The sequence below is a fragment of the Typopeltis vanoorti genome, chromosome 5, assembly GCF_054136105.1.
Source record: "Typopeltis vanoorti isolate ZY-2024b chromosome 5, IOZ_Tvanoo_1.0, whole genome shotgun sequence".
NCBI classification, from domain to species: Eukaryota; Metazoa; Arthropoda; class Arachnida; order Uropygi; family Thelyphonidae; genus Typopeltis; species Typopeltis vanoorti.
In genome coordinates, this window is record NC_143553.1 from 110,626,214 (window position 1) to 110,914,571 (window position 288,358).

Consider the following 288,358-nt stretch of genomic DNA (forward strand, 5'->3'; position numbering starts at 1 on the left):
AACATTCTAGATTGGTTAATAACATAAAAACCGGTATATAGATAATAAGAAGCAGTATTTCATCGTAGCAGTTGAAAATAGGTGGTACAGCAGGGGAGAATGCTGGTCTTGAAATTCACGCTTGCTCTTGTCATCATTAAGGGAGTGAGAGGTGATTGAAGTCTGATTAGCGGAATAATGAATGAATTACCGACCATTTAGAACTACAGTATATATTTAGAAATTTATGTACATTTGATCATACAAGTACATGTTACAAATAAATGTTATTTGTAAAATAACATTTATTTTACAAATGATATTCTATCTTTTTCAATTTAGTTGAATACAAATTCTACTCTACGGTTCTTCTTTATGAACTGGTCAATAATATCGTCGCAAAAAGTTGGTTGTAACTTAATTTTCCCAAGCAACACGCACACTTGTAAAGGCTGGCTGAAGCTCACTGGCTAGAGCTACTTTGACTGCGTATGGCCTGTGTTTAAGACGACGTGAAGGAGCGGAAATGGCTATGCTCGCGCATGAAATCACAGTGCTACAGCGAGGATCTGGAAGCTCCTACAACCGAGCAAGCCAAGGTAGCTTTGACTAGACAAGCAAGCATCGGCCTTCGATACACAACTCAAAGCTCAATTATTGCTGCGCAAGCTTAAGACGTCTTCTGTCTACAAAAATAAAAGCCTAAATGGAATGCTTATAAATGCACGCATTTATTAACAAATAAATATTACTTCTTTCTCAATTAATGAGCTTTAGGAAGAATGGAGAATTCGCCCCAGTGGTACTGCAACACGACGAGAACTCAGTGACTTCGAGAGCAGTGTCATCGTGGGCTGTCACATTGGTGGAATGTCAATACGTGCCATTGCCGCTCAACTGGAGCATCCAGAATCAACGGTTGTCGATGTGATCAACAAATGGAGACTTTCTGGCATCACTAGTGCAGGAAAACACCCAGAACGGCCGCCGAAAATGAGTGACAGGGACAGGAGGGTGTTAAAACGGGTGGCACATAAACCGACTACAATTGGCACAGACCATCCGTGATGAGTTCCAGAGCGCCAATAACTCCACGGTGAGCACTAATAATGTACTCCATTTACTGGGTTTCCACGGAAAAGCAGCGGCAAGTCGAACTTCACAACGACGAACCAGGTCAGCTCGTCTGACCTGGTGGAAACAGTGTGATCTGGACAATTAACCAGTGGAAAACGGTACTCTATAGCGATGAATCAAGGTTCACCTGTTTCCAATCTGATGGCAGGGTGTGGGTGTGTAGGCAGCCTGGTGAACGCTTGTTGCGGCAGTGTGTTATATCCACAGTAAAGTTTGGTGGTGGAGGAATAATGGTGTGGGGTGCATTCAGCTGGTTTGGAGTGGGACCAAGGTTGTTGTCCATATTTCCATGAAGGCACTTTGATATTCTGGATAATCAGGTGCTACCTACACTGTGGAGTTTTTATGAACGGACCCAAGTTCTTATCAAGACAACAGTGTCCCATGCCACAAAGCTGCAGCTGTTATGGAATGGCATAACAGATGCCCTGGCCTGCGCAGGGTCCTGACCTCAACCCCAATCGAACACCCGTGGGACGAATTGGAACAGCGATTGAGGTCCAGAGCAGCACGTCCTCGATCTGTTGCTGAACTCAGTGCTACCTTGATGGAGGAATGAAGAAAAATTCCACCTGTCTGCCGCACATTGGTGGAAAGCCTCCCTCAAAGGGTGCAGGAGGTGATCAAAGCCAAATGGACATACCGATATTAGGGTTCGCCTGCTGGTATTAATTGTAAATTGCTAAAGTGTCCGATGATTATTGGTAGACATCTTTTCCTCGGCTGTAATTCAAAAACAATCGAACAACTTTCGTATTAAGATCCTCCATGACAGCGCCTCTGCTCAGTTCCTTATAGTTAAACTACGTAATTAATTTTGGCTAATTGACAGCGGTAGTCTAAATCAGTGATAGCGAACCTATGACACGCGTGTCAACGGTGACACGCCACGACGTCTTGGGTGACACCTTATCATTCACCAACTTGAATTTTTGGAACCGAATACCGGAAACGTTTAGTACCCTTAAAAAACTCACAATTTTTCTCTCTACATACTCTGAGTGCGAGACCTTATTCTCGGCGTTAAACAACATTAAAATTGACAAAATCCATTACCACTCAGCAACAAAAAACATCATTAATTAATGTTCATCAAATGAAAGAATGTGTTTCATTTTTTTCCCCAATTCAATTCAAAATTACTATTAAAAGTAGGATAACTCTTGTAAATCATTCATTTTTCTTTTGCATGAAACTATTTTAATTATGAATCTGTTTTTTTATTATTATTATTTTATATGTGTCTGAGTTTGTTTTACTCATATTTCATTTTTTGTAATTATTTGACGTTTCAGTATATAATGCATAAATAACATCGCACATTATTGTTGAAGTGTACTTTTTTAAAAAATAAATGAATATATAACGAATTGTTTCTCTTTTGTTTGGGGGAAGGGGGAACGCCACCAGATTCAAGTTAAGCATTTTCCTAATTTTTTACACTCCGAGCTTAAAAGGTTCACCATCACAGATCAGCGGAGAAGGAAACTAGGGCACTTGTTTCGAGCGAGCTGTAATTCAATGAGATGGTAAAAACGAAACAAGGTAACCTTGAAGATGAACAAAACCAGATATGAAAGTATGCATTTTTTTGTTTTTATTTACATTTTATTTATTATTTTTTAAATCAATTTTCGCTGAATTTGTATTTTGCATTTCTGCCAAATAGAAAACAGAATTTTATATTACTTCTTACACATTTTTCTTTGTCCAAAATAAAAAAAAAAAGAACTCTTTTAAAAACCAGAGCTAAATTTCCTAAATTTTGTGAAAGGAGAAGCAAAATTTGGTCTTTATTCTGTAAGACCGACCATAGGAATTCATTCTAGTAGTAATTTTATTGCATGCACTCGTAATAATAAAATCGCTATAAACAAGAAATAAATAAGCTGTCTTCTTATACTACTCTGACAGGAAACCAGCTTGAACCACCTCTGTCTCAAGAGCAAATCGGTTTGAACCGCTATAACAAAGTCGTGACGTCATGAATAAATAAAGTCACCAGGTGATATAATCACGTACCGTGAAATGGTTGTCATATTACGTGCGAATGGTGAAACCCATCAACTAAGAAGCCAGTTATTACCAAGCTTATTGAAAAGATGAAATGAGAAAAACCAACAAAGAAGATGAAACAGTCATGATTCTTCTTCTTGTAAGTGGGGTGCGACGTTCTCATTATCCATGAAACATTTGAGAAGCATTATATCTGTTAGCTGTTATTTGATTTACGCGAACTGGTACGGCTTGCCTTGCTTTGTAACGCGAAATGAATTGTGACATCAGCGCGAGGAATTCTTGTTATCATAGACACCGATTGCGCAACAATGGTTGAGTTCAGTGATGCTGAATAAGTAATATCACTCCTAATGCTGATGAAAGGTAAACAGTATACCAAAGTTTGTATTCATCAATCTCCATTCATTAATACAAACTTTCACGTTGATTTGTCAAAAATAAAATGTGACCTCTCTGACTTAACAATGCGACATAACAATGTAGAATATGCCTAGACAAGCAGCTGATGACAAAGATTTGTACAAGAATTTTATATAATAAAAATGCTTTTGTGGATTGGTGAATTAGCCAAGTGTGATGTCACATTTCTATGGTAAGCATGCGCGAAGGCTTGATGTATGTTTCTATTCTTTTTCTAATGATGTTATTTTTGAGTACGTTACTTTTGTTTCTTTTTTTAAAGCGTTTTCTAGTGCGAAATATGAAACAAATGATAAAGAGTTATTCTGAAGAATCTGGTTATTTATTAAAGTAATGACTTAAATACAATAATTATCGAATATTTGGAAACAACGTTTATTGGGATACAGTATGATACATATTCTTCGGAAGATCAATCAGAATCTCGAATACTTGTACTTATTGCTTAATTTATGTACAAAACGTGCAGAGAAGTACGAAATATGTTTGCGTTTTTTATTTTTCTCTGCACGCTATTATGGCTATTTAAAAGTGTACTGTTGTCATTTTTGCTGCTGTCACTGAGGCTGTTAAAGTTGAAAGGAACACAAGACTGAAAATTAATGACTGCTCCTCTTCAAAGCAATCAAGTAGATTTAGTGGAAAACACAAATGAGTACTTTAAAACAGTGCTAGTTTAGTTGGGTCCGGAAGTTGAAAACACGTGCTAATGATCACAGACACATTTTAGAAAGAAGACCACTCAGTGTATGTGTTTAAGAGAGAGAGAGAGAGAGAGAGAGAGAGAGAATACCGTTTTAGCCATAAGGCATGATTCTATGAATCAGCAACAATGCAGGTATACAGGAACATAACAATGAATCACGCTGTTGGTGTTGATAGGATTTTTTTGTATAGCGATGACCAGTATAGCTCCATCTTATACCATAGGTTAGAACTATAGAATGCAAGCTCGGAAAATCTAAATAATTGCTGCCTTATATTTCTTGAAAATAGGCGTTTGTGTATATTATCTAATGACGAAATATTGTAAAATAATTCGTATTGTCAGTTGCTGTAGTTAATTAAACACATCAAACAGTATAGTAATGGTTTCTTGTCAGTAAGATTTTTAACGGGAACGTGTTGTTAATTACACGGGAGGGAGCATTTTTTATACTAATACCACACAAAGAGGCAAATGAAACTGAAGAGGGTGAGAAGATGTTGCGCAGCCACTGTTCGTATTTTGGAATACAGCAAGCTGATGAATTCCAAACCTTTCTCGTTTCACTCTTTGGCTAAGTTATCCTTACCCTACTGAAGGCTGACACAAAAGTTCTTATTTTGGTTACTCGTTGTAGAAGATCTCCTTTTAAGTCCTTCTCAATATCATTAATGTATAGATTGAACAATGATCCAAGAACTGATCCCCGAGGAACACCAGTAATTGCCTTAAATTTGACTCTCACATCTCCCCATAAAGCACGTTTTGAAACCTGTCTCTCTGTCAACCAACTTCTTATCCAATCTGATATCTTCCAATTTATATTGCGGCATCGTCTCAAATGCCTTAACAAAGTCGTATTATATCCATTTCCTTTATTTAGCTTAGCCGTAAAATTAATTTACGGCTCAGCTAAATAAATGCTGTTCTTTGGAAATTAAAGCTTGTCTGTCAACTCATTTCTGAATTTATTCAGAAATCAACTATTGTAAAATCGTCGCCACTACCACCACCACCACCATCTCTGTACAACAAGACTATCATACAATATTTCCTTTCTTATGGGATTTTTCCTGTGTTAAGACTCAAAGTATACAACCATGTTAAAGGCCTAATCAGTTCAAGTAAATATTCCTTTAGCAAATGCGTTGATATTCATTTGTCCCTATTACCGAATTTTTGTCTACGTTATGCTACAGTTTTAGAGCCTCCTTCTGATGTACCTTTCTCTCTCTCTCTCTCTCTCTCTCTCTCTCTCTCTCTCTGTTCATCCACTTGTAAATTCTGGCATGATTCGAGGATCACCGTCTTGGCCACCATGAGTTCATCCCGCAGATGTTGTATCTCTGTGCTCCATGTTGAACTCACAGGTTGATAGATCTCAACGAAGTGAGAACTCATTATCTGAACAATCGCATCTGCTTCTGTCTCAAGAGTACTGTCTACATTCAGTAAACTTATTCTTCCAGTTGCATTCCTTCTTTTAACATCGAAAGAAGGAATGAAATTATTTTGGTTGGCCTTATCTACAGAGTAAATTTCTTTCCATACTCTGACTTTGTTTTCCGTACAATAATCGCAACGTTTCCTTGTTCACACGATATTCCTTCCCCATCATCTTCTTTTTATCGATCTCTTGCATAATAAGATTTTACTCCCACTCTCTTTGTTCTTCGAGCTCTAAGCACAAATTCACCTGTAGCTTCATTTAAGTATTTTTTTCAATGCTTCCTGTGCACTGTTGATGTTCTTCCCATTCAGTAACTGATATTGTGATATCGTCTTATTATGCTCCTGAGTTTGTCATAATTTCCGACTAATTGGAACATCTATATACTTAGCTACTTTCAGTACAGCATGATCATTGTCACCAGTTAATGGCAAAATAGTCACATCCTTCTATTAACACTTATGCCACAGTGATCAATTGTAATATTCTTTGACCTCGTTTTCGAAACATCTAGCAGTTCTGCTGTGAGTGGAACTAATTTATACCACTAAAACCAACTCGACACAAAAAAAGAAAAATACATTAACCGCTCTCTATAGAATTAATTTCTCCATTGCTTCATAGTCCAGATTCTTGGTGCCTTGCTCCATGCCAATCATCGACGGTATGTGTGTCCACGGTTATTAAGAAAGGCTTGTAGGACTGCAGCGCTTACTTGTCGTAAAAACATCTAATGGATTGTTAGCAGTTTTAGCTGTTTCTCGCATTTTCAGACAGATATTTCAAATATCTGACAGCGATATAAAGTAGTCAACTTTCTCAAAGGATATCGGTTGCCATTGGTCTATTTTATGTAGTTTACGGATCACATAGTTGCTTCTCAAACTCGGTATCACCTCGCCAACTGCTGGCTTGGAAATACTTAATTTCTACATGAAAGATAGTACACGTTTTCTACAAATGACAATACTACGAACACTTGGACTTTAGTACATTTGTACTATAGCTATCAAAAAAATGTATTTATAAAGGAATGCGCAGTATATATATGAATATATAAAAATTTCCACAAAAACTGTACAACGGTACAAATAATTGCCTGGTATATAATAATTTCATTCAAAACTTCCCAACTGTATTTCGATTATCTGAAATGCATTTTGTTCCATTTACTTTAATCTAGGAACCACACGAGAAGTCACAAAGCCGATGCACCGTGTGAGAATAAGGGATATCGCATCTTAGGAGAAAAGGTGCAAGGAAAGACTTTCAGTGAACACATATATATGGAATAAAGAGAGCAATGAGAAATTCGTTCAAAAATTTGAAGAAAAACTTTTAATGTGTAGATTGCGACCAATAGTTATATAGGTTTTGAGATGCTAAAAGAAAATTGCAAGAATGACAATGCTTAGGAAAATACCAAGAGTAAAAGCATAAAACGCAATAAGATGTATATGAGAAAGTGACTGGATTTGATTTGTTAGAGAGAAATTGGCCATCTGCTAAGAGGAATGTCCTACTCCGGATAGCGTCCGGATATGCAATTTTATGGAGGATATTGATGAACCATTGAAATGTGATAACAGTATTCAAGATTTGGGAGGATTTCGGATTTATATGTGTATGGAGAGTCACAGATGAAAAACAGTGTCTTAAATGGAAGAGGGACAACAAGAATTTTGGAGGCCGAGAGGCTACACATGGAAACAGGGGCTACGTGTTTCTGCATGGAAAGGGTTCAAATGTAAATTAACCCCAGAAAAGACAATCTTTCTTACGAGAAATAAGACAAAACCGTATTTTTTATAGGAATATCAGATTTCCGTCTACAAAACTGAGCATATTTCCTTTCTTAAATTACTACATAAATTCAAATTTTGATTTTTCCGGATATTGTAAATAGTTATTAAATATTTATGAAAAATTATCTGTCATTTTCATTATCTTTTAATGGAGATAAATTAACTGAAGAAGAGCAAGTTTTTTATGTCTTTTTGTGACGCCTTGCTATAATGAAGAAAAATTATATAACTCTGAAATGGAAATATTAAGTGGATAATTTATTCTTAATGCGAGTATCATACATGGGAATCTAAAAGTCGTGAATTAATTTGGAATTTTCACTTTAACTTGTTGTTCAATTGGAGTGGATTTTAAGTCACTACGATGCTCGTTCAGAAAGTCAAAACTTTCCTTCAAAACGTCGACTTTGTGTGTGTGTGTGTGTGTGTGTGTGTGTGTGTGTGTGTGTGTGTGTGTGTGTGTGTGTGTGTGTGTGTGTGTGTGTGTGTGTGTGTGTGTGTGTGTGTGTGTGTGTGTGTGTGTGTGTGTGTGTGTGTGTGTGTGTGATAGCGAGAAGGACAGCAAAATATACATGAACATTCGATTGTAACAGTGTTCGGGTTTAAAGATGAGAAACATCCTTTCTATCTTCTTAAATGCATCTAGTCTCCATAGAAAAAAAAATAATATCAATAAAGATAATGGATAATACTATTCGTCCTTGGCACTTCTCAGAGTATTCGGAGATCACATTCGATTCATTCTAGTAGTCTTATCTGAATGGGTATATTTTTTTCTTTCTTGTAATCTGCTTCCATCCAGTTCATATCTGAAGATGTACATTCACCACTAAATGATGTATATTTTAACATGAGCTCTCTTATTAAATGATTAAAAAAAGTGCTCCCTGTTTCGAGAATTGAAACAATTACCACACACACACACACACACACACACACACAAGGTAACCTGCTTACATTAGTGTAGCTACCGAAACTCCATAAATTGCTGCAATCATGTAAGTAGAGCGACAGGGAGAAAATGAGCGAGAGTGAGTGAAGGTATATGTGGAATGTAGCCAATAACAAAGCCCATCACCCCAATGTCGACTGGGCATGACCGTGATTCCAGGTAACTACAGTTGCCGACACATTCTGAGGCACGAGGCGCTGCCGTACTAGCCGCACCAGTAATGACATGTCAGTCAAGTCGTAAGTGTGCCACCAGCGCGATGTCTATACCGTTAGTGAATAGGTAAAACATTACCCGTTAATTATTTCCCCTATCCCCTATCATTAATATATTCGAAGACATGCCAGGTCTCAAAGTGGGTAATGACCCCAAAGGTCAACCGACATCGCCACCAAAGGAACCGGCGAAAGTTACCGAAGGATTACAACAACAAGCGGCTGCCGGGGCTGAACCGAAAGTTTCAACTCCACCTCAAGCAGATGATGGACACAAAACTCCCTCGTCTTCTTCTGGAGGAGCTCCAACTCCCGGTCCAGCACAAATATTACAAAGGATATTAATTCTTTGCCGTAGAGGTGACTGGCTGGCGGTGGAAACGCTGTTGAAACAGGTGGATAAAGATGATGTCGTTACCGAGGCGTCCCATCTGATAGATGAGGTAAGTGCTATTAGAGTTTTGTCGGTACTTCATTGCCTATTCTAAAGCTTCGAGCAGATTTGTAAAAGCAATTGTCGTATTTGTATTTTCTTCATGCTTTGAGTTCAGTTAATTGTAGTGCACTTTTCTTTTATCTTGAATTTTGTTCTTGAGAAACTTGACTTTAATAATAAACAAAGTGCATGAGATTATAAAATATCATGTCGTCTAATGTCTGAAACGAATTAAAAGAATATTCACTAGTGGAAAATTCAACAGTAAACTATAAATATGCACAGTTATCAGTTCAAAACATCCTCATTAGTCTTTTGTAAACACAATTTCATAAATTGTAATTCCACCAAAATACCAATTATGAAATCAATCAGATTAACTGACAACTGACAACATTTTCTTTATACCAATGAAAAGTTAAGTCAAATAATATTCAGTGGCACAACATTAGAAACTGCTCTAAAATTAACTTTTAGCTTGAGATACAGTTGAACAAATTGTTAGTTATAAATGGGGAAAAGAAATCAACTTCTTTTTAACTATTATTCCATGTTTTTCCAGTTTTCTGCTATGTTTTTAATTCCGTCATTGCTGGTCACTGGTCATATCATAAAACAATGTCTTTAGAAATGACAAAACAGCAGCTAACTTTTTAACGATATCAAGACAGAGTCAAAGTCCACATCAATGGAACAGAAATGGTCAAGTTTGTTGTGTTACAACAAGCAGAATCACTGTAAACAATGCGATGATTACCACACGACAAAAAAAATCCTCATTTCAATTTGTTCACAGCATTTAACGATTCTGTTTCAAGTTCACATATAACTTTTTTTTTAATTTTTGTAAATATATTATAAATTAACAAATATATAAGGCCTAAATCAAAAACTCTTTAAATAGGCTGTCTAACTCGATTTATTATCAATTTACCATCCTTGATGGCACGTTTCGGTTCGTATCATTGAATTTTCAGTGAATTTGTTTTTTCTTTGTTTCAGTTGTTTAACTGTAAACTCTGGATTTAATGGATTTGTTCGTGTTCATCCCCCCTTACTGGAGTTATATTTCATGATGTTCTTTTTTCTGCTAGATAAAGACGCTATAGTTCATTTTAACACAAACATATTCGTAACCAAAATATTGTGGTTCATGTGGCTAATTACAGAATAAAAAAAAAAAGATTTTGATTGACAGATAATCATTCTTTATAGCGCTAAGTGGTCTCTTCCATTTACGAGTAAGGGTATCTATTGAACGAGTGGAAAATAACCGTCACTCATTTCAATATTCTTTCTCAATTTGTTTCGAGATAAAATAAACATCACTAAGTCATCGTGAAATAAAAACTAAAACAAAGAATACTTCTGCATGCGTTTCGCTAATAATAACCCTTTTCATTTTGTTCCAGTGTTGTAAGTCGTTTTTGTCAATCAGCTTTTGGTGTGGCGAGAGAAATAACAACTTATAACAATATGCCAGCACGTGATCTTTAGCGCCCTCTATTTTCCTTTTAATTACTTTTAGATTATTCTTTCCGGCTAGAACAATTGTGCTTCCAGCATACAAATTGTCCAACAATGAAATGGATATACATAGTAGGCAATAATAAACCTGGAAATCGACTTCCGATTTGAAACCTGCAGTAGGCTTGCAAGAATATTTGGCTCATCTCGCAATCGCTACCCGAATAACATGGATAAGCAAACACGCAAGGCCAACCCTAGGAACTCGCCATAAAGAAATTATATAACCTTGCACACACAAACCGATTTTACTGCAGCTTGAATGCATTTTAAGTTTTGCTGTTTTGGGCGTAAATTGTAAAGACCAACGCCTTCCTTGGTGAGTGGTTCTGCTATGCGTCACTTCATTGGTAAAGAGAAATGGATCTGGATATCGTTCTAAATCGTATTAATCAGAAATCTTATGCATTTAGCATAGGGTTCTAAAATCAGTTTGATTCAGAGACAGAGTTTTCGCTGTTCCCGATCTTTTCAACATGAAATTACGTTTTCCAAATATCGGATACAACACTGTTCAACAAATGTTGAACAGTGTTGTATCCGATAGTGTTGTATCCAATGAATAACAAGAATGTTATTTTTGTTTAACTAAATGCTTTGTATACATGTGAATACTTAAAAAGAAATTCGTAATTCTACGGAAAATCCTAATGCTACAGCAAACCTCAAATATCACGATAAGTGAAATAAAAACAGTTCACACACTTCAACCTATGACTTCATATTTTGTAGATAACAAAATGAACCACAGTATTTAGCTATTTATTTTATAAAGGATGTTTATTAACTATTTCAGCGATTTTAATTAAAACATGTCGATTTCTTTCTTTCTAAATTCTAGAATATAATTAGAATATAATGATACACCATTTTAATTTTTTTAAAAACATTACTTAAATAAAACGTGTAGCATTTTGTTGTATTATTGATCGTTTTCAGATAATAATCATAGTAGCACAAGTTTACGGAGACGTTATCATGTTTTGGGATAATAATAAAAAACAGCTAACATCGCAGTAGATTGAAATTCATTTTTGGCGTGGCCGTTGATTCAAAAGCATGACTAAACGTATCTATGCGGTTAATCTCTTTCGTATGAAACACAAAGCTGTAGGTTTCTGTCACACAGATCTAATTCATTGTAGTGTTGTGTCAATGAATAACAGCGATCTGTACAGTTTTATACAGCGCAGCATGATGGATAACACTGGCTGACATTATCATTGATAATATAAACAGAAAAATGTGCCACAAAATCGATGCTGTTTTGCATTAGAAAGCTCCAATATTTTTGATTATCCATTTTTAAACACCCTTGCGAAACTATTGGCACCTGTGATAGTACAGGTGCCAATAGTTTCCAGAAAACTCAACGCCATTCATCTTATAATAATAAAAAGTGATGTAGATAAGTAATTTATATTACTAACTGTATAATGTCCAAAATTTGAAATAGTGCCTTCCTACATATTTAATAGTTTACATAAATGATTGTAACCATTACTATTTTTTTTTTATCTAATTTCCACAGTTTCCAACCTTTTCATTTGCAATTCTTCATGCAAAATATATCCTACTCGTTCTTTTTAAATGCCTCTAGTCTCAGCAATTTCACGCACTTGGACACCACGCGGATCATCCAATACCATATCGTGCACTTGATCAATGATTTCTGGTATTGCTACACTTTTTGGACGTCCTTGACGTGGATCATCTTCAAGGGCAGTGAACTTAAAATATTTTTAGGTGAACATATACAGTATTCAAATAATAATAATAATAATAATAATAATACTGCTCGAAGGCAGTCGATGCATGAACAACTAACATTATGAAACTGCATGTGATTAATCTCTTGTCGTATACGGCACAAAACCTTCTTTTTGTGTGACGGAATTATTTGATTACGTTGTAATTTTGTGTCAATGAATAATATTGGTCTCTAATAGCTCTTGTACGGTATAGAATGATGGCTAACAGCGATGAACGTGATGTGATGCAGTTAATGCTTTTCTGTGATTCTACAAAAGGGAAGTGTGAAACAAAATCCAAAAATGCAGTTTTGTATTACACACAAAATCCATGCCGTTTTTTTACTACAGAGCTCCAATTTTTGATTTTCAGCTGGGCAGATGTACTTATGTAGGTGACTAAAAGTAATATAGATAAAGGACGCTTACATTACTAACTGCATAATATCCACAGTTTTCAAATATTGTCTTCACACACATATTTCATAGTGTACATACATACATGCTTTAATAATTGTTCCCATTAAGCATCAATGATCTCATAAACAGACTGAGTCCTAACTTTTTGGGGCTTTACAAATGAAAGTGAGTAAGCTAGTCTCATACGGCTGCTGTAGGGTTCTCCTCCGACAAAACCTGGTCATCATCATTCTTCCACTTTCTTCTGTGCATGTGGAAACACGGGGTTTCTTATCAACATTAATACACAGTTCAGCTTCAAGCTTACGGTATCAACTTCACATCCTCCTCTTTCATTCTATCTTCCTCTTTTTTTTGGTGGGGGGGAAGTCTATTTTCAGTTCAACTTCTTGTTCACCGTACTGCTTATTCTTCTTCTTCATTCATAGTTTCTAAAAATAGTTAATGTCTACAACCCACCATCTACAAGCTGGTCTCATGAAGTTTTGCCGGCCTTAATGCACCCTGCTGTTTATATTGGAGACTTTAACAGTTCATACCCAATGAAGCTATAGAGAAATTGATGTAAATGGTGCCAAGCTAGCCGAGTGGGAAGAGGCAAACAACATGCAGCTGATTTTCGATCCCAATGATAATCGCACTTTTGACTCGGCTAAATAGAATAGTAGCACCAATCCTGACTTATGTTTTGTTACAACCAATCAAAGGGACCTTCCAGTACCGACCAGCCGTCGTATTTTAGGAAGATTCCCACACAGTCAACACCGTCCTGTCTTTATTGAGGTGGGCCCTCAAATCCCAATTACTGAAACCATACCAATGCCACTTTTGAATTTTTTCGAGGCAAATTGGAACAGCTTCTGATCAGAACTAGATAAAAATGTGCGCTGGATTCCACCACAACCTTGTAACTACCGAAGATTCCTGAAAATAGTAATTTCTACAGCCAAAAACACATCCCTAGAGGTGCTAGAAAATAATACATACCTGGCTGGAGCGAAACTAGCCCACTTTATAACGACTTTCTGAATATCGGATGTGTAGATGTTGTAGATGATCTTATTGACAGCATTAATTTAGCTAGAGAGAACAAATGGATTGACACCATCGAAAGGCTGAACTTTAAACATTACAGCAGCAAGGCATAGAGTCTCCTTAAAAAGTTGGTTGGTAATTGCCATCGCCCCCACGCGAAAGCTGCTGTTAGTGCCAACTGTATTGCCAATCGGATAGTGAATCTGTCTAGAGATAAATCAGAAAACACCCACACTAAAATAATTAGGAAGGAATTGACCAGACTTAAAGACGTTTGTTCTGGAGCTACCAATCTATCCAATCCATTCACAGAAGAACTTCTTGCTGAACTCCAGGGAGTAAAAACTGGTAAAGCGCCTGGATTTGATATTATTCACCCTGAATTTTTAAAAACCTCTGGATCAAATACAGTGGAATGGCTGACAAAATTCTTTTCTAATATTCTACAGAGTGGTAGATGACCAGCAGAATTTTAAAAAATCAAAGATAATAGCCATCCTGAAACCTTGAAAGCCCTCTGATAAACCTATTATTATTAATTATTGTTATAATTAATTATATAACTCTCCCTCATGAACAGGTCGGTCTCAGATCCGGGCGCAACTGCGAAGATCAAGGTATGGCCCTACCAACTCATATAGAATTTAGTTTCGAAAAATGCTTTTAAATTGGCGCAGTCTTTATAGACTTGATAGCCGCATATGACACTGCATGGAGGAACAGCATGATCTACAAGCTCCTCAAAATATTGAAATGTAAAAATTAACTCATCTGATCAACGGTATTCTGTCTAATAAAATGATACAGGTAGTTATAGATGATGATATGAGTAAGTCAAGAACACTTAACAATGGACTCCCACAACGGTCAGTTCTGGTCCCTCTTCTATTCAATTTGTATATTTCTGACCTTCCAAGGATAACGTCTAGAAAATTCGCATATGCGATGATCTGTGCATCACATTCCAACACCAGAACATCTGTACTATAGAGCACATACTAACTAGTGACCTAGAGGAGCTAAACCACCTCTTTGAGAAGTGGCGTCTTATTCCAAGCACTACCAAGAGTGAAATCTGCTGTTTTCATTTGAACAATAGTATTGCATGTGACATTTTAATAGTGCCACTAAATGGGAACACACTACCGCACAATTTTAATCCAAAGTATCGCGGCATAACCCTAGACAGAACCCTCTCCTCCTTTAATAGACATCTCTCTAATATTGCTGCCAAACTCAGGACTAGAAATAACCCACCGCATAAACTTACTGAAACAACCTGGGGGGGGGGGGCTTGTGCCGCCACATTAAGGACATCTGCTCTGGCCTCATTTACTCACCCCACTGAATACTGCTTAGCTCTCTGGCTGAACAGTACGCACGTTCAATTAATTGATACTTTGATACTGTCCTGAATCAGCCAATGCATATCATTTCTGGAACCATAAAGAGTACTCCATCATACTGGCTACCAGTTCTGAGCCACATATAATTGCCACAACTACGACGCCAAATCAACCTGATTTGCGAATATAACAAAATTTGCCGGAACCCACTGCTTCCTATACGCTCTGATATTGACAGCTTTACATTACAGAGGCTCACATCAAGTCACCAATAACATCGCAGACAGAACGAACTGCCTAAGTCCGTAATCTGGCAGACTGTCTTTAACCCAAATATCTCTCCATTAGGGTTCGACCTACCTCGAAAAATATGGACCTCCTTAAATAGAGTTCGCACCAAGCATTGTAGGTGCGGAGCTTCATCATTTACTTGGGGAATAAGACCAAACTCATCTTTTGACTGTGGCGAGGATAACCAAACTATACAACATATCACGTTTGACTCTCCTTGCAGAGCCTTCATGGGACCAGAAACTGACTTTATAACAGTTTCTATAGATGCTGTTGATTGTCTGTCGAAGTTAGATTTTTAATTTTATGCTTATTTGTATATTTTTATATGTATATATGACTATGGTGTCTCTTCACACTGTTGTATTCGTTTATACATGTCTTATGCATTTTATTATCTTGTACGTACTTTTTTTGTGTGTGTGTGTGTGTGCGGTGGTAGCATATTCATGAATTCTTCTTAGTCAAACGCTAAATAATAAATTCATCATTTCTATGTGTTAGTCTAAGTGTAACTGAAAATATAATGAAAGGATGTGGACAATAATGAAAAAGTGAGTCTTGTAATTGCATTATTTTATAGTGACATCATTCATTACCACAAAAGTTTAACCAAAAACCATATTTATCATTTGTGTGGTGGACATAATTTTATTTTCCATAATTATGCTCATCTACCATTAGAATGATTTATCTCTTTTCAAGAGGTAAACCCTGGCACCTTTCTATGAGACTGGCTAACTTACGTTCAAAAAATAAAAATAAATAAATAAATAAAAATAAAATAAAATAAAAAAATAAAAATAATAAAGGCTCTTTGTCTCAAATGAGACTTCAAGCAAGGTTTTTCCGACCAAAGGACACAGTCGATACTGACTAAATTACGGAGGATATGCAAACACACAAACCAGTGATAATGTAAGAAAAACCAAATGCTTTCGCAATGGAATATGAGTTAAAGTCATAATTATTCGTTTTAATTTAAATCGAATAATTATCGAGTTTTTAACTACTAAAGAAAGATATTTCATTTCCTTTGAGATCCTATAATCGGCTGATAAATTAATCACTTAATAAAGTATTAAGAAATATCGAATATTTATGAGTATGAATATCTTCATTCTTGATCGGAATGATATTAATCTAATATACTTAATTATTCCAAATGATTTTAATTTTAAATGTAGTAAATTGGAGAAAAACAGATAAGCTGCTTTTTTAAAAAGGAAGTGAAAGAGGGGAACAGTTGAAGCTGAAAGCAGTTGTGTAGCTAGAGCTTTTGCCGCCCGGGGCGATCCCTGAGTTTGTCTCCTCTCTCAATACACACCAAAAATACTACAAAAAGTCAAAATGACGTATAGGGAAATAAATTAAAACAGTATGTTTATTTTTGAAGTAAAACTTTAATTTCAACATTCTAAAATGTTATTTTTCTTGCTTTTCTGTTAGCAAAATCATCGACGACATTGGCGAAGTCTATTTCATAATAATGTAGTAATTCTTAATCCATTTTATTTAGAAAAACTCCACTCGCATCTAGCAACGGTTACAGCAATTGTGAGGAAAATTCACAGTAGTATTACAATATTTGGAAATGAGTTCTTGAGACTGCATTTTAGAATTAACTGCAAAAGTTCAAAAAGGTTCAAAGTGCCACCCGGGGCGAACCTCCTCCTCCGCTCCTCCCTTGCTACGCCTCTGGCTGAAAGAAAGAAAGAAAGAAAGAGAGAGACAGAGAGAGAAGCTAAAAACTTCCATTTAAATACAAAAATAAATTTAGAAAAATTAATGGAAGGAAAACATTATAGAGAAAGGGAAGAGGATTGCAATATATTTAAATCTGAGATGACCAAAAATAGTAACTACATTAGCTGGTGTGAATAAAGAAATTACTATTTCTAAATAGAGTATACGCGTAGGCCTGTAAGGGCAGACTAAACTACAAAAACAAACTCAGAACGTGTTCATGTGTACATCCACTCTTAAACGTAATTGATTCTTTTGGTGACCTTCACATCAGGACGCGTGACATGTTTGCATCAAGCATATTACGAAAATTCAAAAAAGGGGATCTCTGATAACGACAGTATATCACCATGGGAGGGAAGAAGGGAGGAACTGTGTAGGACTAAAAGGTAGCTTTTTTTCGGTTGGACATTTTATTTGTTAAATTATAATAACTGCTAAATGATATCACGTCATTTGTACCGTTCAAAAATGCCATTCGTTTTATGTCCGTGTGAGTGAATCATTTGTATGACGACTGGACACTTATTTCCCACTGCATGGAAACCAATTAAGCCAGAAGAGTTTGAGTTGCTAAAAGAAGCGACCTACGACCTTGAAAGACACCTCGATAACTATTAAAACCTTTAGGGATAACTCACTATGACATCTGTTTCAAGGTAATTGAAGCTTTTCCGAGTTATACCAGAAAATCTATAAGGATAAAGAATTGCACTTAACCATATTGGGTACTCCGACATAGAATATTCTCATATAGAACAATATTTGAAGAGTCGTCACTCAAATTCATATGAGAATCAGGAATAGTTGCGTCGATATTGGTGAATAAGAACGGCCTGTTTTTTTGTTTTTTTTTAATCTTTCTGTAATGTGTCTTTTTGTTATTTTATGTAGCTTAGTTTAGTTTAGTTCTAGACAGATATACAAACAGGGCTAAACATCAGTCTAATTAGAAGAGATTTAGATTGAGTTTCATTTTTGAAAAAAAAAAAAACGCTGCAGAGTATGAAGCCAATCAGATCAGTCCACTATATCCCCAACTGCATCTGTGAATATGGGCTTTGAAATACATAAAACACGTCTGGATAACTGCCAGTCAAAGTTCAACAAGTAAATTCTTTCGTAATGAGGATCTTTAGGATTAGTATTTCTTATATTAAGCAATATCTTGGATTCATGACCATTGCTAAGCCAATCCCAATTTCTACGAAACTTACCCATTACCAGAAGTTGAAAGTACCTTAGAAATGGCCACAAGTATGAATCAAACGGATATACTTAGAACCACACCCTTTCACCACGCCTGAAAAGGTGCCTTCGATTAGCTCCATTTCTGCATGTCACCTTGTAATAAATAGAAAAGAATTGCAGAAAAGCATCCAGACAGCCTATTATGCACTTGTGTGTGTTTCACACCTACATTTCGTGGCTTTTATCATTATATGCGCGTATTTCCTCTTGTAATGGGCCATGGCAGTGACAGATCCCTTGACACCGCATTGCATGTCTATGCCTAAGACAACGCGATAGTAATCAATAATTTTCTACTGAACTTCGCTTCTCTAACCCACTGAATATGAACTGCCAAGGTCAAGCAATGAAACTCAAATGGATGGAAACAGAGTCACTTAAATGACCAATAGTTTTGATCTGTTTATAAGAACAAGAAATGTCAACGTCATCTAAGAGTTTACTTGTAATATCTTGAATTATATTAGAGGTAGCACTAAATTAATAAACAGAAAGTCAGAATGAAAGATTATTTGTCGCTGTCTTAATACGCGTTTATCAATAAAATTTTCTGCGATTTAAATCCCGTTTACGTACTGCAAGAAAGTAGATTGAAATGACGTTTTTGTAGAATAAATACTTGTAGATATACAGCTAAGCTTACGTAAAAGCTAATGCTTACTTTCCGATCAATAAGAACGAAGTCTATTTGAGAAGTTAGACAAAAATAGCTTTAAAGCTTAAGTTGGCAAGCGTTTGGACGTTTTTCAAAATTTTCCTCTACTTTCTTTCATTTTTTTTTTTTTTTTGTTACGAGTACAGTTAAACGAATTTTATTTTCATATATGAACGGTTTGCTTTACCAGAGACTGTTGATTGTGCTGGTCTATGTGAAAATGCACAGAATTAAAGTCATTGCTATTAGCAATATTTGAATTAGTTTAATTCTTCTGATTGTTTCTTCATTATTTGAAAGAAATCTTTATATTCAGTATTTGTTTTCATCTTAAAAATAAGATAGTGTGCAAATAAATACTGAATATAAATCATGATGTGAATATAAATTTCATAACATTAATTAGAAAACACAATTAAAAATGCTTACAAAAACTAAGTCCATACAATAAGAACAACTTATCATTGATGTTGCATTAAACTGTTCTTCTTAGTCAACTTCCCGTAGTTGAAAGTTACCGACATAAGGTGCTCCGGCTCTATGCATGGCTTTTAAGGCTCTCGAATGAATGCGTGTTTCAATGGACAGTTTTTCTATTTTGCTGGGGTAAAATCCGAACAGATCCAGGGTCATTCTCTCAAGTGACAAGCTACTGACGGACAGCGCATAAGGCTTTTCATCTGAAGGCGATTCATATCGGTCTCATTTTCTGGAAACTCAGGTTTTACATCCCTCAAGACAGGCCAACTGGACAGAAAAAAAAGCAATTAACAGACATAATGCACTGGCCTTATATTGCTGTTGCTTTGGTCTTAGAAAGCGAACAGGCAATCTCTTTTGAGTTAATATAAGTAAAACTTAATTTTGCAAACTTCATATTCCGACTAACTAAACGAACTATTTAGGGATATGAAGTTTTAAAATGAACTTAGTTCCGGTTAAATTAATTTTTAATATAATGAAATAAAAACTTACAACTGTAAAGGAAATACAACTATTACATTAAAATAGATAACTATTAACATGACATGAAATAATATAAAACTAACAAACTGCAAACCAACAGGAAGACGTTACGTCATTTGAGAAATTTGGATTTAAAATTATGACTGAAATTTCAGCCATAATCTATAGTTAGATAAAATTTTAATATATTCCAAATATGTAGGTTTATTTATATAAACTAATATATACAAATAAAAGCAACTTAACCAACCCGTTTTGTCGTCCTGATTAAAAAATTAACTAACCTGATCATATAAAATTGTAAGTAATTATTCTTATTTGATTACGTTATAAGTTAAGGAATGTCCGTGCATTCAGTTTAATACAAGTGAAAATTCATACCTTTTCCCCTAATGACGTGGTCATTGATTGCATTATATGAGAGATCATATGAGAAGTATGTTTGGTTCCCATATTTGTAAATACTACAAAATATACGTGGAAAACAACAGCTGCAGCCTGAATGCTGAACCAATAGGACAAGTAAAATATTTCATCTATTTAGGAACAAGATAAATTCTGTTATTCTCGATGAGTATTACTAACTCGCTTCAGCTCAAATATGCTAGTTAAAAATTTTGGAGTAATATCTATCTGAAGGCAAGGAAGATTACCTTTAAAAGGTAGTTTTAAGCTATCGTTTTGGCTTGATGTTGTTTCCACTTTTTGAGGTAATGTTTTAGGGTGTTAACTAACCTGATATGGTGTTAACTGGACATGCCTTTTTAACAGAGGACCAAATTCCAAAGGACTACTCATTTGGAATTATAAGCCAAAATATATGTCTGGAGTTATAGTTATAATGGTTAGTTAGGATCAAGATTCAAAATTAAGATGACAACAGTAACATTTTGTTTCATGATCATAACGGATTGGCTAAAGGAAGATCGTGTTTTAGTATGACACTTACTTATTATAACGAAGTGACAGATGCATTAAATAAGGGAGATGCTTACACAGTGGTATACCTAAATTTTTCAAAGGCCTTTAAGAGGTTGTCACATGAAAATCTGTAATTAAAGTAGAACAAATGCCGTTAGATAAGAGATTAGTGTGCTGGATTGGAGATTGGCTGTATGAAAAGTAAAAACTTGTATGACAGTGATATAGTGAGAGGTTTAATTTGAATTTCAGTTATTTGCCGATTATGTAAAATTGGAGAGAACTGTGAGGAGTAGAGCTGTGGTTTTGCAAGAGCACTAGAATGCAGTGACTGAGTGCGAACTGGGACCCTCACTCAGAGGGTCCCAGTTCAGCGTTGCAAAGTATAAGATTTTAAAATTTCGAAAGCAAAGACTGGATGCAGAGTATAGAACTGGTGAAAATATCATAGAGGAGGTGAGAAAATGAGAAATGTGGAAGTGATTATGGACAAAGACCTAAAATTTCAGAGGACAATACAGCAGATTATAGCAATGATGAGGAGTTTAGTGACGTGTAGAAGGAAGAATATAATGGTTCCACTGTATAAGACTTTGATTAGGACTAATGTCTTGGCTACAATATGGATATATTATAAACGAAAGGGAAGGATTCATTCTAGCAGCTCATGAACAGGCGTTACAAACTAATGCAATGAAAGCAAAAATTTTGATCAATAATAACAGCGAATGCAGATTATGCGATCATAAAGATGAGACTGTAGAACATCTAATCAGTGCCTGCAGCAAAATAGCTGAAATTGACTATAAATACCGCCATGATCAAGTGGCCAAAATAGTTCATTGACATGTATGCAAAAAATATGGCTTTCCTACTTCTGATAACTGGTGGCAGCATAAAATAGAGACAGTATTGGAAAACGAAACAGCAAAAATTCTCTGGGACTTTAGAATACAGACTGATCGGCATTTGGAACAACAGATCTGACATCACAATTATCGAACATTGACAGGTTTGGATTATCGATGTCGCAGCACCTAGAGATAACAACATTAACAACAAAGAACTGGAAAAAAATTACTAAATATCGAGATCTGGCAATCGAAGTTGGTCGGCTATGGCTTAAACACACCAAAGTCATCCTAATAGTTATCGGTGCACTCGGTGCAATTTCAAAGAAGCAAACTGTCTACAAGATTTAAACATCAATAAAGTGACCCCATATGACCTACAAAAAAAAGGCATTACTTGGAACAGTCCATATTTTACGACGCTAACTGACAGACGTTTCTTAGATTCTTGGGTAGAATCTGATTTGCGTCTTTGTATTACCAGTCAAATTGTTTGAATGATACCTTGTTTTGACTGTATTTCAGTTGTGTGAATCAAATAACCATAACATTCTTCTTCATCTTTCAAGTTATAGGCTAAAAGCCTGTATCAAAGGATTATACCTTCATTCTCTTCCTAATTCTTCCTACATCCCTTTTCCCTTCAGGTTTATATTTTATTACATCTTTCGGTAACCTTCCTTCATTCCATTCGTCGTACATGTTCTCTGTAATTATTTCGGTATTTTTTTATTTTATTATTTATTGCCTATATTTGAATTCCTTAGTTCCTTCAATATTTCTTCTTTTTGTATTATATCCGGTACATCTTTGAACTGCTCTGAGAATTTCATAGAATTTTTAGTTGTATTCTATTCTAATCTCCCCCCCCCCCCCCCTCTCTATCCAACTTTCTGACCCATATAGTATTGTTGGTATCATCACTTTATAAAATCGAAATGCATTTCTTGTTTTGCCTTTCGTCCTTCTTCTGGTAGTATCATAGATTGCTTGAAAACAATGTAATTGATTATCTACATAAACTGTTATTTCACGTCCTAAATATTAAAATTGTGTTACTAATTCTAGAGTTAATTTGCTTTTCACTTGATATTTTAATTCGTAAGGACTATTTACCCCAGAATGACATAGGTTTAGTTTCCTTCAACATTTTGACTGTATTCATTATGATAGTACTAGTCAGTTGCTGTAAATGGTAAACTGATCTTTGTTAGCAAAGCTGGCATGGCGAAGAGTCAACTAAATAAATTTATAGGGGATAATGTAGAAATTAGTCAAAAAATTATACTACCTATATAAACGAGGAATTATTTAAAGCAATCTTTACTACTCACGGGTATGATAGCTGGATTAAGCAAAAAAAAAAAAAAAGCTGATCATAGACAGCATATGAGGGATCATTTTAAAATTAATATTAAAAACGAAGATATTAAGAGAAACCTAACATTGTCAGCATTTAAGAATGTACAATGAGAGATAATCTAAGATGGTATGGCAAAACAGGTATTTCATGTCATAGAAAATATCCAGAGGAAGAAGACCAAGGTCTGGACAGATTGATACAGTAAGAAATGTTGTGTCCTAAAAGACAGAAGTATAAGGTCTGAAAATATTGTCGTCCTGACAGATAACAGAAAAATTTGGAGGAAAATTATCGATAGGAAGTTAGTAATGGTGTAACTTTTTCATGTAGTATTATTATAATATCCTGTACACCTCCCTGAGGTTCCATATCTGTAACAAAGTGCAAACCATATTATTTAACACAACTTAGTGATTCTTCAATTTACTTGTTTTGTTTCTAAATATGATTAAAATGCAATGAGATAAGTGCAATAATATTGGCAGCTAAACAGAAGCATTCTGTAATGTCTTGACTACAAATCCTTTGCTGTGGCTCTCTCTTGTAGGTCATTCATCATCGAGAAATAATTTCAGAGAGAAAAATGCATTTCTTATGGTTCTTAGTGAACTCAAATGTGAACAATTGTGTGTTAGTTTTTTTTGAGTTTCCCAGTAACTCTAACTAAAAAAAAAACACATTTCGCACGCCATGTTGTCATTTCAGATGATAGGCTTTTTAACTTGAACTTGGAATGTCACACTGACAGCTTAGTTTGGACACGACATCTAAACTGAAACTGCATTAGACTTTTCGAGGAGTCCATTCTTAAGTTGGTAAGGATGTGAAGAAACATGTAAAAGGATAAAAAATGTATTGCAGAATGATAAAAAGAAAAACTGTTAGAAAGAATGGCCAAAGGATGGACAGATGCAAGATATGAAAGAAAAGATACAAGGAAAGTGGATTTTTTTTTTCTTTATTAGAGCAGGATTAGGACTCTATTGAAGTATGAAGAATTTGCCATAAAAATGACAAAAAAAAAAAATAAAAGTAATATTGGGATTAATTCTATGAAATATCATTTAAAGAACAACCCAATTTTGTTTGTATTTTGCCGTTCTTGCAAACAACTAGATATTCTAATTGAGATTCACTATTAATAGAAAACAAATTTATATAACCAGCCAACCAGCCAAGCAACTAATGTAATTCTTATTTGATCAATACATTGGTATTATTCTCACGTCTTCACATGCGTAGGCAGGGTTCAGTCTGGTCACGGTAAAAAACGCTGACGCCAGCCACTGCTGTACTAGAAGTGTGAGAGCATGCAAAGAATTAGCAAACATAACGCAATGATAGACATTAATTATTTCATCTGATCATTTGTTCGAGTAGTGTGATGAATAGTTTATGCTTTTCTATTATATTGTGTATATCTGTCTGTTATTATTATGTAGCTAGCGACTACGTGTTGCTGAAGTTAGCAAATTTTCAGGAAGACCAAAAGGACGACCGGAAAGAGAAATATATGAATACAATCCCAGAGTCATCAGTAATTATTCAACTCGTACGACTGTCGAAGTACAGACTCGTCGTACAGTATAGCAGTTAACATGCAGCATACGAGTATTCTTAATTTAATAATAAATAAAAAATTTTAAAAAAAAACGAAGATTAAAAACGTACATGTAGGAGAAATTCAAAGGGGTAATAGAGAACTCTTTCGAGCAAAGCGAGCTGATTAGTTCCTGCTGGAGAAACACCAAAATCACGTGATAAGCAAGACTCTATCACAACTTCAATTCATCGAAAAATCTTTTTTTCGATAAATTGTAGTTTGTTTGCAAGCATGCCATTAGCCAATTAGATTTAGCTATTAGCTACGTCACTAGCTACTAAAAAGAAAACATTACATAGTATTGTTGAAATATAACTTATCAGAGTTTATTAAATTAATAACACACAATGACGAATTCGTAAATGAACAAATCACGCACGTTCAAAAATTAGACAGAAATTATTAGTCTGTTTTTATTCTTATTTTCCTCATTCTTATGAAGCCCAAGGTATTTGACTCTTATCTTCATTCAACAATGGGAATAGTAACGAATGTTTTTTTCTGGAAATATTATGTTCGAGTGTCAAGGAATTTAACATAAAGATTTAAGGCAAAATCAATATTGAGGTCAAGAAAACGCTGGTCGTAACTATCGAGTATAATGTATAGCTACATATAAGCTGATATGACTTCACTTTACTAAACACAATGAAATATATGAGTAACTGCCATTTCGGAGTAATCAAATATATTATGACTTGAGATTTTATTCAGGATGACTGAAAATGCTTCTACAACTGGTATTTGATGAGAAGGTTCGAACAAGGTAGTACGAAAGTGCATAAAAATGACGTAACAGCCAATCAAACCTGAAAGTTATCGTTCTCACTAAAGTGGTTTCATCATACAATCATATGAATGCATCCAATAGACGTCTTAAGACCATCTTTTTGGTCTTAAGAGAGTTTGTTTTTTCATGTGACTCCCATTCAAGAAAAGTTGTAAACCTATAGAACATTAGTTCCTTGATTGGACACTGAAAATTTCTATTTCTATTTTTATAACGTTTATACGTTTTCATTTTAATTTTTTACATCGTCCGTAACCCTCCTGCTCCAGGTCGAGTAGTTAGCGTAGGTTATTTGATTTGTGCATGTTAAGGGTATCGCATCAGCGAACGTTCTTCTCCAGATGGTCCAAATATACGTAGCAAATGTTTCTTCATCATCTTCCTCTCCTCACCTACCCCTCAAAGGAGTTCACAGTAAAGCAATCAGCGAAGAAGTTCATGACTATTGAATTTCGGGGGTCAACGCACAGTATGTTTGTGTTTTAACGGAGCGTTAATCTAAACGCTCTTGTAGCATACCAGATTAGTTACGGTTGGCCATTCGTCGTCAACTACCTGTTTGTTACTTGTATTACCGTGCTGCACAATAAAACAGTTACACAAGATCAGTTAGCATGCAGTTGCTTGCAGCCTACATTTAGGAGGCTCTGGACCACACCTGCAGAATCTTGAATTTGCATACTCAATGATCTTGCGCTGTTCAGTGGTATTAAACAGATCTCTTTAGTCCGCTGCGGGAGCAAGTAGTTGAATGAGTGAATAAGGATTTGCAAGCGATGAAGATGAGCCAAACACAGGGGGTTTCCTGATTAAAATACATGCCGATTTAAATAAACAAATATATACGTAAATATCTTTACACTCTTGGGAAAAGTGGTGCATGAAAAAATCATCTTATGCGTTTCGCAAGCATCCATGTTAGAATCAAAGTCTCCACATAAGAGGGTTTTCTGCTTTATTTGCAAAACGTACTTCATGGTAGAAACACAATCACTACTGAAGCAAAAAAGTAGAATGATGTCCACAGGAAATTTTCAAAATGCCTCTTGGGTGGGGGATGGGGGGGTTCCTAGCCTAAATATTAGGTTATGTAAGAAAGTCCTTCGGGAATTGTTGTTCGTAATATATATAAGAAATAAATTAATCCTAAGTTTCACCATAGACACTACTTCTCTTAAGCTATTCCTGCATCTGTTAGTTCCCTGACATTCGCAAATACTGCTGAAGGTCACTAAGACAAAAGAGGATAAACACTTGATATGCTAATTTAAGAAAAACTTTAAATAAAGTAGGTCAAGTTCAGAGTTTAAAAACGGTTAAGATAATTAGCAGTTATTAGGTAAATATTTTAATAATCAATAATAGTGACTATTTTAGAAACTGAAGTAGACATTATAGGAAAAAAAGGAAGTTTACACAGAACATAGTAACATTGTTAGAATTCTTAAAAAAAATACTTTATTTGAAAGTTTCAAAATTTCCATAAAATGCGTATTATTGACTATTAAGAGAAAAAGTATAGTCGGGATTATGTGAACTACATGACACTAGGCTCGTCAAATACTCCATTAAAGGTTAGTGATATTTTTGTTGTTGTGTAAGAGATTGTGTGTAAGATTGGTCAAAATTGAGTCATACGAACCTCTGGAAATTCCAGCCTCCTTTGCTTTCTCGATAAATGCCATTCATGTTGAACTAAATTATGCACTCTCCTACAGTTTCGTTCGTATTTTATGTTATTAGTAGTTCAGAGAGTGGATTACTTTCCACTGTGTGGTTCTTCCGATTTTAAATCGATGGAATCATTTTAAGCCCTTATTTTTCATAGCATCACATGGCATTTTCCAGTAAATCATTAGTTTCACTAAGCGTTCTGCTACATTTATCTATACGTTTCTTTATACTTTCAAACATCACAAAGACGAAATAAAATACATTTATTGACTCATTCACAACAGTAGACACGAGTTAGATAGGGAATCAACCTAAACTATCCTGAATCTGAACAGTTGTTTGTAATGTCATGATAATCGGTACTTGGTTAAAGCTGAATATACACTTTGTTGCAAAAATTAAGAGAACAGTTCAGTGTTTCACATATCCATCACAAATTTCAGAAATCGCAATACGTTGTTGATCAGTCCTTGACCATAAATAGGTGCCGCTTTCGTATTTAGAATTAATACTTCGTACTACTGTGTCGTTAATAAACGACACAGTAGTTTGATCAATTCTTCAACCATAATGGCATTCAATTATCTTTAGTGAAGTTGCAGGCGATAGTCTTTTCAAAAATACTGTAAATGATTCGGATAGAGTGTTTTGACCAGTCTAACCTTTGCGTTACTGTTTTGTCAAACCATATACTCAGTTGAGTTTCTTTAGATTTGTCACAGATTGAGCAATGCGGAATTGTCCAGCATGTTAACAGCTTTCGAAGTTCATTTTCCCGGATACTACGACAAGAAGATCATAATCCATACCAAGATAAACATCCTACATCATAGCCAGGACACTTATCAGGGCCGGTACACTCTCTTAAATATTCTCCTTGCCTTTGTATCCAAATGTACCCTTTCTGATTTGAAGATTTTGTATTGTAATTCGTCACTTCATACGCATCTTTCCAATAGCTTACTCTACAATCTCAATGACTTCCGAAAGATACGTAAAACCTGAACATTGTTTTGAGGTAATATTTGGTTAGTATGTAGCAGTCCTTTCATAACACCTAAGCTCTGGAACTTTTCTCTTTAATATACGTCGCTGTAAAAAAAAATCATTCTTTCAGAACGATACTCCAGTTTTTTTGTAGACTTCTCTATTTCTAGTAATATGCATAATTTCAGTCATTTAGCATCACTCCTTTATCTTTATACCTTGCTTTGCAATGTGGATCGCAATACGTATTAATATAAATGGGAGGGTCTGCATAATTTTCGTACAATAATGTATACTGCTTGGCAAGAAGTCAGTAGACACCATAGTGTGAGAAACAAACAGCCATGGTGCCAACCTTAATGAAATGTAGAACCTGCAACAATGAGCGATCGATGGAAATTCTGGACCATTCTTCCTGTATGCATGTAATGAGGTTCTGAACTGTTGTAGGGCGAACATTCCTTGACCAAATGCTCCAGTTCATCGTACAGATATTCAGTAGATTTGAAATCACTGCTCTGTGGAGGCCAGTCAAGTGTAGTGACGTTCTTGAGTACACACCATACAGTTATAGCAGCAGCTTTATGACACAGTGCATTATTGGCTTGCTGAAAGCGACACTGGCCAATTCGCTAGAAACATCACAAATTAGGAAGCACTGTATCGTCCAGAATGTTCAGATACATCTCTGAGTTCAATGTTCATGCCACTACAAACAGAAGTTCGAGGGCAAACCTGGATCCTACAATCACACCGCCACCTCTGAATTTCATAGTTGGAGTTAAGCACTCTGTTAAGAGATGTTCAACAAGCATCCACTACATCCATAGCCGTCCATCTGCTCAGTAGAGGATGTATCGTAATTCGTCGTTTCATAGTACACCTTTCCAAGCTTCTACGTCCCACTGCGTACGCTCTTTTCACCACTGAAGACGACGCTGCATGTTAGTTCGGGTAATGTGGGGCTTGCATATTGCGGACCTACTGTGGAAACCTATGTTGTGAGCCTCGGTTCTGAATGTTTCTTCGCAGATTCGTTTTTCAGTTAATGTCCGGATCTTCGCATTAAACAAGCAATAGAGTCATGTTCGATGAGTGTGGTGAGTCGTCCACTGCGGGTAGCACTTGCAGCTGATTCCCTGCGCTTCCATCCCAGTATGGTATCACTCATTGTTGACCTGGGATGATCCAATTTGTCAACAATTTGCCTCTCTCTCTCTCTCTCTCTCTCACACACACACACATAGGCCTGCAACATGGCCTCCCACACAACGTCACTTTCAATCAATCTCCGAGAGATCATTTCTTGCATCCATTTCAGCCGGACACAGTTGCTCTGACTAAGGAGCATCATATCCTTCCAAATTTTACCGGCTACTAACACGTGATGTGTTACATGACACGATACCCTTGGCCCATGGAGGAGTCCGTTAACTTCTTTCAAAGTAGTGTACTTCCAGTATGGGTATTTTCTTTTTCATGAAAGTAGTACGTTATCTGCTGAAACAGGATACTAAAACTCGAAGCAAAATGAATTCCGAAAATTTCGGTACTCTCTTTCAATGAACGGTCTTCATTCTGCATTCACAACTTATAGTAAATGGAAACACTTGATGACAGAAAATCAATGGGAATCCTTGCAAAGGTAATGTATAGAGAACGGAGATACCAGTCAAATCACAATCACAAATACGAAATATAATTTGAAATATCATAGCTTGCTTATCATCAACTCTATGCAACACACCATAAGCCAGCAAACAAAAGCAATGGATTTTGCAGTGGCAGAGGATATTTGATGCAGCTCACTATATAATATATGCAGCAAATAGATGCATCTGGCCATGGGATAACCATAATAAAATTTAGAGGAACATTCTTATTGTAGGTGAGCCAGTATTATTCGATTTTGCTTATGTTCGTTGGTTTTGGCTAATCATAGAAGAGTTTTTGAAAAATGATAGCGTAAGGAAACTTGCTTTATCCCTGCACTTTGATGGAGGTGCCATGACAATTCATGGAATCTAAAACAAAGCCTTGTTAAGTGTTCTCACAGAACTAGTACCATCACTAAGGCAGATAAAACTAGTATTAAATATTAATATTCTTATTACCAGAGAAAGATTTTCTCATTGTATGAGCAGATTCTGAAAGAGTGGGCATTTCTGTGATCAACATAAATACTCTTGAAAAACCATTAATCAGATAAACATAAAGCACTGTACAATTATGTGAGAATATGGAGCGTTTCACTGACTGCTGTGGAAACTCTTATAATGCTATAATTCTAAGGCCATCATTTAGTTTAAAACTAAAACGAGGTCGTGTATATAGGTCACAATGTATTTTCATAGCGGGGATGCTGGCCATAAATAGAATCTTCGTTACCATTTTAGTAAATGATATTAGTTTAATTATAGTAAAATAATGACATGAGATGAAAACTAAAAATATTGGAAAGGTAGAAAAATTAAATACGCCTTTATTATGCAAGTAGAAGTAGATTTAGGGCTTCTTTGCAATGTTATTGTTAACTGCTTAAGCGTATCTTGAAAGACAAGGTACGAATTATAATATAGAAGTATAAATTAGAGATTCAACTGAACCAAACTACCGTGACTATACTACAAGGATTTATACCTAATGTTAATTGTTGCTATCTTTCTTATTTCTATCGTTACAACTGAACAAGTGAATCACGCTATCTTTCGGCTCCTCTTTTTTGAAGAGACCAAGTGGTTAATTATTTATGATAAACTAAGCCACTGAGAAGATGCTTTGTTTTAGTTTGGAGGAAGATTAACAATTCATTTGGATTCTATTCTTGAAAAGGAAAGCGAAAATGAATATTTAAATAATCACGCGTCTCTATAATCAACGGCTTTGGAGTTTCTTGCCATTCTTCATTTAACTCGTAGCTAGACAGTGCACAAGTGTGTCGTATTTTTTGTGAAAGTATCTTATATAATTTACTAAGATGTAGTGAAAAGATATGGGCTGAAAACACGCTAACAATTTTAGAATTCGCAGTGTTCTATCCTTCCATAGCATATCTGAAATTTCTAGTTGGTGAGTATTTACCATTTAAGTAATTGATATTTAGATCTTATTCTAAAAATTGAATGATACTAAAAGAAATTTCATATAAAATATAATAAATAGTTAATTAAAATAAATTATAATAAATTATACAATATCAATTTTAAGAAAATGTATAAGTTTTTGTAAATAAAATAATACACCATTTAAATTTTTCTATAAATTATATATTCATAAGATTTCGCTTTTTTTTTTTTTTTTTAAAATATATATAGATATATCTATATATATATATCTATATATATATAGATATAGATATATATATATAGATATATATCTATATATATATATATATATAGATATATATCTATATATATATATCTATATCTATATATATATAGATATATATATATAGATATATATCTATATATATATATCTATATATATTTTATATATATATCTATATATATATCTATATATATTTTATATATATATCTATATATATATCTATATATATAGATATATATATATATCTATATGTGATGGTCCTTTTTAGGACTTCCAGGGTAACAAATGGCAATGCTGTAGCCAATGAAGTTTTAATTGAGGCTTGGCTATTGCCGTTACCCAGCCATGACTAGAGCTTTTTAGCTCAATAACACTCCATCCACTCGGACAGATTATCTTCATTCAGATGACGGGATAAAGAGTCAAGGACTCAGTCCATCGCCCAGTTCTTTTAAGAACTTTTTTTTTTTTTTTTAAATATATATAGATATATATATATATAGATATATATCTATATATGTGATGGTCCTTTTTAGGACTTCCAGGGTAACAAATGGCAATGCTGTAGCCAATGAAGTATTAACTGAGGCCCGGCTATTGCCGTTACCCAGCCATGACTCGAGCTTTTTAGCTCAATAACACTCCATCCACACAGATTTTCTTCATTCAGATGACGGGATGAAGAGTCAAGGACTCAGTCCATCGCCCAGTTCTTTTAAGAACTTTAAGAACTTAAATATATAAATATATAAATATAAAGAAATATAAATATATATAAATATATAAAGAAATATAAATAAAGAAATAAAGAAACTGTTAACGCTTCCTATTTAACATTTCAATGTATTTCGATTTTTTCCAACTAACTGTTGACAACTAAATAGGGTATCATGTTTTAATGACATTTTTAAAATGACTTTTTTAAAAAAATAACGGTTACACGTAAATCAACTAATGTCATCATAAATAATGGTGATTATGTGAAGTGGTGACATAGTCACCAAGATTATGAATTTGTTCTATAGTAGTCCTGAGGCGTATAAGAAATCTGTACGTGACGAGAGTATTCTGCACATCGTCATCGAATGAAAGGGGCTTACACCCAGACGTATGTTCACTTGACAAAAAGAGACTGAAATCACTGGTTGCAAAGCAAGACAGCTGCTCACAGTTTTTTTGAAGAGCAGCGAGTGGCTTTACAGGCAGTGCACAAAACCGTTTCTATATCACGATGGTTATGACTGAGGTTGGGCCCATTCCACTCATATGCTGTTTGGAAAGAAGTTAACAAACATCATAGTATGAGAAACAAATAACCACTGCGCCCACCTTAATAAGATGTAGGACCTCGTTTTGCATCGATCATATAATAATATCTAAGAATTTCTGTAGTGAGGTATGTTTAATATGAAGAAATTGAATGACATGTTATTATGCATATCTACGTATACAGCCATGTTTCTAGCGTATAACTGTAATTACTTGTAATGTGATGCCCTCTTGTGGTCATATTAGGAAACATGCGATGCAAACACTCACATCTATTCAACCCTTTTCTTTCGTGAAGGAGTTCGATATACTAGGACTTTTCATTTTTATTTTTAATATCATTATTATTATTATCATTATTTGCAGACGTGTCCCATGGGTTTTCAATTGATATGATATTTTATTAGCTATTGGAAAAGAAATTATTTGGAAATTATATTTCCTTTCTGTAATTATGTTTCCGAGATAATATTCATATTTCTATAACCATATTTGCTACATTAAACTGTTGATTTTATGCAGTAAAACTAGGTCAAGGTTATTATGAAACAAACACGTATTATTTTGCGATATGAAATGATACACTGTATTTTTGCTTTTACAAAAGACATCTTTAATGTGTGAATGGATATATTTCTTACCATCTATCATGAAAAACACAAAACGAAATATTATTGCGAATTTCATTTTTTGCCCCTTGTACAGAAAGTTTGCTCTACAGTAAAATGGTATTTAGTCCTTATGGCTGAAATACCGCAGCGGAAACTAATATGTTAATGGTGTCCTGTTATGGAGCCTTTAATCATGCGTTGCTATGGAAACATTCCTACCGCCTTTGGGACTATTACGTTTAGTCTTAGAGTGTTGTGTTTTATTTCGTAAAAGAGTTGCAAATACCAACTTTACCAATAAACTGAGTCATGCCCAAAGAGAGCGAGAGAGAGAGAGAGAGAGAGAGAGAGAGAGAGAGAGATAACAAAGAGAGGAAGGTAGAGTATAATTGCTACCTTGAAAAATTTCCAGTTTGAGTGTTTTATAGTTCACTGGTTCTAAAATGAAATTCGCATTTAGATTATAGCAAGTTAAAAGGCCATTCTGCTAATTACACTAAGGGTTTCATTAAACAAACTAGTACACTTGTAGTAATATATTTCAGTTTTCGTGAAATGTCACCTGCAGACTGTCGCTGTGTCATTTAAACTTCGAAATGAACATCTAAGATTGATTATCATTTATGTTTTCCTACTTGTTAAATTTTCTAATGTTAGTATTTAACAGAACTTTCATTTATGCAGTTGCCTGGAAAATTAGACAGAGCTATTATGCAATATCTAGATGACTGCATCTGCTTGTATAGAAATGCATATGCATAACATTCACAGAAAAGTGCGTGCAACTGTTATTTCGAAACAATTTGCATAATTGAATCATACATTTCCTCCTGAAAGTCTGACTATTTACAACATATATCTTCATTCTGCAGCATTCTAGTTTCTATTTTCGCAGAAAAGGTCTTTGTTTTTCAAAAAGAGAAGGAAACAGAATTTCAAACATTCTGAAGTTTGAATTCGGGTTCAGAAGTTACATACGCTGACTGAGGGAAGTTTATGTAAACTACATCAAACGGATTACTCTTTGCAGAATTAACCAAACTGAATATTCACACTTTAGCACTCACTTAAGAAGATAGAGAGCAATATTACATATATATACAACTGGGTCTTTTCATAATTAACAAAATGTGCTAAATACTCCACCATCTGGCTCCTGCAGAGTAATATAATTTGGGTCTTCTTAACAAATAATTAAAACTAATACAGATTTTCTAAGTTCTTTATTTTTTTCAGCTTTCTGAATCTCAGCAATTCTTTTTAAGAGTAGAAGATCATATTGATACGTAAATAGACATCCTGACCACTGAATTAGACACTTTTATTTTACGTATAGGCATGCGACTGCCAATACCGATCCCCTTCAATTCCTCTCGCGCATATTGCGGTGAGATATGGGTCGGAAACAGCCGTCATTAAATACTTCGGCCAATTGCCACACACACACACACACACACACACACACACACACACACACACACACACACACACACACACACACACACACACACACACACACACACACACACACACACACACACACACACACATTAGAGGCTCTGTTTGTCCATACAAGCCATCTCAGAGGATGGCGATACGCAAATAGACATCCTGACCACTGAATGTTTCTGACAGACTGTCTTAAGACCACATTTACGCCTCTAAGACTGATTGTTATTCCAGGATATTTCTTTAAACATAATCTATTTAGCTGTTCATAAAAGACAATTACTTTGAATATTTCACGTACTGTTACTAAACTCGATTATTTCCAGATGCAACTACTCATCTATTGTTATTTTATTTCCTTTAAAATTTCATATCCTGTACATATTCGATTCAGGGAATTCATTTATTCAAATTGATTTATCACTCAACATTTGCACATAATGTAAATTACTGATGCCTGTAAAAACATGGGCTGCGACCACTTCTCTTCATTCCATTTTAGGCTTGATCCTTGGGTTAGCCGTGTCGCCAGTACTTTCACGATTGAAAATCATAGAATAGATGACGACTTCCATAGTAGGCCGTTAGACGGCTTCAAACTTGGTAGTCGCAGACTTTTTGTATTACAAAGGGTCGCTATGGACACAGTTTCAGGGGAGAGAAACCATTACAAGAAGAAGTGGACAAAATCATACGAGGGCTACTTCTACCAGAACAGACTGTTACAGCTAGTAGCAAGATGGAACCATTCGATGACCAGACACCGTATCTTCAGGTTTCTGCATCCATAGGTGAGAACATTTCCACTCGGACTGCGCTAAGAAGGTTCATTTCATATGGGCTCTACGCAAGGAAGTCTCTATCCCATTAACCACAAACTATCGCAGAGCTCGTCAAAACTGGTGCCTTAAATATGCAACTTGGAGGTTTAATAAATGGAGTACAGTTCTGTTCTCTGATGAGTCCCGTTTTATTCTACAAAGAGATTCTAAATATTCTTTGATTTGAAGAGAACGAGGAATGTGGTAACACCCTCCATTAGAGGGGATCATACTGATTTTATGTGATCAAATTTTTTCTAGCAGACTGCGTCGACATCTGTAATATGATCTCTATGGTAAATCTTATGCACCACTATGTAATGTCCCTTATATCTGTCTGACGTTTCTTGCTGTCTTCTCATTTCATTCTATTGCAATGCCAACTCTCTTGCTTCATAGCAAATTGTACGAGTTACACCTTCATTTTCTAAATATTTTGTTAAGCAGTGTATTATTATTATTATCATGAAATTCTTGATATGCACCTTCTAGAGACGTACATAATACATTATGACGTTATTACATGATTAAGTTTGCACTATCACGAGCTTCTTATCAACATTTTCTTCTAAATTGATCTTTGGTCTTGTAAAGGATTACTAGCAGCATCAATCTGCTCAGCTCTTGGTCGTCTTGGACCTTTTACCTGTTATTGTGTTAAATCCCTGTTTTCGTAACATTTTCTTTCCCATTCTGTTTAATTACGTAACCATATCACCTTCATAATATCTTCATTATGGATACGATTTTTCCACTGATTCGACCTGATCAATCCCCTATTTTCCCCTCAATCTCTTGTCTTTAGTTTTTGATCGAGTGTTTTATTTTATAAAAAAAAATTGGTTTAAACACATTTTGTATTATACCTATACTATCTGATGAAATTAACCGAACATTGCTTCGTTGTAGTGGATATGGCTATATACATCACAACTCATACTGGTATAAAAAGAGGCATAAACTCTTACAGTCTTCATACATAAACAGCTTATTTTACTATTACTATATGTTATATATGAAGAGTTCAGTATGAACTCTTTTTATCGCTATCATAGGTTGCCACAATCGCGACCTAGTAGGGCAAATAAAATCACAGAGCCAGTCCGCCGAGTACTGAAGCACTTGACTGGAAAACATCGCCTGTCCTTCGTTGAAACACTTGCTACCCGAGTTCCGAAATGCTTCTTCAGGTAACACCAGCACCACAATTGTTCGTCGGGAGCTGAAGAGAATGGGTTTCCATACTGCGCAGCCGAACACCGGTCTAACATCAAGGGCAACGGCAAGTGTCAATCGAAGTGGCGTAAAGCTCGCCGCCATTGGACTTTAGAGCAGTGGAAATCCTTTTCTGGAATAATGAATTGTTCTTCACCATCTGTCAGTCCGATGGAGAAGTCTAGGTTTTGGTTGACCGATTGACCTAGTAAGGCAAATAACATCACAAGGCCATGAACGTCACTTGCCTGAATGTGCTCTGACAATTGTGAAGTTTGATGTAGGAGATGTCGTGGTCTGGGGCTGTTTTTCACCTTTTGGGTTAGGTCCCCTAATTCCAGTGACGGGCGAATCTTAACACGACCCGTCTATTGATTTTCTAGACAATTTTGTGATTCCAACCAGCCAACTTTATGGCAACAGTTCGGTGAAGGTTCTTTCGTGGTTAACGACAGTTTCCCCGTCCACAAAGCGAGGTCTATTCCGAAATGGTTTAATGAAATGGTGTTGAAGAACTTATTACTGTTGGGTTTATTAATGGCCAGCACAATCCCTGATCTCCATCCTACAAAACACTGCGGGATGAACTGGAACGCTGACTGCTAGCCAAGCCGAATCTCCCTATATCAGTGACCGAACTCATTAATTCTTTTTTGTAATAATGGAAGGGAATTACCAAAGCAACATACTAACATCTAGTGGAAAGCCTTCCGATAAAATTGAAGGCTGTTATAGCAGCAAAGAAGAGGCCAACATCATATTAATACCTTCCAGATTAGAGTGAAAGTTGGGATGAGCAGGTGTACAGTAATGTTTCATCAGATAATATATAATGTAAGATAATAAAAATAACAATAAACCTAACTGAACATTAAACAGACTTTGGTTAAAACCCATCTCCATGGGTGTGATATAAATGAAATAAATAAATAATAATAATAAGAAAATAAATAAATACAATGTATAATCTTTGTGAGAATGCCTGAAATCTGAACTTACTTTAAAAATGGTTAATTTTTATTTTTGCATACAACCAGAAAATGCTAACTTTAAAGGAATTTTTCTTACAAAAGAAAATAATATCATACATAATCTAAAGGACATGGTAAACATCGTGCATCTGTTAAACTTCGATGTTGAAAATATTCGCCTAAATTTGGTTGATTAATATCCACCTAAGGCGGAGATTATTACACACAGACATCCCAACAGCCAAATAATATCCAGGAACGTTGGTGCGCAACACTCACCTCAACACTTTTTGAACGTTGAAGAAATCGACATTCAATAATATTAATGATAGGATTACAGAAAATAGTGTGGAGTCTTCAATGATTTAATAAATTTATATCTAACTGGGATTGTTAGAATGATAAAAAAATGATTCAAACTTGGATGGTTAAGATCAAGAAGAGACAGCTAAGTCGAGAGTGCACTATATTTAATAAAATGAGTGTTCTTCAGCATGTTTGTCTCTTCTGTGAGGGAAACACTGGAGCTTCTACAGTTGGAAAACTATGCAATCATATAAAACAGTCATTTGGGAAGCCCTTAAATGTTCTTCTTCACATTCTAGAAAGGATTCGAACAGACCTTTCAAGTCAAATATATTTTAAAATACGTACTTCATAATTAGTTGTTGGTTAAAATGTATTTCAATTAACATTAATTGATTAACTCACCTACGTCATTGCGTGGGTGTACTGGATTGAGTCCATTAATTATTGTTTAATTTTCAAAACATACTTTAAAAGCATTTGTAGGTATATTTAGGGGAGTTTATAAATTAACAAATAAGCGGACTGCAAGCTAACGTTAACTATTTAAAACTTTTATTTAAGCTCTTACACAAGCGTCTTAACATTCCTGCTGCCTCTTTCATAGGATAGGAATAACCTAGTAACTTTTAATGCTACTCAAAATACAGTCCTGTTATTTTTTCAAAATGAATCACATATTTTTCTATACCCTTAGTAACATACAAATCACCATACAGGATCAGATTTCTCTTCTTGGACTGATATTGTCCGTTAGATTTTCCTGACATAACGATATCCCACCTATTCTCTCCTGGGCCTCTAATGTATCAACTTTTTCCTCTCAAGACGCTGCTTGTCGGCCACTTTGCTACTACTTTGCACAAATGTCAAATCCGCTCAACCTTAGAATATCGTTCTCGTCTTTGGGACAGTCCAATCTAGAACGCCAAGAACCATTATTAAGAGTCTTTTCAAATGAAGGTGAGTTAACCGGTCTCATACGCATGTGGAAGAGTTTTTCCTCCCGGAAACTCAGGTTTTTCGTCCCACAAACAGGCAAGCTGTCTCCTTGAATACATGTATATCTATAGACATAAACTACTTACTCTACTACACCTATCTAAGGGTTAGGTGTAGTAGAGGAATCAAAAAGCTGGCTGCATTGAATTGACTAAAACTTCTAATCAGGGAACTCAACACGTCTCGAACTGACAAGCGTTCGAATGGAATGAATGGTTTTGAATTGTTTAGCAAAGACCTCCCTAAAACGTTTTGATATTGTCCAGAGGATGACTATTCGACTGAGAGATGATCTCTCTCTCCGACTCATTCTGTTCGTTCTCACAGCTAGTCATTGTCAGCTTTATATTCTCCTGCAGGCACTTCCGTGAGAGATACTGCACCATAATGAGACCCATCATTCCTTCACTAAGACTGTTAATACACCAGGGCAACTGCCTAACATCTCTTTACAGTCCACCTTAAGAATTATCAAACCTGATTTCCTTTCTACCCTCCTTCTGTCATTTCATGTGTTCTGTTCCTGGAATAGCCTTTTCTTTCAAAGAGTTCGAGAAAAATACTGTATAAACAAGTTCCATCTCCTCAATGCGTTTATTATTGGTTTAGTGAATAAGTATGGATTAAATCTCATAATATTTTCTTGGCACAGTTAGAAGAATGATGCACTTATTTGAAACAAAGATATGAATCAAAATTCTCAGAGATGCGTGGTAAAACATTTTCTAGGAATTTGAGCTACACTGCATTAAATGATCTTATAGGAAGATGTCAAGGCTATTTGGGAACACTAGGAACTCGCAGACAATACATTGACGTATACGTTTCTTAATGTCCTTTCTATTGCACTATAATTATTCTTGTGGAAATAACAACTGGAACAAAATAATATCTAACTTGCATAAATCATACTTAAAACAAGATTTTCAGAGTTTGCAATTCAGGAAACTCTAATGTACGAGTTCTGCTATTCCTTTATCCATCTGTAACAAAATTATGAAATTAAGGACTCCAAATTCCTCCAACACTATTCTTTAGTTGAATCGTGAAATAGTGAAGTCAGCAGGAGTTACTATTCTTTACCTCTTGTAAATAAAATTTCCAAAGTTTGATTTTTACAATTAAACATATCTTTAGGATTTTTTTTTTTTGTGCGGTGTTGTCGCTGAATGTATAAAGGGTCAAAACAGCAATTAAATACCATAATTCATTGTACTCAGGTATTTCATTTAATAATTTAATTTACTGATTAAAGTAAGAAATGTAAGAGAGAAATTAGTCAAAACACTAAATTAGCTGCACACAAGAAAGTTCAAACCAATTTTAACTTATGGTTCTGAGAGTTGGGTCAGAAGTAAAACACTTGACAAAAAGACTAGAGACCACAGATATGAGAGTCCTGAGAAAGATTAGGGGCATGAAAAGATGGCATGAATGGCAATATCATATTAAAAACGAGGATATTAGGAAAGAACTTGACATTGTTAGCATCCAGGGATGCGTTAGCAGAGCTAATCTCAGATGGTATGGTCACTTAAACAGAATAGGAGATGAAACATTAGCAAAACAAGTGTTCTCTGCCAAGTTGGCAGGAAAAAGACCCAGAGGAAGACCAAGACATAAGTGGATAGATACGGTAAATAGTGCCTTAAAAGATAGAAATATAGGATCTGATAATGTTGGGGTCTTGATAGGTAACAGAGTGATTTGGAAGAAAATTGTAGATAGAAAGTTAGTAATGATGCAAATTTTTCATGTAGTGCTATCATATCCTGTACATCCCTTGAGGGTATATATATCAGGAATTTGATGATAATGATGATGATGAAGTAAGAAAAGAGAATTCAGGTAATAAGGATCACTTAAAACAACACTGTCCTTTTTATTTTTGATATATTAATAGGAACTTTTATCTCAGTATAGAAATAACAGTTCTTCATGAGTTTGTGTGGGAGGTAATGTTTCAATTAATAGTTAATTGTGTTTATATTTTCTTTTAGGTACATTTAGCAGGCACTAATTATCAGAATTCGATCAAAGATTGTTGAGTGACATGAAAATACATACATAAGATATTTCTCATAGATACTTGGTGTACATTTTGAGCAATTTTACGTAGCAATGATACATAGCAATTTACTACATTCAAAAGTAATATCATGCTTTCTCTGCATTTGTTTCCTGTTACTCAATCCAGATGTAGCCTACCTTAAGTAACAATCGTCAGTACTAGGGCCCATTTTGCCAGTTTTGGTAAAGTAATTTGAAGGAATTTGTTTATTTGAAGCCTCAAAATTCAAAGGTAGCTAATGTCTAATAGAATGTAGGCTGTCTTTTCCATATCATAAAACTGTCTTATAATTCTTTATTAAATCTGCAAAGGCTAGTTCTTCTTTAGGTCGACCTTATTTCAGACACTAGTTTTATATGTATATCACCTTTCTAGGTTATTTCCATTTCTAGTAGGAGGATTCCATTATTATTGTAGTCCGTGTAGACAGAAAAAATATTGAATCATTTCATAAAAAAAAGCTTCCTCGTGATACTGGAAAGCATTCATAATTTCACGGGAAAGTAAAATTAATTGTTTAGTAGTTATAGTTACAAATTCGAAGGAATACGTTAAAGCCGTAACTATTGCAGTTAGGCCTACTAGCTATAGTATGAGTCATAAAAGATGAAACCTTCATTATTATTTATTCGTTCAGCTTAGCTAAATATACCTTGCTATTAAATTATTTTATTTTTGAAACATAGTTTATGTTTCGTCTTATTGTACTGACCATTTCAACATCACAGTCCTTTGTGATTAGTTCTCACTTATCATTTAGCACAAAAATTTAAGCAAGGTTAAGTTTATGTTATTTGTAATTCATAAAAGGGAAAAGGTTTTTTTCTGATCTCGTTTTATACTTTTTAATTTAACAACTAAGCCTTATCTTGTTAATCTATGAATGCAATGTTGTTGAAAACATTCAGTGTATCCAAACACTTCTATCCAGTTTAAGTATCTTCTACCATAACAGATGTCTGGAAACTAGAAAGTGCAGATTGTGGTTCATTAGGCTCTTTTCCAACAACTGATGCATCGTAAGTTCAAATGAAAACGTGTGGTTACCAACCCAGAATAGAAACAAAGATTGTGTGACTCCGGTCAGCAGTAGTATGAGAGGGAATTTGGGTGCGTTAGGGTATGTAGTGGCAAAGGATTTGGTTTCTTCTTCGATTTCAAGGAGACAGAATTTTGGACAGTCAGTTAGTAAAGTCTTGTACAGTTGAGACTGACTGCATATTATTCAAATATTTTGACTAATCATAAAATTTAGTGCTTCAGGTATATCAAAAAATCACATAAAAATAATCAACAGCTCGAATTCGAATTAAAGAAAAATAATTGGAATTGTTCTGTAAGCTGCAATGTTAATTTTGTTGTTATTTATTTAGTCTACTGGAAATGAGAAGCTAAAATTAAAAATAACGTCATCGGAAATTCTCCTGTCTTTTATTTTAATCTTTTGTCTTCATTTCGTGAAAATGTAGAAAATAGTAAATGATGCCATTTACCAATAGTCATATTTAAGAAAGTTACCAAAAGAACAACATCTGTGTCTGATTTTATTTTCTGGATTGCTATTATCCTCGTTCTTTTCGAACACAAAACATGTTTCAGTAAACGGATATTCCTTTGTTTATATCAATAAACGATTCTCGATCCCAAAATGAAAATGTATGATTTATTACCACTGATGTTTTATAATAAAGGCAATTAATGGATAAATGTGTAAAAGAAGAATCTCTACGTACTAAATAGTATTAACGGAAATTGAGATTGTTTGCGTTTCGACATTGCATAAATCTTTGTAGAAGTTGTGGTTGGAATGGTAACAGTTCGTGCGCACACTGTGCCCTCTTTCTCAAAAGACATCCGATCAATCCTGATACTCTGTGTTTTTTTAAGAACCTGAAATTTGAGAACTTTAGTTCGGTAAGACGTGACTAAAGTGGAAATATTTTTAAATGATTTAATGACAAATTCATGCTGAATAGTCTAACGATTACTATTTTTCTGATGCGTTAATTTTGACATTAATTTTCTTTGTTATCTTAATACATGAAGCGTATTCATTTATTGATACGCTGTATATAAATAAAATACTTACTATGATAATTATTTAAAAAAAAAAATATTTTAAAAAATGGAAGAAGGCCATGAAAATTCCATCCCCAATTTACATACACACTGACTGAAGTTATAAAGGCCATATATGCGTCCACTTTATATTCCTAAGCATATAAAAGCCACTATTTATACAGTATCATTCCCTTAAGAACGCAAACGTGGAACTCAAAGATAAGTACAACACTGTAATTTAAAAAAAAAATCACTTATAACGCTATAAATTATGACGACTTCAATACAATTAGTTGTATTTTATAATAATGATAGTATTTAAAACAAACAAATTCTAGAAAATAATATCATTTCATTATAAATTTAAATGTACGTTGAAAATAAAATTTTAATTCTTTCCAAAAATTAAAAAATCTCTTTAGATAAATAAATACTTACAATACACATTTTATGCGATATTTAAAACTAATATTTTTATTTTTTTTTTCTTAGCGAGAGATTGGAACAGATTCATTCTGCTCATTTCGATCGCATCCGAAATAAACTCGACCTTTACAATATTGTGGATTATAATCACGCTTTCTAAAAGTCAACTATGCTTCGTTATCTGCATCATAAGCTTACAGAATACGACTTAAAAACATAAACGAGTACATTCTTAGTTAATTATATAAATTACCTGGCACTTTGAAGACTACAGATCCATAGGGATTATCCGATTCTCTTCATGAACGTGAAATATACCACTTTATGTAAATCGCTGGATTATATATAGAACCAACGCTAAAGTAATTGATCATTATAATGATAATAAAAAAAGTTATGTGGCAAATATCTATTAATGGGCCACGTTATGTGTAATTAGTTGCTAAATAGTTATATAAGTAGCAATAAAATCTGAAATATGCTAATCGTTTAGCAATAAATGTGATCGTATAGCTCTATGATTCATTTAGTATTTAGAATCACCCAATATTAATCTAATTTAATTATAAAAAAAAAAGAAGTTTCTGAAGTCCTATTTCTTTTACTGCCTATGGATCATTTCACTAATTTTCATTTTCTTGATGGATTCAAAATATATAATTTTGATTATTCTAAAATAATGTCAAAAAAACAACAACTTCAAGTAAGGCAATCCCTTACAATCGTAACATGCGATATTGATGCTGTTTTAGTTTCTTCCTAGGATGTAGATTACAATGTCATTGCATAAGAAGGTTTTAAGTATCATTAACACTTATAAGAAATAATCTCTGGGCTCAGACATGCGAAAACTGCATGCAGAGGAATGATTCGAAGGAAACGTGAGCACGACAGTAATAGAAACTTTTAATTTCCGAATAAGTTGCAACATTTTTTTTTTTGAGAAAATTAGGATTCTTATTTTAAATGCATACTTCAAAATATGTCTCCAAAACTTTAAAATATCAGTTTGTATTATGAGATTAAAGATTTATTTTTTGAACTCCCATTTAGAGTATTTCGCTGAGAATGGTCATGAAATGAGTGAAGAGAAGGATAAAAGAGATGGTATGAATGCACAAGAAACTGCTCGGAACATAAGAAAAACCACCCCCGGTAATTTCAAGAGAAAAAAAAAAATCTTTTCTCAAAAAAAAAAAAAAAAATTATGGAAACCAAGTAAGCATTTTTGCATAAACGCTTTTTTTTTTCTCTTATTTTCAGTTCATTTTATTCAGCATTTTATAAAATAATAATTATTTATAAATTTGACTAAAAATAAATAAATAAATTTAAGTATAATTAAAGTAAATAAAGAAGCTGGGAATAAAGAAACCATATTTCCAAGTTTGTAAAAAATGTTTAGGTGATCAAAAAAAAAAAAAAATAAAATAAAATAAAATAAATAAATAAATAAATAAATAAATAAATAAATAAATAATAAATAAATAAATAAAATTATTTTTATATTAAATTATAGTCCGCGCGGTAGCCTAGTGGGTGTGCTCTTCGCAACCATATACCTGGGGAAGGAGTGTCTTAGGTTCGATTCCTGTATGTGACGTGAGGAGGAGCTGAAGGATCTTTCTCAGCCATGGCCAAGTTAGCCGGTCTTGGGTGTGGACAATAGGTTTTTTTCCCCAGTTTATCCTGGGGTTTTGCATCCCGCAAAGCAAGCAAACCGGCCTTGAGAACTCAACACTACAGACATGGGATACACCGGGGAGTAGGGCTGCCCACCTTATCCTGTGAGCGGTTTGAGGTCTGATGATTAATAAACCCTCGACACCGCAAGGTAAAAGAGGGTAAAAGGAAGATGAGATGAGATTAAATTATAGTAAAGTAGCAAGATATCAGCATAAAATATGGCTCCTTAATTTTTACAATAAATAATTACAAAATTAAATATGAAATATAAAATTAAATATAGGTTATATGTAAAGATTCGGGCGAAAGATATACATATAAACTAATTTTCATTACTTATGCAGCCATTTTTATTAAATTTATTTATTAATAAATTGTACTTCGAAATTAAAATATTGCAAGTATATTAAAACCACGCTACCGGCCAAGACGTCTATAGACGTTCACGTTATCATGGATGCGAAGTGCTTATTAAAATTATAATACCATTGTTACAACAATGAAATATATGATGGATACGAAGCGTATGCGGATGCGTATTTGATCCATAACGGCCGGTAAGGTGGTTAATCATTCAGATTTGTATAGTTAATATACTCGCGATTAATATTTGTATACACATATTTGTCAAGCTGTTCTGGACTAAAATTAAATTCAATTTCATAGCGTAAATAACTACTGACGAAGGAAATTCTATTAATGAATGAAATTAATAAATAAACTTGTAAATGTTATTTTTTTGTGTGTCTACAATGTTGATGTTTTGTCTGCTACATATTTGTTATGACGTATGGCGCAATTAGCTTTAAAATTGTATGGCACACGACTCACCTGTTGTGTTGGTTTAATGCTCATTACTAAATATAGCGATAAATTATGACTGTATAAATTATTAAGTTATAAGTCCTACCATTGCAATGCTAATTGTTGCTACCTGTGTTTACTTGAAACCCGCGCTTGAAAGTATAGAAAATATAATGTAGTGAATAACTGGAGGGATTGGTCAATTTTATAGAGGAAATTAAGTTTGTTTTAAAAATTAAGCGGAAGTCGATGTTAGGAGTTGAACAGCACGGTAGTATGAAACAAAACTAATCTACTCCATACAGTAATTTAACTATTAATTAGTTTTCATCGGTGAGTTTAAGAAAGCTTTTTAACTAATCAATCTTTCACTGTAATAAATTAAATGGCTACTTCATCTACAACTTGTATGCTCCTTCGACGAAAATTAGGATTAACGAAAGTGGATCTCCTGTAAAAATGGGAAGGGCGTTGTCCGAAGATGCTTACACTATGTAGGGTAAGCAGGCTTCTACAATTTCTTCCATATTGTAGTTCGAAATGTAAACAAAAGATATTAACACTTGGAGCTATAAAAACATAAGGGTAAGACTGTTTGAAATTTTGAAATTACCCTGTCTACGTTGCTAAGAGTCTCTGACTGTCAGTTGACGTAATTGTGAAAACACTTAAATTATTCCACTACAACGCATGCGCGCGGTGTGCAGAATTTTTGAAATGACGCGTATTATAGTTACATCAAGTAAGCTGTCTGAAACTTCAAGAGGCCAATCAATGGATTAATATTAGCTCGGGCATTGACTAATCCTAGCCTGTGCGTTAAACCCTCAGTATGTTAAAAACTTAGTAAACGACACGTTAATTGATAAACAAATTTATATAAACTTTTATGCAAACTTAGCAGGAAAATCAGTGATTGAGAGTATTCCTGTCAGGTATAGTTCGCCCACCGTTTCCAGGTCCCTGCTTCGCGTCTTTCCAAGAATAGTCGATTCATGCTGAAGGGGAGAAAAAAATGAAGGACGTCCGAATTGGTTGCCAACACGCGAAATCACGTGCTTTATAGGTAAAATTTTCCAACTGTTATACAAGCAACATAGTTAACTACAATAATCATAAAAGAGAAGTTAATTTTCCGACCGGTAATAATAAACAACTCATCCCACTATACGGACTGATTACCCTATTATCGGAATGGATTCTTCTTTTTCTGAGATGCGCAGAAGTGTCGAGGAACCTCAAATCGGTGGGCGAACTATAATACCATGCAAAGTAACCAAACGGAAACTAGAGTTGAGCTTGAGAGGGAAATTTGAGTTTTCCTGTCATCGTTTCATGAGACTGATTAACTTATTTTTGGTGGAAGAGTCCTCTGGAATGTTAATTTATTTTTCAACTAAAGAACACTTTCTTCCAATTGCACTGTATGCAGAAGTGGTGTTTACGTGCTCGCATGTGTGTGTTACTCGAATAAAGCCTGTTAACCAGTGGTGTCACTAGAGCTTTTGCCGCCCGGGGCGGTCCCTGAGTTTGTCGTCCTTCACAATACACACCAAAAATACTACAAAAAGTCAAAACGACGTATAGGGCAATAAATTAAAACACTACGTTTATTTTTGAAACACTTTAATTTCAACATTCTAAAATGTTATTTTTCTTGCTTTTCTGTTAGCAAAATCGGCGATGACATTGGTGAAGTCTATTTCATAGTAATGTAGGTAATTCTTAATCCATTTTATTTAGAAAAACTCCTCTCACAGTTAGCAACACTTACAGCAATTGTGAGGAAAATTCGCAGTAGTATTACAATATTTGGGAATGAGTTCTCGAGACTGTATTTTAGAATTAACTGCAAAAGTTTAAAAAAGTTCAAAGTGTCGCCCTGGGCGGATCGCTTCCCTCCGCCCCTCCCTAGCTACGCATCTGCTACTAACTGATAGCTATTTTGTAAAGATATTATAAAGACTCACAAACATACGTCAGTAACATTCATTACAAGTTATAAAATATGAATTGTACCTTATGATCAATGTTAAAACTTAATTTTAAAGAACATAATCCAACAAGCAACTTCCCATGGTTGCCACGGTCATAGTTACGGTTAAAATGACTAGAAAGACACTTTCCTCCTTAATTGGTGCTACAATGATCTATAAACTCACCTCCCCCCTCTTAAAATTGAATAATCTTACCTAGTAAGTCCTAGCAGAAGCTGACAGTAAGGTTTAGCACAGTCCAGACAGAAGTTGGAAAAATCATTCTATCTAAATAACATGAACGTTTTTGACAAAACACACTCCATGCACATATGAAGTACAGAATATCGCACGATAAGCAAACATGCAAAAACCATTGGATTTTTTTCCTCCACTGACAACTAGAAATCTATCCAAATCAAGAGACATGATTACCATCTTTCGATTGAAAATCGTAATCTATCTCAGTTTCGCGTTTCTTTTCGACAGATTTCACATGCGCCTCAAATGCAACGTTCTTGAATATAGAGTGCGGTAAAGCCTTGGGAAAGTAATCCATTATTAAGATGTTTACTTGAATCCATTATTAAGATGTTTACTTCAAGAAAGAGCAGAGATCGCGCAAAATTTTGTTTATCCGTTGCATTCATTCATGTTCAGAGAAACCAGAAATTTCATGAAATTGTCGTTTATCTAGTGGAAGACTGATGACTATGCTTGATCTAATCGATTCGTCTGCCCACAGAATTTCAACAGCAACGTGGTAAAATATGCAAAACACTGTTCTTTATTTTCTTTTAATCTGAATGCATCAAATCATTTCTTTTTAATGTCGCTTTTTGATATCAGATTCCTTTTTAATATTCAGTGAGGACAATAACAAAAAAAATCTAATATTTTACGGTTTTTTGTGACACAGTCAAGCAGTCTGTGTGGCGGCATAACGATGACTTTATAACTTAACCCAAAAACCTGATTTGGCGATTAGAGCGGCAAGAAATAAATTGGTCTAAAAATCAGCTGGTTCGCTTAACTGAGTTATATTTGAATAAAACAACGCTACATTTAATTCCAAATCAAATAACACTATGTAAACAGTTATATTCAAATATCAACGTTATCGTATCAGATGTTCTTCAAAGTAATATACATCAGTGTAATCTCTTTCTCTCTCTCTCTCTTGATATTAACTTTGGTGTTTTTAGATGAATAAAAAAATTCATCGCTCAGTATGAGGCCGACATTCAGTTTACTGGAGACTTGAAGTGGCTTGATAAAGTTATTTGGAGGAAGGACGGAAACTGGACTGTCCAACCTTACCTATCTAAAGTACTAAAATATACGATAGATCCACAACCTTCACAAAACACAGCTACCAAGGAACAGTGATTAGCATACGATAGATTAGTATACTAGCTCTCCGACAACAGGCTGTTGGTTCGAATTCCACTGTGTGTCTGGGCATGAATTCTTGTGAATGTTTTTAGATAGAGATAAGATGCATCATCCGGTGTGAGACCATCATAATGAAGGCCCTAAGTAGCTTGAAAAAAAGTTGTATATTTGATCTTTGGTTTCTACAGCAAGTTTTCTGGATTAAGTAAAATATTAGTTAAAAAAAGTACAAAAACAAATTTAAAGAAACCATAAAAAGCTTTTAGCATATCCATGGTCCTAATGTACTACTAGTTTGCAAGCTTTCATGGTTGAGAGTCAGAAAATAAAAATAAATCCATAATAAAATCGTTATTGTCATTTTATTGGCGGACCTTGCAGTGATTACAGAAACACGCAGTACATGTTTTTCGAAGATATGCCAGAAAGTATTTGCAATATATTTTATTTACTTATATATATATATATATATATATACAGTATATATATATATATATATATATATTTAAAAAAAAACTACTGCTACTACTGAATGAGCGCTCAGTCGTGAGCAAGGAACCTCATTGTTATTTAAGTAGGCTCTTGGACCTCATCAAATAAGTTGTCTCGGTGAATTGACATGGTGAAAATGAGGGCCAGTGATGCAGATAGATAAAAGGAGAGTGTGAGCAATGTTTCCATTTGTATGGGATGATGGTGTAATAAGAATCCGAAAAAGAGTAGATTATCACAGCAGTCCCTAAGAAACGGTCACTACTTTAGGTGGAAGAGGGTAAATCAATACACAAATCTAATTTACTCTTTGACAGTCTGTCTTGAAAGTGTCTGAGTTCAGTTACTTCCATGTAGGTTTTGGTTTAATCCTTCCCGTCTTATCTAACTCTTGATCCATCCATATTAGTAGTATAATTAGTCAGTAGAGTCATAGACACTGCAGGTGGGATATCTATAAAGATGGAATAAATTCTAGACGTTTCCCGTCTCGTCTATCTCGGTTAGAGAAGCATATAAATATGACCATGCAGCAGGCCGGAAGAAAATGAATTTGATGAGAGTATGATACAAGAATAATTTTAAAATAAAGTGGAAAAAAATTCCATTATTAGTACATATCTCTTGAGCGAAATGTGTGTATCGCGATTTATTATGTGAACGACAGCACAAACGACCAAATCAGGATTCGTCAGATATCATGATACTTTTCAATAAGGATATGTGGTGATCGTATAGAAAGTATAGAAAGATGCTCTGAACTGAAATGATATATGGTACATCTCGCAACATCATGATAGAGGAATTCAATTTACGATACTATACATTCATTATTTAGTAAAATATACAAAAAAATATAAGAATTCCTAAAAAAAAAAAAAAAAAAGCATTTAATACAAATTTGTTTCATAAAAGGGTGCAATCATTATGAAAATGCATCGCTTTAACATAATTGCAGTCGGATATATAGGAACATAACTCATAGAAATATTCACTAACAATTTAATTATATTTTCTTCCTTTAGGCAACTGGCTTCAATCCACTAATGTTTGCTGTGCGTGATAATCGAGTGTTTGTAGCAGAAAAATTCCTTGACCTAGGTATCAACGTGAATGCCAAAGCAAAGGTAACTTAACCTATCGTAACTTATAAATTTTATCAAATGCGGTTTATTATTGACTGGATAATAATACGTGTGATTCTTGTTGTTATTTTATATTGTTATTAATAACTATTATTCTTTATATTATTATTATTATTATTTATGTTGAAGTAACGATTCTTTTTTGTCCAAATCTGATTTAATATAAATAACATAAATTAATTACTTTGTTCATTATAATTAATGAATTATTTTAATATATATGAAATATATTTAGTGATAGCGATATGTTAAAGAAAAGAGCAATTCACCTGTCGACTATAAATGAAGACTTCAAAAACAGTATACTTTAAAATAGTTAAAATATTACTTAACAGAACAAAATTACTCTTGACATGCTTCACAAGATTAACGTTGCAAGTTCTAAGGGTGAATGAAACCAGAGGCTTTTTATACTCCCGCTATCTGATAGGGATACAGTGAGGAAAACGTTTATGAGCTATATGCTCGCCCTGGGATGGCATGGAGCTTACATATCTATATTAGTAATTAACATGGCTTTTGTTCTTTTATGTTTGTAGAAATCAGTCTCGTTGTAATTTACAGCTTGCTGCACCAGTTCGTTGGGGGTGTGTAGATGTTTTTAAGAAGTACTTTGCTGCTAGGGATTGGAGAAAAGAAAACATATAAGGGATATTTAAATCCCGATGAAGTTGGATATCTCTGAAAAGCCATGGCGCATTTAGAATCATACGTAGGTATTTGTTTTGCACTCGTTGCAATTTGAGAATATTAGTATTGGCGGTATGACTCCAGGCTGGAGAGGCATATGTGATTATGAGGCGAATCACCAACAGTAGAAAAGCAATTTGATCCTGGTGTTTTGTTTACTGTTCCTACTAATTAGTGGGTAGAGCTGGGCAATGGCTTTAGATGCCTTTGCACATAAGGCCTTGATGTGGTGATTGAAGTTAGTCTTCTGTCCAGTAGTACACCAAGGTATTTGGCTTCTGTTTTCTAGGGAATGTTGGCATTAATTAAACAGGAAGATATCCCCATTTGGAGATGCCGTTCTTCTGGTGAAGAGCATAGCTATGCTCTTCTGTGGGTTTACTTGTAATCTCCATTTGAAGAATCATTGCTCCAGTATTAGTAGATTTTTTTGAAGTTTTTCGGTGACAAGGTGTGGCTGAAGACATCTGACTAATATCGCTGTATTATCATCTGCGTAAAATGCTATGATGGACGAAACTGGGTTGTGCGGATTGTCTGCCATATATTTCGAGAACAGAATTGGGGCCAATACGGATCCTTGTGGAACTCCTGCCAGGATACGAGGCTGGGTGGATATCGTCCCATGTTACGATTGTACGAGGTAAAATTTAATCAACTGCGCCATTTCTAGTGGTATGTGAGCAGCGATTAGTTTGTACAGTAATCTTTGGTGCCAGATTTGGTCAAACGCTTTGGCTATATCTAGAAATATAGCTCCAGTGTGTTGATGCGATTTGTAGCCTGTAATGATATACTCTGTCAGTCTGTGAATTTGTTGGGTGGTGCTGTGAAATTGGCGAAATCCAAATTGTTCTTTTGAAGAATGTTTAACTTGTTTACTGTGGCTTGTAGTCTGGAGAGGATGACTTTTTCTGCAATTTTTTCCTAAATTTGAGATCAGCTGATAGGACTGTAATTTTAAGGTAGATGTGGATCTTTTCAAGGTTTATGAATTGGAATTATGTATGCTATTTTCCAGGAGGAAGAGAAATATTGTAATGTTATGATTGTATTGATTATATTGGTGAAATGCACAATGCTCTGCGGGAGAGCAGTTTTATGACTTTTTGTTTTGATGCAGTCAGGGCCAGGAGCTTTTTTGTTCTTTAAGTTCTTGATGATGTCATATATTTTCCCCGGTGAAGCAGGCGTGGTTTGCTGGTACAGGTACCAGAGGGTTTTAATGAGTGTCTGACATGGTGATGAATTTTATATGTGGTTGAAGTCTAGGTTTTCATATGCTGGTCTGCATTGCTTTTCTAGGTTCCTAGCTATGGCTTCAGGTTTTTCAGTGTCCGTATGTGCAGGGTCCAGATCTGAAAAGGGAAGAAGTGATTTACTCCTTCCTCTGAAACTCCCCTCAACAGACTCCAGAATGATCAGTAGGTGAGAATAGAAGTCAACTTATTCTCCCACAGTTTTTCCTCTGTGTAATTTAAGAGCTTCTCCGACTGACTGATTTAGTTTGTTAAAGATTTTCTTGTCTTGTGGAGCACGCGTGTTGTGATATCTTTTCCTTGCTTTGTTTTTTTTCTGATTAAATTCATAATGTCTTCGGATACACCTCGGAGCACCACTTTAAATTTTTTTTCCCGAATTGCGGGAAAAGGTGTGGTATTGGACACCTTTATTATCCATTTCATTTGTGAGTCTTCGGTAGTCCATCACGGTGGCAGCCTGGAACATGATGCCATCGTCTTCGTTTTTTGCTGCTGTGTACAATCTGTAAATTTTACATAGTAGTTCTTAAGGGTGTCCATATGAGCTTTTCTCTTAAAGTAATCGGTGGTACCCTTTCTTTAGGGGAGGCAGAGGAGTCAGAAATGGGACCATCTTCATCCATTCGATCATCTTTGGATGGCTCAGTAGCTATAGTTTTGCGCTTCTTGCGCACATGAATCTCACCGCCGTCTGGGGGAGTGGAGACCACCAAATCCAGCTTCTCTTCCACCAGAGCAGTAACTTCACTCTTCTCGTCATCTCTTGACACGGAGTATAAGTTTAAATAACCCGGCCATTCTAGTTCAAACTATTTAGTAGCTTCTTGAGCAGGTTTAGAGCAAACTCTCTATCCAGTGACTCTACCATGGCATCAGTGTCAACCTCATTCATGCTCAGTGATAGGAAGGAACAAGATACAATTTAAAGTAGAGGGTCCTAAAACCCACGTGTGTTATTCAGTAGATCAAATCGATGATCTACCCTTCAAAGAGAGAGATCCCGCAGTTCCGAAGGTCTGCCAGCAAGAGCAAGCGTTAGAAGAAACGCGCACAGTAACGGTGGAAGAGTCGTGATTTTCGCTAGGCCTCAGCTGAACCTTTCTACATCCCCAGAAACCAAACATCCACCACTGCTCCTCGTATCGGGTAGGGCCTATACAGCCATTGACCTCATGCACATTTCCTGCAGAGGGGGGGGGGGAGAATGCAGAAATGCAAGCTGGATGACGCCCGTGCAATGTGAAAACACGAAACGCGGACGAGAATACGTCCATTCTCGTCCGTCTCTAATGATGACCCACAACTCTCAATCTCAATCAGTCAGAATCACTAATAAAAAAAAAAAAAAAAAAAAAAAAAAAAGCTTCACAAGAGAAATGAATTTTCATTCAAATATTTCAAGTATACAATTATGGAAATGGTCTTCTCTAAAACACTTTCTTCAGTAGTTCATATATATGTTGTTTTCATATACAAGTACTGTATATGCATTCCCCATTAATGGTTTTAAGTCTTGCGTGAAGATTTGCTTTATGCCGCTAAGTTTTTTGATGCTATTTAAATCCAACTTGCAATTCGTGCTTTCTTAGTGGTTTTTCGGGCATTGCCTTATTATTATTATTTCGTTTAATGCTTGTACTTAGCAGTGCAAAAAAGAAAAGTTATATGCTTTGAAATTGCTCAATCGATTAAATTCGCCGTACTCTAGCATATACATTACCTTTGGCCGTAAATAAATAGTAATTTAGTAAAATCTGATTAATATTCAGTAGCAAGGAATTAAAGTATCGAAATAGTAATTAAGATGAAAAGAATGAAAAGCAGAGAAACAATAATGAGTAGTGGAATAAGCAAATGTGCACTTTGTTTCAGTTGAACTATTGGAACTACAACTCTAAAGTAAAACAGACTTATCTAGTGGCAAAGGCCACGTAGATGGCAGCACAAGTATACAAGGATATATAAATAATTCTCGATATAGAATCAGATATTTATAATAAAGATGGCTTACAAAAAACACTCAAATATATTCTTAAGAGATACAGAAGGCCGTCAAATGAGATCTTCGAAGGCAGATCGATATCTGAGACAATATTTTATAACGAAAGGAGACAACTCAAAGCAGTTACAAGTTACTTTAAGCCACGGCCCTCCAAGCACGATTCTCCTAATTGTGTACACCTCTCTCAGTGATCCACTCATCGTTTACTGCATCTCTGGTTGGAATTGGTGTTTTGTCGGGTCAATCATATTCTTTTCAGGATGATGTGCTAGCTAAGGATTCCTAACACTCCGAAATGTATGTTAATGCAAATGTTTGTTGTGCAGAAACCAACCGAATACTGAAGGACTATTTGTTAGGTCATTTCTGACTAAATGAATCTCAAAAAAGACTGAAGAATAATTCCCTAAACATTGTTATTCAAAATATAGGGATGAATTTGCGATCCATCAAATCCTTTTCGTCAAGGAAAATTATTGGCATTGCTGTGATACTTGAACGTACTTACCTCGCTTTGTTTGTTCCAGGTAAAGACGACTGCGTCTTTTATTGCAATTACAACCGTTTGTCTGTAGCCATCTTACAAAGTTTGCAGTAGAGTTTGATGTATACTTGTCGATAGAAGGAAAAATATGTTTTTTACTTCAGATCAGTTCACTCGTGAATACGTAAAGCTGCTACCGTTTCTCTAAGGCTGATGGAGTTAGGGGATCGTTGAATATCCTAAATATTCGATATTGGATACTCTTAAAATAGTGTCGCCTCCCTCGGGATATTTTTACCATCCTTCGTATGTTTGTATCTATGTGAAAGTAGGTTGAAAGCCCAAAAAGCTTTCTACGTAATCGAAGAAGAATGCAATGATATCCAGTAACGAAACCCATGAAATAATTTATAAATGAATCACAGAAAAAGTAGTGAATCGAAATACAATGGGATACAAAATGGCACTAGAGGAAGCGCCAACTATAGAAAGTCTCCTCATAATGTGCGATATCATAGACTGTATACCTCTTCATACAGGCTTTAACCACTGCAGTGAATCTGTGCAGTCCGAAGGAAAGAACAAGAGAAAGTACTCTTCGAGAGCTGTTATGCATTATACATTCGAAGATAAAGAGATTTAACACAATTCAAATGAAATTAAGAATTTGGAGCTACTATGAACAGTTTGCTTCAGATTCTCACACAAAAATTCATATTACCACATTCATAAGTAGTGCTAATTCACATTCATTACTAGAAGACATTTTGTACACAAATACATACTACTTTAAAAACATATATTTTGCACTTTTGATAAACTCGAAGTGTTATTATTCATTTCTTGGTTTCGTAATTTTTTTGTTCATTTGAATTTTATTTGTTTCGATTTTCTTGGACCATCTGAAGAATTTCGGTGAAATCCAGTAGTCAGGATTTGAAATTAGTTCACAAAATTAAAGTTTCTTTGGCATTAAATATTTAGTATACTACTATTCACAGATCGCGTTAACACTAAATGGTCTATTTATGTAGGAGTCTTTTATTATTGTGTTCCCTTTCATACGTGTGCGAAACAAGCAAATTACTTACTACGGGAAAATGAATCTCAATTAAATATTAAAATTAGCAAGTGCAATGAAAGTTGTCCATTACGTTTACTGAAGAAAATTAGACAATTATATATTTAAAAAAATATGAAATGACTGGAAGCCGAGAGATAAAAATAAAACACTGTTTTTATTCAGCACGACTTGTTTCGTCTTTAAGAAGACTTCTTCAGGTGCACAAAAAAAGGGAGAAACAACCAACCAAAAAAAAAAACTGTAAAGGAATAAAGTCTCAATAACAAAGCGTTTGCGTTAGCCTCATATGTAAATGTCATTCGAGTGAGGCTCTAATTTTTATGTAATGTGTAATTATCAGTAAATAACAACGATGTTCTTTATCATCTACTGTAAGTTTTGCAAGTTCTGTTTAAAGTGCAATATACTTTTCATTTATATTATTGTATTCATAAAATATCTGTTGCGCTGTGATATACTTTTTTTCCCGTAGCCATGAAACAAATTTTGTTTCATTCTTCTTCTTTGACAATGCCATTCTTAGACCATTATACATCTATTCGAGCAAGTTACTTTATAAATATAAACTGAACGCAATATATTTTGAATATAATGAATAAATATAATATAAATATAATGAATAAATTAACTATAAATGCTACATAAGTAACCAGCAAAGTGAAGACACCTCTCGAAAATAGTTCAAAAAATGTGTCACATGGTGAGCCGCTTGACGCATGTCATGACGTATCTCTCTCTCTCTCCTTCGTAAATACTTAACTAGTGTCAAGTATTTACGTTTCTACTTCTATAAGCAGTATAGCAAATTATCATCAAAGGCTTTCGACATCCTCTCTCTCTTAGAACTACTTAATGAAGCATTTTTTACATCATCGTGTTATTAACTAACTACAATTTTAAAACGTGAAATGCTTTCTGATTTGTATAACTACATCACGATTAGTTGGACATACTTTTTTTATTCATTTCCATAGTTTCTCAAGGAAACCTATTAACAGTGGCAAAAAGGCTTTGTTTCTTCTCTCACGCAAGCATTTTGGGTCAGTAGAGCTATATATTGGACTACTATTTGTTTCATGGCTACGGAATCAAGCAATGAATCGTTAATTCTAAAGCTGACAAGTCACTTTGCATTGCTGGTCTCCACCCAAGTCAAGGCTTCGCTGGAATCAGTTACGTGTGGGACATGGAAATTAGTAAGGGTAAAATAGCCACGCGATTTTTCGGTGGGCCATTGCTAACTCAGAACATTTATTCTGTTGCGGAAAACAAAAATGTATTTAAATAAATCGACTGTTAACACGAACCTGGGACTTACTGAAAATAGGAGTTGCTACAATTGAAAGAACAATAAACTGTATTGCCCTTTCCCAGCTGGAAGATTTCCAAAAGGAAAAACAAAAAAGCTTCTTTTATATTTAATTGTTAACACAAGACATTCACACGTATTTTAACACCTCTTTATTCCCCTTCCCCAATTATGAATTCTTCGAAGTATATCCAGTCATTCCATACTCGATGCCTTTTATAATTTTCATGGTTAGCTGAATAGACAGTAAGCTGTAAATCGAATCCCACTTTAGCATAGATGTGAGTAGGTATTTAGTTGGTGGTAAATAATTTTCATCGCTGATATGGCAATACAATCTTGCTTACTGAAGGCCTGGAGTGACTATAAAATTGTATGTTTGATCTCTAGTTTGATCTCGCTCTGAAACCCAACATCCATATCCATATCTCTAGAGAAATATTTCGGCATATGAATTCCTTGGTGCAATCCTGGAACTAAAAATGGACTATAGGTATCTCTAAAAGACTGAAAAGTTTAAAAATATTGCAAAAATGAACGCAATATGTACGAATGCTCAACACAGCCACTCAGCTTAGTACGACGTGTAAGTGTGTGTGTATATGACACACACACACACACACACACACACACACACACACACACACACACACACACACACACACACACACACACACACACACACACACACACACACACACACACACACACACAGAAAGATGGGTTTAATTGTTTTGAATTATGACCCAAGCAGCTAAGACTATGATGTCTGTGTTAATTGAGTATATTCTTTTAGCTGGTTTGCCTGTTTTGTAAGATGAAAAAAAAACCACGTTCAGGGAAAATAAAGACTAGTGACAACATGAGAAAGACTTGGAGTCTTTCCACTCGCTCTGAAACCCAACATCCATATCCATAGTATTATGTTGCCTTAGATGGATTGGATGTTAGTCCGCTGTTCTTATTGGCTATAAAATAGCCAATAGTGTTTATAGTCAATAGTTAATCTACTTTTTCATGTTCATACCCTCTATTCCTGAATACATAACAAGAAAAAATTGTTTAATGATAAGAAAAAACAATTATAGAATAAGAAAAATATTTCTTAAATATAACACTTAAGGAATATTTTATGTGTACCCTCACGTATATTTAAATGATGTTACAATTAAATACTTAGTAATTCATGAATATACTATATATTATTACTAAGCATATTACGATGAGAGTTCTTTAAAATTTATACAGACCGATATTATGGAATACAGTGTTTAACTTGATTTCCAAACGTTTATGAGAGTGAAGTCAGTTGTAAGTGCTAAACAACTGAGAAAATTTGCATCTTAGCAATTTACCTCAAAATGGAAATCCTGAAAGCCCATAAGCTAAAGCTGTAGTCAGAGGCGTCGCAGAATTCTAAGGAATGTTCTTAGGATAGATCGAGTCTCCTAGTTAAGAGTGAACATGCATATAACGAAGCGGACTTTCTGCTATTCATCTGTTACATAACTTACGGCAGGATGTCTACAGATATGTGATGGGAAGGCTTACCTTCTTGAGAGAAGAAAAACTGGAGTTACTAAGAGAAACGGCCTTCGTAGCCAGTTGATATCGATGACACCCGACGATCCTTTGACAGGCCTGGGTTCCAATCAATCCCCTCATATCCTTAGTTGCTTCGGTTGAAAATTTAAAATAACAACAACCGAAAGAAAAGCCCTTCCACGCTTGAGATAAGCAGCTTATTTTTAATAGCTGAAAGCTCATATCAAGATTCTTCAGTCATCGTCGGTATTCGAACAGAGGTTCTTCCACCCGAAGGCAAGCGTAGCCACTTTCCCACGAATGAGTTACGGAGGTTCTCATCAATTTAGCATTTTGATATTTACATAACTGCGTTGTCTGAAATGGTCAAGAAAGGTTATTTTAGGAAAGTGTGTTCTTTCTCATTGCATTTATGTTGATATTCTTAGGAGTTCGCGAATTGTTGTTGTTATTTAGTATTACGGCTGAAGCAACTAAGACTACAAGTCCAGTATACTATGTCTTATGAGTTAAATGCACGTATTCTTCTGACCGGTTCTTGAGATTTAGCCAAAGCACCTGAAGCTGTGAAACAAGTTTGTCTATAAATTCCATGTGGTTTTTCTCTTTTGGAGGAGTTAAAACTAGAATTTCTGAAGGATAATCCTGTCACTTGTATAGGAGAGAGACAATTTAAATTTCACTGGAAGGTCCTTCCAATTTTTTTTGAATTCCAGACGGAATTCGAACGTAGATATTTCAACCATAGGATGCCGACTATGTCAAGGAAGTGCCATACATTTAAGAAAAAAAGAATAAGACAGAAATGCACACAAGAAGGGTTGTTAAGAAACGTAATGTAATGGATGCTAATTGCTAATATTTCTGCTTTGATCATTTACATAAGCTACTAATATAACCCACCTACTTTCGGCAGGAATTCCTACACAGGTCTATCACCCCCTTCCTTTTCCTTTTAATCCACTGACATATCGTGCGTCACGCAAAAGTCGTGGCCATGACAACGAATATCATATAACTCCCCCCCCCTTTTTTTTCCCCTCCTGACTGGTGTTGAAAGCACGTTCGCCCACGCATTAGGTATTAGAATATTTTCTGGCGAAATGAAGACTTGGACCATATCTTAGAAAGAAAAACAATAAGAGGAAAGCGTAAAATGTAACTGTTGTGAAATGTGATAATTTCACAACAGTTGTATAATGACATTGATTTCGCAAAAATATACATTTTTTTTAATCCCGTGAATTAGCAACTATTACGAGAATTAGAAATGGGATTTTTCCAAATCCCATTTCTAAAAAGCAAATTGGAATACGCTCATTTACTGACATTAACAGACTGTGAACATGCAGATGATTTGATACTGTCAGCAGTGGGTTAAATAATAATGAACTTACAATTCATTAATATTAGATTTTATGAGGACATGATAAAGGGACAAAGAAGAAAGTACTTTTCATTTTTTGGAAGAAAATCATTAATTATTTTTTCTTTTTACGACATAATAAAATGAAGATGAGAAAAGGCTAAACTCAACGTTCATGTAAATTATCAGTGAAATGTGCTACCATTAGATGATGGTTTTGGCAGCGCACGGTTAAGAACTTAACGCTATTTAATTATAAATGGCCTTTGTCATTACATGTTCCGCTGTATAGTCAGTAACATCAAAAATTCGAAACACCTCGTTAAACTTCATGATTCCATTAGCCAGGCTATATGATATTCTTTTTCTTTTTTTTATCGTGGTTGTTTCGTATATATCAACTGTCTGTAGAACGGGCAACGACTCATGAGAGATGAGAGAGAGAGAGAGAGAGAGAGCGAAACTAGTTAAGCCTAAAACAGTCATGATTTAGATTTGAATATAAATTTCAATTTCACTGTATCCAGCTTTGAGTTATTAAATTTTCCTTTGGGAATTTAAATCCTTAGCGCAATGCGGCTATGTTTATTTTATATTCCGTAACTCAAGTTCTTACGTTTGAAAAACTTAATATAGTAGTAGAAAAAAATAGATGATAGCACACTTAAGTCAGATTTCTTTTTTATATAACCAGGAAGGAACGACTGCTCTTCATCTTGCGGCCCAGCAAGTCAGAGAAGATATGATACGACTTCTGCTCGGTAGAAGAGCGGATCCAATGGCGGCTGCTGGGGTAAGAGCAAACTTGTATAAGGATTGTAATTATTTAAAAACGATAATTGCAATTACAAATGCGTAATGAAATATTATTATTTTAATATAATATTATCTTTCATTAAAAATACTTTAAGTAATGCATTATTTTTTTAAATTTGGCTTTTTTGTTTTTTCTCTAGCCAAAAGGACTTCTTCCAATTCACGTAGTTTGCACAAGACCTACAGGGGCTGCATTAGCACCCCTTCAATTACTCTTGAGGGCTTCCGGTAAAACTCCCAGACTCTTAAAAGATAAGGTAATTACCAAGGAATTATATATAAAGACACATTTTTGCAAGTGCTGCAATAGTTCAACTCATTCAGAGAGAATAAAATATCTGACGACAAAATGGTATGCTCTTAACAATATAAAATCTGTTGCTTGAATTCATTATACCCATTTTTATCTAGGAAGGCTGCATTCCTCTGATGTACGCGGTAGAGGTTGGAAACCATGGCGTATGCAGGGAACTGCTTTCCATTGATCCCAAAGAGCAACTGACCATTCGTCGTCCAGATAGCAGGGACTCGTGTTTACACGTGGCAGCTAGGAGACGGGACGTGGATTTGATGCGACTCCTGATTGACCGTGGAGCAGCAGTAAACGCACAGAATGTAAGTGAATAATAATAATAAAAAAAGATGAAACAGCTTAGTTCCATTCTGTACTTAATTTAGTCATATTTTATTCTGTCATGTATTGTTTTGTTACTAAACCTGTAGCGCTATGCCATGGTTCTTGACCAAACCCTGTAAGCACTTTTGACGTGTATTATTTATTACTAAAACCCTACGGTAAAATATTTGTTTATTCTACCGATACAACAACAACAACAACAAAAAGGGACCACTCCAGCACTCCTCCATCCTTGTTTGTTTACTTATTGCATTTATTTATTTATCGTATGGCTTGTACACATGGTTAAAAGACAGTAAGATATAATACACATGAATATAGATAAGATACACATATATGATAATATGAATAAAAGAAAGTAAAACATCTATACATTCAGGCAAATACAAATATGAAATTTATGACAAGCATCAGAGAGAAGATTAGTCATATTTTAACATTTAGGTTTATAATCCAGTTGATCGCCTCTGGGGATAGGTCAAAGATCTCTTTAAAGTCACCTGGATATGCTGTCAGTTCGCATTCCTGCACTATATGGTAAATGGTTTGGGTCTCGGCTCCACAGGGACAGTGGGGATTTGGTATCTTACCCCACTTTGAAAGTACATCTCCACATACACCATGGCCTGTACGAATCCTGTTAGCCGTCGTCCATATATTCCTGGGCAGGTCAAATCCAGATTGTTTTTGGAAGATGTTTATGTGATTACGAACTTCAGGTGATACTGCTTGGGAACACAGTACATCCCACCTACTCACCATACTGTCATTCTGGCTAAGAAGATTACGGGTTTTTATAGTAGGTCTTCTGGATTTTAGTCTATTAGATAAAGCATCTGGAATAAATTCATGTATTGGGAGATTTTGGTTATTTAAAATTCTTTTATATTCACGAAGCAAGGCTTCCTGTCGTCGCAGTTCCGGAGGAGCGATATGGCTCAATATAACTACTTGTTGCAATTCTTCAACTTCAGTAATCAGAATAAATGAACGCAATAAATATGAAATATTGTTACAGCTACCTATAACACATACTAGGTTTTTTTTTGGGGGGGGGGGTAGCTTAACGCTCGTCCTTTGGGGGCTGTGTTCAGTTGGGAGTAAGATTGTCTTAGGTCTTTTGTGTTTACAGTGGTCGGTTTCATTGTAGTCGGCAGCTTGTCTGATTAGTGGGTCTGGGTGCGTGCTTGCCTTTGAGAAGAACTTTGCAACTAGTTCGTGAAGGAGCGAAGAGATGTATGGGATTCTGGTCTCTCGGTGGATCTGGGTGTTTCAAGTAAACCACAGGGCGTTCAGTATCATTCGAAGACACTTATTCTGTATTCGTTGCAATTTTAGAATGTTTGGTTTAGAGGCATGGCTCCATGCTGGGGAGGCGTATGTGATTACAGGGCGTATCAGCATCTAGTATACTAGTTGCTTCATGGGGTTGATCATGGGGTAGAGATGAGCTATGGATGTCTTTTCGCCTATGAGTTTGATGTAGCTGTTAAATCGAAGTCTTTTGTCAAGTTGTACTCCGAGATATTTGGTTTTCTGCCATGGGATCTTTTGATGGCTGCTGGCCTTCTGAAAATAGTATGGCTCTGATTTTGTGGGGATTTACTGGGATCCTTCAGTCCGAAAAACATTTATCCAGTGTGGTGATACTGTCCTAGAGTCATCGGGTTGCTAGATGGGGCGGAGAGATCTTGCTAGTATTGCCGTGTCGTCTGTGTATAGGGCTGTGATGGTTGTCCTCCGGTTTAGTGGGATGTCCGCGACGTAGATTGTGAATAGTAGGGGAAGGGGACAGCAGGGAGCCCTGTGGAACTCCTGCTAGGATTTTGCACCTGGTTAAGACTGTTCCGTTGATTTTCACCTTCATGGTTCTTTCGATGAGATATGATTTATTAACCTTATTTGATTAGTTGGCATGTTTGCTTTTATGAGTTTATAGAGGAGGACTTGGTGCCAAATCTTGTCAAAGGCCTTGGTGAAGTCTATGAATACCGCGCCGGTGTGCTGTTTTCAGTTGTATCCTTTTTTGATGTATTCTACTGGTCAGTAGATTTGGTGAACTGTGCTGTGCTCTCATCGAAAGCAGAATTGTTCATTTGGCAAGATTCCTAGTTTATCTGTTGTTTCTTGTAATCTTGAGAGGATGACATTTTTCGTAAATGAAATTTCATTTACCGCCCCATCAGCTTACTATCTAATTTTCCTAAGTTGTTTAGTAGGCTGATGGGGGCAGTAACTTTGGGAGAGCTGGAGATCATTGCATGGCTTCTTTATGGGTATGATGTAGGCGGTTTTCCATGCTGTGGGAAAGTATTGCATCCTTAAGTTTGCGTTTGTTATGTTGACGAGGTGCACTATAGCCTTTCATGGGAGTAGCTTTATGATTTTGTTGGTGATGTCATCTGGATCTGGTGCTTTTTTGCTGTTAAGATGCTTTATTATGTTGATTGTTTCTGCAGGAGTAGCGGGGGGTTGATGCATTTTGTGTTGTCCTTGAGGTGCATCTGACCTGTTGATGAATTTTGTAAATGAGGTTGATGTTTATGTTTTCGTATGATGGGCTGCATTGTTTTTCTAGGGTTGTCGACGAGAGCTCCGGCTTTTCCTATTTCATGTACCAATTCCGTGCTTGGCCTGCATTGGTGGGTGGGGGGGGGAGTTTTGTATGGAGGGTTCTCAAGAATTTCTAGATTGTTTGATCCTCAGGGTTGAGTGATGTTAGCTTGTTTTCCCATTCCTGGTTTCTGTGGTTTCGGAGTGCTTCTCTGACTTGGCTGTTCATGTTGTTTAGGATTTTTTGTCTTGTAGAGGCTCTTGTATTGTGTTGTGGTCTCTTTTCCTGACATTGCTTTTTGTTCAGACTAGGTCCATGATATCTATCCTCCGGGAGCCGGCTGGTCATGTGGGTGATTGTGATCTTGGTGACTGCTATTAGTGCTTTGTTGATTTGATTTCTTAAGTTATTCACAGCTTCGTCTATTTCTTTTTTGTGGATGATGTTTACTAGGTCGATGTGTTCTGGGAGAATTTTGGATAGCTTGTCCCATGCTATGATGGAGTGCGGGGGGGGGATCTTGGGTATCTAAGTTTAAGCAGGATGGGTTTGTGGTCTAACGATAACTCGTTGATCATTTATTACTAATATCTGATGTTTCTGAAGATAACGATGTCTAGTACATCTGATCTGCCTTGATCAACTCCTGTTACTGCCGTTGCAGTAACAGGAGTTGATTGTCGTATACTTGTTTAGTGTACGACCGTTTTTGTTGATTGTGGTATCATGCTGTGTGCTTGGCGTTTGTCTCCAGGAATGAGGGTGGAGTCTGTGGTGCTGAGGATGACGTCTAAGTCAGATATCAGTAGGGGTTGCTTGGTGAGTTGTAGGTTACGAATATCTTGAGTCTGCCAATGTTGTTGGTGTGCCGGTTATCTTCAGGATGATGGTTTGTGGGCTGGTTGTGGCATTGTGTTTTAGATAGGTTTTGATGTAGATGGCGGTGGCTCCGCTTCTGGTGCCTAGTTTGTCCGTTCGGTACATGAATATCGTTTTAGTTTTGGGCTTGCAGGTCGGCGATGCGTTTCGTTGATTAATATTATGTCAGGATTACATCTATGTGCGAATTTTTGTAATTCCAGTATCTTGTTGGTAAGATCATTGGCGTTCCAGGCGGCAATCAGGAGGGAGTTCGGTTGGATTTTGTGTTTATTCATGACTGATGGCCGTCCGAATGGAGTGGGTTTCTTGAAGTAATCACTTTGTGGAAGTCGGTGATGGCTGGTTTTGCTGAATTCTTGGAGCATGGTGGCGAGCGACACAGTCAAGATTGCTGCTAGGTTGGCGCTTGTTTGTTCATTAGATGATCTATTCTTTGAGCGCACCGCTTCCTCGTATGTTTTGTTTTGGGGTTTGGTTTTTTCCTGATTTACTGGGTTCTTTCCTGTTTTTTTCGGGTTGAGGCTGCAACCTTTGTAGTTGACGGGATGAGGCCCGCCGCAGTTGGCACATCTGGCCGGTGTAGTTCTTGGCTTGGTGGTGGTTGAGTGGTGTTTGTCACATAAGCTATGCTTTGTATAGCTTTTGGGCGTGGCCAAATATTTGGCATTTCCCTGCTGAAGCTCTTTTCCTGAGTGGTTCTGTGGTGATCCCGAATCTGAAGACTGCGGTTAGTTCGTAGATCCATCTGTTTTTGGGTGTTGTTGATTTTGACCAGCCTTAGTGTCGTCGGTTTTTTGTCTGTTCTGTACATTCTGCTCACCTTGATTGGGGTTAGGTGACGCCCTCGGTGACTCCTCCGGTTTCTACCTTTAGGTTTTTTCGCTGCTTAGAGCGAAGGTGTGGTATTGCAGATTAGAATTGTCCATCTTCTGGTTATCTGTCTGTAGTCGGTAACGGTGGTAGGTTGGATTTTTTATCTCCTCATCTGTGGTTTTGGCCCAGGAGTAGGCGGTGTTTTGTTCCCTGAAGATCAGTGAGACTGAGGTCCACTTTTGGGGGAGGAACTTTTCTTGCTTGCTTGGGACATAATGTGTAGGTGAGTCCTCCTTCATGTGGTCATCTTCGGTCCTACGTCTTTTGCTGGTGTGTTCCTCCTGGAAGTCCGTCTGCCGGAACTCCTTGGATGTGGAGACTGTTGTGGTTTCTTCTTCTGTATTCGCCTTCAGGATCATTTGTTAGTGCGTGTAGGTTTAGAAAACCGAGCCAACCCGGTCTCGAACTTCTTTAACAGTTTTTTGAACAGGTCAAGTGCTTATTTCTGTCCAAATGTGGATTCAATCGTCTGGGTTTAGGTCTTTATCAGCCGCTACAGTTCACAGTTGTCTGTTTCTGGTTGGATGGGGGTTATTACTGGCTGTGGAAACCCTTGTGAGTTACTCTGATTTTCGAATGTTACCCTCAGTTGTTAAAATAACAAAATTGGTATTTAAAATACACCAACTTTGTTCGCCTTGAATTCACAGCTACAATTATTTACACTTCATAATTTATCATCTAAAATTCACTAATAAAGTAGATCAGGATTGTCCAAAGCACTGCCCGCGATGCGATTTTGTGTGTGGGTTTGATTTTCACGAGCGAAAAAATAAAATAACAATTTGAATCGAATGCGTATTAGATATTTTAATTCTATCACTAATCGATAATCTCGATGTTGGTAATTTTATTTGCTGTTTTTTCATCACTATATACCCACGTGTTTTTCAAATATTAGATGTGTCAAAGAATCGTTCTTACACTGTTTTGTTCCAACGCGCATACACCGGGCGCTCACGGGGAACGTGAGCGCGCGATTAATGTTATTCGTTTGTTCAGCTTCGAGGTTGTGTCGCTGCTGCTCACCAAATTACTAGATGCGGCCCTAGAATATTTTTTTCTCTAATGCGGCCGTAGGATTACCTAAGGTTGGATAGCCCTGAAGTAGACGATCAGATGCACACAATTACTACTACTCATACAATTATCACAATTCGACTGTCAATCCACAATTTTCAAGAGTGAATTACAAAGAATTAGATGGAGCAATTCTCGTAATCCTCCAATAAATGTTAACTTCTATGGCGAAATGGACGTCAACCCCTTGGATTTTATCCCTTCATCGCTAGATTGTGATTATTAATAGAGAGAGATTTTTGAGTGCCTGGCTCCCCCGATTTAGGGCTGTGTGGAATCGTTTGGAACGATGATCAGAGCTGTCTTCTGGCGCTTTTGTCTCCACCTGTTTTCATCGTACCCTGATGATTCGTGAATGAGTTGGTTGGGATGGAGTGATGCCTGAGCAAAGTACTTGGCGGCTATCTGGATGATATCTCCAATAATTATCCTTATAAGGACTGACTTGAAAGGGGCGAAGCAAGAATGCTTTTAATCTTGTAGAGGAAAGTGTAGGGATAAGGTGTTACTGAGCTATTAAAGCTCTGATCATGGTAGGAGGGTAACAGCAATAGCCGAGCCTCAGTTAGAACTTCATTGGCTACAGCATTGCCATCCATTACCCTCCAAGGGTATTAATCACCGCATCTCCATCTCCAATAATTGACAATTGACAATTGACATTTATTCTTTAAGGGTGAAGCAAAAGGCTTTTCATATTCCCCGCTATCTGTCGTGGTTACAGTGAGGGTAAAATTTACGAGCAGTTTGCTCGCCCTGAATGGGTATGGAGATCATGCATCGTTATAGGAGGCTAATATAGCTTTTGGTCTTCTATATTTGAATATGTGGGTTGGCTCGTATGCTGCAGCTTGTTGAACCAAATCGTTGGGATGTGTGGACGTCTTTGGAAAAAACTTGGAAGCTAAGGATTGTAGATAAGAGAGAATATAGGGAATATTTGTGTCTCTGTGGAGCTGGCTGTTTCTAACATACCACGGGGCGTTCAGAATCATTCCCAAGCACTTGTTCTGCACTCGCTGTATTTTGATAATGTTAGTATTGGAGGTGTGGCTCCAGGCCGGAGAGGCATAGGTGATTATAGGACGAATTGTCATCTGGTATAGTTGCAATTTAATTCTGTTGCTGAGTTTGCTATTTCTATTAAATTGCGGGTAGATCTGAGCTATGGCTTTGGATGCTTTCGCGCATGCAGACTTGATATGTTGATTGAAAGATAGCTTTTTTGTCGAGAATCACACCCAGGTAATTTGTTTCTTTCTGCCAGGGAATTTTAGTATTGAATAGTAACACATCTCCTGCAGGAGACATTGGCCTTTTTGAGAAAAGAACCGCTGAGCTTTTCAGGGGGTTGACTTCCAATCTCCACTTGGAGAACCAACCCTTCAGCTTTAGAAGGTTTTCTTGAAGCTTTCTGGTAACGAAGTGGGGTCTGAGGGATCTGGTTAGTATTGCCGTATCGTCCGCATACAGAGCTAAAATGGAAGTCATCGGATTGTGTGGGATGTCTGACATGTATACAGAAAACAGCAATGGAGCCAGTAGAGATCCCTGCGGCACTCCAGCAAAGATATTGCGCTGGGACGATGTAGAACCGCTAATTTTAACTTGCATTGATCTATTCTGAAGATATCAACGGATTAGATGAACCATTTTTAGTGAGATACCGGCTGAGATAAGTTTGTGCAGGCGTCCAAAATGCCAGATTTTGTCAAATGCTTTGGATAGGTCTAGGAATACAGCTCCTGTGTACTGGCGCCAGTTGTAGCTGGTGGTGATGTATTCCACAATTCTGTGGATTTGCTGGGTAGTACTATGGTGTTGTCGAAAACCAAACTGTTCTTTAGGGAGGATGTTTAGGTCGTTTACTGAGGTTTGGAGTCGTGAGAGGATGACCTTCTCGGCAATCTTACCCAGATTGGAGATGAGACTGATTGGACGATAATTCTGAGGTAAGTGTGGGTCTTTGCCTGGCTTATGTATAGGAATCACATCAGCCAGTTTCCAGGTGGAAGGAAAATAGTGAAGTCTTAAGATTGCATTTATTATACTGGTCAGGTGCACTATAGCTTTTCGAGGTAGCAGCTTGATCACCCTGTTTGAGATGCTGTCTGGTCCAGGAGCTTTATTGTTCTTAAGTTTTTTAATAATATCATATAATTCAACAGGTGATGCGGGTGCAATATGGTCAGCACTGGTATCAGGAAGGTTTAGCGCATGCCTAACCTGTCTGTGGATTTTGTACAGATGATTGAAATCAACGTTGTTATAAGAAGATTTGCACTGATCCTCAAGATTTTTAAGTATGGCTTCTGCCTTATCTGCATCTGTGTGGACTAGGCCCTGGTTTGCGATTATAGGGGGGGGAGGGATCTGTTTTTATTTTTGATGTTTCTCAGTAGGCCCCAGATAGAGTGATCAATAGGTGAGATAGAGGCTAACTTTTTATCCCAAACTTGTTCTATGTGTTTTAAGTGCATCTCTTACTGCTCCATTCAGTCTGTTAAGCACTGTCTTATCCTGAGGTGCACGAGTGTTATGAAATCTTTTCCTAGCTCTGCTTTTCTCTCTGATCAGGTCCATAATGTCCTCAGGTAAACGATCAGGCTTGAGAGCAGGTTTCTGAAAGGTTGCAACCATTATAGCGGACTTAATCTGTTGGGTGAGGCTAGTCACTGCAGATTCCACATCTTCTGGTGTGCATATGTGAGGGACAGGTCCTATTTGATCCCTAAGTGCTTTTGACAATCTCTCCCACGATATGCCTGAATGAGAATCTCCAATAAGTCCTTATAAGGACTGGCTTAAAGGGGCGAAGCAAGAATGCTTTTCATCTTCCCCGTTATCTGTAGAGGACAGTGTATGGATAAGGTGTTATTAAGCAATTAAATCTCTGATCATGGCAGGAGAGTAACAGCAATAGCCGAGCTTCAGTTAGAACTTCATTAGCTACAGCATTGCCATCCATTACCCTCCAAGGATATTGGATTGAATTCTCACCACCCTCTCAATCTCCAATAATAAACGTCAATTACATTTAAAGGTTATCATGATATGGAATTTTTAAAGGTCCCTTTAATATTTTTAAAATTTATAAAAATATTTTAAATAATATGAAACTTTATATTAACAATTACAATTAAAATATAAATTAAATTATTATTTTATACATAAATTTAATAAATGAAGTAGAAAATGTCGTTATTTTGTATGCATTATGTAACTTTGTTTCAACCAATTAAATCAAAATTATTTATAAACTGCTAATATATTCGGATTCATATTATTCGTTTTTTTTTTTTTTTTTCAGGCGGATGGAACCACTGTTTTACACATCGCAGCTATGGAAGGTGACGAAATCATGCTGAAACTCCTTTACCAAACAAACGCGCGTGCATCAATATTGGACAAGAAGGAGAGAGCGCCCATTCATTTAGCGGCAGAAAGGGGCAATACTACTGCGGTGGAAATTCTTTTAGAAAAATTTAGGTCATCGGTCTTTCAAAGAACGAAGGTAAAATATATGTATTATTGTATATGTAGTAAGCAGTACAGTACAGAATAGGAAGCATAATTTTAACTAAATAAAACAGTTGTTATATAATAAATGAAACTGCTAAGAAATCTTAACATTTCTTTCTTTCTTGAAGGACGGCAGCACGCTAATGCATATAGCCTCGTCAGCAGGTCATCCAGATATTGCCATGATATTCATGAAACGGGGAGTTCCAATCCATACTTCGAACAAGGTAATAATTAAGTAGTGCTACTTTCACAGTTCATCTGCAGAGCCTTTTGTAAATAAATACATTAATAAACATTTTTATTCCTATAAAATCAACAGACAGTAACAACAAATATTTGATATTAACATTTTCAAGGATCCCAGATTGGAAACAAATGGCCTATTACATAGGCAGTTGTAGAGTTACAATACTGATCAACAAAAAAAATCAGCTTCATTTTAACCTTGCAGAAGCCATTACCGTTATCGATCATATGCGAAAATCATCTATTTACTTTCGAAAAGCTCTGCATTTTAACCTTTAATACTAAAGTAAATAAAATTTATTTATTCGTCTAACAGAATGGATTTTGTGCATGAGCGAAACTTTACGTGCAATTAGGGTTAGGAGTATTTTGGATTACGGGCATGACAGCTTTTATTGTTCAGTTAAGGCTATGATATCACTGTATAGCGTATATTAATTGCGTGCGTTTTTCTCGCTTGTTTTCTTGTTTTGTGGGATGAAAAAAAAGAAAGTAAAATCCCTACTAAGTAAAATCCGTAAAAGACCAGAAACTCGCCTTCAGCTGAAAAATTCTGTTATACATACATACATCTTCAAGGCCCACCTTTCCTAATTGGGTTGTGGGGGCAACAGCTGCAAGAGGAACTTCTAATGGTCACGATCCTCTGCCACCAAGCTCTGGTGTTCTGGTGGGATTCCCAAACGTGACCATTCAAGGTTTTGGATATAATCTATCCAGCGAGTCCTTGACCTTCCACGTGGCCTCCTACCCTCTGGGTTGGCAAAGAGGGCCTGCTGAGGGAGCCTCTCTTGTGGCATTCAGACGAAGTGCCCGTACCAACGTAACTGTGATCTCTCAACACGGAGAAGCAGTGGTTGAGTATTGAGGGTTTCCCGAATTGCAGAGCTTCTGACCCTATCGAGTCTTGTCAGCCCTGCAACCTCTCGAAGGAACCTCATTTCAGCCACTTGGATTCGTGTCCGCATTCTTCGGTCATTTACCAACTCTCATGACCATAGGTGAGGATGGGGACATAGACTGTATTGAAAACAGCAAGCTTTGCCTTTTGGCTTAACTCCCGCTTCAATACCACCGAACGGCCAAGCTCCCGCAATATTGAGCTTACTAAGCCAATTCGAGTATCTTGCCCTACGTCCCATTTTCCATCATTCGTGAATATGGACCCAAAGTATTTAAACTTCTCCACCTGCCTCATTGGGACTCCACCTACATGTAGGGTGCACTGGGATGGTTGTCTTGAGACCACAAATGTTTCAGTTTTGGCCACACTGATCTTCATTCCGGCGTCTGCACAAACAGCTACAAACCTAATCAGGGTCCGCTGGAGGTCATCTGTGGAAGAGCTAAGCAGAACTAAGTTATCTGCAAAAATCAGACGTCCAATGCTACATCTTCCAATTCTGACACACTTACTGCCTCTGCTGTGCCTATCAATCCAATCCATAAATATTATGAAAAGGAGGGGTGACAGAACACACCCTTGGTGGAGGCCAACGGAGAGTGTGAAAGGTTCAGCCTTTGTGCTGTTTACCCTGACACAAAACTCTGGGCATTCATACAGGTACTTGATAGCAGCTAATAGTTGCCCATTCATTCCATACTCCTGTACTACTTGTCAAAACTTATCCCGAGGAACCCGGTCATATGCCTTCTCCACGTCCACAAAACATGTGTAGACATTCTTAGCATGTTCCCAAGATTTCTCAAAGACTTGCCTTAAAGTGAAGATTTGGTCAGTTGTGCTTCTACCAGGACGAAAGCCACATTGTTCTTCCTGGAACTTTGACTCAACTATGCTCCTGCACCGTCTTTCCAAGCACCTAGCATACACTTTCCCAGGCAGGCTGAGCAGAGAGATGCCACGATAGTCACTGCAATCCTTCTGGTCTCCCTTCAAGACTGCTATTATTCTGCCTGTCTGCCATTGGTTTGGTGCTCGCTCAGATATCCAAGCATCCTGACACACTCGAGTCAGCCAGAGAACACCGTCTCGATTTAAGGCTTTTAGCATTTAGGGCTGAATTTCATCATCGTCAGCAGGCTTGCCCGATTTTAGCGATTTTATTGCTAAATGGACCTCTTCTGATGTGAGACTAGTCATTGCCCCGATCTACACCTCTTGGATGTCCACAACTGCTGGGCCACCGGGGTTAAGAAACCTCTCAAAGTATTCCATCCATCTGTGGAGGATATCCTTCTAGGTTGTTAAAAGTGCACCAGCAGAGGCTTTAATTGCCCTTGCTGTGCACGATTTCCTCCTTCGAAAGCGGTGGATGGTCTGCCAGAATACTTTGTTTACATTTGCATCGGATGAGTCTAATCTTTCTCCAATGGATTCCCAAGCCTTCTGCTTTGCTGTCTTTTCTGCCTCAGCATACCGCAAACGCATTTCAGGTGACCTGACCCTAAGCTTTAGGTAGGACTCCTTTTTTGCTCGGACAGTTTTTTGGACTTCTTGGTTCCACCAAGGTATCCTTTACTCACTGCCCGTTGCCACGCCGAGTCACTTTCTGGAACAGCATGAGAGTACAGAGGCAGTGACAGCTGTTCCGAACAGCTTCCACTCCTCCTCAACATTTGCAGTATGCTTGGGGAATCCTGTTATATGAGAGAAAAATGTCATATATTTTGTGCAATAAAATTTCTGTTATTTTTAATTTTTAAAACTGTGTAGATTCTGAAAGATTTAATTACTTTCTGTTTGAAATAATGGACGACCTGAACTATACTTATTGGAATAAGAGACATAAATATTTATTTCTAGATGACTTTCATTTGAATTAAGACCTTCTACCAACACTTTTTTTTTTTATCGGACTTCATTTCCATATTTTAACTATTTAAAACATTGTTATATCAAGGTAAACTTTAAAAATATTTATTATTCTTTCTTATAGGCTGGAGAGAAATGCATTCATATAGCTGCCCGATGTGGTCACGTGGAAGTGGTGAGAGCTTTATTGAATAAAGGAGAATATGTGGATGTCAAAACGAATGTGAGTGATTTCTTTTCAAATTTTCAATGCTAGAGCTATGAAATATAACCGTACAGAACTGAGAAGTTCTGTATGGTTACAGACTTGCTAAGCACTGTATTAAGGAATTTCCCTTCATAAGCATCCAAATTAATAACAATGGGATTTTTGATAAGATTATTGAGGAAAAGAAATAACATTTTCCACTTGGGCAGTTATTTACGGTGTAAAATGAAATGCTCTGGCGCCCTCAAGTTTACGGAGTATTGATATTGCGATGCGCATATAAACCCGCTTATAATTTTTTACTGTGACTGATCAAATGTTGCTCGTTAGTTGATCAGAAGTCTTAAAAGATTAGAAACGAAATCCGAGTATTTTTATATAATTTAACAGTATAATAAGTTATTTTGAAATGCTATTTTGATGTCGTTATATGCTGTAGAAGTTACTTTTATTTGAGCAATAAAAAATAAACCTTGGCGTTAATGCCATATAAATTCATATTTAATTGGTAACTTTTAAAAATAAGAATCAATTTAACATCACTAGGACGAATAATTGATATTATTATTATTATTATTATGCACTTCCCAGAAGTAAGGAACTTATAGAGGTAAGGCTGTTGAATATGTAATATCTCTGTACTTCTCATACCTGTCAAAAAATATTAACTCACAAAGTCCTTTAGCAGCTTATTCCATTCATTCACTATTCATCATGAAAAGAATCTTGACCTAACATTCTTTCTGATCAAATTCTTAGCCTCTAAGAATGATCCATAGTTCTTTAATTACTTTTTTTTATGTTTTGCCCATATACAGGAGGTTGGTTGGTAAACCTATAGTACGTTAGTACCGTATATGGGTGGTGGATTGCGAAAGGAGAAAGTTGTTTACATTTGATTTGAATGCCTGTATATTGTATTCCTTGGGAAATACATCTGGCGGAAGACTGTTCCACAGTACTGCAGTAGCAGGGATGAATGAGGAGGAAAAGAATGTGGATTTCGTTCTGTGGATTTCGAAGTGTACTATGAAAGGATGTTGGGCGGCAGCTGTACGTATTCCAATGGGCCCTGTACAGGGTGGGGGAATTATTGATGCTGTTTCAGATGAGAATTTTCCATGGAAATATTTATAGAATATACAGATTGCAGAGACCAAGCGTCTATGTGAAATTGGGGGAATGCGCTGATGAGGAATGGGTTATTAGTCTAATTGCTCTCCTCTGTATTGAGTCAAGCATTTTGAGGGAGCTTTTTGGAACCGCACTCCAAATGTGAGAGCAGTATTCGAGAGCTGGGCGGATTTGTGACTTGTATAGTGTTAACAGCTGTTTAGAGGTGAAGTAGCGTCTTGAGTGAAAGAGAAAACCTAGTTTTTTGGAAGCTGAGGATGCAATGGTTGTGATGTGTTTATGCCAGGAGAGGCTTGATGTCAAAGTAATTCCGAGAAGAGAAATTATATCTTGTCTGAGAATTTGAGTGTTATCGAAAACAATGCTGGGGGAAATGGTTCTCTTTTTGTGAGAAATAAGACAGAACTAGGTTTTACTATCGTTAAAGTTTAGAAGGTTATCTGTCATGAGTTCAAAATTTCCACTGTCTATACCGTAAGAATCAGTTACTAGCTTATATCTCCTCTTTAATCATATATCCTATCCCACTTTTATTTCTCAGGTACTGAAGGCCATACTCCTTTAGTCTCTATCCATATGCACAGTTCCATAAGCTAGATATGATATTGGTTAGCTTGTGCTGAAACTTTTCAATGTTTTCTCTTCTCCATAGATTTCAGATGGCCATATACGAGCACAATAGTCCAGATGCGGTCTTATCATATCCTTGTAAATTTGACGAGAGGAAAACTTCCTTATTCCTAGGAGATGATGTTCTTTTGAACCATGCAGTTAGCTGATGTGATGTGTTAACCACCTTGACAATGTGATATTTAAATTTTACCTCACTATGCATTATTACCCCTAAGGCTCTAGTTTCATCAACCATTTATACTAAATTCCCATTAATGTGATACTTATTCCGCAATGTTTTCAGTCCAAATGTATAACCTTACACTTAGTAACATTAAAATGACATCCATTAACATTTGTTCACAGAATCAGTCAATTTAAGTCAGCTTCCAAAGATTCAGTATCAAAAATTCTTGATCACCTGACCCAATTGTGCATCATCGATTATAAATGAATTTTTCTTTCCATTCCATCCATAATACCATTAATATAGAAGTTAGATATTGAATGGGCCAAGGACCGAATCTTGTAGTTCCCCACTAGTAAGTCGCATTTGCCTGAACTCAGCTCTTCAATCTTGGATACCTGTCAGATAACTTGGCAATCCATTCCACAAGAGTATTTTACATACCCATCTCCTGTAGTTTTTATAATAAATTCGCCTGTGTGAAATTCGTGTAAATATCTCCACAAAATTTAAAAGAATCATCGTGTATCCTTTCCCCTTATCCAACTTCATAACTTTATTATTAAATGTGAGTAGATTGGGAGAAGTAGACCTGCTCCTAACAAAGTTACGCTGTCTTCTATTAAAGATCAAACTAATATTTAGTCACCTCTGGTACGATTTCTCATCATCCTCTCTAACACCTTAATATCTACCTCAGAGAGACAGATTGATCTATAAATTTGCAGCATCAGTTCTAACTTCAATTATCTTACGTTCCAACGACTCATTTGGAATCTTGTTCACGATGAGACTTAAGTTAAACAACCAGGTCAGGACCGTAGCTAATTCTTTAGCACTATGCTATGCGTGCTGATATTTCATCCAAATCCACGGTCACATTTGCATCAAGCTCTTAAGATTATTTCTGACACCTCTACCTCTTGCACGTCTATCTTTTCATTTAGATCCATCTTGACGTCCGGAGAAATGATAGTTCTGCCGAAAATTGCATATCGTTAAAGTGATTATTTAATAACTCAGCTAATTTAAATGCAGTATCCGTTTTTCTCCCATCTGTATTTACTAAGGTTCTCCGATAATGATCATTCTTCCTTTTACTCGCACAAAAAAATCTCTCAGATTTCATACATCTTTCTCAGCTAAATTCTTTTCATATTCTGATTTCACATTGTCACCATAGCTGCCAATCACCTGGCCTATTCTTTGTACTACTCACATCATTGTTTATCATCACGATTCGCATGATATACGTTCCATAATTTTTTTTTTAACTAGCTCATGCATAAAAGTTTTATTCATCCGTTTCACATCTGTGCAATTAATTTTCCTCACTCAGGGAATTCAGTCAGTTATAGCTGTTATAGTACAGTTATAAGTATAGTTATAAGAATATACTCCATGATTGTTTCCGACTCAATATTAATTCCTTTACCGTGTAGTTCTCCATACTATAGCAAAAGCTTCTTTGCAGTGTATCAGTCTCCTGATTTATATATCCCTTCTTAATGTCTCGCTTAGTGTCCTACATTAGTCTCTTCGAAAGCTCTTACACGTACTGTCACTTCCCATAATAAAATTGCATGATCTCTTTCACCAGCTTAAAGCAAAATAATTACCCCTTGTTTCTGGTCAGATTCTCAGATGTTACTACAATATCTATATTCTTAGCACGATGAGTCCCTCTCATAAATTGCAGCATCTTCTAGTTACTTCCTTTTGCATGATTTTTCCACCTTCCAGTCTATATTGCTATAACTGAAATCACCCATAACGATAGCCCTACTTGTATTTACAAGATTAATTTGCCTGTGCAGTTCTGTCTTTTTCACTTGATCTGGTCTATAGCAGCAGTCAATTATGCATTTTGTCCGTCAAACTACTAATTCTCACCTATTAGCTCCACATACCTTGGTTGAACTAATCGTGGTCAGTGTCTTTCCTGATCTATACTCTAGTTGACTACATTTCATCTATAATCATTAGTACTCCCCCCTTCTTATTCGGCCTCTTCCCTAAATACGCCTTTCGTCCTTGTAAGGACATCCTATTCTATTAACCATGAGAGTAATACCAATAAGTTTGGTTCATTTGCATTTACTAACTCTAAGAATTCTTTGCGTTTATTCCTAGTTCTCTTGGTATCATTGAACATGCCCAAAAACCAACCAGTAACCTCATAAGAATCCAAACAACTTTTAAAGCCTGGCCCATTAATAGGTACACTCAAGCAATCATTAATCCTCCTTCTCGTCCCACAAATTTTCCCACTCTCATCAGACCAAATCATTAACCTAGGTCTTTCGACTCCATCCTTGCAGCCCTATCACGTATCTCACCACCATGCACAACACCTATTCTAATAGCTCCACAGTCGGAAAGTCGATGTTTTTAGTTCTTGTTTCCTTACCTAAAGTAACTCTATGCTGTATGCAATAGGAATCAACTCAGCCTATTACTACCACTATATGCCTATATACAAACCGTTATCAGCAATCAACTTTCTTTAACCTTCAAATATATCCCATATATCAACACACACAAACTCCCTTTCTCTACACATCCTTGCTCTCACACCATTATATAATATATACTAATAGTTCTACCTTTGGTACTTTCACACTTCACAATCTGTAATAGCACGCAAAAATTCGCTCCCTACCTCATTTACACTACCCGTAAATTATTTGTTTGAACTGGAGCAAACAGTTCATTTGCACCTCTTATTCTCTCCACAGTTTCAGTCGCTCTACTAATTGTTCAGCTTTCTCAGAAACAACTGTTCAGATTTGAAATCTTTTATCCCCAAAACATCATCTCTCTCTCTCTCTCCCACACTTTCATCAGCTAATCTCTTTCTCCTCTAATTGGCCCAACTCACTCTGCACTCGCATTAATTTGACCTGCACTCTTCTTATTTCAATAGTATGAAGCCTAGATCATATTATGTAGATTTAACCAAAGTATGTCCCTTTCGTCTCATCAGATTCTTTCCAAAAGTCACTTGTAGGCAACGTTTGGTTACTGTCTCTCGGAATCTAAACTGGAAGTAAAGATAATGCCGATTTGAACATTTCGCCAAGTGTTACATCTGCAACATTAACTGAGGTGACTCTCCATTTTCATTCCAATTACTGTATCTTAGCAGGTCGATATCCTTTTTATAAAAAGAAAAATGTCATTCAAGATTTTACTTCAAATGTGTTATGTGCTAACAGTTTCTTAAACACTTAAAAGTTAAAGCATTCAAATAAAGACCAAGTGTTTTTTTTTTAAATAATGCATTTCATGGAAGTTATTTAAAATTGCATGTTGTTGTTATTATTTTTCTATATGTTACAGGATAATTATACATCACTGCATTTAGCCGTCAACGCTTGTCAGCCAAAAGTAGTGGAAACTCTATTAGGTTACGGGGCTGAAATTAGACTAAGGGCTGGAAAAGTAAGTGAAGCTACTTATTCATAGAATTCAATAATAATAAAAGTGCATACGCAGTGAATAAATGGATGCAGTAAAAATCAGGATTTACACAAAATCTGTAAAGTTAATTATAATAACGTATAATTTGAAGTATTAAAAATTTAAATCAATATTTTCAAGCTTACCACATTTTTAGTTTTTTTTTTAGTTGTTTTTTTTTCTTCATGTTTTTTTTTTTAGTACTGTATTGTGCTGTTAATATTCTAGTTTTCTAGTTAGTCAAATTTTCATTTATTTCAGCATGGTGAAACGCCACTACATCTGGCGGCTGGAGTGATTGGTGGAGAAAGATGCGTTGAACTGCTGATAAAGAGTGGCGCTGATGTCAATTGTAAACAAGAGGCAAGTAGTATTTCGTTTTATTTTCTTTATTTAATTTAATTCCTAGGAAAGATAATAACAAGCTCTCGCTTTCTCTCGATTTTAAAGAAATATAAGAAGTCCATAAAACACAAAAAGCATAGAAAAGTAATTCAGAGTAATAAATTTGTTACACTATTTGCTCGAAATGCTTTACTTAAACTAGAGTTTTATTTGCTTATTTATTGAAGTATATTTTCAAAACCTGTAATATGTAGTAAATTGCGCTTTTCAAATTCTTAATACCAAATCTTACCATAGACAGCCCTGACTGCGTTCAGATAAAATAAGACAAAATAAAAAAAAACAAAACAGAACGAACAAAGGATATTGTTATGTAATTTCTAGCCACTAACTCAGCAATGATATGCGCTACACTTAAACAGGAGTATTTAAAATATACATATATACATACATCTACAAGGCCCACCTTTCCTAATTGGGTTGTGGGGGCAACAGCTGCAAGAGAAACTTCTAATGGTCACGATCCTCTGCCACCAAGCTCAGGTGATCTGGTGGGATACCCAAACGTGTCCACCCAAGGTTTTGGTTATAACCTATCCAGCGAGTCCTTGGCCTTCCACGTGGCCTCCCCCCCCCCATCTGGCTTGGAAAAGAGGGCCTGCTGAGGGAGCCTCTCTTGTGGCATTCAACACGGAGAAGCAGCGATTGAGTATTGAGACTTTCCAGAATTGCAGAGCTTCTGACCCTGTCGAGTCTTGTCAGCCCCGCAACCCCTCGAATGAACTTCATTTCAGCCGCTTGGATTCATGTCCTCATTTTTTCGGTCATTTCCCAACTCTCATGACCATAGGTGAGAATGGGGATATAGACTGTATTGAAGACAGCCAGCTTTGCCTTCTGGCTTAACTCCCGCTTCAATACTACCGAACGGCCAAGCTCTCGCAATATTGAGCTTGCTAAGCCAATTCGAGTATCTAGCCCTTCGTTCCATTTTCCATCATTCGTGAATATGGACTCAAAATATTTAAACTTCTCCACCTGCCTCATTGGGACTCCACTTACATGTAGAGTGCACTGGGATGGTTGTCTTGAGACCACAAATGTTTCAGTTTTGGCCACACTGATCTTCATTCCAGCATCTGCACAAACAGCTACAAACATATCCAGTGTCCGCTGGAGGTCATCTGTGGAAGAGCTAAGTAGTAGGTTATCTGCAAAAAGCAGACGTCCAATGCTATATCTTCCAATTCTGACACACTCACTGCCTCGGCTGTGCCTACCAATCCTGTCCATAAATATTATGAAAAGGAGGGGTGACAGAACACACCTTTGGTGGAGGCCAACGGAGAGTGTGAAAGGTTCAGACTTTGTGCTGTTTAACCTGACATAAAACTACGGCCATTCATACAGGGACTTGATGGCTGCTAATAGTTGGCCATCCACTCCGTAACCCTGTACTACTTGCCAAAACGTATCCCGAGGAACCCGGTCATATGCCTTCTCCAAGTCCACAAAACATGTGTAGACATCTTGGCATATTCTCAAGATTTCTCAAAAACTTGCCTTGAAGTGAAGATTTGGTCAGTTGTGCTTCTACCAGGACGAAAGCCACATTGTTCTTCCTGGAACTTTGACTCAACTATGCTCCTGTACCGTCTTTCCAAGCACCTAGCATACACTTTCCCAGGCAGGCTGAGCAGAGAGATGCCACGATAGTTACTACAATCCTTCTTGTCTCCCTTCTTGAAGACTGGTATTATTATGCCTGTCTATCATCGCTTTGGTGCTCGCCCAGATATCCGAGAAGCCTGACACACTCGACTCAGCCAGAGAACACCTCTCGATTTAAGGCTTTTAGCATTTCGGGCCGAATTTCATCATCGCCTTGCCCCAGATTTTAGCGATTTTATTGCTAAATGGACCTCTTCTGCTGTGAGACTAGTCATTGCCCTGATCTGCACCTCTTGTATGTCCACAACTGCTCGGCCACCTGGGTTAAGAAAGCTCTCAAAGTATTCCCTCCATCTGTGGAGGATATCCTTCTCGGTTGTTAAAAGTGCAATATCAGAAGCCTTAATTGTCCTTGCTGTGCACGATTGTCTCCCTCGATGGCGCGGATGGTCTGCCAGAAAATTTTGTTTGCATTTGCATAGGATGAGTCTAATCTTTCTCCAAAGGATTCCCAAGCCTTCTGCTTTGCTGTCGTTACTGCCTCAGCAGCAGCTTTTCGTGCTTCTGTATACCGCAAACGCATCTCAGGTGACCTGACGCTAAGCCAGGGTTCGCCAAACTTCTTTGACTCTCGACCCCTTCAAGAGTTTCTTGATGTTTTATCGACTCCCTCTATTTTACTATTACGTAATTATAATAGGACCAGCGAAAAATATGCTTATGTTAGTTTTTAGATTGTTTATTTTATAGTTACAGTGTTTATTGTATGTATAAAGTATATATTATTATATTACTATTACTACTACTATTACTATCACTACTAATTTCACTGCTATTACTAGTGATATTAATATCACTGGTATTACTATCAGCCCTTTTCAATTCTTTAACATAGAGAAGTTTAGTTCGTGAATGACTAACGATTGAATTATAATATGTATGTTCATGAATTTTAGAACATTAACGCTCACTTTTATGTCGATGGCAAAAATGAGACTGGGATAGAATACGTGTAAGTATAAGTAAATAAGCAATCGGGCACGTGTTGCCATCTCGCTCCCGCCACGCCGGCCGGGCGGGAATCACGGACATCCGTTTATTGGTAAATACGTCATTTTGGGCTACTTCATTGGCCTCCGTAACTATTTTCATGACCTTGCTCCATCTTACAGGTCTTATTCATGTCACTGTTCCTCCGATTCACTTTTAATTGCGTTGTCATTCAGGATGGAGGTAATCCAAGTTAACCGAATTAAATAATACCCGTACAATGATGTCTTATATTTTTCTATCGACCCCCAATCGACCCCTTAGCCCAAATTGACCCCTAACAATGTTTTATCGACCACTTTGGCGACCACTGCTCTAAGCCATTAGGTAGGATTCCTTTTTTTGCCCGGACAGTTTTTTAGACTTCTTGATTCCACCAAGGTGTCATTTTCTCACTGCCCGTTGCCATGCCGAGTCGCTTTCTGCCACAACATGAGAGTGCAGAGGCAGTGACAGCTGTTCTGAACAGCTTCCACTCATCCTCAACATATGCAGTATGCTTGGGAATCTCTTTGAACCTGGAAGAAATGTCATCTGCAAAATTCTTCCTCACAGCCTCATTTTCCAGTGCCTCCCATTTCACGCGGTATAGCTGCTTAGGCCTACCAGCGTTGATGGTAGCATCTGGTTTCTGAAGCCGTAGAGTGCACACAACAAGGTGGTGGTCAGTTGAGAATTCTGCCCCTTTTATCACACGAACGTCCAACACTGAGGAAAATAGGTCTGCTGAGACTATAAAGATGTCAATCAGAGACCTTTGTTCGAGTGTATCCCTGTACCAGGTATACTTGTGGACTTCTCGGTGCTGGAAGAAAGTATTCATTATGGACAAGCTGTTAGTACAGCAGAAGTCCAATAATTTGAACCCATTCGCGTTAAGGTCAGAGGCGCCGTTCCTCCCAACCACATCCCCTCAATGTCTGGTCATCTATTCCAACATGTGCATTGAAGCCACCCATTAGCAGGACTGAATCCATGTCTGCCACCTGTCAAAAGCAGCATCCACTTCTTTTAGGAAGGCAGGGTATTCTGACTCCAGATTAGGTGCATAGGCTTGCTCCACAGACAAATCATGGTTTTTCATCTGAAGTCTTAATACACATACCCGTTCCCCCAATGGGATCCACTCAGCAACACAGTCTGACAGCTGGGGGTTTGTGAGTATCCCCACACCCGCCTGAGCAGACATTGTCGGGCTCGCACCAGAGTAGCAGAGCTTTCACCCCTTATCTAAGTCGACAGTTCCAGAGCCTCTCCTCTTGGTCGAAGAAAGCCCGACTAAGTTTAGCCGGTGGCGCTTGGCTTCCTCGACCAGTTCCAACTCCTTCCCTGTCAGAGAGAAGATGTTCCAGTTGCCTAAAAGCCATAGTCTGGTGCCTTGTCGTTGCCATTTCCGTCCTTTTGCAGAACCATTTCTTTGCACTGCCCCTAAACACCTCCCCAAAGAGGTAGCGGGCCCATTGATGGAGTTTCCTCTAGCAGAATGCTGAGGAGTGGTGTGTAAGGGAGACTGTAACATATTTTTCGAACGGGTCCTTCTGCCTAAAACCGGAACGCGTCCCTTGGTAACCCGTGCGACGGACGATGCGGTATGAACATTTTTTGATGGCCTGATCATGTTACCGTGTTTGATGTTACAGTGTATTTAAAATATTCACTATATAAATATAGGATTTACATTTTCATTACTTAGAGGCGGAATTTAATAGCAATGCAATCAAGGGTGCACGATCAACATTTTATATCAGTTGGCATTGTCTTACATTACTGAATACGACCTCAGAGGCACTAACAATTACGGCACGTGACTTCTCGAGGTTCTTTGAACCATTATGTGTCGCGTGCAGTAGTGAATGAGCATAGAATGGGTGTTAATATTTTAAGCAGGAAAGAAATACGTTGTCTATGCTTGCAGCTTCCACATCTAAAATAATGCTACGAAAAACTGAAGTAGAGTATATACCCTAATATGAAATCGTTTTCTGTTGCAGAATGGTGAAACGCCGCTACATTTCGCTGCACGGCATGGCCATTTGAAAACAGTTGTCCTATTACTGCAAGACGGCGCAGGCTCCGGATTGCAATCATTGGTAAGAAATGGTTTTCTGAATATATTTTAATTATCTGAATGAGAAGGCTTTTGATACCATTCTTTTACTGCAGTTTAAATAGATAAATACTTTTCACAATTAATTTAATTAATTGTGCCTGCAAAAATCGAATCATGAAAAGTTGTCTGAAAATTTGTGATTTATTTTTGACTGCTGATTTCAAATATCTCTTCCATTTTTCTCTATCACTTAAGGATTTTTCACAAAGTGGATCTTAATATTATAGTAACTTTAAAACGCATTATATTAAGTAAAATAACAGTATATAAAATTTCCGTAAACATTTTTGGAATGAAAGTATTTGAAATTTTGTTTTTATTAAAGTAATTAAAGATTAATCTTTAGTACATACTTTATATTTCGTTGTGCTGTCTTTTTCTTTTTCCTTCAAAGTTTCTTTTTGAACTTTTTCGGTGAAATTCTTTACCCGAGTCGTCTCTGTGCAACATCCGGCAATAGTCCGCTATCATGTTGGCATCCAACCTGCCCTGATACCTTCTTTCCATCTCCTTGATGTCTTGGTGGAATCGCTCTCCTTGCTCTTCGCTGACAGTTCCCAGATTCTCAGGAAAATCGAGAATCTTCTTTTTTGAGGAATCGATAAACAATCTCCAATCGATGACTTCATATTTTACCTTCAATTTGCTTATTATTATTATTATTATTATTACTACTACGGGCGACTCCAAGGAGTCCTTAGACTCATCAAGGGAGGCCCTAAACATCATGTCCACACAACTATTCGACATTCTCACAGTATCTATCATACCTTGCCTTGAACTCATTCACTGTCATTGCACCCACAACAGACTCTGGCAGCTTATTCCACTCATTTACCACTCTAAAAGTAAAGAACCAGCTCTAACACCCTCACTAACTACACTCTTGCCCAGCTTCCATAGATGTCCCCTAGTCCTCCCAAAACCAGTCCTGATCTCAAAAATATCTTCTGAATTAATTCTATAGAAACCCTTCAGAATTTGAATGTCTCAATCATATCTCCCCTCTGCCACCTATCAACCAATTTCTGCAAACCACAAATCTTCCAACTGTTTTCATAAAGTTCATTCCATAGACCTGCTATCGTCTTGGTCACTCGCCTCTGGATCCTCGTAACCTCCTCCCCATCAAGAAAAAACCTAGCTGACCAAATCTGGGCACAATAGTCGAGATGCGATCTTATCAAGGGTCGGAACAGAGGAACAATAACTTGCTTGTCTCTGCTCGTCAAAGTATTCTTCAGCAACCAAGTGATTTGATGAACGGATTTAGCAACTTTTGCAATGTGCCCCCTAAACTTCATCTCCCTATCCACCAACGCTCCCAATTCCCTGGCCTCATGAATCTCCTGGAGTACAGTTCCACCAATGTGGTATACTGCTGTCCTTTCACCCCAAAATACATAACCTTACATTTTGTCACATTAAATTGACATCCATTCTCCTTAGCCCAGACCTCCAATCTATGCAAATCATCCTGCAAGATTTTGACATCTTCTGCATTCACTATTTCCATACCCAAGTTTGCATCATCAGCGAACAAATGAACCGCTCCTCTTAGATCCTTCCCTATATCGTTAATGAACAAATTAAACAGCAGTGGTACAAGAACAGAACGCTGCAGCACACAGGCCGTCTTTTGGACTCTACTCCTGAATAAACTAATCTCTTATATCTCTCCATCAATCACCCACCATCCATCTCACCAATCCTTTATCCATTCCCATATGTTGCAGTTTACGGATTAGAATTCCATGTGGTATCGTGTCGAAGGCCTTAGCCAGGTCCAACAGTATCACTGTAAACCCACTACCCTTATCCAGTTCAGCCGTCACTGTGTTATAAAACTTGAGCAAGTTACTGAGGCCATGCTGTCCCCCCAATACAGTATCTCATTTTCATCAATCCATTCCTGTATTTTTCCCTTGACTACTTTCTCCAAGACCTAGACTACGACTCCTGATATGCTGATTGGTTGGTAATTTGCAACAGTAGTCTTGGATCCTCCTTCATGCGAACTATTGTCCCCTCTTTCCACACCTTCGGGACTAAACCACACCCGAGACTCAGAATAAACAACATGGTCAAGGGCAGTGATAATTCTTTAGCCGCTTCACATAAGATCCATGCCGGTATACCATCCAATCCCACACATCTATTCACATTAAGGTTCTGTAATAGACTATTCACCTCCACTTCATTCACCAAAATTCTCGTATAAACTAATGGTTCCTTCATTCTTTCAATGTCATCACCTGGATGATATACTCTTGCAAAGTGCTCACTCAGTAATTCCACTATATCGACTGTTTCAGTGACCTCCTTGCCATCGGCATTCCTTGAAATCATTCTGCCGTATACATTTTTCTTTTACCTGCAGCATATTGAAAGAACTGTTTGGGATTCTCTTTAGCTTGCACAGTTAATCATCCATTTAACACCTACTTGTTTTACTATTCGGACCCTAGGTATACAATCAGCCATAACCTCCTGCAAATGCTCCTTGACCACTTCCCATGCTCTATCAACATCCAGTACTTGCAGTTTTACATGCCATGGCACTGAACCAAGCAATCTCCCAAGCTTGTCATACTTGCCAGCACAGTAATTCCACATTTATCCTGTCTTAATCGAAACTTCCACACATTTAGCCACCTTCCAGGTGGCTAAATGTGTGGAATGTGTGAATGTGGAAATGTGTGATCACCTTATGGTCACTCCCACCAATAGGTGGCAACATGGTCATATTCATTACAGTGAAATTCTCTGATGCTATTACCAGGTCAAGCACTCTCAAACCCCTAGTATTTTCTATTACATGCTGCCTGAGATAGTTATCCCTTGATAACTGAATAAAATACAGTTCCTTCCTCACATGTGTCCTCCTTCTTTCCAGTCAATTTTACCATAGTTGAAATCCCCCATAATAATTATTCTCCTTCCACTCATTTCATCAATTTTTTTATGCATACTATCTCCACCATCTATTCCATCACTTGGTCTATAGCAGCACCCAACTGTATATTTTGTTCTGCTGGTCTCAATCTCACACCATTAGTATATCGGGCCTCTGAACAAGATCAAGTTCAAGATAAGATAAGGAATCATAACGTTCTTGGGTAATAAGATCAGTGACGTCATTGTGTGTGACGTCATGGGTTTGGAATATTTGGAATTTTTCTGGGGAACATATGTGTGTGTGTGTGTGTGTGATGTCACGTTCTTTGTTTTGTTCGCATATGGTTAGAGATAATGAATTGTGTCGTGATTGGTGGGACACTCTGAACAAAATAGGGGTAGTGTGAATGGGAGTGACATCCGTGTCCTGGATGTGTGTCGTTATCAGATGAAGATAAGTGACATCATTTCTTAGTTGTAAATAGGTGACGTTATTGTTTTGAATGGAAAGGAAGATATATTAGTGGATAAGAAATCGTGTTGTGATTGGTAGGACACTTCCGACCAGATCAAGATCAAGATAAGATAAGGAATCGTAAGGATAAGATTTTATCAAGGATAAGATAAAAAAAAAATCAAGGATAACATAAAAAAAAAAAAAAAGGACAACACTGAATTGGGACTAACGGAAGAGTTTTACATAGTTGAACTGTGTAAAAACCATAGTGCAACTTCTTTTGAAATGTCACATGGAGAAAAATCACGTGAATTTCACGTAAGCACCAGTGGCAAATCATACACTATGAACATCAGCGCAAATGTTAAATCAGACGAATAAGAAAAAAAAAATAATACTGTCTTTTTCACTTTATGAAATTTCTGTATGTTAGATTCAGTAAATACAATTTGTTAATAATATTACAGTCAAATAAAAGGTAACATAGAAATTAACAAAGTATATTACAGAGCTGAAGAGTTCCAACCTAAACACAGATTTCTCACCTAGGTACACAAATTGCGAAAGGAAATGAGTCAGGTTCAGATAACACATGAAATATCTACAATTGGGGAAAATAAATTCACACACACACATATTTATTTATTTTACTCATTTATCTAGTAATAATATGTAGTTAACAGTATTTTAAAAGTAAAATAGAACAACCAATCATTTGAAAGAGAAAAAAAAAAGAACCATATAAAAAAATCTGCATTGAAATGCAAAATTACTGATCGCTGGTGGATATATTAGTCAGGAAAAGACAGTTTGACCTTACACTCACCACCATGGGAATAAAAACATAGTATGATCCCAATGCGAAGGAATTAACGGACTGCCAAACGGACAGAAAATCTAAGGGAACAAAAGTCAAATAGCTTTTCAGGTTATTTACAGAAATTACGTTCTTTCGAGCTTGTGTGGGTGGGTGGGTGTGCTGTGCTGTGGTGTGGATATATGTTTTAATTCAACTAATTTTGGTATATCTATTCGCATTAAGAAGAGTCATTCTGGAAAGATTGTGAGTAATTTAAATTATCATTAAAATTTCTAGACTACATACAAAAGTTCTCGGTCACCAAAGAAACTCTAGAAGTGTGTCAAAAAAACAAAACAAAAAAAACATAGCTATGAGTGAAGGAAAAACGAAATGCCCCTGTAACCTATAATGAAAAAGAGTCAAATGCATTTCAGATCTTGTGTTTGTGTGTTTTGTGCTGTGAATATATGTTTAAAATCAGCAATTTGGAATATTCAGAAAACCTCAATAGTTCCAAGATGTTCCATTCTGGAAAGAAACGTAAGTTTATCTTTTTTTTAAACTTAAACATAACAAGTGATATTTGTAATTACAATAACAGCTGCTCGTATGTTTGGGTAAGCACAATTCTAATACTGAATAGTCTTTTTTTTTCATAAGAATAATCATAGGGTACATACATTAGCGACTTTTCATGTCTAATGTTTGTGGTTGAATGACATCAGCATATAATTTTTCAGAAATGTCAAAACTCTGCCGCCACTAGACTCTCTACTATACTCTAAGAATTCTCACCTTTAACAGGAAAGAAATATCCCAAAATGTATTGGAAAATTAGTACTACCATCTATATACAGCCAGAGACAAAACATGATGACAATGATGGATGGGTGTCACCCTAGGAAAATTGCAAGATATGTTATCTTAAAAACATTGCCCACAATTCCATAGGCAAACCAAAACACCATCTGATGTCACAGAGACATGTTCCCCCGAAATTTCCAAACACATAACGTCATGATTCCTTTTCTCTAAAATCACCCACAATTCTTACACGAACCAAACACACCACGTGATGTCCCTGACAAAAGGGGGGCCCAGCGCAATTCCAAACATTCCAAAATTTATCTTATCACTATCCATCACCAATAATGTCATACGCAAACCATTTACTTATCTACAACTCATAACAATAAACATCCAAGACACTGACGTCGCTTCCCCCCCATTCACCTTACCCCTATTTTGTTCATAGTATCCCACCAATCACGACACCAATCCTTATCCACTAATATCTTCCTTTTTCCATTCAAAAGAATAACGTCACTTATTTACAACTAACAATAACGTCACTTATTTACAACTAAGAAATGATGTCACTTATCTTCATCTGATAACAACACACATCCACGTCACGATTCCTTATCTCATCTTGATCTTGATCTGGTCAGATGTGTTCCGCTAATCACGACACGATTCCTTATCCACTAATATATCTTCCTTTCCATTCAAAACAATAACGTCACTTATTTACAACTAAAAAATGATGTCACTTATCTTCATCTGATAACAACACACATCCAGGACACGGATGTCCCTTCCCCATTCACCTACCCCTATTTTGTTCGGAGTGCCCCACCAATCACGACACGATTCATTATCTCTAACCATATGCGAACAAACAAACAACGTGACATCACACACACACACACACACATATGTTCCCCAGAAAAATTCCAAATATTCCAAACCCATGACGTCACACACACAATGATGTCACTGATCTTATTACCCAAGAACGCCACGATTCCTTATCTTATCTTGACCTTCATCTTTTTCAGAGTGCCCGGTATACTACTACTCACACCGAATAGCCTCAAACGAGCACTTTTCACTATCCTGCAATACAACTTCTATTCTCCTTGGCTGCAGTTCATCAGCTATCATCAATAACACCCCCACCCATTTTATTCTCTCTGTTCCTCCTAAACAACACTATACCCTAAACATTCTGATAACATATCTACACATAACCTTATCAGTCGGGGAATATCGCTACAGTATACTAAATCACCTTCCTCTGAAAAGTAAGGAAGAAAATCTCTTTCTCTATATCTAAACCATGAGAAAGAAGTGCCAGGGGCTAACAAATTCTTTTTGTTTAGTCTCAAGCCCAGCAGCTCTGCAGATTCCTTAGGAAGACCCAAATCTCTGACCAAATCCTTTAAATCGGTGTGTGAAAAAAAGTTCAGGTGGGCCACTATCTTTGTATTCGTCATCATTGAAATCTTCAACTTCTTCGTTTGAATCGCTGCAGATTCGACGCTGCCGATTCCTTTCGACCACCTAAGTTCTTCTACACAAATGGAACATACTATACGCGGCGCCCATGGCTTATCATATTCACCAAGTTTCATCCCAAAATACGTATAGTACACTTTTTTCACGAAATCTGTAATGCTTCTTCGTTTTTGTTTTTTTCTTTACCATTAACTTCCCGCATATGTAGCAGAAAATGTTAGATGAATGTTTGCAACCTCTTGAAGCCATTAAAAACACCACTTAAAACACAGTTAAACGAATTTTAATATCAACACTATTACACGACACTACATAAAAACATTAAAAAAACCGCAAACACATTAAATTCAATCTTCACACTAACTTAAAAAAATATGCCACCTTTCAGAAATATGATAACCTTAGTAGTCAACGACTAAAGTTCAACTTAAGAATCCCACTGTGACAATAGGAACGTCATCCGTTATCTGGGCTAATCAGATTCAAAGTAGCCACCTGCACTTTTATCTGCATTCCTCCCTCCCTCTCCTATCTTAAGAATGAGAAGTTTCGTGGAAATTTCTTTACTTACCATAAAAAGGCACTTCAGAAAGCACTTCTACAACTAATTAGCTGTAATTAAAGGAGAATGAAAATAAATACCAGTGTGCTGAATTTAAATCCAAATACTACTAATAAAAACGATAAAATTAGAAATTGGGTACAGTTGGTGGGTGATGGAATTTTTTTACTATTTTTTCTGAACTCAGCACCTAAAAATCTATAAGATTCAATTATTACCTCTCAGACAACTTTTCCATCGCAGCAGGCCTATGTTATTTATAATGTTACTATTTTGCTCATATCTGGTCACCAGGATTTTTTTGGAAAGGATGAAGAAACTTGGAGAAGCTGCAGAGACCGTTGACAATAAATTATTTCCGGATTGTAGAATGTTAGCTATGATGATGGATCGAAGGTATGCAGTCTTCAAAGGTTGGCAGATAGATAGATGTAAGAGTGATATAATTTTAAGCTGCTGAAAAGTATTTAGATAACGGATGAAGTAGAAATGAGAGATGATTAATTTCTTGTAGAAAATTTGGAAGAATACGGACCAGAATCCTGGAAGTTTGAGAAGTAAGTAGTAAATAAGAAAGTGAGCTTTTTTTTTATTATTATATTATTCGACACCTCCAGGGAGTCCAAGACTCATCGAGGGAGGACATCTACTCTACACCGTCTCCACCACTCAGCCTCATTCATCCGCCATCAACCAATCGCATCATCTACACCAACGCCATCTACTGTCCACCACCACCACTAATATTTTCACAGACAATCGCATACATCCATTTCCACGGCGGGATTCGAACCCAGCCTTTTGACTGGAGAGCGGATAAGCTAACCACTCGGCCAACCAGGCCGGCACATATGACGTAGAGAATGGTGATTTAGTGGAATTCAATATTATTGGGAGTGATAACAACGTGAAAAAATTTAAGATTTATTATGGTAAGATATGTTGCAGGCAGAGAAGACATTCTATTCATAAATCCATGGAATCTATGACGGTCTATTGTCATCATAATTTGTGGTATTTGTGGTATATATATATATATCATAACTGTCAGAATAATCATACTAAAATATAATTCTATGATAATTGTGCAATTTATATTATTTCATATGTTAAATTCTTTATTTTAACTAAGGTTAGGCGTGGCTTTTTAGTATTTTAATTTCTGATATTCCCTTAGAAATGCCAAGTTGTTACTAATATTTTATTATATGATAAAGTAAACTAAAATTAAATTAGGAATGATTTAAATGAATTATTTATTAATGCTTTTAGAATGGTGAGGGTCCTCTTCATGTAGCCGCACGTAACTGCCATTACTCTGTAGCAAGAACTCTTTTAGAGCATTGGAAAATCAAACGACCGAAAGATCCTGGAGCAGGTTTAGTTAATCTTCAAAACCAGGTAAATTAACTTCAGCATACCTCATGCATGAGTTTACTTATGAAGTAGTAATAGCAATAATGTATCAGCAGAAATGAAGGTTGTATACTTGAAATTTTCCAAAGCACATAATATTTTATTTTAAAATAGAGAAAAGAGTTTCAAATATCAGCTTTCAGTGTGTATATTTTATATTTCAATACAGGCTGGAGAGACAGTTCTTCACTATGCAGCCGAGGTGACCAAGGACAAAAATCACTACCCGACAGAAGATAAAGAACTTACAAAACTTCTCCTTCAACATAAAGGGGATGTAAACGTTACAACCCAAGACGTAAGCGTTACCCTGTTTTTTTCCCCTCTTAACTTTGGAATTTACTTTCACAGTTTATATAGATCGGTAATTCTTATGTGGCTCTTTATGACTTATGATAAACATCTGGTAACCTGTAGCGTTATGGAATACAAATTAATTGCAAAATAAATTAGCATCAACGTTTGGTCTAACTTTTTACTTACACAGGAAAAAAAACGTACGTCAAAAATGGAGGATAATTATTCTATCTTTTGTAAAGGAGGGCTGGCTCTTATTCCAAACAATGATGTCTTATCTACCATTTGGGGAATCGTATAGCAAAAGTTTCATTAAAAAATAATAAAACAGAATGTTTGGCCTTTTATTTGTATCTATCCACTTTTCTATAAGATGCTTTGGTTTTATTTGTAAACAGCCATGAAAAGACAAAAGTGCAAATACGAGTTTTTCAAATGACATAGTTTGAAAAACAATTTGTTCTGAATGAAGGCTGCTATACCTTAATGCAGGGTGTCTCAAACTGTGTTCCGCTGAACACTAGTGTTCTGTGAAAGGTGAATAGGTGTTCCGCGAGAAGTTCTGGAATTTGTCATTTTTGTTTTCTAAGCATCAATTTCATGAATAAATATTTTATAGTGGAAATATTCTGAGGAGAATAATATTCGTGAATATGTGGAAAAGTTCAGACTGGGAACGCCTAATCACATCTGTAACATCTGTGTATCGTTAATTTTCACACATAGAAACCTTTCAACATTTGGGAAAGGGAATGCCGCTGTTTATGACCGGTCATAAAAATTGCCTACAAGCGGATTATAACAATGGTGGCATATCCTCTGTTCAGTAAATGTCAGTAACCAAGCGCCATATTTTTAAACATGGAAATATTCACGAATTATCGTTAATTTTCACACATCGAAATCTTTCAACAATCGGGAAAGAGAATACTGCAAGCCAATTACAACAATGGGCGGCGTGTTCTCAAAACTGAACGAAATAACATCCGTGTTGCATATGTCAGTGACTAAATCAGCAAGGAAGTATAAAGAAAATTTTCCGAACCAAATTGAAGATCAAGGTAGTCTGTATCCGGTTCTCAAATCTAATAATACTGAATACTTTCTTCGCATGTTCGTATTGCAGTGTGCAAGTGCTTGTTCTGAAACCGGAGTGCCGTGATTTTTTTAAAAGTAATAAGAATACAGATTTAAATTCTAATATGAATCAAAGACACGGGACTTTGTTTAATTTTGGTATTAAAAAGTCTCATAATGAAGGTTTTTGTAACGGAACAGATAGTGAGTCATCCACCTCAAGCCTACAAAGCGATCTCCAGGATGTACAAAAGGAGGGGAAAACTACCAGCACACAGGAGAAAAAGTCTGCATTCACTCGTAAGTACTTATAATAATATTATAAATATATCTGGTGATCAGAATGGGATATGTCAATGAAAATCAGCACAAATTAATTTAATGATGGTTTATTGAAACTTTAATTAAATCAATTAAATGAAACTCTAATCGATGTTTAATTAATTATCAATTAATAATAAAAATCAGCTAAATTACCAATTAATTATTAATTAATACATTACAAAATAACCGAGGTGTTCCGTGAAAATTTCAGGATTTGTGAAGTGTTCCGTCGTAGAAAAAGTTTGAGAAACCCTGCCTTAATGGGTATACCTGCGTAGAAATGACATGCGCAATAGCAGTTATCTTTTATAAAGCTTATATTTTATATATCTTTTATCATTTGGCGATTTTCGTAAGAACACACTGGACACTGTTGGATACAAATAATTTTAAAGTTAGATTGGATTAATAAAATAATAATTAGTGGTGTTCCTAATACCGTTGACTATTATTCTAACAATTAGAGTCTTATAACTGACATTTTTTGACAGACAAGGGAGACTCCTGTACATTATTGTAGCCGAGTGGGAAATGCTGACGTTCTTCAAGAAATATTAGCCCACCTTGGTCCAGGAGAACTTCAAGCAGCTTGCAACAGGATTGCCAAAGTAAGGAAACAAAGTTTTGACATTTATTATATTTGCTTGTTTCATTTAAAAATAGATTTCAAAATAGAAAATGAAGGCATTGCAAATGGGTAGGGATGATGAGAATTAATAATGTTTCAAGTATAAGCCATTTCTCTTTTGAGAAGTAAAATATATATTTATATTTTATATTTAAAATATTATAAAAATATATTTATTGCACAGTTTTCTTCTTATGATGCATATAAAGTAGTCAATGAAGCAGAATTTTTACATTAAAAACAATGAAAAATACCGCAGGAAAACAAGAGTTACAAGATGCGTTGATATTCGTGAGGGTAAGATAGGATACCTAGCAATCTGGATGCTTTGCTATAACAGAGGCAAACCTAGATGTTTTCTTATTTCCGCCTTTTTAAATAATAAAAAGACAAGAATTATAAACTTCAGCATGTATGCAAGCTCGTCCACAACTTACTTTTACAAACAAACATGTACACAGTGAGGTTTCCTTACAGAAATGAAATAGTTGCTCCTTCCTTTTTACTACTAAATATCTTAGATTAAACTCCTCCACACACACACACACACACACACACACACACACACACACACACACACACACACACACACACACACACACACACACACACACACACACACACACACACACACACACACACACACACACACACACACACACACACACACACACACAACACACCGCGCGCAATAGCTACGACCAGGTCAAGAAAATTACTAAATCAAAACAGTATCTGATTTTTTGTTTTCTCTTACATTTTTTAAACTAAATGACGAATCCCAGATTTTTATGGTAATCCTATAAAGGAAGTTTCTTCTCTATATGCTATATTAGCTCTGTGGGTGGACAGAAATTACAAACAAAGAGAGAGAGAGAGAGAGAGAGAATCATTAATCAGAACATAATAAAAAAAATCCCTCTAATTTTTGCTGGTCGATGTGCTCATGAAAAACATTTTGTGCTCAAGTTTCCGATATCAGACTCAATGTTTGCGGCGACCTCTGCTCACAATAACGAAAGTCACAAGCCACAAACTATTAATTTGATACACCTTTGTCAAAAGATCTTGTTGTTGCATGCTAAATATTTTTATAAGAGTACATATTTAGATGTACTCGTCATATCTAAATATTTCACTAAATGCAACTCACAGGTTTTCCTTTGCTGTTTCAAACCATTTGTCCAGCTACTCGTTTTTAAACGAATTCGCAGTTGTTTCCCGCTTTAATTTGGACAGATATTTTGAGGGTTTAGCGCATCAAAATCGCTAATGTAATATTTCTCATCTTATTGGTGTAACTATAACCTTTAAAACTGTGAGCACTGAATTAATTCGCTCGAGTTCGCGTAGCTATAAAAATCCATCCCTGTTTGCACGAGTTCAAGTGACTCTCTACTGTCTAAACAGTAGACACTCAACAAATATAGCTCCGAAACTTCCTGATGTTAGCGTCAAATCTCTCCCACGGTGAAGGCTAAAAGTAGCTAATTAGAATGAATTAAGTTGAAAAGGATTACAACTAAGTAAAAAAAAAGTGACAAATATGTTTTATCCTATAATTCGTTTTTATGATAAGTACAAAAAATTATGAACTGTAAATTGGAATTCTGAAACAGATCGTTCAGAATTTCTAATTTGAAGACGAGTAACCGGTCTACATATACAGATGAAAGAAGTTTTTTCATCACATAACTAAACAAAATGGCTAGGAGAATACGCGAAGTTTACGCACAAAAATATGTATTTTGGTTAGGCATATGACTAACACGACCTTCTTCTTCTTCTTATTATTATTATTATATTACACCTATGCAGAGAAAGAAGGTTATGAGGCGAGTGTATTATGTTTGTGGCTGTAAACTGAGGGCGTTCGATTTTTCTGAGAAAATCGAGTGTTCCGGGTAATGAAAGACCCTGGTATTTCCATGCCCGAACTTATTCTCAGCTGAAAATTCATTACAAAATTATCTCGGGCACTGGAAGGTTTACGGTCAACGCTTCTGACAAGACTGACTCGACCCTTGGTTCTTTATGCCTTCATCGGTTTCTGAAAGAAAAAAACACAAATTAGGTTAGTTTAGTGAGCACTTGGCCCGCCCATTGTGAGCTGATCAGTAGTGTATTTCATGCTTGCCTGCACAGTGCGGTTTTAGGGCGTTTATGTATTGAAGCCGTGTTCGTCGTAGTCCACTGACTGGCCGATTAATGGGTTAGAGTAGATGACAGCATTCTCAAAAATGTTTGAAGCCGTTTTACGTAGGAATGTTGAAATATCTGGTATATCGGCTTGTTGGTGAATCTGTACATTCCTCATGAATCATAGAGATTTGACGCCATGCGATGCACTTGTTTTGTATGATTTGTAGTTTTCTGATGTTCGAGTCCGACATGTGTCTCCCAGCTTGGCGATCCACTCTAGTATACACTACTTGGAAAGAAGTCAACGGACACCCCCGATGGATAAGGTGCATTGTGCCATGTAACAAGTCATGTGTTTGTAGCCGATATAAATTAGAGGAATATAATGCTCCAAGATAGTGCAATTGTGAGTGGGTGAAATGGTTGCGAGAAAGGAATTGATGAAGATTGAAAGAGGCGTTTTGATAGGATGCCACGTGGCAGAGCGTTCAGAATTTCCCTAAAGTCCATCTGTTTGGATTGTTAACAAATTGGGCCATTCCAGGTCAACAATTAGTGATACTGTACTGAGATGGAAGCACAGGAAGTAAACTGCAAGGGATACCTTCAGTGGACGACCCACCACACTCAATGAAAGAGACCATAGGGTGCTACGAAGAATAATACGTAAAAACTGCCATTTTCTGACCAAAACATTGAATGCGAAATTCTGAGCATTAACCTGAACACGAATCTGCACAAAATCATTCAGCACTGAAGCTCACAACATGGGTTTCCTTGGTAGGATCGTAACATGCAAGCTCTACATGCAGCGTCGTCTTCAGTGGTGCGTGTACATCGGGATGTGGAATCTTGGAAAGAAAGCTGTGTTATGGAGCACAAATCCCCCCACACCCTCTACTGAGCAGATGGACGGGTGTGGGCGTGGCGGATGCCCTCTGAACGTGTCTTACCAGAGTGCGTATGACCCTAAGTATGAAATTTGGGGTTGGCAGTCATGATATGGTCCTGTATTTTCTGGTCTGGCATCAGACCTCTGTTGGTAGTGCCACGAACAATGAACTCCGAGAGGTATATGACATTCTTAATAATGCAATGCTTCCTATTTTGTTGCATGACTATGGTACTGATCATTTTCTGTTTCAGCAAGACAATGCACCGTGTCATAATGCTGCTGCTGCTGTAACTGCGTCATTTGTGAACATGATCTTCACCACACTTGACTGGCTTCCAAAAATCTCTTGTCTCAACCCTATTGAACATCCGTGAGATGAACTGGAGCGTCGAGTGGGGGTCAAGGGACTTCCGCCCTACAACAGTCCAGAACCTCATTACATGCCTACAGGAAGACTGATCTAAATTCCTATTGATCGGTATCGTACGCTTGTGGAAAGTATGCCCGTAGGGTTTAAGGTGGGAGACACGGCTGTTTGTTCCTTACACTATGGTGTCCATTGAATTCTTTCTAAGCAATGTAGGTCTGATGATCATTTTGTATAGGAGCGACTTAATTTCCGTACCTAGCCAACTTTGTTGGTTCAGTAACGGATAAAGTTATCCTATTGCTTTGTTTTCTTTTGAGCAGGCGTACTCTACATAGGACTCAAAGCGGAATCCTTTATCGAGCTGTCCCTTAGTATTTGGCATTTGGCTGCTAGGGGGAGCAGATGTCAAACATGATTACCTCGCTTCGGAGTGTGTCCGATTCCTCATGAAGAGGAGGGTGACACTGTAGCCTGCGCTGATTTTGATACATCGTCTCCTGACTGCTCTAATTCTGAGATATCAGTCTGCAGCTTTTCGGTAACCAGTCTCAGTCTTAGAGATCGGGCCAGAATTGCGGTGTCGTTTGCATATGAAGCCACTGTTGTGGTGGCCGTGCGGGCGATGTTAGCCATATAGATGACGAAGAGTAAAGGTGACAGCAGAGAACTGTTGTAATCCTACGTTCGGATGATCTGACTTCCTGTAGTAGTTTCACACGAAGCTTCCAATCTTCAAGATAAGAACAGATAAGGCCTGGTGAGGGTTAATGGCGTTTGACGTCGATTAGTTTATAGAGTAGTTCTCTATACCAGACCTTGTCGAATGCCTTGCAACGAAAGAAAGATGCCACCGGTGTACTGTTTTTCAACTGTATCCTACATTAATGCATTCCAAGACTCTCACCATTTGTTCAGCTGCCTGAGCCTCGCGGATGCTAAACTGTTCGTTGGGTATTAGGTTTTTTTCCCCTGGTGATATTTTGTAATCTGTTCAGTATAACTCCTTCGGCAATGTTTCCTAGGTATGAGAGCAGGTTGAGCTCTGGTCGGATCGAAATGGGATCTTTTCAACCTATGAGCATTTGTCTTCTGAGTGTATCATGGAGGCTCTTAAGGAAAAAGATGCCACTGCGTTGATACATTCAGATTAACGAAACTATAATGAAAATGTGATCGTCCTATTATATATATATATATAATTTTCATTTTTATGTCGAAAAGTAAACGTATTTCATCAGTCTGTATCTATCAATATAAAAATTTCGAATTAGAAAGAAATATACAGCTGTTTGCATCATTCATTAACTTGAGTGGATTATTGTTAATTCAGTAATGATTGTAAGTAATCTGCTGAACTAAATAACTCTTAATTTTGTATTTGGAATTTTCTAGAATGGCTGGACGCCACTATTGTATGCGTGCCAAACAGGACATCCTGAGTTAGTTAAACTCCTTCTTCAGAACAGTGCCAGAGTGGATGTATTTGACGAGGTAAATAATAGCGACAACTCTAAAGAACGAATACAATATCAAATAATTTCCTGGGAAATTTTATTTATTTTAACATCGAAAGTTTATTTTCCCCCTGTTTCAATATTAGTTGTTTTCTCTTAATTTCAGGTTGGTAAGGCAGCTCTACATCTTGCTGGGGAAAATGGTCATGAAGAGGTTGTTGAAATTTTATTAAAACATAACGCCTTCGTGAATGCCCGATCCAAAAAAGGCATGACTCCACTCCATTTGGCCGCTCGTAATGGATACACTGCCATTGTGAGAAAGTTGGTCGTTCAGTATGGTGCCGTGTTGGATGCTCTCACTCTGGTAAGCGAAGTGTACTTACTTGTCACTTCCATGAAATAATCTTTGAATTGGGGATAACAAGTGTCTGTTAACTAAAAGAGAGTGTTTTATTTTTAATATCAGAACAAACGCACACCTCTTCATCTGGGAGCTGAGAGAGGACAGTTGGATGTTTGCAGTATACTCATGGATATGAAGGCAGATGCTAATGCTACAGACAATGTGAGTTTTGTTTCATTTGTTATGAAATTATTTCAATGTGAAATTAAATACAAGTGAAAACTGATTTCTTCGTCATTTAATTTTCATATGTAATAGTATCTTTTCGTTTTTATTTATCAGTGCGGCCAAACTCCACTACTACTTGCTGCTGAAAATGACCACCCCGAGGTTGTAAAGTTATTTCTGAGACACAAACCAGAACTCGTGTCAATGGCCAACTCAGTAAGTGCTGTACTTCTTATCTGCAGATTCCGATAGCGTTTAGTTAAACATTTCTCAATCAGTATAATTATATTTAATCATTATTATATTTATAGAAAGCTTTATTATATAAAAAATAAATTTTAACATGGTTATAAAGTATTTACAATATTGAAGTGAATATAATTAATTAATTTAACAAACATAAACTTATCATTAAAATAAATGAAATCAATGGAATGAAACTGAATACATTAACTCTATATATTATATGAATAACTAATTAAATAAAATGATATTAAATATATTATTAAATAAAATAAATTATTTAAAGAAATAAATTCAAAGTATATTAAAGAGTTGTTAATTATAAGAAATAAAAGAATTCGGAAATAAATTTATTTATCAACATTCATTGCTTTAGTTGCATGATTAAAGATAATTTAATAAATAAAATTAATTAAGATAATTTAATAAATACAATTAATTAAGATTATTAAAGAAATATCAACATTTTATAATAAAGATCCTTTTAAAAGTATTATTTCTTTACAGAATGGTTTCACGTGTGCTCACATCGCGGCTATGAAAGGAAGTGTTGCAGTAATAAAAGAATTGATGAAATTCAACCGGGCTTTGGTAACTTCTGCCAGAAATAAGGTAATTTTTTGAATTTTAGGAATTATATTTTGTCTAATGCTAGCCAAATAATAAATAAGTTTGGTCAGAAAAGAAATCAATAATAAATAGTTTACCTTTGTGACCAGTAGAGTGATTTATAAATTGATCATCCAGATGTGAATCATTTAAAATAAGCCAATTAAATCCGTTATTTCAAAAATCCTAATGAGGAAAAAAAAAGTTTCATATTCTAATCTTTGAATTTCTTTTTTTAAAAAAATGTATCTATGAATCCTTTTATCAGTGTAGTACTAGATCATTTCAATAATTGCTATTTTCGTTGTGATTTAGACAAATAATACCTCTTTACATCTGGCGGCAGAAGGTGGACATGCCGAAGTTGTTCAAGTTCTTCTAGAAGCTGGATCCTCCGCTTCAGAGGAAAATGCCGTAAGTAAATTATTTCAAGTATATTTGTCTTTGAAAAAACATTGGAATGAACAGTCTAGTGTTTCCAAATTTATGTAACGAAGTCCTCACTGTTTTGAATACAGTTGAAAGTATTCCCCTGTTCGAGTGAACATAACGGGAATATTTCCATCGTGTCCGTTTCTCTCTTTTTTTTTTTTAATATTTCAATAACACTTACCACAATAACGATTTTTTTTTTATCTAAAATATATTCACATATTAATACAGTTTCGATATTATTTCAGCACATGTATTTTACAATGCACCTTTTACGATAAACTCTTTAAAAGAGGACGCTTCCGTATTCTAGCGAGTAGCAACGAGATCCTTTGGTAGGAAAGACCTGCGTTCCAATCCCCCTCTAGGATCAGAAGAACTTTTTTTAATCGAAGGTGAATGAGTAAGTCGATCTCATATGGAGATCGCAGGGTTTTTTTATCCCGCTAAACAGACAAATCAGCCAGAAGAAAACACACAATTTACAGATACAATACGCTCCCTAGGCCTTAATTACTTCGACTTTAATTCGAAACAATAATAACGGTAAAAACATGAGTTCGAATCCCGTCTATGATACAAAGGATCTTTATAAAGGATTTTCAATGTGGCCGGATCTGTTTCAGAAATTATTAAAAAAGGCCAACCTTAACTTGCTTCCTCTTTTGAATAAAAGACGTTGCTTCTGAACTATTTATTGAGGTAATAACACTTTTATTATTGTAAATTCAGAATTCAGACTTTTCAATCTTAAATGTGCACGTCTTCTCCCATTTATAACATAATGAAAGAATACAAAAAACAACAACAACTAATGTTTACTTTAAACATTTCAGAAAAAAAAAATAATAAAAGTTCAGCAATTACAGACAGTGTTGTGCTGGAGCTGGCTCGCATCGACTTGCGCGAACCGGTTGTTAAATTTTCAAGGGTTTTGCGAGCCGGTTCTTTAACTGACAATGGCCATGCACTGTAGAGCAGCACGCACTTCAATCCACAATGGCCAGTGGAATTTAGGTGATAGCTTGTATATGGTGACACGGAAAATCCAGAAGGAGTGAAATTTGTGCTTCTTTTCCCATACTCCTTTTCTACGCGGCAGCCAATGTAGTATCTCCTCTAGCAGTTTTACAGGAATATTATTTTTCAACAAACATCTGTCAAAGATTCCGCGTTTCTAGAACTGTCAAGAACCCAATAAAGTCATTACCCTAAGAAGAAGAAGAAGTGGCCCACATAAAATTAAGCGGATGTTTGCTGATAATAGGATTTATTTATACTTTTGGAGAGGGGTTGTAATTCTCACAAAGGGAGAATTCCCCGCGTTTCTTTCATTCTTTCTTTCTTTATTTATTTTATAGCGAGCTAGCTCAAAATTTTATCAGCATACTATTAGTTACAGTCCTTCTTATTTACACTAGTACATTTAAACAAGTATTTTTTCCCTAAATATCAACCCAGGAATTATTTATTGAAAACAAAACTAAAACATTATCAAAGTAAAAAGAGTGGGATTTTGCATATCATAAATACGATAATATTTGGTTATTACTAATATAAGTGTCTCGGGGAAAAAAGAAAAAAAAAGGTGTTATTTGTGATTATAGAAGAGTTAGAGTTATCATATAAAATATTGTCTTATATTCTTATAAAAAGTATCATCATCATCATCATCATCATGCGTATCAAGGATTTAGGCCTAGCATGGCCTGTTCCGGCCTTAGAAGTCATCGTTGAATCGTTTAACAGGTTTATGGAATAATTGCTTAAAGTACAAGCCATTAGGAATAATGGCTTGTACTTTAAGGATTGTTTTGGTAATCTTTCTGTTTTTATTCTTTGAACGTGTTCCATCCATTTATGTTTATATTTTTTTAATTTTTTCTATTACTGGTTCTTGGTTTAATTCTTTCGTAATTTCTTCGTTTCTTTTGTGACCAAATAAGGTATACTTTGCAGCAGAGGCGTAGCTAGGGAGGGGCAGACGGGGAGATCCCCCCCCCCAGCCGGCACTTTGAACCTTTTTGAACTTTTGCAATTAATTCTAAAATATAGTCTCTCGAGAACTCAGTTCCAAATATTGTAATACTACTGCGAAGTTTCCTCACAATTGATGTAACTGTTGCTAGTTGTGAGAGGAGGTTTTCTAAATAAATTAGATTAAAAATTATCTACATTATTATGAAATAGACTTCTCCAACGTCATCGACGATTTTGCTAACAGAAAAGCAAGAAAAATAACATTTTAGAATGTAGAAATTAAAGTTTTACTTCCAAAATAAACATAGTGTTTTAATTTATTTCCCTATACGTCGTTTTGACTTTTTGTAGTATTTTGGTGTGTATTGAGAGGGGCGGAAAACTCAGGGATCGCCCCGGGCGGCAAAAGCTCTAGCTACACAACTGCTTTGCAGTTTTTCTCATAAACTTCATTTCTGCCATTATTAATCTTTGTTTGTCTTTTTGTTTTATTGTCCAGATTTCGCTTCCATACTTCCATTGAGACTGGTAGGGCTAATGTATTGTATACTTTTAGTCTGGTTTGTTTTTGAACTAGGTTTGGTTTAAATATAGAGTTAATTACACCTGCTATTTTTAAATATTTTGCAATTTTTACGTTTATATCTTTTTCATTTTCATATGTGATTAACCTCTTTTAAGATCTTGTTATCTATTACTATTTTAGTTCTTGCTGGATCTTGTCATTTAAAGGCCATAGATTTTGATTTTTCTGTTGATATTATAATACCATAACCTTTGGCTATCTCATTTAGATCTAAAATAGCTTTCTGTAAGTTATCTTCAGAATTTGTAATTATTATTTGGTCGTCGGCAAAAGGGAGAGTTTTTTATAAGGATAGTTAAAGGATAGTTAATTCCTTGATGTAAATTTTTATTCCATTTTATTGTTATTTCATTTAAGTGGATATTAAAAAGAGTTGCTGAGAGGGGACATCCCTGTCGGACCCCTTGATTTATCTCTCTCGTCTATGATAGCACGTGATTTAATCTTATTTGTATTTGATTATTTTCATATATACTTGTGATAGCTTTTAGGATATTATTTGGTATTTCTTTTAATATGTTAAATAATATATTTCTTTTAACTTTGTCAAATGCTTTTTCAAAGTCAATAAATGCAATACGTGTTTTTAAATTGTATTCTCTTCTTTTCTCTATTATTAATTTTAGACAAAAGGCCGGGTCTATACATGATCGCCCTTTTCTAAATCCATTCTGTACTTCTAAAATAAAGTTTTCGGAACATTTCATTAGTTTGCTATTTAATATTCTGCTATGTATTTTGTAACAGGAATTTAGTATACTGATACCTCTATAGTTTTTAGGGTCATCTCTATTACCTCTTTTAAAGATAGGAATCACAATTGCTGTTTTCCATTCTATTGAGGAGATACCAGTTGAATAAATTTTATTTAAAAATAATAAGAGTCTTTCTTTGAATCTTGTTTCTGCGTATTTATATAGTTCTGAACCTAGCTTATCTTCTCCAGGTGATTTTCCATTTCTTGTTTCTTTCAGGCTGATTTCTAATTCTTCTTTAGTTATTTCATTTTCGTTAATTGTTTGCCAGTTGTCTTTTTTAAAATATTTATCTGTCCACAATTCTGTGTAGTAATTTAGAAATTCTTCTAATTTCAATTCGGTGTTTAATTTTATGTTTTCTTTGGTATCTGCATTTAAATGTTTCAAAATCTCATATACATTGGGTCTTATTTTATATAAATCATGTTCTAAATTAGAAACAAATTTGTTCCATGATTCTCTATGTCTTTTTCTGTCTTCTCTTTTAGCTATGGCGCTTATTCTTTTATATTCTATTTCTTCTTCTAATCTTTTACCGCTTAACCATTTGTGATAGGCTTCTTTTTTCTTTTTGACTATTTCTTTAATTGTATCATCCCAGATCTTCAGTTTTTTTCCTTTTATTGAATTTTTGGGTCTTTCCTAAGCTTTCATTTGCTGCTGCATTTAGTATCGTTTTTATAATAAGCCGTTCTATTTCTATTTCTTCATTTTGTTTTATTTTATCTAGATATTGGTTAATTGTTTGTTCATATAGCCATTGTACATTTGTGTCATTCAATAATCTAGTTTTATAAACAAATGTTTCAAATTTTCTTTCTGTCCTTGTTACTTGTAGCCTTATTATAAACTACAAAGTCAATCAATTTTTACCGTTCCTGTTTAGAGTATGTTCTCCATGTATTCCTATATTATTATTAATTTTCGTGTTTCCAATTCTTGCATTTAAGTCTCGTGCTAAAATTACGTAATCATTTTTATTTATTTTATTATATATGTTTTGTAGCTGATTATAAAATTCAATATTATCCTGTTCTCTTCCTTCTTCCGGCATATAAACCAATTATTATTAAATAGCCTCTATCTATTTTTATAAAGATTATATAAAAAATTATAAATAAAAATTATAAAAATATAATTTTGTAGCTTTTGTATTTTTGTAATGTATTTATAGTAATTCGTGCATTTAATGCTGTTAGGAGAGATTAAATAATGAAAACATTAAATATTATTGAAAATCATGTGTATACAAAAAATTAATAGAGTTCACACGAAGCCTAACCTAATAGTTATTAATTAATAACTATTAGGCTTTGCTCACCCCCCCCCCACATACCAGTTTAAAATGTACTTATTTTTCATTTAATATAATGCTTCTTTTTATAAAAAATAATTAAGAGAGTAAATTATAATGAACTGTTTTTCTTAAGAGAAGATTCGAAATATTTCTCTACAGGAAGGTTACACTCCCTTGCACCTGACAGCAAAGCATGGACACGTGAAAGTTCTACAAGTACTAAAGGCAGCAGTATCGTGGCGGATTACCAGCAAAAAAGTAAGTAGCATTTATAATAACTTGTACCTAGAACCAGTATTAACATTCCTTTCCAACTGAGAGGTCCCAATATATCTTCCATCCGTAAATTAATACGGCATTCTGACGAATTCCTAATGCTGGACATAACTTCAAATGTGTTGGAAGTCCATATTTGAAATCAGTTTAGCTTAGTATGGAAATAAAATAAAATAACGAATATTTATGTGCAATAAAAATATTTTACTGAGTCCATGTCCGAATCTGCTTTCCTTCTACCCATACAGACCATTGAATTATAAACGTTTATTTAATACCGTGTTGGACCTGTTGGCATGCGGCTATCAATACCGATGCTCTTCAATTCCCTGCGCATAGTTCGGTAATATATCAGTCGGGAACAGCCTTCATTAAATGCTTCAGTCAGTTGCTGCACACAGGATATTACGCCTCTTAGACAAGCAATGTAGGTAATTTTTTCCACTGATTAAACATCCGGGATATTTCACCATTTGAGAAACCTGTCAGCTCTGCTGTTTTCAAAATCGTGGCTCCAGCCAGACGGGCACTCACAATAAGTCCTTTATCGAACTCCGAAAGAGCCTTTGTTTTTCCCATTGTGATCAACACTATGGACGATTAATGACCAGGAGCATTCTTAAAAAGTTGCCTAGAACACGTGGCCAAGTATTTTGCATATACACTGCGTATATGCAAAACGTATATGCATATACGTGACGTTCACATGCATCTGCGTAACAGTTTGTAATTCAGTGGCAGGTATACACGTGCAGAAAAGGAGACTCAAGAGAGGCTATAATCTTAATCTGAGTTATCAAGAAGAAAGCTGATATCTAGAGTATATTAATTAGGCAAACTGGTAAAAAAAAAAATATATATATATATATATATATATAGTGATAATTTATTTAGGAAACCAATAATAAAATTATAATATAAATTTAAATTGGAAAAATCACAAGGCAAGAAGGAAATCACCTTCTAAGAGATAATTACTTGAAACTGCATATAACTGAAGGAACCCGTGGTGTGTCCTTTCAGTTATATGCTGTATCTCGATCTAGTCAGCAGTTCAGAAGATCTGTTCATAAATAAGGTGTCCATGTTACAACAGAAGAGAAAAATCCACAAAAAATTCATGAATGTTTCTCTTAAGAAGGGTTATATACGGAACTACAGGGTAAGTGATTATAATAAGTTTGAGAGTCAACTTAGAGACGCCCCATGAAAAATTGCAGAGCAAAGATGTTAACAGTACATGGGTGATAGTTGACGGATTTCTGAAGGAAGCAATAACGGATTTATTCCCATGGTCAGGAAGATACATAAGGTAGACGTTGGATGAGTAGTAGTAGTAGTAGGCGTCATCTACAAAAAAAAAAAAAAGAAAAACGCAAACTCACGAGCAGTACAAAGTTCAGATTATAAAGGTTACCAGAACAGTAAGGAAGGCGAAATCAGAATATGAGAAGACCTTAGCCAAGTAGGTCAAAGGAAATTCCAAACAATTCTTTCGCTTCGTGAAAGTAAAAGGAGAGATAACTTTAGTGGGTGCTGAAGATAGCGAGATGATCCAGTCAGGTGTAATAGTAGTGTTACTGAGTGATCACTTTTCGGAAGTCTAAGACTGTGGTAAAAATTCTGTCTTATGCAGCAATAACTGATATGAGAATTAGGGTTAATGAATCAGATTTACTAAGGATATTGCAAAATTTAAATACAAATACTGCTGTGGTTTGGATGGGATATCAGCTCAGGTGTTCAGTGAATGTGCAAAAGAATTGGTAATGCTTCTTACTTGGCTGTTTAACTGAAGTCTGTGCTCTGGTAAGGTACTATGGAGTTTAAGAAGGGTAAAATAATTCCTTTGCATAAAGGAAACTCTAAGACTGTGGTAAAAAATTACAGACCAATCACCATTTCGAAAGTGGTGTTAAAAGCATTGGAAAAGTTGGTCAAAGAGAGAATTCAGAAATGGGTGTATACGAATGATACTCTATGGGGGTGGAGGAACATGGTTTTGTTAAAGGTAGGTCATTCCTTAGTAATTTATTAACTTTTTTTAATAATAGAATGACAGCTGAGCTGTACAAGAGGAATGACGACAGAGTGATATTGCTGGATTTTGCTAAGGCGTTTGACAATATACCCCATGGAATAGCATTACGTAAATTGGAACGAATGGAGATTGATATTAAACTGGTGACGTGGACACGATGGCTCATGGACAGATACCAAAAACGTAGGCCATGGAGTAGCAGTCCAGGATGAATCAAATGACCAGTGGTGTGCCGCAAAGCTCTGTGCTTATGCTATTAATGTTTAATTTGGACATAAATGATATAGGAAGTGATTTGAAGGGGGAGATATTCAATTGTTTGCTGATGATGCAAAGTTGGGTAGTGTAATGATTAATCAAGTTAATGTAGAGAGCTTGCAGGATGATTTAAATAAGCTGGCAATATGGGCAAATGGTAATGGATTTCAATTCAATGTGGAAAGGTGTAAAGTAATGCATTTTGGGATTAAACTATTACAAGCTGTGTACGACATTGATGGAAATGTATTCCAAAAAAATGATGCGGCTAGGGAATTGAGGGTGCTGGTGGATAGATAGTTGAATTTCAGAGGGCATATTGCTAAGGTGTTCAAGGTAGCTCATAGGATTACTTGGTTATTTAAGAGCATATTAACATGCAGGTATAAATAAGTTATTATTCCTTTTTATATGACATTGATACGTCTACATCTGGATTACTGTGCTCAGGTCTAGTCGCCTGTATTTCTTGGAGATGAAGTATTAGTAGAAAAGATTTAAAAGCGAGTGACCAAGTTGGTGAATGGTTTAAGGAACGCTCCCTAGATTGAGAGTTTGTAGGTTGTTGCAGAGGTTGGTTGATAGGCGTAAAAGAGGGGATATGATAGAAACATTTAAGTTACTTAAAGGGTTTTATAGGATTGATGCAGATGAAAATATTTCAGCAATTGACTAGACTAGTGGTGGAAGAACAAGAGGTCATACCTGGAAATTAAGTAAATCAACCAGACTCAGTTGTGAGTGTTTCGTTTGTCAAAGAGTACAAGGAGAGGTATGATAGATATTGTGTGGATAGTTTGGGTCTACCGTGATGAGCCTTCTGACTCCATGGAGATGCCCGTATAATAATAATAGTAATAATAATAATAATAATAATACAATCTCTGTTTACTATAGTAACTTAGCATGCATGCATAATACAGTTAAATAAGAAGAATTATAACACGTAGCACAGCTGAAACATTAAAGAGATGTTAATTTACTCCCCCCACCCCTTTTTTTTTTTTTTTGATGAACAGAATTTTCGGGAAATTGTTGTTCCAAAAAATTCGCCGTCCCAAGCGTACGTTTAGTTATGTTGGGCGGCAAACTGAGTCTTGGTTATACAATTTATTACTTTTACAATAGACATAATGCATAAAAGTAAATAATTTAAAGTTAGAATATCAAAGTCTGCAATTAAAAATATTACCGATATTTCTGTTAATTAATATGCATATAAAGCGATAAATTGGCTATTTTTGGGTATTTTAATGCAAGTTAATAAATATTTTCCCATTTTATTTAGACAGGACTTACAGCTTTACATGTGGCAGCGAGTTATGGCCAAGCAGATTTCGTGAGAGAAATGCTCACTCAAGTTCCTGCGTCTCTTACAAGTGAAAGGCCGTCTGATACGACAAGTGAAGACGTATGTTAACTGTTCTGTAATTAAAGAACGTATAATCATTAATTTACTTTCTCTTGAACAACAATAGTGAATAATTAAACAAAAATCTAATTGTAGACTATCCGTTGGTTTATTTATTTCAATTACAACTTGTTAACATAAATAAAATAAATTCAGTATGCTAAAATAAAACAAACTACAAAGAAGAAATCACGTTTATTATGATGTGTTATTGGTAAAGTTTCTAATAGCGAAGCTAAGTTTTATAAAATTATATACGAATATATAAATTAATTATATTTTTATGTTATTATAGTATGGAGTTACGCCGCTCCATCTAGCGGCTGAAAATGGTCATGAGGGTGTAGTACGAATATTGCTGAATAGTTCTGGTGTTCATACTGATTGTGCCACACTGAATTTGGTAAGTAAATGATACTTAGATGTTATATTTTACACGTTTATCAATAATTCCTTTTTTTTATTTAAATTAAATTATTGAAATTTATTTCAGTTTCTTTTTAAATTATATAATTAACAATGATCAGAACTTGAATACAGTGGGAATGGAAGAGGAGGAGTGCAGAAGGCATATGAGGAATTGAAAAACCTTGATGTTAATAAGGTTGTAGGACTTGATGTTTCATCACGTGTTTTGAGGGAATGGTGTAGGGAGGTAACAACAGATGACAAAAGAGGGCAAAATTGTTCTCATTCATAAGGGAGGTGATAAGACTAAGGCTTTCAATTATAGGCCAGTCTGTGTGTCTGCAGTTCTGGTTAATGTGCTAGAGCGGTTAGTTAGGACCAAGATTCAGAATTACTTGACAAAAGAAATATTCTTTAATGATCAGCATGGGTTTGTTAAAGAAAGAGTGTTTGTTTCGCAATCTTCTTACTTATAATAACAAGGTGACAGATGCATTGGATAACAAGGGTGATGCATGCACAGTGGGATATTTAGATTTTGCAAAGGCCTTTGATAAATCGCCACATGACAAACTGGTAATTAAATTGGAACGGATGAGCTAGACAGTAGATTAGTGCGGTGATTTGGGGATTGGCTGTCTGAGAGGTATCAACAAGTTGTCTTTTCAGGAGCGATATCCTATAAGAGTAAAATTACTAGTGGTGTACCCCAAGGATCTGTTTTGGGTCCACTGCTTTAATTTACATACAAATTAAACAAATATTTAATTTGTATGTAAATGATATTGTGAGAGGTCTGAAGGGTGATATGCAGTTGTTTGTGCGTGATGCAAAGTTGGGTTGAACTATGACGAGTAGAGTGGATGTCGTGGCTTTGCAGTTGAATGCACTGGCTGAATGAGATTATCAATTCAATGTTGCGAAGCGTAAGGTTTTGAAATTTGGTAATGTACTCTACAAAATTGAAATTTTCTAGAGTACACAATTGGTAGAAATATCTTGGAGGAGGTAGAGGAGATGATGGAGTGATTGTGGAAAAGGACCTTAAAATTTCTGAGACATATTGCTAAAATTATCAGGATAGCACAGTGGATAACGGGAATGATGACTTGATGGCTGTGACGTGTAGAAGTAAGGATGTTATTATTCCATTCTGTGAGGTTTTGATCAGGCCACATATGTATTACTGTGCAGAGATTTGGTCAACTGGTTTTCACAAAGATGACGATGTATTGGAAAAGGTCCAGAGACTATCGACTGTGGTGGTTTCTGGTCTATGGAATACTGAGGAGGAGAGGGATATGACTGAGACGGTTATTAACAGGTTAATACTGAGGAGGTTCTGAATAAAATGGGTGAAGATAGGGAAAGAACAAGAGGTCATCCCTGGAATCTGTATAAGGAGAGTGTGAGCAAGGGGATGAGGAGCAAGATTTTTTGCATGAAGAGTGGTTAGATTTAAATGCATTTCCGAGAGTGTTGAGTGCGGAGACGGTGAATATATTTAAGGTACGGTATGAAAAACTGTGTGACAGTGGGACCTCTTGCGATGAGTCCTTTAATTCTATGGAGGTTTGATGATGATAATAATAATAATAATAATAATAATAATAATAATAATAATAATAATAATAATAATCAGTCTGATGTACGCATTCGTTAGCAACATATTACTTTAATAAAATCTAAATTGGTATGAATCTTTCAAAAAAAAATCAACTAACGCCTTTTATTCCTTTATAGGGAGTAGGCGAGGCCATTTTAGTCCTATCTAACTGATACGCAAAATGAATTTTTTGTGTATTGTTTCAATACCTTTTCATTCTCTCATTAACATATCGACGAAGCAATTTACCGATGCGAGAGTCATTGCGATGAAGTGTCCCTTTCAGACCTGTCCCATTTTGGAAAAAGTGATCACTTTACTACATTTCCTTAATTATTTTAGCATTCGAAAATTAAAATTATTGTGAAATGTATATATATATATAGTCAGTGCACGTGTTGCTAATTAAACGCGTTTCAGGAACCAGTAGCCCTACTGGTGATTGCTCTAATAACGCTAGCGAAAGAGAACAGTGCTGTTGAAACTTAGTTAACAGCAATAACTGAAAATTACTTAATGGATGCATAAATAGAACAACCAAGTGAGTAGGCAGTCCTAAATAACAAGGTAGCCTGGGATCGGTAAGTTAATTGTAACAAGAATTATACTAGATGAAAAAACAACACTCGCTTTTGTCATATTGATTTTTCAACCTTCAGTGGAAGTGCTAGCGTCACTTTGTTTCGTTTGTTTTGTTATTAGATATTGGTGTAGCTTGTGCTGGCTTACAGCGAATACAAATTTGTCGCCCAGTACAGACGTTTTTTTTTTTTTTTGCTGTATTTTAGTTGCAAGTTATTGCAATGAGAAATGAAGTCAAAACTAAATACTGCAGACTCTACAGTGTAGAGGGTTTCATAATTATCAGAATACTCATAATTATCTTCTCAATTTCCCTATAATTTACTCTGTAAAATAAAATAACCATAAATTATAACCGTGCTACATGAAGTTGAATGAAGCCATTTCATTCTTTGGGATTATTTCTTGTCCTTCGAGCATCACTACAACATGGAGCATACCTTCCCGCTATTCTCAGATCTTGATGATTTTTTTCCATATCAAATAATCCCTAAGAAAGACTTTTGTAGATTTGATTCTAGTTACTGACTGAAGTAATAAAAGAACTTTTTGTAGAATCTTGGTGAGTTAGTTGATCAGATAGTTAGGGTTCTTCCTTTCTGGAAACTCGGGTTTTTAAAATCAACCACAGATCTCATATTTCAGACATAAACCCAATAAATGACGGCACTTATCCACCGTACTCACTCCCCTGAAAGTATTTATTCAGCGATTTCCCAAAAGTAAGGCATGGCTAAAGGAGCTCTGTTTATTTCCTTTGAGAATTAAAGTCCTTAGAGCAGTTGTTCTCAAACTTTTTTCAGACTGTGACACACTTGGCAATGCCTCCGTAGCTCAGTCTCTGCAGCTCAGTCGGTATACAAGAAGCCCTTTGGTCGGAAAGACCAAGGTTCGATTCCCGTCAGTGACTTGAAGAACCTTTCGACGAAAGATGAGTTAGCCGGTCTTCATACGGAGATAGGTTTTTTTCACCTGGAAACTCGTGTTTTTCGTCCCCCGAACAGGCAAACCGGTTTCGTGAGCACACATCAATTACAGTCAAGAATACTTACCCCCCCCCATGAGGAGGCTCAACTCGCCCCAATAGGGACGGGGGTGGGAAAGGGAGGAAATTCCATGCGAATAAATAAATAACTTGGCAATGCAAATTTCTGTCACCACACAACTGTGTTCTTAATGTTGGACTCTCGTGTAATTCACCGTACATTTATAGTATTTTACAGTTTACACTACATTAACTATATTGAAATTCTATTACAAATATATATTTTTATAATAAGACAACTAAAATGAAAATTTGGAGAGATTTTAAATTTTATTATGCAAGTACCTTCTTTTCAAAGCGAAATATGAGCCTACTTGGAGGCACAGAACTTTATTCGTGGAGGAATACTGGATAAACACACTCTTAACTCATGTTTCATGGATCGAAGTTCGGATATTAGTTTGTAGAAATAGGCAAAATTGCGCTGAACTCTTGGCGAAAAAAATCTATCAAAATTTGATAACACACCGTTGGTGAACACTGCCTTAGAAGAGAATTATTATTTCCTTGCAGGAAATTCTTTATTTCATATTGAATAACCCAAGAAAGATGCATTCTTGGGTTATTCGAGATAGAAGGTACACTAAACTGTAAGAAGTGAAATTTTTCATAGCTAAATAATTACAAGATTCATCATGAATCTTTTAATTATTTAATTATATTTAAATCTCTCTAACTTTATAACCAATTCTCTATATGTAAACTTTCATGTCTTGTTTTAGGGTATTTTGCCACTACATTTAGCTGCAAGAGGAGGTCATCTTGCAGTTGCCAGTCTGTTATTAAGTCGTTCTACGGACCAACTACAAACGGCTGACAAACAAGGGCGTACTGCATTACATTTGGCTGCCGCACATGGGCATAGGGACATGGTTGGACTTCTATTAGGTCAGGGAGCGGATATTAATGCTGCCGATCAGGTAAGTAATATTGTTAATATCGTTTTCAAATAGCTTTCTGCTTGGTTTAAAATCACTACCTAGGAGTGTTCCCTTTCAAGTTATAAAACTGTAATTCAATGCATAAAGAATTTTATGTCACTAAGGCTAATTGTAAGTGAACAGCTTACGAATACGGAGGTAGGAGTTTTTCACCCAGAAACTCGTGTTTTTCGTCCTCCAGAAAATTCAAAGCGATCCCCGTGAACACACACATATTACGAATGATTCGTAGTAAAACAGCAAACAAATAACAAAATGTTGAAAAACTATATTTTGGCAAATCATAATAATTTCATATTCCTTTAGTTTCTTCATGTGATAAACATGGAGAGGAAAATACAATTTATTTGACAAAAATTTCACAAGCAGGTTCAGTAGCATGCTTCAGTATATGAGATCGTCAATAAATCGATCTTTTGTGTTCGATTCACACTTAACATGTTCATTGCCAAACACGCGATATCGCGCGATGCGAGGTCTCACCAAACGGCCGATCACGCGTTATCGGGTGGACGCCGTTAACTAAATAAAAAAAATAAAAAAAAGTTGGCCACCACACGAAATTCCAATTTTCAGTTTGGCAATGAAAGTGTTAATATCAGACGATGTCCAAAAGTTCATAAATATCAATGTTAGAATATAGCAGATTCCAAAGAGACCTTCACTGACTGCATTTATCAAGTTAAAGACAACATTTTGATCAATGGCAATTTAGAATATTATTATCTGTCATGAAGTGGTAAGAGCCTGCGTATCTCATTCGATACAGACGAAGCGTTTTGATCGGAAAGACCTGGGTTCGAGTCCCGTCGGTGACGTGAGGAATCTTTATCTGGTCTCTTTCGACGAAAGGTGAGTTAGCTGGTCTCATACAGAGGTAGGGGTTTTTCGTCCTCCAGAACATTCAAACCGGCCCCGTAAACACACACATATTATAGCCAGAAATACTGTCCTTATGGGATGCAGCAAAGAGTGACGACCCGGCTGCAATAACTAGTCGTAAGCCAATAAATTAAAGATACCAAGAACAACAACAACTAGTCGAAAGCCTCCTCATTAGGGGTTGGGGGTGACTCAACCCTTCCTAGGATGAATGGATGAGTAAGATAGGATAGGATAAAGTGATGGCATTATAGTACAAAGACATAAATGTAGTTATAGATTTTATTTCTATATTTCATATGCACAGTATCTTTCTGGACGATGTCACATCTTGATTTAAAGTTACATTACAGTTGGTTTGTAGATAAATACTGAAATTATGGGCTGCACAAAGTAAGCTTTGACAAACGTTTCAACAATCTATAGCTGTGCTTCCCTAATGCATTAGCGAGGAAGACATCGGATTTGTTCTTCATTTGAAAGATCTGGTTTCATTTCATTACAGGATGCTAGGATCTTTAATGACTTTTCAAGTGAAGGTGAATTACCCGTCTCATCCAGTAGTTATCATTTTTTATCCTGGAAACTCGGTATTTGGGATCCACAAACAGGCACAGACATAAAACATCTTGTCAGATACAATATACTTGCACCATACAGTTATTGTTTCAACAAACTTGTTCTTTCCTATCCAATCACCAATTTATGAAATGTTATCGGCTGTCCTCTAGAACTTAGGTTTCCAAAATTGCCAATTTATTTAATTAATTATATTAGCACCGCTTGATACATTTATCATCATGTGGATTAGTTCAATAAGCATGCCTAATTCCTTGATGCACAAGAATCACTGAATAAATTTTTGTGAACAACTCTTTTGAGTTAAGTAAATATTAATAACTTAGTTTAACGCAAGCGTGCGCAAACACACACACACACACACATACATAATGCCGGCACTGTTTTGTGGAAACTGCATGTTGTATTTCTATTCGGATTTTATCTCATTACCGCAGGGGGGGGGAACCATAATATGTAGAACCCAATACGCTGTAGACGAGAGTAGTAGGGGTCCGACTAGTGACAAGATCAAGATCAAGTTAAGATAAGGAATCGTGCTGGTGTCCCACAAACACACACACACAATCACACATTAGGCATGAAAGTCGCTAATGTATCCATGTTGATACTCTAATATGTACCCTATGATTATTCTTATGAAAAAAAACTATTCAGTATTAGAATGACATTTACCAAAATATACGAGAAGTGATTATTGAAGTTACAATTATCAGTTGTTATGTTTAAGTTAAAAATAAAATAAACTTTCATTTCTTTCCAGAATGGGAACATCTTGGTACTATCTAGGTTTTCTGAATATTCCAAATTGTAGATTTTTAACATATATTCACAACACAGAACACAAACACATCTGAAAATACAGATGACTATTTCATTATAGGTAACTGGGTCTAACATATATTCACAACAGAAAAAAGACTATGGAACTGTAGTTTAATCTGTTTGTATTAATCACATCCTGTTATGGTATTGTTCAGAAGGCATCTTTTTCCCACTGTTGGTTGTTTCTCAAACACTTACATATGACTAAGTGATTAGCATTCACATGATTGTGATTACACATATCCTAAACTTATTCATCTGGGGAATTGGAATTCTTCTGGTCTTACTTGAGGCTTTGATAATACATCACACACCACAATCCAGTCGTCAGATTTTTCATGATTCATATTTCCCCTTTGATGTTTTGCACTGTTTTATCAGTTCGGGGAAGTATGACTGTTTTTCTAGTGTAAAATTCTTATGACACATATCCTAAATTTATTCATTTCTGATTAAGGATTTTATATACTTATTGTTTTCAAGTAGATGGCTTGTTTGTTTGTTTGTTTACATTTTGTGTAGTTAGGAAACTGGAATTTATTTCAAACGAATATTAGCTCTATAATCTCTCTTATCCGGTCGCCATTTTTGTTGTATGTAGGTGAGAAATCGTGTATTTAGGTTCGAACTCTTTGTTCCCATTGGAAATTATTGCAGTAGTAAATTAATGCGTACATTTATTTTTTTAAACCAATATTGACTATTAATCTTACCTGCGATTCCTTGTGCTATTAACCTATTTCTGTAACTAAAATTTATTTTTTTTTTCTTTAGCATTAGTAATTATAAGTAATAGATATGTAACAAACAAGATTTTGAACTCGCCGTAGCGTTTTCTTTTAGAAATTTTTTTTGCCAGCACAACAAATAAATAGTCATTTCTTATTATTTCAAATGAATATTAGATTTGTAATATATACTTTGTTAATTTCTATGTGATCTTTTATTTGACTGTAATATTATTAACAAATTGTATTTACTGAATCTAACATACAGATATTAAATAAAGCGAAAAAGATAGGTATATTTATTTGTGGTGCCATACGAAGTAATCTAAGAAGAATGAAGCAATATGATTATGAAAAATCGACATTGCATGAAAAATAAGAATTGTCAGTTATCATTGGGATAATTGATTGCCAATTTGTTTTGAATAAGACTTCAAATTTATTTCCTAAAGAAATTTGTATTTTTGATGGAATTATTGTAAGATATGCATTGACAAAATCACCTTGTAGTTGGAAAGAATTACCTGAAAGAGTTAAAAAACAGAATTCTTGGTTAATAAAATATAACCATCAGCTGAAGTGGGAAATTGATTCTCTATCTCTGGACAAACTAAGAAATAGGACAAACTAAGAGGATAGAATCAACATGCAAAAATCAAATATTACTTACCAAAGGTAGAGAAAAATCAAAAACATTAACCAGGTTAATAGGGAAGCTTGTTCTTGATTTAAATGAAATTGGATGCCCTAAACGTGAAGACATAACGTGTACTTTTAAATGCTTTTGGAAACATAACGAAAGATTCTGTGCTTTTAATACTTATCAGAAGTATATGTATTGGTTTCAAAAAAATAAATATGCAACCCTTAATTTTACTACAGTAATAAATTCCCAACGATCACCAGATGAAAATTAACAGATGAGAGTCATATTGTCAAAAACCACATGATTGCAATTCCACAAGCATGGGAAGAAGCTTTGAACAGCAGTGCAAATTTAACAATAAGAAGATTAAGGAACAAAAAAAAATAGATTGTATTTTTCACGTTATTTATTCCTGTACGTTAGATTCAGTAAATACAATTTGTAAATAATATTTCATTCAAATAAAATGTTGATGTGTTGTACAATTTAAGTAAGACCATAACATTTTTTTTCTCCTTGTAAAATTTCATGCCACGAATTAACCAGAGACTTTTTTTATTTTTAAATCCACTCAATGAAACTGTGTCAACTCTTGGAAGCAAAAGGAAATGGGTATTAAATTAATAGGCAGAATTTTAGTGGAGAATATTTCATCTGAAAAGTGACATTTTTTTATATATGTAGATACCTGTCTTTTTCGCTTTATTTAATATCTGTATGTTAGATTCAGTAAATACTATTTGTTAATAATATTACAGTCAAATATAATTACTGTCAAATAAAAGGTAATATAGAAATTAACAAAGTATATATTACAGAGCTAATATTCATCTGAAATAATAAGAAATAACTATTTATTTGTTCTGCTGGCAAAAAAATTTCTAAAAGAAAACGCTATGGTGAGTTCAAAACCTTGTTTGTCACATATCCTTTACTTAAAATTACTAATGCTAAAGAAAAAATAAATAAATTTCACTTACAGAAATAGGTTAAGAGCACAAGGAATTATAGGTAAAATTAATAGTCAATATTGGGATTAAAAAAATAAATGTAAGCATTAATTGACTACAGCAATAATTTCCCATGGGAACGAGGAGTTCCAACCTAAACACACGATTTCTCACCTACGTACAACAAAAATCGCGACCAGATAAGAGAGATTATAGAGCTAATATTCGTTTGAAATAAATTCCAGTTTCCTAACTACAAATGTAAAAAACAAACAAACAAGCCATCTACTTGAAAACAATAAGTATATAAAATTCTTAATCAGAAATGAATAATTTTAGGATATGTGTCATAAGAATTTTACACTGGAAAAACAGTCGTACTTCCCCAAACTGATAAAACAGCACAAAACATCAACGGGAGAATATGAGTCATGAAAAAGGTGACAATTGGATTGTGGTGTGTAATGTATTATCAAACCCTCAAGTAAGGACAGGAGAATTCCAATCCCCCAGATGAATAAGTTTAGGATATGTGTCACCAGAATCATGTGAATGATAATCCCGTAGTCATATGTAAGTGTTTGAGAAACAACCAGAAGTGGGAAAAGATACCTTTTGAACAATACCATAACAGGATGTGATTAATACAGACAGATTAAACTACAGTTCCATAGTCTTTTTTGTGTTGTGAATATATATTAGCCCCAGTAACCTATAATGAAATAGTCAACAGTATTTTCAGACTTGTGTTTTTGTTCTGTGCTGTGAATATATGTTAAAAATCAACAATTTGGAATATTCAGAAAACCTAGATAGCACCAAGATGTTCCCATTCTGGAAAGAAATGTAAGTTTATTTTTTTTAAACTTAAACATAATAATTGATAATTGTAATTTCAATAATCACTTCTCGTATATTTTAGTAAACATCATTCTAATATTGAATAGTTTTTCTTTCATAAGAATAAACATAGGGTACATATTAGAATATCAACATGGATACATTAGCGACTTTTCATGTCTAATGTGTGTGTGTGTATGTGTGTGTGTGTGTGTGTGTGTGTGTGTGTGTGTGTGTGTGTGTGTGTGTGTGTGTGTGTGTGTGTTTGAGGGACCAACAGCATATAATTAAATTATTCAGAAAATCTCGAAACACAGCCGCCACTAGACTCTTCTGTACTCTAAGAATTCCCACCATTTAATAGAAAAGAAATACCCCTAAATGTATTGGAAAATTAGTTCAGCCATCTATAGAAGAAAAAAAAGTTTGTGTTTGAGGGACACCAGTATATACTGTAATTAAATTATTCAGAAAAACCTAATCACAGCCACTACCACGACTCTACTCTAAGAATTCCCACCTTTTAAGAAAGAAATACCCAAAATGTATTGGAAAATTAGTACACCCATCTTTAGACAACCAAACACAAAACATGACGACAATAACGGATGTGTGTCACCCTGGGAAAATTCCAAGATATCTTATCTCAAAAACATCACCCACAATTCCATAGCCAAACCAAATCACCATGTGATATCACAGAGAGACATATGTTCCCCAGAAATTTCCAAACACATAACCTCATGATTCTTATCTCTAAATAACACCCACAATGCAATAAACGAACCAAAAACACCACGTGATGTCACTGACAGACAAGGGCCCCACCGAAATTCCAAACATTCCAAAATCTATAATAACAAACATCCACATCACGATTCCTTATCTTATCTTGATCTTGTCGGTAGTTTCCCACCAATCATGACACGATTCCTTATCCACTAATATATCATCCTTTCTATTCAAAACAATAACGTAACTTATTTACAACTAACAAATGACGTCACTTATCTTCATCTGATAACCACAAACATTCATGTCACGATTCCTTATCTTATCTTGATCTTGTCAGAAGTGTCCCACCAATTACGACACGATTCCTTATCCACTAATATATCTCCCTTTTCCATTCAAAACAACAACGTCACTTATTTACAACTAACAAATGATGTCACTTATCTACATCTGAAAACAACACACGCCCACGACACGATTCCTTATCTTATCTTGAACTTGTCACTAGTGTCCCACCAATCACAACACAAATCCTTATCTCTACCATCACCCATAATTCCATACGTGAACCAAAACACAAGAACTCGCCTCACTGACACATATGCCCACAGGGAAATTCCAAACATTCCAATCTCATGACGTCACGCCCACAATGACGTCATCAAATGAACAACCAATCACGCCGCGATTCCTTATCTTATCTTGATTTTGATCTTGTCTCTAGTGGGACCCCTACTACTGACGAGAGACAGAGATAAATAAAAAAAGTACAACCAAAAATAGTTCTCACTTTGGTCTAAAGTTCCACATTTTAATAGATCTAAATCTGTGTAAGAGTGTGAGAGAATTATTGATGCAAATTCTGATTATCAGTGTCTGTGGAAATATTTCTGGAGCATTTAAATGTCAAAAACTCAATGTCTGTGAAAGAGAGTGGAGTGAATTAGTGAGAGATGGGTCGCTATTCATCCTAGTTGTTTTCTTCAAATACTGGTTTAAATAGTTTTATGAAGCTCTTAGGCTCACCCCCAAAGATGATGGCAGTCAAAAATAGAATGGAGTTGTGATTCGAACAGAGTTAATAACCGTTCATAAGTAAACTAATGCCTCGAACGAAAGAGAAAACATTATTTTTTAAATTAAGTTATAAATGAAGAGGAGATATTTACAGGAACTATCCGAATCTTATTGAATAAAAAAATCATCTAACGCCTTTTTATTCCCATATACGGGGAGTAGGCGAGGCCATTTAGCCCTATCTAACGTTTGGAGACTGAGTGGGCAGTTCAATCTCCACTGGTACCAATCAGAGATAGATGGCCCAAGGCTATCACTAATTAAGCGGTACGCAGTGAAGAGAGACGGCTCAAATGTGCCGTCATCTCGTAGTCCCTAACCCTAACACAATATATTTAAACCCGAGTTTCCGGGAGGAAAAACCCGCTTGCCCGTGCCAGAGATCGACTAACTCGGGAACCGGTCGAAAAAAGGCTTAGAAAAATTTCCTCTAGTCGCCGACTAGACTCGAAAGCAAGTCTTCCTTCGTGCGGCCAAGCGACGTGGTGTGTAAACTCCACATCCACTGAGCTATACAGGATCTTATTGAATGGTTTGAAAATTAGTATTGAAGATTGTAGAAGTGGGTATTCGGGAAATGTTGGTGATAAATCACAGTAAAACTGTGATTTAGATTTGCAATCAACTGGGAAGATCATTGATATATATATATAGAAGGAAAATAGCAGGTAAAAGACTTGGCTTTATGAAACACAGCATTAATTGCAAAGGTTGAGGATAACGATCCAGACTAAGTCATATTTCGCGTATTTGTACCGTTTGGCCAAACACACACGATTGTTTATGCAGAAATTGGAACATTATTGACGTCTAGACGAAAATCTTCCTGGTTGGTGGTTTCCTCTTTCAGAACTAATCAGTTAGTACGATAAATTATACATTAGTAAGATATCGCTTTTATAGTATATACTATAAGCAGATAGGAAAAAAAAAAACAGAGTTACTTAGAGATAGTCGAAAAGAATAAAGGAATACAGTAATTATATTTTGTCAGTCTAAAATACATCCAAAAGTATGATCACTATTTTCACTGGATGAAGATAACAATCCAGCTAAAGATAAAATGTTTAAAGCACAACACGCAAATAAGTAACAGAAGAAGCGTGCTTTATTAACATATCTAAAATATTTTATTTGTGAATGACTGCCAATTTAACAACCTCATAATCTTAAGGAATAGTATACAAGTGAGCGAACAGCCTGATGGATCTGAGAAAAATAAATCTGGATTGGAGAATGGGAAAAATGCTGTATTCGAGAAATATTGAATGAATCACTGGTTACATTTAATCTCACGATCTTATGAAATAACATATTTTTGCACTTAACTTCGTAAAACGTTTTTGACCTGATACGTTCGTTTCCATGACAACAGTATGCTGTGATTGCGTATATCAAGTGCCACGACAGACGAGGTTACTTTGTAAATAACGAAATATGCTATCCAATATCACCAAACTTACAAAACCAGTCCATGTCACAAATATGCGGACCACATTTAGGAAGGAAATAGACGATAATTCTTCTCCACCTGCCAGTTTCGAAGTTCCAGTTAACGATCAAGATGAATTTTGTTTTTAAACTAAATAATGATTTTTTTACTTAAAATGGAATATGTAAATATCCATATTTCCAAAATAGGTATTGAAATGCATGTTGTGACGTTATTTTCTAGTATAGTTTGCAAGGTAGTGCAGCATATGTTTATTTACTATTGCTCTTTTACAGAATGGATGGACTGCCCTGCATTACACTACTCGCCACGGTTACCTTGAGGTTGTTCAGCTTCTGGTAAACAACGGTGCTTCTCCGCTCTCAGTGACCAAGGTATGTACGCGGTACATTTTATAACGTTGTCAAAAGTCATATTTGTCTATCTTAATAAAAAAAAAAAGTGTGATATTCCAATAAGCTAACTTGTGTTTGATTAAAGGAAAACTCCACAAATAGGCTCGCCTACTCGCACGTGACGACATTTTTCCGCATGGCGAATAGTTGCAGACTGGAAAAACAAAAATTCTCTTTATTTAATACAAAATTAAATTTCTAAACCAAACTTTCTTAGCTTCAAGAAAACATAGACGAACGTGCTTCATATGAAGGATCATTACATTATCAAAAAGTAATGTTATAAATTTAAAGAAATAATAAAACTATTGTTCTTTCTTCCTCTTATTATTTATGATCTTTCCCGTATTCGGTGGAGCTCACAAACAAAATCTTCAATCACGATAGAGCACCACTAATCACTTTATGGAACTCCCGTTGATTTTATATTATAAAGCTCACTGTACAAGTAATCCAGTTTAGCATCTTTTAAGACGGCAAGTAATCTGCTGATCGAAAACATTTGGTAATTGATTTCAGCTCCAAAAAACCCGCAAAAATCAGCAGTAATGTGAACTCAAAGGATCAACTATCAACTTTACTGACATAAGGGGTGAAGCAAAAGTTTTTCATATTTCCCGCTATCTTAAGAGAAAATGTGAGTGGAGAAAGTTTATGAGCTAATTGCTCGCCCTGAGTGGGCTAGGAGATTAGTCCTCAGTGTTGAAGTTTAGGATGGCTTTAGGTCTTTTATGTTTGAAATAATCCATTGCGTCATAATGTGTAGCCAGTTGGATCAGTTTGTTAGGGTGCACAGATGCTTTTGAGAAGAATTTGATTGCTATAGTCTGCATGAAAGTGTAAATATAGGGGACATTTGTGTCCCGGTGTAGCTGGACAGTTTGGATGAACCACGGGGCGCCCAGGATCATTCTGAGACATTTATTCTGGATACGTTGTAATTTAAGAATATTAATACTTGCAGTGTGACTCCAGGCCGGTGAAGCGTAGGTGAGTATTGGACGAACCATCAGTTTGTATATGAGAAATTTGATTCTGGTGCTCAGCTTACTGTTTCTGTTAATTAGCGGATAGAGCTGGGCTATGGTTTTTGATGTGTTAGCACAGAGAGTCTTGATATGGGAGCTGAAAGTCAGTTTTCTGTCTAATATTACTCCAGTAATATTAGACAGAATCCTGAGATCAAATATCCAAGATATTTGATCTCAGTTTTCAACGGGATTTTTGTGTTGAAAAGGAGGATATTTTCTTTAGGAAGTAAAGATCTTCTAGAGAATAGATCGGCTACGCTCTTCAGCGTAGCCGTCCTATTGGAGTTGCCATTTGGTGAAATATTGTTCGATTAGCAGTAGGTTTTTTTGCAGTTTCTTGATGGCTAGGTGTGGCTTTAAAGATCTGGCCAGTATTGCTGTATCATCTGCATATAGAGCTTTAATTGAAGATAATGGGTTGTGCGGTATATCACACAAGTATAAGGAAAATAGGATTGGTGCTAGTAAGGATCCTTGTAGAACTCCAACCAAGATGTGTGTTTGTGTTGAAACTACACCACACATCCTGACTTGCATATGGCTATCGTAGAGGTATGCTTTTATAAGATGAATGATTCCCATTGGTACACCAGATGATATCAGTTTGTATAGCAAACCATAATGCCAAACCTTGTCAAATGCACTGGCTATGTCAAGGAAAACAGCCCCAGTGCATTGACTCCAGTTAAAACCCGTGATGATGTGTTCCACTAATCTGTGTATTTGTTTCGTGGTGCGTTGAGATTGTCGGAAGCCAAACTGCTCCTCAGGCAGGATATTTAGTTGGAGTACTGAATCTTGGAGTCTGGTAAGAATTACCTTCTCGGAAATTTTGCCGAGATTTGAGACGAGGCTGATTGGTCTGTAATTTTGAGGCAATCTGGGATCTTTTCCAGATTTATGGATTGGTATTATGTCCGCCATTTTCCAGTAGGAAGGAACATGTTTGTAGTGAAGGATGGAGTTAATTATATTTGTCAGATGGACAATAGCTCTACGTGGTAGAAGCTTTGTTACTTTGTTAGAGATACTATCGGGTCCAGGAGCCTTTTTTGTTCATAAACGTCTTAATAATATAATATATTTCAGCAGGTGAGGTGGGTGCAATTTTAATGGAATATGTGACAGCAGAATTGAGTGAATATCTAACGCTACGGTGTATCTTGTATATATGGTTAAAATCGAGGTGATCGTATGCAGGTTTACATTGTTTTTCAAGATGATTTGCTATTGCTTCAGCTTTATGAACATCAGTGTGGATGAGACCTGAATTTGTTTGGAGGGGGAGAAGAGGTTTCTGTTTTTAATCTTTCGGATGAGATTCCATATGGAGTGGTTATCAGTAGAGATGGAAGTCAGTTTTTCTTCCCAGAGTTGAGTTCTATGAGCTGCGAGGGCATCTCTCACTGCAGAGTTGAACCTGTTCGGGATTCGTTTGTCTTGCAGCTCCCTGATGTTGTGGAATCTTTTTCTTGCATTTTTTTTTCTCTAATCAGATTCGTAATATCTTCTGGCAAGTGGTTGGATTTGCGGGTAGTTGCAGGGATAGTAACCGCTGCATAGGCTGCTTTAATTACGCGGATCTTATGCTTATCCATAAAATAGTGATAATAGCACGAATAATGTCTGTGAACATCTGAATTTTGGTAAGAATTTCCAGACAAGTCTGTGCGTGCTGTGGAAGTGCCTGTGGCTACCATAACTAATCACTCACAGGTAAGTGATTCTCCATTTATATGTAGGCCAATTCGCTAGGCCTAACCGCCATTGCTGAGTTATCGTTCTAAATATCTCGCAATGTGTGAGGAAGAGGACGATGATGCTTATATTAACTCACTCAGCACCAAAGGACGTTTAATTAGCATTCTCAAAAAGATACTAAAAAAAGCTGAAAATGATTGGCCAGGCACTTTTAATTTCAACTCCTTGCCAAATGAAATTGAAGAGTGTGAAGATAGTTCTCAGACTGAGGAGAAACTCGATTTGGTGATTTCCCCTAATCGAGACCTCGATGAAACTCGGGCTCGTAAGAAAGGTAAAACCTCTGACACTGAACCTCTCATGGATTTAGGTATGGAAGAGGACACTCCCAGCCTTGATCACACTGCCTCCCCCAAAGAGAGGGTACCTCCGATTGTCCTACGTGAAAAAAGGAAATGGACACAACTGAGATCCATCATGTCAAACCTTCAGATACAGTATATCTTGGCCCAAAATACTGACGATGGCGTTGGGATTCAGCCTACTACTGTGTCACACTTTAGAAAACTAACTAAAGAGCTGGATTCAAAAGATATCCAATACCATACTTTCTCTCTTGGCTCAGAACGAAATTTGAAGGTGGTTTTAAGGAGTCTCTCAGAGGATATAACCTCTGACGAAATAGCGGCTGATCTCCGCCTCCAGGACCTACCACCTATCAAGGCCAGCAGGATGACTAGAGCAGACAAAACACCCATGCCTCTAGTTTTAATAGAGATACATCAAGTCTACAAAACGCTCTATGACCTCAAATCAGTATGCGGTCTTAGAATCACCCCAGAGCCTTTGAGAAAGAAGGCTTCTACTGGACAATGCCAAAGATTCGGTCATACGAAGAGACTGCAAGGCAGAGTTCAAATGCTTGAAGTGTGCAAAAAGCCACCCTACCAACACATGTACAAAACCAAAAACTACTCCGGCAAAATGCGTCAACTGCGGCGGCCCTTACACTGTCAACTATAGAGGTTGCATCCAAAACCCGAAAAACAAGCAGACGGAAGCAGGCAGACTCTCCTCACCCCACAACAGACCTATCCAAGAGACCACAATTCCACTGTCCCCCATGGTCCTCCAAAAACGCTCAGAAACTTATCCTCTGCAACCAGATATCTCTAAAAGATCATCCCAACAAAATCAGACAAAGACATATGCAGACGTAGTTCGTGTAAAAAAGTTAACCCAGGTAAAGATTCAACCAGTTCCAATATCCAATTTGACAGCTATAATCACTGCCTCACTAGCAAATATGTTGCTGGACCTTAGTAGATCTAACCTCTCACCTTCTACCAAAAGCTTCCTAAAGGATACACAAACCATCATGTCAGCTCGCTAATGAACAATAACAAATTAAAACCAGAATTTCTAGAGATCATTGCGTGGAACGCGAACGGCCTGAGGAGTAAGATTTTAGAACTTCACAATTTCATCCAAAGACATCAGCCAGATGTCCTTTTACTAAACGAGATGCATCTAAGACCTTCAGACAACCCCCAAAAATTGTGGATAACATCTGTATAGAGCCGATAGACTATCCCACAGAGGAGGAGACATGGCAATTTCATTAAAAATTTCGTCCCTCATCACTCCATTAACATCCCTCCTACCACCAATCTCGAGGTCACCGGCATTGAGATTCTCACGAGTTCTGCAGGCAAATTAAAAATCTTCGCAGCATATCATGCTACACAAAAAATATTAGTGTTTTCGGATTTGAACGCCTTATTCGATACTGGAGAGCCTATCATTATGGCAGGTGATTTAAATGCCAAGCATTCAACCTGGAATAGCCGTTCCACCAACAAAAATGGACAGATACTACAAAACTATGCTGGTTTCAACAACCTTCATGTGATAGGTCCTGCTGACCCCACCCATCACAATACTTATGGTCGGGCTGATGTGTTGGACATAGCCATACTGCAGCACATCAGACTCCAATATTATTTAATGATGATTAATGATCTATCATCTGATCACAACCCAGGGTTAAAATTGGGAAACCTTGAAAAATTATCCCCCCCCCCTCACTTGTTCATTCCTTGGGAAAGGCTCTCCAAGGTACTTCCAAAATATATTGGTCCTGTTCCCATCATAAAATCAAAAGAGGAAATTGAAACTGCCGTTAAAAATCTAACAGAACAGATTAAAGATCTCAAAGGATTATAATTCAATTTACAGATCGATCTCAAAGGATTTGGAATTTCTAAAACTTTATAGTTCTCATATAAAAATAACAATATGGTATCTAAATAGATTTTAAAATTTTAGATTTAATATAAATATAAAATCAAGAAAGATAACTATTGTATAAAATGTATAGAATAATACATCACATATATTTTTATTTCTTAATCTCTAAGTAATTCAATCTTTATATATTAGGATGGAAAAGTACCACTCTGCCTTGCTGCTGGTGCGGGTAATTATGATGTACTTAAATACCTTTTGAAAAAAGAGCATGACACGCAGATACTAATGGATGATAATCAGGTACGTAGAGTTAATGTTTCGAAGAGTTGTTTTAGTGGTTTATATTTTTAATTTGAAAATCTTATTGTAAATCTGTATTAAATAGTGTCATAAACACAATTAAAAGGAGATGATCCTAACTTATTCTAAACGGGTTTAGATTACTTTAGATTACTTTAGCCAGAATTACAGCACATATGCCATTTGGCATAGATTTCAAAAGGTGTTGGATTGTATCTATGTCTACAACATACTAGACATTCACCAGAGATCCTTTAACCGGATCAGATCTGACGGAAGAGGACTTTGCTCCCGGATCTGTTTTTCTAATATGTTCCATACATTATCAATGGGATTCAGATCCAGGTTTTTTCGTGGCCGGGGAAGATGGCGGAAGACGCGTCATGCTCGCTGAACCCACTGCTGAACAATTCTTGCGCGATGGTATTATTGTATTGACGTCCATGAAACAAACGCCACCTACTGGATAAAAAGTCAACATTGCAAATAAACTTGATTGGCAATAATGTTCAGATATTCCTTACAGGACACCCGACCTTCCAGCAATATCGGGCTACCTGTTCCCTACCAACAGAACGTGCTCAACACTATGACACCACCTCCAGAACCTTTTGTTACAAGGCCAGCAGGGTTTATTGCTACATGCCCCCCCCCCCCAAAAAAAAACTGTCTGCATACTGTCAATACAGGACAATGTGTACCGTGAATCGTCGGACCAAATGATTTTTTTTCAGTCTTCCAGTGTCCACTCACAGTGTTCTTGATACCACTGTAAACGAACTTTCCGGTTCTTCTCAAAAATCAGTGGTTTTCGTATAGTATGCGACTGCCAGTTCTGATCCTCTTCAATTCCCTACGCATAGCTCGGGGAGATGTGAGTCGGGAACAGCCTTCGGTCAATTGCCGTACATACACAGGAAGTTCTGTTTGTCTACAAGCTTTCTCAGAGGATGGAGATCCCGTTCCTGACAGACTATTTTAGAACCACAGTTACCCCCTCTTAAACAAGCAATGTGGATTATTTTTTCACTGATTGAACACCCGGGATAGTTCAACTTTTAAGAAACCAATTAGCTCTGCTGTTTTCAAAATCGTGGTTCCAACCAGAAGGGCCCCACAATAAGTCCTTTATCACACTCCTAAAGATCCTTTCTTTTCCCATTGTGATCAACACTGCTGACGATCACTATCAACTATCAACTTTACTGATATAAGGGGTGAAGTAAAAGCTTTTAATATTCCCGGCTATCTTGAGAGAAACTGTGAGTGGAGAAAGTTTATGAGCTAATTGCTCATAAACTTCCCTAAGTGGGCTAGGAGATTAGTTCTCAATGTTGAGGTCTAGGATGGTTTTAGGTCTTTTATGTTTGAAATAATCCATTGCGTCATAATCTGCAGCCAGTTGGATCAGTTTGTTAGGGTGTACAGATACTTTTGAGAAGAATTTGATCGCTATAGTCTGCATGAAAGTGTAAATATAGGGGGCATTTGTGTCCCGGTGTAGCTGGACAGTTCGGATGAACCACGGGGCTCCTAGGATCATTCTGAGACATTTATTCTGGATACGTTGTAATTTGAGAATATTAGTTTTTGCAGTATGACTCCAGGCTGGTGAAGCATAGGTGAGTATTGGACGAACCATCAGTTTGTATATGAGCAGTTTGATTCTGGTACTCAGATTACTGTTTCTGTTAATTAGCGGGTACAGCTGGGCTATGGTTTTTGATGTGTTTGCACAGAGAGTCTTGATATGGGAGCTGAAAGTCAATTTTCTGTCCAGTATTACACCAAGATATTTGATCTCAGTTTTCCACGGAATGTTAGTGTTTAAAAGGAGAATATCTTCTTTAGGAAGCACTGATCTTCTAGAGAATAGGACGGCTACGCTCTTCAGGGGATTCACTTGGAGTCGCCATTTGGGGAAATATTGTTCAATTAGCAGTAGGTTTTCTTGCAGTTTCTTGATGACTAGGTGAGGCTTTAAAGATCTGGCCAATATCGTTGTATCATCAGCGTATAGAGCTTTAATTGAAGATAATGGGTTGTGCGGTATATCATACAAGTATAAGGAGTACTGACTACCCCACACATCCTGACTTGCATGCGCCTATCGTAGAGCCTTTATAAGATGAATGATTCCCATTGGTACACCAGATGATATCAGTTTGTATAGCAAACCATAATGCCAAACCTTGTCAAATGCACTGGCTATGTCAAGGAAAACAGTCCCAGTGCATTGACGCCAGTTAAAACCCGTGAATATGTTTTCCACTAATCTGTGTTTTTGTTGCGTGGTGCTATGAGATTGTCGGAAGCCAAACTGCTCCTCAAGCAGGATATTTAATCGGAGTACTGAATCTTGGAGTCTTGGTAAGAATTACCTTATCGGCCTGTTGACGATTACTGGCAGCAGCATTCTTATATAGTTGCCTAGAGCAAGTGGTGAAGCAAGTGACCAAGTGTTCTGCATAAGTTTACGCACAACTGCGAAAAGGCTTCTAATTCAGTGGCAAATATGTGTGCTTTCTTTAAGAGTTTAAGATAATGCTTTGAAAATGCTTATGACTGCTGCAACATTTAGTGCTAATGCATAAATGCATGACAAATTTCATAGACTTAGGCCTACACTCTTCATTCTTCAATCTGCTATCATTAATTTAATACTTTATTTTATTACATTTAATATTTCAAGATTATTCTGCTAGATAAAACACTGAAAAGAAGAATAAACATCACCGAACAGATTTATTAAGTTAAATTTATCCTTTCTGTAATATATAAAATAAATCTCCTTTTTATAATTTTTCCTTAAAGATTTTTCATCGTACATTCAGGATACAACATTAAGAAAACTACATTGCGTCTAACAACTTGACCTGTCATCTTAACTGTAGAAATCACAATACTTCATACAATAATACAGTGTTCCAGTTGAAGACCAGGAAATGGCAACAATAAATGCCTTCCTTACTCTCCTTCCTTTTTGATTTTTTCAGTATTACGTTTTACAGCAAACTCACAAATATTGATGTGAATTAAACGAATATTGTAAGTTCAAGTTTCAACACTGATTTATCCTAAATTAAGTTTTCGAATCACAATTAATGCATATTAAATATAACAGCGAAGCACAATCGCACTAGAATCAGTTTTATTTCTAATGATTCAAAAGTGTTCGGTTTTTTTCTAGACCTTCTTTTAATCGCTTCCAGAAGTAGCCGATTTTTGGCCCAATCAAATAGATATCTCCTTCCTACGAAATTCGTGTTTTTAATTACACAACTCAAAAAAAAAAAAAAATTGACTGTATAACTCACACTATGTCAAACAGTAACATATAATATTAGGGTTAAGGATAATGAGATGATGATGGTTGTCTGCTTTACTCTTTCTCCCTGGATGTCTATGAATTGCACTTACAGCCTTAGGCCAACTATCTGTGACAGTTAAGGATGGAGACTGGCTTGCAGTCAACCTTCAAAAAAATAGGGCGCTAGTGGCCTCGTTTGAACGTTAATGATATTGGTTCGTTGTTATCTGCTATGTCTCATGTAGCCGTATTGTTACGTGAAAGGAAGGTCTTGTTGGAGGTTCTGGAATGGTAAACCATGCTACTTATTTATTTATTTATTATCAAACTATTAACCAAATGATTCTAAGCATGAGGCTGCCATTCCAATGTGGTGTTCTTTGTCTTTTCACCAGTGTCTCTTCTTTGAGAAGACCCTCATGTTTTCTTTCGCAGCGATGATGCATTATGCCAAATTGAGAACCATCCGATATACTTGGCATCGAGAAGTCACACGAAGTTGATAAAATACGAAAACCATGTCTTATGGCTGAGAAAGAAAAACGAAAGTCTTTTTAAGGAAGGGTACTGCTGTGAAAAAACTGCCGAACCGGAATGATGGGCTCATGCTTAAATAACATCTACTCTTTGGTCCTATTTCATTAAAAGGCATGGTTTTCTTCACCTCAACGAGAACTGTTCAAGTGATGGTTTCACAACTCATCACGTACCTGAAGAAAAATTCTTGATTCAAATCCCATTTGTGACAGGAATTCATTTTTTTTTTTAATTGACTGGGTCATCCGATTTTAGATCGTAGGAGAGAAGCGTTTTCTTCACGACAACTCAAATTTTTGCGCCTGTGATAGACAAACCCAGTACACAAGTAGACCAAAGGAAACTAAGTGATGAATCTGGTGTATTATAGCCACGTGGTCTTACATGCCTCCATGATAAGCACAATCTGCTCATTCTACATAGTTAGCATCATCGAGTTAAAACACAAAATGCCAAAAAATTATTAAACGTTGAGTTTACTCAGACTCTTAAAATTACTAATGAAGCGTATGAAAAAGATGTCAATGCGGTAATATCAGGTAAAATTTTCTTTAATGAAAAGATTTTAAATAATTTCAAGCCTGAAACACATCCTTCTGGAAAACATCGTCATTTCATTGATTCTGTGTTAACCACGAATTCCTGTTCTTATGAAGTTGTTTCATGATAAAATATTAGTACCAATTCTGTATTACAGCATTTTCTGAAATAATCCCCTCCCCCAACACACAATGCCAGAATAAATGGCGAATCCACATTTTGATGGAAGGGGAAATGATTTTTCGTTGTATGAAAGTATACGTGCTGAGTATAAATGTACTAACATAGTATGGAAACCCAAACTTGATGATTTTCATTGCATGCGGTTAAAGCTTCACATTTTTCGCTGCACTAAGGCAGCAGTTATGTTTTTTTTTTTTCCCCATTATTTCACTAAATATAGTGAGAAGATCACCTACGAAAACCTTCCGGACAACGTCCATTGGAACACTAGCGGTGTTTCAATGCTAGGTACGCTTAAGTTGTGAAAACGTGTGGGATATTTGACAAAATATGATATTTAATATTCATTTAATTTCTTAATGCACGTACACATTACGATGATTAAAAAGCATTCTCGATTCTAAACTATTGGATTTCTCTTTATTCTGTGTGCTTGTGTGGTGCATCCCCGCGCGCACGAGCACGCACGCACACACGCACACACACCGACATTATTAAATTTTTGTTGGCTCTATTCAGTCTCATATGACATGCATTGCAAATTTCTTCTTCTCCTTGACAATATTGGAACCTGAGTCTTCTCGAGAGAGAGAGAGAGAGAGAGAGAAAAGCACTCAACTTGCTAACCGTATTGAAGAGTATCATAACGTGCACATGGTAACTTTCGAATTCTGACGATGCAGTTTTTCGCTTTTTTATACTAACGAAATGGAAAATGCCAGTTGCCTTGTGATTGCCAATTTTCAACAACACCAAAATTGCTCTTTTTCTTTCTTACCTATATATATATATATATATATTAGGGGTGGGCTCTTCCCCCCCCTGGCGCCTACGGCGCCCAACACCCCCGAGTTCCGGGCTGGTAAGCCGGTTCTCCATTGTTTGGAAACCTCCAACAAATTGTTGTCTCATGAAGGCAAACATATTGTTGGAAGTGAAACGTTTCAAATTTCGGCTTATCAGCTTAACGGCTCTTAACCCGGCTCAAAACAATGAAGAGACAAAAAACGTGACATAAAAACGTTTCCGATTTCGGCTTATCTTTTTATATATAGAGAATGGATATTCCTTTTTGCAGCAGACAAGTAAGGCATTACTCCCCCCTCAGGATGAAACGTTTGTGTTTTCAAAAAATCGATTATAGAATACGTATTATATAATATACGTCCAATACGCCCACTCTTTTGCTCTTGTTAAATAAAATATTTACAGCGTAAATTTTGTAATAAAGGATAAATTGATTGAAGGACGTTCAAATAGAAACACCAAGAATTAGAATAATGCCGTAATAAATCAATTCGAGGTACTACTTTCGAATTTCCATCATTCGGGGGTGACGATCATGATGACAAGGAATATTGTTATGTCGAATTCTACATAATACAAAAATGACTTTAAAGCAGTCGTAAGAGAAACTTGGTGTCCCTCATTTATCAAATCCTCCAATAACATTGAAATTGCTTACAGTGCTCGGACTGCTGCCATTCACTGGTTAGGAAGCTTTTTCCAGCCCTTCAGCAGTTTATTACTTTGCCCATATCACTTAAAAGAGTCATATGGTATAGCGCATTTAAGATCTTTTGTTTCCCACGCATACCAGTTTGTTTTCTACTTTGCAAGAGAATTCTCTTCCCATTCTCAGCTCTGCACAGGGAGTGAACACGTCAGAGATTAAATAATGTGCAATAACAGTACCTTTGAACAAATATGACCACATATTTTCAGGCCTCTTTTATTCTTAGCGGCTCTATTACGTTTTTTGCTAATAGTTTTGGCCTACCATTTATCATATTAAGAGTGACAATAAAATATAAGTCTGAAAACAGCTATAAAATCTTAATTTTAGTTTGGATTATTGCACTTCCAAATTTTTCTTCTTCGCATCAAATTAGGCTGCTTCTAGCTTCGTTGGACTTTCTATCTTGCAACTAGCCTCTCCCTCTCTTTTGAATACTCATTCCATTTTCTTTCTATAATCCTCGATCTTTTTATTTGGTTTGTCTTAATTATGCCGATCATATTTCTTAATTCCTTGAAAAATCTATTTGAAAGACCAGCGAAGTCTAAAGCAGCCTAATCTTTGATGAGAAGAAGAAAAATTTCGAAGTGCAATAATCCAAACTAAAATGATATTAAAATGACGCGCGTGTGCGTGTGTGTGTGTGTGTGTGTGTGTGTGTGTGTGTGTGTGTGTGTGTGTGTGTGTGTGTGTATTATTAATACTTGAAGGTATTTGACTAATATTCTGTCTTTTTTGTTATAGTTTCTGGTGGATCTCATGGTCTGTGGCAAAAACCACGCAAATAAACCTGTAGTTGAGTTCGTACTCGTGTCTGCGGCGCCCATCGAGTCAGCAGCAAAGATGGCAAGAAATTACCAGCTGCTTGCTTTAAGAGAGAAAGACAGAGCAAGAGATTTAGAGACGATGGCTATCTTTTGTGAAGGAATGGCATCTGATCTATTGGGTATTGCAGCAGTTTCATACAATACCGGAACGCTTCTACGTGCTGTGGACTCCCGTAATACACCCTTCCTGGATGTGTTAATTGAACTTCAACAGAAAGAAGTAGTTGCGCATCCAGCAGTTCAGAAATATCTCACTGATCTCTGGATGGGAAACCTTCAGTGGGCAACATGGAAAATGATGTTGCTATTCTGTGCTTTCTTGGTTTGTCCCATTACGTGGATTGTGTGCTCTCTTCCCATAGGACATCGCTTAGCCAATATTCCGATCATTAAATTCATGTCATACCTTGTTTCTCACATATTTTTTATCGTGCTTGTGACTATAACGGTCGTGAATCCATGGTTGCCATTATGGAAATCCACCCACTTACTACCTCATCCTCATGAGTGGTTATTTGTTATTTGGCTCATTGGAATGGTGGTATCTGATATCACTAACCCAAAAGACAGAGCTGGACTTGGATGGATCAAAGTAGTCATTATGGGAGTTAGCATATTGGGCATATGTGTTCATGGAATTGCCTTTTTCTTCCAGACAGATGATTCTAGACTTATACTGCTATATATTCGCAATCAACTACTCGCTGTTGCGCTGTTGTTGTGTTTCGTTGAATTTCTAAACTTTCTAACATTTCATCATCTATTTGGACCATGGACAGTCATCATTAGGGATCTTATCAAGGATTTACTGCGCTTCCTTGCCATCCTACTCATATTTCTCGCAGGATTCTCATTACATCTGTGTGCCATTTATCAACCCGTCAATCAACCACCAGGTGGCAGTAATTTGACATTTGCGGTTGTATTTCAATCACCCATAGATACATTTGAAATGCTTTTCTTTGCCCTTTTTGGTCTCGTGGAACCAGACTTAATGCCGCCAATGCATCTTAACCCACCCTTCTCAAGGATAATTATGAAGATTGTGTTTGGAGTTTACATGATGGTGACTGTGGTCGTCTTGATTAACTTGTTGATTGCCATGATGTCCAATACTTATCAACGTATACAGGCGCAGTCGGATACGGAATGGAAATTTGGAAGAGCCAAGCTGATTCGAAATATGAATAAAACTTCCCCAGCACCATCTCCTATTAATCTAGTCACAACAACTGGGAGTTTTATATGCAAAGCACCAAAGAAAATGGCAGGTAAAAATTAAATTAAATTTCATAGAAAAAAGTAATATTATGTTGTTATGTGTAATGCTAATCGAAGTTTTGAGTAAATAAGTGATAATGATGAAAGTAGTATAGGGATCACTTCTAACCAGATCAAAATAAGACAAGGATTCATGATGTCCTTGGCCGATAAGATCAATGACGTCATTGTGTGTGTGTAATTCGTTGCATGATGTCATGAGTGGAGAATGTTTGGAATTTTTCTGGGGAACATGTGTTATTGACGTCACGTCGTGTGTTTCGGTTTGCGTATGGCATTGTGGGTGATGGTTAGAGATAAGATAGTGTATGGAATCCTTGGGATTTCTTTGGGGGGACATATGTATCAGTGACATCACGTTTCGTTGTTCAAGTGATGTTTAGAGTATGGAATTGTGGGGATATTTGTTCAAGTGTTGGGGGTCTTTGGTTCGATTGCGGAAGTGTTGGGAAATATTTGTCTATCGGTGACAGCACGAATTTTCCAATATAAGTGTGTGGTATTTCATTCCTGTTATTGATTATGGGAATTTTTAGTTTAGAGTCAAGAAATGGCATCAACATTTAGACATTTTCTTAACAATTATTTACAGGATATCATTCGTGTCCCCTCACCCTCTCCCTCAAGCACACACACTTTTTTTTACGTTGCAAAAAACATATTATAACTTAGACATGAAAATTCGCTAATGAAGCCCATGCTGAAAGTCTCTAATGTATATACCCTTGATTAATCTTGTGAAAAACTACTCACTATTAGAATTAGAATTGAGATTACCAAACTCATACTAGTAGTGGTCATTTGAAATGACAAATATCATATAAAGTAACTGCACTCAACAAATGTTGCCTGTTTTGGGTGTATATGATAAAAAAAAATCTCCCAACTGATGTTAATAATTTCAAATGACTATTGCTATGTTAAAGCTACATAATGGCTCTTCTTGGAATTAACGAACTTCTGAATGCAAATAGATATTCCAAAATATAGCAATGCCTCGATTTATGCGCCCCAATTAGTGCATCATTTTTTTTTTCGATAGCAAAATTCGATTAGTGCGCCTCTAAAATTCAATTCGTGCGCCTCTAAAATTCAGTTCGTGCGCCTATATACACATCTTAAAAATAAATGTTACAGATTTTAAAAATTTTCTATCTATACATTTTTATGGCTAACTATTTTAAAAAATCACTCACCAGGATGAAATAATTTAGTTACCGATTTGAAACATTTTACAAAGTTATTTTTTAATGGCATACTGGAGCAAAAAATAGAAGTGTGAAAATGATTCGAAAAGTAATCTGATTGTAAGAAAAACTTGAAATAATAAAGAAAAATGAACAAGGCGAGTCCAGAGCAAAGATAGGACAAGCAGTGAATCAACTACTGAATCAACAGCATCTGAATCTTCAGCAGTGAATCAACTGCTGAATACAAAAAGAAAGGTAAGGCTGCTTCAAGTTCATCATGCATGCACTGAAAATCAAAGTATTATAATGACTGAATTGGAGAGACTTCTTTTTACATCGCTCGAAGATTGTAACCAAAAAGGATCCCGCTAACCACTGGCCTTATTAAATCAAAAGCATTGTCTCTTTGTAACCTGGAAAGAAAGGGCTATCGATGATGGAAAAGAAGAATTCCACGTTAGTGCTGGGTGATTTGAGCGTTTCAAAAAGAGAAATAGCCTACATAATATTCTAATCACAAGCGAAACTGCAAGTGCAGATAAGAAGATAACCAGAGATTTTGAAGAAAATTAAGAAGGGGACTATTGTGATCAACAAGTTTTACCATACAGATTCAAAGAATATAAGAAATAAACTGTAATTAAGTTTTCATAAAAGCTTTATTCGGTAAATAAATCAATTACGTTATCATAAAATTGTGAAATCTTTATTAAACTGCAGTAAAATCGATTAGTGAGACACTTGATTCTGTTTCTTATCCACCAATAGTTTTATTCTTGGTACAGTTTTTGAAATAGATACCCGCATATCATGTTCAGGCTCCAGTTTGTTTCTTGTTTTGGACTTGATCGAAAACAGAACTGAGAATCCCGATTCACACAGATAAGTTGTTATAAATGGAATTATAGCCATGTAAGTGTACACCAAAGTGTTCTCCAAGTGTACACCAAAAAGTTTGTAACTTAATTGATTGGAATTCAATTCGGAGTTTCTTGTTATTGCAGAGATTAATTAGCTCGTCTTTCACTGGGTCGTTGTCACTGATTTTTTTCTAAATTAATATGAAAAGGGTTACGTATCCAGACTTCAATCATTTGGTCAGGAGAAATTATTCTTGCAAGTGCCTCTTTCAAAGTTTTTAAATGCAATATAATGCTATCACGTACTACCTGTTTTAGTTCATATGCCAGATCTGAAGTGATTTCATCAAGAGATTTGAAATTGGCAAAGTTACCTAACTCCACCCTTCTTCCCCAGAGAGTCAATTTTTCTTGAAACGATTGTATCTTTTCTTCAGCCTCCGTGAGAATGACATCTGTATCTTGCAGTGAAATGTTCACAGAATTAAGAATTCCAAATACATCAGAAAGATAAGCCAGAGAAATCTCCAAGTTTGGATCTTTGAAATATAAAGCAAACGCAGATTCTTTTTCGACTAAAAATATTTCAATTCAATTTCTAAGTTCAAAATCCCTTCCTAAAACATTTCCTCTGGATAACCATCGTACTTCTGTATGAAGCAGCAGTACGATATCATCTGTTCCAACCTCTTCACGCAAAGATTTAAATACATGGTGATTCAATGCTTTTGCTTTGATAAAATTCACAACTTGAACAACAACATCCAAAACGGCTTTCAAATTATGTGGAAGTGTTTTAGCTCGTAAAGCATACCGGTGAAGGATGCGATGGCTGGTAAAAATATTTGGGTTGATTTCTTTAACTGAAGCGGTGAAACCCTGATTTTTTCCCCAACATAGCAGGAGAACCGTCAGTACAAACAGATTCTAATAATTCTCATGAATGGCCATTTGAATCAAAAAATCATTCACCAAATTCATAGTGTCCACTGCCTCTGTTGTTTCTTTCAAGGGTTTACAAAAAAGAAATTCCTATTTTATTTCATTCTGATGTATATATCTAGTAAAAACAAGAAGCTGTGCGCAGTTAGAGACATCAGTTGATTCATCCAACTGTAAACTGAAATAAAGAAAAGTCCTACTTGCAGGACTTTTCTTGATTTCCTCCACTACCTGTACAGGTATATCTTCTGACATTTCTCGAATCCGATCACAAATTGTATTATTTGATAATGGTATTTGTGAAATTTAGTTAACCTATGTTTATCACTAAAACGTGTGTACTGTGAGCATGTCGAAATGAAGCAGTTGGAGTGTGTACCATACAGTACGTCATGAGCATGCGCAGGAGGTGCAGATGCCGCGGAGGCGAGCTTCGAGGGAGTCCCAATCTGTCAATTTCACTAGCTATCTTGAATCTTAACCGGGCATTTTGAGTTATCGAACCCTGCAGTGAGAAAAAAGTCTATGCAACCTCACTGGGTCCGTGTCCATAAAGAGACCTGAAATGTTGCTGGTGTGGCTGACAGACTGTACGAACATGGAATAACCCGGAAATGTTGATAACATAACTATTTTTGGAATATATTAATAGCATAATATACTTATTTACCTGCTATTCACCATACCCCCTGGACAAGCTTCCCGTATCCACCAGGGGAGTACGGGTACCTCAGGTTGGGAATCCCTAGATTAGTGCGTTTTCGATTAATGCACCTGTTTTAAAGAACGCATTAGGCGCATTAATCGAGGGATTGCTGTATTTTAATTATAACCATATATTCACAGCACAACACATAAGACGATTTGCGGGGTGAAAGAACGAATTGCAAGTAAATAAAACTGAAAATGCACTCGATTATTGTTCCTTATAGGTTTCTGTCCAAAGTGACATCATAGAGTTGAAGTGAAACGCATTTTTTTGTTGTGGGTATGTGTGATTGTGGGTATGTACAACACACACTTTTTTTCTTCCATGTTCACATTTTCTAAAATAATTAACTACTGAAATCTCAGTTAGAAATTCTAAGCAGAATAAATATTCTTAAATAGGGAGAACACATCAATGATACCTTGATTATTCATTTAAGTTTACAAATACATATTTATTTGACTGAAATATTATTCACAGTATATTCACAATGAAAATTAGAACATATAATTACCCAGAAATATTTCACAAGATTTGTGTCTCTTGCTATTTTCCTGAAGAAAGAAAAATTTCAAAGGTTTTTGGGTTCGCTCATTGCTTTTTTTACTTTACAGGATACACAAAACAGCACAACATACACAAGGCCTGAAGGTACGAATTGCCATAATAATCTGAAAATGCAGTTGACTCTTATTCCTTAGCACAAAATCTTTGGTTATGTTTCCAATAACAATTATAAGAATTGCACGGTATTTTTTCACGTTTTGGGCAACCAGTATCATTTAAATCAAGAACAGGTCAGCTATTAACTTCGTTAAAGTTTTTGATTTTTCTCTTCCTTTGGCGAGCAACATTTGATATTTGCATTTGATATTTGCATTCTATTATCCAATCTCTTAGTTTGTCCAGAGATAGTGAACCATTGTCCCATTTCAGCTGATGATTATATTTAATTAACCATGGATTCCGCTTTTTAACTTTTTCAGGTAATTCTTTTCAACTACATGGTGTTGTTTTCAATGGATATCAGTGGCGGCCGGTGAAATTTTAAGTGGGGGTGCTGCCTATACAAAATAAAAATAAAATTCTTTTTTCTAATCAATAACCAATTTATTAATAAATAAATATACAGATTTAATTACTAATAAATTGGTTACTAATTAGGAAAAAAAAAAATTTTTAATATTTTGTATAGGCAGCACACCCATTTAAAATTTCACTGGCCGCCACTGATGCATATCTTATAATAAATCCGTCAGAAATACAAATTTCTTTAGGAAATAAACTTGAACATTCATCCAAAAGGAATTGAGCATCAATAACACCAGTAATATCTGAAACTTCGTATTTTCCCCCCACTGTAGATTTATCATTATCTTTTTTCTTCATGCTTCTTACATTACTTCTTTTGCCTGCACAAATAAATAGTTATTTATTATTATTTCATTGAATATTAGCTCTGGTAGTATACTTTATGTTAACTTTCTGTTACATAGTTCCAAACGTTTAGAAATTTACACTAGAGTGTTATCTTTAATCATGACTCATACTGCTCTTTTGATCTTTATGTGGCGGCCGTCTGTGGTGTTCATGTTCACATTTTCTAAAATAATTAACTATTTCTTTTGGTTTTTCTAGTCTAATCTGTTGGACACATCTAATATAGTAACAAAATTGTCACTATTTAACTCATTTTGTACTTTATCCATTAAAAAACAAAACCCCCACAATTACGTTATTTGCTAGGTTCCTTATAGATTTCTGTCCAAAGTGGCATCATTGAGTTGAAGTGGAAACGCGATATTTTTGTCGTGGATATGTGTCACTTCCTGTATTTGGAATTCTGAGTGATGATTAGAGTAAGGAATTCTGATAAGTGAGATGAGTTTTTTTTTTGCATTCATAACTAAACAGAAATTAAGACTAAAAATAACAAGTGTCTGAAAGTAGGGTTACCATTTTTCTTGATAACAATATGGGACATCAATGTCCACCATTCAAAAATAAAAAAAATTTAAAGAAAAATAAAATGTTTACCTTCAAATAAATATGATCATGGCAAACAAGAAATTCATTAGCTTTTCCAAGTTTTGACATTCACACTCATACTGTTTTCATCATTTGGAATCCCGCGACCTGAAAATTCACATCTCTTGATGCGGAATTTTGATGTTTCTATATATATATATATATATATATATATTTATATATATATATTTCAATCTAATTGGTTGTTTTTCTCTATTTTATTTTAAAATTCAAAATATGCTTTTCAAAATCTACTTTTTATATCTCCTTCATTAGCATACACAAACTGCTTTTGCTTGCAGAACTGTGGGGGATGAACTGATTGTCCTCTGGCTATTAATTTTACCTTCGATTACTTGTGCTTCAAAGCTACTACTGTAACTGAAATTTTATTTTCTTTTATTTATTTTTCTTTAGCATTAGTAAGATTAACTAAAGGAAATGAGAAAAACAAGGTTTGGAACTCTCTGCTAGCGATTTCTTATTAGAAATTTCTTTTGCCAGCACAAATAAAGTTAATTCTTATTATTTCATATGAATATTAGCTCTATAGTATACTTTGTTAATTTTTATGTTACAAAGTTCCAAACATTTAAAACTTTAGACTGTAGTGATATGTTTAGGTGTGCGTAAATCTCAACTTGTCTTATCATGACTCATATTCCTCCCTTTTGATGTTTATGAAGTCCTTCTGTGTTCTAATGACACCAACATTCTATTTGAGATTATCAGTTCTAGTTTTAGTATGTGAACGAAATGTTTACAGATAACTCAAACAATGTCAATAGGTAGCATTAGACAATTTTCTAAAATAATTAATTAGAGGATATCAGTTTTCCACAATTTTTTTCCATTCCGAGTATTAATTTCATAGTAGTGATATTTTTTTAACATTTACATTTTCTTGTATTATGTTTTTTGATTTGTATTAACAATTCTGCTTAAATATTTCATGGTCACCGATATTTCACAAATAGTCTCGTATAGATGTCATTTTCTAGATCTTAAAGTTCATGACTTTTTCCAAAAGAAATGTTAACTTTTTTTTTACAATAATTAAACAGAATTGCATTAAGCTATAAAGTTATGGATTTATATATATATGAACTTCTAAAAAGAATAACTGAGTAAAAATTTCATTGTGGTAAACACAACCCACATCTTTGTTTATTTAAGTTTACAAATGCATATTTTATTTTGCTGAAATAATATTTACAAGTGTATTCACAGAGAAAATTTTAAAACATGTAATTACCTAAAAATATTTGACAATATTCAGTTTGCAGTCTTAACATTTTCCAATGAGTTCAATAAAGAAAATGTTTGTTACTTACTGTTTCTTGGTTACATTACATCAGAATAGCTGGTCATGCAATGGAGTCTTAAGATCGGACACCATAGGATGCACAGCTTCATACATTTTATATGTATTATTTTGTCACAAGATATAATATACACAGTTTTTGTATAATGTTCATAAATGTCCCAAAATAAAGAATCTTTATCGAATTGAGTAAAATCTTGAAAGTCTAATTTTCCCATTGATGAATTTAGATGGTTAGCGAAAATTCTTCCCATAATAAAAATAGCTGGTAATTCAGTTTCCAAAAATAGTAAATGATTATCAAAGCCATACGTTGTTGGCAAAAATCTCTCAGCATCTTCACAACTAATAGAAAAAACTTTACTTCCACCAGCTTCTGTATCATCGAGCATTAGTTCCCCATCTTGGCATTTCAGAATATAAATCACCACCATCCACATTACGATGTACATATCTTCTAAAATAATAGGTTTCCATCCTTTTAGAGCTATGTGAAGTTTTATCTCGTGCTATTTTCCTGAAGAAAGAAAATTTCAAAGACTTTTGTGGCTCACCCATTATTTTACTTTACTGGACACAAAACACCACAACCCAATGCGATAGCTGCACTGGATGAACAAATTGCAGTAACTGAAAATGCACTCAACTCGATTGTCTTTCCTTGTAGTAGTTTACTCTGACCATTTCTTCAAAAATGTAACTTTTGCGCGGATGATTCATGAACATGTTTTTGCATGCTGGTGTATATAATGTTCATGTGTGCATATATTGCATGTTCATGGTGTATATAATCGTCAATAACACGTTCCCCAGGGAAATTCCAAACATTCCACTCATGATGTCACGCAACGAATCAAACACAATGACGTCAATGATCTTATCAGTCAATATCATCATGGATCCTTATCTTATCTTGATCTGGTTAGAAGTGCCCCTATACTACTGATGAATATTAACGATAACTAGATCATGCATATTTAGGACAGCAGGCACTTTCACTTAAATGATCAGTAGACTGATATGAGATATTAAAATTTCATAATATAATATATAACAAATGTTTTATATATTTCAATTAAACTTTAAATTGGTTTCAACACGATGCAGTTTTTTTTTCATGAGAAAAGCTTTTTGTTGCTTTCAATTTCAATTTCTTAGAGTTCACATATGTCAATTACTACCAAACAATAACTTTTCCAGAAGAAAAGAACTGAGGAAACTTATAGAATAACAATAGTTATATGTTATTATACAAGTCTATATATTTTTGCAGGCTGGATAAGAGGAATGCATCTTGAACCGGAGCAGTCCAAGGGCTTGCCATTTGGATGCAATTGACTTATATAATAATTATCTCTCATCATAACATAAAAATAAATAAATCAGTTAATGCCTTTTATTACCTTATAGGGAGTGAGGCCTTTATACCACATCTAGCTTCTGGGTAGTTCGATTTCCACTGGTAGCAATCAGAGATAGCTGGCCCATGTCTATCACTAATTATTTCAGCCACTGATGAAGAGGCTGGCAAACAAGTACTGCCATCTCTTGGTACCTAACCCTAACAAGATATGTTACTATCTGAAAAATAATGTGGGTTCTACGGTCGATTTTCTTGAGTTTATGGGATGAAAAACCTGAGTTTCCATTCAGGAACCAGGAGGAAAAGCCTGCTTGCCCGTGTCAGAGATCGACTAACTCAGGAACCGGTCGAAGACAAAATGTGATGTTCCTCCAGCCAGCGACTAGACTTGAACTTAAATCTAACTTCGAGTGACACTTCTACTAAGCTACACAGGCCTATTTATCTGTAATCATTTATAGATTAATTTTAAAAACAGTCAGATGAGTAGAATAGTTCTAATATCCATTTTTTTGTGCTCGAGTTATATTTATAATTGAAATATACTGTTTGCAATATAGTTTATCGTATCTCTTTAGGCATAAGAACGAATCTCTCATCAGCATCACCACCACGTTCTGAATTCTTGTTTGGGGAGTGATTCATTGATCGTGAGAAATTGCTATTCATAATGTCTCAAGCTATGTTTCTAGAAGGGGGGACTATGGAATTTAGCTTTTAACCTTGAGATGTCAGCTTTTCAAGTGATAGGTCGAGTTCGTGGATCAGACCTTGCTCTTTTAATCTGTAGATGTCATAAGCAGTTGTTGAAAAGTTATCCCCATTAATAAGAAGTTATTAATAACTTCTTGCCAGCATGGCGAAAATTTGATGTTTAAATATCGAATGAAAATTAAAACGCTGTTACTGTGAAAAAAAAAAGCTACACGTGATCCGAATAAATATTATTATTAGTGGGAAGTAATGAGTCAGTGTTGGCGATAAGAAATTTTTGAGTTGAAATTGACAATGTCTGAATGTTTTCCTCAGCTATGCCTTTTGAAAGACATACTGAAACAAACCATCTGAAGATAAACTTCTGTTTATTCTCTATTAGTTTTGCATTGCTCATGGTATTATTTTATTCATTTCATTTTGAAATGAATAAAATAAACACCACAAAGTGTATATGAAAAAGTGACAAACCTATCAAAAAGTTTATAATTTTTTAACACTACACATTTGTAATACTTCTTTTCTGCACTCCCATATTTTCAAAGACAAGACCACTTCTAAACTTTAGGACCACTTTTTGTGAACCTGAAGAACTTCATTTGTTACAGAAAGATTTCAGGAGATAGTTGTTTGAAATTACAGCCAAAGAAGAGCCGGTGTATATTTTATCTACAAGCAGATCATTATATTTGCAAGCATACCAGTCTATTATATCTGAAAATTGCATGTGATGTTCTGATCTTTTTTGCTTGTTTGCATGGTTAACTGTTTAACTGCTAAACCCAACTTTTATATTCATCAGTTAATATTTATTTGAACCATGCCTTGTATTCTGCTGTGGTGTTTTGGCTAATTCCTCTTTTATTCAATTGACTCCCTACTATACCAGCCTTGCTTATACTTTGCCGCCTTTACTAAAAATTGTGCCAAGCAAAAACAGACATAAAATAAAATAAAAATAATTACTCCTAAATATTTCAACTACCTACAATTGGGCCGTATGACTAGGCCTTCTAAATTATGGTTTGTAACCATTGTAAAATGTTTATACCTCCATATTTGAGCATTTTGGGTCAAATATCATCGACTGTTGTTGCTTTTCCATATTCCAAATTTCTAATAACTTTTTACCTTTAGCATCGCAATATTGCCATTATCCTTCTGGATATTTCCCAACTATTCTGTCACCTGATTCTCTCATTTAATAGTTATTAAAAGTATTGACTCCAAACATTAAAATATCCTTAAAAAGTCTCTAATGCCATATTTTGTCATCTCTTATTCTTCAGTAGAGTATTTTTTCAATTTCTAAATTTCTTTAGTAACCTCAAGAACATTTTACATTCTGACCAAAGTCTTCTATGACTTCTGTCAGTGGCTCACCCAGGGATGGGGCCCTGACCCAACCCCCCAAAAGAAAAAGGAAAAAACACTAGAAAATTTTCCGAAAATCTTTTCCTAATTAAAATTCATTTTTTTAATTTATGTTGCGTTGTGTCTTCTATTTCTATACTACTTATGAATTAACGATCATTGCAGATGCTCAGTAATTGGTTGTATGCGATGCGTAGTGTGTATTTTCAAATCGTCTACTCAACTCCCCCCCCCCCAATATTAAATCCTGAGTGCGCCACTGACTTCTGTTAAGAATAGTTGCGCTTCATTTACTGATTTATTTCCTAGGAACTTTCGATTCGATTTCTTCTTTTCCTGTCTATTTATCCTCTTAATCAACAGTACTTTGATTTTTCTATCCTTGCATCCGAATATGCAAGAATATAAAAATCAAATGACATATTCTCTTTAATGAGTCAAGAAACACAAGTTTTCTTCAGATTAGAAATATATACACGTTTACACAAGAATATTTAATTTGCCAAATATTTTGGTCTGAATATTCAGACCGAAATATTTGACAAATTAACAAATTAAACATTATTATTTTTTAACACCTGATTCTCTGTTTAATTTGTTAATTTGTCAAATATTTCGGTCTGAATATTCAGACCAAAATATTTGGCAAATTAAATATTCTTGTGTAAACGTGTATATATTTCTAATCATTATGTCACAAGTATCGTTAAAGAAACAAGTTTTCTTCATAATTTGCTGTTGCAGAGGTGATTAAAGATTAGTTTTTGTTTACATTACATTTTTTCTAATAAAATTGCATATTTTGTTCTACAGTTCTCATATCCATGGTTACACAACTTGGGTTCTTTTCAAAACTTTCGTACAAGTTTCTCTTTGCAGCGTGATCCAGTTTTATCCTGCTCTAAACTATATAGGTGGTGATCACATAAATTAACTACATAGATGATGATGCTGTGCCGATAATATATATCGTCTTTCTTCTCTTCTCTCTGATTCCCGACGCCACCTTAAGCCTCTATATATGGCGTCGCTGGACCTCCAAAAAGCCTCTGATAGCGACTCCCTTCCTGCTCTCCTTCGAGCGCTGTTTATTGCTGGATGTTCAGAACCTTTTCTTTCCTATGTTATGGAGCTATACTTGGGTAGCTCCATCACTATCATTACAGGGTCCCGTGCAACGTCTATTCCTGCAGTGCAGGGTGTTCACCAGGATGATCCTATATCTCCCATTTTCTTTAACTGCGTCATAGATGAGTTTCTTCATTCTCTTCCTAGCCATATAGGCTACTCTCTAGGGCACTTCTTCCTTTAATGCTATGGCCTTTGCAGACAATCTTATTCTCATAGCCTTTACTAAGATAGGCTTGCAGGAACTCCTTGACCGGGCAGTTGACTTCTTCTCTATTCGAGGCCTTTCTATTAATGTAGAGAAATCCTGCACTTGTCCCCTCTGGTCATGACAAGAAGCTTAAGGTCAAGACTACAGAGTTTTCCCTGCATGGGAAGCCTTTGCATGCTTTGACCATCCTGGAAGAGTGGAAATGCCTCAGTATTATGTTCACCTCAAAGGGAAGGTCTTCTGTCCCATCTTTCCTAGAAGCTGGGATCGCTTCTTTGAGAAAAGCTCCTCTCAAGCCCCAGCAAAGACTGTTTCTCCTTTCCTACTATCTCCTACCTCGCTTTTACCACAAGTTGGTGCTTGGTAGAACATATATCTCGGTACTATCCCGAGTGGACAGGGCTATCTGTTCAGCCACGAGATCATGGCTCTGACACTCCTACTGCATATTTCCATGCGAGGGTGAAGGATGGTGGGCTGGGGGGTTCCACTACTTAGATGGCGGATCTTATGCCTTCGGCTATCAAGAATCACACACTGTTAGAACTATCTTCTTTCCCCCCATCTGCAGAGAGGCTTTCTATAGCCCATTAATACAAGGAGACTTTAGGCGGGCTAAAGGCTGGTCCCCTTATCAAGGTACTTTAATCGAGTCAGTATACACAGAACACGAGATGGGCATCTCTGTTGCACTGTTCTGTAGATGGTGCTCCTTTAAAAGTCATATCTGGTGTCTCCCCAGCATGATTGGGTAAGGGATGGCACCAGACTCCTCCCTGGGTTCGAGTATATTGACTTTATCAGGACGAGGATCAATGCCCTGCCTACTCGAGCCTGCACAGCTCGATGGAGTAGTGACGACTCCAACTGTAGAGCTGGCCGCCACTACAGTGAGACATTGTCTCATATAGCCCAGTTTTGCTTCCACACCCATGGGGTCCGCGTGAGGAGGCACGATGCCATGGTCTCCATTCTGAACAACCGCTTTAAGAACAAAGGTTGGGAGACTGCGGTGGAACCACATTATAGGACCTCCGCAGGTGTACGTAAGACAGACTTAGTGATTAAAAGAGGCAGTGACATTTGGGTAGTTGATGCCAAGGTGGTGGGAACAGGGAACCCACTAGCCTATAACCATAATAATAAAGTAAATTATTATAGAAATAACCCAGATCTAGTTAGTAAGATACAGGAGGAGCATGGAGCAACTCCAAGGTTTACCAGCGCCACCATCTCTTTATATATATGGCATATGGTGTGCAGATAGTTATGACTTAAAACAGCTTGGGCTTACGCAAAAGGATATAAAAGTTCTCTCCTTGAGGGCCCTACAGGGCACACTGGTGGCATGCGTTGCCACCAGAGAATGACTACTATGATAACTCGAACAGGCATAGGCCTATATCAAGTCTGGACGTGATGTAAGGATAGTACTGCCCATAAACAGTACAAAGATTAATATTAAAAAAAAAAACAGTAATGTAGCAAGGATCAATTGAGTAACAGTGGATCAATCCTTGGTCCACTGTTAACTCAATCTATACATTAATGATATCAGGAAGGATTTGACAGGTTGTATGCAAAAATAGGGTACTTTAGTTTGATTAGTTTTCAAATGTTATATTATATTGGTGGGAATAAACTAGAGGAAATTGATCAGGCTATGGATCTTGGAGTTTAATAGATAGAAAGTTGAAGTTCAACAGCCATTATAGCAAAAACTGCAAATACAACTCAGATAATAACTGTAATCCTGCTACGAACGTGCAAATATAAGGAAGTCATTTTCCTCTTTATACGGCCTTGATAAGACTTCACTTGGACCATTGTGCACAGGTTTGATCTCCTGGGGTCTGTGATGATTCTAATGCAGTGGAGAGTGCAAAGAAGAGTGTTAAAATGATATCAGGATTGTGGAATACAGACACTAGCAAACAAGAGAAATAGTGGGTGACAGGATTGAGACTTACAAACTTCTGAAAGGATCACACAGGATTTCAGCAGATGAAATTTTTCATTTGATGGAGGGTGGGGAAAGGACGAGAAGGCATCCTTGGAAGTTGAGAATGAAAGCCATTAAGAAGGGGGATGAGAGCTAAATTTTTCTCTCAGAGTGATGTGTGATTAGGATGGAGTGCGATTGGATGTGGAAATGAATAAAATCAAGAACAGAATGAGCTAACGCAAGTAATATGTGGCCTCCCTCGATGAATCCCTTACTTCCTCTTAATAATAAACTAATAGTAAAGGAATTTATTTCGAAACAAGATTGCTCTAGGATTAAACAGGTTCTTTTTATTACATACAAATTCAAATACATTTTTAGTATACTTAGGTTTTATAGTCGATTTTTTATGAAAGTAGGATAGTCTCCTGGAAGAAATCCTGCTTTTTTTTTTCACGTAACTCAGAGAAACAGAAAGTAGAATTTAAAACGATATTGCCAGCAGGATTAGGTAGCGAGGAAGCAACATGGGCACAGCAGAGAGGACTTGTCAGCCTTATTCATGTTGTTTCTACCTAACTACGTAGCCTGGAGATTGCAGCAATCTTCTAGCAAAATGAAGATGGAGCAGTTACTCCTGGCTGCACTGGCAGGAATATTTGTAATTGTGTATTTTTCTGGCAGGCTTGTCTATGTCGACGGATGAAGAACCCCAATTTCCGGGAAGAAAAGCACTTCAACCATTGCATGAGACCGGCCTAAATTACCTTCACAGGAAAATCCCTGATAAAGGTTCCAACCAAAGTTCATTGTCGATAACAAATTTGGATTATTTTGAACAGCCGAAGTAACTAAAGGTTGGTAATACATTACGTTTGTTTTTTCTGGAGGGTTTGCTTGTTTTTTGAAATGAAAAATCGATGTTGACGGGAGGAAAGTTGTACATATTTTGCAGTTTATGCAAAATCAAATTCCTGGGATTCCGAGTGAGTGAGTGAGTGAGTGAGAGAAACGGCTAAGTCATTAAAAACAAGATATGATTACGTTTTGGTAACACAGAAGGCCAAGAAATTGTTCTCACGTCATTGGGGAATGGCAAAGGGATCATTGTTTAAGGAATGGTTACAGAAGATTTTGAAGATTGGAACATTTGAGCACTACAAAGTTTGTCACACGAAGAGGAGCATACTATTATCAGCGAAACTATAATTAAGATTTTTACTTCGTGAGAAGTCATTCGTGTATAGCAGGAAGAATGCAAGTGAAAGTATGGAGCTCTATATTCTGACATTTATGGGGAAATCTGACGAGAGATAACCATCAGCCATGAGATGAAGTGAACGACCAGATGTAAGTTGGAGAGCATACCTAATTTTCAGATCCAATCAACTGCTTTGGATATGTCAGCAAGAATAACTATGTCCCTTGCTTCAAATATTCCATGGCTTGTAACCATAAGTGAGCAATGCCATCTAACTCCACAGTGAATCAAAAACTGTCATCCACATTGTTGGTCACTGATTAATTTGTGGAGTTCCAGGTACAGAAATTGGTTACTGTACTCAAATAACTATATAGAGATTATTCATTTTGATCTCTCTAACAAAAGCGGAAAAAAAAAGTTGAAAGCAGTTTTTTATCATGTGGGTATTTACTTAAACCAGCTAATTAACACAAAAGTGGCATTTTGAAAAGTTCCAAGTACGGATAAGTTACTATCATTTTGTTTTTTAAATGGAGAATTTAAGTTTCTTATCAGCCAGGATATAACATGAATCCACACATTATTCCTTATATCATTTGCTTAAGATTATATTTGATATTTTATTTTTTAAAAAAGTTAAGAAATGAATTAAGTCGACTAACTTTGTCAAATAGGAAGAAAAATAAACTTTAATGTTTTAAGAAGAAAAAGGCAAGCTGCAATCAATAGGGCTGAAATTCCCCGTCTTATTCCACCAGCTTGGCAGCGGAGGTTCACAAGACAATCGCAACAGATTATGCCAGTTGGTAAGTAATTCTTCTAAACTGAATAGTGTATATGCTAGTTGAAGGTTGCTCTGTATAACTTTCATTTTATCTACTGCTGCATATTTTTTTGATTTACACTCAAATTGGTTGTCTTAAAATGAAAAAAAAAAGGACATCCTCTTCATTAAGCTTGCAATTAATACATATACAAATAAATTCTAGATGAAAATAATAATAAAATAAATAAAATAAGTATTCCAATTCTCAAACAAAACAAAACTTCTGAAATCAATCCAACTGTTTTTTTCTCTTTCACTTCTGAAACTGCTTCAAGAAAAATCAAGGAAACAGCAATTTATGCCAATTTTTCTTTTTTATTCTTTCTAATGTTTAATGTTTTTTCCCCCCTGGTTGTTATGTTTATAAAATCAGAAAGAAGTTTATGTTTTCTCTGTAATTTTTTGTTAAACAGAACATTAAAAAAAGGGGAATAATTTAATTTTTATGATAAACGTCATATCTTAATAGATCTTGGAGTAGAAGTCTTATCAACGTTATGCCTTTAGGCAACATCATCCTACAGAACAAACTAGGCATACAAATCTTTTGATAATCTGAAAGCTTTGTATATTTGCACAATCCTTTCACACTGGATGAACGTTTCCTTTTCTTGTCTGAAAAATATTGGCCAATATACTAAAATTTTCTCCTTAACAACCACAGAATAATATTGTATTTATAATAAATTTAGTTTAATCCTTTATCCAAGTGTGAGCAAACAAAGTTTGCGCCTGAAAGTATCTTCAGGACTGGGGTAAGGTGGTGCAACACCAGAGCGACTCCTTGCAAAGGTGGAGCAAGCTACTAACACTCCTATCTCAGTATTTCCCATAATGCAAAACACATCTCCTTGCGGATATGTCTAATGTTATGCATTAAGGGAAGGGCAACTACCCAGACTAGTTTCGACCTTTATTGAGGTCTCTTCAGTGGGAGCATGCCCTTCCCTTAATGCATAACATTAGACATATCCCCAAGGAGATGTGTTTTGCATTATGGGAAATACTGAGATAGGAGTGCTAGTATCTTGCTCCACCTTTGCAAGGAGTCTCCCTGGTGTTGCACCACCTTACCCCAGTCCTGAAGATACTTTCAGGCGCAAACTTTGTTTGCTCACACTTAGATAAAGGATTAAACTAAATTTATTATATTCTAACCAAGTGTAAAATAAACTTTCAAATATTGTATTTAGTGCATATTATATTAGCACATCTCAATGCTTATTGTGAATAAGCATTGAGAAATAACTTTTGCTAGAATCTGTTGACAGTTCATTTTTTAAACTGATAATAGATTTCTTTAGATTTACATTCTCTGATTGTTCTTGACTGTTGAACCATTCATATATAAATGCTGTTGAACATTTATATGAATCTATTGCTCCCTTCTTTTCATTTATTATCATTGTCCCCATAAAAAGTCAAATATCCCATTTGAATCCATACAATATTATACAGCTGCTCGCAATATACCAGGCTGTTTATTTTATGAGAGTATTAACATGCATACACTTGATATAAGCTGCTATTTAAAATTATCATGTTTTCTTCTTATATTCACAAACAACGTGAATATGTACAATAAACTTCCAAAGTAAGGAAAGTTTAATGTGTTAAAAAAAATAATTAGTTCTTGACATCTATTGAAATATAATGCATTGTAATTCTTGAACTTGATAAACTGTAACTCCAAGTTTTATGGCTCTGTTGCCATTAGAGAACACTAATGAATTTTGATATTTCATAATATAACTTTATGTAAGTAAGGAAAGAATCATCTATGTGCCAAACTGCTCTCCCCTGGATGGGATCAAGAATTTTTTGGGAGGGCTTTTTTTGTTTTGTTTTTTAAATCCCACATATACAAGAACCTATGGCACATTAAGTGCCATGTGTGTGGTGCAAGTAAGGACTGAGAGAGAAGAAATCTATTGACATTTTTTCTTAAGAGTTGGATGATCAAATTATTGCGAAACACTACGAAGAAAGGTGTTCCAGAAGACAGAGGTAGATGGAATAAATGAGGAAGAGAAGAAGCTGGTTCGATGTGTTTACAGTTATACTGAAAAGAGATGTTGCACCACACCTATGGCACATTAAGTGCCATGTGTGTGGTGCAAGTAAGGACTGAGAGAGAAGAAATCTATTGACATTTTTTCTTAAGAGTTGGATGATCAAATTGTTGCGAAACACTACGAAGAAAGGTGTTCCAGAAGACAGAGGTAGATGGAATAAATGAGGAAGAAAAGAAGCTGGTTCGATGTGTTTACAGTTATACTGAAAAGAGATGTTGGGACAGATGCTGCTGCTACTGCTCTTGTTTTAACAGACCCAACAGAAAGAGGAGGAATGATGCATGCCAGTTTGCTGGAGTATTGAACATGGCTGAAACATTGCACTTGTGAAATGGAGACTGAAAAGTGAGTCAGTAAGGAAAGAATCATCTATGTGCCAAACTGCTCTCCCCTGGATGGGATCAAGAATTTTTTGGGAGGCTTAGGCCCACCACAAATGTGTAAACAGTATTCTAAGGTGGGTGGATTTAAGATTTATATAGGGTTAGTAATTGGTTGGGTGTAAAATAGCTTCTTGAGTAGAAAAGGATGCCTAGTATTTTAGAGGCTGAGGAAGCTACTGATGTGATGTGTTTATGCCAGGAGAGTTTGGAGGCATTGGCTGCAGGTGATCATGAAACTTGGGATGTCTGAGAACCTATATGGTTTATCAAAAGAGTAGGATGAGTGGAGTATACTATCATTAGCAAAGCAGTAGATAGGATTATTGGTGGCTGAGAGTAGGTCGTCTATATCAGCGCTTCCCAAACTGTGGGCCGTAGGTTTTGTTGAGGGGGCCGTGAAATAATGAAAACAAATTTAAAATGTTTTAAGACTAAGTAGATTTTTTTATTTTAAAAGAAACGTATTTTAACTTTTATTATTTATTATTTCTTTTTTTTGTTATTTTTTATATTTTAATGGAAAAATTCACACATTGGTGCTGCGTATTTCGGCGCTTAATGAATATTAGTAAATATTGCTTATTCATATGTTTCATTTCAAAGCAGTGGTTAATTGTATTTACTTCGAAAGCTCCAAATCTTCCCGTCCCTTTCATCAATCAGGGACTGTTGATATTGACTTTATATACATATCAAAACTCGTTTTATATTATGACTGTCATCCAAGATAGTTTTTTGTTACCAATAAAAGTTTTGCATATACTTCACAAATGAAAAAAGCTTAAACAAGTTCATGTGAGGACATAGTTACTCGCTTCCAGTAGTAAACAGCACCCCTCCCTAAAAGCCACTTGCTGCAGAGGCAATAAAAACAAGTACTTTTATTATGCCAGTGAATAAGGTATGAGCAGTCTGTGTAATATATTTCTCAACAAATAGTGCAATTAGAGACAACTGGGATAAAAACACACTAATTAATGAATCACATGTCCTGTCATACAGAAACTATGCTATATAGACTGAAACAAAACCATATTGGTGTCGAGGCTAGCTGGTGAACGGACGTGCTATCGGAGAGCTCCTGAGAGATTTGTGTTTATTGTTGATTTATTGATGTTTTGGATTCAATTTAATGGACTTAAGTGTGTAATTTTGGTATATTATTGGAGCTTTATTAGCGTGGTTAGTGTTACTAAAGTGTTTTATAACATAATCTATGTCGGGAAGTCGCCGATAGATGAATTCGTAATGTGTAGTGTTCGTGCAAGCTCCAGATAAGATAAGTATCATTTTCAGTTATCGATACAAATTACTTAATATTGTGTAGTTTTGTTTTGTTTGTGTTGCGTATTTTAGTGCGTCTATTTTTGGTGTGTTATAACGTATAATTTGACAAAACACGTTGCAAATAAGTATGGCATCTGTGCGAAGGAAAATGGCGGCCAGTAATGATGGTTCGCTATCGTTATCAAAGAACGGTAGCATAAAAGAAACGAGTCAGTGTACTAGATGTGAAATGTACGCTTTGCGTAGAAAATGTAGGGAGAATGAGGAATTGAAGTGTATTTTGGATCGTGAGTGTGATATTTTTGGCAACCTTCAGAATGAAGGAAATAGGGATATGACAAGAAACGGCAAGGCCATAATTGCGAAAGACTTTATGCGTGGGTTATGTATGACGAGTGGTGTGGAATTTGTGGATGTGTGGAGTGAGTTTGATGGGCGAAAGGATCTATATAAGATGGATGGCTTGCATTTGAATGGTTACGGTGTAAGAAGACTTGAGAAAGTGTTGCTGAATGTAGTGGATGTGCAAATTCAGGGAAACTAGATTTGTTAAGGGGGGGGGGAGTAGATATACAGTCCTTATGGAGGCAGTTGAATGTAAGAATGGATATAATATGCCAGAGCAAGGCATATTATATCCATTCGACATAAGGCATCAAGGTAGGGTTGGGGCTAATGGGGGTCTTAAATTCATGTACACTAATACTAGGAGTATTAGGAACAAGAAGGAAGAGTTTTTGGCCATGGTTGGCACTTCCAGACCACAGGTTATAGGTATTAGTGAAACATGGCTGACTGTAGATGATATAACTAGTGGGATTGAATGTGATGGGTATAGTGTGTTCAGGAATGACAGAGAGAATAAAATGGGGGGAGGAGTATTGTTGATGATAGCTGATGAGCTACAGACAAGGAGAATAGAAGTTGAATTGCAGGATAGAGAAAAGAGCACATTTGAGGCCATTTGGTGTGAGATTGTGGCTAGCAGAACTAAATATACAATTGGGTGCTGCTATAGACCAGGTGATGGAAAAGATGGTGGTGACAGTATGCACAAGCAAATAGAAGAAATGGGTGGAAAGAGGGTGATTATTATGGGAGATTTCAACTATGGTCGCATTGATTGGAGTGAGGAGAGGACACACGGGAGGAAGGAACTGGATTTTATGCGGTTATTAAGGGATAACTATCTGCGACAGCATGTAATGGAAAATACTAGGGGTCAGAGAGTGCTTGACCTAGTAATTACATCTGAGGATTTGGCTGTAACAAATATGACCACATTGCCACCAATCGGTGAGTGATAATAGGGTCTTAACTTGGGAGGTGGCTAAAGGTGTAGAATTTTCAATTAAGACAGGGTACATGTGGAATTATCGGGCTGGAAAGTATGACAAGCTTAGGAGTTTGATTGGTTCAGTGCCATGGCATGTACAACTGCAAGGACTAGAAGTTGCCTAGTGCATGGGAGGTAGTTAAGAAGTGCTTGCATGAAGCAATGGCTGACTGTATACCTAGAGTCCGAATAATAAATCAAGTAGGGGTTAAATGGATGGATAACACCATTAAGCTTGAGCTGCAAAAAAAGAAACAACTATGGAGGGAATTTAAGGAGAAGGGTGACCGGCAGGCACATGAACAGTATAAAGCGCAGGCCAGAAGGGTGACGAGTGTGGTAAGAAAAGCAAAAAAGGATTACGAAAGAACATTGGCCATGCAGGCTAAAGAGAATCCTAAACAGTTTTTTAGATATGTAGCAAGTAAAAGGAAAAATGTACATGGCAGATTGATTTTAAAGAATGCCGATGGTAGGGAGGTAACTGAATCAGTTGAGATAGTTGAGTTACTGAGTGAACACTTTGCAAAAGTATATCATCCAGGTGGTGACATTGCAGAAACGAATAAACCAGTAGATTATACGGGAATTGTGGTTAATGAAGTGGAGGTGAGTAGTCTATTGCATAACCTCAATGTCAATACATCTGTGGGAATGGATGGTATACCAGCTCATGTTGTACGAGCAGCAGCTAAAGAAATGTCAGTACCCTTGACCATTTTGTTTAATTTGAGTCTCGGGTCTGGGTTAGTCCCGAGCGGGTGGAAAGAGGGGAAAATAGTTCCACTGCATAAAGGTGGTTCCAAGACTGCTGTTGTAAATTACCAACCGATTAGCATATCAGGAATCATTGTCAAGGTCTTAGAGAAATTAGTCAAGAAAAGAATACAGGATTGGACAGATGAAAATGGGATATTGTATGGGGGACAGCATGGTTTTGTGAAGGGTAGATCATGCCTCAGTAACTTGCTCACGTTTTATAAGTGACGGCTGAACTGGATACGGGTAATGGGTTTACAGTGATACTACTGGACCTTGCCAAGGCCTTTGATAGAATACCACATGGAACCCTAATCAGTAAACTGAAGCAGATGGGTATAGATATAGGGTTGGTGAGATGGATAGGAGAGTGGTTTATTCAGGAATGGAGTCTAAAAGACGTCTTGTGACTAGTGGAGTGCCACAGGGCTCTGTTCTTGGACCACTGCTTTTCAGTTTGTTCATCAATGATATTGGAAAGGATCTGAGAGGAAGTGTTCACTTGTTTGCTGATGATGCAAAGTTGGGTAGAGCAATTGTGAGTGCACAGGATGTCAAAATTTTACAGGATGATTTGGATAGTTTGGAGGACTAGGCTAGGAAAAATGGATGTCAATTTAATGTGGCAAAGTGTAAGGTTATGCACTTTGGGGTGAAAAGAATAGCAGCAGTATATCACATTGGTGGAACCATACTCCAGGAGATTGATGAGGCCAGGGATTTGGGAGTGTTGGTGGATAGGGAGTTGAAGTTTAGGGGGCACATTGCAAAAGTAACTAAAACAGCTCACCAAATCACTTGGCTTCTGAAAAATACTTTAACATGCAGAGACGAACAAGTTGTTCCTCTGTATCGAGCCTTGATAAGACCCCATCTGGACTTCTGTGCCCAGCTATGGGCACCAGGGTTTCTTCGTGATGGGGAGGAAGTGGAGAGGGTCCAGAGACGAGTGACCAAGATGATAGCAGGTCTGTGGAATGAACCTTATGAGAATAGGTTGAAGATTTGTGGGTTGCAGAAATTGGACGATAGGCGAAGGAGGGGCGATATGATTGAGACATTCAAATTACTGAAGGGTTTTTATAAGATTGATCCAGAAGATATTTTTGAAAATATGACTGGTGGTGGGAGGACTAGGGGCAATGCATGGAAGCTGGGCAAGAGCGTGGTTGACAAGGGTGTTAGAGCTAGGTTCTTTACTTGGAGAGTGGTAAATGAGTGGAATAAGCTTCCAGAGTCTGTTGTGGGTGCTACGACCGTGAATGAGTTCAAGGCAAGGTATGATAGATACTGTGTGAATGTTGAATAGTTGTTCTTGACATGATGTTAGGGCCTCCCTCGATGAGTCTGTCGACTCCTTGGAGTTTCCCGGAACAATAATAATAATATAATAATAATAATAATAATATGTTGCACAGTATCTTAACTAAAAACTATTGTTATTAATTAGATGTGTGTGTGTTCGATTTCCCAAGGCAGCAATAAAATTCAACCGAACGTGCTAAAATTGTAAACGTGTTAAAATTCGTAAAAGTGTTAAAACTAAGTAATATATACATAATGAATGTTATGGCAGTTTCACATATGGAATTCGGTTGAAGAGAATTAGCATTTCAACTCAATTGTCAGCTATGCTTTTATTCCAAACATGCACGTTTTAAAAACCTGCCTCTGCTGTCTGTTTCGTGTTAGGCTTAATTACCATAAAGGGAGAAAAGTCACAAAAGAGAAAAATGTTCTTGGTCTGGGGATTCCCTTATTCAGGTAATATTCACTAATTTCATGTTATCAGTCTGCGCTGTGCCAGTATCGGTAAGTGGTGATATTATTTGATCTATTCTATGGTAAAAAATTCAACCCTGAGATGGATATGTGGCTGATAAAAAAATAAAAAAAAATCCCGCGAACAATCAGAAGAAGCAGAAACAGACTCAAAAAAAGGACAGTATTTCATATTTTACCAGAACAGCCCGCATCATCTTCAGAACCAAACGGTAAGAGGCAAAGAATGTAATATATGCATTTGATTTTTGCAATATTCGCTGTGTATGTTTTGTATTGAATATAAATACAATAAATATTATAATAATATCTCTATTACGATTTTTTTTCAAGGGGGGCCGTGAAATATTTTAATTTTTGCAAAGGGAGCCCTGACATCCAGAAGTTTGGGAAGCACTGGTCTATATAAAGGAGAAAGAAAGTAGGTGATAGTGTGATGCCCTGGGGGCATTCTGCATTGGTGGCAAAGATTGAAGATGGATGCTATCTACCATGACATGCAGTGAACAAGAAAGAATGCTGGTTATCCACTTACAAATTCCAAACATGCTCAAATGCCTTGGAAATGTCAAGGGTGGCAGCACACATCTCTTTGAACTTTTCCATGGCATGTGTCCAGTGGTGGGCTATGTCGGCTGTGGATCTAGATCGGCAGAATTCATATTAGTGGTTGCTGATTGGCCTCTTGCCAATCAACTGGCTGGTCTCTTGTAGTGGAAGGTTTATTACATGAATACAATAAATGCAATTCTAAATCTTAATAACACTTGTACATAAGAGTAAGATTTTAATAACATAAAAAATGTTATTAAAATCTATACATGAGCCTTTTTTATAGTGATAAAAACAAGTGACTTTCTTTCATTTAATTATTGTGAGAAACTAAATAGACTTCATGGGTTATTATTTCTATAAATATATTGTTAGGTTTTGTAATAACATTAAAAATGTTATAGTTGAAAATATTTAAAAGAAGAAAGTATATAAATTATATCTACTAATCTGTTTTCCAATTTATCTAATTCAAAACTGTTTAATTTTGAAAGTAAGCTAATCATCAAAACAACACATGTGATATGAATATTTGAATGATGATTAACATTAATGTTAATCATCATTCAAATATTCATATCACATATATCAGAGATTAAAATGTTAGTAATCAACAGACTGACATATCTTTCAGCCTTTCCACAAAAAAAATTTTCATTAAAATGAGCAATAACTAAGGATCTCACTACTTATTAAGAAGCCTAACCATTTCAAAACATACTGTACATGAGCTGCAATGTTTTCTTCAGACATCATTAAAAATGCAGATTAACTTTTCAAGATTAGTAAGTTGTGGAAATTCTTCATTTTTTTAGAAGCAGAGCAAAATCACTGGCATTTTCATTATGGCTTATAAATAAAATTAGCTACTGTATTGAATTCTTCAATTAGTCAGTTGTAGTACAGAAGCAGATGTCATGTAGAAAATGCTGTGCATTTTCTATGGATATTTTTGTGGTCATTGCTAATCCAAACTGGCATTGGCAGTTCTAAATCAGTTAAAAGTTCATCTGTGACTACACTCTACACTTTGCCACAGATGAACTTGAAACTCGCAACAAATTTTTCTCCTTTATTCTCCCTCTACCCATCCTTTGGAAGAGCCTTTTCTCCCTTGTACTTCCTAAAAAGTATTATAAGACAAAGTCTTCAAATTCAATGGAATAAGTTTCTTCTTTATCCTCACCTTTTTTACCCACAATATTAACATACTGCAGATTGAATGACTGACCAGTCATCATATTTGGGCATACCATATTAAAAAAATGCCAAAAAAAAAAAATAGCTAACAGAATATAAAACAGTTCTCAAGCTAGTTTTAAGATACATAGACTCACATTTCAACTGAATGTGACTCTTATCTATATATTACACATTAATCAAAAGCTAGCAAGTGTAGATATAAAATGTCTCAGGAAAATTAAAGAGATGAATAGATGGCATAAGGTACAATCACATAAAAAAACCCTGAAGGCATCAGAAAATATCATGACTTTATTAAGATTAAAGAATATGCAAGCTTAACTAATCAAGCTAATCTAAGATGGCAAGATTACTTAAAAGGATGGGAGGTGAAAGATTAGCAAAACAGAATGGGAAATGGAAGATGACCAAAACAGGTATATGAAACAGACAACAAAAAGAGAGAAAGACCGACACCAAGACGTGCTGATGAAATTAGGAGTTTTACAAACAGAAAAAAGTAAAAACCAATTAGAGACTGACATAAAACAGAAAACTGATGAAAGTTTCTGATAGAAAACTAGTCATGAAATCTTCATTGTTTCTGGTCCATTATAAGTATCTGTAGCATGAGTAGCATAGTTTGTTTTTATCAGTATAAATATGTTTTATATGGATAAGAAAACAAACAAATTCTTGATTTTATTTACTAATGAAATTAAAAATTTCATCTTTTATCTTCAAATGTTTAACTAAATTTCCATCTTTCCTTCTTCCATGATCCATAAGTGGATGTTTTGTTACAGTCAAATAACATTTACTGTCACTTTCTGACAAGATTACTACTGTATGTGCCTCTTACATGAACATGAACATGAGTAAATCTGCAAATATTGTTTCACTACATATTAAACAGTTATTAAACTGAAAAAATTTGTCTTCTTTTATAATCAACCACCACTGATTCTAGCAGTCTGGTTTTCTATTTGTTTCCAATATGAAAGAAAAAGTTTAAGCTATTTTTGGCAATGGAGAAAGACCTATTTTTTTCTTTTGATGACAAAGCTTAACAGCTGAATTTAATAACGTTTAAAATGAAGGATATTAATTAACATACATAAGTGGAGATTTCTGTGGTTTAGAAGTTCACATGGAATATATTCCGGTAATTGGACCACATTTTTTTTTTAATAAGCTATATAAAACACAATGAATTATTAAAAGACACGACAAGTTTCGTTAGTCGTTTGACTTACATCTTCAGGGGTAAAAGGTAACTGAAAGTTAAAACAACAAAAAAACATACATGTGTCATCATCATCAAATTCCTGACATTCACCCTCAAGGGGTGTACAGGATATGATAGTACTACATGAAAAATTTACATCATTACTAACTTCCTACTTACAATTTTCTGCCAAATCAATCTGTTACCTGTCAAAGCTACAACATTGTCAGATCTTATATTTATATATCTATCTTCTAAGGCACTTTTTACCATATCAATCCACCTATATCTTGGTCTTCTTCTGGGTGGTTTTCCTGCCAACCTGGCAGAGAATACTTGTTTGGCTAATCTTTCTTCGCCCATTCTGTTTAAGTGACCACACCACCTGAGATTAGCCCTGCTAATGCATTCCTGGATGCTGACAAAGTCAAGTTCTTTCCTAATATTTTCATTTTTAATATGATATTGCCATTGATCCCATCTGTTCACGCCCCTAATCTTTCTCAATACTCTCATATCTGCGGTCTCTAGTCTTTGGTCAAGTGTTTTACTTCTGACCCAGCTCTCAGATCCATAAGTTAAAATTGGGTTGAACACTGTCTTCTATACAGCTAATTTAGTGTTTTGACTAATTTCTCTCTTATTTCATATACATTTATTCAGTTGACTTCCTACCATACCAGCTTTGTAGATTCTGTTGTCTATTTCCATATTTAATTTACCATCTTCACTAAAAATCGTGCCTAAGTAACTGAAATGTTTTACTTGTTCTATAGGTTCTCCATTCACAATACAGCTGATATTTTCAATGTTTCTGCCTATTTTCATTATCTTTGTCTTGTTATTGCTGACCTTCATACCATATCTACCACAACAGTTATTCAATTTAGTCAGGGAATCTTGCAGACTTGTAGTGGATTTATTTAGAAGTATAACATCATCCGCATAAAGCAAGGAGCTGACATTAACATCTCCAATTTTGATATCCGGTTTAATACCACTTTCCTTCATAATGTAATCCATATAGATTATGAATAACAGAGGTGGTAATGTACATCCTTGTCTGACACCAGATTTAACATTAAACCATCTCCCTGTACTTCCTTCAATTCTAACTGCTGACTTACAACTCAAATAAAGACTATGTATCGCTTGATATAATGCTCCATTGACACCATATAACTGTAGCGTATTGAATAGCTTCTCTCTTGGCATCTTGTCATATGCCTTTTCCAGATCTAGAAAACTTAAATACAGTTCTTTGTTATATTCCCATGACTTTTCAACTATTTGTTGTAAAGCGAATATCTGATCCTGACCAGCCTCTATTTGGCCTGAATCCAGCTTGTTCCTCACCAACCTTCTCTTCCACAATCCTTCTCAACCGTTTCTCAAGCATACTGGCATAAATCTTACCAGGAACACTCAGTAGAGAAATACCTCTATAATTCTCACAATCAGTTTTATTTCTCTTTTTATATATGGGTACTATGAGAGCTCCACTCCAATCATCTGGAATTCGTCCTTCTGTCCAGGCCCTCTGAACTATGCAGTGTAGCCACTGTAAAACCTTTATACCTCCATACTCGAGCATTTGTGGTCTAATATCATCTACTCCAGCTGCCTTTCTACATTTCAGACTTTATCTACTTCAAGAATGGATATGTATTCCTGATTGCATGCCTGGTCAGTGTTTTTTATCACTGTGCTGTCATCACTGCTAGTTTCATTTAGCAATTTTTCGAAGTAATTACTCCATACTTCAAGGATTTTTTCATGTAGTACTGTCATATCCTGTACACCCCTTGAGGGTACATGGCAGGAATTTGATGATGATACTTGCTACAACATTGTCAAGGATATCTTTTTTCTCCAGTTTTCATATCACCTTTATCATCTCTAATTCCTTTTACAGCGCTATTGCCTCCATTTCTGAGCTTCTTCAACAACTTCCAGAATATCTTGCCGCCTTTTTGATATTTATTTTCCATGTTCTTACCAAAGTCTTCCCATGACTTTTGTTTAGCTTTCTTACGTTTATCTCTGTATTCTCTAAGAGCACAAGCTGACTTATTTGCCAGGAACTTTTGATATGCTTTCTTCTTTTCCTTCACTGCCTCTTTAACTTCATGTGTCTAGCAGGGAGTTCCGATTTTTCTATCCTTGCAGACAACATCACCGCATGCCTCTCTAGCAGAATCAATTAATGTTTTCTTCAGAGCTTGCCACTGAATCTTCAAGGTTTGATTCCTGTTCTCAAACTCTTTCATTTTTTCTTGAATAATGTTTGTATATTTTAGTCTACAGTTCACATCTGAGAGCTGCTCAACTTTTATTCATTTTAAAACTTTCTTACACGTTCTTTTCAATACGAAATTCAATTTTATCCTGCTTAAGACTAAGTGGTGATCACTTCCAATTTCAAATCCTCTGTACACTCTAGTGTCCTGCACCAGAGAGAAAACAAAACTATCAACAATAATATAGTCAATGAGACTTTTCTTTTACTAACACCATGTTCCAACATTTTTATGTTGGAATATGGTGTTAGTAATAACCAGTCCATGTCCTGAGTAGAAATCCAACAAGTATTTGCCATTATTATTAGCTTTGCTCTTTTCTCCAAATTTTCCCAAAATATTTTTGTATGTCTGACAATCATTTCCTACTCTGGTATTTAGATCCCTAACAAGGATAAACTTTTTGTTTTTCATTGTGTCAGTTGCTTTTTCTTTTAAAGTCTCAAAAAATTATTCCACTTCTACCTTAGAAGAACCTTCTGTGGGAGCAGAGGCACAAATAAGTCTCATTGTCCAGTTCCCGATTCTGATATTTGTCCACATCACTCTACTCGAAATTGCCTGCCATTCAAGAAGATTAGCCTCGTATTTAATGTTGAATACAATGGCTACTCCTTCTTTTCCTTGATTGTCATTGCCTGAATATAACATTTTGTATTTATTGCTCAGAAAGAGCTCACCAGTTTTGGTCTTTTTTGTTTCAGTCACCCCTATTTATGTTGATCTGATACCTATGTCTTGAAGGTAAATTAAATTATTTTTATTATTATTAAATCTCTATGGAGTCAAAAGATTTATCGTGGGAGGTCCCACCGTTTTACACACACACAGTTTATCATACATGCCTTAAATATGTTCATCGTCTCTGTGCTTACCACGCTTTCAGGCAATGCATTCCAATTACTCATCCATGCAAAAAACCTGCTCCTCACACTTCTCATACAGCTTCCAGGGATGGCCTCTTGTTCTCCCTATCTTCACCCATTCTATGCAAAGACCTATATTAATTTGGTAATAACCCCTTAACAACTTATATGTCTCAATCATATCCGTCTCCACCAATTTCTGTGAAATGCATTTTCTCACTCTGTCTTCACATCAACATTCCAGAGACCAGAAACAACCTTAGTCAATCACCTCTGGACCTTTTCCAATACATCTTTTTTAAAATCAGGTGACTAAATCTGTGCACAGTAATCCATATGTGGCCTGATCAAAGTCTTATACAAGGGAACCATAACATCCTTACTTCTACAAGTCAGTGCCCTCTGCATCATTCACATTACCCACTGTGCTGTCCTCACAATTTTAGCAATATGTCTGTAAAATTTTCCACAATCACTCCCAGATCTCACATCTCCTCCCCTCTTCCAAGATATTTCCACCGATCATGTACTCTACAACTTTGCTGCCCAAGATAGTGAAAACTTGACTAAAGTCTTGTTTAGGGCCAAGATGGTATGCAATTTAAAGTTATGGGTACAAGATAGCAATAAGTGCAGAAAATGCATGAAGATAAACAAGAATTTTAAAATCAATGATGAAAAAGTTAAGACTGAAAAGATGAATTTGTAAACTTTGGATTTTTAAAGAACTGAGAATAAAAAACTTATTCTCAGTTCTTATGAGATCCCCACATGCTTATTATATACACAACAAGCCAGCAATAAACATGATGGGTGCTGGCAGTTTAGCTAAGCTAAAATGTCATCAGATGAGTAAAACAGAAGACTAAATGTGAGCCAGCCATGTGCCTTTTTTGTACAAAGATTTTCAGTAATCTAAAGTATTCTATCCTTTTTATTTCACTTCCTTAGAGATTCAACTTATGTAGATTTATTTAATTATTTTTGGGTCAGAAGCAGATCATCTTTTTAGGCATATCCCAATGAACTGTTTTATTATTATTAAAAATGGTCATCAAGTCATCAGCCCAAGTAAATTTTTTTAATTTTCTTTAGAGAAATCTCTAGAGCTGAACTGATCCATATGACATGATGTATGCAATCTATCTGATGATAGCATTTTCTGCTAGTGAAATACAGATTTTTTTTTCTATTTCACTAGCAGAAAATCTTTTCTACAATTTAATGTGAATAATTCTGGGACTTAGTTTGATTTATTCACCATAACATTTTGATAAATTTTAATTAAAAAAAAAAATGTAAATGATCAATTCTTTGATGAATTAAATCATGTAAAATTACTCAAGTTTTAATGAGTACATTTTTTTGTTAATAAAGTATATTTGTTCTAAGAAATAAACTACATTTTTACAACTTACAGTAAACAGCTTGACTGCCAACCGACCAATATCAAGAGTTGTTGACTGGCCAGCTATTGTTGCTAAATATTTAGAAGTGACCTGTGATCGAACCACACTCCAAGCTTCTGATGAAGGCAATCCAGGTCAATGAAGATAATGTAATCCTATATATTTATTTTGTTAACATTTCCACTGGACATGCTTTGTATCAGCATGAAGTTCACATCCTGCTGCAGGACAGGGAGAAAATCATTGGTTCTAAGAAATATGTAAAAATGTCCAAATAATACATCTGCAGTTAGAAGGGAATAAAGAACAGTAAAAATTGCTGCATAACTAACAGTCCAATTTCCATCAAGCAGGTTGTTGCCAAGACGTTTTTAATGAGATATTGAATACTGGTGAAGTTCATTGTTACCTCAGAATGTAATTATTTGTTTAAGAGGTAAACCCTAATCTCCTTCTGGAAATAAAAAGAGGAGGGAAACTTAAATCAGTGCCTATGTCATAGTGTGGTAGTCTTTGTAACATGTGTACATATTTCTCCAAGAGACTTCTGTGTAAGCTTCCATATCTTGTATTATGATTTATATACCAGCATTTCTGTATATTAATTCAGTTTGTACAAAATCATGACATTGTGAAATTTCATCTGTGATTTCCTCTAGAACGTGAACTTTCAAGAAAGTGTTTTGAAAGGTAATTTTTTTGAAACCATACTTAGAAAACTGGTTTGATACCTTCTAAAGCATAGCAAATTTTATACTCCAGTCATGAAAGTATTATAACATACGTTTCTTAAAAAATTACAAAAAGAGATATGTACATGTGAATTTAAAGATAAAAAAGAGAAACCCTGTAAATCTAATAGATTATGAAATGCCATTACTAGGCCAATTATATATGTATAACATTCATAGTTCTTGTAATATACAATATGAATATCTTTTCATTCAGTCTCATCTTTGTTGGTTATGTGATTACTATATTACTATAATGAACATTAAAATGTGGAGTGCAGAAACATTTCTGCATCACTTACATAGAGTATCATATTGATTTACAGTGAGGTATGTGATATTTTACTCTATCCTCAATTCTTCGGTTAGAATAACTGGATGTTAGGATGGATATTCAGTGTTCGGATATTAGGTAAATGTCCTAATAAGCAACATCAGAATGATCAATTTTCGGCTCTTCAAATATAAAGCTGAAGTTTAGAAAGGTCAGTTCCAAAGAGTTAAAACATCACTTCATTCACTGTATTTCAATAAATCAAATTCAATGCAAACAATGATTAAATGTTTAATCAATGTTTACATTCACACAATGGTTGTGAAAAAAAAAATGAATTGATGAATTAAGTGTTAGTAGACCTAGTTGCTACATATGCTACAAATAATAGATAAGAGTGGCGATAATTATCTGAAACAAACCTTTCATGTCATTTTTTTTTTTTTTTTTGAAATATGAAATACATGACTATATATTTTAATAGGATTGCCTGAATGCTATTGCATCCTTTTGTAGAAGTCAATAACCATCCCATCCTGTCTTATACATATTTGCATATTAAATTGAATTACCTGTTATGGCCAAGTAACTTATTCAGCGACTATGCATTGTAAATTTGCTCATGGACAAGGAGCCATTTTAACTCTATTTAGCTTTTGTTTAGTGAGAGGCACGCAATCTCCACCCTTAGCCGATCAGAGTTGTTGTGTTAAGAGTCTATGTATCGACAGGTGTGTGGCTTTTGGTAGACACTGAAGGAACTTTCTAAAGGAACTTACTGTCCAAGAAAAGACATATGACAAGTGTATCCAGAAAAAGAACAGAGCTCTGGTTTTCAATTTCAACAGTGAATTGAATGCATTTGTGTTCATTCAGGTGGCTGAAGAGGGTGTTTAAAATGTCACAGCAGTGGGACCAAATGATGAACATATAATTTGGTCAACATATCTGAGCCATATTTTGAGTTTTAGGGGAATATAGAGCACATTGTTCAAAAGCTTCTATATAAAGTTATCAGAGTGAGAGATAGTTACAATACCATATACCTAAAACCTTCTTTTTTGTGGGTAAAAAGCATGTGCAAAATGCTTTTTACCCACAAAAATCAGTTCTGAAATGGTATTTCAATCATTATTAAAACACTTAAGGAATAGAACAACGTAGTTAGGAATATAAATTAAATTACACTTTAATAAATATTTTCCGATATTTCGGCAATGTCGCATTGCAATTTTCTAAAGGAACTTACAAAAAAGTTACGTGCAACGTAGGCATTACAACACAGAAACTGGGAATGAAAAGATGAAGCTATTGTTCTCCTAACAGTCCTGATGGTGCCCTCTAGCAGGCTAAGTAGGTGTTCTTGGGTATTGGGCTGAAGGTCTGCAGATGTAGGTCTCCCAAATTTGGGGCAGTCGCATACACCCAAATTTGTTGAGGTCTGGAGAATTTCTCAGGGCTGAGGCTGATTCCATAAAGAGTCTTTCAAATTTGTATTTGCTACGATGTATCACTGTAGCTTTCTTCCACCGTATTCTGTGGCGTGTATCCAGAGCATGGTCCGCAAGCCCAGAATGACTGTATTTGTGAAAACGGATGTAGTCCTTGTGTTCCAAAATTCTGATATTCGCTGTCCTGCCTGTTTGGCCAAAGTAAGACAGTTTACAACTGCAAGGGACCTGGTAAACACCAGGTAGGTCTAGGGGAAGCGGTTGGTCTTTAGTGGAGCGGATAAGGGATGCCAATTTTCTGTAAGGTTTGTAACAGGAGGTCAGGTCATGTTTTTTTTAAGATTTTGGTAATCTTTTCCGAGGTGCCTCGGATGTAGGGAATGGTGATGGAGTTAGGGTAATCCTTGTTGTGGGGGGGGGATCTGTGGTTTGTAGGTTCTAATATTTTTTGGATTTTTTTTGGGGGGGGGGGGGGGGTAGCCATTGGCTGAGAAAGTGTTGAGGATGTGATTTAGTTCAGTGTTTAGGGCCAAGTCGTTTGAACAGATTAGTTTAGCCCTGTTGTATAGTGTTTTCACTACTCCATATTGTTGTGAGGGGGGGGGGGGATTGTTGGTTAATGTATCTGCCAGTATGGGTGGGTTTTCTGTAAACTGAGAAAACCAAGGATCCATTAGGCTGGTGGGTGACTAGTGTGTCTAGGAAAGGCAGGCTGTTGTTTTCCTCTTTTTCCAGAGTGAATTTGTATCTGGAGCAGATACATTAACCAACATTTGTTGGTTAATGTATCTGCCAGTATGGGTGGGTTTTCTGTAAACTGAGAAAACCAAGGATCCATTAGGGCTGGTGGGTGACTAGTGTGTCTAGGAAAGGCAGGCTGTTGTTTTCCTCTTTTTTCCAGAGTGAATTTGATTCTGGAGTGTTGGTTGTTTAAGTGTGTTAAGAAGGAGAGAAGTGTTTCAGAGCCATGTGGCCAAATAGCGAACACATCATCAACGTAGCGAAGCCATATGGTTGGTTTTTGTGGGACAGAGGCTAAGGCTTTTTCTTCAAAGGTCTCCATAAAGAAATTGGCCAAGGGTGGGGAGAGTGGTGAACCCATGGCTGTCCCCTCTATTTGTTTGTAGAATTTTCCCTGCCAAACGAAATAGCCTGAGTTCATTGTGAACTGAAATAAGGCTGAGATGTCGGGAGAAAATTTAGCTTGGATTAGCTCTAAAATTTCCTTGAGTGGGACATTTGTAAATAAAGAGGACACATCAAAGCTGACCATTATGTCAGTATGTTGGAGTGTAAGGTTTTCTATGCTGGCTTTGAAATGGGCTGTGTTTTTTTATGTGTGATGGTGTGTTGCCAGTATAGTGTGTGAGCTCTTTGGCCAAATGTTTAGCTAATTTGTATGTGGGGGAATCAATGCCATCCACTATGGGATGTAATGGCACATTTTCTTTGTGTATTTTTGGGAGTCCGTAAATACGGGGGGGGGGGAAGAGTTAAACGGTTTTTAATCTGTTGGTAACTTCTACAGGCCAAGAAGTGACTCTCTTAAGGAGCCTGTGAAGTTTTCTAATTTGAGAGTTGGTGGGATTGTAATTGATAGGGAGGTAAGTGGCCCGATCTAATAGAAGAGCATTCAGCTTACCTGTGTAGTCCTTTTGGTTAAGTAATACAGTTGCATTTCCCTTATCTGCTTTTAACTCTATACCCCCCCCCCACCCCATATTTACGGACTCCCAAAAATACACAAAGAAAATGTGCCATTACGTCCCATAGTGGATGGCATTGATTCCCCCACATACAAATTAGCTAAACATTTGGCCAAAGAGCTCACACATTATACTGGCAACACACCATCACACATAAAAAAACACAGCCCATTTCAAAGCCAGCATAGAAAACCTTACACTCCAACATACTGACATAATGGTCAGCTTTGATGTGTCCTCTTTATTTACAAATGTCCCACTCAAGGAAACTTTAGAGCTAATCCAAGCTAAATTTTCTCCCGACATATCAGCCTTATTTCAGTTCACAATGAACTCAGGCTATTCCGTTTGGCAGGGAAAATTCTACAAACAAATAGAGGGGACAGCCATGGGTTCACCACTCTCCCCACCCTTGGCCAATTTCTTTATGGAGACCTTTGAAGAAAAAGCCTTAGCCACTGCCCCACAAAAACCAACCATATGGCTTCGCTACGTTGATGATGTGTTCGCTATTTGGCCACATGGCTCTGAAACACTTCTCTCCTTCTTAACACACTTAAACAACCAACACTCCAGAATCAAATTCACTCTGGAAAAAGAGGAAAACAACAGCCTCCCTTTCCTAGACACACTAGTCACCCACCAGCCTAACGGATCCTTGGTTTTCTTAGTTTACAGAAAACCCACTCATACTGGCAGATACATTCACCAACAATCCCCCCCCCCCCTCACAACAATATGGAGTAGTGAAAACACTATACAACAGGGCTAAACTAATCTGTTCAAACGACTTGGCCCTAAACACTGAACTAAATCACATCCTCAACACTTTCTCAGCCAATGGCTACCCCCCCCCAAAAAATATTAGAACCTACAAACCACAGATCCCCTCCCTCCCCCCACAACAAGGATTACTCTAAATCCATCACCATTCCCTACATCCGAGGCACCTCGGAAAAGATTACCAAAATCTTAAAAAAACATGACCTGACCTGCTCTTACAAACCTTACAGAAAATTGGCATCCCTTATCTGATCCATTAAAGACCAACCACTTCCCCTAGACCTACCTGGCGTTTACCAGGTCCCTTGCAGTTGTAAACTGTCTTACTTTGGCCAAACAGGCAGGACAGCGAATATCAGAATTTCGGAACACAAGGACTACATCCGTTTTCACAAATACAGTCATTCTGGGCTTGCGGACCATGCTCTGGATACTTGCCACAGAATACGGTGGAAGAAAGCTACAGTGATACACCGTAGCAAATACAAATTTGAAAGACTCTTTATGGAATCAGCCTCAGCCCTGAGAAATTCTCCAAACCTCAACAAATTTTTGGGTGTATGCGACTGCCCCAAATTTGGGAGACCTACATCTGCAGACCTTCAGCCCAATAGCCAAGAACACCTACTTAGCCCGCTAGAGGGCACCATCAGGACTGTTAGAACTATAGCTTCATCTTTTCATTCCCAGTTTCTGTGTTGTAGTGCCTACGTTGTGCGTAACTTTTTTGTAAGTTCCTTTAGAAAATTGCAATGTGACATTGCCGAAATATCGGAAAATATTTATTAAAGTTTAATTTAATTTATATTCCTAACTACGTTGTTCTATTCCTTAAGTGTTTTAATAATGCATAACCAACGTATAAGCCTGTCTACGAGAATCAGTATTGAAATACCAGAATATGGTACATGGTCAAAACAGGCTGTGATATCAGGCAGAATATCTCAATCAGTGAGAAATCTGCAAAAGAAGAATTATGCCACTGATTGGGATATTCCTGAAAAGAGCAGACACATTTAGCGCCTCAATGGAAGAACGACGGTACACTGTATCCTTCAATTGGAAACAGCTTAAGTTTGATTCTCGTCATGATGATGAGAGGATTCTTTATACGGGTTGTTTCAAATAAGATGAGTTAGCTGATATCATACAGAGGTAGCAGGGTTTTCTTCTGGAAACTTGGGTTTTTCATCCTGCATACAGACAAATCAGCTGTGAGAACACACATGATTTACAGATAAAAAATACTAGTAGTGGTGGTGGTGAGCAGAAGATGGTAGTAGTATTGTAATTGGAAAATTAGGTAGTAAGGAGAGATGGTGAGATGTATGTAATAACAGAGTAGAGTGCCCTACTGCAATGAGACCTTGAACTCCTTCGAGGTGTCACATAATAACAACATCAAACTAACTAATAAATAATTTTTGTTGCATGTGATGTTCTTAATTTTTTTAATATAGGAGGGGGGGGGGGGGGGAGGAGATGACCAACAAATGCCTTGAGTGTTGACTAGTGTTTTCGCTTGGTGACAATTGGGGCTATCAATACTTTCAACTATTGGTGGAAGTGGCAGGCTATTTTTGTGTATTTTGCAAGCATGGTAATACGGTTTTTTTAATGGTGTCTGATGGCTAAGAAGTGGTCGACTTAAGCAATTCCATGATTTTTTCTTAATTCATGGGTTATGTTTGACAAATGGATAAGTGTTGTTGTCAGAGACTGATTCTTTTTTTTTTAATGGAACTTTACCTTTATCACCTTTGTAATCAAGGCATTTTGCAAATATGACACCTAAAAAATAACACAGATTACGGTCAAACTCTAGTCATTCCATACATTAAGGTTATAAGAAAAAAAAATAAACAGATTACTACACAAATAACTAATGCAACCACTAAACTCTCTTCTCTACAAAATTAAAAAACTTATTTAAATTCTCTAAGGAATCCCATCCTTCTCCTCTGGACCACCCTGGTGTATCCAAATTCAATGCACTTCTTTTCATATATAGGTGAAACACAATTTTTATCCAGAAAAATGAACACAAATGACATCATATTTAGAATTTATGGAAAATCAGGCCTTTCTAATCTTGCTCTGGATACTCTACACAGCAGTGATTGAAAAGGCAGCTGTTCCTCATATCATATGCAAACATCATACAAATGCAAATTTAAAGAGGCCTGTGAAATTCAAATCAACCATCCTAATCTCAACAATAATAATGGCCTAAAAATCTCAAGAATATGGATGGCAGACATTTGTTGCTGTGTGTCTTTTGTTTCTAAGACTAGCAATCCAGGACTCTAAGTCACCTATTATTCTATGTAGTAACTGACAATAGCAAACCTGAGCATTATTTTAATCACTAAGCCATTACTAATATTTTTAGTTACAGGATAATGTGACTGAATTTGATCTCTGGCCAACAGGATGTAGTTTTGATGTAGGCATTCTTTTTTTTTCTTTCCCACCAGAGCTAAAGTTAGGAGGATAATGGATGACCAAATCAGTGATACTTTGAATAATGTTTATGAAACTGTAAAGTAACTATTTTTCTGTGTACATACATGTGCATATACTCTAGATCAGTGGTTCTCAAACTTTTTCAGACTACGGCTTTTCAAATTTACAAATGCTGACTTTGTGCAACATATCATATATTAAATAATTCATCAAACACAAAAACCAAAGACAACACAGCAATGCTATTTATACTCATAGAAAAGGCATCAGAAATACAAATAATGATAGCAGTGAATTTACAAAAGAGATTAACTAAAATCATTCAATCAGCCAGTGATAACACATAGAATAGATGTAATGGTAAACGTATATATATTAATGCAACCATGTATGTACATACCCAGAGTGATGTGGGCAAATATCAGAATGGGGAACTGGACAATGAGACTTACTTGTGCCTATTGTCCCATAGAAGGTTCTACTTAAGATAGAAGTGGAGGAATTTTTGAGGCTTTAGAGAAAGCAGGAGAGAGAAGAGGCAAGGAAAGAAAAGTCTCATTCACTATGTTATTATTGATACTGATTTTTTTTTCCCTGGTGCAGGACACCAGAGTATACAGAGGATTTGAAATTGGAAGTGACCACTATTTAGTGGTCACTTCCAGAAGAACATGTAAGAAAGTTTTAAAGCAAATAAAATTTGAACAGCTCTCAGATATAAACTGTAGACTAAAATGCACAAACATTATTCAAGAAAAAATGATAGAGTTTGAGAACAGGAACCAAACCTTGGAGATTCAGTAGCAAGCCATGAAGAAAACACAGACTGATTCAGCCATAGAGGCATGTAGTGAGGTTGTCTGCAAGGATAGAAAAATCAGAACTCCACGGTGGACACAGGAAGTTAAAGAGGCAGTGAAGGAAAAGAAAGCATACCAAAAGTTCCAGGCAAATAAGTCAGCTTGTGCTCTTAGAGAATATAGAGACAAATGTAAGAAAGCTAAACACTGTGTAAAACTAGCTAAACAAAAGTCATGGGAGGACTTTGGCAAGAACATAGAAAATAAATAAATATCAAGAAGGTGGTAAGATATTTTGGAGATTGTTGAAGAAGTTGAGAAATGGAGGAAAGAGTGCTGTAAAAGGAGTTAGAGATGATAAAGGTGACATGAAAACAGGAGAAAAAGATATCCTTGAAGTATGGAGTAATTACTTTGAAAAATTGCTAAATGAAACAAGCAGTGATGGCACATTGGTAAAAAACACTCAACAGGCATACAGTCAGGAATACATATCCATACTTGAAATAGAAAAAGCCATCAAAAGCTTGAAATGTGGAAAGACAACAGGATGGATGATATTTGACCAGAAATGCTTAAGTATGGTGGTATAAAAGTCTTACAGTGGCTGCACTGCATAGTTCAGAAGACGTGGACAGAGGGACGAATTCCCGATGATTGGAGTAGAGCTCTCATAGTATCCATATATAAAAAGGGAAATAAAACTGAATGTGAGAATTACAGAGGTATTTCCCTACTAAGTGTTCCTGGTAAGATTTACACAAAAATACTTGAGAAGGATTGTGGAAGAAAAGCTTGGTGAAGAACAAGCTGGATTCAGGCCAAATAGAGGCTGTCAGGATCAGATCTTCACTTTAAGACAATTAGTTGAGAAAGCATGGGAATATAACAAGGACCTGTATTTAAGCTTTGCCGATCTGGAAAAGGCATACGACAAGGTGCCAAGAGAGAAGCTATTCGATACACTACAGTTATATGGTGTCAATGGGGCATTATATCAAGCAATACTTAGTCTTTATTTGAGTTGCAAGTCAGCAGTTAGAAATGAAGGAAGTACAGGAAGATGGTTTAATGTTAAATCTGGTGTCAGACAAGGATGTACATTATCCCCTCTGTTATTATCTATATTGAATCACATTATGAAGGAAAGTGGTATTAAACCTGATATCAAACTTCTAAATAAATCCGCTACAAGTCTGCAAGATTCCCTGACTAAATTGAATAACTGTTGTAATAAATATGGTATGTAGGTCAGCAATAACAAGACAAAGAGAATGAAAATAGCCAGAATCGTTGAAAATGTCAACTTCGTTGTGAACGGAGAACCTGTGGAACAAGTAAAACATTTCACCTACTTAAGCACGATTTTTAGTGAAGATGGTAAATTAAATATGGAAATAGACAACAGAATCAACAAAATTGGTATGACAGGAAGTCAACTGAATAAATTTATATGGAATAAGAGAATAATTAGTCAACACACTAAATTATCTGTATACAAGACAGTGTTCAAACAAATTTTAACTTATGGATCTGAGAACTGGGTTAGAAGTAAAACACCTGACCAAAGACAAGAGACTGCAGATATGAGAGTCCTGAGAAAGATTAGGGGCATGAACAGATGGTATCAATAGCAATATCATTTTAAAAAATGAGGATATTAGGAAAGAACTTGACATTGTTAGCAGAGCTAATGTCAGGTGGTATGGTCACTTAAACAGAATGGGAGAGGAAAGATTAGCAAAACAAGTGTTCTCTGCCAAGCTGGCAGGAAAAAGACCCAAGATATAAGTGGATTGACACAGTAAAAAGTACCTTAAAAGATAGAAATATAAGATCAGACAATGTGGGAGTCTTGACAGGTAACAGATTGATTTGGAGGAAAATTGTAGATAGGAAGTTTGTAATGATGTAAATTTTTCATGTAGTACTATCATATCCTGTACACCCCTTGAGGGTACATGTCAGGAATTTGATGATGACATGCAGCCATTGGATCTAATCCAACACTTCATTGGTTGAATACTTGAAAACAGTGTTTGATCATTAGAGCAGGGAGAATATGATTATCTAGCCCTTAGCCACCAACACTAAAATGTGTGATAGATGTATGACTGCCTTTTGTGAATGGAATTCATGTAAGAAAAAAAGTTTAATATGCATTGTAACTAAGACATTCTGTGTGTTACCACTGGCCAATTGAAGTATTATAGTTAGACTATTTTCTCCCTTTTGTACATTTCAATGTTAGCATTATTTTTTTTTCTGATGCTTTTTTTATGAGTATAAAAATATCAATGCTGTATCTTTTTGTGTGTGTGTTTGAGAAATTATTTAATTGTGTAATTATACTGTTATCCACTGTCAACAATCCTCAAGGGCTAATATAATTGTTCCAATTTTTTTTTTATAGCATGAACAGGTATATATACACTATGATAAAGTATTATATCTCATTATTTCATTAAATTGTTATCTGTTCCCATAAAAACAGCATGTCTTCTTCTTGCTTCAAGTTTCAACTTGTGTTTTCAATACAGGTAGTCTGTCCATTGGTTTTGTGGTCTACCAACTGGTCTTTTTGTATTTGAATTCCAGTCTCTGGATAGTTTAACAAAAAATTTTTGGGGGTCCCTCTGATTAACATGTTAATTCCATTCCAGTCCTCTTTTTTTTTTTTATCTGTTGTAATTGACATTTTTCATAAATCTTTTCATTTTTTACTCTATCAAATTTTTTTGTAACTATTTTTCTTAATGTTTTCATTTTGCATGTCATATATATCTATTGTATTTTTGATGCTTCTATTCTTGTTTCATATGGATACATAAATATTGATTGGACTACTAATTTCAATATTCTTACTTTTGTTAGATCTTTATTTTTCCATATAGTTCAATTTGGACATCCTGATATTTTATTAGAATTCAAGGATTGTCCTTTTAATTTATCCTGTGTTATATTTTTACTGTTCACAGTTATTCATAGGTGTTTAAATTTCATTAATTGTTTTTCCATTTAGTTCTAATTTACACCTGATTGGTTCTTTTGCAATTACCATTGATTTTTCTGTTGATATCACCATGTTAAAACTACTGCATATCTGTTGAGGTTGGAATTGCTTATGGAGTTCATCTTCATTTTCTGCATACAGAACTAAATTTAAATTTTCTTTCTAAATTTTTATTCCATTTAATTTCTGGTTCTTAAATTATTTTGTCCATGATTATGCTAAATAAACATGGACAAGCATGTACTAGCAATAGACTAATTCCTCTCCAATTTGCACATCCAGTGGGATCTCCTTTCTTTAGGATTATAATTACCATTGCTTCGTTCTGCTATTCAGGTTTCAGTCTTTAGCACATTGTTAAAGATCAGTTGCAGCTTATCAGCAACCCAGCCATGCTAAGTGAAAACTTGACATGCCAGTCCCAAGCCCGGATAAATGGGGAGGGTTGAGTGCAGGGATGTTGGAATGTTAGAACCATGTTCGAAACTGGAAAGACATACCAAGTCTCGAGAGTTCTAGAAAAATACAGACTAGAAATAATGGGATTAAGCGAAACGAGATGGATAAGAACTGGAAAAATCAAATTAAACTCTGGTCACTACTTAATTTACTCTGGGAACCAAAATACAAATGACCATACAAAGGGAGTTGCACTAATGATGACAAAGAAAGCTCATGGTGCACTAATGGAGTGGAACCCAATATCTGAAAAAATACTAAACGCTAGATTTAAAGCCGGGAAGCAGAACATCACAATAACTGCTATATATGTACCAACAAATGATGCGATCCAGGAAGAAAAGGATAATTTTTATAACATGCTACAGAGAAGTATAGAAACAACAAATAATAAAGATATGCAACTTGTAATTGAAGACTTTAATGCTAAGGTTGGAAATGATAATACTAATATAGAAACTGTTATGGGAAAGTATGCAGAAGGAGAAATAAATGAAATGGTTACTTATAGACTTCTGTATGTTCAATCAGCTAGTCTCTTCCAACATAATAAAATACACAAGTGGACATGGATAGCACCAGATAGAAAGACAAAGAACCAAATAGATCATGTACTTATATCAAGGAATTGGAGGAAATCACTCCTGGATGTCAGAGTTAAAAGAGGAGCCAAGGCATATTCAGATCACTTTCTCTTAACAGCTACCATGAAAGTAAAAATATTTAAAAATAAACAAACAGTGCACAATAGGAAGAGGTTTAGAATTGAAAAACTCAAAAACAAAGAGATTAGAAATAAATTTATAACAACTCTACAGGATAAATGGGATAAACTCGAAAAAAGAGGAGATAACATAGAGGGAAAATGGACTAAGAATAAAGACATACTAATAAGCACATCAGAAAAGATACTGGGATTTCGAACTAATACAGACAAGGAATGGATATCGGAAAACACCAAATTAAAAATAGAGGAGAGAGACAGAATAAAAGAGAAACTGTTATAGATTAGCGAAAATGCTGAACAAGAACAAGCAGAAAGATATAGAACAATTAATAAAGAAATAAAAAGAAGTGCAAGAAATGATAAAAGAAAATACATAGAGAATCTAGCACAAGAGGCAGAGGATGCTGCATATATAAATTATACTAGAAAGTTGTATGATATTACAAGGAAATTAAGTGGAAAAAGAAACAAATGGATAGTTCCTATATACAATAAAGAAGGAAAACTATTATTAAATGAAAAAGAACAGATAAATAGATGGGTGGAATTCTTCTCAGAGAAATTTCAAGAAATGACTGATGGTGACCAGAGCCTAGAATTAAATGAACAAAATGGATCATTAGATATAAATTTGAACGAAATAACAAAAGCAATAACTCAGATCAAAACAGGTAAAGCACCGGGAGCAGACAACGCACCAAGCGATATACTAAAAGCAAATCGAAAACTTATAGCAGACATATTATATCCCTTACTAAATGAGATATGGCAGAAAGAAGAGTGGCCTAAGGAATGGAATACTGGTTAAATTACCCAAAAAAAGGGAACCTATCTGAATGCAAAAATTGGAGAGGTATAACATTGCTGAGTGTTATAAGTAAAATACTAGCAAGGATAATACTAGAAAGAATCAAAATAGAAATAGAAAAACAATTAAGACCAAAACAGGCAGGATTTGGAGCCAATAGATCATGCACCGACCACATTGCTACTTTACGAATTATCATAGAACAATCATTGGAATGGCAGGCAAGCTTATATTTAAATTTTATTGATTTTGAACAAGCTTTCGACAGTATAAACAGACCTTCCCTATGGAATTAACTTAGAAATTATGGACTTCCAGAAAAAATAATAAGAATAATTAAAAAAATGTAAAAGATTAAAAAGTTGGTCTTAGGATAAATAAAAATAAAACAATGTTGATGAAAATAAATGCAAAGCAAAATAAACAAATAACAACAGAAGAAATACCACTTAAAGAAGTAGAACAATTCATATACCTTGGTTCAACAGTATCAATAAAAGGAGGAACTACTGAAGATATAAATAGAAGGAAACAGCTGGCTTATTCAACTTTCAACCAACTTAGAAATATTTGGAAAAACAAGAATTTGTCTATAAAAACTAAAATGAGAATATTTAACTCAAATGTAAAGGCAATACTAATGTATGGATCAGAAACTTGGATGTTAAATAAAAAGATAGTTAACAGTGCCCAGGTCTTCCTAAGCAAGTGTTTAAGAATGATACTGGGAATATATTGGCCAAAACAAATATCAAACGAAGAACTATGGCAGAAAACATACCAGACCAGAAACCCATGTTGCAACAGATAAGTGAAAGGAAATGAGATGGCTGGGGCATGTGTTGAGGAAAGAAGATAAAATAATAGTAAAACAGGCTCTAGATTGAAACCCACAGGGTAAAAGAAGACGAGGAAGACCAAGAGAAACATGAAAAAGAACAATACTGAAAGAAATAACAAATATTAATAAAACCTGGAACCAAAAAACAGAGTCTGGTGGAAAATGGTGGTGGAAGACCTATGCTCCCAGGTGGAGTGAAGAGGATTAAGTAAGCAAGCAAGCAGCTTATCAGCAACAGTTTCTTTAGTTGTCTTAAGCATTTCTATTACTGTATTATCATTGCCCCATGCCTTTCCACATTTCATTTTCTCTATTACATTCATTATTTCATTTTTAGATATTTGTTCTAATGTAATATTTAAATCTATGCTTATAGGAGGTTCTTCCATTATTGAAATTCTAATCATGTTGGTTATATTGTTTTTTCTACATCTAAAATCTCCTTAGTGTTTTTTTCCCATCTTTTAGCAATCTTATCCTCTTCAGTTAGCAGCAAATTATCTTTATCTCTTATAGCATTTAACTGCTTTTCTTTAGAGTATATTCTTCTTGCCATCTCATAGTTTTTCACTTTTGTGCTTTTTCTGCCAAACTGTCAGCATAATTCTTTCTTTATCTTCCCTTGCAGATATTTTAACTAACTTGTCTTTCTCTCTATAAATGTGAATGAATTCCTTTAGCTCTCTGAGATTTAGCATTTTCAAACACCATTTTAACCTTATGTGTCTTTCTTCTGTGAGTTATCAGGTCTTGTCTGATAATCAATCTTTGTTCTTTTTTTAGCATTCAAACAGTCTCTTGCAACCTCATTATATACTATTAAAATTTTTTTCCATTGCTTTTCAATCATGTTACTTTTCACTTTCTAGCTTCTCATTTTCCAAAAGATGAAATTGATTTTTTATCATAACAAAAAAATTTTTCTTTCTTTTATTTTTAATTTAGACATATCGTATTCCTTCCTTCCATTTTGATTTCTAATTTTTTTTAATCCCATGCTAACTAATGATGAGATTCTACATCAGCTCCTTGCCTTATTTTAGCATCTAAGATGTGAACTCCTAAAATGATCTCTGATTGCAATGTGATCAATTTGGGTTTTGTTTTTGCCATCTGGTGATATCCAAGTCACCAGATGTCTTTATGTTTAAATAAGTGTGAATAACCTATCACAAGGTTATTTACACAAAATGTCACTAGTAGATCATCATTCTCATTTCTTGGACCTATAAGAATAATCATGCCATGCTTCAGTACTTATTCTATGCATCTCATAAAAAACTCCTTCTCTTCAAGATCCTTTCATTTGTTGATGCATAAGCCTGTATTATGTTAATACATCTTGAATATAATCAAGCCATTATTATTCTATCACTCATGGGATTCCAATATTTCAATATTTACTTGTCTCTGCACTAAATATATGCACCACTCCTCTTTCATGATTTTAATTTGATCCTGAATACAGTATCTGATATCCATCTACAGTTTTCACTTATTCTTAAAATATCTATTCTGTACTTTCCCATTTCTTTAATAATTTCTTGTGTCTTTCCAGTTGAAAACATAATTCTAACATTCCACTTTGCAATTAATGTTTTCTGTTTAAATGAAAGTAATGACCTTGTCTGTTTCAAAGGTTCCTGTAGGCTTTGCCCTTGACACCTAAAATAGTGGTTATCAGGAATCCTGCAAGCTGACACTTGATATGGTATACTGGATTATTTCAGCTGTCAGTTTCCATAATCAGGGAATTTTTAAGGGAAAGGGTGTTAGCCCCTTGTCCAACCTGCCTCCTTTATCCAGGCTTGAGGAGACCACCCCAAAGTGGAGTTTGTAAGTACATGGTTCATCAAAAAACAAACTGAAGCACACTGTTGTTATCAAAAAAACCATGGATTGATTTAACAGTCAACTTCCAGTTGACTGTTAAATAAATTAAAAACTAATATACAGAAAGGAGTGGGAATTTGCTAAGAATCATAAGCCACTTTGGCATTATTTGTGAAATTTAAGGATACAGATCCTTTACACGAAATATCTAGTCTTACTGCAATGATGCAAGCATTTTCAAACCACATGCTTTGATATCCATCTTTTTCATGGCATTCATCCAAAGGTAAAGTAGTGTGGATCAACAGGTTGTTTTTTTTCTTTTATCCTGATAAAATCTTTATTGAAAGTTAACAATCAAGCAGGAGTTTTTCATGAGGTTTTAGGGTAGTGAAAACTTGATTATTATATTTCTCAATTATTTAAAATGGAATAAGCGTATTAGATGGAAACAAAAATAATATTAGAATGAGATATACAAAACAGATGACCAGCTGTTATTTTACTAGTGGTAAACAGATATTTATCAAAACTTTTAAGAATAATTAGAGATGTCATTATTGGAGAAATAAGACACTGAGCACGTGTTTGGTGTAGAAAGTAGTGATTTTTTAAAAAGTACATCGAAGAAGGTGTGATGCAAGGAGTTCTCTATGGTGTTTTTTTAGGTAATACTGCAGTAAGACCAATAGTTTTAACAAAGCATTAGACAGCATGACTCTCTTTTTAACACTATAAAAATCAGTGACTTTTCTCACAAGAGATGTGTAACTTAATTAGAAAGACTTAGTTTGTTTTGATTCCATTGAATACATACAAGAGAATATCTATGTGACAACACATAGATATTCCAAACAATTTTCCATAAACTAGCAATTTTCAAAAATTGATATCGAATATCAATAATTATGTTATTTTTATACAAATTACTCAAGTTGCTTATTGGTATCTTCAGAAGATTAATTAAAGAATATAATGTTGATGATTAGACCATTAAAAATCTGAAATCTTATAGGCATTAGTGGGATTTATGTTCTGGGATAATGGGGGCATTACACTAAAAACTTTAAAAATATATTCATTAATGAAAATCTCTATCAGGGAAATTGATGAAACACGCACTCTCCTGCTTTCAGTTGGAAAATGAACTCCTTCCGATAAATTTATCAAAGTGTGTAAAGGAAATCTTGAAGAATATCTAGGGGAAATACATATACATGAATTGCAAAAAAAACTCCACAGTATATCACTGTACCTTGTATAGGGCACTATCATCATTCTCCTCACCTGCCTAAGGCAAGTTGAGGCTACCATAAAGAACAGCTTTCCAGGCCAGTCTATCTGCAGTCAAATTATTTAAATTTCTGTAGTTCAGACCACTTATACTCCTGGGTATTATAATCAGGCACATACAGTATAGTTTGATACCACATGTTATACACCCAACGTTATGCAGAATAGTTGGGTGTTATGCTGCAGCTGAATTGTTCTTTTATTAAAAGAAAATAAGCCATCTTCTTTAAAGCATGTTAATTAACAGCATATTTGACTAGTTGACAAGCTAATCATATATCAAAAGCCAATTTAGAAACAGTGCAGCATAGACAGAACAAATAAGACTGTAGCTGTCATAATTTTTTTTTTAATATTAACCATATATATGAGCGATCTCAAGACCTATAACATGAAAGTACCATGCATGAGCAAATGATCAGAGAGAAGAAAGGAATCTGTGAATGTGTTTCTTGAAAAGATGGAGGTTGTGTCATCTATTAAGCAAGGAGATCAGTATTTAAAGCACTGATTATGTTGAAGTCTGAAATCACCTGAGAACTACAAGATTTTGTAAATGAAGAAGACAAGACGAATGGAGGGTACTGTCATTAGCAAAGCTATAAATAGAACTGGACATTACTGAGAAAGGATCATTAACATATAGGAGGGAAAAACACTATGTACTTGAAAGAGCACTGAGCTTTAAAGTACTCCAAGCAATGATGGAAAAATCAGATGAGAGGGAACCATTCACCATGACATGCAATGAATTCCCCAAGAGAATGTTTTCAATCAACTCACAAGGTAAGAAGGAGAATGGGGAATCCATATTGGTGGTCACTAATTAACCAATCGTTCTCAAGGAAGTGAAGAAGCAGGTTGTTGTTGATGATCTCCATTTGACTTTTACCTCAAGGCCGCTGTGTATTTTTCAACCAGAACTTTTTTTTTCTAATTAAAAGTTTTTAGACCAACACAAATACAAATATATTTTATTTGAAAATAAAAATTTGGCATTTGTAAAATGCAGAATGAGTTTCATTCCAAGTTATTGGTATAAGTTTTGATAAAAAAAAAAAAAAAGTAACATTCATTTTGAACTATTGAAGCATGTAAACAGAGATGGGCTTATCATATTAGCCAACTGATGGGTGAAAGGTGGACAAAATTAAGCAGAGTGGATATCAAGAGAAGGAAAGGTTGTCAAAGAACAAGATGGAAGGATGATCTACAAAAGGTTTCATATAAGGTCGTGGACATTGGCTAAAGAGAGAGAGAAGGGCCTATATCCAGCAGTGGATGGAAACAGACTAAAGAGGTCTTATACCATCCAACAGCCTACCACTTATTAGTGCCTGCAGAAGGTTCTTTGCACCTCCACAGAACTTTAGGCTTCTAATCTAACATCTTCCACTTATTTTTCTGTATGTTATTACAATTCATATTTTGTATCCCAGATGAAGTCTCTAGGACAAAATACTGTAACCATTAAACCCGTGCATCATCAAAACATTTCAAGGCTAATGTAATTATGCTTCAAAAACAATAGCATCCGATTAAAAAATAAATAAATAAAATACCCTGAAAATTCACTAAAATATTCAAATGACTTATGTCATACAATATATAAAACTAAAGTAAATGAAATAATTTAAATGAACAAAATCATTGTATATTTTATTTATTAGTTTACTTTATAAATTTATATACAAATTAGGAAAAAAAAAAATTCAGATTTAATATGGCAATTCCAGAGCTTTCATCTCTTCATACATATCATCATAGAGACTCTTGTAAACATCGTGCTCCCTCACCATAACCATTAAGCAGTTTCTTTTCACTCCCATAGCCATTCCAATATCCTAAAAAAGACAATAAATAAATGAAATAAAGATATCATTCAGGTACATGAAAGCTTAAAACTAAATGATTTATGTAAGAAATTTAGACATAACTACATTAATTCATGAAAGTGAAATAGGAACGATAAAAATGGTAACAACAAAACATCTATGAAGATCTAGGAGAAGAATTCATGACATTACTAAATTTATGAAGCAATTTTTAAACACATTAAATCACAATATTGGGCTACTCATTAACAACTTGATATGTGGCTTGTGCTACAAAGAGGTCATCTCTGTGAATGATCACACCACTAATGAGCTAGCAATGGTCAGCTGCCAGCTGAGTGCGATCATCTTGCAGGGATGAAAGGTTTGCAGTGCAAGTCAAATACTAAAATGCAAATGAGAGACTGGATACTGTATGATTTACTGTACAGATAACACATGGGATCATTCATAACTTCCATTCAAATTCTTAGTTATTATTATTATTATTGCGTGACACCTCCAGAGACTCATCGAGGGAGGGCACTTGCTCTACAACTCTGTCTCCACCACCTACAGCAAACCGCAACTACACCAATGCCATCTACCACCCACCACCACCACTAATATTTTCACAGACAATCACAAACATCCATTTCCACGGTGAGATTTGAACCTGCAGCCTTTTGGCTGGAGAGCTACCGCTAACCACTCGACCAACCAGGCCAGCAATTTAATATTTTAAGAAATCTTTCATCATATATAAAACTTGTTTCATTAAATGAAACCCACTGAATATGCAGAGGGATGTAAGGAGGAGAGAGAATGTGACATGTAGCAGACACTTCCTATGCAAACTCCCAGGGACCAGAGAAATGGTTTGTTATGGTGCAAGGTTCACTATGATTCTTTCGGTAAAAATTTCTCACCCAAGAGGAGTGAGGATAATCTAGTGAATCTCAAAACTACAAAACACAATTCTGTCTATTTCCTAGAGGAATGATCTTGCTTCAACCCCCCCCCCCTTGATAATATTCTGATCAAGATCAGGATTTTACTCTTGGGGTTGACTTTGCTAGGATAGGCAAAAACACATCAACTCCTCAACCTTCACAAATTTGCATTTTTGATTCAACTGACAATCTATAAATCTCAAATCTGTCCACCCTTAGCTAAATGCTGTCTTACACTAAAGGGTGGGGATGTATACCAGAATCTACAGAGAATGCTCAGTTGTATCCACAAGAGGACAATTTGTTTCATAAATAATTCTGCTCACACAGATTCCTCAAATCACTTTCTCGTACATGCACTGTTTCTGCCTTCTTTTTTTTTTTCCTTTTCTTTATATAGGTATGCTTTCATGGATACCACTCCAATGAACTGACCAGCAGCATTCCATACTTATTATTTTTACAGCTATTTTTGCCTGTTTTCGTTTAGGAGTGTCCCTTATTTAAAAACATTGGCTTTTCACTCAAGAATTCTTAGGGCATTATAGGTGTATTTTAAAGATAAATATAGTAAGACTAGTAGAGGAAGAAATTTTGCACATACCTTGTTTGGATGTTAGGTTATTTTCGTTCTGCATACTTCTGCTGTTAAAAGGGGGCTAGGAAACATGGGGGGGGGGTTTGAGGCAAGCTGGGAAATTAATTTGAAAACTCAGGTTTTTTTAAAAATAATATATATACATATATATATTTAAGGGCGATTCTTTGGGGAAGGGTTTTATGGGAAACAGGGGTGGGGAGAGTGTTAACGGGGTGCAAGCCGTTTCAACCGTGCCATCGTCATCGAACATTTCAGGATAAGTGTAGGGCTATGTCATGCCGGCTTGGTGTTTCTGCCTTTGAGGTCCTTGTGTTATTGCCTATTGGTCAGAGTCGTGACCAATTTTTATATTGTGGAGCTTCCAACACTCGGAGATTAAGTAGGGTCGGTGGACACTGATCGAGTTTTTGTCACATTTTATGGCTATCGTTTCCGATATTCTAAGCATCGTTTCATTGTCTTGTTTGTCTATTATTATGGCCTTGTCAATTTGTGGGGTATGTTTCTGTTCGAGGGCGTGAACTGCTATTTCTGTCTTCCCTGTACTCTGTATTCTATTTTTTTTTTTTTTGATGTTGCGTTTTTTTGTGGTTAAACGTTCTGGAATAGGGATGTTACAGTCACGGAAGTGATCTTGTAGTCTAGCTCATAAAGACCTGATGGCAGAACCTGTGTAGGTGATATCACAGTCTTTTTGGCAAGGAAATTTGTAGACTACATTGTGGTGTTCTAATATTTCTTTGTGTGCGAGAGATTTAGTCGGTTTTAGGAGAGTTGCTAATTTTTGGTTCGTGGTGAATACTAGCTTATAGTCAGTGTGTTTGAAAATGCATTTGTAGGCTTTGTATGTGTTCTGGATGTATGGCAGTTTGATAACCTTTTGTGTTGGGAAGTCTGTTTCGGTTAGTGGGTTGATTTGACGGGTTTTTGCTGTTCTGTTTGCGTAATATATTAGTTGTGTGGGATAGTTGCGATTTTTAAAAATCTGTGTTAAATTCTTTAATTCAGTGTTGAGATAATTACGGTGAGTTGAGAATTTGTAAGCATTTATAAATTGTGATAGGATGACCGATTTTTTTTAACTGAATATGGATGGTATGTTCGATTTCTATGGTGAATTTTAGTCTTTTGCTGTAATTGTTAAGGGATGCTTGTAAGGTGGTTATGTGTGTTTGTCCTCCAATGCATAGAATGTCGTCCACCCATCTGCCATAAAAGGTGATGCCAGGGAGGGAGGGGGAGTAGGAGTGATTCTATGTGTGCCAGGAATAATTCCGCTAGTTGTCCGCTGAAGTTTTGGCCCATACCGAAAATTTGAACATACATGTTGTTGTTGAACTTAAAGAAGCTAGCTGATATTATGAGTTTGATTGAGTTTATCAAAACTACCCATGATGTGTGTGAATTTTTAAGTATGTAATTAAGTACCCCCTCATACACAAGGTCAAATGAAAGAAAACTAACATGCTATACAGAAGTAATTACAAGGCAGAGAGACAATATATATTTAGTCAGAAATATATACTTGATGTTTTAAGGATACTTGTGACATAAAGACTGAATAATATAAGCACATAAACACAAGAAAGATATTTAATTAACCAAATATTTCGGTCTGGAAATAGCAGACCATCTTCAGTGGCACTACAAGAACAGTTTAAAAAAAAAATACAAGGTGGAATACTAACAATAGATCATTTAAAAATAGAACAAGCTGCGTGATGTTATATCACTAAGTATTAAAGGGAATATTTTTAAGCAGAGACATGATTGAAATAAAGATATTAATTAATAATATTAATATGAATTAATGAGTATTGCAATTAATTGCATATATATATATATATTGCAATATATACACGCTCTCCAATCCTCAAATATGGATGCATTAATGTGCCTAAAATTTGGGAAATAGTCCATGTGAAGATCAGCTCCAACCTAATAACTATAAAAGCATTTATTTAAGCATGTCAATATTAGAAGTTTTAATTTTTTTTTTTTTTTGTCTGTTACAATAAGAATTGTTTTTTATGCTCACTGTTGAATGTGTATCATGACAAGTAGTGATACTCTGAAGGTGCTGGTTAAAAAGCCAACAAACCATTTTTAGCCTTGTGTAATACTGTTAAAGCATGATGAACTGAACTGATATTAATGATTCTATACTGGTTGGGGAATTTAATGAAATGTGTTACATAAGATCACTATTAAAATTTGTCAAGTAATTTCAATTTTGGTTTTCAAGTGGACCATTTGTAGTGGGGAAAGAAATTGCACATTTAGAATACAAAAGCAAAAATAGATTATATAAATTTTCATAAAACATAACTACTGCCATTTTTTATATACATACCTGCCTTTATATATATATATATTAAGTGCCATTACCCAATAATTATTTAAATAGTGCAACTTTATTGTAGGCACTACAAAGTTTTTGGAAACGCAACAACCTAAATTCTACTTTGAACAATTTCAACTCATATTTTATGTAAATAGTTATATAAGACTAACTGTAATGTTCATTTGGTGTAATATGCAGAGTGCAGGACTAGTTTTTTTATTGTTAAAACTGTCCTAGGTTCACAACTGAATGAGAGGTTCTAGGCTCGAGATTTTTTTTTTTTTTTTGAATAAAGATGGTTTGCTATAAGTAAACCATCCTTATTCATGAAATAATCTGAAATGACAATTCCTCCCTGGCTATTTCATATTTAGAATTATTATTAAAATAATATAAGACTAACTGTAGTGCTCATTTGAGTGAAGTTGTTTGATTATGCTATTTTAATGACAAAATTAGGGGGGAAATGTCTAAAAGTCCATATTCCAAAAATGTTTAAGTTCATCAATTTGTAATAATGAATTGTAGCACTATGTTATTCATTATGAATCATAATGTAATTATGAGACTTGTTTTTTTTTTTTTTTTGACTGTTTACAATAATTTCCTTATTTATAAAAGATATGGGTTAAAATATTAAACATAATATTCCCCTCTTTGCTGATGAAGTTGAAGATGGGTAGCACAAGTTCGGATAACCTCTGTTTTTTTTTTTTTTTTTTTTTTTAAGATGATCTTAAAAAAGTGGACAGAGAAGTGAGTTTCAAAATTGAATATGAACAAATAAAAAAAGCAAGAAGTCTGGTACAAAGTATTTAATATATTGAATGAACAGGTTTTCAAGTTCATGATTATGGATTGATTCAGCAAGAAGTGCATTAAAAGACAGAAATATAAGATCTGATAATTTTGGAGCCTTGACAGATAATAGATTAATCTGGAGGAAAATTGTTGATCAGAAGTTACTAATGGTGTAACTTTTTTTATGTTGTACCAACATAATTATCCTATACACTGCCTGAGGGTACATATCAGGAATTTGATGATGGTAAATATGAAAATTTGGATATTTGGTTGACAGGGAATTTTATTTTGGAAATCATATTAGCAAGGAAACTTAAATTAGCTGATTACAGATTTCATTAAAAATAGCTTCACTTCAAGAGGAGAGAAAGTTATATCATTATACAAGTTTTTGTTTACAATACTGGATTACAGCTCAACATTACTCACCTCAGTTATTAATGTAATGAAAAATCTAAGATATTAGAGAAGTTTCATTAAGTGAATGGATGGATTGCATCAAAATAGTTAAGAACTGGCCAGTTGTTAGCTAATGATTTTAGTTGATAGCATAATTCTTGTGCTACTGTTATATAACACTCTCTTTATTTTCTTACCCTTCTGTGTTTTCTTTATTTAAATTTGTGAATGGTCAACTGCCTTAACTAAAAACTGCTGCCATCTATCTATTTCTACTATATCTCATGTTCTCACACTCTATAGTCTAACAAATTTATTTGTTTTATGTCTGCGTCAGTTAGACTATATATTGAGTGCGAAATTATAAGATTTTAAACCAAAGACAAAGCAGATATCATTTATATTTCCTGCTTATATTAATCCTTACCTTAAATTAGTCATGGCTTAATTATAAATCACATGAACTTTTATCTTATGCAGATTCAAAATTTTCAAGATAATGCATTGACAGAATCAGTCGAATGTGTTGTTCATATATATACGATTTCATTACAATTCCTTTGCTATTCTCAATTCTTCCTAATTTAACTTAGTTCTAATTTCCTTCAATTAAGGCTCATTCACAATCTAGAATAACCTGCCGGTTGTATATACATTATCTCATAAACAAACACTTGATATACATTTTTGTTCAGAATTATCAGATATAAAACTAGTTAAAATTCTCATTCAGCACACTGCCTTTTACATGAATCTTCTGTTCATGGGTAAGTGCTCCTTCTTGTTCTTTCTTTTTGGCTAATTCTCGATTTCCTACTAAATTTCTTCCTTGTTCAAGTCAGCAATTATTCCATGCCCTACAGGACCTGTAGCATGCTGGCAAAGTGCTGCTCTTTCTTAGTGAGACAATTGACACAATACTTATCACTTGGCAGTGGACCCAGGTAGAAGACTCCGAATCTACAATGCTTCTCTTTAGATTACAGACAGTGGATCCAGGTGAGAGAAGAAATAGAAAATGCTAAGACAAAATTCCTTTGACGACTTGCCTTATATATGCCTGGACTTCCATTGTACGCATGCGCACATTTCTCGAACCTTCCATACATGGTCATGTATTGACCTTCGGACATGCTGACGTCATTCTTCTATTCTTAGAATTAGACTTACTGATTTGACATGGTTTAATGATGACGTCATGCACCACATTATTTTAACAAAGGCTCATTTAAGTTATTAAAATTACAAGATTATCACAGAATAAAAATAACATTTGTTTCAGTACATTTCCCCTTAAAAAACATGTAAAAATGAGTAAGTTACATACAGTAAAACCCCATTTTTACATTCCCGTAATTTACGTCATTTACCGTTGGTCCCGTCTTAAGGCCTATTCTTATGATATATTGTTTTCCCGCCATTAACAACTTGATGTGGGGGCGTTATTTCCCATGATTTGCGTTTTTTTCTTGGGTAGCAATACTGATTTTTGAATCGATTTCTGTGGAAATCGACATTTCTGTTACCAGATGGCATTGCTTTCAGCTGTAGTTTCGTTTCCGCCATCATGGTGACTTGCACACTTGCAGTAGTGATGAGCAATACTGTGATTTTTCAATCACAGTAAGAATTGATATTGCTGAATTTCTGCTGTGTAATTTAGCGTGTGAACATTTCAAGTTGCGGTGGTGGATTATCCATTAATCCACCACCGCAACGTTAGTAACATGGAGAAAAAAGACAGAAAATGTATTTCGGTAGAAGAAAAGATGACAATTCTGCGAAGTGTAGATTGGCATGCCGGAACACACGTGCATTTAGCAAAAGATCTTGGACTCTCTGTGTCCACTTTGAACACAATAGTAAAAAAACAGGTCAAGCATTGAACCCAATACAAAGCAATATATGGCACTATGTCAAAAAAAAAAAAAAAAAAAAAAAAAAAAAAAAAAAAAAAAAAAGGATTTTTTTAAATAGATAAATGTAAGTAATTGTAAATTTGTTTATTTTCAGTTATTAAATTTTGTAATCTAGTATGTAGACTCACATACTAGCAGTAAGTCATCTTTTGGCCTTTTTTTAAATGTTTTTTTATATTTCCTGCTATTTACACTTTTTTCCATCAGTCCCCTGAAAAGTGTAAAAAAGGGGTTTTACTGTAATTACATATCATGACATTTTTACACTACCTATCTTCAACATCATCAGTAAAAAGGATTTTTTACTTTTTATTATTTGAACCCAAATCCTTTATACATATGATTAAACAACAAATATAGTGAAGAGTTAACTGATGACAGATTCTAAGAGTTTGTTGTACTAGGCTAAAATGGGTTCAACTACAAGGCATAATAAAAACTAAAGAATAAACAGAAAGTTTTTTTTTTTTTTTTTGGGGGGGGGGGGGAATAAGTGGAAGTTCGCATAAATGAGTTACAGAAATGGTAAATTTAAGTACCTTTAAGAAAGAATCAGAGCTATTTAAAAAGTTATTATTATGGTCAATTAAAATTTCATATAAAAAGACAGGCTATAATTGTAAAATTATATAAACCAAGCTATGTTGGAAGTGGTAATTCTTGCTATGCATACCAGTTTGAACATGAAGGCAATTATCAAGCATGTGGTTCACCTACTATCTCTCCCAAAAACAAAAGTTGGTCAATCTGATTATGGATGTACGATAGTTCCCTCATCTCAACCAAAAAATTGACCTCAAATATATTTGGTAGTAGTTACATATACTGTATAAAGCATGAATCTGGCAAATTTGTGAGGTTTTTTTTTTTTTTTTGCTATTCAAATGACTAGACTGCTGATGATAATAAATATGAAGTGAAAAGATAATAAATTAAATTTATTACAGTTCTTATATTCAAAGCTTAAAATACTATGTATAACCAACAGTTGAAATAACAATCAAGCGATAAAACTTTGTAATACAGTGTTCCTAAGATTTGATGACAGATTCAATGAAAGTGCTTGGATAAGAAATCAAATTCTTAAAAGGTGACAGATTCTGCTTGTTTTAAAGGATGGCAGATAATGTCAAAATTATCTGCCAAATTAACATAATTCATTATAGTGTTCATTGCACTATAATGAAATGTTGCCCCTCCCACAACTCTGCTATAATGAGCATCTACTATATCAGTTACACATTAAAGCAACTCAACCTAGTGGTTGAATTACTATAATAAGTAATTTGGCATAACTTCAATGGTACTCTCTTGTACTTGAAAATAAATTATAAATTATATATTTAATATACTTTTTAATATATATTTAATAACCTTCCAACAAAAAAAATTATACACAATTATATGCTGATAATTTATTTATTTTATTTATGAATACATACATACATTGTGCCCTTCGATTGGAAAAGACCTGGGTTCGATTCTCATCGTGACGAAGGGAATCCTTATTTGGGGTTCTTCAGTTGAAGGTGAGTTAGCCGATCGCATACGGTGGTAGCAGGGTTTTTTCTCCCAGAAACTTGGATTTTTCATCCCGCGTACAGACAAATCGGCCTTCAGAACACACACAATTTACAGACAAAAAATACTGTTGTTGCTGATGGGCGATAGATGGCATTGATGGTAGTAGTGTCGTAGTTGGAGAATTAAGTAGCAGTGGAGAAGGTGAGATGTATTTAGCGAAACAGAGTAGTGTGCCCTCCCACGATGAGTCCTTGGGTTCCCTGGAGGTGTCACATAATAATAATAATAATAATAATAATAATAGTAGTGTCACCCATGTGGCGATTTGTTTGGAGTCACTTGAGTAATCATCTTTGTACACGTTTTAACTAATACATAAACCTCAAGCTGATAGACCATTTGCTAGTTGCTTATTGCAAAAACAATAAAGATCTGCATGTAAACTTTGGTGTAAAAATGTGTGATCGAAATTTGGAGTAGCGTGTTAACATCAAATTTTGTGTGAAAATCGACAAAACTGCTACTGAAATGTTGGAGCTGTTGAAAAAGTCAAGTGTGTTTGAGTGGCATAAAAGATTCAAAGGTGAGTGAGAAGATGTGAATGACAACCCCTAGAAGTGGGAAGCCAAAAACAAAAATGACGGATGCAAATGCGAACAGAGTGTAAGATTTGGTACGGTCTGACTGACAGATGATTAAGTGTGTGATTAATGGCTGATGAATTGCAAATGAATCAATAAACACTCAGGGTAATTTTAACTGAATAATTGGGTATGCAAAAGATCTCTGTGAAGTTTGTGCCTCGGATCTTGATGGAAAAACAGATGAAATGATGAAACCTGGTGCTTCTAGTACGATCCTGAAACAAACTGCCAGAGCATGCAGCGGAAAACCCAGAGTTCACCACATCCGAAAAAAGCACGTCATGTTCGCAGTTCAAGACCATGCTGGTGTGTTTCTTTGATTACAAGGGAATAGTCCACTATGAATTCACTGAACAGGGACAAACAGTCAATCAACAATGCTATTTAGAGGCGCTGAAAAGATTATGAGATTCTGTTCAGAGAAAAAGACCTGAATTGTGGCCGGACAAGTGGATCATCCATCACGACAAGCCATAGTGCACTCATCGTGAGAGAGAGTTTCTGGCTAAAAAATCAATTGCCGAATTAGCTCCCTGTGATTTCTGGTTGTTTCCAAAATTAAAGACTGCGCTAAAAGGACGAAGATTTTCTGATATCGCTGATATCCAGCATAATGTGATAAAGGAACGCAAGGGTATTCCGGAAAAAGAGTTCCAGGCCTGTTTCCAAAAGTGGGAACAGTGTACAAATGCACAAGGGGACTAATTCGAAGGTGACAGTAGCCCTAATGTATAGGTCCGAATGTACGTTTTTTTTTTTTTTTTACAGGTGCATTCCAGGAATTAAATTGTCACACCTCATATATATGTATTTATAAATCAAGCAAAAATAATCCTATAACTATATCTAATCTAGAGTATTTTAATAATATTGTGTGACACCATTTCGTTGTATGTGAAAAATGTGACTTCCACACTGATTTAGCTCTCAGTATCTCCAAGGGTCTAACTCCGCTCACGAGATCTCAAACGTTGAAATCACTGGTAGTGACTTTCGATAATGCATGCCTCATGACACACTCATGCAATTTGAAGTCAACAGTCTTTCTATACAAACAGCCTGGTTGTGAAAATACTTCATGCACAAACTTTTGTTTTCTTGCACTTGAGAAAATGATTAAAACAAGAATATAATTTCTTGTCATGGATAATTTCCTTTTTAAGCAAGTAAAAATTTTCTACACCTACACAAATCTAATTACCATATTCCTTTCAAAACAATGAGTAGAAGCTTAACAACGAATAATAAAAGTTAGCATTTTGAAATATGTTTAATTGTCTTACTGTTCACTTGTTCTCAGTTAAAATGACCTAAGGAAATTTATGAAAATATGGATTATAAAGTAAGTAGCCAAAGACATCTATTTCTTACAGGTTAATTTGTTTTATATTTCAAGCAGCGCAAAGTGAATACTGAAGCAGAAAGATGTAACATACTGGAGATTAAATTCACATAAATTCATAAATTATTTTTAATATATATTACTGCTGGAGATGATAGTGGATCTGAAGCTTTTTTTTTTTTTTTTTTTTTTTTTTAAGTGATACTCCCTTGCCAGATCATGTTATCAAAAAGAGATTTTCATAGAGAAATGATACCACATTTACAGAAGTGCTTTATGGTTCTGAAATATTTTATTTACTTTTTATTTTTTGTTCAAAAGAGCTTATTATACCACAGTCAAAAAGAGCATTTTGTAACACTCATTATAACACTCATTTCAAAATGTTCATTCAGCAAATGAGCATTTCAAAATATTCACTATACCTTCAGAAATGTCTTGCACATAAGGTATAGGAATGAGAGTTATTTCTTCTGGAAGAAATAACTTGCATTCTCAGTTTTATTACATCATGCTCATTGATTATGTTCTTCTGACGAAATGTTGTGATGAGAAAGAATCACAACATATTAAAATCCACCTTCTTATCAAATGATTTTAGTGATTCCTTCATCAAAAAATAATTTCAGTTATGAAATCTCTGTCTCTTCTAATCCAGAAAAAATCATTCTCATTCTTATTCCTCAGATGCAAGGCATTACTGAATGTATAGCAAAAATATTAAAACCACTGAACATTTTTATTTTTTGCATTTCTCTCCCTCCCCAATAAAAAAAATTCTCTACCATTCTTGCTTATCCTAAGTATAAGCTTCTGTCTCTTGGTTTTCTTATATATTCTTATCACTAAACTGACAGATATGTCTCTTCTAATCCAGAAAAAATCATTCTCATTCTTATTCCTCAGATGCAAGGCATTACTGAATGTATAGCAAAAATATTAAAACCACTGAACATTTTTATTTTTTGCATTTCTCTCCCTCCCCAATAAAAAAAAATTCTCTACCATTCTTGCTTATCCTAAGTATAAGCTTCTGTCTCTTGGTTTTCTTATATATTCTATCTGCACTAAACATTCACAGGAAGAAGACAAGAATCCTTTGTTAGCATCACTTCCTCAAAGAATGTCTTTATAATGAAATGTGTGAAACATTACTGTTGTTCTAACAGATCTGATGGTCTATATATACAGAGTGTCCCAAAATTCACGCAAGATTTAAATTTAGTGCCATTTGTGTAGTAAAGTGTTGCCAACGAGAAAAAAAAGACAGTGTGACAATTCAGGGTTATTAAAAATGGAGTGCTACATGAAAGAACAACGCATTTTCATTGTTGAGCAATATTTTAAAAATAATGAAGGTTTGGCAGCTACAGTTGGCAATTTTCATACAAAATATGGTCGGAATAGTGATTTAACTTCATCAACTGTGAAAATATTAATTAAAAAATTCAAGGAAACTGGATCAATTAGTGATCTTATACATTCTGGCCATCCTTCAACAGAAAACATCGAAGCAGTTCGTGAGAGTGTTGCCGAGAGTCCAGGAACATCAATTCGGCACCGTGGTCTTGAATTGGGCATTTTGAGAAGCTCTCTACAGCGTATTCTCACGAAAGATTTGCATCTTTATGCTTACAAAGGTCAATTGACTCAAGAACTGAAGCCTACTCACACACACAGCGAAGAGAGTTCGTTGAATGGATTATGGAACAAGTGGATGCTTATTTTTCGAACAAAATTATCTTCAGCGATGAGGCTCATTTTCATCTTGATGGCTTCGTTAATCGACAAAATTGTCGCATTTGGGGTTCAGAAAATCCACGAGTGATTGTTGAGAAACAAATGCATCTACAACGTGTCACTGTTTGGTGCGGATTTTGGGCTGGAGGCATCATCGGTCCATTCTTCTTCGAAAATGCGGCTGGTAAGGCAATAACAGTTAATGGTGCTCGCTATTGCGACATGATAATCCAGTTTTTTGTGCCTAAGTTGCAAGATATGGATGTGGACGACATGTGGTTTCAACAAGACGGTGCCACATGCCATACAGCCCGAGAAACAATTCAATTACTGCATGAGTCATTTCCTGGTCGTGTAATTTCCCGTTTTGGTGATCAGAATTGGCCACCCAGATCATGTGACTTAACGCTGTTGGACTTTTTTCTTTGGGGTTTTTGAAGTATAAGGTTTATGCCAACAAGCCCACGACCACCCATACCTTGAAGGAGGAAACTGAGCGCTGTATCAACGAAATTCAGCCACATTTATGTGAAACGGTCATGGAAAATTTCGACAAAAGAGTGCGTATGTGCCAGCAAAGCCGTGGAGGCCATTTATCCGATATGCTATTCCATGCATAACCCTATACTGTATACTTTATGAATCAATAAGAAATTACAATTTTTAATTAAAAACCTGTGTTTTCTATCAAAATTACTTCTTGCGTGAATTTTGGGACACCCTGTATACCCCTTTTAAGGGAGATAGTACTTTTTAAATCTGCTAATCTTTCCTAACCTTACACACACACCTATATAATTATTTCTTTCTTTCTTAGGAAATTATTGAACATTTTAGTTGTCATACATTAGCTACTAAGATGGCACACACAATCAATCTGGTGAGATCCTGGGCCTTAAGGATCTATTAGAACCATGATTATTATTAACTACACCTCCTGCCACACACACACACATTCACTTGTTTTTGGGAATAAAAAAGCCCTATATCTCATTTTCTAAAAAATGATTACAAATATGGATGACACAAAATCTAATTAGAAATAGATATAGATTTTAAGTTGAAATACTTTATTACTTAAAAATTAAAATATATTGCCATTCTATTTATCAAACAATTCTACATCAAAATTAAAACAAAACCAAAACACTTACATCTTTACTGGGTACATAGACATAAGGAATATTTTTTTCTTCACAGACTGCAGGCATATGACACATGATATCAATAGGAGTAACATCACCAGCAAATATCACTAGCCTTAAGCAAAAAGAAAGAAAAATAAGCTTCCAAAAATACGTTATGTAACTTTGATATAATGAGATAAGCATAGCTTTTATTTTTATGAAACACCCTTCGATCAGAATGTCTTGTGCTGCAGCTCTTTTAAATTAAAAAAAATTAATGAAACGATCATATATAGGTATTATTGCCTAGCTCTGCTGTAATTTTGGCAATTTTAAACTTGAAGTGGAGATCGTAGAGGGTGATGAATGAATGATATACACTAAGTAGAAAGATGGTGCTCCACTGAATCTTAAAATTTAAAATCTGAGATATAAATAAAAGAGTCTAAAATACAAAAATGATAGGATACTTATCAAAAGATGGAATATGTACAAAGAATAAGTTTGGTGATGAATTATGTGATATTAATAATAAACACATTATAAAATAAAAGTTGAAATATATTAAGGTACCATCATTTTATATAAGTAGAAGTGGAGGAATTTTTTGAGGCTTTAGAGAAAGCAACTGACACAATGAAAAAGGAAAAGGTTGGTTCTTGTTGGAGATCTAAATAGCAGAGTAGGAAATGATTGTCAAACATACAAAAATATTTTGTGGAAATTTGGAGAAATAAGCAAAGCCAATAATAATGGCAAATACCTGTTAGATTTCTGCTCAGGACATGGACTGATTATTACTAACACAATGTTCCAACATAAAAATGTGCACATATTCACATGGAGAGAAAAGGCAAGGAATAAGAAAAGTCTCATTGACTTTTCTTATTGTCTTACTTTTCTTATTAACACACAAGTAAATCAAGTCTGCAGCTGCACATAGTGCTTACTTGGGAAAAAAAGGATTAAAAACCTAGCTTATAAAATTCCTTGGTATCTTTAACATAATATATATCCAAGGTAAAAAACTTTCTACACCTTACTCTCATCCTGAGATTTTTATTTAAAGAGGTCAAAGCACTTTATGGCAACTTGTTTAGGGAAAATATTTATAAGCTCTGTATTACTTCACGCATGACATTTTTTAGGTCTGGCTCCTACCGATGAGACCTCAATAAAGGTCGAAACCGGTATAGGTAGTGACCATCACCTTAATGCATAGTATCATACATCTCCACAAGGAAATGTGCTTTTCATTAGGGGAAAATTCTAAGGAAAGTGATCAGAGCTTACTCCACCTTTACAAACGAGTTGCCTAGTGTTGCACTACATGCAGCAGCAAACTTGACTTACTTGTCTGTTTGCTTACTTGGGAAAAAAGGATTAAAAACCTAGCTTATAAAATTGGTTGGTATCTTTAACATGGAGTATAAAAGTCTGACAGTGGCTGCACTGCATAGTTCAGACGGTCTGGACAGAGGGACGAATTCAAGGTGATTGGAGTAGAGCTCTCATAGTTGTTGTTGTTATGTATGATCCATCGAGTTGTTTCCGACTCCTGGCAACTCCATGAACATACACTCTCCATTCTGATCTGTCCCTGACCATGTCTTTCACAACCTCCAAGCGCACTCCAGTTGCTTCTTTAACTACACCCACCAATCTAATTCTTGGTCTTCCTCTTCTCCTGCTTCCATCAACTTTAGCAAGCATCATCATCTTCTCCAGACTGTCATTTGCTTGCATAATATGTCTGAAGTATGACAATTTTTGCTTGGTGATCATAGCTTCAAGGGAGCAATCTGGCTTTATTCTGTCTATCACTGATTTAATGGTTTGCTTTGCAGTCCATGGTATTCTTAGTAAGCGTCTCCAAACCCATAATTCAAATGCATCTATCTTCCTTCTTTCACTCTTTCTCAGGGTCCAACTTTCACATCCATACAGCACCACAGGGAATACCACTGCTTTCACGATTCTGATTTTTGTTGTGAGGCTGATATCTTTATCTTTAAAGAGCTTGCTTAATTTTGTCATTGCTTTTTTTTCCGACTAATAGTCCTCTTCTAACTTCTTCAGTACAATAACTATCTTTATCAATTCGGGGTCCTAGGAACTTAAGTTTAAGACCATATTTAGCACTTTCTTCTTTAACTTTCATAATAAGTTCCTTCAAACCTTCTTTGCATTCTGCTAGCAAGGTGATATCATCTGCATATCTCAAATTATTAATATTTTTTCCACCAATTTTAATTCCAACTGAAGACTCCTCCAGCCCCGCCATTCTTAAAATGTCTTCGCTGTACAAGTTAAACAGGTACAGAGACAAAATACATCCTTGTTGCACCCCTTTACCTATTGTGAAATACTCAGTTTCTCCAAGATCTGTTCGGACTGTAGCTTCTTGTTCATAATAAAGATTCCTCAGAAGGATAATGAAATGCTCTGGGACTCCCATTGTTCTTAATACATTAGTACCCATATATATAAAGGGAAATAAAACTGAATGTAAGAATTACAGAGGTATTTCTCTACTGAGTGTTCCCGGTAAGATTTACACAAGTATACTTGAGAAACAGTTGAGAAGGATTGTGGAAGAGAAGCTTGGTGAAGAACAAGCTTAATTCAGACCAAATAGAGGCTGTCAGGATCAGATCTTCACTTTACAACAAATAGTTGAGAAATGATGGGAATATAACAAAGATCTGTATTTAAGTTTTCTAGATCTGGAAAAGGCATATGACAAGATGCCAAGAGAGAAGCTATTCAATACGCTACAGTTATATGGTGTCAATGGAGCATTATATCAAGCAATACGTAGTCTTTATTTGAGTTGTAAGTCAGCAGTTAGAATTGAAGGAAGTACAGGAAGATGGTTTAATGTTAAATCTGGTGTCAGACAACGATGTACATTATCCCTTCCGTTATTCATTATCTATATGGATTACATTATGAAGGAAAGTGGTATTAAACCTGATATCGAAATTAGAGATGTTAATGTCAGCTCTTTGCTTTATGCGGACAATGTTATACTTCTAAATAAATCTGCTACAAGTCTGCAAGATTCCCTGACTAAATTGAATAACTGTTGTAATAAGTATAGTATGTAGGTCAGCAATAACAAGATGAAGACAATGAAAATAGGTAGAAGCATTGAAAATATCAAATGCATTGTGAATAGAGAACCTATAGAACAAGTAAAACATTTCAGTTACTTAAGCACGATTTTTAACGAAGATGCTTAATTAAATTGGAAATAGACAACAGAATCAACAAAGCTAGCTGGTATGGTAGGAAGTCAAAGTTAAACAGAATAAATTCATATGGAATAAGAGAGAAATTAGTCAAAACACTAAATTAGCTGCATACAATAGTGTTCAAATCAATTTTAACTTATGGTTCTCAGAGCTGCATCAGAAGTCAAATACTTGACCAAATACTAGAGTATGCAGATATGAGAGTCCTGAGAAAGATTAGGGACATGACCAGATGGAATCAATGGCAATGTCATATTAAAAACGAGGACATTAGGAAAGAACTTGACATTATCCGCATCCAGGAATGCATTGCAGAGCTAATCTCATGTGATATGGTCACTTAAACAGAATGGGCAAAGTAAGATTAGCAAAAATAAGTGTTCTTTGCCAGGTTGGCAGGAAAAAGAGCCAGAGTAAGACTAAGATATAGGTTGGATTGATACAGTAAAAAGTGCCTTCAAAGATAGAAATATAAGATCTGATAATGTTGGATTCAGTCTTGACAGGTGATTTGGAGGAAAACCGTAGATAGGAAGTTAGTAATGATGTAAATTTTTAATGTACTATTATTAAATCCTGTACATTCCTTGAGGGTACATGTCAGGAATTTGATGATGATGATATATTAAAGTATTAAAAATTGAGAACTTAAAACTGCAAAAGTCGAAGACTAATTTAAAAGTCCCAAAAGTTAAATAATAATAATATATAATGAAAGATGAATTCCATTTATGGGACTGTAAGGCTGTTTTAAAGAGAGCCATCATCAGAATAAAGGAACAGAATATCATATTTTACATTATGATAGGCTGTATCAATGCTATAAAGTTATTTTGATTAGTTGAGGTTTTTTCTGTTGTTGGGGAGCTGCTAAACCTCAGATACGATGTAGGGATGGTGGACACCAATAGTGTTGCAATGTGTTTTTATTTCAATGGCTTCTGATATTCTTAACATTGCTTAAATTTTTTTGGGAATTAAGAATGGTTACTTTTTTTTTATTCATGGAATGTGACTGTATTTGATTGCACATGTCACTATTTCTGTGGCTGGAGCCTTTTGGGGTTTGGTTAGTTTTTTTTTTTTTTTTTGGTTTTCTTTTGGAAAAAATTGGGCATTGGCATACAACAATCATGATAATACTCGTGCAAAGAGAAATGAAGTGATTTGATCGTAGACCCAACATAAGTGGCACTACAGTTTGATTGACAAGGGAAGTGGTAAACAACATTGCAACACTGTAGAATTTCATAAATTGTTTTCTTTTTTAGTTGATTAGATAATTTAAAATAAACCAGTGAAAACAACTTTATCAGATGTTTAAATATATGTTTTATAGCTTTATGTATATTTTATATATATGGAAATTTCATGATATTGCAAGAAACATTTATTTTCTTCTGAAGGGTAGCAGCTCTTATTTTAGCTGCCAAATTCACAGTTTATTAATTTATTTTTCTTTTAAATTTTACTTTTATTCAATTCAATCTTAATTTTATTAATTTATATTTATTAATCATTAGGGATAAGTGCAGTTTAAGAAAATCTGCTTTAGATGGATCTCCTGGTTTAAAATCTTTGTGGAATGCATATTTATGTGTGTTTATAAATTGAGAGTGTTACTGATTTTTTGAAATGGTGTAGGGTAGTAGGAATCAGAGTGTACGTAGTTTCCTAAATTAGTGAATTCATGATAAATTCTCCTATGAATAATGCTTTCTGATCTAATAAGCATTAGGTTTAAGAAATTTAATAAATTGTTTTTTCCTTCATGCTCTATAAGTGAAATGCAATCTATCGCTGATGTCATTAAGTGATGTTAGTAAAACGTTAAGTGTTTAGAGAAAAAAAGCATTCGGTACAGACCTTAGTCTTTTAACGAAGGCGAAAAATAATACAGTAGATTCCGATTAGCCGGGGAAGCCATTTCAAGTGAAGAACAAAAACAAAATGAGAATATAACAAGAATTTGCTTCATTTATTCGAGACACAATGCCATGTAATTGGGCCATCCAGTAACCTCTACCACATGAATGCTAGAAAATTAATGTAACCTTGCTTCAAAAGTTTAGTGCTGATGATAGGGCTATTTTATCATGCCACATCAGATGCTTCCCGGTGTTATGAACACATTACACTGTTTGGACCAATAAAAGCAATAAATCATATAACAGTGTTATACTGTTCAAATATGTCAGGAATATGATAAATGAAAGCTTTAGTTATTGGAAAAAGTGCCAAGCCTCGATGCTTTAAAGGATTAAAATGGGTTTGTCAACATAACATTTTTCAACATAATCTCCCTTAAGACTAATACATTTATTCCAGCGATGCTGCAGCGCCATTATGTCGTCCCTGTAGTGGTTCTCAGTAAGATCTGCAAAATACCCCTCTACAGCTGCAATCACCTCTTGATTCGAAGAAAAACACTGACCAGCGAGGAAGTTTTAATTTTGGGAAGAGATAGAAGTCAGAGGGAGCAAAATCTGGGGAATAGGGTGGATGTTCCAACAATTCATAGTGCAGATCACTTAATTATCCCATTGCCAAAACATCTTTGTATCTTTGTGGGCAGGTGCATTGTCCTGATGAAAGATGATTTCTTTCTTCTGCAAACCGGGTCTTTTCTCACGAATTTGTTCGTCTAGTCTGGTTAAAAGATCGGAATAATATTCCCTGATTATTGTTTTACCCTTTTCAAGATAATTAATAAACAAAATGCTTGTATCCCAAAACACTGATGTCATACCTTTCCTGCTAATGGTACCAACTCTGTTTTCTCTGGTGCTGAACAACTGGCTTCTGGTGTGTAATGGTGAATCCAAGTGTCATCATCCATAGTAATAAATCGACACACAAAATCAGTTTTATTCTTGTTAAAACGCTCCAAGCACTGTTCAGATTTTCATATGAGTGCATTTTTGATCTGCTGTGAGCAAGCATGGCACCCATCTTGCCCAAAGCTTTTCATATGAAATTCTTCATGCAAAATATATTCTACACATTCTTTTGAAATGCCTATAGTCTCAGCAATTTCATGCACTTTGACTCACCGGTCGTCCAATACCATATCGTGCACTTGATCAATGATTTCTGGTGTTACACTTTTCGAATGTCCTTCACATGGATCATCTTCAAGGCTGGTATGGCCACGTTTAAACTCGGCAACCCATTTTTTAATTGTCGAAAAAAAAAAAAATGAAGGAGAAGAGTGCACATAAACTTTTATGAACTTCGAATGAATTTCTTTTGGCATTAAAACTTCTTTTACAAAGAAGTTTATAACCGCACGATACTCAATTTTATCCATTTCAAGGGATATAGACAACACTTTTGCTTCAGACAGCTGTATAAAACAAATTACTTGATAGAATGACTTGTAATTTCACATGGATGACAGATGTACCAACTTAGAAAAAAAAAATTTTTGCTGATAGTGTTGCCATCTATGGTCGAGGTTGAAAACTTTTCAGACCACCCTCACACACTATTACAAATAGTAAACTGATATCTTTACTGATCTAACAACATCAGCTCATTCATATCCTTCTGAAATCACACTATAACACATTCTTTACCATTACTTTCTCTAATTTTGCATTGTGAAGCAATAAGATATTAGCTGAATCCTCTTTGACATATCTTTAACTGCTAGGTTACTCAGAAGACCAGTGAGTGCACATTAAATATATGCTAATCAATGCTTTACACAGCAGCAGCACACTCATTGTTATCCCAAATAACAGATATGCTAAAAATATCATGGGTTTATATGAAAATTAAAAATGAAGTATCTATTGATCCTAAAATGCAAAATGACTGATAACTATTCTCTCTTTATGTTATATATATGTTATATATATATATATATATATATATATATATATATAGGTATCCCTTGATATATGCAGTTAATTAATCCTCGATGGACACCGCATTATTCAATGTTAAAAATTAATGGGAATAATTATAACGAATTCTGCAAAATATAAAAATTTAAACATAATTTATTTTTTAAGGTGACATGTATTTATATATTTTATTTATACATATTTGTTACATAAAAACTTATCTAAATATTTATTTTTTATAAAAAACTTATCTAATGTAAATTGAACAGTGGTAGCTTTTTTTTAATCCATGATTTTGCGATAACAATCAATTTGTTTATCTAAACAGTGACTAACGTTCATGCTTCTCTCTACATTTAGATCTACAAATGGCTCATATAGTTGATTCACCAAGCCTAGAGCTCTTCCGATGTTTGCTTTGCTTTCTCTGTTATCAAGCCATTTAATAATGTCAATTTTAGTATCCAAAGTAATAATTTTTCATTTATTACTCTTTTTCGAGGCCATGGTTATGAAGGGTAATGCTTTACATAATTTGAAAATTACGTGATATGCTGATAGGCCGTAAGCGTACGCTGTAATACATACACATATATGCCTGTACGTGCCAAGCTCTGCTGATAAATTGAAGCACAGAGATTGAGGCAGATAGTGAGTTACTAATGTTGGAGCATGACTCATACCACGTGATCTGATCGGTTTCATTGACCAAGTCTAACGTTTTGCTTATTTTCAAACTTTTTGGGTCGCACTAATCAAATTTGATACTGCATATATCAAGTTTATGGTCACAATAATTTTTTGTGCACTAATCAAGAGATACCTGTATATAATTAATTAATGTGTGATAATACATACCCAGTTTCTCCTTTCCTTATTTTATTTTGTACATCTTTTAGTCCAGTCCTTACGTAAGTCTTATGCTTGCAGGCTGTAGAAGAGCAATCAATCAATTAGTATGTGTGTGTGTGTGTGTGTATATATATGTATATATATATAAGCACATAAACATATACAAGTATTTTCACACTAAAATGAAAAGTTACACTAATGCTTAATGCATTAGTGGGCTTCTGCGTGCTTTAAATATTATAAATGAAGTGCTATTTAACTTCTTTTATTAAAACACATTAGTGCCTATGCACTCTTGAGGTAGCACTTTGTGTCCATAATGCTATAACACCAGAAAAAGAACAGAATTGCCTTTTTAGCCTTTTTTTTTTTTTTTTTTCATTATTTGATTTTTCCTCGCAGCTGGTTCCAGATCTAGCAATCTTTGAAATGGGAAAGTAGTCAAGTCATTTCCCTGAATCTTGAGTTTCTAATTTTCAAGTTATTAAGGATAACTATCTTACACCGTACATAATAGAAGGCAATTTGAGGATCTAGTCTTTGAATGAATCATATAATCAGAGAACATGATTGTGAAACGAATATCAAATCATCTTCCAGCTGGTGAGAGTTATGAGGTGATCAGTTGAGTGGTTGCTAGCCATATGAAGACCTCCAAGAGGAAAGGATATATGTGGAACTACAAAGCCAGTGATTATGACGAGCTTAAAAGATGGCTTGGAGCTGTACAGAGTTAAGTGGAAGGGAGAGAAACACTGCTTGGGTACTGATGATGAGCTAATTAACAGTGGCAATGTCTGAATGTATTCCAAAAGTCAAAATTCTAAACAAGGTGGGAATAAATGCATGAATGTAGAGATTAAACAGCTAATGTTAAAGAAGAACATACTGTGGGGAGTAGCACAAGTTCAATAATGATAATAATCATGAAAATTACAAAGGGTAGGCAAGAATGGTGACACAGCTGGTAAGCACAGTATGACCAAAAATTAACAATTAGAATCCTTGAGTTCTTTTGCTGAATGGCAAAGAAGGAAGAATAATTATGGGAATCTCTTCTGTTATCCTTACAGTCTAGCAGTGGTTCCCAAATTTCAGGTCTTTGTCCACCATCCTACCACGCTCTTTATTTCCTTCACCTCCTTCAATATATCATCACCAACTATATATACTGCATCCTATCTTCTCTGCTTCTCACACATTATGGCTATGCAACAATGAATCTGACAGTCTATTGAATACAATGTCAAATCTGTATGGCAAAATGGAGGCAGACTGACAATGGATGCAATGATCTCATCCAAGGCTTTCAATTCCCCAAGAAACTTCTGCTGCATACTGACAAGGTAGATTCCATCAGAAACTCGGTCATTTTCCTTGCTCTTAGATTTAATCTCTTCCCTCCAATATATAATGAAAACTGCTCTATCATCTGCTATACCAACTGACCTATACATTTCTTTGTTATCATCCTCCACATTTCCAGGCTTATCAATTTATCTGACCTTCAAAACAATGATCCTTGTATATCAAACAGCACCTCATAATTGTACTTCAATTATCAGAACAGCAACTACTTTCTAGATGTGGTCAGATAAACAGTAAATTACTGTAATAATTTCAGTAAATATGCTATATCCTCCTTCACCTCACATTATACTGGCACAAAGCCACTACTGCTATTTATTTCCTGTATCTTCACCTTATGCAAGACAATTCTTCAGATATCATTAACAGCAGCCTCATACTCTCCTTTTCCTATTCTATCTCTACTCCTGTCAGTATACCAATCTGCTACAACCATGTTTCACTTACCAATGATTTTTGAGCAAGTCACATGAAATCACCCCTTAATTGTGATAATCCTAAACAAAGACAACTCATTTTTAGATCTATAATCAATCTTATCCATGGAATCTCTCAGCTGTGATTTCCATACCAGACTTCAACTCCTCAAGATTTCCAATTTAGGATGGGGGGGGGGGGGGGGGATGTTCAAGTTTATTTCTAATAAACGTTCTCTCTTTCTACCATCATTTATAAAAGATTTTAAAAAAAATTTCTTATGATGATGTAAATATAGTCTAGTATAATATTAACAAAATATGCATATGCCTAAAACAGTATTCAAACTTGCTAGTGAGTGGCATGTAGTAATAGTATCATTTGCACATTTATGAAAATTCTTGCCCTATTTTTTTTTTAAGATTGTTTCCAGATATTATTTATCAATTTACTTATCTTTCTAAATCTTTAAATTTTGATTTTGTTTTTTTGAGCTTTGTTCAGAGGTGGTGGCTGGCACCCAAACAGTGAATAGATTTAAGATGTATGATAGGTATTATATTAATGGATAGAGTGGGTCTCCCGCGATGAGTCTTGACTCCATGGAGTCAAGACTCATATAACATAGAGTGCCCATATAAATAATAATAACCAATAATGGAGCGAGAAGTATTCTATGAGGGAGGATGTAAATCAGTTGTTAGACAAAGCAAAAACTGAAGAGTGAGAAGGTGAAGTTCGTAAGCTCCTGCTACGCTATGATAGAGGCAAATAAGGAGGAGGGCACTAGTAACAAATGAATCAATACCTAGCTTGTGCAAAAGGAATGACATAGGATTTGTGGGTCTGTGGTCTGTGTTTGACAGAAAGAAAGATTTGTATGACATTGATGGACTGCATCTAAATGGTTTTGGTGTCTAGAAAGAGCTTTGATCACTGAGTATGCTGAAACAAAAAAAAAAAAAAAAAAAAAAAAAATCAGCTAATGCCTTTTTATTCCCGTACACGGGGAGTAGGCGAGGCCCTTTAGCCCTATCTAACTTTTGGAGACTGAGTGGGCAGTTCAATCTCCACTGGTACCAATTAGAGATAGATGGCCCAAGGCTATCACTAATTAAGCAGTACACAGTGAAGAGAGATGGCTCAAATGTGCCGCCATCTTGTGGTCCCTAACCCTAACACAATATATTTAATGTCTGAAATAATGTGGGTTCTACGGTCGATTTTCTTGAGTTTACAGGACGAAAAACCCGAGTTTCCGGGAGGAAAAACCCGCTTGCCTATGCCAGAGATCGACTAACTCGGGAACCGGTCGAAAAAAGGTTTAGAAAAATTTCCTCTAGTCGCCGACTAGACTCGAAACCAAATCTTCCTTCGTGCGGCCAAGCGCCGTGGTATGCAAACGCCACATCCACTGAGCTACACAGGCTCATGCTGAAACATAAATTCAGGAAAAACTTAAGCAATTAGAGTGGAAGCAGGTAAGTTTGTGTGAAGGCACCCATGATGCGAGTGAGAATGATCAAATTTGGAATCTAGTCTCTCAAGCAAAAATATTGAATAGGGTAATCAATTCAGGAAGTAAGGGTGATTGCGGTCTTAAAGGGATGCTTCAGTTTCTATATACTAATACCAGAAGTATCAGGAACAAGGAGTATTTAGCATATGCTAGTGCAACCTTGCCAAAAGTTATAGGCATTAATGAGACTTGGCTAACAGCAGATAATGTGGTTACAGGGATAGAATGTGAAGGGTTTGGTATTTTCAGGGAAGACAGAGAACATAGGATGGGGAGGGGCACTGCTGATGATAGAGGATGAATTGCAGTCAAAAAGAATAGGAGATAATCAGGAGGGTGGCCATTTATTTGAAGCAGTCTGGTGTGAGATCAAGACCAGTAAGTCAAAATATACAATTGGTGTTTGCTATAGGCCAAGGGATTCCAAGGATGATCTGGAAGACAATGCATTGGCAAATTAGTATGAGTGCAGGACTTCAAAAATGGAGATATAGACTGGAAGGAAGAAAGATCACATGGCAGGAAGGAAATGGAATTTATACACCCAATGAGAGATAATTACCTGAGGCAGCTTGTGATGGAGGAGACTAGGGTGTGAGAGTATTGAACTTGGTCATAGGATCAGAAGAGCTATCCATAACCAAAGTGGCCACACTGCTTCTGATTGGCAAAAGTGACCATGCAGTCATGACTTGGAAGCTAGTACGTGACAAATATTCTGTCAAGAAGGGGTATATTTGGAGCTACAAGGTAGGTGATTATGACAAGCTTAGGAGGATGCTTGAATCTGTGCCATGGCATAAAACACTGCAAAGGAAAGATGTTCGTGCATGGGAGATAGTTAAGGGGCACCTAGAGGAAGCAATATTAAATTGTATACCTAAGGTGAGGAGAGTTAATCAGGTGAACAGAATTAAATGACTGAACAGATCAACAGAAATCCCAGAGTTCTTTCATCATGTGGCAAGTAAGAGAAAAAATGACTGTGGAAAGTTAACTTTAATGAGGGCTGATGGTGATGAGGTGAGAAAAGTAAATAAAATAGTTGAGTTATTCAGTGGCCAATTAGCAAGGGTACATCATCTAAGTGAGGATATTGATGTAACATGTGATAGACACTGGGATGGATAGATGTGGGAACAGATGTGGATGAATTGGAGGCTCTTAAAATATTAGAGAATCTCAATGTCAATACAAGTGCCGATTAGATTGGATATCAGCTATGGTTTTGCGAGAATGTGCAAAGGGAACTGGCAATGCCTCTGAATAGGCTCTTTAATTTAAGTCACAGATGTGGTAGAGTTCAAAGGGAGTGGAAAGAGGACAAGATAATTCCCTTGCATAAGGGAAGTTCTAAGACTGCAGTATCAAATTATAGACAAACCAGTATCTCAGGCCTACTGTAAAAGTACTGAAAAAATTGGTCAAAAAGAGAATTCAAGAATAGATGGATAAGAATATGATACCGTATGAGGGACAGCATAACTTTTGAAGAGTTGGTCATGCCTTAATAATTTGCTAACTTTTTATAATAAAGTAACAGGCAAGTTGGATAAAGCAAATGGCTACATGATAATTCTGCTGGATTTTGCAAAGGCATTTGACAGAATAACACATGGAACTCTGTTACACAAATTAGAACAAATGGGGATGGATATGACACTGGTTATGTGGATAAGAGTGTGGCTGCTGGACATATCAAAAAAGATGTATGTGGAAAGGTAGAAAATGGTGAAAACAGGTGACTAGTAATGTGCCTGAAGGTTCAATGCTGGGACAACTGCTGTTTAATTTGTACCTAAATGATATAGGAAATAATCTGAAAAGAAATATTCAGTGTCAGTTGTTTGCTGATTATGCAAAATAAGGTAGAGTAATAATTAATCAATGCAATGTGGAGAGCCTGCAGGACGATGTAAATGGCTGTCAGTATTATTACATGACACCTCCAAGGAGTCCAACGACTCATCGAGGGAGGACACCTGCTCTGCAGCTCCCAGTCTCCACCAACTATAGCGAGCTGCAACTACCATCATCATCTACACCAAGGTTTCTCAAACTGTGTTCCGCGAGAAGTTCTGAAATTTGTCATTTTAGTTTTCTAAGCATTTTTCATGAATAAATATTTTATAGTAAAAATATTCCGAGGAGGATAATATTCATGAATATGTCAAAAAGCTCAGACCCAGACCACCTAATAACATCTGTGTATCGTTAATTTTCACACATCGAAAGCCTTTCAACATTTGGGAGAGGGAATGCTGCTGTTTATGACGGGTCATAAAAATTGCCTGCAAGCCCATTACAACAATTGGTGTCATATCTTCTATTCTCAAAACTGAAGGAAATGACATGTGTTGCAAATGTCAGTGACCAAGCAGCATATTTTTAAACATGGAAGTATTCATGAATTATTGTTAATTTTCACACATTGAAATCTTTCAACAATTGGGAAAGAGAATACCACCATTTATGACCGATCATAAAAATTGCCTGCAAGCCGATTACAACAATGGGGGGCGTGTTCTCAAAACTGAATGAAATAACATCTGCATTGAAAATATCAGTGACCAATCAGCAAATTTTTCCACTGAAATTGAAGATCAAGGTAGTCTGTATCTGGTTCTCAAATCTATTACTACTAAATAATTTCTTCGCAAGTTCGTACTGCGGTGTGTAAGTGCTTGTTCTGAAATCGGAGTGCCGTGATTTTTTAAAAACTAATAGGAATACAGAGTTAAAATCTGATATGAATAAGAGACAAGGCACTTTGTTTAATTTTGGTATTGAGAAATCTCTTATTGAAGGTGTAGTGAGTCATCAACCTGAAGCCCAAAGATCTCCGGAATGTACAAAAGGAGGGGAAAACTACCAGCACACAGCTGCATTCACTTGTAAGTACTTATAATAATATTATAAATATATTTCGTGATCAGAATGGGAAATGTAAATGAAAATCAGCACAAATTAATTTAATGATGTTTGCCTGAATAAACTACGACATGCTACAACATTTCATTAGTCCAGTGATTGATAACTAATTTAAATGTAATTTATATTTGTCAACATGCCACACCGTATACATAAGTGTACTAATACTCTTTATGATTATGCCATAATTAATTATTATTACTTATGTTAATGTATGAACTTTAAAAAAATTTGGAAAGGTATTTGCGAGTAAATTTGTTGGGACTGGGCCCTTGGGAAAAAAAATCAGCTAATGCCTTTTTATTCCCGTATATAGGGAGTAGGCGAGGCGACTTTTAAAAAAAAAAAAGAATTCTTCTTACTCTTTTAACTAATTTTATAATTAATATCTGATTTATTTCAAACTGTTTAATTTTTGTTACTGAACATTTTATCAAATCATTCTTATTACAATTGCTTTTACATTATTTGATACAGTTTAGTACTTTTCTTACAAGTATTGTTACAATTCATATTTACTTTTGTGTGTTGCAGTCTTTTTTTACTATTTTGCATTATTCATTTACTTTTATATTATTCGACATTTCTTATTTATAATCTTATTGTTTTTCATACTAAAGTTACCTTTACAATACAATTCTATTTGTTTTTATTATAGTTCTGACAAATATTGGAATTTGAATATTATTGAAAAAATACCCATGGATTCTTGTTTAAAGACAGAAACTTTAACACAAGGAGGAGCAAGTACTTCTGCTGACACATCTACTCATATGATTGGAGAAGATATGGAATTGCAAACTGTGGTTTCTTCAAAAGCTAATATTAAAGAACAAGAGTCGTCTAAGAACAGACCAAAACGGAAGTACCATGAAAGTTTAAGTTAAGGGATATTACATCCCAAATAGTTTCTTAGCCGAATATAGTAGAAACTATATAAAGCTCGGCGATTCCAAGCGTAAGCAAATACCTTGGATACTGCAGCAACTGACCCTTAAGGTAGTGCAAGCTGAGGCAACTCATGTCAAAGGTGGAGCAAGCTCCGATCACTATTCTTGATATTTACCCATAATGTGAACTTAGATCCTAGGAGCTGTATTACTGTTCAACATTACGAGAGAAGGTCACTACCCAGACCGGTTTCAACCTTTATTGAGGTCTCATTAGTGAGTAGGTAGACCTAGTTAATATCAAGTTTGTAGCTAACAGAACTTACAACCCTTCATGAGTATTGCCGAGAGGTGTCCTAATAAATTATTAGATATATGAAAGGGTTGTAAGTTCTGTTCGCTACAAACTTGATATTAACTAGGTCTACCTACTCACTGATGAGACCTCAATAAAGGTTGAAACCGGTCTGCGTAGTGACCTCTCGTAATGTTGAACAGTAATACAGTTCCTAGGAGCTAAGTTCACATTATGGGTAAATATCAAGAATAGTGATCGGAGCTTGCTCCACCTTTGACACGAGTTGCCTCAGCTTGCACTACCTTAAGGGTCAGTTGCTGCAGTATCCAGGTATTTGCTTATGCTTGGAATCGCTGAACTTTATATAGTTTCTACTATATTCGGCATGAAACTCTTTGAGTTTCTTATTCAGCTAGGAAACGATATGGGATGTAATATCCCTTAACTTAAACAAGTCATATGTCGCCGAATTGAAGCCTTTGGCTCTTCATATATCTAATAACCATGAAAGTTATTTAAATTATGGATTTACGTGTATTGGCAATACACATGCTCCTGATGTTTTATGTAATAAAATACTAGTAAACAGTTCTTTGGCTCCAGCTAAATTCGTAGGCACGTCGAAACGAAACACACCGATTACAAAGGAAAATATATACTTTTTTTTAAGAGACGACGTGACTCGCTAGAAAAATCTAAACTTCAAATGGCTACAATTGCTACAACTGAAAATGCAACAAAGGTGTCTTTTCACGTGAGTTACCGCATTGCACTTCATGGTGAAGCTCATACAATTGGTGAGACGCTCATTAAGCCTTGTGTGAAAGACATTGTATCATGCATGTTAAACGAGCAGGTTGCTAAAAAAATAGATGCAGTACAATTATCAAATGATACTGTTTTCCGCCACATCAAAGATCTTTCGGCTGACATAGAAAAAGTGCTAATTCATCGACTTAGACTGCAGTGAATATTCATTGCAAATGGATGAATCTACAGATGTCACAGGACTCGCTGTATTACTAGTGTTTGTTCGTTACATATTTGATAAAAGTATTGAAGAAGATTTACTCATGTTCGAATATCATCAAGAAGAAACTACCAGAGAAGATATATTCAACCGTATTAATAATTATATCGCAAAACAGGAAATCAGTCGGGAGAAGTATTGATATTTGTACAAATGGTGCTCAAGCAATGGTAGGAAAGGGGAAGGGAGTTGTAACACGTATCCTGCAAGTAGCTACAAGAGCCACCAAAAGGCATTGTGTTTTGCATAGACAAGCACTAGTAACAAAAAGAATTCGTACATATTTAAAAACTATTTTGGATGAAGCCGAAAAAATGATCAACTATGTAAAATCTCGACCACTTCAATCCAGATTATTTAAAATTTTGTGCGATGAAATGGGTAGTGCACATAATGCACTTTTATTACATATCGAAATGAGATGGCTATCCAGAGGAAAAGCATTATTGAGGCTTTTTGAACTTCATGGTGCGTTAATGGTCTTCTTGATGTCATATAATTTAGGACAAAATTTTATTGAATTATTAAGAAATTCTCCATGCTTGATGAGTCTTGCGTATCTGGCAGATATTTTTACAAAGTGCAATGAAATTATGTAACTTATCATTACAAGGAAAGAATATTACAATTTTTAATACAAGAGATAAAATTGCATCTTTTGATAGGAAGTTGCAATTTCTACAGTTGAACAGAATAATTTTGATTGTTTTCCCACCTTGCATGAATTTTTGACTGAAATAAATTCTAAAGTAAATGAAGAAGTATCTAACGTAATTTTAGAACACTTGCATGACTTGCAATCAACCCTTTTGCAATATTTTCCAAAATCCAGTGAGGACAATTCCTGGGTTCTGAATCCATTTACAGTGACAGCTAAGCCAGCAGGCTTCAGTGCAAGTGACTATGAAAATCTAATTGATTTAATTAGTGACTCTGATTTAAAACAAAAATACAAGGAACTGCCAATAAATCATTTCTGGACAAGCGTGTCAAAACTAGCTATTTTTGTTTTACTTCCTTTTACAACGACATATTTATGCGAGGCAGGATTTTCATATTATGCTGCAACCAAATCAAAGTCCAGGAACAGATTAGACGCTACACCAAATATGAGAATTCAACTTTCTAATATTGTGCCTGATATCAAAAGAATTTGTAATTCAAAGACCCAAAAAACATCAGAGTCATTAAGAACTTAATTTGCCATATACTTTTACTATTTTTATGTGTTTTGTTTTTACTAATTAACATTTGACAATAAATGATTGTTTATTCTTAATGCTTAGATTTATTCATTTATTTTATTTATACTTACCTAATCTACAAAACCAGCACACAGGAGAAAAAGTCTGTATTCACTAAATTTTTGGTGATCAGAATGGGATATGTCAATGAAAATCAGCACAAATTAATTTAATATTGGTTTAACTGATGTTTAATTAATTAATAATTAATTGTCAATCATTAATAATTAATTATCAATTATTATTTAACAATACAATAAGCTAAATTACCAATTATTAATTAATACATTACAAACTAATCAAGGTGTTCCATGAACATTTCAGGATTTGTGAAGTGTTCCGTCGTAGAAAAAGTTTGAGAAACCCTGATCTACACCAACACCACTAGTATTTTCATAAACAATCACAAACATCCATGTCCATGGTGGGATTCGAACCTGCAGCCTTTTGGCAAGAGAGTGGATATGCTAACCAGGCCAGCAGAAGAAAAAAACACTCGGCCAACCAGGCTGGCAGTATGGGAAAATGATAATAGGTATCAGTTTAATGTAGAGAAATGTCAAGTTATGCATTTTAGAATACATAGATTATGAGTTGTGTACCACATTGATGAAACTGTACTCCAGGAAATAGATAAAGCTAGAGATTTAGGAGTGTTGGTAGACAGAGAGTTTAGAGGACATATTGCTAAGGCAGCTAATGTAGCTCATAAGATTACTTGACTTACTGAAAAACACACTACAAGTACAGATAAGGAAGTTGTTATTCCACATTATAAAGCATTGATATCTCCACATCTGGATTACTGTGCTCAAGTCTGTTCTACCTGGTTTCTTGGGGATGAAAAAGCAGTGGAGAAGATTCAGAAGCAAGCAACCAAGATGGTGAGTGGTCTGTGGAATGTTCCCTATGAGGATAGATTGAGGATGTGTGGACTGCAGAAGTTGGTTGATGTGAGAAAAAGAGGGGGATATGGTAGAAACATTTAAGTTGCTTAAAGAGTTTTATAGAATTGATGTAGGAAAAATGTTTCCACACTTGGCTAGAAGGGGAAGAACAAGAGGTCATCCTTGGAAGGTGAGTAAAAGTGTGATCAGTAGGGGCACGAGGACTAATTTTTTTGGTTGGAGAGTTGTGAATGAATGGAATGGGTTGCCAGTCAGTTGTTAGTGATTTGTCTATTAAATGGTTCAAGGAGAGGGATGATAGATTGTGTGGGCACCTCCATGTGTAATCCGAATACTCATCGCGAGTCTCCCCGTGATGAGTATTCGGATTACATGGAGGTGCCCATACAATAATAATAATTCATCATCATCTTCCTTATATCGTCTTTTACCTTGCGGTGTCAAGGGTCCATTGATCATCGGACCTCACTCCATTTACAGGATAAGGTGGTCAGCCTTATGCCCCGGTGTATCCTATGGCCTGTAGTGTTGAGTTCTCAAGGCCAGTTTGCCTGCTTTGCGGGATGAAAAACCCCAGAATAAACTGGGGAAAAAACCCTGCTGTCAACGCCCAAGACTGGCTAACTTGGCTATGGCTGAGGAAGATCCTTCAGCTCCTCACGTCACCGACGGGAATTGAACCTAGGACACTCCTTCCCCAGGCATATGGTTGCGAAGCGCAAAGCCACTAGGCTACTGCTTTTTTTTTTTTTTATCTTCTTTTTAATGGTTGATTTAGTAGACTGAACCTTCATCAACAATTTGCTTATCACTCATTGTTTTTCTGAATTTTTGCATGTTTAATTTGAATTAATTTATTTTTCATATTCCTAGAAAACACTGAGATTACATTTGCAAGTTACATCCAACATGAAATATTAAAGCTGGAATTAACTCTTTTCAAAATGGTGTTACAAAGCTGCACTAATCAAAATAAAAAGCAACGTTAACATCAATTTCTTGATATGTACTCTCAAGGGGGGTGTTCAGGCACTTCCATGACAGCACTAAACGATTAAATTTACCTTGTTATTTATCTCCTATCAACATCAAATTCTCCTCCAAACTAGTCAATTGCTCAACAGCACTCCAATATACTGCTGCATCTAACATTTCGTTCTTCTATGGCACTTCTGGCTGAATAAATCCAACTAGATTCCTCTGGGTCTTTTTTCTGATATCTTGGCATCAAATATCCATTTTTCTAACCTCTCTTCTTCCATTCTGTTTAAGTAACCACATCACCTTGTATTAGCCCTGCTCACCCATTGATTGTCAAGAAGGAACTTGACAATCAATGTCAAGTTCCTTCTTAATATTCTGCCAATGATACCATCTGTCCAATGCAGTAATTTTTTTTTTAGAACTCTCATATATGTGGTATCTAGTCTTTGTTTTTTTGTTATCTAGTTTTATTTCTAACCCAACTCTCAAGATCCATAACTAAAAACTGGTTTGAACACTAATTTTTTTTTTTTTATGTTACTTTCACCCATGAAAGGCTATTTGTTAACCTACAGTACATTTTGTACTGTAGACAAGTTAGGGATTTTTTTAAAATCAATTCTATATTTTTTTGTATTTTTTTTTCATTTATTTTTTACACAATCCGGAAACCCTGATCTAGAGACCAAACTTTTTTTTTTTTATAAACCACTTCAGGTCTCCACACCAGGCAATTACATTCATCTCCCATCTAAAGGCAATCACAAACATCCGTGCTCATGACAGGATTCGAACCCACAGCCTGTTGGATGGAGAGCAGGTATGCTAACCACTCGGCCGACCAGACCGGTGGTATATGGTTAGTTTCTTATTCCATATAAATTTTTTCAAACTGGCTCCCCCACTATACTAGCTTTGCTTATTCTGTTGTCTATTTCCAGATTTAATTTGCCATCTTCACTAAAAACTGTGCATAAATGGCTGAAATATTTTACTTGTTTAAATATTTCAGCTATTTAATATTTTTTTAAAATAGAATGCAAATAGCGATTACACCTAACTGCAACTCTAAGATGTGTAACACACTAGACTAATTATTTTTTTTTCAAATAAGCAAATTAATCAACACACCTCAATGGGAGAACACTATTATTTACCTTCTGTTGTTGAGCTATGCAAGTATTCACTCCTGACTGGTAAACATTGCTAAATATCAAATTAAGTTTACCTTGTTTATTTACCAACTGTTGAAGAATATTAGCTTTTATTGTAATAAAAATGCTTATATAATAATGGCAGATCTAAATGCTAGAGTAGGAAATAAACGAATTGCAGATATTATAGATACATATGGAGAAATCTACATAAATAATGAGAAAGAACTTACCATTACACCTAACAGATAAGCTTAGGCGTTGCTGGTTATTCATTACTTATTTTTTCACGGTATTAACAACACCACAAACACTTTTATCAACAAGGATGTTTTATTAACGCTAATATTTCGCCGATTTTCAAATCAGCATCATCAGAGCACAACACACATGTAAACGCGACAGTGAGTGAAACAATATAATTGCAGAAAGACAAAAGATCTAAAGTCCTATTTTTGGCGCCCTCTAACGGAAAAAAAAAAAAAAAAAAAAAAAAAAAACAGCAGTTATCCAGGAGTTTTTCTTAGGATAACCGTCTCCCAAATTTTTGGCAAATTAATGCAACCATATTTGTTAAGGTTGGGAGAATTCTTCAAAGCCATTGCTGACTCAAAAAATAGTCTTTCAGATCTATAACGACTCCTAAATAGCACATTCGTTTTTCTCCATCTAATCCTGTGTGAAGGAGTGTCCAAAGCGTGGTCTGCCAGTCCCGACTTGCCATAGTAATAGTAGCGAATGTATCTTTCTGCGTAGTAGCGTAGTAATAGTAGCGAATGTATCCTCTCCCCCCCGTTAGCAAATTTTTACATGGAACACTTTGAAAACAAAGTACTTACCACAGCTACATACAAGCCACTAGTGTGGTTGCGCTATGTAGATGATGTGTTTGCCATCTGGCCCCATGGACAAGACACTTTGGATGCTTTTGTCACCTATCTAAACAGCCAACACCCCAAAATTCACTTCACAGTAGAAAAAGAATCAAATAACTGTTTACCATTTCTTGACACATTAGTCACCCGCCTTTCAGATGGATCACTATCTTTTTCTATTTACAGGAAGCCTACACACACACAGGAAGATACCTACATAAACAATCACATCATCATCCAGTCCAACAGTACGGCATTTTAAAAACACTGACACACAGAGCCAGAGCCATTTGTTCTAACGATACAGCTCTGACCACTGAACTCCAGTACCTGCGCCATACGTTCTTAGCCAACGGCTACAATCCCTACAAAATAGAAAAAATACTACATAGGCCCATTACTTTGCCCCCCCCCTAATACACAAGAATACAACATGACCATTTCTATTCCCTATATCAGAGGTACATCGGAAAAGATAGCCAAAGTATTGGTGAAACATGGCCTTCGCACCACCTTCAAGCCTCATGTCAAGCTGGCAACTCTGATCTGCTCACCAAAGGATAAACTTCACCCTTTAGCACACCCAGGAGTGTATGAAGTTCCATGTGACTGTGACTTGGCCTATTATGGGCAAACAGGAAGATCAGTGAACATCCGCCTGGAAGAACATGAAAGATACATTCGCTACTATTACTATGGCAAGTCGGGACTGGCAGACCACGCTTTGGACACTCCTTCACACAGGATTAGATGGAGAAAAACGAATGTGCTATTTAGGAGTCGTTATAGATCTGAAAGACTATTTTTTGAGTCAGCAATGGCTTTGAAGAATTCTCCCAACCTTAACAAATATGGTTGCATTAATTTGCCAAAAATTTGGGAGACGGTTATCCTAAGAAAAACTCCTGGATAACTGCTGTTTTTTTTTTTTTTTTTTTTTTTTTTTTCATTAGAGGGCGCCAAAAATAGGACTTTAGATCTTTTGTCTTTCTGCAATTATATTGTTTCACTCACTGTCGCGTTTACATGTGTGTTGTGCTCTGATGATGCTGATTTGAAAATCGGCGAAATATTAGCGTTAATAAAACATCCTTGTTGATAAAAGTGTTTGTGGTGTTGTTAATACCGTGAAAAAATAAGTAATGAATTACCATTACACCTTATATATAAAAAAATAATCAAATTACTGTGCATCCCTCACAGACTTGATGCCTTTCAAATGCTTCATTATTCTTTTCTATTTATAGAAAGCTAGCACACACTCAAAGATATTAACATAATTCCACCATCATCTGACCAAACTAAAAGAAAGGATTAAAATGACCAAACTACATATGGTTTTCTTAAAATACGTGCACAGAGCTAGGATGAAACTATTCCAATACATAGGATGTAATACTAGGATGAAAATATTCCAAGTACAGTCATTGTCACTGTACTTGCCTACTACCTTCACCACACATTTCTGAAAGATGGTTATAACTCCTATAAAATGAATAAAATGCAAATACCTCCTCAGTTCTCCAAATACAAAAGGCTGCAGCAAACTCCTGTGAATTTAGGGCACTTCTGAAAAGATAGCAATAGTGATCAATAATTTTAATCTCCACACCATGTTAAAACCACACAAAGTACTAAGGAACCATGCCAGTGCAGAGAACAAATGAGACACTGCTAATTCTTTTGCAATTTTTCGTAATACATATGCAGATATTCCATCCAATCCTGAAATATTAGCAATGAAATTTTGTAATATTTTGAATGCCTACAGGTCATCTATCTCCATTCTCACATCAAAACACCCATCACATCACTGCATATTCTACCTAAATGATAGTTCTCACAAAATGTAAACATAAATCTGCCATAAATGTAAACCGAAAACTTGGTAAACATAAATCTGTGCTATCAGCATTCACTATTCTTCCATTTTTTAATTACCACAGAGCTAAAGAACGAAGATTTTGGTCTGCCTGGTTAATTTTCTCATAACCTGAATTTTTCTTTCTACCATGCAGTTATTACTTTGCTGCTTGTGCTTTGTTCTGTTCACATTTCTATTCTATATTTATTCCACAACATTTTCCTTTCTGCACTTCCTGCTTAATGATACTGCATCATATCAAAGAAAGTTCATGGCACTACCTAAACAAAAAAAAAGTAATACTTTTTATAAAGTAATCTATAATTGGAGAAATTAAAAAAACTACCAAAAAATAGAAGTAAATGAGTGAACACTTTGTGAGGATGTATCATTCAGGTGGAGATATGAGAATAGAGGCAGATGAATAGAAGTAGTGTCTGTAGCTCACTCAGTATCAACAACATCCTTTGGTTGGAAAGCTCTAGGTTTGAATCTCATTTAGTACATGAATATTCTCTCTATCAGTACTTTTCAAGTGAGAGTGAGTTAACCATTCTTATATGACGGTGCCAGGTTTTCCCTTCTGAAAACAAGCAAATTTCTTTTGCAGGATGAAAATTCAGAAAAACACTACAGATTGATTGCCTCTGTAGCGCAATTGGAAGAATGACGGTACATTGCACCCTTCGATTGGAAAAGGCCTAAGTTCAATTCCCGTTGTGACGGGAGGAATCTTTATATGGACTTTTTCAATTGAAGGTGAGTTAGCTGATCTCATATGGAAGTAGCAGGGTTTCTTTCTCCCGGAAACTCAGGTTTTTCATCATGCATACAGACAAATCGGCCCTTCAGAACACACGTAATTTTCAGACAAAAAATACTCGTGGCGGTAGATGGTGCTGATGTAGATGTAGTTGTTTGGTAGTAGCGGCTAGGTAGTGGTGGAGACGGAGAGCTGTACAGTGGGTGTCCTCCCAGGATGAGGCTTCAGATTCCTTGGAGGTGTCACGAATGGTAGTAATAATAAAGACAACAATGCAGACATGGTTTACTAACCAATCATAAAAGTAATCAGGCTTTTAAGATGCCAAGTTACTTGGTCATGATAGGCTATTGAGCCAACTAAAAGAATATGGAATGGGAAACAGAAGTGCCTCTTTATATGTTGATTTACTCACTGAACACATGGAAAATATGTTTCATGTGTTCTTCACAAAAAAAAGCCCAACAAGCTGATATTCACAGCCATATTGCATTATACCCAGCCAAAAATGTGTAAAGTGTTAAAAAAGAATTAGTGAATAATAATAAAGAGCCACAAGGCTATTTTTTCCGGCGGCGTAAATTAAGTTCAGGGGATAATAAATCCCCTGAAAATAATGAGGGATTTATTATCCTCTGAACTTGGTAAATAATAATCTTTTTGAACATATTTGTAATAAAAAAATATGAAATAAAAATCTTTTTAGCAGAATTTTTTAAGAATTCGGATAAAAATTTATTTAATTTATACTTTTTTTTTTTTTTTTGTACAAAATGGTGAAAAGCGTTTGGAGCCAGGAATAGTATGCCATATTAATATCATATAATTAATATAATATAATGTCATAAACATAGTAATAACTGAATTCGACACGTATCACGCATTTGGTAGAAATATTAGCTCATTTAAAATATGTATGTTGGAATCGGAATCCAGGATTCTGACTAAACGGAATAATAAGCCAACTTAGAATTTATGCGGCGGTTCCTTGTGTTTCCATGGCAATTTATAACACACACACACAAAAAAAAAAAAAAAAACCACGTGCTCACAAGTTTGTACAAAACATATTCCGACTTCAGAATATTAATTCAGAGTAGATAAATGCAGATAATAAACAAAACTCACCTTTCTTAAGTAGCTTGAATAGTTTCTTTGCAAGTTTCCGCGTAGCCATAGGCTTTGCGATAACACTAGCATATTTCAATTTCTCTTGATATATCAAGTTTTTATCTCCAGAACCTTCTGCAACATCCTCTATCGATTGATCTGGTGCCTCTTCCTCTGGACTTTTCTTTTCTTTCTTCACTTTGGTCATTTTTTTTACAACTCGGAACAAAAATTTATATAGAAACACACAAACTACGTACTTATCAATTCTCTAACACTGACAAACATGTTCTTCCCACATGGCGTCTAACATAGTATATAGCGATACCTAGTGGTAAAATATATCATGAAATAAATAAATAAGTAAATACTTTTTGCTAGATATCGTATAACTAGTTGCTAGATATCGTACAGTCGAGAGAAGTGTATCACACTTTATATTCTATAAAATCAGTAGTGCAGTAGTAAAATTGTTAAAAGAAATGATATTTGTTTAGTTATGAAGCACCTTTTGTGGCGGGTGCATAATGTGTGTGTTTGGGGGGGAAGGGGGGCTGAAACGTAGTCACCACATTCTACCGATTTCCATGAAATTTCGTACACATGATTGACGAATATTCTCTCTCAACTGGGCTCGTGTATACGGACACACACCGGTCAAAAAGGGAGCGCACACTTAGTACCTGCGCGCACAAATTTTGCATTCAGAATTTCTTATTTCTATTTATGTATGTAATGAAGTATCACATGTAACCAAATGTAAGTAATTTTGTATGATGTGTAATCAAATGTATGTAATGTATGTAGTAACTGTAACAAAATGTATGTAATGTATGTAGTAACTGTAACAAAATGTATGTAATGTAATTAAAAATATATATATAAAAAATGAGTTTACACTGTATGTTTGTGAGAATTAGGAAACATAATATTTTGACTGCATATGTGTAAATACTGTTGTATAATCACACCTATTCAAACTTAAAAAAAAAAAATAGTAAACTACAACATGCAATATTATATAACTTATGTAACTCTGAACAATATAATTGTAAATTATTACGGTGATTATTATTTTAAAAAAATAGCAAAAAAAACTATATTATTATCATTTGCCGAACCTCGTAAAATAATATACTGAATAGATGATCATTGTACATATGTAAATATTTGAGAGATCAAAAAAAATATTATTATTATTATTACTACTACTACTACTTTGTAAAATAACATGTTAAGTTTATTCAATGTTAGAATATCATTGAAGAAGACTGTTGTATATATGTAAATATTTTAGAAATAAAAAAAATATTATTATTATTGTTGTTGTTGTATGCATGCCTCCATGGAGTCCATAGACTCATTGTGGGAGACCCAAACTATCCACACAATCCATTACACCTCTCCTTGAACCCATTAACAGATAAAGGACTTACAACTGACTCTGGTAACCCACTCCACTCATTCACAACTCTCCAAGCAAACATTTTAGTCCTCGCACCCCACTGACACCTTTATTTAACTTCCAGGGATGGCCCCTTGTTGTGGCCCCTCTAGCCCAGTGTTGAAACATGAAAATTTCCCCCACATCAGTCTTATAAAGACCTTTAAGTAACTTGATATCATATCCTCTATTTTTCTCATATCAACCAAATTCTGCAAACAAACACCCTCAATCTGTTCTCATAGGGAACCATCCACAAACAATTAACCATCTCGGTCACTTGACTCTGAATGTTCTCCACTGCATCCATATTCCCAAGAAATCCAGTTGACTTGATATGAGCACAGTAATCTATGTGTGGACGTATCAAAGCCTTATAAAGAGGAATAACAACATCCTTATCTCTACTTCTTAATGTGTTCTTCAATAGCATTGTACTCATATGGCTACCTTAGAAATATATCCTCTAAACTTGAACTCTCTGTTTACCACCACTTCTAAATCTCTAGCTTCATCTATTTCCTGGAGTACAGTTCCATCAATATGATACATCGCTTGCAATTTATTTATTCCAAAATACATCACTTTACATTACTCCACCTTAAACTGACATCGATTATCTTTTGTCCATAGTGACAGCTTATTTAAATCTTCCTGCAAGCTCTCCACATCACCTTGACTAACTATTACTCTATTTAATTGTGCATCATCAGCAAACAACTGAAAATTTCCTTTCAAGTTATTTCCTATATCATTTATATGCAAATTAAACAATAGTGGTCCTAACACCGGCACACCACTAGTCACTTGGTTTCATCTTGTTTCTTCCCCTCCATATACCATTTTGAGTTGTTACTCTATTATAAAAAGTTAATAAATTACTAAGGTCTGACCTACCCTTCAGAAATACAGTATCATATCTTTATTCACCCATTCTTGAGTTGTCTTTTTGACCCAAATGTTTTTTGCTAATTCTATTACCACCATGCCTGAGCTTGATAAAGACAGATATAATGTGAAATGTTCATGTTTTCAAATTGGCTCAAAAACTCCCAAAATGAAATGGACTGAAGAAATTTGCCTTCTTTCATTGGATATGGAATTGTGAGAGTACAAAATCCGTAGGATACGTCAATAGTTACACCCTCCAATTCAATTAAGGATATGATTGACAGAAGCTATTGCTGTAAAGATGAGGAATGTAGATGGTGTGTGTAGAGTTAACTAAATTTTATATATACAAAGGTTTATATAAACCCACCAATGTTTTATTTCCGAAAGGCAGCAGGCAAAATCATTTAGCACTTACTCACTTTTGAAGGAGAATGGGTAGCTAGTCTCCACCCCTAGCGTTAACAGAATAGATAATCTTGGGCTAATTGAATTTAATTGGCATCCAGGTAGGAGGATATGGAAGACAATTCGTGACAATATGGCCATTGAACCCTTCGGAAATTCGTACCTAGCTATTTTTTTACAGGCAATTTCGATGACGAATAAAACATCATGTCAATTGTGCACTTGGCAACTGCCAAAATTCCATAACATTTCTATACTACTGGACAGAAGGGTTCAATGGCCATATACATCTAATATTTTGGTTGTTTATATATATCCCATACACACACACAATAAGTCTCAACACATATGACATAACAGTGCTATATACGAGATAGTGCTAAAGAACAAAGGAATTTGTTGATGTGTTTCTTGAAGACAAGAGGTTTGTAATTATTGGGGAATACAATATGGAGAATGCTATTCCAAAGAGTAGTGGTGTGAGCTTTGAAAAAGGAGGATGAGAAATTGCTTCAGTAAATTTGGAGATGAACTGCATATTGGTGTGAACCAGCAGCTGATCCTGTGTTATGTGATTAGTGAAAAGTGGAGGAATTATAGTGGCCAGTTTGGTCCAACAGTGCTTATAGAAATACCTATAAAAAGATATAAAGTAATGCAGTAAGAGAACGCCTATGGGTGCGACAGGAGAGAGTGGTTAGAGAGGAGGGAGTTCTCACTTAAGTGGATTGCTGTTTCATGTATACAATCAAGCATTCGAGGGAGGTCCTAGTTGCACCATCTCCAATATGGGAAGAATATTCTGAGTACTATTTAAAACGGAAAAAGTATACCAGCTTTTTTTTTGGAGGCAGAAGAGGCTATGGAACTAGGACAGGAAAGATAGGAAAGCCGAGAAAATTGATCTATGGGCAAACAGAATATCGCCAAAAGTGAGGTGGAGCAAAGCATAGTCTTTCTCCCAGGAAATCACACAAAACGGAATTTTAGCAGCATTAAAATTGACCATGTTATCCTCACCCTACTTGAGCATTGAAAAAGAATTGGTGTTTAAAGCATTCGTCAGAAAAGATCGTAAAGCGTGAATTACGTGAGTGATGCAAGGTTTTGAAAATGAAAAACAGAGGAGTGGAGTGAAAAAGAAAAGAGGAGGAATGTAGTTTGGTCTTATTTTTACACCTGAAGAAATGTCATGGTATAATACATTTAAATATCTTCACCAAATCACAACGAAAGCCATTAGTCGAATTTCAAATGGTAAATAGTTTTAGCTAAAGAGATATTTGTGAAAAGAGAGATGATTATAATATATTAGATATTGAAGCAAATACAATTGGTGTTTCTTGAGGAAATCTTCCGGAGTTTCTGATATAGAATTTGAAATGTTGTGTGCGCAGATTTGGCAAATGCGAAAAATGATAGCAAATTTTTCAACTTTGCCATCATTTTATATCTAGGGAGAGTTCATAAAGTTCTTGATGGGTCTTACATGACAGTTTTCTTTATGTATTTTCAGGTGACCATACAATAGAGGAGACTTCCAAAATGAGTGAATAATACTGGTTTTACAGTACTATTGTTCCACCTCACAGTCCATCAAGGTTCATTGGCTGAATATGAGTTTGGGTAGGATTCTGATTGGTCTATTGACATGTAGATGTGTCACATGTAAAGGATTATCTCAAATAATCTGCTTTATAAGTTACAACTTTTCAGTTAATCAGCTTTGACAATAGATATATGATCGGCGCATGTAGGTAGACGGAGCGTATGCATTTCAGATGTGGATAAATTTGATCAGGCTGATTGTTTAAATAATGAAGACGCTTCAATACAGAACTTCCACCAATGCTGTCCTATATAATATTCTTTTTCCTATCTAACATTTTATGAATTCGAATCCATGCAATCCTTCCCTCTTAAACATGAATTCAAAAATATAAAGTCGTCTACAATTTCAGGACTCTCTTTCGACATTATTCAATACTATTTTCTTGAGGCCTTTACTGATAGTTTGGGAAGATATGTAATATGCTATATAAACGATTCAGCCACTCTCAACAAATTCAGCTGAATATATGTGAATTTCAATTATCTAAAAGAGTAGATATTCATGATGATGAATTTATGGAGAGACAACACACATGTTAGATTAACACTTTACTTATCATTAAGAAAGTAACATTTGACGTTTCGACCTCTATTGAGGTTAATATCAGGAAAACATACATATGTACTGGATACAAGCTGCATGACACTACATTATACAAAAGTAAGATGAATATTAATGTTTGTTAATCATTTACCCTAGCCTGAACCTTGGGCGGGAAATAAAACAGAACTACATTAAACAATCTCTAAAGTCCTCTCATATGAATATTTTCTTCTGTTTGCGGTTGTTTTGGATACAATACAGGTTGAAGATGGTCCTCCAAATTTTTGGAATAATTAATCCATCAGTTTTGTTCAGATTTGGATGATGTTTCACATTTCACAAGCTTCTTTGAATATTCTTTCTAACCAGGTTTTTGTGCGGCGTAGGAACTTAGTGCCTTTCCAGTCAATTCTGTGGCATGTTTGGAGTGCGAGGTCTGATAGACCATGATACCATAGTGGAGGATTGGTGTTTAGATTAGGCTCACAGGAGGATTAGATAGGGCTCAAAGGCCTCGCCTACTCTCTTTCTTTCTCTCTCTCTAGAAAATAACAGTCGTTATCAAATAAAAATAAATCCTTTAATACTTTTTTTTTTCTAATGGCAGCAAGCAGAACTTTTAGCTCTTATCTAAGTATAGTCAATCTTTGGTTTATCAGTTTCCGTTCAGATGATACGGTCATAAGTCGGAAATCACTACATGATCAATAATGATCAGAACAATCAACTTGCTTGATGCTAAAATGAGTACTTAAATGTTTTGTCATATCTTTTAATTAATGTACAAATTATTATGTTGCAATTATATTACAATGTACAAATGATAACATATAAGTACTGCACGCAGTGCTGTACCCTAATAAACAATGAAATTTTGAGAGTACAATGTTTTTGTGCACTTAAGTAAAACAACCAGCTGGAAACTCATGAAGCAAAAGTATTTCTTCAAAGCTGCTGCTTTATTAATTGGGTGATTCATCAGAAAAGATGGAGAGGATGATAATCTACAACAAATTCTTGAAATTTAGGAAACACAAGACATTCTGGAGATGGTTCACAGGACTCAACTTGTGGAAGGTCTTCAACAGTGGTGTGTGTGTATGTGTGTGTGTGTGAGAGAGAGAGAGAGAGAGAGAGAGAGAGAGAGAGAGAGAGAGAGAGAGCTTCTTTTAATATTTTAGATTATGTCAAATTTGGTAGGCATGGTTTGCGTTTTCCTTTTAGGCATAAAGTTCTTGGTGGCAAGCCTTTGTAGTTGGTAAGAGTTGTTTACTTTGCTAAATCTCTCCTATTTGGGTTCATTTCTTCAAATAACCACTGACTTATTAACAGAGGCAAAGGCATCTGTCAATTTTTTAAACCTCATTATTATTTTTTGGGGGTAGCTGGTGGGAAGCTTGTTCTTCCTCCAAATGCTAAATATTTTGATCACCTTCAAATCCAACTGTTTAGATAGCAGCACTAATAATATACCTGTCACTATGAACCAGATCAAGATCAAGATAAGATAAAGATTCGTGACGTCATTGTGTGATTAGATAAGTGACATCATGAGTATGGAATGCTTGGAATTTCCATTGGGGACAGATCCGTCTATGATGTCACGTTCTCTCTTTTGGTTCGCGTATGGAATTCTGAATAATTGTTCGCATATGGAATTCTGGGTATTGGTTTGCATATGGAATTGTGGGTGATGGTTAAAGATAAGATAAGGATCCCATCTCTCTGTGACATCACGTTGTGTCTTTTGGTTCGAGTATGGTATTCTGGGTAATTGCGTATGGAATTCTGGGTGATGGTTAGAGTATGGAAGCTTTGGAATTTCCCAGGGTGACACATCAGTCAATGTCATCACATCGTGTCTTTGGTTGAGTGTGGAATTGTGGGTAAAGGTCCGAGTATGGAATCCTGGGTAATGTTTTCAGTGGTGGCTTATGGCAAATGGTCTTAGTATGGAATTCTGGATGATGTTTAGAGTATGGAATGTGTGGAATTTCCATGGGGGGAACGTCCGTCATTGATGTTATGTTGTTTTTGGCTCAAGTGTGTGGAATTGTGGGTGATGGTTAGAGTATGGAATTCTGACAAGATTGGATGTTGATAAGATAAGAATTAGATAAGTGATGTCACATTGTGTCTTTGGTTTGAGCATGGAATTGTGGGTAATGGTGAGAGCATGGAATTCTGGGATGTAGCGGTATTTGTCAGTGACATGAGATGAGTTTTTTGTTCATGTGTGGCATTAGAGGTAATGATTAGAGATTGGAATTCTGGAGGATATTTGGTCAAGTGATGGGGTCTTTGGTAATTGTGGAACTATGGGAGAATATTTGTCAATAGGTACCAATAGACATTTTCTAATTAACTACTGAATATCAGTAGTGTCCTCCTTACCCCTCTCAAACACATTGTTTTCTTTCATGTTCACATTTTCTAAAATAATTACTTACTGGGTATCACTAGTATCCCCCCCTCTCAAACACATACATATATTACACATTTTATTTGACTGAAATATTATTCAAAATATTGTATGTTTTTCTGAATCTAACATACAGAAATTAAATAAACTGAAGAATGCACTTGATTCTTGTTCCTTATAGGATTCTCTTCTCTTCACATGGTAATATTCGCCCAGATTATACTTTAGAACTGCCGTATTTTTCGTTTGCATGAGTAAGTTTTAACTAAAGGAAATGAGACAAGGGGATTGGACTATCATTAGCTTTTTCTTATTAGAAACTTCTTTTGCCAGCAAAATAGATGTTATTTATTATTATTTCAACTGAATATTAGCTCTGTAGTATACTTTGTTAATTTCTATGTTACAAAGTTCTAAGCATTTAAAAATTTAGACTATAGTGTTATCTTTATGTAAGTGTAAAAGTCAATGGTGTCTAATCATGACTCATATCCTCCCTTTTGATGTTTATGCACCGTCCTTATGTGATGCTAATGACACCAACATTCCAATTGAAATTATCAGTTCTGGTTTTCGAGTATATGGACGAAATGTTTACAGTAGGGTATGTACCATGGATAACCAATATCGTTTTTCATAAACAGGATTGCCTATTAATTTTGATTTTTACCCTTACTCTTATTTGGTTCTTAGTGACAGACTTGTATTAAGGGATAAAATTATGAAATGATATATCAACTTCTAAGCAGAATAACTGAGTAAAAAAAATCTTAAATATTTTTTGCATGAATAATTAAGCAGAAATCTATGTTTCCAATAATCTTTTAGATTTTTTTTACATCACATTGTGTGTTTGGTTTGAGTGTGGAATTGTGGATGATGGTTAGAGTATGAAATCCTGGGTGATGGTTAGAGTATGGAATTCTGACAAGACTGAGATGTAGATAAGTGACATCATGTTGTGTGTTTGGTTTGGGTGTGGAATTGTGGGTACAGATTCACATGTGGAATTCTGGGTAATGGTTCCACATTGGCGGATGTGTCTGGTTGACACATCCGTCAATGACGTCACGTTGTATTTTTGGTTTGAGTTGTCTTTGGTTCAACTGAATATTAGTTACAGAGCTAATATTCAGTTGAACCAAACACACAATGTGATGTCAATGATGGATGGTCCCCACCTCACGGAAATTCCAAACATTCCATACTTTAAACATCACCCAGAATTCCATACTAAAACCATTACCCATAAGCCACCAATGAAAACATTACCCAAGATTCCATACTCGTACCTTTACCCACAATTCCACACTCAACCAAAGACAACATGACATCATTGACGGATGTGTCCCCCAGGGATATTCCAAGCATTCCATACTCATGACATCACTTATCTACTCACACAATGACGTCACTGATCTTATCAGACAATGACGTCACGAATCCTTATCTTATCTTGATCTGGTTCAGAGTGACAGGTATACTACTAGTACTATCTTGTCACAATCTGAAGACTTTTTTTAATCCTGTGAATGTACTGTAAGAACCAGCAGCACACTCAGGATTTAAACTTTTGGGGGGGGGGGACGAGTTGAGTAGACGATTTGAGAATACACACAACGCATCGCATACGACCTATGACTGAGAATCTGCAATGATAGCTAATTCATAAGTAGTATAGGGATAGAAGACACGACACAACATAAATAAAAAAACGAATTTTAATTAGGAAAAGATTTTTAGAAATTTTTCTAGTGTTTTTTTTTTCTTTTTCTTTGGGTGAGCCACTGGTAAGGACATATATTTTTTGCAGCTTCTTCGAAACACATTCATATACTCTGCTGTCATCTCTCCATACTGCATGTAAATTCTTTATATAATGCAAGACTTTCTTCCAAAAGTCTCTGAGGATTTTCTCAATGTCAATAGCTGCAAGGGCCTGAGCAAAAGTACTTCAAAATAACATGCCTACAAGGCAGTAATTACACTTGAGACCATGGATTGCAAGAGCGAAGTGGTATTCGATAAAAGTGTTATGGGGTTGGCTCTCATTAGCATGAATGGTCAAAATTCACAATTCACATACGTCATAAGTCAATTACTGGCTGTAGCTGGTTTTTGCAATTGATAGGCAGCTAGGTTCGATCCTCTGTCATTATTGAAAGCTGAATTTATGACTAATTATCGACGATTTTGAAAACATCCGGACATAGGGCAAACAACTACTATCATCTCGCATTCCTAAACTTTAATTGGTATATTGTTGTCTGAAATAATACGTATTGCGATCTAGTTTACTGAGCCGAGGTTGGTAATTCCAGTTTCGGGACGAAGACTCTCGATTTTTATATGTATAGAAGAGCTCCTGTAGGTGTCGAACATGAACGCTATTTGGAAATACGTGGGTTCAAATCATTTCCAGGATGCAAAATAAGTGCTATTCAACTGAAGTTGAGACTGTCAGTCTTATATAGATGTGGCAAAGCTCCTGGAAACTTGAGATTTTCTTCCTACAAGACAATGTTTTGGCGTCTAGAATTGAATGTATATTGATGTTTTTGAATATCATGGCCGTTTAGCATTATAGATGTGGAATCGTTACCACAAGGCTGAATTGGCACCCCAAATTAATTCATTTTATTTTTCATATAAATATGTAACATAACATTATAATGATATGACGATTAGGTAAACGTCAGGTAGATTATACGCTAATGAGTTCATGTATGGATACAAACTTGAAATCGGGTGGACCATGAAGAAATAGCAAAGAAGTATAAGTTTCATGAATGAATGAATGAATATATAAGGGAAAGTAAAGCAGTGATCGATTTTTCTGAGCTGCGGCATTAAAACCTGATTTTCAGGGAAAAATCCAGACATGGCTAAACCACAGGTCGATTAATTCAGGCATAGGTTCTGGGAAAAAAAGTCTAGAAAATAGTGCCACTACTCGGCGACTAAAATCGATGTTCATAAGAAAGATTCTGGTAATTCGCCCACATGTTTATTAAGATTAATGACAATAAAAAATAAAAAACAAACCCGACAAGTTTCGTAAGTCGTTTGACTTACATCTTCAGGGGTCAAAGTTAACTAAAAGTTTAAACACAAGAAATGAGTAATTATTCAAAATAGTTCATTCTATGCAGTTGTGGTCGTCTAACTGTTCATTAAATTAAATATCCGAATGCAGATTCAGTGCAATGCTAAGTTTGAACAATGCTGGATGCTCTCACTTTCTGTTGTTCACGTTCACATTGTCCGAGATTTGACTTAGGTATATTTTTTTATCAATGATGACCAAACTTGGTCTAAAATTAGGCCCTGGTTTTTGTGGTAGTGCGGTTGGAATTCTAAGCATGTTTGCAGCTTCTTTAAATTTCCTTATGTAAATTTAACTTTCCTTTTTTATTTTTTACTGTCATTTATGATAATAAACATGTGGTCCAATTACCGGAATCTTTCTTATGAACTGCTAAACCACAGAAACCTACGCCTGCAACTAGAATCGATGCTCTTATGTTCTAAATTATGGCTACTTAGCTTTAGATAAAAAGATATGTCACCACATGATAAACAAGCCAAAGTTAATTAGAAATGTATTAATTTTTATGTAATGAACTCGACAGACCTGAAGCATATTTTATTTCAAGAAGTAAGTCCACGTTCGTCTCTCCATAACACATTCTGATTTAGATCCATGGCTTTGGTACACATCACTTTCCCATATAAACCAAAGATGTTTCTGCATTTGCTGCGGCATCAACTCCAACAGACAAGAAATAATTGGGTGTGTTTATTTACACTCACGCACGCACGCACGCACACACACACACACACACACACACACACACACACACACACACACACACACACACACACACACACACACACACACACACACACACACACACACACACACACACACACACACACACAAAGTCGGTTGTACACATCTAACCTGCCTAGTAATCCTTATTTGTTCCAAACAGAATGAAATCACTGAGTGAAAGATCGGACTTGCATATCGGTTGTCTACAACTACCCACCTGTAGCACAAATCACTCGGGGTAGCAGCATATCTCTACAAGATTACGCCATACCACATGTAGTTCATGCAGCATTCCACAACTGAAGATGTTTTCGATGAATGGCCGGTCATAGGTAATTCGATGTGTTATATAGGGTTCGATATTCTTACTATTTCCCGGTTAGGAACTCAACAAGAAGCACATCCTCATGATACCAAAAATATCATTGCCATGAGTTCTCTCTCTCTCTCTCTCTCTCTCTGTGTGATTTATTTATTTATTTTCAGGAGAGAAGAAATATTTGTGCCCGTATTCTTCTTCCTAACAATGAATTTTTGCCGGTGTCACCTTCACATTCAGAAATCGGATCATGTTGAGAATTTCTACGCATGGTCATGTTTCCAGTATCCTGTCATCTTGCTACTACTTTTGGTGCTATACGTGGTGGTATCTCATATGATGTTTTCAGGAGAAATGTACTTTTTTTTTTATGAAAGCACATTTATATTATCTATATAGTATAATATAATTTATAAAACTATAGAGGCAATGAGCATGGGTCAGGAAAAGCCGAATGAAATATAAACGTTATTAAGAAGAAAAAAAATCTAATCTGCTCTGAAAATCTGAATATTATTAAGGGTAAGAATTGAAGGACTTTTTTATTTATTTTTACCAGGATTGTTTACATTTTATTCAAAATTTCAACTTTTATTTTTTTTTGTTTTACCATAAAACGAAGTGCACCATAATAATGATAATACATTTCGTTTTATGGATAAGAGTTTAAGAAAGCGAGAGAAATACCCTTTTTACATCATCTTTTCTGAGATCAGCTGAAACGTGGTTTCATGGCATATTCATATTTTTTATTTTCCTTTTCTGGAATAAGTTGAATATGCACAAACATTCAAGGGTAGGAATGTGTTTATGATAATCTGACCCGGAAATATTCAACAACCTACAGCATGAGTGGACAAAGTGTTATACAATTTGAGATTCCTGTTCTTATTTAGAAAATCTACCATGTTTAACCTAAAGACTAAATAAGGGATTTTTTACAGCCCCCCCACAGCAAGCAGGGCAGTGGTTTCACGCCTGGCGATAGAAATCATGTAATGTCTAAGGTGCAGGGTCAGGGACAAAGGATTTTAATACAACTGGGAGGAATACCATTGGAAACAAGACCTTTTGATGTCAAGGCCACTTAAGATTCTTCAGGTATCTCTCTCTCTCTCTCTCTCTCTCTCTCTGAAGAAAAATCAAAATCGGCATTCAACCGTATTGCGTTAGGCTATGAGAGAGAGAGAGAGAGAGAGAGAGAGAGAGTTTAAAAGGAGTAAAAAGTGCCACCCCCAACTGCATCTTCTACAGCTAACTAAATAAAATAAAATAATAATTAGAAACTTGAACCATTTAATCTTTGAAAAAATTGTCTCTACTTCTAGACGTGACCTCTGCTTTAAAAACCACAGTGATATAATGGTTAAGTGAAAGTCTGAATACAAAGAGGGAAAAAATACAACTTTTTTTTAACGAGTGTTAAATTAAGGTATTTAACTCCCAGCATCCTCAAAACGTTTTAGTTATTTTGATGAATACTAAGTAATCAATTCCACATTGTTTTCAATACTTACCATACAGTTTTGAATAAAGTCAAAATGCCAAACTTATGTATCAATGATAATAATAAAATATTCTGAATTCTTGTACATAGCTAGCGAACCCCCTCCAGAAATACCTTCACGTACCCCAAATTCCAGACCAGTCTGAGAAAAATAAACTAATGTTTAGATGGAACTAGAAGACTAGTTTAATAACACAAAATATATGTGTTATTAATTTGATACAGTAAATTTAATACAGTGATACTGAATATTAATGAATATACCTGTATCAAATATTTTGTTGCCTACAAAAATAGTTTAAATGCATGTTAATAGATGGCAGTACTTTCTAGTAAGAGACATTAAAAGAAGCATGAAACGTTATATTAGTTGCAATAGTCTATTTTATTTAAAAAAAGGTGATAATCGTTACTTTAAAATAATCATTCTTAACGAAGCCGAAAACAAGTTTTTTTATTTTGTAAATTGCAATTATAGATTATACGTTAATACAGACGGCTGTATCATTTAATACCTAGCTATAGAATCTTGTAAGCGAATAATGCATGTTTAATACGCAAAACGAATAAATACCTTGATTAATACACTAAATAGCAGAAGAAGAAATTTTTTTCATTAAAAACAGTTTTTATTTATACTTAAATTAGTCAATATCATTTCCGATAACTCTCTCATCTTTTAATAGATGGCAGCACCTCCTAATAAAAGCATAGAGTATGGATTCTATTTGTCAATATAATTGTCTCGAAGGTAAAGATCTTAGTTATATTTCATTTCTCTTTCAATAATGATACATAAATATAAATGATAAAAAATATGTGGAATTTCTTGTTTTCAAACTTATCACCAATTAACGCTTCTTGCTTATAATGCTTGAATTACACCGCACCGCACTATTACACCACACTTATTCAACATATACCTAGAAGAAATAGGCAAAGAAATCTGCAATGAAGAAGGATAAATATAAATGGAAGAAACATTAACCACATGAAATACGCAGATGATATATTAATCCTGGCAGTATCCAAGTTACAATTAGAAAAAAAAAACATCCTTTAAATGAAGCATATAAAAACTTTGGAATGAGGATCAACAGAAGTAAGACCAAAATAATGAAAATAGGAAGAGAAGCGGAAAACCTCTCAGTAACAGTGGAGAACCAAACCTTAGAACAAGTAAATTTCTTTGTCTACTTAGGAAGCACCATTTAACACAAGTTAGAAATCCTTGAAACAGTAAACGCAGAATTAACATTGGATGATCGAACCTGAATAAATTAAACAAAATATGGAACAATAACAAACTCTCGAAACATTTTAAAATCAAACTATTCAAAGCCATGATTATCCTTACAGGAACATATGGAAGTGAGTCATGGCGATTCACTAAGAAAGAACTACTCAAAACAAGTGCATTCGAGGAGAAGTGCCTAAGAGAAGTAAACAAAACACACTGAACTGAACATAAAACTACAGAACAAGTAAAGCCGGATATCAACTACCAGGACAACCTCACACACATTATTCTTCAGCAAAAGCTCCGATAGTTCGGCCATGCCCAGAGAATGCCTCCTCACAGACTTCCAAACATCATTACTATGTTCGAGAAGACTAGAAATAGAACCATTTGGAGACAGATTTTACAAAGGGGGACTCAACCTGTCACCAGACGGATGAGATTAAGAAGAAGAAGAATGCTTGAATGTAAAAAAAATGACTAAAGACCATTATAAGCTTGGTTCTAGACATTGACCAGAGAAGATGTCTTTTTCTTTTTTTCTAGATCTATTTTTTAGTTGGTTACCATGTTAGTCCATCTTTAGAGCTCAAGGGTATTTATAAAGGAGGAAACTCCGGTTTTAAACTACCAACTCAGAAAAGGAAAACAGAAGACAGAAAAGGCTATCGCAGAACTCACAGTATTTCAGATCATAATACAATTTATGGTTTAGTTTCACGAGATAGCTGAAGTTGTCTGTTGTAATTAGCTATTGGTGATGTCTAAAATTGCAGACTGGCTTCCTACCAATTTCAAAAAGTTAGTTAGAACTAAAAGAGTTCTGGCTAATCCCTTTGGAGAATGAAAGATGTAAGACTATTTATCTTTTTTCTTTTATTTCAAGTGTCGATCTTGTCTTACCCTTAATATTAGAATCAGTGGATTGTAATGGACAAGGAACTTGGCTTTATCCAAACCTAACACACTATGATTAGATAGGCCCAGAAGATTATCTGCATGTCTGTTTGTGTCTGTTCATGAATGGTAGAGAACAAAGAGTTTTAGAAAGCTCAGATTTTTAGATTTTATGGGACCACGGCTTCCCACACCTTGAAGCAAGCCAACCTGAAGAAATCTGGGAAGTAAATGTATTCCGACACACGAAAAGCATCCAAGAATTATGATCACTATGTCTTCGGTAGAATAGACTAAAGAACACTTGTCTCCTTTGCCACGACAGATTTGGATCCGAATCCTGTTGCAAGGAAGTGTATGAGTGGTTATCAGTAAGAAGTCAGGTAGCCAGTCTCGTTTGGAAACGGTAGAAGGTTTCTCCTGAAAATTATAGGCTGGTGTTACCTGTTTCAGATAATACCAGGACACGCACATTGACAGACATTAACTCACCTCATAATAAGGTATGCATCTTGGTTAACCATGAGTCATGCCGAAAACGCTAATCACAGAATGTAACATGTTCCACTGCTTGACCAAGAACAAAGCCATATACTGCCAGTATACGGCTTTGATGCCCGTATTTGTGAATAGTTATATAGGAAAGAAAGATATGGAGAATATAAACGGCGCCACAAATACTGGCTTCTACAGAACTAAATAAACTACTTCTTTCATCACAGGGCAGGAACTATTTTGTTTTTTAAAATAAAATCTCTGGCTACTTCCAGTTTTTTTTTTTTTTTTTTTGGCTAGATGGGTGAAGCAAGAATGCTTTTCATATTCTCCGTTATCTGTAGAATAAAATTTGTGGATGGGTATTATTGAGCTATAAGCTCTGATCATGGCAGGAGGGTAACAGCCATAGCTAAGCCTCAGTTAAAACTTCATTCGCTACAGCATTGCCATCCATTACCTTCCCTGGGTACCCATTTTAGTCGCCTCGTACGATATGCATGGGCTGATATGCTGATATGTAAGTAAAGTCCTCTCTAAAAATTAAGACGATCCCCCGGACCACTCCCTACGAGTGGCCGAATGATCGTCCAACTCAGCGTTGGTTCCACTCAGTGACACCCCTCCCCCCACTACTGAGCAGAACCGCTCATATTCCAGGGAAAAGCTTCCACAGACAAGGCCCCTCACGAGCCACGCCAGAGAACACCCTCCCCAGAGACTCAAAATGCTCCCTCAGGGCAAACTCCCAAGAAATCTAAGCCCCCCCCCCTCACCGGGAGCAAAATTTCGCAAGAAACCTAAGAGAGCAAAACTCTCGGAACTCAGGGTTCCATTTTAGTCGCCTCTTTACGACATGCATGGGCTACAGTGGAGATTTTTTAAGTAAAGCCCTGTTTAAAAATTAGAACGATCCCTAGACCACTCCACAGTGGCCGAAAGATCGTCCAACTGAGCGTTGACCCCACTCAGTGACAGGCTCACCCTACCACCGAGCAGAGCCGCTCATATTCCAGGGAAGGGCACCCACCGACAAGGCCCCACACGGGCCACGCCAGAAAACACTCTTCCCGGAGACTCAATATGCTCTCTCAGAGTTAACAACCAGATACTTAAGCCCCTCCCTCACCGCGAGCAAAATTCCGGAAGAAACCTAAGAGAACGAAACTCTGCTTCCATTTTAATCACGTCTTACGACATGCATGGGCTACACTAGGGCTGATAAGTAAGTAAAGCCCTCTCTAAAAATTAGATTAGAACGATTCCTAGACCACTCCATAGTGGCCGAGAGATCGTCCAACTCAGCGTTGGCTCCACTCAGTGACGCCCCCCCCCCCCATCACCGAGCAGAACCGCTCATATTCTAGGAAAAGCGTCCACCGACGAGGCTCCTCACCGGCTACGCCGGAGAACACTCTCCCCAGAGACTCAAAATGCTCTCCCAGGGCAAGGGCAAATCCCCCCCCTCTCACCGGGAGCAAAATTCCGAAAGAAACCTGAGAGAGCGAAACTCTCGAAACTCAGTATCTATTTTAGTCGCCTCTTACGACACGCATAGGTTGCGTTGGCGCTATTCTTATCCCAGCTACCATATGGGTATTTTCTGGCTACTTCCAATCCGTTTCTATTTATTATTTTTTAAAATGTTTATATAAAAAATAAAAAGGTGTTCCATCAAGACTTAAATAAGCGATCAATATTTTATGTAAAACTGGATTTATTTCTATCTTCCTGCTCCCTGCTCCAAGAAATAAAAAAATAATAAATAATTTTTGTATCCAGTTTCACAAGTTAACTTGTTAATATCAAAATTACATTCGCGATAAAAATATTCAAGTTGCCTTTCACGGTTCAACTATGTTGGAAAAGGCATCACCATAGCAACAATAGCAACAATGAAAGAAGAAGAAATCAGTTTCATTCGTTAATGTTCATTGCACCATACTGACAGCTAGATAATTAGTCTCGCTCATAATCTGCCTTGTAATAAATGGAGCAATATTCAAATCCTACTTTGTATTAATTTTGTAAACCCCCCCCGGAAAAAGTAATTGCACAGAGAAGTTTCGGTAGATAATTACTGTTCCAGATGAGTGGTTTCACATACCTATACAATTCTTCCAAACTGAAAACTGTGGTTATGTAGATTAACTTTCGCTTTTAATGTTGTGTATCATTTTCTCTCTCTCTCTCTCTCTCTCTCTCGTTTTCTCTGTGTAATAGCTCATACAGAGTTAGCAGGAATTCACCGCGAAGGCTATTGACTCTTAGTCTGAATAGATTTACAAAATGAATCATTTATGCCTGTTGGATTTCAAATTAAGTTGTAACATGTTACGCTAAGTGTTCCATTGAGGAAGCCGTGTATTGGCAACTTGATTAAATCTTGTCTTTAAATAAAACTCGTGATATTATTAATTTTTAGAAGATTTTAGATACGTAGCGTGATAGATAATCCACTGATGCTGCTTTGCATGGTAAACTGGTAGTAACGTAAATGCTCTCCCTAATTTCTTTGTAGGATTGAATCACTTCAAAAGATGACGTGATAAAAGGTCTATTGTGACTTGGCCGGAATTTCATTATCTCAAAACGATCTCGCAGTTAATATCATGAAAGCAGCAGTCTAATATGTTCCTGTTATCTGGCAAGCTAGGAAATTAATATAATAAATACCGCAAATACCTTTCGACATGAAGAGTTTAGGGCTATTTGCAGTAATGAATGGTGTGTGAGTGTAGATACTGATACGAAAAAGAATTAGGAACTCTTAGTGGGGTTATTTCTGTTTTCAGCAAAAATCCGGATTATCCAGAGATAGAAAAATAGTATTTAAGTGGTACCGGAAGAATGATCTTAGCTATATCAGAATCAAAGCAACTGCAACTTTAAGAACTCCATCTGCTATTGTGTAGACTTTATTCTGTTTTGTTTTTCTTCTTCTTTTTCTGCTTTTCAGCAAGAATAACTAAAATTCGCATTGGGGAAAAACTCCATTTCGTGCATCTGAGGTGTAGTAAATGAACAGTCGTGAAGTTTCTAGTTCATTGATGGATTTGCATCCTAACATAAATGAGATATGCACATGCTACATATTGTGCCCTGTCCAATGTAGTTCTATTCTTTTTTCTTTAATGTCTGTTTCACCTATAAAAGATTGTAAATTGCATATAGGCATCAGCCTACTATAGGAAATTAGGCAACGTGCCAAATATCTAAGATTTCTTTTAAAAAGTGTATAATTTTAAACAATTTGATATAATAATTTAAATAGTGGAGAGCCTGTGTAGCTCAGTGGATGTGGCGTTTGCACACCATGGCGCTTGGCCGCACGAAGTCTTGGTCTGTTTCACCTATAAAAGATTGTAAATTGCATATAGGCATCAGCCTACTATAGGAAATTAGGCAACGTGCCAAATATCTAAGATTTCTTTTAAAAAGTGTATAATTTTAAACAATTTGATATAATAATTTAAATAGTGGAGAGCCTGTGTAGCTCAGTGGATGTGGCGTTTGCACACCATGGCGCTTGGCCGCACGAAGGAAGACTTGGTTTCGAGTCTAGTCGGCGACTAGAGGAAATTTTTCTAAGCCTTTTTTCGACCGGTTCCCGAGTTAGTCGATCTCTGGCACGGGCAAGCAGGTTTTTCCTCCCGGAAACTCGGGTTTTTCGTCCTGTAAACTCAAGAAAATCGACCGTAGAAATAATAACCACATTATTTCAGACATTAAATATATTGTGTTAGGGTTAGGGACCACGAGATGGCGGCACATTTGAGCCGTCTCTCTTCACAGCGAACCGCTTAATTAGTGATAGCCTTGGGCCATCTATCTCTGATTGGGTACCAGTGGAGATTGAACTGCCCACTCAATCTCCAAAAGTTAGATAGGGCTAAATGGCCCCGCCTACTTCCCGTATACGAGAATAAAAAGGCGTAAGCTGATTTTTTATTTAAATTTAAATAGTTGCAAATGTGTACATTTTTAGGTTGCTATAAATTATTACAGGGACAATTGCATATGAAGACGGTAGAGTTTTTTCCACAACACTTGATGGATCAACTCCCCCCTCCCCCCACACAAAAAAAAATCAGAAAAAACTTACATAGTTTATGCTGGTCTCAACTCTTGTTGCTTTTGTTGTATGTTAAATCAAACAAAAACCTGCCCAATCAGTCGAAGAAAGACTTATAAGCTCTATTCTACTCAAAGACTGGCTGAAACCTTTCATTTTTGTTTTTACTCGAAACTTTTTAAGCTAGCAGATCCCTGTTTATGCAATTAAGAAAAATATGGCCAAATTTCTACCGTATTCTTTTTGCTCTCATCTAACACGGCGCAGAAAGTGCATTCAGGTTACTGCGATGATGAATGGTGATGAAAGATGAGAACATATGGAATAAACACTATAATTAATTTTAATTTATTTTTCTATATATCATAGCAAAAATAAACAAAATATTTATTTTTAATAAATAAATATTTTATTTATTTCATATAAATTAAACATATTTATAAAATAAATAAATATTTATGGTTATACATATTTCATTTTTATTGAAACTTATGATTCAGAAGATATAATTATTATATTTTTAAGCAGGTAAAGGTACAACGAAAATCACTGCCTTAAGATCTCTCTCTTTTTTTTAAAGTAACTTTGGATATTTTGTATAAGAATAGAAATTTACAACCATGGAATGAAAATGGTTCGTAAGCGACGCTGAGAGGGCTCTCTAAGTATTATAGCGCTTAAGCTTAAGTGCATTTTAGCAATGACAGTGAAGTCTTATAGCAGCTTTATAATAAATCTTGCTGAGGCACTTCTCTCCATATCATGTGCTGTGCACCACCGTATCAAAAAGCAAGAAAAAAAAATTGTGGAAGAGGCAATATTACTGCGTCTCAGATTACGTTAAGCTTTTTCGGCTATAGTTGTTCATAAAGACCATCTATAGTCCGAAACTAACTACAAATTTTGAAGAAAACTGAAGTATTCGAAATACATCTTACATGAGACATTGTAAATAGATTCGAATTTGGTTCTTAGCTGATATTCCAAGCGTTTAAATCGGTTCAAATTATGAGTGCTGGTCATTGATATTTTCAATGCTGTTGTATTCTGTCATGTGCGTCCATCTTTCCCGTCATGTCCTAGAGCAGGGTTTCCCAAATTGTGTTCCGCGAGAAATTCTCCTGGAATTTGTCATTTTAGTTTTCTGAGCATTTTTCATGAATAAATATTTTATAGTGGAAATATTCTGAGGAGAATAATATTCGTGAATATGTCGAAAAGCTCAGACCCAGAACGCCTAATAACATCTGTGTAGCAAATGTTAGTGACCAAACCTTGTATTTTTAAACGTGAAGGTATTCATGAATTATCGTTAATTTTCACACATCGAAACCTTTCAACATTTGGGAATGGGAATACCGCTCTTTATGACCGGTCATAAAAATTGCCTGCAAGCGGATTATAACAATGGGCGGTGTTATAATCCTCTGTTCTCAAAACTGAAGGAAATGACATCTGTGTAGCAAACATCATTGACCAAGTGGCATATTTTTAAACATGAAAATATTCATGAATTATCTTAATTTTCACACATCGAAATCTTTCAACAATCAAGAGAATACCGCTGTTTATGACCGATCATAAAAATTGCCTGCAAGCCGATTACAACAATGGGCGGCATATCCTCTGTTCTCAAAACCGAATGAAATAATATCTGTTGCAAATGTTAGTGACCAATCAGCAAGGAAGTATAAAGAAAATTTTTCCATGAAATTGAAGATCAAGGTAGTCTGTATCCGGTTCTCAAATCTATTAATACTGAATACTTTCTTCGCAAGTTCGTATTGTAGGGTGAAAGTTTCGAAACCATAGTGCCGTAATTTTAACAGTAATAGGCCTGCAGATTTAAATTTTAATATGAGTAAGAGACAAGGGACTTTGTTTAATTTTGGTATTAAGAAATCTTTTATTGAAGGTGTTTGTGGCGCAACAGATTGTTAGTCATCCACCACCTGCCTACAAAGCGATCTTCAGGATGTCAAAAGGAGGGGATAACTACCAACACACAGGAGAAAACGTCTGCATTCACTCGTAAGTACTTATAATATTACAAATTTTTAGTGATCCGAATGGGATATGTCAATGAAAATCAGCACAAATTAATTTAATGTTGTTTATGTTTAATTGATGTTTAATTAATTATTAATTAATAAGTAATGACCAATTATTAATTATGAAAAATCAGCTAAATTAACAATTAATTATTAATTAATAATTAATTGTTATTAATTAATAATTAATAACAATTAATTATTAATTAATAATTAATTAAACATCAATTAAACATAAACATCATTAAGTTAAATTAAAGGGTACACAAGTCTTTCAACTTGTGTATCCCTTTGGGAAGGTTATGAACCACTGCCCTAGACTCTAGAGGATAACATTATTTTCTAGTCTTCACATATCGAATACAAGCATCCTTCTAACTGACGGTTCGGGAGTGCTGGTGGGAGATACTGTCTACTGATCTTGTGCATTCTTAGACTTTTTTTTTAAGTTTTTAGAGTTCGCCTTTGTTTTCTTGTGAGAAGTGAGGACAACAGAACCAGACAACCATCTGATTCCAGAACCATATCAGTTTCATTGGAAGTATATTATGATATATTAATCAAATTGATGTGTTTTGAAAGTTCAGTTTCGTCAATGCAAAGACAATGAAAACAAGAGTCTGTCAATTGTAGATCACAATTGTAGACTGATATAAAAATAGGTCATAGAAATCATGAATATGCAGACTTATTTGCAGACTGTTTTCAACTATGAGCGTTTTAAGTATCGTTTTAATATCTGATGTGCAGAGAGCCTCTCCTACTAGTATTAAAATATGCTTAGTCCTATTCATTAATATATTAATAAATAGGGCGATCCACACAAAATGTCTTGGCCTTCAGTTTCACAAGCCATTTTTTGACTCTGTGTGAGGGCAGTGGTGTATGGTTTAGGTGAAGTTTAGTTGGTTTAATAAAACCGCTAAAATGGAGATTACAGAAATAACTTTTAATGGAGCCATTTCAAAACTCTCAAGGGAATCCACCAAAAGCTAGTTATAGAAGAAAAAAAGTAGTTATGCATCTGTGATAAAGAACCTGTGATGCACATAAGTTTACTACAGGCTCTGCTTATAGTTTTGATGTTATGCTTTGAAAGCATTCTTTTATATTGTAAAACACCTTCAGGCTTTTTAAACTATAGCTTTCTATTTTCGGATGAACAGTAATAAGCATTCCCAGACCACAGCTACTGTAGTTTGCAGAACTGCAGATTGGAGGCGCTGCGTAATGTGGCTTCATTTTGACGGAGTATCTACTTTGTAATGATTTCTATAAATAAATAACTTAAAAATAACACATAATACATTATCAGAACTTCATTCTCCGATCATACATTCTGTCCATATTTTTCATGATGTCGTATATAAAAATTGGTAAATTCAGACGAAGCAGTTTAATTTTTTTAAGAAATAAAAAAAATCGAAAAAAACCCTCAAAGGAAAGGTGTGCAGATATAACGAGTTGTTACACTAAATGATTTTGATATAAAGAAACCTGTTAAAAGAATGCTCGTGTTTACTTATAATTAGTGCTTATGCCGACACTCACATGAAGATAAATAGCTTCAGGCTGTCGCATTTAATGATCCTCTTCAACTATGCTAATCATGCCATTGAAATAAATTGTCACCATTTAAAAATCCTAAATGTCAAATGTATTTTAAACTTTTTTTTTTATTTCTATATGACCATTGCTTTCAATAAAAAGAAAACTAATATTTAATGAATTGCAAAATGTGTTGGTGTTGCTTGTAAAGTTTTTCGATGCAGAAACAGATAAGTACATGAAGAAACCTAATTTATAAAAATTATTTCAATATTTCCAGTAATATTTTAAGAGGTAGTGGAGACGGTGAGTTATGTGAAGTTGAGCCTCCTTAATAATATATCAATAATATCGAACAACTGTTAATGGGCTACTCTTTTAACTATAATATTTAAATTACAAACTATATTATTAGAAAAATCTTTATTTCAGACAATTTCCTGTTCTCATCACAGTATAAAATAGCTGGTGTTCTTATATTATAAATATATTCTTAAACCCAGATACATCGATGAATAGTGTGTTTGTGGGTAATCTTTTCGTGTTGCTTGTATATGTGCACGTGAAAAAATCTTAATGATCATAAGTTATTAAACTATTCGCCATTTTCTCTGCTGACACTCTCCATTAATGTTCGGTATTTCATGAGAGTACCACTACAACAGCTAGAGTATCATTCTAGCTGTTGCTCAAATTCAAAGTTTTCCAGATTGTGCAATAGGCTTTAATGTCATTATCCGAAATGAATTAGGAAATTTCTCCACTGAATAATGCCTTTGTACGAATTATTACATTAACTATGCTTAACTGTTGTGGCTCTACATATCCCAGATAAAACCGCTAATGATCGATCTTGATATAAAACGGAATATTAATAATCCACTCATGTAGACAATAAATTTACTTAATCCCCCCACTTTAAATCCTATCAATGTTACTCTCAGGTTACATAATGCGTTTGTCTCTGTATTATTGCATTATTCTTGTTAGTTCCCCTATTATAAATGCACTTGTTAATCAATGCATTAGCACTTCGACAATTGCGGCTAAAGTACATCAGTGTAACATGCAGGCGATGGACAAAATAATAGAAACAGAGGAAATATTATTTTACATTTTCTTGCTACAAATGGATCCTGGTTAGAAAGGAAGAACCCACTAAGCTACGAACTCAATATATTTACGTCTAATAATTGTACATTCTGTGGAATAAAACACCGCGTGCAACTAGAGCTGACAGATCATCAGTTGAAAACTTCTTATGCATTTCTTTATGTCTTAGATGAAATTCGAACCCAGATCGTCCATCCAAAAGACACATATGACGTCTCCGGTTCGACTGTGCTAAGGAGGAACTTTCATTGCTGCAGATTCTATCGTAGATCTTAGAACATTGGTGTTTGCGAACATGCTCGGAGCAGAAAACACTTAATAACCAGGCGACACTAACATATCAGTTTAATTGCTGAGAAATTAAAGCTATACATTACTCTAATTTTTATGCAGCTAGCATCAAGAGAACAATATCTTGATTACTTAAGACATATGAACGAGTTGAATGATATATCATATGGAAAATACAGGTTGAACTCAACATATAAAAGCTGTGTTGGATGTTGACTGGTTTCTGTTTTCTTTTATTTGCCTTCTTCAGTCTGTTTTCTTTTATTTGCCTTCTTCAGTCTGTTTTCTTTTATTCATCTTCTTCAGTCTGTTTTTTGTTTCTCTTTAGAACAGCCTTTCCCAATACCATTTACTATATAAGTTTGAGAACTCTTCTAAGTAGGTTTAATGTAAAATTAATCATTTTAGAAATTTTAACCAATTAACTAAACTTAACTAAACATATGATATTTAACTTTTTTTAGAAATGAATAAATAAAATAAATATTGTTCCATTTGATATTTTAAATGTAATTTTAATTTCAATTACCACTCCAGTTGTGCCCCTTGTTCTTAACACTGTATTAATTTGTAAGTATTTTCATCTGAGGCTTATTATCCACCAAACTCAAATATTGAGAAATGTTTAAATTATGTAAATAATAAATGTGATTAGTCATACATATCTAAATTTGGTAACGTTTTGTGAATAGAATTCACATAAAAATTCTCTGTCTATCTCATTACAACAGAGTCTTATAATATATTAATTTATTCAAGCATTTCAGACAAATGAACTCTTTATTAATAATTACCGGTAAAAGTATTAATTTAATAATAATGAAAATAGCAAAAGAAATATAATCAAGTCATTGCTTTGAAAATAAAATATGAGCGTCTTTTGAATAACTTAAAGTGAAAAGACAGCTTAAAACAAGTTACTGGAACGCTTATCTTGTATTTTGTAGTATTAGGTCGTTTTACTTTGGCAGTAACAATTTGGTTTCATGTCACGATACATAAATAAGATCTACGTAGAAACACAAACCTTTGACATAAATGCCATATGCAACAATAAACTAACATAACTTATGAAAGAAAATGTGATAAAAAAGCTTCCAAACTTTCAAAAACCTGTTATGCATTTGTCAGGGCACAATTTGAGTATCGAAATTCGTATCTTTATTCAGTTCTCGTTTTTCTTATCGGGATTAATATCTTTCAGTTTCTTGCATAGATCACTGATTAAGGTAATCGAAATTTGACTATTGAACTCAAAAAAATAAATAATTTCAAATGCATCGGGCGTATATACGTGAAATGGCTTCTTACATACGATGGAAAGAAGGCGAAATATTTCTGACATGGACTATATTATATTATCACATGTTTCATCGGAACTAAAAGCATGTATATATGTACGTTTCTTTTAGTTTTTACATGAGCTTCGTTTTCATAATTCGCTTTTGGAACCTAAACCTAAGTTAAACCTAATTAAATATCTTCACCATCCTTCTCAGTTTAGACGATTTCATTTGTTTAGAAAGAGCTGGGTTCGAATCCCGTTCAAGATGTGATGAACCTTTAAAATTCAGTTAAAGGCTTTTCAGTGTAAGGGTTAGTCAGTCTCACAAGGAGGTTAAAGGGTTGTTTTCCTCCGGAGACTCGGATTTTTCATATCTCAAAACCGACCGAAACAAAATATGCAATAGGCAGACATAGGAGACTACGGAAACAAGGTTTAACCACCCTATTATCTCAGAGAGTTTTGAAAGGCTGCATGGTACGGATTGGATCTACGTCATACTTCACCCGCCAAAATGGCAAGTAATTACAGGAGACAATATTTGTCGAATATTTAGTTCTCATCTTCTAATTCTAAGTATGTGCTCATTTTCAATGAAAGCGTATCGAAACTTAAAAAATAAATAAATAAAAAAGAACGGTTTTGAATTATCTTCGTTTTTTTTGTTTTCCTGTATGGCGGAAGAGAATTAATATATCTAATATGCTAAATGCAAAATCACGGCACTACTGATTTCGAAAAGTTTGCAGGGAAAAAAAAGCAAAATAGATTTTATTCAGTCATCAGTAAGTTACTCATAAACGAAAGTAATGTATCAAATGCCTTTAAAATATCATCCAACTAACAATTTTAATCGTACGATATTTTAAACAAACAACAACAACAACAGAATTTTAAATTATATAAGTTTGAGAAGTACTTTTTTTTTTAAATTAAATATTAATTTCATAGCGCGACTATGCTTCTTGGTTTTCCATTGGTCGTCGATTGAATATTTCTGTTCAAGAAGAATACGCTTGCTATCCATTGTAGTGATAATAAGTGACCCTATGAGAATGTTATTCTATTTTTTAATATGAACTCATCATGAAAAGTTGGAAGCTTACAGCATGTCTGTGTCGCCTGGTGGCTAAGGGTTAGAACTCAGCTCTGAAAAGTAAGCATGGTTTTTCCAGCCACTTCAGGCCTTTAATAAATTGTTGTTTGGAATTGCGTTCGAAGTCTCTCAGGTGTGTATTATGTCTGTAAATTGCGTGTATTCTTCTAGTCGATTTGTTTGTCTGATTGGTTCAAGAGGTAAACAAACGAGTTTCTTGGAGGAAACTCCACTCCATATGAGATCGGTTAACTTACCTTCAGTTGAAAAAACCTTTACAGCCTCCAATAAACAGGATGGCGGTGATTATGATCGTACCAGAAGATAAGAATCACTCGACCTAAACATCCTGAACTACCGTGTGAGAAGAGAAAATCAAAATTAGGAATCAAATGAATTTTTTTTGTGATTTTTTTCAATTTTTTTGCAATGAGGAAAGAAAGTTATGAAGATTAGATTTGTTAGGACTAACAATCGTATTCATTATTGCTTAGGAAATAGAGAGGAATGGAAGTTATCCCAAAGGATAGCAGTGGAAATCTCTTCTTCTTTTACGTATTAGGACTAGTGGCCCGTTACGATTCGAAACCGGAAATCCTACGAAATAGGTCGTTTAGTCCTTATTCCTGGAGTGTCTGTAGATGCGTGTGTTCACGGGACCGGTTTGCCTGTTCTAAGGAGAGAAAAACTCGAGTTTCCAGGTGAAAAAAAAACCCTATCTCCGTATGAGACTGGCTAACTCACCTTTAGTCGAAAGAGACCAGATAAAGTTTCCTCAAGTCACCGATGGAATCGTACTCGTGTCTTTCCATCCAAAGGGCTCCGTCTATACTGTCTGAACTACGCAGGCTCTAGCAGTAGAAATAAAATATTTATTTGCTCTAGTTTCATTATACAAATATATCCATCTTATAAAAGGATTATTAGCAGGTATTTGAGATCTTAAACAAAACAATAAAAACAATAACCACTCATTATGTATTGGTTTTGAGTGGCGCACACACAAAGACGCAATGTTTCTCTCTCTCTCTCTCTCTCTCTCTCTTTCTCCCCTGTTTATTATCAGTCATCTGACAGATTATCACACAAGTAATCAAATATAACAGTGAAGCATACCCTCCTGCAATATTACAGTAAAACATCCACTACCAAACATCTGGGTTTACTGCTTGCAGCGAAATATGTCTCCATATTTCTCTGCAGTGTACTGAAGAGCAGAAGGATCTCACAAATACCTACGGCTCATCTACTGAGAAGAAGAATTTGTTTGAGTGGTGCATATAATTGCAGAAAAGAATCCTCATATGCGAGTTTAAATCCACTCGCCATTTTTCTAAGTATCAGGATTTTAGACGAAAATGTCTTTACTTACATATTTGATTGTTTAATTCCTGTTGTGATGTCTAGGTATCTTTATGTGTATTTATTATATTAATATAATATAATATATATTATAATAATATATATATTGATAGTTTGCCTATCAATTTCAATTATTATTTTTAATTTTATTCTTTCACTTTTATGGATTACCGTTCCACTGTTCCAATATTCTGCATTTTCACTGTTGAAAAGATTAGCAGAGAAGGTAATGAATGTTCCCTTCTGCTGACAAATATGAATGCTTCTGACAATGAGACTTCTAGCCTAGCTGATGATCTCATGTGTCTGATTCGATGCCAAGCCGCTGCTCTCATAATCCAGGAGACGGAGATTTTACAACTTTTGGTAATCGATTGCCTGCTAGTTTATAACAAAATTCTAGATGGAGACAAACAGTCTGCAGCGAAATGCTCTCGAACGTTACTGGCAACGTTGCAGGGTACATATTATCTTGCTGGAATATATCGTGTCATCTGTGAAGAGAGTTACCATGAAGGTAACTGATCAGTCACAGTTGATAGGTTACATTGTTGTATTCATGGTACGATCTATGGGTATCAGGGCGCCAAGAGATTGCCAGGACAACATCCCCCATACCATAATACTGCTTAATGGGCAAACCTACGTTTACCAAGAACATCAATGAGGCATGCTGGTCCATCACTGACCCAGTGACTGCCATTCTGTTCAACATTTAAATAGAAGAATCACCTTAACTATAACAATATACAAATAGTCTACGATATTGGCAGTTTCCTGGATACTTCCACCGTTCAACCAATACCCTACAATAGTGCTTTTCCTAAGTCCATTGGATCACGTTCCATGTCCTTGTGGATCAGCAAATTTCAGTGAACAGTACATATACCTCCAGTTTCACGTATACTGCTTCCACAGTGATAAGATTGCCACCTGGAAGGGAGAAATGGCTGATTATGAAATAATGGAGGGATTATAATGTTTTGACTGGATTGTGTACTCGACTATATCAATCTCCTTTAGTTTGTGTGAAAAATATTCTCATGTTTCCGATGAACATTAGGCTGTCGGAGTAGATGAGAATATCAGAGGCTCTTTCTTTCTTCCTCGCGATCTCTTTTTCTCTCTCACCTAAATGTTCAAGAATAGCTTACAGACGGGGTTACTACGTTCATCTAGAAACATAGCCTTGCGTTAAGGATATACTGGTGGATTAAATTTTCTAATCAATGTATTCTATCAGAAATCGCGCAAATACAGAGCATGTGAATGAAATAGATCATAGTGCTGTAATCACTTTCAGCTTCCTATCGGCCTCACTAGATAAAGAAAATGAGCCACCAATGATTACGCAAGTTGGATAATGTGACAATGAATTTTTCGCTAGCAATGGATTATGATCCTGTAAGAGAGTTTAAAAAAAATATAAGCATGTCAAAAATGTTACAAGGCAGACCTGGGGTATCAACAAAGCATTGGATTGAAACAGTCTCCGTTGCGTTGTACACTTTCATAATCCAAACGCTCAAAGGAAACTAAGTGCATGTAAGTACTGACAGGAAGACCTGGAAGGCGGGTGAAATTAGAATGACAGCACAAAGCAAAAAAAAAAAAAAAAAAAAGGTAAACTTTCATAAAAGGAACGCTCTGGAATTTAGTGCTAAAAAAAATGTGGAACAAAACCTGCTACCGATTATCAAGTTCATCCAGAAAAATATGGCCTTGGGTTAAGCAGTGTGCTGACGTCCTATAGCAACGTCAACATGTGCTTGTATCGTATTATGCGAGGTGCTTATATCAGGATTATAAGAACGGCAGGATAAACAACTGAAGCAACTTAATGTCATAACATTTCAAAACAAAGACGATTTGAACATCTTTGAACTTTGTGTGTGTGTGTGTGTGTGTGTGTGTGTGTGTGTGTGTGTGTGTGTGTGTGTGTGTGTGTGTGTGTGTATACACACACACACACACATGACATGACCATTGAGATTTGATTTATCTCTTCGTTTGTGTGTATGTTGTTGTTCTCTGTGTTGTGTCTTCTTACCTTCTTCCTTCATCTTTTCCTAAAATATGGATGATGATGATCTTACTTTTTAACGTGGTAATAATTACAAACTTTCGTCGAGGATAGTAGAATAAGTTGGCATGAAGATATTCACTTGTTTCGATGGGCTTTCTATAAAAATCAAATAATACTTTGTCTTCTGCTTGTTTAATGATTAAGATGTCTAGAAAGGGAAGTTCGTTGTGTATTGGGACCATATGCAAATTCATAAACTGGTTCGTATAATTCAGGCTATGCGTCTAAACAAAAGAAATATCAACTCTATGTGATCAGTTTTAGAACAGTTGGTCAAAAGGTCGCCTTTTCAGATTTGTCCGTGTACCGTCAGTCGGGGGCAGCTATGGAGAACCTATGCTGACTCATCTTGTTGATTATAAATTTTGCCTTATAAATGGCAAGGCTTAAAACTGTCTTGCAAAAACAAGTCTTCTGCAGGAGAAATAGCTGCTTCTAATGATGCATTTGCACCTAATGATATTGCATTTCAACTAGCTGGAATATCACAATGCTTTACTTGAATTATTAAGTTTTTCGATTAAATGAGAAGAATCGATGTGATTCTTCAGAAGTTAATTAAGCACTTTAAAGAGAAGTATGTGGGGGGGAGGTATGTAGCATAATGGCATGCTCAGGTGGTGTAATAACGGACGTAAGGGCTTGTCTGTTTTGCGAATTTTTGGTAAACAATACAAACTAGATGCAAAAGGATGCAGAGATTTTAGTTGATTTTGTCAAAATGATGGCTGATATTTTAAAGTATAATTTTGTTTGCATTATTACATGACAAACATTTCCTGCGTTCTCCATATTTACCATAATATCAATTTTTAGAATGTAGACGTTAAGAAAGTCAATCCAGCAGATATTGCCAAGTTGAAGATAGAGCCTCCAGTAGCTCAGTCGGTAATCACATTTTCCATTGATTAGAACAGCGTTTCCCAAACTATGTTCCGAGGAACACTGGTGTTCTGCGGAAAGTGAATAAGTGTTCCGTGAAAAATTATCAAAATTAATATGAGCCTGGAATGGTTTTAAATACAGCGACAAGTTCAAACATGTTTGAAAATCAGGCGTTCCTCACTTTGCGTGTGGATTGTGCTATTAAGGCCAGCGCGCGTTGGCCTTGACTCAGCCGCCCGTGGTTGTCGACACCTCCGAGCACGAGTGATGTATGGCGGTATCTATTCTAGGAAACGTGCGGTCACAAGCAAGGTCAATGTGATGCGATGCGGCCCGGCACGTCTGTAGTGTGCGTTGTCGCATTTTTGCGACAGCCTGCTGCGGCGATAGTGTGCGCTTAGCTTTACATTGAATGATACTTGACTCTAACCAAGGTGTTCCGTCAAAATTTCAGGATTTGTGAAGTGTTCCGTCGTAGGAAAAGTTTGAGAAACCCTGGATTAGAACATGTGGGTTTTCGAGTCCTATCCAGGACGTGAAGAGCCTTCATCAGGGCTTTTCAACTGAAGGTGATTTACCCTGTCTCATATGAGATGGCACGGTTTTTTCTCCAGGGAAATCGGGTTTCTATTTCCAAAGACAGAACGTCGACCAGAGAATACACATAGATTAGCGGCACATCAGAATTTGCAGAGGTATTAAATGCCTTATAATAATATTAATTAGGTTTCTATGAAATCAAATTACTGAGATGTGTAATAGGCCAGTGATACAAAAACGTAAGGAACAGTATCACAGGAGGTATTGAATTGCTATATAGTTATTTAGATAACGTTCTCCGCTGAAGAAATTAATTCCGATCTAATAGCTTATATACGTTATAGGAATACGAGGTAATTTACTTTTCCATATATCCGTTTTATTTTGCTTTGGAAAACCAATATTTTTTTAATCTTTTAAAATTTGGAATGAGCAAACAATCTGTACGAATCATGTGATAGGTGAGTAAGTTGTAGAGCAAGATTATTTTACATTTAAATTTTCTTAGGAGAATGCACCTGTTTCTTTATTTCCATTCATTTAAAATGTACAGGGAAGCTGTTTCATTTTAAGTAATTTATCTCAAGGATAGGCCATAGATCATATAAGAATAAGGTACTGGGTATGCTCTTGTTAGAATTATTTCACCTCATACAAGAATTGATATTTTTCTGTTTCTGACAGATTCGATTACGACCTGAAAAACATTGCAAAAGTTTTTAAAGTTGTTTCGCCTTCATTTCTTCATCTAATATGCTTGTCATATGCTTTCACTGAAGAAATGCAGAATGAGTTGCGTAGTTTATATTCCGTGATTGACATTTTAATTATCAATAGACAGTAAATATTTTTTTCTTCTTGAAAGTTCAATCTGTTATTGAAACGAGCTTTTAATGTCTTTTTATTCAATGCCTCCGGTACTTCTGATGAAGAAGGGAGAAGGGGCAAGAATCTCTTCTTCATTACATGGTACGTTACATTATGTAAAAAACGTTTTGTATAGGTGGAGGATTATGTGGTGTAGATGGTGGATTGTATGGAGTAGATCCCCTCCCGCGATGAGTCCTTAGACTCCTTGCAGGTGTCATGTAATATAATAATAATACGAAAACAATAAATAAAATTTGCATTGATGACTGCTCAATGCAAATTGTGAAACAATCTTGCTGTAAACAGAGCATGCACAACGTTCCCTTCTTCATTGTGGTCTATTTTTCAATATAGTGAGGTATAATTAATTCTTCTTATTATTACTATTCCTTCCCTCCTCTTTTTACCTTGCGGTGTTGAAAATCTTTCTACATAAACCGCTACTGTATCGAGGATAAGATGGTTAGTCCTATGCCTGAGGTATAATTTCTAGTACTTTAAAAAACAAAAACAAAACAAAAAAAAACGAAAAGAAAAGAGTCATGCAAATTCTTCAAAATTGTTTGGTGATACTTCAGAGAAATTTAAAGCTATTATATAAGTAAAGGCACTTCTCACAAGTGCTCATTTAAATAGGAAGAATTAAGCTATATTGGTAAGATACATCAACTATAAAAGTGAACATTCAACTACGAGGACGGGGGTCTGGGATGTTTTGATCAACACCTAGAACAAAAATGATATTAAGGTAAGTATATAATGACAAGAAAGAACATACGAGGATATAAGAACATAAGTTACATTCATAACTTTGATACTGGTATGTTCTTTCTTGTGGTTATGTCAGTTGCTTTAATATCATTTTTGTTCTGGTTGTTTATCAGAAATTTCGAGACCCTCCCCCCTCGTATAATTAACTTGGATATATTTGACAATACTGTATATTTCAGCACGTTGCAACATCACTGGAAGTTGAACCGTTTGTTTCCATAGAAAATAGCAGAAAAAAAAAGAAATGTTTTAAACACAAATACATATTTATTTACATTTTCATTCGTCAAACATAATTAAATAGATACTCAATGCTTTTTATTATTTTATTACTTATTTATACCCTTTTAGTGCCTGCTACTTTCCTGCCTGTTCTAATAGTTTTAGTATCTGAACATTCGAGTTCCAGTTATAATGCCTGTAGGTTGCTTACTGGCTCTTGAGATACCGATGCAGACACTGCATCGGTATCTCCAGCTTCATGCAAAGTTAATGTCGAGGCGCCAGTTTCTACTTCTTCCTACTTCGCAGGAAAACTTTCGGAAACAATTTCGTCTAAAATATTTGCACTCTCATGTTCCCTCTCGTCCCAAATTTTACTGTGTTCACTGTATAACTTTAAGCCAAGAGACAATGAGAGCTACGTGCGTTCACTTAATCCTCAGTGACTCTTGAAAGGTGAAGGATTGTTTGAGACAAACTTAACCATTTCCTGACACTGTTACCATGGGAACGACTAATCTACCGACCTCTACTCTTCGTGTACTTGATCCAGATGCTATTCGTGGTTAGGTACATGAGCACAGGCCTCGTGATTCCAAGTTGCCACACGCTGGCGTATTGCGAAACATACAATGAAACAGTATAAAAATTATATATATATATATATATATATATATATATATATATATATATATATATATATATATATATATATATATATATATATATATATATATATATATATATATATATTTAATAAACAGATTCATTGAGCTAAATTATTTGCATTTTTAATATATTACAAACATAAGCATAAAACGTTTTCAGAGTGAAATAAGAAGCCAGAATATACCCAAGAAATAGAAGGTACAGATTATTCAAATGAATTTTTAATAATTTCAATTTCACTTGACTTTAATTCATGGAAATCCCAAGGACACTCCTGATTATTAAAAATTAATTGAAGCACTTGTAAATGGAAACAAATGAGAAGCAATAAAAAGTATTTTTGTGGTGATATCCAGCTTACAGATAACTATTATATGTTTAATTTTTTCTCAGAACAATTTCGCGATCAACTTCTGATAGTTTTGAAAAAAAAAACAAAAAACAGCAGGTTACTTTATTGAACTGCTACAACAAATATCGAGCTCTACACATTTAAAATAAAAACCGAAGTAAACGCTTCTAATAATTTAATAATTTAATTCCTAAATGTCATTAAATATTTTAATTTAATGACATTGCATAAAAAATCAAGTACACGAAGAGTAGAAGTCAGTAAATTAATCGTTCCCATGGTAACACTGTCACTTTCTCTAGCATTTATGCAAGAACTGCATTCTATGAATTTTTGAAATATAGAGTAATTCTACATGTACCTAAGTACGTTATTCATAAATTTCTAGTACAGCGTGCAAACACGTTGGGTGGTAGATGTTATAGTATTTGGGATGTCGGTCAAAACAACTATGGCTATGACAATAGTGCATTAGACAAGTATATGATGTCTTCTAATTGAGCTGATCTTCTTCTTGACGACGTAGCTGTGTTTTGCGGAATGAAATACATGAGATTCTAGAAGAAATACCCTGCCACCTTTATGTGAGACTGACTAATGCACCTTCAGGTGCAAAGCTCTTATAAATGTTCTTGGCGACATGGAGGATTCGAACTTAATCAAAAGGTGTTGTCAATATCGATTGAACTACAGAGGATCTGCATGGTAATAATCGTTTTCGAGAGCAATTAGTCATTGCTGACTTGTTCCAGAGACAAGATTGCTTCTGAAATGTCGAAATTTTTCTTTAGTAAATGATGACTGGATAATAATAATAATAATTTTATATACATTTGTTTATATTTAGAGCGTCATGTTATATACAAAATCATTCCTTAAAGATCAGTGTGAGAGTTTGTATCAGAATTATCAGGAAAACGCCTCTGATAAGAAGATGGTGGTGATTTCCCCCCCCTCCAAAAATCAAATCCACAAATGTTACTTGTAAATTTAGATCGACAGATGCTACTTTATATGCACATAATTTAAACATGGCATATCTTATATTTATTTGTTAATCTCGTAATTCGTACGTCATACAGTTTGGTCATACATTTTCATGTGCGAAAATGTGTGTTAAAATATAACATCTTACTGGTAAGATGTTATTCTTACTCGTTGGATATTATTGCTCGTTGGATAAGCAACTGCAAGTCAAGATTGGAAAATCTGACAAGTTAAACGGGAGTCATTATTAAGCAATTTTAAGACAGCAATAACAATCTATGGATGCATTTTATTTAAAAAATTGATTTTTAGTCGGTTATTGCTCCATCTCACATTTTGTGTTTATTAAATTGCACTATTAAAAATATTTTGTTGTACTCATGCATTCGCAAATTTTCGTACTTAACAGGCAAGCGGAAATAGTCTACAGTTAGTTGGTATCGCAAAATATCAACTTATACCTATTTATTGAACAATAAACCAGTGAAACAGAATTAGAGAGCTAAGTATAAATAAGCGAGATATTTTTCTTTCATTTTTGGATTTTCCGGCAGAAATGTCTTCGTGACACCTGTTGAGTCAGCAGAAAACTATAGTAATATTTCCCACTTACCGCTGGTATAAGATCACTTTACTGTAGGCCTGAATTGACTTGGCAAAATCTACTCGCCAGAGATTAGCGGGTTAGCCTATTTGTTGAGTCTTCTTATGCTCATTGATAGGTATAGCTACAAGTATGGGAATAACTATATGAAGGCGAGTTACATGGTCGTGAGTCTAGTGAGCCTAACACCTAAGAGGAGAAGATATTATATATTATTATTAATATTATTATTATTATTATGATGATTATTATTATTATTATTAGAGCCCTCCAAGGGCTAATCTCATCGAGTGAGACCATATATCACCCACGCTAGCTACATACCATCTCTTAAACTCATTCGTACTAGATGCACTCGCCGATTCAACAGATAAGCTCATCTACTCCCTTCCTGTGAGAGACAAAGTTTAGCTTTCACCTCTTTCTTAACTTCTACGGATGCTCCTTGTTCTCTCTTCACCTTCCATACAACGAAGCATTTCATCATCCGGCCACAAATGAACATCTCCTGTCAAGTCCTTCCCGATGTCATTACTGTATAGATTGGACGACAATAATCCACGGACAGATTCCTGATTAAGAACACTGATCGTCTTAAACCTGAAAATCTCTTATCCCCCACATACATTTTCTTATACCTCTCGTCCAGAACCCTTTTATCCAAGTCAACTGTTCATATTTCAATCCCATAGTTCACTAGTTTATGCAACAGCCTTTCACGTGATATCCTATGAAATGTCTTAGCAAAGACCAGCAATATCGTGGTGTATCATTCCTCTTACCCACCTCAGCCATAATATTATTATAAAATATGAGCAACCTACTCAGACATGGCCTCCTTTCAGTAAACTCATGCTGTTCCTTGCTTATCTATAAATCCGTTCTATATGCAAGTTAGTACTAATTCTAAAATTGTCACTAGCACCATTATTACTCCAGCGATATTGATTTATAGGTACGTAGTAATACACATCAGTTTATTTTTCACCACCCTTGTACTAAGGAACTATTATTCATTCCATTCATTCCTATAAGATCTTTTAGAGATATAACTCAAATTATACAACATGGTGAAGGACATAAACCTGTTCAGCTGAACATTCGTTTAGCATACGTGCCGATATCCCATCACAGCCTATTGCAGAATTCTTATAGACTTTAAGTAACAATCTCTAAATACCTCTGTTTCTTTTATCCAATGTAGTAGCACTATGTGGCATGTTTGCATGCATGCACCCAGTTGATAGGTCTTAGCGAATGGAGCAATTATTATTTGAACAATCTCATCTGCGTCTGACACACCGTCTGCATTTAGTAGAGCTACTCTTCCACAGTCCTTTTTTATTTTCATCATAACGATAAAATTCTTCTGGGTTGCCTTTAATCTGCACAGCTAATTTCTTTTCATATTCCGACCTTGCTTTCAGTACGACACTCCTAACCTTTCTAGCCTGAGTTTTATATAATTCATAAATCCTCTCATCCTTATTCAATATATTCTTTCCGCATCATCTTGTTCTTCTTATGAATATTCATGCATTTCTTCCTTAACAAAGTTACACTTCCATTTCTTTCCCACCATAGGATGAGAGAGAAATCGAAGTGTAACCTTATTTAAGCAGATTTTCAAAGCTTCCCATGCATTGCCGATATCCTTCCTATTCGATGACTGATATCATGGGACCGAACATAGTTCCCCCTTTAGTTGTCATAATTTTCAACTCTTTCTTTCTTTTTTAAAAATACAAGTCTCATAAACTCAAGGATCTGTATAAGTTTGTCCAGACCAGGCTTTTACAAACACCAAAGTCTGCGGTGGGACTCGAACCCACGACCTGTTGGTTACAAAGCGGGTATGCTACCCACTCTGCCAGCTTATATCAGTGCAATCTTTCCCAATTGGAACAGCCATATACTTGGATACTTCTGGTCCCGCATACCATCACTGTATCCTTCCTGACTGTGCTGTACTGTGATATTATATCAGGATGGTTCTTCTCCTCAGGTTGTCGATTAATCCTGCATTAACTACCGTCAACTGGCGTAGCTGGAAAAGAAATTCATCCGAAAAGGAAACTTTTCCCTGTCTTCAATGTTCAATAACATCTATCACTGAACATCGAATGTTTACGCCTAATCATCGATGATTAGACAAACATGATTACATTGATTAGGCGTCTAATTTAGAGTCTATAAGGAGCATAGGTTGGATTATGATCTGAGAAACAATTATTCGTACCTGGGTTATATTCCAAACAAGAATCGCTATTTTATTTTTAGTTTATTGTTTTCTAAATCTGCTAAGTAGGTATTTTAGAAGAGAATTCATATATAGCACTGCTGTAGGATAATATTATGATGACTATGATATTATGATATATTAAGATAATATCATAGTGACAATAATATCATAATAATATATCATAACGACGCCATACTTTCGAAATTATCATTAATGAACTATTTTTAAATGCCATTCTATTTATCAATTGTGTCTCCGTAGTTCAGTCAGTTCGATGGAGCCTTTTGGTTGGAAAGACCTGGATTTGAATCTCCCGTTTATAATGCGAGGATCAGAGCTTTTCAATCCAACGTAAGTTAGCCGGTCTCATACAGAGTAAAGGATTTTTTTTCTCCTAGAAATTCTGGTTTTTCTTTCTTGGAAAAGGGCAAATCGGTCCCTTAAACAACCCCACACAGAAACAGAATATCATTTGACAAAAACAAACCACTCCCCCCCAAAAAAAAGGAAGGTAGTGGGGAACCGTATCGTTCTATAATCACTTTTCCCTCGTAAAGTAGCATGCTACCCCACCAACTGCTAAGTTATGGAAAACACACACATTTAACGATTAATCTGTTCATTGGGGGAAAAATAAAACAGTGACTTTGAAACTTCATACTATATAATTCGTACTTTCTTTTTCTTCCAAGGAGGGGAGGGAAAGAGTAAGGAATAGCATCAGGAAGTTATGTGCCCTGCTTATAAATCGCTTTCCTGGACTGATGGAATACTTATTCGCCGTCCTTTAATTTCCCTATAACTGCAGGTTAAGCATATTTTGCATTAGTCTGTTTTAAATCAATCATTCTTTACTTTTGTTCCAATTCCCTTTTTTTTTTTTTTTCATTTAATATCACACAATATCCAAAGCGGATGGATATATTAATGCACTGTTAGATGAAATATGGAGATTATTAAAAAAATATGAATTGTGAATGCGTAATAGAAGGGGGAAAGAGAAAGAATATTGTAATAAATTGAATTCGGCCAAATAAAATTAAAATAAGGAAATTTCGTATTATGAATCGTGAATTTTTACACAAAGAACCTTAATCCAGAATATGAAACATAAAACAAACTGACTTTGATATCAGGAAAGAAATGCAATATTTCGATGGCTTAGCTAAACGCATTTTTTAACGTAATTATAAAAAAAGTAAATTTCGAATGAATGAAGAGGGGAAATATTTTTTCATGTTTAATGAATTGCTCAAAAAAGCTGAATATGAATTTTAAGTAAATTAATGCATTGAAATATGGAAAGAAGCACGCTATTGTATATCCTTAATATCTTTACCAGACTTATTTTTGCTGGGAGCACAGTTTCTTTCTTAAAGCTAACTTTTATTATTTTGTCCAATCTTTTTTTCTTAATCTTCTTTTCATATGATTATTAAATGGTTGGTTGTTTATTAAAGTCAGATCAATGTCTGAAAAGTTACAGCTACTTGTTTTAACTACTTGGCACTATCAGTTGTAAAGAATCTGCTAACTTGTCGAAAGTTTTTTTTTTTTCCTTTCTTTTTTTTCAGGAAGTCGCGTTTGTGATGAAGTATTAGCTGGGTCCAGACGTCACTTCGAGAAAGATATAGATTACATAATAATTATACCTTTCACACAATATCTTCCTGAACTCAGTTTTCTTCTATGGAGAACTTCGATTGGTTTGTTTTAGCTGATATTTTTCACTACATAACGAAGTAGAAACAGTTGTTGCTGGAAAAACAACAACAACAACAATAATAACAACAACAACAAAAAAATACTTTCCAGGATATGAATATTCGAACTCACGTAAAGTTTTTTTTTTCATACACAGAAGCAAATAAAGAAAAAAATTGCATGGAAAATTGTTCTTTTTTCTTGCACATATAATGCAATGTGCGTGTGTGTAAACATTCAAAACTGTTATATGGCCATGAATTTTAGTACCTAGTTGCCACTTTATAATTATTCTTATTTTTTGTTTAAATATATGCTCATTTAATTTTAAGGTCGCTTTTACATAAAACAGTTTTAGCACACGGAATAATTTAAATAAAAATATACTATTGATCCCGCTAATTGCTAAAACAAATTTCATGTCATTGCAGTTGCTTAGTTTGTAAATTATGTTTTCTAAATTACTTTAGAAAATGCTCAGTTATTTAGTATTGTTTATCTCACATGTTGTAACCCTGATGAGAGAACATAACAGACTTAAGAATTTGCATTTTATATTCACTTTTATGTTCGATAACTTTAAAGGTCGATTTGTTTGAAATTATGAAAGATAAAACGAATGAATAATAAACTTACTGTGAAAATAATGGTTATTACAGTCTTTGGTTATGGCATGGGTATATAATTCTCCCAATTGGGTGGAGTCGCATAATTTTAATTAAAGTTATATTTAAAATACAAATCGATTTAAATGGAAAATATTATTGCATTATTAAAGTAGATATTTAAATTAAAAATAAAAAAAAACTTCTAAATAAATATAGTTTTAAAATTAATAATTATGTTGACATCTGGTACTAGCTAAATATTTACTGCGGTGCAATATTAATTGACTGACCGGTGAGAAACAGCATAGAGAGCTATACCGTTTCTCATTGGTCTGTTTCTCTGCATTCTTACTAATGCAGATCTATGGAGAACTTCGACTGGTCTGTTTCAGGGACGTTTTAGCATCATAAAGCAAGTTATATAATTTTGTTGTATTTGAAAGTAGCAAAAGATGGAAAAGCTATAAAAATATTACGTCACTAGCAAAATTCTACAGAGAAAATCTCGAATTCACAAATTTAGTAATAACGTTGGTACTTATAAAGTTTGCACGAATCCCGCTTACCAAGTTACAGATTTATTTTGAGGATTTTATACCACGCACTCAACGTGAGAGATCTGAAAACACGCCCTACTTTTCCCATGATGCATATTTCTCATATTTACTGCTTTTTCCCAAGACATGAGTAGTTCCCATGGCACTAAGAACGCACATCTTTATCTACGAACGCGGTACAGTCACTGGCAAATGGGATTTCTTTTGAAAACGAAATGCGAATATTCTTGCGATACGAGACAAGCAAAAATTCCAGAATTTAAAATGAAATTCAGTTTTGTCATTTCTGATGTTTTAAGAGGATTGCAAAATTCAAGTACATTTAGTTTTGAGCTTTAATGTTAGACACTATTGTCAATTCTTAAAAATGCATCAAAATTCTTGCTCAGAAGTCTTGAAAACGGACAAATAGGCGATCCACCTATTTGTCCGTCTATTTTTTTTTTTTGTGTTTGTTTGGAAAATCGAATAGACCACCATTATTGCATTTCAAAATAATGAAATTAGTTTGCCAAACCTGAGCAATGCACTCAGGATAGATAACTGCGTCATATATTCTCTGAGACCATATGTTATCGCATGTGCCTAAGCAGTATGGGTGGTACTCTGAACAAGATCAAGATCAAGATAAGATAAGTAATCGTGACGTCATTGTGTGATCAGATGATTGATGTCATTGCATATGTGATGTCATGAGATTGGAATGTTTGGAATTTTTCTGGGGAACATATGTGTGCGTGACATCACGTTGTTTGTTTTGTTCACGTATGGAATTGTGGGTGATGTTTAGAGATAAGGACTCGTGCCGTAATTGGTGGGGCAGTTTAAACCAAATAGGGGTAGGGTGGATGGGGGAAGCGACATCAGTGTCATGGATGTGTGTTGTTATGAGATGGAGATAAGTAAATGGTTTGATTATGGGATTGTGGGTGATGTTTAGACATAAGATAGAGTATGGAATGTTTGGAATTTCGCTGGGGAGCCCCATCTGTCAGTGACATCCTGTTGAGTGTTTCGTTCGCGTATGGCCTTGTGGCTGTTGGCTAGAGATAAGGAAACATGACGTTATGAGTTTGGAATTTTTTGGGGAACATATGTCTCAGTGATATCACGTAGTGTGTTTTTGTTCATGTATGGTCTTGTGAGTGATGGTTAGAGATAAAATATCTTGGAATTTCCCAGGGTGACACACATCTGTCATTGATGTCATGTTTTGCGTTTGGTTATCAATAGTTGGCAGTACGAATTTTCCAATATAGGTTTGGGATATTTCATTCCTGTTATTAAGTATGGGAATTTTAGCTTTTATACATTTTTCTTGTCAATAGATGAGTATGGGAATTCTTAGTTTAGATTCGAGATAGTGGCAGCATTTAGACCTTTTCTGAATAATTAATTACAAACTATCATTATTGATGTCCCTCCCTCTCAAACACACACACACACACACACACACACACACACACACACACACACACACACACACACACACACACACACACACACACACACACACACACACACACACACAAACACACACACACACACACACACACACACACACACACACACACACACACACACACACACACACACACACACACACACACACACACACACACACACACACACACACACACACACACACACACACACACACGTTTTTCATGTCAATAGATAAGTATGGGATTTCTTAGTTTAGAGTCGAGATTTTGGCACATTAAAAAATAAATAAATAAACGGAGATTTTAATGGATTACAAGAAGTTTTGTATGTAGTCTAGAAAAATTCTAATGATAATTTAGACTAACTTACATTCTCTCCAGAATGGATCTTCTGAATGCCAATACATATTGCAAAATAATTGAATTATAACCATATATCCACAGCACTACACAAACACAAAACACAGGGGTCGAAAGAACGAAATTTCTGTAAATAACCTGTAAAGCTTAGTTGACTTTTGTTCCCTTGGATTTTCTGTCTGTTTGGCACTCTTCATTAATTTCATTTGCACTGGGATCATGCTATGTTTTTTTTCCCACAATGGTGAGTGTAAACTCAACATGTCTTTTTCATGACTAATATCCCGCCAGTGACCGGCGGAGTTTTTGATATGGTTCTATATATATTCTATATATATATATATATATATATTATTTTATTTTATTTTTTTCAAATTGATTGGTTATTTTTCTCTATTTTACTTTTAAAATTCAGTTTAACTACATATTCTAACCAGAATAATTGAGCAAAATAAATAAATAAATTGTGTGAATTTATTTTTCCCCACTTTAGATTTTTCATTTGTGTTATCTTTAAGATAACATTTCCGGTTGCAATTTTATTGTGTCTAGGTGAGACATCATGTGTTTGGTTGGAACTCTTTGTTAGCGTTTTCTTATATTTCAAATGAATATTAGCTCTGTAATATACTTTGTTAATTTCTATGTTACCTTTTATTTGACTGAAATATTATTTACAATATTGTATTTCTGACGGTATCATACAGAAATTAAATAAAGTGACTATTTTTAAGAGTAAGAAACAAAAAAGACACTATTTTTTGTTTCTTACTCTTCTTATTTAACATTTGTGCTGTTGTTCTAGTGTATAATTTGCCATTTGGGTGTCCATGAAATTCACGTGATTTTCTCCATGTGACGTTTCAAAACGTTCTACGGTTGATTTTCTTGAGTTTACAGGACGAAAAACCCGAGTTTCCGGGAGGAAAAACCTGCTTGCCCGTGCCAGAGATCGACTAATTCGGGAACCGGTCGAAAAAAGGCTTAGAAAAATTTCCTCTAGTCACCGACTAGATTCGAAACAAAGTCTTCCTTCGTGCGGCCAAGCGCCGTGGTTGGCAAGTTTAACTACGGTTATAGAGGAAAGGCATCAATATACCATCAACTCCCTTGTTTGACACATTTCTGTTAGGCTCAGTTGACTGCTGTCCTCTCCTCTCAGCCCAGCATTTATTTCACAGTAGGGATATTTATATATATTTTAACACATTTATTATATTCGGTATTTTTTCCAACACAAATAAATAATTATTTATTCTTATTTCAACTGAATATTAAATTTGGAACTATAATTTTCAACTTAATTCCAAAGATTGTAATTCAGAATCCTATTTTTGTCACTGCTATTCTATTCTGTTAATTTGACAATGTAGTGCGACAGTTTGTACTAAGATTTGGTATTTCCACTGGTAATTTTTTTTTTTCAAACTGATTGATTGTTTTTCTCTATTTTACTTTTAAAATTCGGTTTAACTACATATTCTAACCATAATAACTGAGCAAAATAAATAAATAAATAAATAAATTGTGTATGAATTCACTGTGACTTAATATATATATATATATATATATATATATATATATATATATATATATATATATACCAAGCAATTTTAAACCTGGTTTTACTCCATTTTTGTATTAAAGGCAAGAGGCCAATGCCCCTTGCCTTTAATACAAAACATCATACATCCCCTTCTTGGAGATGTGTTTTGGCATTAAGGGTAAATATTAAGATTAGTGATCGGAGCTTGTTCCACATCTACCACGAGTTGCCTTGGTCTTGCACTACCTGTAGGATCAGCTAGTCTTGCATCACTTGCAGGCGCAAACTTGACATTTTTGTCTGTTTGCTTACTTGGGAAAAATGGAGTAAAACCAGGTTTAAAATTGCTTGGTATCTTTAACATAATTATAATATAAGATAATTATAATATAACATAAGACAGCTCAAATGTACCGCCATCTCGTGGTCCCTAACCCTAACACAATATATTTAATGTCTGAAATAATGTGGGTTCTACGGTTGATTTTCTTGAGTTTACAGGACGAAAAACCCGAGTTTCCGGGAGGAAAAACCTGCTTGCCCGTGCCAGAGATCGACTAATTCGGGAACCGGTCGAAAAAAGGCTTAGAAAAATTTCCTCTAGTCACCGACTAGATTCGAAACAAAGTCTTCCTTCGTGCGGCCAAGCGCCGTGGTTGGCAAACGCCACATCCACTGAGCTACACACACACACACACACACACACACACACACACACACACACACACACACACACACACACACACACACACACACACACACACACACACACACACACACATATATATATATATATATTTTTTTTTATAGTTAGTCGATCTCTGGCACGGGCAAGCAGGTTTCTTCTCCCGGAAACTCGGGTTTTTCGTCCTGTAAACTCAAGAAAATCAACCGTAGAACCCACATTATCTCAGACATTAAATATATTGTGTTAGGGTTAGGGACCACGAGATGGCGGCACATTTGAGCCGTCTCTCTTCACTGAGTACCGCTTAATTTGTGATAGCCTTGGGCCATCTATCTCTGATTGGTACCAGTGGAGATTGAACTGCCCACTCAGTCTCCAAAAGTTAGATAGGGCTAAATGGCCTCGCCTACTCCCCTTATACGGGAATAAAAAGGCGTTAGCTGCTTTTTTATATATATATATATATATATATATATATATATAATGTAGAAAGTATTTTACCTTGGGTATAATAATATCTCCTCCAGAGATTTTTATTTAATAAGGTTAAACACCTTATGGTAACTTGTTCTGGTAAAATACTTATTAGCTCTGTATTACTAAATCTTGGTATTTCTAGCCTGGCTCCCACTGATGAGACCTCAATAAAGGTTTTATATATATATATATATATATATATATATATATATATATATATATATATATATATATATATATATATATATATATATATATATATATAAATATAGTGAAAAATACACTGTTTTTGTTCCTTAATCTTCTTATTGTTAACCTCCCTACCGGCTAGGACGTCTATAGACGTCCAACTAAATCTGGATATGATTCATCCCACCTGTTTAAAGAACCTGGATATGAAATGCAATTTGACTGTCATGTCCATTAGAAGGTCTGATAAACCCTCACGCTGAAGAGAACGGTTAATCGGATTATCTCCCGTTTGTAGTTGCCTCTCAGTTGCCTATAACAAGAAACGGACTTTCTTGTTCCATGCTGGTGAACTGGATTTTAGTTATATATGATAGACTAAAAATAGAGAAATTATTTATATTTTTGTTTTCTCTTTTTATTGTACAATACAATTTTAATTTCTGGACAAAGTAAAGGTCTTGGATAATTTCTTCACTTAAATATTGCCTTACCTTGGAGAACCAATTCAATTTTTTATTTTTTTGGGCTAATTTTTTTCTAATCGCTTACTAGACAAAAGATTTTTCTTTGTTCTCGAAGAAATTAATTCACGACAATTATTTGAAATATTCTTTTTAAAAAAGAAAAGAAAACCGGCTGCCGACGTTCCAGATTATATTAATTTTATTTTTGTACAAAACTATCGAAATCGAATAATACTTCACAGATTTCCTTTAGGACACGCTTGAGCAACTTTGCTTTATAGAGAATAACATGAAATTCTTTAATCATATTACTAAATTTTTTCTTCATGTTGTATGGTAATCTGTACTTTCACTTTCTTGGTTTCCTTGTATAATTGGTCATTACAAAATGAAATTAACAGTTATGATTTAAATTTATATTTTCTGCATAATTCAGATATTTTATTCTCCAATTTTTAAAGTAAGCGATACATTTGCTTATTTTTATCATTCAAAATATGTATATCAAATGTGAAATTTCATTTCCATATTTTTACAATAGAATTGAACTATATTTCGCCTCTGATAGTTTAAACCCCCCCCCCCGTTGCATTACTATCACACACCCGAAAACTGTTATGAAACATAGATACAGTTTTTATTTAATTCGTTATTTTTCTCTAGTAATTGTTCCACATAACTTTAATTTTCCGATACTGAAACTATGTGGTAATTATTATAAATTAGCAAATTATAAATCAGACAATATACATATTTCCTGATTATTATAAATCAGGAAATTATGTGATATTCGGATATAGGTGAAATTAATATTTAAAATCACTGTCATCCTTCAAATGCAATATCAGAATAAAGAAAGTGGAAAACCTGAAGTTTCGAAATACATTTCGAAAGCCCGCTCTCGAAATGTATTGGTCTACAGACTGGATTCTGAACACGCCAATGTTTCGTGATGTTATGACTGAAAAACAATTCAGTCTCATCATGAAGTATTTGCATTTTCAGAATAATGAGGAATACGATCAGGCAACACATCCTTGCCCAGTCCTCAACAAAATTTATGGTTTTCTGATGAAAATCCGTCAAAAATGTAGATCACTCTACATTCCTGAGAGAGACTTGAGTATCGATGAAAGCCTTATGCCATTCAAAGATGGACTGAAATGTAAGCAGTATATTCCCAAAAAAGAAAGCGAAGTATGGAGTAAAATTTTTTATGCTTTGCGAATCGGAAAGTGGATATCTTTGGGATTTCAAACCTTATACGGGAAAGCAAACTGTAATCGAGCACGATAAATATTCGGATCTCCCCTTGTCGATGCGTGCAGTAATGCAGTTACTAGACCCTTTACTGGGGAAAGGTTACTGCATTATAATGGATAATTACTATATATGTGTCCTGAACTCGCTGATTTGCTTTTACAGCATCGTACAGATAGTTATGGTACTGTAAATGCAAAAAGGCGAGATATGCCTCGAGATCTGGCTTCAGGAAAGCTATCGAAGGGGGAAATCCGAACTTATCAGTGAGGGAAAGTCTTTGCACTACGTTGGAAAGCCAAAAAAAGATGTTTTTCTGCTATCTTCCCTGCACAATCCATCAACGGAATCCGTGGAGAAGCATGGTTTGAAGAAAGAAAAACCCATTGCTGTGTGTGCATGCAGACACTATGGGTTGAGTCGACAGGTGCGATCAGCAGCTATCATTCTACTTTGTAATGAGGAAACAGCATAAAAAATATTACAAAAAAGTGTTTGGACATGTTATTTGAATTTTGAAGTGTTTGGATTTTGTTATTTGGAACAGTTTCCTCCTGTACAAGAAAAAATGTTTGTCTACCATAACATATCTAGAATACAGAATAGAAATTGCGAAAGCGTTGCTGCATGCACATGCGCCTTCTTCAGCAAGCAGAAAAACAGGAAATCCTGCCAGACATCTGAGGTTGAACGCTGCTAACTCCAACCATTATCCCGAAAATCTACCACCAACGGTTAATAAAAAAAAAACCTGCACGCAAATATTATGTATGTAATAAAAACAATATCAGAAAGGAAACAAAAATCTGTTGCCCTGAGTGTAAAACTGCTTTGTGTGTTTACCCTTGCTTCAAGGTGTTCCACGCTGTTCAAGAATTTTAAATTCTGAACAGTATGAAATAAAAAATGTTTGTTTTCAAGACCATCAAAACAGTAATTTTTCAGGACTACAAATATTGATAGAGGGATACCCGAATGCACTGTTTCTTTTTCATCTTGAAGGCTAATTTTTAAGTTCTTTTTATGACACAGAGAAACTGGAAAGAGTATTCCAGGTAAAGTATTTCATCAAAACAATAAAAAATAATGAAATAAAATCTACCCTATATATATATAAAATGATAAGCCTTTTTATGTCATGTTTATCGAAACGTTTTGAAACTCAGGGGCTACCCTGAGTGTCGAGTCTTCAAAATTCGAGTCATCAGAATTCAGGGGCGGAACCCCCTTTCGAGTTATCACAATTGAAGGAGAACTGGTCTACCATACTGGAACACGGGGGGTTGGGTATAGCCCCCTAGTTAATAAATGAAATATATAAATAATAACGGGAACATTTTCACCTTGCCAACACTCAACATTGATGTGATATGGGTTCTAAATTTCTTGTTTCGGAGATATATATATATATATATATATATATATATATATATTACAAAGTTTTGTAATAAAAATTTCTGCTACAATGGAGTTTGGCAGAATCAACAATATTATTACTACCTTATTTCTGTTTCTCGTGTGGGAGAAAAACGGTAAAATGTCACTCTTATAATTATATGAGATGTTATAATGGCAAAAATAGTAAGAAAAAAGTCATTTGCACTTTTTCTTCAAACACAAAGAAAAAACATTGTAAATTCAGCCAGTGGAAAAGAAAATAATACATATTTTTCTCCTGTTATCTGATTTTTTTTCTTGTAGTACAAAGAAGAAATCACTGCATATAACATGAAGTCTGCAGGAGGGAAAAAAATCTGGAAAATGGTTACATTATAACGAATAGAGACATCATGTCAGAAAAATTATTCACGTAAGATTCTAATCTCAGCAGACATAACATTTTCTTCTAGATTAGGTATCTAAAGTAACTGAACCTTTGCTACTATTTTACACTAAAATGAATGGGTATGTTCCCCAAGTGATTTATGTTTGTAACAGCTGTCTTGCGAACGATTTATGAAATAAATTATCTGAAATATCCTCAGATTGATTAGGTCTATACCCCCCCCCCCCCAAAAAAAAGAAGATTATGAAACGCATATGCACCTTTTCTTTGAAAATAATTCAAATCCTCTTTTTCAAGAAAATTGTATGATTTAATTTCTAATTTTTGATAATAAAAGTGAAACTGATCATTATAAATTAAGCAATTATTTTGGCATAAATAATGTATAAGCATGTAAACGAAATATCAGTATTTCTGTTAGGATATAGGTAATCAACAATCGAAAAGGAAACAAGACATTCTTGACATATTCTGCACTACAGCCTGAGGCACTTTAGTGTTCTCCCCTTTCTTCTCAATAGCACTGAGAGTAATAAGCCTTCAACTTTTCCTCCAGCTAAGAGGATATTACCAAGTATTTAGAAGATGTAGATTATTTCAGAAATAGCTTTTAGCAGCAGAAGAAGGAATATTTAGATTTTTTTAAAGAAAAACAAACACAAATAATACTACTGAACTTTCTTTTGTGTGGTATGCATATAAACAATTTTGCATGGTGAATATATAGCATATTCTTTCTAAAATTTCACATAATTTCAGCAGACAGTAGAACAGCTGGTTTTAGATTGCAAATAAATAGAACAGAATTAGAAGCTTCACAATACAATCTGATTGCCGTATATCTTTTGTCAAAATGGTAAAATGAAGTATTTGATTTTGATTGCTGTCTAGAAAAGCTTTCAAACCTGTGAGTTCTAGGAGAGGATAAGGAGGGGGGGAAGCATTAGAAAATCTTCAAAATGAAAAAGAATTTTGAATCATTCTGTATATGATATTTTTCACATTATATTTTCAACATATCTACGAGGACGTGCACTAGATATTATCATAATATGCATAATACAAATAAATAAATAAATAAAAGACGAAGGCAAAGAATCACTGCTAAAATATCATTGGATATAAATTTTTGATACCAAAAAGACACACAGTCGGAAACCGAGTAATGCAATTTAGCATTTTAACATTTTTTTAAAATTTTGTCTTTATGAATAACAAAAATAACTTGCACTGTTGTTCAAAGGTTCCCATGGTTGCAGAATTGTCATCATGTGGTTTTCGTCAATGTGACTCTCATCTGAAAGTTTATTCATTTATGATCATGGGAATTTGTTACTGTAGTAAAATTAAGGGTTAAATTTTTTTAAACCAATACATATATTTTTAAGCATTGTTATAGCTCAAAATCTTTTGTTATGTTTCCAAAAGCATATAAAAGTACACAGAATGTTTTCACCTATAAAATGCATTAATGTTTTTGATTTTTCTCTTCCTTTGGTAAGCAATATTTGTTATTTGCATGTTGATTCTATTATCCATTCTGTTAGTTTGTTCAGAGATCGTGAACCAATTTCCAAGGTCAACTGATGATTATATTTTATTAACCAAGAATTCTGTTTTTTAACTCTTTCAGGTAATTCTTTCCAACTACATGGTGATTTTTAAGTCATATCTTACAATAATTCCATCAGAAATACAAATTTCTTTAGGAAATAAATTTGAAGTCTTATTCAAAGGAAATTGAACATCAATAATACCAATGAGAACTGAAACTTCATATTTTTCACCCACTGTAGATTTTTCATAAATGCTTTCCTTCATTCTTCTTACATTACTTCATTTGGCACCACAAATAAATAGTTATTTATTATTTCAGTGATTATTAACTCTGATCTTATATTTCATGTTAACTTTCTGGTACAAAATTCCAAACAATTAGAACTTTACACAAAGAAACTTTCAAAGAATTTTGTGGCTCACCCATTATTTTTACTGGACACAAAACACCACAACACAATATGATAGCTGTAGTGGATGAATGATTGCCTTAAGTCCAAAACCACTTGACTCAATTGTTTTTCCTTATGGTACTGTTTTACTCTACCATAGCCTGACCTTTCCTTCAAAAATGAAACTTTCACAAAGATGACTCACAGACATGTTTTCGCATTCTGGAGAATATGTTGTTGATGTGTTTTTATTTTACTTTGTGTGGGAAAGCCAAAATTTGTATTTGTGTTATCTGCAGAGTACAAACCTTAAGAGTTTAAGTCACGTTTTTTGGTTAAATTATCTGCTGTCTCTCTGTAAAACCATCAAATTCTAACAGGTCAGATTTTTGAGTATGTGAACAGATAACTCAAACAAAAATGAAATGTCTACAGATAACTCAAACAATATCAATAGGTAGCATTAGACAATTTTCTAAAATAATTAATTACAGGATGTCAGTTTTGCCCACTTTTCCCCATTTCTGGCATTAATTTCACTTTTCATCTCATTTTTTTACAATAATGAAACAGAATTGCATTAAGGTATAAAGTTATGGATTGAAATATCAAATTACAAACAGAATAACTGAGTAAAAATTTTACTGTGGAAAATACAACAACAACAACACACATCTTAGTTGATTTAAGTTCATAAATGCATATTTTATTTTTCTGAAATATTATTGTTTAAGAGAAAAAAATTAGAAACTAAAAATATTTCACAATATTTAGTTTACACAGACTAACATTTTCCAAAGAGTTTAATAAAGAAAATGTTCATTACTCACTGTTTCTTGGTTACATTACATTAAAATATCAGTCACATGAGTCTTAAGATCAGATACCATAGTAAGCACAGATCCATACATCTGATATTATGTTAGTCTAGAAATGACACCATGCCTCGCTAAAATTTCTATGTATTCTTTTAGCACCAGATGTGGCGTTTGCACACCATGGCCCTTGCTCGCACGAAGGAAGACTTGGTTTCGAGTCTAGTCGGCGACTAGAGGAAATTTTTCTAAGCCTTTTTTGACCGGTTCCCGAGTTAGTCGATCTCCGGCACGGGCAAGTGGGTTTTTCCTCTGGGAAACTCGGGTTTTTCATCCTGTAAACTCAAGAGAATCGAACGTAGAACCCATATTATTTTCAGACATTAATATATTGTGTTAGGGTTAGGGACAACGAGATGGCGGCACATTTGAGCTGTCTCTCTTCACTGAGCACCGCTTAATTAGTGATACCCTTGGGCCATCTATCTCTGATTGGTACCAGTGGAGATTGAACTGCCCACTCAGTCTCCAAAAGTTAGATAGGACTAAATGACCTCACCTACTCCCCGTATAGGGAATAAAAAGGCGTTAGCTGATTTTTTTTAATATACACAAGCAGTTTTTGTATTATGCTCGTAAATATCCCAAAATAAAGAATCTTTATTGAATTGGATAAAATCTTGAAAGTCTAATTTTACCATTGATGAATTTAGATGATTAGCAATAATTTTCCCCATGATATGAATTGCTGGTAATTCAGTTTCCAAAAATAGTAAATGATTATCAATGTCATACATTTTGGTGAAAATCTTTCAGCTTCTTCACAACTAATAGAGAAAACTTTACATTCACCAGCTCCTGAATCATCGAGCATTAGTTCCCCATCTTGGCATTTCAGAATATAACACTCACCAAGGTCCATTTTGTAGTTAATGCTTCTTTGCAAGTAGCCGAGGATATCAGACCACTTCCTGCATAACTTTTCCCAAGTGGGCCTGGATAAATACATCACAATGTATTTGTCTTAAAATGGTTTCCATCCTTTTAGAGCTATGTGAAGAGTTTTGTGCTATTTTCCTGAAGTAAGAAAATTTCAAAGACTTTTGTGGTTCACTCATTATTTTACTTGACACAAGACATCACAAAAAAATACGATAGCTGCCACAGATGTCACACACACACATGTTCCCCAGAAAAATTCCAATCATTCCAATCTCATGATGTCACACACACACCATCACACACAATGATGTCAATCATCTTTTCACACAATGACGTCATGATTCTTTATCTTATCTTGATCTTAATCTTGTTCAGAGTACCACCCATACTAGTTGCCTGGTACCTTTAGATGGAATAATGTATCAATCCTATTCTAACTAATTAAAACAATTCCCGATTATAATACTATCTATATACAGCAGGAACACACACACAGCTAATGTTTCTTCTATGATGATGCCAATTAATTTACTAAAATGGTGATTATACCATAAAAACAAAAAAGATGATAATTCAGAATTAGATTCATAAAAAATGAACATCATAAGCCCAAGAGTTCAGAAAACGAAGTTTATATTTTATCGTGTGTACAGAAAAGAATACTAAAAAGTGCGTTGCAGATTTTTGACAATGATTATAATTTGTTTATTGGAGGGGGATTCATGATAACAGAGTTCCTTTCATGATAATAATAATACACATCTGCTTTTTTCAGACATTTTCAGATAACAGGGATAATTTCAGGTAATTTGAAACATCCTGTCCTATTAATATATGTTATCTTCTTCGGATATTTTATTTTTCTTCATGGTTTATATTGAATTATATATTTAAGCCAAGTTCTCAATATTAAATATTCAGCCCTTCACTCAAGAATGATTTCCTCATCTCCTATTAAATATCTTTGGTTGTCTGTTCAAAAGACTGCTCTAGGTTTGAATGCTTTCTTATTTCCTTTGTTGTCAGGTTCCGCGTTTATTATTATTTCCCATGTTCTATTTTCTTCATGATCACATGCATGGAAATCCGCTTTGGCTAATGAATGTAATGTTAGCGATCCGTGCAGTAATCCAGTCATAATGTATATTATGGCTTGCTTAAGATCACGTTAATCTTTATTAATCCCTATATTTGACCAAAATTCATTGGCAAATGCTTTTTGAAATTCACTCGAGATCATCTGGTAATAACAAAGAAATGAAAGAAACTGAAGTATTCTCCAAAATTACGAAGTTTGGAGGACACTTCACTTCAGTTTCTTTTTAATATTTTTGTATTTTGTGAGTCATGCGTTAAAAATAATCCTGATTTCGCGAATGTATTTTAAGCAAGCAGTACACTAATCTGTTTAAATCAGTATTGCATGCTAGGGCGATGGGAGCACCCTATGTTTCATCCACAGCTGTTTGGCCACATGTAACTTGAAATAAACAACAACAACAACAAAAAAAAAAAAAAAAGAATCCCACTCACCAATTTCCATAATAGTTACATCGCATGATTTGCAATAAAGTTAAAATTTAGCTAATTCTCTAAGGAAAAAAAATTACACGATTTATTATCAGAATAGATGTAACCTACCAATAAAAACATTCATTTGGATGTTATAAATAAAAATGAATAAAAAGCCAAAATCAGGTGTATTTTAAGAATTTACCAAACACAGTGTTTTTTAAATTGGATATCGGATATAGTGCATCAGAAGCACAAAAGTCTTCAATTAACATATAAATGCCTTCATGTAGTGTTCACTTTCCTGTGATGCATCGCGAACAAAAACTAACTTACAAGAACTTTTACTTATTTATATTTAAATCATTGACTGCTGTTCGCGAAAAATAAAAAAAGTACAGGGGAAAAAATATCACAAAAACAAAGCACAGACCGTAAATCCTGGCAAAAGTTGCTGTCGCGTTACTTCCGCTACAACTTATCCAAGAATGTTTTATTTTGGGGCATGCGCAGTCCGTACTGGCTTAACCCTACCAAGAAATCTTTACAGTCCATTTGATGTTCTTTGGCGTCTGCCTAGATTTAGAAGTAATACTTCATGAGTTTAATGTAGCATCTCCTAAAGGACTTTGGCGTTCGTGTAATCGCTAAAGAGGACAAATAACCAACCGAATTTAACTCTTTATTCACAAAGGAATGGAAGATTTATATACACGGGATGAAAATTGAAGCCCACTTTTTTCGTTCATTCTAATGTGTATAAATGACTGTACTGACGACGTTTAGCAACATCCTTAAAGGATTTTAAGTAAGTTTCACCCAGAAACGTAGTTAGATGGAAAGGAAAAGATAACAGAAAATAATCACTGAACTAAGTAGGATTTACAAAATGTAAATTTGAAAACAACTTTTGCTATGAGAAATTGCTTATGCTTCTAAGCAATATTTTAGGATAATACGTCAGTCAGGCTAAACAAAAAAAAAACAAAACAAAACAAACAAACAAAAAAAACACATTATTTTTTCTATTTTACTGGGAATCATAAAAGAGATCGAAGAATTTGGAAAATGTTGCTCGTCAAAATTCTCTTTCCAAAGCCTTCTCAACATAGTTAATTCAGTCCGAGTTTGGATTTGAAAAGTGAAAAATAAAATAAAAATATGTGTGCTGACTACGCTTTCTAAGGAATAAAAAGGCGTCAAGGTGTTGGGATTTTTTTAGAATTTTTTTTATTTATTTTATTGTATTGTAAGATAAGTTACTGGAAAGATGTGTCTATAGAACTTGAGAGTCCAAATACTTAGCAGATGTACACTCATAAACGACTGCACGTCATGCAACATAAATATAGAAAAACGATTAAATCCAATTAGTTCGTTGTTTGTTTTATAAAAAAAAATCCCAGCACTGTTTTCTTTTTTCTGGTATTTTTCTAATTACCATATCTTCAGTTTTTATGCGCATACACGCAAACACAAAACTGTATTTAGTTTTATGTGTTTTGCTTAATGATGTTACTAACTGTAGCATCATTAAACAAAAACATTAAAAGATGTAGCAGTTACATTGTAATTATATAATATAATGTAATATGAAGATGTAGATTCATTAGGTAATAAATCTGGAAATTAGTACTGTTAACAGTAGTCTCAAAAATATTTTCAAATATCTCATACTAATGTTTAGAAGATGCCCTGTGGGAACAGGGTGTAATTATGAAATGAAACTGGAAAAAATGTTACATTAAAATTTGTGCATCTAACTAAAGTTCCTTTTTTTGCTAGATAGGCGAAGCAAGATTACTTTTCATATTCTTCATTATCTGTAGAGGACAATGTAAGGATACGGTGTTATTGAGCTATGAGCTCTGATCATGGCAGGAGGTTCACAGCAATAGCCAAGCCTCAGTTAGACTTCATTGGCTACAGCATTGACATCCATTACCCTCTCTGGGTACCCATTTTATCGCCTCTGCAAAGCCAATGCAAGTTCCTTACCATTAACATTAACATTTCTGGCTAGACGGGTGAAGCAAAATTGCTTTTCATATTCCCCTTTGTCTTGTAATGGAAGAACTTTGAATGGAGCGTTTGTGAGCTATATGCTGGCCCATTGAAGGCAGTGAAGTTAGTTGTGTTCAGCTGAACTTAAAATAGATTTTGGTCTTTTATATTTGTTGATTTCTTCTTCATTATATTCTGAGGCATCCTTGATTAACGGGTTTGGATGGTTACTTGTCTTGGTAAAGAACTTCTCAGCTAGATTTATGAGAAAGGAAGAGATATAAGGGATATTAACTTCTCTATGGATCTAGGTGTTTCTTATGAACCAAGGGGCATCCAGAATCATCCTCAGGCACTTATTCTGTAATCTCTGAAGTTTTAGAATGTTTAAATTTGCGGTGTGGCTCCAAGCTGGAGATGTGTAAGTGATAACCGGTCGAATATATATTGATTTGGTCGAATATATATATTGATTGATGATAGGGCACAGCTGTGCTAAGGCGTTGAATGTCTTTGAGGTAATGTAACTAATATGTTTGCTGAATAGGAGTTTACTATCAAGAATCACTCCAAGATATTTAACTTCAGTCTGCCATGGAATCTTTACTCCCAATAAATAAATATCCTCCATGGTATGGATTTTCTTTCTAGTAAACAGTATAGCTGAGCTTTTCTGGGGGTTAACTTGGATCCTCCAGTCTGTCATCCACTTTTCTAAAGTGTGTATGCTAGTTTGTAGTCTTTTAGTTGCCAGTTTTGGGCTCAGTGATCTTGCCATCAATGCAGTATCATCTGCATATAATGCAGTGAATGTTGTTCTTGGGTTCAGAGGGATGTCTGCTACATAGATTGAAAACAGGAGAGATGCCAGAAGAGATCCTTGAGGTACGCCTGCCGAGATCCTGCGTTTGGTCGAAACCGTTTCGCCTACCCTGACCTGCATATATCTGTCTTTCAGGTAAGAATGTATTATCTTTATTAACTTGACTGGAAAATTAAATTTTATCAGTTTGTAGAGAAGACCTTGATGCCATACTTTATCAAACGCCTTCTATGCGTCGATGAAGATGGCAGCTGTATTAAGTTTCCAGTTGAAACTTTTAGTAATGATTTCTACCACCCGAGCACTTGTTCAGCTGTACTATGGGCCCTACGGAAGCCGAACTGTTCATTAGGCAAAATTCCTAACTTATCTGTTTCTGCTTGGAATCTTGAGAGGATCACGTTCTCTGTCATCTTTCGGAGGCTGGATAATAGGCTTATGGGTCTGTAGCTTTCGGGAAGGTGAGCATTTTTTCCTGGCTTCTTCAGTGGTATGATTGTGGCTGTTTTCCATGTAGTAGGGAAATGCTGGAATCTAAAGATGGCATTTGTAATGTTGACGAGATGGACTATGGCCTTTCTTGGAAGTAGTTTTACTATTCTGTTAGTTATGCCATCCGGTCCTGGAGCTTTTTTATTGTTTAGATGGGAGATGATATATATCATTTCTGTTGGATTTGTAGGAGTGATATGTTCGGAGTTAACTGTGTTCTCTCTTAAGGTTGTCCTAACATGACGAGGAATCTTGTACATAAGGTTGATATTAAATTTGTATACGATGGGTTGCACTGAGATTCTAGGTTATCTACTAGTGCTTCGGCTTTCTCTTCATCTTTGTGAACTGTCTCTTTCTTGGGTTGTATAGGGGGTATGAGTTGCTTTTTGGTGCGGATTGCTCTTAAGAATTTCCATACAGAATGATCTTCAGTATTGATGTTAGCCAATTTGGTTTCCCATTGATGGCTTTTGAAGAACTTCTCGGACCTACCTGTTTAGATTGTTCAACACTTTTTTTTTATCCTGTGGGGCTCTTGTATTGTGGAATCTCTTCCTGGCTCTATTTTTTTGTTCAGATTAGATCCATGATTTCTTCAGGGATACGGTTGGTTGGGTTGAAGACAGTGGATTGTCTGATTGATTCAATTGCTTTCTGAATTTGTATGGTTAAGTTATTTATTGCTGTTTCAATCTCTTCCTTTTTACTGATATTGGGCACCGGACCAATATGATCGGGAAGAACCTTGGCTAACTTGTCCCATGGTATGAATGTGTGCAGAGGAGAGAATTGATCTGATGAACCTAGATTAAGCACCATGGGACTGTGGTCAGAATGCAAGTTCCTTATAGTCCTTACAAGGACTGGCTTAAAGGGGCGAAGCAAGAATGCTTTTCATCTTCCCCATTATCTGTAGAGGACAGTGTGTGGATAAGGTGTTATTGAGCTATTAAAGCTCTGATCATGGCAGGAGAGTAACAGCAATAGCCGAACCTCAGTTAGAACTTCATTGGCTACAGCATTGCCATCCATTACCCTCCAAGAGTATTGGATTGAATGAATCAATCACTGCATCTCACGGTCGATTGATCCTAATAATCATCATATTCTCTGTCGCAAGTTCCTTACTATTATTTCTAGATTATATATCATACCAATAACGTTTCTCCAGAGAAAAATCAATACTTTGTGTTTATTATTATTATTTTTTTATTATTATCCCACTTTTCATATATTATACATAATGCTAATAGCGAGGATATTATGGATCCAATCATATTTTATAGTCAAATTTAAAAATAAACTTAAAAAGTTTCGAAACTTTTCAAGATAGGTTACGTTATTAGAGTTTCGTTGATTATATGATCAAATGCACGCTACTAAATTTTTGAAAGTTTTGAAAGGGCTGCTTTTATATTTTACTATAAAATTCAATTGTATCTATAATATTCCCTGCTATTTTCTTAGATTTACTAAATTTAAGAATTTTCAGCATTATACTTTAGTAGCACTTTCTGACATCGCCTCTGTTATAATATCAAGGATATTTTAATAAAAATGACCAACAAAAGTTTTGTTTTGAGAATCGACCGTGCGATGCGGCGATTAATGATTAATACCCTTGGAGGGTAATGGGTGGCAATGCTGCAGCCAATGAAGTTCTAACTGAGGCTCGGCTATTGCTGTTACCCTCCTGCCATGATCAGAGCTTTAAGAGCTCAATAACACCTTATCCGTACACTGTTCTCTACAGATAACGGGGAAGATGAAAAGCATTCTTGCTTCGCCCCTTTAAGCCAGTCCTTATAAGGACAGACAAAAGAGAATTGAAGGAATGATGTAAAAACCCTGGGAGAGTAATGGATGGCAATGCTGTAGCCAGTGAAGTTCTAACTGAGGGTCGGCTATTGCTGTTACCCTCTTGCCACGATCAGAACTTTAATAGCTCAATAACACCCTATCCTTACACTATTCTCTACAGATAATAACGGGGAAGATGAAAAGCATTCTTGCTTCGTCCCTTTAAGCCAGTCCTTATAAGGATAAGGACAGAGAAAAGAAATCTAAAAAAAAATATGCTTCATACGTCATTCATGAGCACAAAAGATTAAATGTTTCAATAAATCAAAATCGTTCTTATCTAAAAAAATTCCCATTTAGTTCCTAATTATATTTCCAAATATTCATTTTAATGATTACAGTACTGTTTCGTTTATTATAGACGGTTTTTGAATTTTGCGCGATGCTCAAGTTCTAAGAACAAAGAGCTGTCCTTTAATTGGACTTCGTTAAAGAAAATCAGATATTCTCTTTTCTGTATTATGTTACCAAGAGAATTACAAAGTTAAAGAAAAGTTTGCAAAGTTTGTCATAAAAAAAAAAAAAGAATTTCGTTTCTCTGTTATCTCATCATTCTTTCTCAAATACATTTTAACTGTTTTTCTGCTTGATTTAGCATCGCCCTTAGACAAAAATTAAAAGCTTTTCGTAGAATGTTATTAGTGGGAATTAGGAAAGAAATTCGATATGTAGTTTTGAAAAGAAAGTTTTTGGATCGATAAAATGCCCGCAATCCATTTTGTATTCGGAAAAAGTAATTGAAGAAAAACGATTTGGGCATTGGTAATATTTAGTTGTTATGTGCCTATAGCATTTCGTTATTTCTTAGTTAAAATTAAATTTCATTTTTGAAAACTCAATAAGAACATTTATAAAAACAGAGAAAAAGAACCACACCTTTACTTTTTTTGCTTGTTTTTGATATAAAGAAGATATACAGCAAATAACATAAGACTGATTGATTCATTCAATCCAATACCCTTGGAGGGTAATGGATGGCAATGCTGTAGCCAATGAAGCTCTAACTGAGGCTCGGCTATTGCTGTTACC

At 35.4% G+C, this 288,358-nt stretch overlaps 2 protein-coding genes across 2 annotated transcripts; one reads left to right on the forward strand and one right to left on the reverse strand.

Moving 5' to 3' along the window:
* Window positions 1-8,808: 8,808 nt before the first annotated feature.
* Window positions 8,809-138,493, forward strand: LOC150106720 (uncharacterized). Its single transcript, XM_090393460.1, has 27 exons — window positions 8,809-9,126; window positions 51,204-51,305; window positions 61,760-61,858; window positions 62,022-62,138; window positions 62,293-62,496; window positions 71,218-71,421; window positions 71,558-71,656; window positions 74,579-74,677; window positions 79,938-80,039; window positions 80,319-80,420; window positions 85,115-85,213; window positions 93,526-93,654; window positions 93,839-93,967; window positions 95,859-95,975; window positions 100,795-100,893; window positions 101,023-101,223; window positions 101,326-101,424; window positions 101,545-101,646; window positions 102,181-102,285; window positions 102,598-102,696; window positions 107,495-107,593; window positions 111,199-111,321; window positions 111,617-111,724; window positions 115,685-115,882; window positions 124,894-124,992; window positions 130,188-130,295; window positions 137,129-138,493. Exons 1-27 carry the CDS (start codon window positions 8,809-8,811, stop codon window positions 138,491-138,493), a joined length of 4,725 nt encoding a protein of 1,574 aa, XP_090249586.1.
* A 49,740-nt stretch (window positions 138,494-188,233) lies between these two features.
* On the reverse strand, window positions 188,234-227,470 carry NHP2 (NHP2 ribonucleoprotein). The gene is made up of 4 exons (XM_090392665.1): window positions 227,199-227,470; window positions 209,832-209,904; window positions 201,893-201,998; window positions 188,234-188,498 (listed from the first exon to the last, which is right to left on the reverse strand). Exons 1-4 carry the CDS (start codon window positions 227,386-227,388, stop codon window positions 188,373-188,375), a joined length of 495 nt encoding a protein of 164 aa, XP_090248791.1. The 5' UTR covers window positions 227,389-227,470; the 3' UTR covers window positions 188,234-188,372.
* Between the last annotated feature and the right edge of the window lie 60,888 nt (window positions 227,471-288,358).

Bases quoted from the DNA above. Each gene is read 5' to 3' on its own strand.
- LOC150106720 (XM_090393460.1), top strand. From the start codon at position 8,809: ATGCCAGGTCTCAAAGTGGGTAATGACCCCAAAGGTCAACCGACATCG. The intron at 9,127-51,203 runs GTAAGTGCTATT...TTCTTCCTTTAG, and splicing joins CGTCCCATCTGATAGATGAG to GCAACTGGCTTCAATCCACT. The intron at 95,976-100,794 runs GTAAGGAAACAA...GGAATTTTCTAG, and splicing joins CTTGCAACAGGATTGCCAAA to AATGGCTGGACGCCACTATT.
- NHP2 (XM_090392665.1), bottom strand. From the start codon at position 227,388: ATGACCAAAGTGAAGAAAGAAAAGAAAAGTCCAGAGGAAGAGGCACCA. The intron at 209,905-227,198 runs GTGAGTTTTGTT...GCTCTTCTACAG, and splicing joins ATTCAAGCTACTTAAGAAAG to CCTGCAAGCATAAGACTTAC. The intron at 201,999-209,831 runs GTATGTATTATC...TTTTTGCTTAAG, and splicing joins ATAAGGAAAGGAGAAACTGG to GCTAGTGATATTTGCTGGTG.